Source organism: Phaenicophaeus curvirostris, chromosome 1, assembly GCF_032191515.1.
Source record: "Phaenicophaeus curvirostris isolate KB17595 chromosome 1, BPBGC_Pcur_1.0, whole genome shotgun sequence".
NCBI classification, from domain to species: Eukaryota; Metazoa; Chordata; class Aves; order Cuculiformes; family Cuculidae; genus Phaenicophaeus; species Phaenicophaeus curvirostris.
This window is the reverse complement of record NC_091392.1, coordinates 12,953,076-13,241,433: the sequence shown is the minus strand read 5'-3', so window position 1 is coordinate 13,241,433 and position 288,358 is coordinate 12,953,076. Positions and strand designations below refer to the sequence as shown.

The window sequence follows — 288,358 nt, the reverse complement described above, 5'->3', positions numbered from 1 at the left end:
AATGGAATGGAATGGAATGGAATGGAATGGAATGGAATGGAATGGAATGGAGTGGAATGGAGTGGAATGGAATGGTTCAATTGGAAGGAACCTACAGTGATCATCTAGTCCTACTGCCCGACCACCTCAGGGCTGACCAAAAGTTAAAGCATTTTATTTAGGGTATTGTCCAACTGCCTCTTAAACACTGGCAGGCTTGGGACATAAATCACCTCTCTAGGAAGCCTCTTGCAGTGTTTGACCACCCTCTCAGCAAAGAAATGCTTCCTAATGTCTCTTTTTTGAATTCCTTGCTTTGACTTCTGCAAATGTTTGCATATGATGCCTTGCTTTGATTTATAAGTTAGAGGAAAGAATAAGACTTTGAATAGAAAAGGGTAAAACCAGATAAAGATAACTTAGATCAAATGTTGTAAATTGTGTCAGCCTGAGATAACTCCCTTAACCATTCACCACTAGTTCTCAGGAGTGATTCAGTGCTCCTACCACCCAGAACCACAGACTGGTTTGAGTTGGAACGTACCTTCAAAGATCATCTTGTCCAACCCCTCTGCTGTGGGCAGGGACATCTTTTACTATATCAGGTTCCTCAAAAGCCCCATCCAACCAGACATTGACCACAACACCTTCCTTCATGAAAGGTGCGTGGCCTTTCCTCAGAGACGTTAAAGTGACTCTGTTACATAACCTTAATGCAGTGGACTAAGTGGTATGAGTGCGTAACTAAATTGTGTCACACGATAAACATTGGAGTTAAAAATAGTAACAAATCAGAGAAACGGCCTAAAAAAACCAGGATATTGTTGAAGGTGGAAGGCTGTAAGGTATTATTTTTGAGACTATTCAGCTGCCCAAGAAGATGATGGAGAGCTACTGGTAAGCAGCACACCCCTCAGAAATGCATCTGGGGATAGTACAGCATCCTAAACTGAACAAGACAGTGCTGTCTACTATTGCAAAATGAGCAGAATTCACACTGGGGTGTAAAACCAGCTCTATAAAAGACACCTGAAGCAAAGTACAACACCCATTTTTGGGCATCTCACCTGAAGAAAGACCAATAAAGGAACCTCAGTAGAGCCATGTAATTTTCAGAGGTGTAGAAAATATAGCTCATGAGGTAAGATTGAAAGAATTCATTTAGTCTAGCAAAGAGAGGAAGATATGATATCAGTTCTCAAACACGTAAAACATATTGCAGAGATAGAAACTGTTCTTGTTTGCTGATGTGGCAAGAAGTAATAGCCCTAAATTGCAGCTTGAAGATTTAAGTTGTATTTTACAAAAAGCTTTTGAACTGTAAGGAATGTTATGCAACAATTCTTTAGATGTCTGTAGAGTCAACATGACTGTAAATTTTCAAGGTTGGGTTGTACAGATATATCTGTCAGGAGCTGAATAGATAGAGTAGATTCTGCTCTGGAGCAAGAGAATGAACTGGAAAACCCTTTCAGGTTTTTGTTTTTAAATAATATCTATAGAAGTAACTTCATTGTCTTCATTACTAAAGCATAGAAAAAGGAGGAAAAAACGTATCAGTACCACCTCTCCATGTTTTTTTAAATTATGCCAAATATTGTTTCTGCTACTTGTTAAATTTTAGTCTTGTTTTATCCAGAATTAGGGTATCTCTGGTAGTATACTACAGCATACATGAAACTGGAAAATTATTTTTACTAAGGTTGTTCTCTTTGGTATTTAGTAAATAGGTTTTTAACTTAAATCATATGAGTAGCTGGGATAAAAGTACCCTTTGGTTTGTAACTACTCATTTTGTTTAAATGACAGGAATGGCAGAGATAAAAGAAGAATCCTTTTTTTTTTAGCTTTATTTGTGCTGGAGAACATCTTTTGCAGTTGCTCTGTAAACCATTGTTTGTCTAGGTCTTTGAACAGTGACTTTCTAAACTCTCCAAACTTCTCCTAGTGACACAGGTACACAGATACTAAGATTCAGTGTCCTTTCAGCTAGTCTTGAAAATATGCTCATGATCAAGCTTCTTCATTTCGGCTGTAAAGAAACTTAATCCTACCTTTGCAGAGGTCCTGAAATGAGTGGAAATCCTGCTTGAAATTGTCAGTACTTCTACGATTAAACATAAATAGTGAAGTTAAACATCAGTAAGAGAACACCAGTGTCTCACTTCATTTGCTAAAAAGGAACAACTCACTTGTTCTTTATCTACTCTAAAATCCAGAAAAGTTGTGCTTTCTAAAAACTTCCATCCCAGGGAGCATGAAGCTTAGAAATAATCTTCCCCCCCCCCCTCCCATTTTAGAGGTTGTTTTACCCTCTTCTGGGTTTTTAGTATTTTTAATAACAATTATCTTTTATTAATTAACACAGTTGTTTTGTTATCTGACTGCAAAAGCATTTTCTGTGCAAGAAGCTTACCATTGTGTAGCATTATGTTGTATAGTTGAGTCATTTATAAGTTTTGTTTTAAGAAAAAATGATACCAGAATATTTAGAAACACATCAGTCATCTTCCAAATTATATCATACAGAATTACATCCCGTTCATCCCCTTTGAAAAAGATAATAACAGTAACCATTACCTTGAAAAAAAAAATCTTTGCCACCTTCATAGAGCTTACATTGTTAATAAACCACCATCAATAATTATTTATGCATTTTCAGTAACAATTTTGCAGTTCTGTTCCAGTTTTGCCAAAACAAAAAGTCTCAGTTCAGACGCATCTGTTTTCCAGTGACATCTATGCTTCCTTTCTTTCATTTATTCAGTGAACAAGCTGTGTTGACTGATGTCTGAGAAATCAAGTTCACTCCCAGAATAATTCCATTGTAGTCAATTGAGTTACAGCAAGGACCAATTTGACCCATGGAGCTCAATATATTCTAGAAGGTCATGCAGCCTGTCAGTATCTCAGACAGGATTTAAATAGAGGATTCTTCTGAATTCCAATTCAAATGGGCCTCTTTTGACATCATCATCATGTCTACACATTCAGAGTGACATTTTGTCAAATGCCACTTGGAGTATTGCTCATCTGTTGGCATACCAAAAAGTGACCTTCATGGCTTTAGTCACATGCCCTCATTCTTTTTTCCATTTATTTATAACTCTCTCCTCTGTTCAGCGCCCGTGATTGAATCCAAAGTGGATTTCCCTTCCCTCTCCCTCCCAGGATTTGTGGATGAAGATGATGTTTGTGACTCATTTCAGGAGGGCAGTGGCAGGGCACCGAGGCCCTTCTGGGAACCCAGCAATTTCAGTTCAGTAGCCAAAACCAGCTTCATGCAGCACATAGCATGTCTGTGTAAGGTACTGACAGTTACAATAATAGTCCTCACTGAATATTGTGGTTTGGATTACGGAACTTCTTGAAGACCTTTCTAGCCCTGTATTTCTGTGGTGCTTGTATAATAAAGCTACAAAGCCAAGAAACGCTGCAGCCAAGAAAAAAGATGGACCATGATTCTGAATATTTACAATCACAAGCAAGCTTTGACTTACCTCATCATTACACACCTTCTTTCTTATTCATCACTGTTTCCTGTAGTAAATTTGCATGATTATAAGTGCCATTATTTTTTCTTGTTTTCCGTTTCACAATGCAGTTTTCAGTATAACCTACAAACTAACTCACTTGAAATTATGCAGAAATTCTTGGTTAAAATATCTCCAGCATTATCTGACTTTAATTAAGTTTCTTTGTGAAACCATGCTCTGTGCCCTTCTGTCAAACTAATAGACTGATTACAATGATATTTGACAGAAGAAATTTCAAGGGCTTTCTGTGGATTAGGAAACCTTAGAGCATTCCCCAGTTTCTTAGTAAAGGTGGAAAATTCAACTACAACCCAGTTCACACAGTGAAGAAACCTGGGTATGCATCTGTCCTTTTCCCTGCAGCCTGGTTTTCATAGAAAGTAAACTTTAAGAGTTTGTGTTTGACGGAATCTAAATGATTCTAGTCAGTTAAGGGACCAAGGCCTTGGAGCACGTAATAGTTCACCACTGAGGTAAGCCTAAATCAGCCCAGAGTAATTAAGTTCCTATAATTTGCTTTAACATCAGGGCCTGGATATAGGAAGGAGGCTCGATTTGTTCCCTGAGTATGGGGAAAGTAGGGAAAACATAGCAGCACGTTTTGTCTTACTACGAACCAGCTGGCGGTGGGCATGCGCACTTGCTGGCCAGTCTGCCTGCGTGTACGACTAAGCGGATAAATCACAGCATGCACTGCCTCTTGCCTAAACAGATGTTGTGGAAGGCATGGAGAGAAGCGGGCTTGGATTATTGCACTAGGAGGGTGAAACTACAGAGCAGTGAATAGAAATTATTAGGACATCAAGCTTGCTTAGTTTTGTTCTTTCTGAAAAAGCCTGTTTATATATAATTTTATGTTTCTATGTGGCTTTGTTTTTCCATAGGTGCTCTAAAAGCATATGGGTAAACAATGGCCCCAGTTCTTCCACGACCATCACTGGTTTTATTCTGCATTGTTCTCAGACTGACTTTAGACTCAAAAAAAATGAGACAGAGAGTGAATTCAAAGATGTTGTTCTAGTCCTAGGATCTACAAACGAGTATATGTGCAAACCTGAGAAGGAAAAGACAGTTTTAACACTGCAGCTTTATAGAAAGCCCCTATAAAGAATGTAGAGCAAGTGGCTGAACTGACTTAGAGTCATTGAATCATAGAATAGTTTGGGTTGGAAGGGTGAAAAAAGTTGGTTGCTGGTGAAAACACAGACCTCTGAATCCTCTCAGCAACCTCTCCAGGTAGTCTAGATGCTCCTTCTGCACACAGACACACCCTGGAACACCCCCAGACAGTGTATTTCCACCGTGAAGTCTATAAGAGTGTATTCTTCCATATTCTCATACCATGCCTCCTTCTCTTCCTATACACTTGCACCTTCCCCTCTCCTGGCACTTTGTAGTACTGCCAGGGCAGTTGCCCTCTCATTTGGCAGGCTGACTGTGCCAAACAAGGAAGCAGTGTCTTAGCAGGGTGAATTTTTCTCCCAGATTACAGAGGACCCACAATGGGCACTCCCTGCTGAAGGGTTACATTCACCACCATGAAGGCAGCCAGATCATCTTAAAGATCCATGGTGACCCAGCATCAGGGTTGTCAGATGATGCATATCTGCCTCACAGTAACCCACTTGCTCTGTGATGAATAAAAGCACAGAGCTAGAGCCAAATACTTCTTAGAGCCACAAAACAATGAAACCACAGAGATATAAACGGCATGTGAATAAGTATCGTTACATATAGAGAAAGTGATCTAGTCATATCAGAAATTAAACTAGAGGTTATAGTTAAGATCATTTACATTCAAGCACTACAGGTGAGAAATACTACCTTAAATGAAAGAAAGTTGCAAACTCAATCCATTTTACTATCAGTCTAAAATGACTGATAGAGGGATAGTTTCAGTAATGCATTTAAATGCAAAGGAATAGTTTGTCATCTTGCCTGCAATGAAAGCAGTACAATATTCTACAATTTCTAAATTACAATTAAAATTCAAGACACTCATAACAACCCAACCATGTTAGGAGCTATATTCTTTTCTTTTTTCTTCTTTTCACATTCAGAATGTCTTTTTCCTGTTTATTAAACCTGTTATTGCACCTTGTACCCAATTACAAATTCAATTGCAAAAGGGCAAAGATTTTTCTTTTAGCACACTGCCACTCACAAAGGAATCTGGATCTGATCCAGCCTTTTAGACATTGTAACTGAATTTCCTAAATAAATTTTAATGACAGTAATTTTGCAAAATGTTATGCAATATTACAATACATTATCAGGTACTGACTGTAACAACATCATCTCATGGTGGTGCTTGTTCACAATGACACTGACAAGCTTCACAGATTTTGGAAGCAACTGTAACAACTTTAATTTCCCCTGAGATACTTAGTTAAATCTCAAAATCTGGTGTTTTCTAAGGCTAAATGTATTCCAGTAAGCAGAGGCCTGAACATTGCCACAGTTTAGTAACTGTTAAATGGCCATCCAGGTTGCTACCTGAGTTTTGGCTCCTGCCAACTAGCATTCCCAGGTAGTGCCCAAGCAGGCTACAGGGATTAGTGTGGGCCAGGGCAGCAATTTTAATGTATCCACCTGCTCTTCATGGCCAGGAACATTTATCTGCATGAAAATACATGCATTGTATGATTTGGTGTCAGGGCTGGAACATGTTCCTGGCCTGTTACTAGTGTAACACATTCTAAATGTGTTTGTTATGGTTCTAGTTTATTGTATCCCCCAGTTATGTCCACCAAGTAGAAGCTAAAGAGATTTCAGCTAGGCAGCAGAGAGAATTTCATATACTATCTAGAAGCACATTTTGGTTTCTTTTAACTGTAGTTCGTAAGATCCTTCTCTGTAGGGGTCTATGACAACCCTCCACAGCCAGCTCTCTACAGGACAACTCTACATGGCCCAACTTTCCGCAGCCAACTCTCCATCGGACAACTCTACGTGGCTGACTATCCACAGGGACAACTCTACACAGCTGACTCTCCATAGGGACAACTCTACACAGCAAATCCCAAACCCTAATTCTCCTCATGCAGAATTGTCCTCACTGAGAGTCAGTCTTGTAGAGCTGTCTTGCAGAGAGGTGTCCCATGGAAAGTTGTCTGCCATGGAGAGCTGGCCACAGCGAGCTGCCCTTTTCCACTCTGTAGTCTCAAAGACTGCCAAATTCTTTCTCATGAAAGAGGTTTGTATTTATTATGGTAAATATGACATTTACAGTCATGTCATTAAGTATTATATATTGATTACATGTCAATTTTGTAGCTAAGGCAATTTAATGTTTTGATTAAATACTACTGTGAAGCATTTTCTACCTATATATACATATATATTTTAAAAAAATCATATTAGCTGGAAACATATTAGCTGGTTGCGTAACCCTCTTTCACAGGGTAACTTAACATCCAACATGTTTTGAAACTCCACTTGCCTCTGCTTGCAACAGGTGCCAAGTAACTTTTCTCCCTTAACTTCTCTCCAAAACAGTGTGGATAACATAAGGGTGGTTTCCTCTCCACGCTGTAATTAGAAGGGCTAGGTCAGGCTTTTTGATTATGTCCCGATATGGGCTGGTTTTGTCAGAGAGGCTTTTGCTAGGCTAGTAGAATTTATTTCATTGCAAAATTTCCATGCTAGTAAAAATTTCAGTATAACTAATATTAAAGTGGTGAAATCTTCTTTGCTCGGATAGTTTATTTCACTCAGCAATCCAGCCTAAAGTGTTCAAGCAAGTGTGCTTTTCAGCTGTGATAAACTGCATCTGCACTGTAACAATAAACATTGCCTCGTATATGCGTATAGCAAGCCTAAGCCTAAAGGGATTTTGGACTATTACTTGATTTCTAAGAAGGAGTAAGATACGGTACTTTAAAAAGAAATATTTTATTATCTAGGTGGTTTTTCAATCAAATTAAGACAGCAGGGTTATAAAGCTATAAAATTTTTAATTGTAATAATTTTTACTCTTTCTTACTTTAGATTGTGCTTCAGTTACTACCCAAAACATTGAGTATTTTGCTCCGACAGTTTATGTTGATCAACTAAATTAAACTTTGTGGAAAAGACTTTAATTCTACACTTTAGAGATCTAAGCAAAAGAAGTTAGTTATATCCTTCATCAGGAGAAGTTTTGTAACTAAGTTAGTTGAGCTGTCCTCTCCATAATTAATGTATACACTGTCTCCAAGGAAAGACACCACTGTGGGTACAATTCATGAAATACTGTGATTCTAATTAAGATACAGATTAAGCTATGTTAAGGAACTGCTCCTTCCAAGTGGTTAATGAAATGGTATACCCCAAAAACTCCTTCAATGAAAAAGGATTCTGCTTCACCTGTTAAACTTCACTGCGAGAAAATAAAATGCACTGACCCCAAAATAACCCCACTTTGCTATTCCTCAGTACCCATGCCTCTCTGCAGCACAAAGCCATTCCTAAATATTTTCATTTCCATATATAACAGACAATATATAGGGCCTGTCTGAGTAGTAAAAAAGGTAGAAATGCATGCCACTGAAGAAAATTATTAAAGCTCCCTTTCTTAGGACTAGGTGCCAAGTGAAAAACTCCAACTTCATGCACAGGTGGTGGCTGGAATCTTCCCATCTGTTAGTAACTTATGGCCTCCAACTCCTGCAGGATCCTAATGTCAGCCCTCTCAGCATATTAGCCCATCTGGGGTGTATTAAGAGTCAGGAAGATCTCTGTTCTGGGTTTGCACAACTATTTGAACACAGATGTTCCATTGGGACTTTTCCCCAGTTTGAAATGTGTTTGTGTGTATATGACATTGAAAGATCAAAACCTACCAAAGCAGCAGGACTACACTGAGATCTTAATTGGCTCATGGGAATACCAAAACAGGAAACTAATTTAATTTTGTTGAAGAGCACCTCTGAAGTTGAATTCATGTTGTGCACACTGGCTTGGCAGAGTAGGTAACAGGTACTAACACAGACTTCTAGCAGTGTCAGTAATTACTTGAACAACCATGTAAGACTTCCTCAGTTGTTATACCAGAAAAGAGATGTTTCCCTGTCAAATTAAAAACTGTGTGCTGCACAGACACCAGTTGTCTTTACTTACAGCCTCCAAATGTTGACATCTGTATTTGGAGTACAGACAAAAGAATTTACTAAAGCAGAGCCTCCCAAACTGCAGTTTTTGCAGCACTGGTTACATACAAATTATTTCCAAGTGTAGAAGCAGGTCTGCCCACCCAGAGATACTGAGCTGAAGTTTGGGGTAAGCACCCCAAATCCTCTACTGTTAGCAATAAGTTACCAACAGCCTCTGGAGGCTCATACCTGGTAGCTTGCACAAATTTCTATACATAGGCTCTAATTACTGCTAACTGTTAATGGGCACTAAGCAGATCTATGGAGAGCAGCTTTATCATCTAACTCACTTAGTAGGTTTTACATTCCATAAAGTAACAGTAAAAATAACTTCAATCAATACAGATTTGTGTTTAATAATGTATGAGTAAAAATTATTGCTACTACAAGGCCAGCTTAGCACCAGGCATAGTGATAGGAGATGAAATGATCAGGAAATATCAGGTGAGAAGAGCCAGAAGTAATAAATAAATTAGGATTTTCCACTGGCAAATGTCAGCAAATCCACCTGACCAGAGGCATGACCTCGTACAGAACAAGATAACTCAGTATTATTATCCTCCCCTACCTTTTGGAGACTAAAAGAATGATAGAGTAGTGATAAGAAGAGTAAGGCTCACGTTTCCAGCTTCCCAAGACTTACCTTGAGAATTTGATCTCTGAACATGGGTAAGATTTCTTCAATAATAAACTGGACATTAATTTCTGAGATAGAATGTACATACATGTGTAATCAGAGCTCCAGAGAGTCTAGATTTCATATAGCTGCCACATATGTTTTTTTTTCATATCACAGTTGCACAGATCTGTCTGTGCTAATCTTACTTATCTGGATTGGGTGCCTCAAAATCCCTCACTTCCCGGCCCATTGTCTGAAGTTCCGTGTGAACTACTCACGGGCAGGAACAGGGTGTGAGGTGGTGGTGGTATTCCAGGACATGGAAACCTAGGCATGAGTTTTAACTTCTAGGACAGGGTAAAATGGCCATGGGGACAGAAGAAAGACATGGAGCTGTTGGAGCAAGTCCAGAGGAGGGCCACGAAAATGGTCAAAAGGCTGGAGAACCTCACCTACAAAGACAGGCTGAGAGAGTTGGGGTTGTTCAGCCTAGGGAAGAGAAGGCTGCAAGGAGACCTTGCTGTACCTAGAGGGGGCCCACAGGAAAGCTGGGGAGGGGCTCTTTATCAGAGAGTGCAGGAATAGGATGAGGGGTAGTTTTTTTAAACTAGAAGAGGGTAGATTTTGACTGGATAGGAGGAAAACTGAGAGCATCCCTGTGGAAAACTTGGGGGTGCTGGTTGAGAAGCTCAACGTGAGCTGCAAGTGTGCGCTCGCAGCCCAGAGGCCAACAGTATCCTGGGCTGCATCAAAAGAAGTGTGGCCAGCAGGTTGAGGGAGGGGATTCTGCCCCTCTATTCATCTCTTGTGAGACCTCATCTGGAGTACTGTGTCCAGTTCTGGAATCCTCAACATAAGAAGGACACGGAGCTGAATGGGTCTAGAGAAGGGGTACAAAGATGATCCGAGGGCTGGAGCACCTGCCATATGAAGACAAGCTGAGAGAGTTGAGGTTGTTCAGCCTGGAGAAGTCTCCAAGAAGACCTTATAGCGACCTTCCAGTACCTGAAGGGGGCCTGCAAGAAAGCTGAGGAGGGACTGTTTACAAAGGTTTATAGTGATAGGACTAGGGGCAATGGGCATAAAGTGGGGAGGCTCAGATTTAGACTAGACATAACATCACAGAGCACTCTGCTTCCTTGTTTGGCACACAGTCAGCCCACCAGATGAGAGGGCGACTGCCCTGGCAGTGCTACAGGGTGCAGGAGAGGGGAAGGTGCAAGTGTGTAGGAAGAGAAGGCATGGTATGAGAATATCGAAGAATACACTCTTACAGACTTCACGGTGGAAACACGCTGTCTGGGGGTGTTTCTGGGTGCGTCTGTGTGCAGAAGGAGCATCTAGACTGCCTGGAGAGGATGCTGAGAGGGTTCAGAGGTGTGTGTTTTCACCAGCAATACCTCAAATAGGTTGCACTCAGGATGATTTGGGGGGTGCATCAATACAGCGGTGAGCCGATCGTGGCAGTGTGACCCGGGGGCTCCTCTGGGCGGGCGGCGGGTCCCCCGCGTCCCTATGAAAACTCAGCGCAGGAAACTTTTCCCCTCAGGGCTCCGCAGCGCGGGACGCGGCCGGGAGGCCCCGCCGCCATCTTGCCCGCCGCGGGGGGGACGCGGGGCGGCCGCGGGGCGAGGCTCCTGCGGGGCGGCCGGCGGGGAGCGGGGGGAGCGCGGGGAGTTCGGAGCGGGGCCTTGCAGCCCGGTGCGATGCGGGGCGGTGCGGTACCGCCCGGTGCAGCCCTGAGTCTCCCTCCCGCACCGCCCCGGCCGCGGGTGAGGCTGGCGCTGCCTGCGCCGCCCCTCAGGCAGCGGTGCCGGGGGCCGAGGCGGTCGGGACCGGGGAGATCCCGTCACGCGGCTGAGAGAAACAAATCCCGGAGGAAGAAGTCCTGCCTCCCCTCCGTCCCTCCCTCCCGCCGGGAAGGCTTTCGTTTCGCGTCAATCGGCGGTTAAACGCGCGGTGGCGGCGCCGAGGGAAGGACCCGCGGAGCCCCGCGCCCCGGTCCTGAGGCTCCCTGGATGCTGCCCTCGCACCAGAGGCTCCTCGCCAGCGCGCTGCGACCGGGGTGCGGAGGGGAAGGTATTAACCGAGTCATTTAATGTAATTAGTTCGGTCCAATCATCTCAATGATCGGCAATTATCCTTAGTAAGGGTTGAGGGAAAGTATTTGCTGGTTGTCCCGGACCATGAGCAGTTGGGTTTTTATTAAACTTCTGCAAAAATGTTTTCTTTTCTCGTGGTGATCGTGATTTCTTACTTCTCTGTTTGCTGAAGGGAGAGTAAGAACCAGATTTTCAGTTTTAAAGGAAGGTACTGTTTGTTCTGGCCTATTTTTTCTTTATTTTTTCAAACTGCACCGACTGAAGTGATATGAAAATGAAAGGTAGTGGCAGAAAAATCGCTTCTGTTTTCTGGCAAAAGACTTTTTCTTGAATTCATAGTAGCTACCGGATCAGTTAATAAAGTAGAAAGCCTGATTAATATTCTAGGTAAGGCTTTCAGGAAAACAAAAAGAAGTAACATTTTTATCTTACTCACGCAAGAGTTATTGCAGCATTTGTTTTAGAAATGCCTGAAATTATCTGACATTGAAATAGTATATAAAATGATAATAGGAATTTTGAAGACCTGGAAATTGGCAAGCCCAGTCTGATTCACTTGCCGTGATGGAGAGGATGCGTTCAGGAGAGGAGAAAGGGATTGCAGTGAAACTGTCCCAATATAAATAAGAGTTCATTTGGTTTCAGCTTGGCCCAAATCAAGAGAGATCTGCAGCCTTTAAAAAAGGAAGCAATCCAATGTTATTATTTTCTTCACTTGTATTAACTAAGTAGATTTCAGGAATTATCTCAGCAGAAATCTGCTATTTTCTTAGCCCTTGAAAGCTCAAGATTGAAACAAAATGTCTAATTCTCCATTTTGAAATAGCTTTTAAATACTTTTCTGCAAATAGGAAAGCAGTTGTTTTGTCTGTTGCAATGAGAAAAATGCTAATGTTGCTGTTTTAATTAGTGCTTGTATATGTAACACCTGCTGTGAAATTATTTTTCCTTCGGTCACATCTGTAAATCCCTTCCTGATCTCATTTTAATGTTTTTCAATTACTCTTAAGTACATAGCTTGCAGTGTGCTGGGTAGCACTGTCACAGGAATCCTGCTTCTAATACATTTGGAGCCAGGACCACGGTAAATCATTTGGTCATCTTATGTCTAAATGCAGCTTTGAGTAGAAAGGGATTTTTCTGCACACCAGATGTTGCAGTTGCTTTGATTATTCTTAGGAAATGTGGGAAAGAAGTTACATGTTATTTACTGTTTGTCTGTAGTATGTTAGTCCTTTGCAGCTGGGTAAAGGGCGGATGGTTTGGGTTTGTGTAGCATACAACTGCGCCCAAGCAGACAAATCTTACAAAGCTGTTCAGCAAAGAGAATCGGGCATTACCAAGTGACGCTGCTGCTGTTGTGTCCCTACTGTGAAAAACAAGGTCTGATAAGTTGTCATGTGAGTGAAGACAAGTGATAAGGAATGTATGTCAAGATATATATCAAGAGATATTTCTTGTGTAAGACCTATTACTGTGGTTGGAGCTGGTAGTGCTACTGTTTGCAGAGTAAGGCTTATGAAGAGATTTCAGTTTTTATTGCTTATAATATTTGGAAATAATTTCAGTTGTTTAGGTGGAAATCTCCCATGCTGTCAACTGGTTTTTAAGAGAGAGTTTCAGCAAGGTTCAGCTGTTCCTGGTAAAGAGATTGTGGCAATAACAAGTTGTTTATACATGTCTGTTTAGGCGTGTTTAAATGAATCACTGTGTCTCCTTAAAACACCTACATATTTAGAATGGTGCCTCAAAAATTACTAGATGGCTGACATTTGTGTTGGAAATGTGCTTTGACTCTTTCATAAGAAAAAAAAAACTAACAACAATAGCACTTTGCTTTTCATTTAGAGTATGTGAAGAGATATCATAATCTAGAGTTGCAGGAATAGAGTAGAAGGCTGGTTAAATATAGGAAAAAGGGTTGTAAAGAAAAATATTAGCGTGTTGTGACATTTCCAATTTCCTTGGGTGTTTATAGTTTGCTGTGTCTGGTGTTTTACCACTTGCAATTGCTTCTAGTGTTTGTATTGCAATTAAAGAGCCATAGGGGTCCTGTATCATATATGCTTTCCAACTTTCTGGTATGAAGTTTTGGAGATTCAAAACTTTTATATTTAGAAAGGTGGCTGGCCTTCTGGCTTAACTCAAGTGAAAGATTGTCTTTGAACCATTGCATTCCAGAAAAATGTGTTTTTCAACAATGAAAAAACTTGTATTTTCCTTATTTTAACTGATTGGGAGATTATTTGTTTGGATTTTAGTACTTCTGAGGTCAAATGTTACAAGTAGTTCTATAAAATCCATATGTCTGTGGGGTTTGTATACATACATACACAGGCAGAAGGAGAGAGAGACTGTTATTGGGGCAAGGAAAAGTTGAGTTTATGTTGAAATCTAAGTAGATTTAGAAATAATTTAGGGAAATATTTTTATATTGCAGAGATACACATTGGGTCATGTGCTTGGACTTTGAACTGAAGAGAAGGAATAAATAGACAGGCATTTAAATACATATATAAACAAAATTGTATGACTGTATATTTACTTAAAAATAAAAACTAGTATAGTGCTTGGGCGTTGCTGCACTTCCTGGACAACTGAGGTTGCATAGGGTTCTAAAGGATTATTCTCAGTATGAGTCTAGAGAAAGTTTGCATAGGACTTTGTTCCTTTCTGGCACAAAGCGAAAAGGAAAAAGAAAATTAAAAGGCTTAGTAAATGAGGTGGAGATAGCAATTGCGCAGCTGCAGACATAAATGTGCCAGAGTTGACCATAAATGAACTGCTTCTGATCCTGCTTTGCTATGTGGATCCTATGGACCAAGGTTTTAACATGATTTCCATCCAGTTTTATGAAAACAGTTCTTACCTTGCCTCTGTGGCCACGTGCTACCAAGGAAATCTGATTTCTACCATACTCTGTTCAAACGGGACCCTGGTTTCCTTATGTGTAGTAGTATTTATTTTTACTCATATCTAATTGACATAAGAAGTTAAATGGGAAACCTTTACCCTCAGGGTGGAGTGTGAGGTTGTAATATTTTAAACTTCATTTTAGTTAAGAAAAACCTGTGCTGACAGCTTCAACACTACATAATAAAATACTAAACCAAAGAGGCATAGGCTGCTAACCCATGGGAGTGGCTAAGGTGTGTTTGTAAATGCTAACCTGAGAAGTGTGGTTGTTTTTACTAACAGTGAGCCCCATCCTGCAAAGGTTGACATCTGTTGTTAACTGGAGTCACATCGATAGATGGACTGAAAGTGATGAACTACCCATTTGCATAAATGCTTATAAGAGTGGAGGTGGTGCTGGAACACTAAAGCTGGGGTCCAGGTCATGTAGCTGTTTCATGTTTTCTCTTTTGGAAAAGCTTTATTGAAATTCCATACAGGTGTGAAGGGCTGTCCAGAGAGCTTATTGATGCTGGGAGTCCATGGTTTGTCTGCTCAGCTGTCTGCATGTGCTATTTTCTCTTATTTTTCTGTTGATTTTAAAAATAGTCTGCATTTGATTCATGATGTAGTTATTGTCTTGTGTACCACAATGCAGCTGTAATGCACAACCCTTGCATTGTGTGTTGTCAGCCTGAGTCCTGCAGAGCAGGTAAGAGAACTTTCCAGCTCGTGTGTTTCCAGCATTCTTTCCTATACATTAAGTAGTCATATGAAACTAGTTGTTTAGAAAGAACGAAGTAAAGCAGTTTCCATTCTGGTGCAGGGAAAACTGACTCCAGCTTTCCTTTGGTGACTGCTTCAGCAACAGCACAGGATTGCGCTGCTTTTGTGTGTAATCATAATAATAGTCTAGGCTGCTCTTTTAAATGCTATGGACACATGCCAAGTTGTGGATACTTTGATTCAAGACTGCAGTAAAAAATGAGAGTAGGGAGGGCAATAACTTATTTTAATAGGTCTGTACGGATAAAGAAATTGGCTACTGTGTCTGTCATCTCTATAGTACGCTTGGCCCCTATGGACAACTACTGTCATGTCAAGGATCATAACCTAAACAGGATATGCATATCACAGAAAACATCTGTAATATTAAGTACAGTTAAATAATGTGGTTGGGGACTGCAAAGTGCTCATATTGGACAGGGACAATCAGCTGGGGCACCTGGAAACAAAGGGAAAATAGTTGTGTGTTGTCCCACTTCCAGAAAGAGGCATCTTTATGCGGTTGATACCATGCCTATAGCTGACCAGATTTAACCCAAGACTGAGGAAGAGCTGACTCTAAAGCCTGTTTACATTTGTATCCAGAGGCATACGAGGGTATAGCTGATAGGAACTCATAATAGCTATGAATAACTTTCTGTTGGTTTAGTTCCCCTAAGGAGTGCTAGGAAAGTAGAGATCCAAATGTGTAGTGATGGGAGTGGGCTGCCGTTTGGGTAGTAGGTAGCTATGGAATTTGCTTGGTTGTAATGTGAAACATCACTCTCAGAGGAGGCAGACAGAGAGCTGAAGCAGAATCAGTACTAAATGTGAAACCTTGGATAGAGAATAGGTAGAAAATGAAGTATTTTAAGGGAAGGAGGAATCATTGAACCTAACTTGGTGGTGTATGTAACTGAGCTACACTGAGTGAATTCTAAATGGAGGGTATTTAATGAATTTCTTTTTTTTTTATAGCAGCACTGGTAGAAGCAGGCTTTTTTTACAGCAGTATATTCCTGTTCTTGCCCATTCCTGTTCTTGCCCTTCCCTGTCTCAGCCAGTTTGTTGGTATAAACACTTGCATGGTTACACAGTGGTGCAGGTGAGATGTAAGTGCTTCTGTATGGGATGGGAAGGTAAGAAGTGGCTATCAGCTAGATCAGTTTCCTAAACTAATTCGCCATGTGGTTGCAAATGTTTGTTTTGGCACACAGAGGGAGCAGTGAGGGCAGACATGGTGATGGCTGTGGAAGCAATACAGCTGTTGTAAGAATACACCTAACAACAGACGACTGTGGGTAGATGCTTCACATTTATTTTATTTCTAACTGATTCTTTTCTCTCTGTTATGTCTAAATAAAACTATACTTTGTTTTAATGTTGATCCTGAAAACTAGATAAGAATGGCACAGAGTTCATCCTAATTCTCTGAGATTGTATATGAAGAGAGCTACGTCTGTTTCTGTTATCAACTCAGTTGTGCATCATTCTTGAACAGCACATAAGATCAATGTAGAGTCAAGATACTTATGCATTTGTGGAGAACAGAGAATTGGGCTGGCAACCTACAGCTGTGCTATGAAGCGAGTGCATCCAAGAAAGGAAGAAGGCTGTACTAGCATGGATTTTTTTGCTTTGTGGATGCTTGGAAAATATGGACATGGGGCATTACACAGAATCCCAAGCTGTCTGTTAAAATCAAATAATTTGAATGAAAATTTCTACACTGCTTGTTCTTGCTTGCAACTTTCAATGGCAAATCTCAAATCACAGAAGTATTTATAGATCAGGTAGTTGCAAGCTTGATAGATCTTCCCTGTGTGGAATCCTAAGGCCAAGAGCAAGGAATAATTGCTGTTGCAGTCATAAAAATATATGTATAGTGAAAGAAAATTGGATTGCATAGCAGTATATGGTTGCAGAGAGCTCAAGTTCTTACTTTGATAAGTTCGCAGTAGTATGATGAGCAGCCTGAATTACTGCACAATAAAATTTTAAATGCATTCAAAATTTTCCAGTCTCAAACTGTTCATTAATTATAGCAGACAATTTCAGACCTAAAGGAAAAATAAAAGCACAGCCAAAACCTACCTGGTAGTCTTTCAACAGCTGAGTGTGCCGGAGCATTTTTTCCAAAAAATTACTTTTATGTTTCCTAGTGTTTGCAAATACCTTAGCTTTTAGCTGAAATTTTGGGTTTTTTTAGTTTCAAGCTGAACAGTGTGCTTTTTGCAGTCATAAATAATTATGTATGTTGAAAGAAAAATTCTGAGTTATGTAGCAGCATGTGGCTTGCAGAAAACTCAGATTCTTGCTTTGGTAAAGCTACAGTGGTGCAAGTGTGCAAGGAATTGTGAGCTGTCCTTTTTAGGTGACGTGTAGCATAGGCCAGTTTGGGATATAGTCTTTACAGAGAGACAGCAATTAGAAATGAACCAAACTTCTTGCTTCAAAAATGGAGAAAACTAAGGATATTCAGAAAGCTATGGAATGTTTTCAAGGTAAGCGTGAAGTTTTTTGGATGTTGTTGGGTTCCAGTAAATCATATCTTCAGAGTAACTCTTAAAGTTTTTGGCTTATGCATTTGTTAAATATGGACCACATTTCTATTTAGAAGAGGATAAATCTGTCCTGGCAGACTTCATGGTTAGTAGCATGTCTGTGCATATCTGTGTGCATAGTAGGGAGAACTACATCCATTCCAGTTATGCAGTAGTGGGTCTTAGAGGAGACTGGGTGGAAAAGGTGAAGACTCACACAGTAGATTTTATGTCAATGCGTTTCTTATTCAAATAAAATAATTTGGCTTGAAGTTCTGCAATGTTTAAAAGACCATTTAAAAAGAAAAAAAATTAATGTCAGAGTGCTCCTTGTAGCATTACTGTACCCTGTATCATTCTTTTCGAATGGAAAGAGAAAGTATTAAAATGTTTAACTAAACTTTTAATCATTTTCCTAAATAAACAGAAGAGTGAAATTGAAAATATTTGTCTTCAAGTATATAAGCAATGCTAAAATAAACAGTTGACCCTAAACCTGTTGTCCGAAGGCTTGTTTACAGATGTAAGCCTGTTTGCTGGCACTTAAGGCATGAAGTTTCCATGTCTTGCCTGATCTACAGCTTCTCTCTTGCTTTGTGAGTTACCAGGGGCCTCTTAGTATTTGGTGCTGGAAAACCAGTTATGTGAGCTCTGTGTTTTGATTTATGTTAGGCTTCATCCTATTCATCACATAGTGGTGTTCTTTTCATCTAGAGTGCCTTCAGACCTGGTGGGTTTGCCATGCCTAATGGTCTCCTTTAGCAATTTGTGCATCTTGGTCCATTTCCTTCTCTGAATTCAGCTGAAGCAGTAAAGCATCTCTGAGAAGAGAGAAGGTGGTTGCGTTGTGGCTTGCCTGAGCCCCTCTTACCAGTGGTGGCAAACCCCTTGCTCTTGCTTGTGGGTAAGTCACCTCATTCTGAAGGATGGGTTCCATTTATGAAGTAAGTAGTTTAATGCTTTTAAGTAGAATAGTACTTTTCCTCTTTGTTTAAAAGTGGAAAATAGATTTCTTGTGGAACCTTACAAAATCAAATATTCATCAAGGACATGACCCTTTCCCCCTGTCCATCCCAACTGAAGACAACTCCATTCGAGTTTGATTTTGGTGTCTCTATGACTCATAATTTGCCTGGCAATCCAGTGCTTAAATTTCTTTCTCAAGTGCCAAACTATTCTTGGGGAAGAATTCAGGAAATCTGGATTAACAATTGGCTTATTTCCAATCGTGTATTTTCTACTATTTAAAACATACCTGCCAAATCTCCTTGTCTGTAGAGGCTTGTTTTATAAAAGGGTAAGAATCTTCTTGGACTAATAACTGGTTGAGTTACATTTTAAGCTAATGATTGCTGGCTTTCAAGAAATTATCATTTATTCTTTCTTTTTATAAGAAAAATTAGATTTCTTTTACTGTTTTTTCATGAATATTCTAAGATATGTTTTAACAGTTTAAATGAAACAGAAAGGAACTGACAAGACTGATACTTCAAAGGAATCTACAGTTCATCGGGAATACTTTGTCAGTTAATTGTTTGTAAATGTGTTCTTTTTTTATGCATGTAAAAGGGTTTAAAGTATTCAGTGAGCACTGAGGTCTTTTATCCCTTTGGTCGCTTATGGAATACTAATGAAAGTAATGTATGTGTATCATGTGGAAAATATGTTGGCAGACAGATACCTGCAGTGCCTTAAATGCTTTGGCATTGTCTTTGTTTAATGAGCATAGATGATCCCTGCTTCCCCCAGAGGTTTTTTACTTTAGAATAAGATCAAAGGTTTATATGAAAATTTAAGCAAAAGTAGAATTCACCTATTTTAGAGATGAATGAATAAATAATCAGAAGCTTGAAAATAAAACCTTAGGCACTTCAGTCTCTAATACAAAATGTCTTGTAGGAGCCATGATTATGGTAGTTATATATATTTAAAAATCAGGGATGTTAACAGAAGAATTTCCTGGTATTAAGTACCTATCTGATTAAAGTTTTGTGATTTGTTTTTATGATGCTTTCTAGAAGAGCAGATGTTTTACGCTGTGTCTGTGTGCTTTGCTAAATTAATAAGCTACTTGGCATTGAACATACTCTTTGAGGAATGCCAAAACAACCCCCTGCTTACGTTAAAGTAACAGTTAAAATATCCATTACAATTTTGGGGCTATTCTATTTGCCTTTTTGTGACACCGATTCTTTCTGTTACCCTTTGTCAGCTTAAAATGGCATAGTGCAAGTTGGGTGGTTGTTTCGTGGAAGGCTGATTCCAGTAAATGTTTAGTGGAATAGAGAAAAAAGGCTAGGAGTATCAACAGTTAAATCAGAATTGAGGCAGATGAGGTATCTTTTTGCTAAATAGAAAATAAATAAATGGAGTTGCTTCAGGAAAAGCACAGGGAAACTAGAGTGCAAAGCAATTACATTAAAACAGGATTATGACCAAAGGTCCTATCTATGAAAAAAATTTATCAGCAGTGTTCTCTGAATGTTCATGCTTCTTTATCAGAAGTTAATTTTGATGTGTTAATATTTTCCCTCTGCCATATGGCAAAATAATGTTTATTTTGTTAAGAAAAATTCACAGTATTTATCAATTGTCCTGTCTGTGCAGCTGACACTACCCTTGCTGTTTGCTGCTGAAATAGCAGGGACAGGCCTGGCATTCAAAGTTAGAGCATCACCAGTAAATGCATTTGGATTAAATTTGATAACACTTCTTACGCGTGCAAAAAGCTGTAATGTTGCAGTGATAGCGTATTTTTCCCCTGTAATTATGATCTTTTGAGGGACACAGTGAGCTAAGCATACCCAGCTGCTCAGAAAATACCTCATTCAGGAAGAAATTTCTAAGAAAACTGTGGGATCTATGGGCTTTAATTCTATTCTCTGAAAATCTTGTTGGAGTGTACTGGCTCTGGTACATCAGCCTAGTGCTTCTCATATAGGCATACAGCTAAAGCTTGAATATCTGAGTTAATGAAACATTAGATAGACTAAAACATGTGGTGGAGAGTTTTCCACAGGGCACACTTCATAATTTCTTATTAAAAATTATTCCTGCAGCCAGGCAGTATGTCATGCCATCTATTAATTACTGGTCATCTTCTAGTTTTTATCAGGTAGGGTTTCTAAGTACAAGACAGTTGTGCAATCTTTAAAATAGCAACTTATTTTTTAAAAAACACTGTTAGAACAGTATGTTTAGTTTCAAATGAAATGCTGAAAGTAAATACAGAAACTGAAGCATTTAACTTTGAATCACTTCAGCAACTTCTATAATAAAATGGGGATATTTGGGTTTTTTCCACCTTGGGTATAGTGAGATCAATAGGATTCCATGTTCCTAAACTCAGCGATACTGGAGTGTGATTTGTAATAGGAGACTCCGACTAATGAGTTTGCTGTTTTCAAAGAATTTTGACTTTATAGAAAAGCTTTTCTCAGTTATTTTCTTGCTTCTTTATATTTCACATTGGAATTAAGAGGAGACATTGCAGCCATTATTTATTTGAGGTGTTCCAGTCCTCTCGCTAGTCAGTTCAGTTAAACGTGTATCAGCATTGTATTTGTAACAGTTACTTTTACTGTTATTACAATAAGCTTTTCCTTCATTTTGGACACAACAGGCAATAGGACCTATTATCTTTTGTGTTCCAATGTCTCTGCATGTATGTACATCCTGTTGGTTGAAATAAAGTGTTATTAATGCTACACGATGTGGCTGCTCTTACTAGTAAGTCACTATATAGGCAAATCCGAAGGTATGGGATAGTTGCAGTGTCCCTTGGACAGCTTTACAGGGTCGTATTGCATCAGGCACTAAATGTCAGAAGTTTCAGGGGGAACTTACTATTCTTGCAAAATGTAAATTAAGGAACCCTTCTCCCATACTCTGCAGTTGGTAGATAATGATTTTAGTATCTGAAGCAGCGCATACCAGGGAGTAAAATTCTGCCTGAACTACAAAGAGAGCTCATGTCTACTTGCCACAGCATGTTTTTGAAGTCTTTTGTGTAACAGTAACTGCTTTAAAAGCATATTTTGTTGAGTAAAAAATACAGTAGGTCATAAAATGAGAAGAGCAGGCTTGTTTCTAATGTGTGAGAACACTGTCTTATGAATGTCGATGTTAGTCCAAGAAAAGATTGATTAATTCAAAATATATTTTAGTTCTCCTCAAAAAGATATGGATAAGAAAACGGATGAAGAGCAATCTTTGACTGCAGGTAACCAGTACCCTAAAGAAGCGGTGAGGAAACGTCAGAATTCAGGTCGAGGTTCCAGAGGCAGCGATTCTTCCAGGACCTCCAGGAAAAGCTTCAGGCTGGACTACAGATTAGAAGAGGATGTAACTAAATCAAAGAGAGGCAAAGATGGGAGGTTTGTCAACCCTTGGCCAACATGGAAATCTCCAACCTTTCCAAATATTTTGAAATGGTCCCTCATGGAAAAAAATAACAGCAATGTGCCGTGCTCAAAGCAGGTAAATACTTGCATGTTTTCCATTCTCGATTTTTTTACCCTGTTCTAATCAGGACAGTTTCTAACTAATACTTATTAGGCATCTTTAGTAGACTTTAAGTTTTGTTTTTCTGATTTTATTATCACTTTATTCTTTTTAAAATGTAGGTTAATACTTTCTGCCTCTTTAATTTTTATTTCCTTCTTTCTGTTTAGTTCCACATCCTTTGATTTATTCAGCTGAGTTTATGTTTACATATGCTTAGGAATAAACTAATTACTCACTTTCCTTTTTAGTAGGTGTTGCCTTACGATATTATTTGTATTGCATGAAATAACTGTGGCGTATCTAATTTCAAAAATTTTGCCTTTTTTTCCCCCAGACTGCCATTTACTACATACATTATATCCTTTTCATAAAAATGTAATAAATAGTTGCTGTCATTTACTTATGGAAGTATTTGCAAATCTATGTTTTTCTGTTTCAGTACACCAGGAGATAAAATTGTATATGCTAAAACTAATCCGAGTGAGTATTTGCACTGAAATACTAAAGGTATAGTGCCAGCTTACTGGGAAACGCCATTATTTGTTCTTGGTGTGTTGCTTCTGTCAGATACTGTATATAGAGAAGGAGGCAGGGGAAGCAACCTCCGAGTGAAGCTTCTTTTCCTTGAAGAGTAATGGATACTGGCAAGCCATGGGTTATCTTTGTGGCTACAAGTCATAAAATGGCTGCAAAGTTGACAGTTAGGATTACTTCTCAGTGTATTTTCTAATGTACTGACTGCACTTCAGAAAAGCTGTGCTGAAGGGTACACAACCAGGGAAAGCATTTTTGAACAAATAGATGTTAATAATGCTTTTAAGAATCCAATAAGGCACGCATAAGCCATAAATTTCACGGTATTTAGTGAGGAGCTTGCATTTTTCATTTTTATCTCATGTGAATTACCTGTGAAGAAAGGAATTTGATCAGCCCTATGGACTGGAAAGCCAAGTTACTTATTAACACATGATGGTCAGAGGCTTGGGGATTTCTTTAAGGATACAGAGTGTGAATCATGTTTAAGGGAGAAATAAGTTTGGCTGTCATTGTTCTATAATAATAACAATTTTACTTCAGAAAGAGGCACAAAGAATATTTCAATCTTGAGATCCCTTCTAACAATTTACTGTTTCAAATTTGGTGTCTTGCTTTTAGACGTTACCTGCACCTTGCAGCAGAGCTTCAGCGTGCTCAGCCTCCTAGGCAGCATGCTGCACTGTGATACTTTGGCCACATTTGACTAAAATTCACGCCTTGGTACTTTCAGTTGCCTTTGACCGCTGCCCTATTCCATATGGGTACAATAGGCTTCCTATCTTGCCAGCACCAGTCAGAAACCTGGTTAGTGACTGTTGTATCTAAAAGGTAATGCTAAGGTGTATTATGGAGTGCAGAATATACAGCATTCTGATGGCAGTGGAGAACTGCAGCACTTCCCTTTAATTTACAGATTATCCCTGCCACAAAGGATGATTACAAAGAAATCTACACTGTACCAGTTGTAAGGCTGTCTCTCTGACCCAGTTGGCATTCATTTTGGACTAATAGTATTGCTTTGCATATAATTTTTTTTTTAAAGTAAGTGCCACTAATTATTCAGGAGCTCAGTGGAGTAAAGCAGAAATAGAAAAACCTAGATAGGGATCAATGAAATGCACTTCTTGAGCCCTCAGCCATTTCAATGGTTGTTCCACTTATGTTTTCTCCACACCTAAATCAATATGAATGCACTTCTTAGCTTGTTTAAAATTCATATTAAGGGCTCCATAGTTTATTTAGCACTGCTAGATAGCACATCCTTCGAGCAGACTCCTACTTCAGTTTCCACAATGAGTGTGCCTAGTGATAACCTGCTGTGCTGGGCAGGTCCAGTTTATCTCTTTCAAGTGCTTTGCATATGTAAAAAAAAAAGGCATGTTATCCAGAATATGTATTTCACTGTGTAAAAGCTATATGTATTATAACCATGCCTTCACAACAAGCCTGTATCATTATCCAGAATGCGTAGACTTTTTGTATTATCATTGCAGGATAAAATAACTTTTTTTTTCAGTGCTGTTGGAGTACGTTTAGTTATTTGATCAAATTTAGTTTGTTCTCATTTCTGTAAAATCCAGTGGTATTCCAGTATGCACTAAGCACCAAAAATCCTAAACTAATTAACTAGTCTTACCAAAGCCTGTCATGTGTTTCCTCTTGTTTTGCATTAGGAAGGAAAGAACAACATGAGAGGGGGAAGGGGCACAGTAGGGGTAGGTTTTTTATTACTCCAGTGATGAGGATAAGACAGTATTAGGCACATTTTGCTCTCACTGGTAGCCAATTTGACTTTAATGCCATATTTCAAAGATCTGGTACAATTCCTGTAGTATGAATATGTTTCTGGTTAGTCTGTTGGAGAGCAAGATGTATATGATAAAAGTTCCACAAGCTTGTGTGTTTTGTTCATTTTTTTATACCTTTGTATGAGTTTTAAGAATTTAATATTGAAGCATACTGCCAACAGAACCGGTGTTGCAGCATAAAACCTTGTGAGCTGAGTAACGAGTCATTACTGCTTTAAAAGGTAATTGTGGGGATTTTAGCATACTAATGTAAAATATTCAAAAAGCCCCAAACAAAAACCCCATGCACTGAGAAGTAATTTCTTTAGCTACTTCCCTTTGTGTTTTTACTACAGTAGAGCAACAAAATGCCCGATTTCTGACCTCATCCTCTGAGGAATCATTGATTAGGCCTGTGTATCACAAACCTGTAGCTCTCGTACAGTGTCAGTGCTTTCCAAATTACACTGCCTCCGTGCTCTTGGTTTATTTTAACTTTTGTTCACAGAATTTCATTTAAATAGGATGCCAGTTGTTCGAGCTGTGTTACTCTTTATTTATCAAGATTCTTATCTGTGTGTCCATTACAAACGCCTTTTATAGTGATTAGTTCTACTTTTAAATTAACTGTTTGAAATACTTAATATATTGTGTCAGTCCTGGTCACATCCCTGTAAAGCCTTTGGTTGTGCAAATGTGCTGTAGCTTTATCCTGGTGGGCAGCTAAGCACCACATAGCTACTCGCTCACTCCCCTGCAGTGGGATGGGGAGAGAATCACAAGGGTAAAAGTGAGAAAACTCGTGGGTTGAGATGAAACCAGTTTAATAGATAACACAAAAGCCACATGCAGAAACAAGCAAAATGAGGAATTCATCCACTATTTCCCATCGGCAGGCAGGTGTTCAGCTTTCCTGGAGATGGCTGGGCTCCATCACGTGTAACAGTTACTTGGGAAGACAAAATGCCACAACTGCAAATGTATCCCCCTTCCTCCTTCTTCCTCCAGCTTTATATGATGACCATGACCTTATATGGTGTGGGATACCCCTTTGTCACTTGGGGTCAGCTGTCCTGGCTTGGTCCCCTCCCAGCTTCTCATCCTCATTTTCCCAACCTACTGGTTTTGTCACTGTCTAAGCTAAAGCATCAGTCCATTTCGGTCACAAGTCCAAAACATGGCACCATATCACAAGCAGGAAGAAAACTAACTCTCTTCTAGACAAAAATAGTACAATACATTTTAGTTCCTGTTAAGAACTCATTGTTCACATCTGGCAGTTCACTGGCTCTTAACCCATTTAGTATTGCTTGTTAATATGGCATGATGCTAGTTTAAAAAAATAGTTTGTGTCAAATGTCAGCAACAATAAAGTGGATTCATTGAGAGTTCCCAGAATAATTTGTAGTCTATCTTTAAAAAACACTATTTAGTAAGAACTTTTTCCATAAAAAATGCACTTACTGACCTAAATTGCATTATGACAATTAATAATTAAATTCCATGTCTGAGTTTAATTTCCTTGATATAATCTGATTTGTTGATTTAACCACGTGTATTTTGGTGGATTGTTCTCATTTATATTTTTGAGTATTATGTCAGTTTTGAGGATCTTCCACTCCTTTTTTTCAACTGAAATGTCACAATATAACGCTCTCTATGGTTCTGGTTTCTCCTGCCAGTGTTGTTCTCATGTATTTAGAATTAAATAGAGATAGGAAAGGTTTCTTTCTTGAGGAGTAGGAGTTTGTCTCAGTATAATACTCATACTTTGCTTATTCTTCTATGAATTAAGTAATGCTATTGTACTAATCCTATACTCAGCTTTATGGAAGGTTAACTATTTCTTATTCCTGGAGACAGTAATGAAGCTTTTCCAGTAGACATGTCTTGTCCATTAGCTCTCAGAAAAAGCCATTTCATGAATATTTTATTACTTACAGTAGAATTTCGGGGGGGCGGGGGTGTTTGTCTTTTCCTAACATATGCCCTCCAAATCAATAAAATATTGTGGAGAAAGTAACTTTGTGGAAGCTGTCAGGACTGTTTTAGCAAGTGAAATCCTAGCCTCAAATTGTCACAGCACCAGCTGAGCTTATAAGGGAGCAGGAGGTTAGCTGTGCATTAGCTCGCTGATAGTGCTAAGCTCCTATCGAGAGAATGAGAGCAGCAACCATGACAGGGAGAACTTGACTAGGAACCAGAAGTGCTGGACATCAGTGATTCCCGGGGAGAAAGGAGTGTCAGGAGTCTGTAGAGGCTGCCTAATACAGGAAAATTTTTCACTAGTGTTATGAGGAGTACAGAGCAGAACTGTTTAGGAGGAGAGCCTTAGTACTGCCGCAACAGAGCTGGAGAGAGATGGTCAGGAACTCTGACAAGACTTTTTGGTTGGTTGGTTTGTGGTTTTGGTTTGTTAATAGGAAAACTCTTATTTATTACAAATAAACCTTCTGCATAAGTATCTTAATCAAACTGCAGTGAAGAATGAGAGAATGCACAGTGCTTGGATGTTGAGTTTCAACAGAGAATGTACAGCCATGACCTCCTTTGTGTCCACAGTAGCACTCTTAAGGCTACATATGGAGCCAAATTTGGAAGCTGATTGAGCTGAAAGCTATCTTATTTTCCTTGTCAGGATTAATGTTCAGCTGGATAAAATCTCTGACCTGTCAGACTTGAGTGAGGACTGCATAAGTATTCATGCTGGAACAAGAGGGGAGGTGAAGGAAGATTTCCATAACTTTGGATTTAGGATTGGATTTAGGATTTAGTTTGGATTTAGGTTGATTTCAGTCATTCTTGGGACTTCATCCTGAACATACAGGAAGGCCTTGAATGTGATTTATTCAGTAATAATGAAAATTTAATTACCTTGAAGGCTTCAATAAAACACGAGAATCATAGCTAAGTGCCTTAAGGTTGTCTTAAAATGAGATCTGAGTTTTGGTTTGTGTTTTATGAGTGTTCACTGAATTACTGGTAGGATGGGAAGAGAGAATTGTAAAAGCTAACATTAGCCAAAGCCAAGTGAGGTTAACCTCCTTGTGCTGCTTCTGTATGTCATGGGGGGAGAGAGAGAGACAGAGAATATCTGTGGGTTTGTGCCTTATTTGTGCTAGGACTCAGGAGATGCATCATTTAATTGCATAAGCTAAACTTCAGCATTTCTTACAGTAACCTTGTGTGTGTGTATATATATATACACACACACACTATGTATTATTTTCCAGGTAGGGAAAGCCAATTGATTGCAAAGCTGTTCCCAGGACACTGTTAGTACCTTGCAGAACTTTCACTGCAATGCTTCCAGACTCTTTACTAGTAGGTCTTCTGACCTGATGGGATACTCCCGAGCTCTCTCTTCTGTCTTGACAGAGAAATGCAAACATTACAAAAAGCTAAGGTGAAAGTAGCTGAGAAAATGGTTATTAGAGAGGCATCTGGTTTGTGTTGCAGTTCTCTGGTTGCTTAAAAATATAAACAAAACACAAGTCTTGACTGTAATGATTTGTGCCTTGTATGCAGTTTTGTTCGATAGCCAAATATTCTGAAACCTCTCATGCATCTTGTGTTCTTTTTTTTGCTAGGAACTTGATAAAGAGCTTCCAGTGTTAAAACCATACTTTGTTCAAAAGCCGGAGCTTGCTGGGAAGACAGGAACAGGAATGCGAATCACGTGGTTGGGACATGCCTCAGTTATGGTGGAAATGGATGAACTCATATTCCTTACTGACCCAATCTTCAGCCAGCGAGCTTCCCCTACTCAGCTGATAGGTCCCAAGCGCTTCCGAGGACCTCCATGCACAGTACAGCAGCTCCCCAAAATAGATGCAGTTGTGATCAGCCACACCCATTATGATCATTTGGACTACAACACTGTAACAAGTTTAAATGAACGCTTTGGGAGTGAGCTGCGGTGGTTTGTGCCTCTAGGGCTCTTGGACTGGATGCAGAGATGTGGTTGTGAGAATGTGATTGAACTGGACTGGTGGGAAGAGAACTGTGTCCCTGGTCACGATGCTGTAACTTTTGTCTTCACCCCTTCTCAACATTGGTGCAAAAGGACTGCAACAGATGATAACAAGGTTCTTTGGGGCAGCTGGTCTGTCTTGGGACCCTGGAATAGATTTTTCTTTGCAGGAGATACTGGATATTGTGTTGCTTTTGAACAGATAGGTAAAAGGTTTGGACCTTTTGATCTTGCTGCCATCCCCATTGGAGCTTATGAGCCAAGGTATGAAAATCCAAAATACATAAATTATATACTGATGCCAAAAAAAATACACCTAGAAGCGAAAAGTGCAGGTATACATTATTAAGAATATCCAATAGACTATGGAGGCAAAAGAAGGAAATTGCTGAGGCCAAAGGACATTGCTGAATGATAGGAAAGAAAAAAAAAAAGCAGGCAGTCAGAAGATGGAGCTGAAATATTTAGATGATTGCCTGTGTATGTGTGGTATTCCTGGAGAGTTTCCTCTTTGTTCTTAAGTAAAGCAAGGATGAATCAACTGATTTTCTTCCATGAAAAATGTTGAGTAAATATCTGGAATTACTTTGTGGCTCTTTTTCTGAAATAGCATCACTGAATCCAAGCCGGTTAGAAGCATGCAGTTTGCCGCACTTTTCTCTTGGTTAAGTCTTTACACTGTTTTGCAATTTATCTGCAAATGAAGATTAATCCTTTATAAAGTGTGAAAGATCTGTCTTTAGACATCTGTATCCTACTTATAATGGGGTATCTAAACTTTTTAGATGATAAAGCTTTCATAATGCTGGAAGCAAAGCATGTATAGGCTGGGAAAGGGAGATAGGAATCACAGTTAATGTGGTAAAAATCTGCTCTTTCAAGAATTGCCAGGTTCTCTTCTGCTTTACCACCGTTCCCTTAGGCTATCTTCTGAAGCACACGCTTTTTGGTGTGTACTTCTAGCACAGAACTTTTTCAGGGTTGGATTTAAATCTATGGCCTTATTGCCTCAAGGCACCAGTAATGTGTCCTTATGCTATCACAAATATAGATGAGAAAAAAAGAATGTTTGAAGAGAGGAGTGAAATACGTGAATTGCTGTTTTGTGGATACATTGGTATATTCCCGCTTGTTGATTTTGGATTGTCTGTGTGTTGTTCAAACATACAAGCTCAGTATTTTTTTTTAATTAGGTGAGTGTATTTTTTTTTTCATTTAGATTCTTTGCAGCTTACCCAATAAAAGTAAAGAAGAAATCTTACACTGAATTAGGTAACACAAAAAAATGTACTTTGTGTTTTGGTAGGTGGTTTATGAAATACCAGCATGTGGATCCTGAAGAAGCAGTAAGAATCCATATTGATGTTCAAGCAAAGAAGTCTGTAGCAATTCACTGGGGGACCTTTGCTTTAGCAAATGAGGTAAATTTCAATGTTATATATGAGTTCAGATTTCCTGAGTACATTAATGAAGTTTTGCTCTTGCAGTTTAACCTGTGTATCTGTGTATGTACATGTATGTTTGTATGAGTGAGGAGTTGTTACCATATACACTGCAGCTAAAAACAATGCTTTCCATAACCGGCCACATAAAATATTTCCATGGCTAAGATTAATTTGAAAGCACAGAGTTGTTGAAACAAACGTGGGGAATTCGTGGTATCTGAAAGCTGAGGAGCATAAAAGGTGGAGGGGACACATGTAATAATAAAAGTAAACTCAGCAGTGCATCACCTGGTGACTGTAAGAATTGCAGACCTGTAGGTCTGTGCACCATTTATTAATCATGTCTGTCTAGTAATTGAACTGAATAGTATAGTTGGTTCATAGTTAAATACCAGCAAGTAAATGAATAACTAAGTCATTCTGAGTTTCTGGGGTGTTTCTTAATGTTTTTAGCCCCTGCCTAAATCCTCAGTTCTAAAAAGGAGGCCACCCAGGTACCTTAACAGTGACTAAAAATGCACTGAAAGGGGGGTATCTACTTCTACTTTGACAGGCCTTGTCTAGTAGCTGGTTTTTAACTTTGCTTTTTTATCAGTTGCACCACTTTATCGTATAACTCATTCCTGATGCTATAGCTTTGTTCGCCTGATAACATCAAGTTTCCTTTAACTTGGATATAACACTTCCTATCCACCGTGCTTCCAGTAAATGGTGCCTGTGGTACAAATGCATTTGTGTTTAGAAGTACAAAAAATTGCATGATTTCTCCCCAATGATGCCTTTTCTAAAATGTAACAAATATAATGAAGTGAGTGTGGGGGGGCACCTCACTGGAATGGTGATGGTTGTCAAACTGTACCACTGACAACCAAGTTTTGCTCAAGGAGAGCAAGAGGCACCTGTTGTCCTGCTAGCTCTACTTTTGGTGTGCCAGCAAGAAGGAATCGCCCTGTTCCTGCTGCCCAGAGATCCAGTTCCATGTATGGAACTGGGTGACAGGTTGTGCTTTGCTAGTTACTTTACAACTGTAAATCGGCTTTCTTACTGTTTAAAAACTGAAAATGAAACTAAACATTTTAATATGACAAATATGTCTCCCCCAGCCCTTTTAAAATAATGTTTATAAAGCAAACCATTTATTGTTTAGAGCAGTGACATTCATTTCACCTCCTCCCTCCCTGCCTCCAAATGCTGCAGTGGTATCTTTTCCTTCATATTATTCTCATTTTTCCAGTATTACTTGGATCCACCAGTTAAACTGAACGAAGCTCTTGAAAGATACGGCTTGAAAAAGGATGACTTCTTTGTCTTAAACCATGGAGAATCACAGGACTTGAGTACAAATGATGGGTTTGAATAATGAAATAGGAACAACTCCTTGTATGCCCTGTTTGATTTGAACTAGCAGTTAATCTTATAAATATTTTGTTGTACTTACAAAGTAGGGTTTTTTTGAGTGAATTGGATTTTTAGTTGCCAGGTTTGTCAGCTTCAGAACTAAAACTTGCATACCTATTTCATGATAGATTTTACTAGTTACATTGTTTATAAATTTCAAGAGGTGACCTAAACACTGGTTGGTATATAAGGAATTGTCTGGGAATAACTTGCAATTTCAACTCTTACGTCTAAATGATGAAGAGCGTTTGAAAAAAAAAGTGATTTATCTTACCTGCAGCAGCAATAATAACCTCAGCACAGGACATAGTCTTAGAATTAATGGCTGAATGCATCATTGTAAGAATACAATTTTCCACTTGTCAGTCATTAATCTTCAGGTTATACCCTGTATATTGACAGCTTCACTGTATGTTTTGTCGGGTGGACAAATACCATCCAGCCGTGTTGCTAAAGCACAGTAAAATAATTATTTTATTGAGGGCTTTTACATTTTCATATACTGACGAACCACAAAAGTTGAATTTTACAGTGATCTAAAGAAATGTGCCTTTTAAGGAGAGAGATAATTTAATATTGCATAATTATCATGTAAAACTTACTGCTGGACAGAGTATCTGCACACTTCCATTGTTTTGTCAATATTTTTATGTTAGGCCTGAATGTGTCTACAATAATTTTCTTGTCAAATGCAGTACATGAAATAGAAGAATCCCGTAATGGCGCTTGTCTTTGCATCAACTCAGCCTATTACTAAGTACTTTTTTCTTTTTTCTTTAAGTGAAAAAAACTTAAGCAAGGGCTGTGCTATTTTTTTCTTATAGTTTCCCTGCAATTTTAAAGTTGAATGAGAAATGACAACATTGTTTGGTATTGTAAAACTTGGCTGAATGCATCTGTATTAAATTGCCATGCTAATTTACAGAATTAAAGCTTATTGTTGCCAATGAAATGGGTTGATATTCTTCTTCATAATTTGTTGGCAAATAATTCTTTTGTTCATGATTCATTTTGGTCTGTGGGATATATGTATTTTTTTGGTTTTGCTGAGCATTACATTTTATGTTCATACGCCACGAAGGTAAATAAAAACCAATAAGTTATTTCCTTGCAATTTCAAGATATGAGCTTCTGGCAACTAATTAAACCCAGTTAATGAGATTTCATGCTGGGAACAAACTGAAGTAATCTTTCAACTGTTGACAGCAATCTTTAAAAAAACTACATCGGGAAGTCCTAGAAGTCTTACAGATCTTCATACCAACAAAAAGCAGCACAGGGAGGCAAAGATCAGTTACTCCAAGGTCACACTGAGGCAAGGTTCTGGAACAGAGGATTACACTTCCGTGTAAGAAAAAGTAGCTTATATTCCTTCAGTGGGATTCATATTTGACAAAATCAAAATTTTCCTTATTTGAAAAGGTAATTCTAGTAAGATCTAGGTGTATTCATGAGAATGTTTTCAGAACTGGTTTAAAACCGCTTTCAGTTGTTCAGTGTTGATTTGGGGAGGGTATTTCAGATGAAGTCTCTGTTGGGCCTCATATTTACACAGTAGCTCCAGTAACGATTTGGGTAATATAAAGCATATTATATGTTCATAATGTTGTGGAGGGCACCGAGCTGCAGGATGTTTTGAGGACATTGAGGATGTGGTTAAAACTGAAGTTGGTTGTTTGTTTTTTAGAGTTTTCAAAATAATCAATAGACTGTTCTGTAAAATTATGTACTTAGGAAAGAAGAAACTAAACTAAAATACAGCGTACCTAGATAAGCAGCCACATAGGAGAGAAGTACTGACTAGCAAAGACCAGATATCAGTAATGACTTGTGTTTTCTGTTGGATCTATTAATTCGCACCATTTGTATGCATAACGGTAACTCATGCTTTGCTTGGTGCTGATAAGATTCCATCTAGGGTACATGCTGCAGGATAAAAAAACTAGATAGATGTGTGAAGGCACTTTGGGGAGTCTTGCATAATGTCAAAACTACTTACTAGCATTGTTCTATAAAGAAAGCATTGAAAAACTGGTTCTTCTAGACCAGAAAAAAAAAAGACAAGATTGTAACAAGTTTTATGTGCTTTTAGAAAATAGGACAATGGTCACTTGGTTCTGTCAGCTGTCGAAGCAAAGCATAAGAGATGAACTTTGATTATCAAAAAGATGATGTCTGAAAAACTTATATTTAGGTTGGAAAAAATGGAGAGGAACGTCTAAACAACTCCATTGCTGAGAAAACTTATATACCTCCATAGGTAGGTGTATATATAAGGTATACTTAGAGCAGGTTGGTCTTAAGTTCTTGTGTCAGAAGAGAAAGGTGAGATCCATGAATTCTTAATGTCTGACCTAGCCTTTATCTTTCTTTGTTAAATACAGAAGCAGAAAAATATTACATCTACAAAAAGTGGCAAATCATTAAGTGATTGTAATGCATTTGCTTATTACAAAATAAGCAGTATTTTTGGAGCAGTGGGAAGGAGAAAGGGAAGATCACTGTCACTACTGAGGTTGCCAGGGTTCTGACTGGGAATCATGCCAACTTCTATTTCTGCCTTAATTGTATTCCTGAGGAGTTACAATTACCTAGGTATATAAATTGGATACATGTAGCTTTACCCCTGCATTGATCAGGGCATAGTTACCTTGTCTTTTCAAGGTCGAGTCTTTCTTGCAGTTTTAGCTATTTGCAAATTTGCCTACTGAAAAATAACTGAGATTGCTATTGAATTACAGAAAGAGACAAGAGTGTTATAAAGAGCAGGCTGGCTGTATTAACTTAGAAAGATGAAGCCTCTGGTAACAGTTTAGGTAATGTCTGTTTCTTAAAAATGGTACAAGGTGGAAAACTTGTTTTCCAGCCTTTGTGTCTGACACTTTTTTTTTACTTGATGATGCAATGTTCAGGAAGTCTTCGTCTCATTTTAGCAAAGAAGTGTTTCCTAGTGTGTTTTATGTTCATCAATGAAACTTCCTTCAGGTTCTTCTACAATTATGTTTACACGCATTCCACTTCATTTTGAATTAATGCTGCATTAATGATGAAAACTTTATGGGGGCTAACTCCACAGAAGGAATATTCCGATGACACTCCAGTTGTAAAGAAAAGGGATTAAAGCTCTCTGAGGAAAGCAGGCTCAAGAGCTGCTACAGAAGAGAAAGCTTTTGTAAAAGTGTGTCTGATACTACTCTTGTAGCCTCTTTTATAAAGATGAGAATGTTGAATTGCACTTGCAGATAATATTTGACTCAAAGTATTTTTAAAAATATGTCTGATTTCCTTAAAGAGACAGTTTGAAAGCAAGATGTTGCATGGTTGTGGTTAACTGCACTGCAGTGTGGCTCAATGGAATGGATGTACTAAGCATAAGAGAACGTAGCTTTAGAATATATTCTGTGCAGGTGAGGTGAAGAAACATAGGCTGGGTAACTTTAATAGGCAGCTTTAACTGAAAATGCCACTTTTGTAGGAAGTCAATGATAATTTGGTATTGATTTTATTTAATATTTTCTAAGACTTGGTGGCACACATTTAGTAGATAGCAGATAAATAAAATGTAAATGCATGATCTCTAATTCCTAAATCTTCCATAAAGATATTTATTCATCAAGTTTAAATATTTAAGGTGACAGAAATTCTTTGACATTGAGAAGAATATTTCAATAGACTCCACTCATCTATTTAAAATGTCCACTGTATGTTTTTCAGTATTTTAAACTGCTCCTCTCTGCTTTGTGTACCAGCTGTACAGTCATTTCTCAGTGCAAATTAAGGCATTGCTTTTACCTTGCTCATAAAAAAAAATCTGTTATGAGATACTCTTTCATAGTAACTGATTTGTGCCCAGTAATATGGTAGTAGTCAGTATTTTTTGCGTTGGATTTTTTTTTCCTTGTTTGTTGAGGTTTTTTTTTTAGTTTAGTATTTTTAAGATTAGATATTTTCATCAAGTCAGTCTGTTTCTGATAGAAAATCACTATTGTGTTAATATTCTCACAACTTGCTCTTTCACTTCTGTATCAGGGTGATGCAATAAAGATGCCAGTTTCTGAGCAAATTGGGTAGAGTCCCTACAGAGTGTAAAGAAAATTGAATCTTCACTGTATTGGTCTTGAATCACGGTGCCATCTTCATTGTTCATGTTCTTTTTCAAGTTTGCTGCTAACACCAGGGCTCTAAGCAGAATATCTCTGTTTATATGGCTGTCAAAAAGTAACAGCAATGACGGCACCTAGGATATTCAAGAAATAATCCATACTTAATCACCAGCACAAAATAGATGTAACTAAATCTCCCAGCTTAAAAAAATTGGGAAAAAATCTGCACCTAAGCCATCTAAACCAGAAACCCTATGAAATACCAGAACTCCATACACTGTGAAAGCACTCCAGACACTTGCACAACACAAACATTTCCACTTTGGAAAAGACTGGCTTGTGCATCACACACTAATAAATGCTTTGTACTTTCAGTCTTCAAAATGTGGCTAGCTGGAAAATTCCCATTGGGAAGAGAGGGTCTCCTTTCTCTCTCCATAATGTTGCTTTTGCCCTCTGCAGTGATCTGAATGTTTTTGTCAGCACATCTGATAAACAAGAAAAGGCTACACTTCTAACAAAGAATTGAAGATTTAGCCGCCCTAATATTGTTTTAGTAATGAAAAGCTGGTATTATCTAGACTTGCTTTGCTCACAGCTGAGAGCTCAAAAATAAAAGCCACTCTATGTTTTAAGGAATTGACTCTGGGGAGAGGGAGGAGGATGCAGCACCATTTCAGTCCCTAACTCTGTTTTGGTGTGAGGAAAGGATATAACTGACATAAACCTGTATGCCAAAGCCAGCAGTAGCTAATGTCAGATAAAGTTCTCCACGAAGATGTAAGGAAATACACAGGGAAGGTTCAGATTGCAGGGCTCAGAGACACAGTTTCATGGCTGCATTTAAGTAAAGAGGTGAGGAATTTCAGTGGAATTTGGTCGTGTTGGGTACAGTATGTTAGCTACAGAAACAGCTGCTGAGAAGGTTTTACTTGATGTTTGTACCTGGTCTTCAATTTAAGTACTGGCTGCATGTAAGGAAATGAAGTTTGGTGTTTGGGTTTCTTTTGATACTTGCCAGGGTGCATTGTGTAGGCACCCAAAAGTTCATGAGTTTCCACCCCTTCAGTGGAAAGGGAAGGTGAGAACAGGTTTCTGGATGTCACTGATTATTTGGAATGCTACACTGGAAGTATGACCAGGTGTCTTCCAGGACACAGGCCCTGTGACTCCCCCTCTGCAAGTCTGGTGTCTGTATTACACTACATTCTGGAAGAAAGCTGGCCTGTGAAAGAATGTATGCATCTAGCTACTAATTTTAGTGAACCAAGTACTTCCTAGAGTTTAACTCCGGAGTTGCATATATACTTGTAATATGTTAAAACTTTTCTAATGCCTACACATATCTACACACGTACAAATGCTAAAAATATAATGCAATAGCAAGAACCTTACTTGAGCTTTGAGAAGATGTCTTGTCATGTCTGGATTTGCAGATAAGTTCACAAGTACTTTCAAAACCTGAAGCTGAAATGAAGAACATCAAAGTTCATTGCCAAGCTCCAAAAGCAGTAAGCACAGTTGTAATGGGCATCACTCATGTCAGTGTTGACTTGGAGAGGAAAAGGTAGAATGGGTTAACTAATATCTTGAGTTGTGTGCTTCAGTCTTTGGTGTAGAAAAAAACAGCTTGTGGAGTCACTAGCACCTCTCTACTAAGTACAGATATTTCAGAGGCAAATTCAGTTTGCCGTAAACATCAAAATAAGGCAATATCTGTTTACAACTTGCAGTAGGCAAAATATGGGATATTTTTAAAATATACAGAGGATGGTTAAGTCCTGTATTTAAAATGTGATTAGAAGCATATACAAGTACACCTTTGTACTTCCGTGGACCCTGTGACATTAATCTTCTAACTAAACACTAGGAAAAGACCTAATGCTATTTGTTGTACTTAAGTAAAACAAGTCTGCTAAGTTTAGTGGAGATTTGTGTTTTGGAAAGCTAGTTTTGATCTGATAGAGCAACTGAAGACACTGATATTGACAGTACTGTGACATCTTATAAACACTGGATTTGGTCCCTAGTGGAAGCTTTTCTGTTCTTTCAATATTACAATAATTCACAAATAAGCACAATTTCCTAATGCAGTCATTAGAGTAGAAGAGATATAATAAACATAAGGAAACGGAAAGCCGTATCATTGCTTGGCATGTTTCGCTAAAGAGATTCATGCATTGGTGAAGCCTTTCACATCCTCCTTGCTCTGTGATGCAGCAGCAATGTTCAGCAAGCAGAAAAGAATTCTGGAGTTGCTATAGCAAAGGCCAGGAGGAATGTACACAGCACTGATCTGGTAAAGCTTCAGCCCAGTGGTTCTACTATCAAGATTTCTTTCCTCGTCTCTTTCTGAATGTACATTGAGAAAGTAATATAGATTCATATTTTATGTACTATCTGCCATCATTAATTAATATTTGACCTACTAAGCAGTCTAAAACATTTTAATAACAGTAAAAAGGAGGCAAGTAAAGCAGCTTCACAAATGGTTAGTAACAATACACTAACCAGTACCTGTGTCCTTTCAGTTCCTTCTGAAAGCAAATGTAGAAAGCAGGGAATTGAGTTGATCATCTTGTGGTGGTAGTCACTGGTAACAGACATATTTGTCAACAACCTGAGTCCAGCTAGCTGCAGGTCAGAGTTCAGGGGAGCAGACTCAATGTTCCTACAAACTTGCGTAATGTACACCTGGTGAAAAAAGGAAGGAGATAAAGAGAAGATGGTTTGGGATACAGGGAGATTTTCTATTCACAAACAGTGTCAGTGGCCTAGCCACAGTAGCGTAAATACCTCTTGAACACTGCTGGCTGAACACATAACCTGATGAAGGTTCTTGGAAACAAGTACTTTTTTGTTTTGTTTTGAATATATTCAAACATTCTATTGGCATGATAGAAGCAGACATTCAGAATTACGCCCGCTAACCTTCCCGATGCATAAATTGCTCTGAAAATCCGAGCTGCTCCGACTCCATCTCAGAAGCGGCACATTTGCATTAAGGAGTGCTTTAAAAAATCACTTACAGCAACTAACATCTTCTTACATATTGAAAAAAAGCTAAGGACAACTCTGGGAATGCCATCCTTTCTTCCAACCATGCGGCCCATTCAGCACAGTACTCCTCAGAACAGTGATGACAACAGACACGAGCAACTCTTATTTACCAAATTTTCTCTGGGTGATAGTATAAAACAAATTTTGGGTGTTCAAACTAAGAAAAAAATTACTTTGCCTTTACCAAAGGAGTTGTTTTTTATCTGTACAGTTACGGAAATATTTGCTGTTGGCAAGCAAGTTGCTCAGTGCTAAAGATGCTGCAAATGACCACGTACAAACTGCCTTTTCGTCAAGCTAATGAAAAAAACTAGTAAAAATCTTCAAATCTCCACCAGCTCACTGCTTGGACACTTCTTGATTCATTGATTAATCTGATAATATCAAAAGTGAATGCTTTGTGGATGGTTGGTCCTTTCATATCCATACCATCTCCTACATTTAACAGTAGGACTTATCATTATTACACATTATTCTTTCAAGATGAAAGTATCACCTGGAAAAAATGGTCTAATACAAACTCAAGGGATCAATTACTGTTTTCTCCTCCCTTGCCCAAGGAGTCAACCTAAGTTCAGCCTGCAGTCCATCCTACCACACAACCAGTGCTGATGTTCTAGACATGTTTGAAAACCATCTTCCCTCACATTAATCTTTCTATAGACTTAGCAGCACAATCTCTTTAATAGCATTTGGTGAAAGTTGAACACAAACTGGCTAGTTTTGTAACTGTCTTTTAAAAAGATATGTGCCAGTGATATAATGCACTGTTAAGTTATACTTTTGGCCTTGGGGTGCACAGATCATACAGACCTGCTGCCTCGTATGTCTAATATCAAAACAGTTGTATTTAACAAATATGCTGAAAGCCCTGTACTAACTCCTGTCTCTCAATTACTTTGATTCTTCCGTTTAAAAACCTTACCTGTATCTCTTCCTGATTTTTAATATTCATACTCAAATTATTAAGTGCATTTAGTGCTTTTTCTTTAACTTTGGGAACGCAGTCTGAGAGCATCCCTCCAATAACAGAAAGGCCATCCAAATTTCGGATAATATCCTGAAATATAAAATGTATTTAATAAGATTATTAAAAAATTAAATTAAAGGCTGAAGGCCTTCCTGAAAGTTTCCATTTTAATGCAAATAGAATGTGTGAATGAAAACTTCCAGAACAGACTACTCTGTTTAATGGCTTCCACTGAAATTAAGAATAGTCCTGCTTAAGGCCAAGCATTTTGGATATTACTTGTCAATGGCACAACACCTTTACTTCTAAAAGTTGTCCTGCAAACCATTCTTAAAGCATTTTAGAATATAAAAAAGGTAATTATTGTGTAATGAGTTTTTAGAGCAGCTGAGCCATGTCAGAGCACCTAAAAGTCCTGACTGAACAGAACAGACTTCTAAGCTGCAGCTTTCTTTATATTACTATGAGTACAAGTTCTAAAACTTTATTTTTCTTTTCCATTACACTTGATATATTTTTTAAAACTTTCTCAATTGAGACTGTAACCATCACTGAAAAAAAACCTGCGCTGGTTGAAAAATGGGCCAATGGGCCTAGGGATTCAGTTCTGTTCTGAGAGATTTATATTAAGAAAATAGTCCTGAGAATCCAGAATAGACAGCTGTTGTGAGTACCATACAAAAAGGGGAATAAGAGAGAGAGGGAAAAAAAGGGTGGGTCCCTGGAGACTAAACCTCTATAAAAGCATAGGTAGCTGGAAAGTTGCTAAGATGTAAATGGCATACAAATTTGTAAAGATAAAAAATTAGTTTAAATTATCTCAAGCCTGATCCTGAAAATATTTAACCCATCCTCAATTTAATCCTTTCATTAACATAACAGTAAGCAACAGAAGATATATTTACAGCACTGAAAATACAGAACTCTGTACAGACTTGAAGTACAAACAGCAAGCTTAGGTTAAGTGTTGTGAAGCTGGTAAACTTATATGATTTGGGCTAGCAGAAATTAAGGAATAGAGATAAAACAGATCTTAGAACACAAGCTATCCTAGCTCTCAGTCCTCTGTCACTCTTCAGCAAAACAGTACCTCTCATCTCCCATACTGGGTGGTATTGAAACACTGTTTTTTTCTGCAGAACAATACTTACTTGATTTACAGAGAATGCAGCACTGTTGCTGAGAGTGATTAAAGCCTGCTCTTGAATTAATGGATCATCTGTGGCCTGGAGCAAATGAATAAGTTTCTGTAGAGTATCCACATCCATGGCATGGCTTGGCACTGGAAGGCTATTGTCTGTAAGTATTTAAAAATAAAAAAAAAAACAAGTTTGAGACATTTCACCTAGCTCACTTAACATTTTTTACAAAGCTGAGGTCTAGCACTCAGTTGTAGGCTACATTGTTCTAAGTTTGATTGTACACCATATAATGACAAAAAGACTGTTTTACTTCACCAAGACTTCTGTCCTTTTTCTTGAGTCCTCTACCTACCTCTTTTCAAAGTAGAAATAAAAGGAATGCATAATAAGAGCTTGGGGCACATTACTATTTGGTTAACCAACAGCAAACCTCCCCTTCAAAATTACTAGGAATATTCACCAAACCTGATAACTTTTCCTTGTGTTGTCTGAAATGAAATGTGGAAATCTGTCTGAGCGCTGTAGGAAAAGAAAATAAAACCGGCGACTCAGACTATCATTTCAGAAAATATGATAATGATGTTTTGCTTGTACCCTGAAGTCCTTTTACAAAGCAACCACCACAGTGTTAAGAACAGCATCACTTGGCTCACCACGGAAGGCTGTTTCTGAGTCAGAATGATGTCATGGAGTACCTAGTTTTCATAAAAGGGAGACACAGATGCCATCAAAGACCATTTTCGGTCAGATTAGACACAGAACTATTTAGCTAGCTGAATAGCTTGAAGACCCGATCTATGACTACAGCACTAGTCACAGGTGATTTCAAATGACTTTTGAGCTACCCAGTCCTTTATAATTCCATATATTTGCTGCCATCATCTCACCAGGCAAACGCCAATGTATTCTTTGGTGGAAGGGGAAAGAGGTCAAAGTTAATTACAATAATCCAAGAGCTAACTTGAAAAACGAACAGATTTTTATCTTAGAATCATATTATCATTGAGGTTGGAAAAGAACTTTAAGATCGTCAAGTCCAACCATCAGCCCAACACTACTGTGCCTATTAAACCATATCACCAAGTGCCGCGTCTACATGCTTTTTGAACACCTCCAGGGATGGTGACTCCACAGCATCCCTGGGCAGCCTGTTCCAGTGCTTGATCACTCTTTCTGTAAAGAAATTTTTCCTAATATCCAATCTAAACCTCCTTTGGCACAACTTGAGGCCATTTCCTCTTGTCCTATCACTTGTTATTTGGGCAAAGAGAATGCCCACCTCACTACAACCTCCTTTCATGTAGTTGTAAAGAGCAATAAGGTTTCCCCTCAGCCTCCTCTTCTCCAAGATAAAGAACTCCAGTGTCCTCAGCTGGTCCTCATATAACTGTTGCTTCAGACCCTTCACCAGCTTTGGTGCTTCATCTAAACAGTTGGTGAAGGGTCTGGAGGGGAAATTGTATGAGTAATGGCTGAAGTCACTTGGTCTGTTCAGCCTGGAGGAGACTTGAGGGGAGACCTCATAGCAGTGTACTGCTTCCTCACTAGGGAAGGAGGAAGAACTGATCTCTTCTCTCTGGTAACCAATGATAACACACAAGGAAATGACAGGAAGATGTCCCAGAGGAGGTTTAGGTTGGCTATTAGGAAAAGGCTCTTCAGTCAGAGGGTGGTGGAGCACAGGAACAGGTTCCCCAGGGAAGCAGTCATGGCACCAAGCCTGACAGTATTCAAGAAGCATTTGGACAATGCTCTCAGACACATGGTGTGAATGTTGGGGTTGTCCTATGCAGGAGTTGGAATCAATGACAGTGGTGAGGCACTGGCCCAGGTTGCCCAGGGAAGCTGTGGCTGCCCCATCCCTGGAGGTGTTCAAGGCCAGGCTGGATGGGCCTTGGGCAGCCTGGGCTGGTGGGATGTCCCTGCCCATGGCAGGGGAGTTGGAGCTGGATGGTCTTTAAGGTCCCTTCCAACCCAAACCATTCTATGATCCTTGTGGGTCCCTTCCAGCTCAGGTCATTCTGCAATTCCGCGTAAACACTTTTTTAGGCTTTAAATTACAGAGGAACATAAATCACTGCAATAGGGGAAGAGCAAATCACCCTATTAAGTAAATACAGAATGGACATGTTCCTTAGGGGGGCTTGAACAAAAATAAAGGAGGCTTTATAATAACTAAAACACGCTCTGAAGCCTGCCCCCCGCCGCCCCTCACCTGCCCGCCGCCCCAGGCCGTACCAGGCGCCCGCCCCGAGCGCCGCCGCCGCCGCCACCAACGCCGCCCCGCGCCAGCCCCACATCGGCACCGGCCCACAGCGCCCCGGCCCTCACCCACCCGCCGCCGAAAACACCGCCCCATCCGGCTCCACCTCCCGGCTGCGGCCGGGCTGGGGCCCTGCCCCGCGGGGGGAGCGGCGGCTCCGCCCAGGGGTGTCCGGCGGTGCTCCCAGGGTTGTCCGAAGGTTGAGGCCTACGGGATGCCTGCTGGATGAGGGAAAGGCTGTGGATGTATCTTCCTGGACTTCAGTAAAGCCTTTGACACAGTTTCTCAGAGCATTCTGCTTCGGAAACTGTCAGCCTCTGGCCTGGACAGGCGCACACTCTCCTGGGTGGAAAACTGGTTGGCTGGCCGGGCCCAGAGAGTGGTGGGAAATGGTGTGAAATCCAGCTGGAGGCCAGTGACAATTGAGGTTCCCCAGGGCTCAGTGCTGGGTCCAGCCCTGTTCAATGTCTTTATCAATGACCTGGATGAAGGCATCGAGTGCACCCTTAGCAAGTTTGCAGATGACACTAAGCTGGGTGGAAGTGTGGATCTGCTGGAGGGTCGGGAGGCTCTGCAAAGGGACCTGAACAGGCTGGACCACTGGGCAGAGTCCAATGGCATGAGGTTTAACAAGGCCAAATGCCGGGTCCTGCACTTGGGGCACAACAACCCTGTGCAGTGCTACAGACTAGGAGAAGTCTGTCTAGAAAGCTGCCTGGAGGAGAGGGACCTGGGGGTGTTGGTTGACAGCGACTGAATATGAGCCAGCAGTGTGCCCAGGTGGCCAAGAAGGCCAATGGCATCTTGGTTTGGATCAGAAACGGTGTGACCAGCAGGTCCAGGGAGGTTATTCTCCCTCTGTACTCGGCACTGGTGAGACCGCTCCTCGAATCCTGTGTTCATTTCTGGGCCCCTCACCACAAGAAGGATGTTGAGGCTCTGGAGCGAGTCCAGAGAAGAGCAACAAAGCTGGTGAGGGGGCTGGAGAACAGGCCTTATGAGGAACGGCTGAGAGAGCTGGGGTTGTTTAGCCTAGAGAAGAGGAGGCTGAGGGGAGACCTTATTGCTCTCTATAACTACCTGAAAGGAGGTTGTAGAGAGGAGGGTGCTGGCCTCTTCTCCCAAGTGACAGGGGACAGGACAAGAGGGAATGGCCTCAAGCTCCACCAGGGGAGGTTCAGGATTGATATCAGGAAAAGATTTTTCACGGAAGGGGTCATTGGGCACTGGAACAGGCTGCCCAGGGAGGTGGTTGAGTCACCTTCCCTGGAGGTGTTTAAAAGATGGGTGGATGAGGTGCTGAGGGGCATGGTTTAGTGATTGATAGGAATGTTTGGACTCGATGATCCAGTGGGTGCTTTCCAACCTAGTGATTGTATGATTCTATGATTCTATGCTCCCAGGGGTGCCTGAAGGATGCTCCTAGGGGTGCCAAGGTGATTCTCCCAGTGGTGCCCAGGGGTTCTTCCAGGGGTGCCCAAAGGATTCTCCTAGGGGTGCCCAGGGATTCTCCCAGCAGTGCCCAGGGATTCTCCCAGCAGTGCCCAGGGGTTCCTTGGCCAACTATATCCTGGGCTGCATCAAAAGAAGTGTGGGCAGCAGTGTGTGGGAGGTGATTCTGCCACTCTCATGAGACCTCACCTGGCGTCCTGTATGTCAGCTTTGGAGTCCTCAGCAAAGGAAGGACATGGATCTGTTAGAGTAAGTCCAGAGGAGGGCCACAAGTGTGATTGGAGAGATGGAGCACTTTTCCTATAAGGAGAAGCTGGTACCATGTGAAGGTGGCAGTCTCCACCCCACACTCCTCCTGCCCCTTCCCCCACCTCTGCCATGCCTGAGTACCACCTGGTTGTGTCCTTCAGCCTTGGCCTGGGTCTTTAACGCTGCTCCCTGCTGGGTGGGGTTTGTTTGTGTCCTCTTTTTGTTTACACCTTCTTTGAATAATTCACGGAAACTTTAACAGTGGAAACAAGATGGAACAAGGTAATCATAGAATCATAGTATGTTTTGGTCTGGAAGGGACCTTTAAATATCATTCAGTTTCAACACCCCTGCCATGGGCAAGGACACTTTCCACTGGATCAGGTTGCTCAAAGTCTCATTCAACCTGGTGCCAAATGCCTCCAGGAGTGGGGCAGCCATGACTTCTCTGAGCAACCTCTTCCAGTGCCTCACCACCCTCACAGGAAAGAATTTCTTCATAACCTAAATATCCCCTCTTTCAGTTTATAGCTGTTACCACTCCTTCTATCACTGCACTCCCTGATAAAAAAAAACCCCAGCTTTCCTGTAGGCCGTGGCCTCTGGACGCACTCTAACAGATCCATGTCCTTCCTGTGCCGAGGACTCTAGAACTGGACGCGGTACTCCAATTACTTCTGCTCCTTAATCTGTATTTAAACTCAAATGATGACTAAACCAAAGGCAAACACAGTGAACCACGCTGGCACCTTCCCTAGGTTGGCTTAAGTTTGTTAGTTTTAATTACAGAGGTACCTCTGGATTTCAGATGGATGCTTCCTGCCTTTTTGATCGCTGTGAGTACAAGCTGTAGGTTGTAGTGACCTGGCAGAGGTGAGGATGCCACAGGCTGTGCTTCAGATACTGGTGCATTAGATAGTTATTGGCCCAGGAGCAGATAATCTTCCATGAAATGTTAAAAGAATAAAGCTTTGTAACAAGGATTGGAGTGGAAACAGAATTGGTAAGTTTGCCTTTAGGATTCTAACCTGTTTCCCTGTGCTTTTTTTAGTTTCCTCCCTTTTTATCTCTGACAACTCTGCCTGTTTCACAATCTGTGGCAGCTGGTTTTCAGTTTCCTTAAAACAAAGAAAGGCACAAGGCACAAATACAAGTTTAAGAGATATTTTGATATTTTTAAGCTACCAAAAAGACACCCCATTTGCAAGCAGCTATTGCAGCCAGGATTTCCATGGAAACATTAATAAAGAAATCTCAGGCCAATTAGAATAATTATAGGGCAGCAGTGCCACACAGACTGAGTACCTCTCCTGAGAGCCTGTCCCTTGATCATTGTTTGGGTTTTTTAAGCACAGAAAAACAAAGATGAGATATATCTGCATGAGGTGTATTTCTTGATTCAGCACTTCAAAAATAGCTCATATTTACATTTCCAAGCAAAAGTTATAAATACCTTTATAGCAACAGTGGCATTAAGTTAATGGGCTAAAAAAGAAAGAATTGAGGTTAAGATTAAAAGGAGTTTCTTAAAAGAAAGAACCATTTAAAAATTAGCCTTATATAAGGTCTTTTTAGAATTTTTTCTTATTTCTGAGAGGTTGGTGCTTTCTAATATCTATTCATATTTCTCATCTCACTTTATTATATTTTAACTTCTTTATGAAGTTACAATATGCTTAAAGTGAAGACAAAGGAGATGATACTTGTCCCTGTATTAAGGAGCACCAAAGCTAAGCTGAGACCTATGAACATTTATACATGCATTCTCAAAGTTAAGGATGCAGAGTTCTAAATGGCCATTTGCTGAAGTCTTTTTATCATTAGGTTGTGGTTTGGAAATGGTCCAAATGCAGTTGGAGTCCAAATAATCATGTCCAAATAATTTGGGACTCCCTGCTGTGTCCGAGTCTTTCATTCCTGTCTGATTTCTCTTTCTGTTCTCATCCAGATTTAAATTTTCATACAGTATCCATAAAAAGTCAAACTGTGATCCTGCAAATGCTATGCATATTTTGACTTTCACTGTTAATAGAAGCTATATTCTTACAATATTAAAATTAAATATTAATGCAGAGCTTGTTTAAGATTTTTCTACTGTATGATCCAAATGAGTTTTGTCATGAAGATAAATGGTAGGGTGAGGAATAGGGTTATGGCTGGGAGAGACAAGCCTTTGAGGGAAGCCAGGCTTTCTAGTCTAGACTTGATAGGGAGGGAGGATGATGTCAGGCTTGCCTGTGAGAGACTGTGAGGTGACACACGAAGGTTAGAGGGATGAGGTGCTAGTGAGGACCTTCATCCTGCTGCTCTGAGATGTGCTGGCACAGCACACTTGAAGTCTTACAGAGGTGAGCCGTGGGCTCAAGGGGTAACAAGAGCCAGCAGGGAAATACCAATGAAATACCTGAAAGGAATTAAGGGGTGGATGTTCCTCTGAGAAGGTTACAGGTCTGACAGCCCAGCTGAAGTGCCTTTACACCAAGACAGGCAGCATGGGCAACAAACAGGAGGAGATGGAGGCCACTGTACTGCTAGAAAGCTCTGACCTGGTTGCCATTACTGAAACTTAGTGGGACAAACCCCATTACTTGCATGTGGCTGTTGATTGCTACAGGCTGCTCAGAAGGGAAAGGTGAGGAAGGAGGGGCGGTGGTGCTGCCACATCCACGTGGACATAACAAGACATAATGTCTTGTTCAATATATTCATCAGTGACTTGGATAAGGAAACAGTGTCTCCTCAATACATTTGCTGATGATACAAAACTGGGACAAGTGGCTGATACACCAGAAGGTCGTGTTTCCATTCAGCAAGACCTGGACAAGCTGGAAAATTGGGCAAAGAGGAGCCTAACATTTGACAAAGGCAAGTGTAGGGTTCTTCATCTCTAGTGAAGTTGCATCTGGAGTACTGTGTCTAGTTCTGGGTTCACCAGTTCAAGACAGACAAGGAAGTACCAGAGAGAGTCCAGAGAAGGGGCACAATGATGACCAGGGAACTGCAGCATCTGTTTTATGAGGAGAGGCTCAGAAAGCTTGGTCTGTTTAGCCTGGAGAAGTCTAAGAAAGGATCTTATCAATGCTAATAAATATCTAAAAAGTGAGTGTCAAGAGGATGGGGCCAGGCTCTTCAGTGGTGCCCTGTGACAGGACAAGGGGCAACAGGCACAAACTGGAACCCAGGAAGTGCCACCTGAATGTGAGGAAAAATTTCTTTACTGTGAGGGTGATGGAGAACTGGAACAGGCTGCCCAGGGAGGTTGTGGACTCTCCTTCTCTGGAGATATTCAAACCTTGCCTGGATGCAATCCTGTGCAACCTGCCATAGGTGAACCTGCTTTAGCGGGACTGGATGATCTCCAGAGGTCGCTTGCAACCCTGACCATTCTGTGAGGCTGTGATAAGAAACACAAATGGGCATGAAATGCACAAAGCCACAGTAAGATCAGTATTTATAAGCAGAGAAAGGTTGATTCTGAATAGCCTATGGGATTTGACTCAATCATGAAGTTTAAAGCTTGTTATAACTCTAATAAATTGCTATTGGGTAGATGTGTGTTGATTTATCCAGGACTAGGAGTGAGAGAAAATGATGAAATTACACCACTGTTAAGAATTCTTGGTAAAAATGAATGTGTTGTGTTTAGATTGCCTGAATTTTGAGAAATAGAGCTTAGATCTTGGAACTTTTTGTTTTGAAAAACTTTACAGGCAAGACATGGATATTTCATCATCTTAGGGAATATTTTCTAAGGCACAGCTGAGAGTCATCATCCATGCCACCCAGTCATGCTGTCTATTTGGTGCTGAAAATTAATGGAAGTTACTGTTTAGAAAATGTCTTTTAACATCCACAAAACTATCACTGTTTGTACTTAGGTAATTTCAATGATGAAAAAATGTTATAGCTCAAGAGTTTTGAAAACTTTGGATATCAGTATCAAGTATATTAGTTTATTCCAATGATGAATATACTGATTCCCAATAGCTCTCTTTCACACATGAATAAGGAATAAGAATGTATATCTATGTAATATCTATATATATATATGAGTATATTTTTAACAGTTGCTAAATGTACCCAGGAAAGGAGGCTAGAAATGATTCTTCTGTTACTGAGCTTTGAACTGAATGTTACATGATTTTAAGACTTTTCCTTTGTGAACTTTAAAATGACAGATGAGCTTTTTCAGATTCATGAATAGAAGCAGTTCATATAAAAACTGATGTAAATATTTAATTCTAGCCTGATAACTTTGTAGCGCTGTAGCAGTTTTGTTGATTTATTTTTTTTAATATTTATTTGGTTGTTGTTTAGCTGGGGGTTGTGATGATATGTGACTCACATCACATATCTATATGTGATTCATATGTGTTCATATGTGATTCATTTGACATATAAATATACTTTTAGTTGTTTAGTGTTATGAATAAATACAATTTATAGGTTGAGAAAAATTGTAGATAGATGCTTTCAAATTGTTGAGGTTCTTGTGGATGTCAAACAGAAATAGCCAGGCTTGTATAGATTCGGCTTAATTGTTTTTGTTTTACACATATCCCAAGCATCACTTAAGAGAACCTGAATGAGGATCACAAGACTAAATGTTACAATTACTTCCTTATTTAATTTTAATAAAAGTATTCCGAAGTGTTAAACAGAGGCCTTGCACTCTGGTATATGATTGAATAATCTGAATTTCCCTTGCTGGAGACCTTTCAGAACATCTAAACGAAAAAAGTGGTTTGTGTGTGTTTGAAAAAGGAAACAAGCAAAAAGGTAAACAGTAAACAAAACTTGAAATAATAAGAAATGGAATTCGTATGGCAGACCCGTACTGGCTCAATCCAGCAGAGGGAGTAGCCGACCAACACTGGGATTGGCTTTGAGACATCTGTCCCTAGGAAAATTTGTGATGAAAGCTGTTTAACTGCCTGTATATAATTTAAAATGATATTATTACTCATTGATTAAAATGATAAGTGATGGATGTATAGTATCTTATTAACATGGTAAACCATCAAGATATACCTTGCAAATGACATTTAGGCTAAGAAGTTTGAATAGATGCCAGGGTTGAAATCAGTGTGTTGATTAGTAATATAAATATTCCCAGTGTCTAAACGGAGTACCGTTGTTTTTTGTGGTTAATGAAGCTGTGTTTTGGGTAAGTGGGGGCGTTTTACATGCACACCTTAGGAAAAGTCTTTAACCAAAGCAATTTTTACGTAGTTCCTTTGGGGGAGGAAAACATTTTCATTGTAATAGAACAACATGAAGGGAGATTAGAAACTTAGATTTGGCTTTATTTTTCTTCAGCAATGTTATTCTATGTTAAAAATAGACAGTTCTGAGTTTCTGCCTGTTCCAGACCTAAAGAAAGTCCTTTGACATTTCTGTGCTTTAATCAGCTCTGTTTGCCAGGAATATGCTAGTATACCCAGGAATAAAAAGATAATTTGTATTTGAGTCTGAAAGAGAAAGATCTGCATTCACTTCTGCTCTTTCCTCAATTTTCCTTATGCTTGAGATTAGGTAACATACTTTATGTAAGCCAGATTTTCCTTTTAAAAATGAAGGTATTGCATAGATATGTTTGAAAGTACGGTAAACACAATAAACAAACAGGTTCACTAATTTCTTTGCTATAAGCATGTGTATCAAATTTTTATTATCCTCCATTTAGGATAGATAAGTCTGGGCTATTTTGTTTTGAAAACCATACAATGCTAATTATATAGGAGGTACAGGTCTGTTAGAAACACTGGTGTAAATCATTATTAAGTGTCACAGAACTGATAGGGAGGTGAAGATTTTCAAATTATATTGTAGTTAGTCTTGGTGATTATTTGTCTAGGCTGGTTTTAGTCATCTTAAAATTAACAGGTGTTGGAGACACAACAAACTGCAGGCAGTTTATTCTGATACTTCACAATCCTTTCTACTAGAAATACTTTCATAATACCAGAGTCCTCCTTACTGCAAGAGAAACTTTTTCCCCCTCCTTTTTGTATCACGAGGGACATGGAAGATTATTACTTTTTTCTTTAGAGCAGAATTTGAAGATTGTCTGGGCTAACAATTTTGTTTAATTGTCACAGAAGTTGGGCTGGAACAGTAGGATGTTCCATTTATAGTTGCTCCCAACTATACAAAATTTAATTAGTTTTTCATTTCAAATGAGAGTTATTTTAGCAATTGAAAGTAGTCATGTAAAGTTTAATTTATTCAGTAGTCTTTCCAGCACATCAGATATGGAGAGACAGTATGATTCACTTGAAGTATATTTTTTTGTTCTGAATCTAATTATTTCTCATTACTTAACCTAGAAGTGAAATGGGATTTTTACCAAAGGTTGAATTTGTTAAGATATAAAGTGAAGTTTTGTTCTATTATATTAATTTTTATTTGTATTGTATTGCCAAGAAAATGCAAATAGCACTTCAGTGAATGCATGCATCTAGTAGTTCTAAATTATTTTCTATAAGCGTTCATATGTCCTCCCATAAATACAGATCTGTGCATTAAAATATAGCTAACAGCAGCAAGTGTATAAGATGGAGGAAGAAACCAAGTTTTTATTGCTCAGTACTGTAGAATATTATGAACAAGTAGAAATTTTATTAAAATGAGTGAATAATTTACTACTGAAAATTATTATCAATATATGCTTTATTTAAATTATAAATAAAACCATTAGATCTATTCAGAAGTTTATATTGTTGAGCTTGACTGCTTTGTATTCTACAGCGAATTGCAGAGTTTTCTAGATTTTCCTTCAGGTGGGAAGCCACATTAAATTACTCATTCTGTTTTATAATTCAGAGGATGGATAAAATATAATCTCCTGAAAAAGAACAAAAGAAAACAGGCAAAGCAGAAGATGGGCCTAGCAGCAGCCCATTACAATGTCCAAACATTAAGACTTATTATAGAAAAGTGGAGCATGTGAGTGCAGATTCACAAGGAAAAAATGACATGTAAGTCTATATAGCTGCTTTGCATAAGATAAAAAAATACATTATATAAAAGAAAATTATGCTGTATAAATTAAATATGCTTGGTCCAACAATTTATCTAGCTATAGCTTGACTTCTATGCCACCTGAAACATTATTAAAATTTAGTTATTGTATTTTATTTTACTGAGGTCTGTATGCATCTCATATCTCCAAGCTCTCTGAAATTATTGGGTACTTTTTTAGGTTAAACTGTTGATCAGTAATGTCTTAGACACAGCTCTGATAAATTGGAGATATGTCATGGTTATGTCTTAGCCGCTAACTTGAATTCTTCTTGCAATGATCTTAATTATATCTATTGTAAAAAGATGGCATTTATTTCCTTACAGATGCTGAATTTAATAGCTATTTTATCAAAATGTAATTTGATAGATATTCATACATTTAAAGCATTTACATGACTAACTTGTTCTCGTGGTCCTCAAATTGGTTATAATTATGTATATTTTTAGTGGCAGCAAGGAGACTGCAACAGATCTTTAAAAAAATATATTTAAATGCTGTTATGCAAGCCTGACATGCAGAGGCTCACAGTTCTTTGAAAACAAAAGAACATTTTCAGATACACAATACAATACTTTAAATATAGTAAGCTCGATGATTATAGATTAACTGCATTAATTCCAGCTGTTATGGAAAACCAGCTCCACCAAATTAAAGCATTTTGATATATTACTAAATAGTCGTAAACTGCTAAAAGTAGTGTAACTGCTAGTACTACCGTTTAGTATTTACGGTGTTGGGGGACGCAGATCATTTCCTCTGCACTCTACAAATAAATGTTTGGTCATATCTTTAACAGCAAAAGGAGTGAGCATTGTATATTACCAGTGATCTAGCTGGTTTGGATCACATGGCTGATATTTTAGGGGCCGTATTACCAGCTAAGATGATAATCAGTAAATTATCCTCTGGGTCCCTGCTACCAGAATCCAAGAGGTGTAGATGCCTGCAGAGTGAGGAGAAGCCTCAGTGACCTCATCTCCTCCCCAGAAGTGTGGGGTAACCAAAATTACAGTCACCTGAGAGCAGGCAGCACATGGACAGTCCCACATGCCCCTCTGCCAGCAGCCCTGTCTGATCTCACTGTGAAAAACAGGGCTTTCCTCATTTCTGGGAATGTTTGTCCTGACAAGGAAGTGAATGCCATAGCTTGGTGGGATGCTTAGCAGATCCTTTGTAGGGAAGGGGAGAGGTGGGAGCCGTGAGATCCAGCTGCTGCTAATAGAATGGGGGTTTCAAAAATCATGCTCACTAAGGTATAACTCTTCCACTGTTTTCGCTTCTTTCCCTTCCCCTACTATAGCGTGCTCGGAATGGAAACCAGGTGTGGAGTATTATAAATTGCTGGCTGCCAGGCATCAATTGTCAAATCCTTCCAGGAGTAAACTTGTCATTAGTTCTGCTTCTTCCCTGTGTTCTCAAATTAGTTGGTAAGCTCTCACTTTTATTTTTGTTTCTTCTCGCTCCTGTATATTTTCTTTCTTCTCTTTTCTTAAAATGCTTTAAAAGTCTGACTAGATTGAATCAATGAAAGATGCCCCATTTCTTGAGTATATCAGGGCATTTTTTAGGGGTAATATTCTTAAATTCTTTCCATTCTTAATAGCAGTTTTCAAGGACCAGTTTGAGATTCAGAATTATATTAGAGTGCATAGAACTGAAGGCATATAACTGAATAATTTTTTAATTGTGTACTTTGTATTGTGAGCCCTTTTGTAGGTGTTTTGGGTGTAACTAAGTCACCTAAACACAGGTTTCTGGTGTAATTCAGGATGCCCTGGCATGTGTTGGGCAAGGCTAGACCAGACAGGCCTCCAGCTTAAAGCTCAGGAAGTGCAAGAATCCTCTGTCAGTTCTGTGTCATATCTGTCAGTGTTTTGTGGATTTCTTGAATAATCCAGGGCATCTGAGATGACATTTATTGATTTTAAAATGCATAATTAAACCATCAGTTATTATACTATGTAATAAACTTAATGGGCCAGGAGAGCTTGCATTGCTGCTAAAGGGCAAATCGATTTTCAGAGTGGGAAGTTACAATTTAAACCTCATTATTTCCATTGACTTTGTTCTTTCTGGCTTTCCTATATATAAAACATCCCATTTACTGGAAAAAAGCCTTATTACAGTTTTGTGATGGTTGGTGTTCTTTTTAATTTCTAGGATATATATTTAATAAAGGGTATGTATCATGTTTTGTTGAAAAGTGTTTGTGCACGTGTATTTGTGCAGTGGAAAGGAAGGTTCCTGTTTATGTTGTTCACCTTGAATCAAGTGGAATCCTTTGAAGGATGGTAATGACATTCTTTCCTTCAGTGGCACTTGATTGTATTCTGCATACCTTAACCTGACATCCAGAAGCATTTCTGAGCTGAGACTGAAAAGGGGAGACTCAAAATGGAAGAACAAGGTATCATGAACAAGAAATCACAATCTGTAGGATAGATAGAGAGTAGAACTCCTGAGAGAAGTAAAGGGGTTTGTTTGCTATGATTAGAAACTCATAAGCCAAGCCAAATGTGATGGAAAGCAGTTTAATTTTCTTAAAAATACAAAGAAGACTGTATAGATGTTATATAGCTCCTTAAGTCAGGAAAAACTGCTAGGCTAGAAAGCAAGAGAGAGGAGGGGAATCTACTGCGAAGGCACAGTGGGTAGGGAGAGATTTCTTTCAAAAAATTTTAATTCAATTTGTTGAAATTAATTTGTTTAAAAGGTTGTTTGTTCAGTATATTTCTATCCTTGCAAGGTGTAACTTCAGAGACTGACAGCTTGTTAATATGTTAATTTCTAGCAGAGAAGGTACTTTACCCAGAAGCAAGAAGGTTGGTTTGTGGCAATATTTTAGAAAATGAATAGAATTATTAACTAATGGTTGTGGAACCTTCAGCTGTAGAGGCCAGTTTAACTAAATAATAGGTTGCTTACTGAAAATAATTGCTGTTGAGGGACAAACTGGAATTACCGCTAAAATGTTTTCATTTTATCTTCTTATTTATAAGCTTTAATTTGTCCTATCATGTTTTTCCATTAGTCTAACATTGCAAAAGCATTAAAGAGGTATTTCAGAAAAACATGTTTTTCTTTTAAATAGTATGGACTGTTGAGAAGTCAAAATTCAATTTTTGTCCAATGAAGTGTAAAACCCAAATGCAGATACCTAATTGTAAGCATGCGCATAATGTTATTGACGTCATATGAAACTTGAATCTGTAGCTAAATCATATGTATAGTTTACAGATCTTACTTGCAAAAAATTGCTGCATTCTTTAATTGTTCTTGATGTTATCTCATATGGATTCCACCGGTGGTGCATATGGTTTTCATGGATGAGACTGGTTTGTTTTGACTTAAGTCCATCGGTGGGGTTTATTTTCTTAATACGGGCTCGTTAGTAACCAGAGAACTTCTGCTATCCTATCAAATGGTTCAGATATGGGCCCCTTCCAGCAGAAGCAGCATCTCTCCTAAAGAATTTGGGAGTCATGATACTCATACCTCTGTTAGCTAAGACATTGATACAGTTAAGGAAGAATCTCTAGCATGAACAACTTCTTCAAAAGCAGTGCACTCAAAAGTTCCTCCCATACAAGTGCCAACACCACTAAAACTGAGAGATTAATTTACTGTATGAGTAGCAGAATGAAAAAAATTTGATCTACAGTGCTACCTCCTAATGTTCTCTTTCCTAGTAAGGTAGTATTATACACTACAATAGTATTTTACACAGAAGATAGTATTATTTAAGAGTATGTGTATATATTTGTGTGTGTGTGTATATATATATCTCTATATATCTCAAAGATAGTATCATAGCTTACCTGTGTCCATACCTATCCAACTTGTCATACATATAAGTAAAAAAAAATTCAAATTTTCAGGAATTCTGAGGTTGATAGTAGCATCTTTTCTTCATTAAAAACCCTGAAATAGTGTAATCTTTCTGTTAGTTCTAAAACAATGTTGTTAGTTGCCTTCAGGGGTTTTTGTAGCTTTGGAAAAATCTGTTTATTTTATTTTAAGCTGTGTGCCTTGTTTTTTGACATCCAAACCATGAGCTCAACATATAGTGACATTTTAAGCTATCCTCGCAGGTTGCCCTTTCTTGAGGTCAGATCATGTTCACAGTTACATGTGCTGCTGTCACAAAGAATCAGATCTCAGATACATAAAGACTGTACATGAAAACCAGAATCCAAATATTAACATGTCAAAAAGAACCACAGCTGTTCTCAGGAATGCAGCCGTACTTTTTGATTAACCTACAGAGCAGCTGTGAAAATACATTCTGCAGTTTTCTCCTCTGTTTATATATAAACTTAATTTTATAGCCTATATAAATCAAATGTACTGTTGAGTGCTACTTCAGTGTCTTAGCAGAAAACACTGATGTCTTCCATTTCTAGAGCAGTTCCAGCTCTGAGGTCTGGAGCTAAAAAGCAAGGTACTATGCCAGTTAAGACTTTGGTCCCGTCAAAGTGTATATTTTAATGTGCATTTATGAAAAGAATTAAGTAGGAAGTGAGAATTCAACTGATTTGAACAGGAAATCATAACATACTGGTTATGATTTTAGGATCATAAAAGATCCTAAAGAATAAGAAATAAGAAAACTGCATAATCCACAGAAATGTTAAGATAGATTTCTGTGATCCATATACATATATGTCATTATAGGGAGAGGAATTATTTCTGTTTATCTGTATTTAAATAGGTTTTGCATATCAAAAATATAAAGCCAAAAGCTAGAGCTAAGGAAATTGTATGTCATAAGTGAAATAAATGCTAACTATATCATTGCAGTCAAAAAACCAAAAGGTAATAAAATGAAAAACAGCAATCGGGTAAGGGCAATTTGTTAGGGAATGCTAGTCAAAACTCAGTTCTTGTAATGGCAATGTTGAGTTTTTTGCGAGTGATCAATACCTGTGGATTTTCAGGAAACAATAGTAACAATAACCTTTTCTGAGTATTTTCAAATCTGCTGGTTAATTAAAAATATCTCTAACTAGCAGTATGCCAATTTATGAATATGACTGTTTCTGTCACTGTTCTTGTCTTATGACTGAGCACAGAGGTAAAGATAAATAAACGTAGAAGTCCTGCACCTTAAGCAGTATAAATATCGTATGACTTTGTATTCCTAAAGACAAGATGTACAAACCAGTTTTTGTACACCTTTTCATGTATTCCTATATGAATAGATGCCTGCTCATTGAACTGAAACAAATGCAGTTTTCTATCCGCATTAGTATGTGTAAATAATTTGAAAATGTGATTTGTTTTCAGTCGTGATTTCTTGCAGTTGAGTTCTGTTATTTCCCCCTCTTTACAGCACAGGAAAATAAAACATCTTTTAATGTGTAACATAATATTATTTCTGTGAGGAACCTATGCTCTGGTTCACTAAAGGATTTGAAAACATAAAATGATCTCAGGTAGGAGTTTACCACCTAGATCCAAAATACAAATCTTTAAACTTATCATTCAGTATCTTTTAATTGTGTCAGTATTCAAGCTTCTGAGCACTTGAAGTTTTGCTGAGGATCTTGAACTCACAATTCTAGTTGTAGGGAAGCTGTCCCAGGAAGTCTTTTTGGGGAGCATTCTTGTACAGCCTAAGAGGAGAGAGAAGCCACACCAAAATTTAATCCAACCCATCCTCTCCCCTCCTTTCTTGTCTATTCTCCCCTTCCTGACAAAAAAAACCCAAACCCCTCACTACTTCTGTCTTTAACAGAATAACATTGCTTTGAGATAGCATGGACATAGGTTTGGGAGATCGAAGACAGTAGCTGAGGCAAGAATAGGTTTTTTTACATTAACTGGCTGGCGTGCTAGACAGGGTTTGCCACCTTCCTCTTCCTTTTTTTTGTGTGCAGTCATGAGACAAACCGAGCTGCTGCAGGGTACACCGTGGTTGATGTGATGCATTGGGGCACAGCAGTTTCCTATTTTGCCTGGGGAGCTATCCTGAGATAAATTGGGCCATAGAGAATGGGAGCTGATTCTCTTGGGTTATGTTGCGGTAGGGAGGATTAAGGACTGGGACAGGCAAAAAGACAGCAGCAGCATTGCAGGGAGATGGGAAGCATCCAGGGCTGGGGAATGCCTTCAGGAGAGTCTCCTTCAGGGCAGGTGAGAGGGAACAGCCTGAGCCAGCTGTGCTTAAAGTATTTTTGCGATTAGTTTTTTGTATGTGGGGTAAGTCATGCTAGTTATTACTATATGGGCTAGAAGTCAGAGCTGCAGACCTTTGGGGCAAGCCAGCAATTAACGGCTTTGTTTATGTGTAAAGTGCAGAGGGAACAAAAATTATTACAGAAAAGCAGGAAGCCTACTGAAATACTTCCATTCTGTGTTTAAGAAGAATGCAGCTCCCTTGATCCAGAGAGAAGTGCAAATCTGTGCGGCTGTCACCTGGTTCCTTTTTCTTGAGCTGTCACTGTTTTATGCAGTATGAGAATTGTAGAAAGAGCTGTTCTGTTTACTGGGACAAACCAGAGCTTCCCACTAGCTGAGTGCCTAATGACTTGCTGCAGGAAGGCAGAGCATGCTTGCTTGCTTCCTTCCTTCCATCCTTCCTTCCACCCTTCTCTCTTTTTAGTAGATCCACTATGTAGATACCACATCCTTTGGCAAGACATTGTTGCTGGGTGCTGTCTCCTCCAGACCAAATCTGTCTTTGCTCTGAGCATTCACGGACTGTGGAAAATGAAGTGTATCTGGACTTCTTGAAGTTCTGGAACTTATGATAAGGAGATTTTATTGTCTCTGGCTCTGTAGACGATATTTGGTGGTGGATCGTGTCAAAATCACATGGTGCTTATTACATACCATTATTAGTATACTATCGTTTATTGCAGCTTTCTGTTCTCATGTGCAAAAAAAATGTCTGGTGGTTTGTATTTAGTGCTGGGACAAGATCTGTCCCCAGGGCCAGCTGGAAACCATTTGCTTTGTAAATTACTGTTTCCTAAAAAAAGGCAGTGGTACCACAGTATCCTGATGTTGAGTTAGTGACAGAAAATTTTCACTGTGCTTTAAAGCAGGCTACTGTGGTCTTGACCTAACATGGAATAAATGTTTCAGGAGATCTTTTTAGAACTGAAAATTCAAAAGGTTCCTTGCAAGAGAATGTCAAATTAAAAGCCTTGCTTTTGTTCTTCTAATATGAAACCAGACCCCATTAATGAGTAATAATACACTTAATGTTTTCTTTCTAACAAGTCATATAGATTCCTTTATTCAAATAATTTTGTGATCTCTGTCAAAATTCTTTAGAGCTTTAAATTAGATTGAGTTTTGAAGTCAAGGAAATAATCTACATGTCCAAATTAAACAGGTTTTTGGTTAGAGAAGACTGTGATGGATCCAACTATAATTATCATGGGATGAAAGTTTTTGAGGGGTTAGTGTGTACAGAGGAATTTGCTACTGAAAGATGCCTACACATTTCTGTACTTGAAAAAATCTTTGTAAGTCCCCAAATGCATTCTGAACCACCCAAATATCTTTAAAAGTAGTATGGCTATAGCAAACTCCCATGATTCCAGAATAAAAACACAAAGCCAGAAAACCTGATTTTTTAAATTTGTTTTCAATAGGTTACATGAAGTGAATATAGACAGCTTGTGGGACAGCAGTGTACTTCATGGTGCAGGCAAATTGCTTGAATGTATTACTGATGTGATTAAGTGATAGTGGTAAAAGAAAGCATTATCAGTGATTTTCCTACCTGATCTGTCCTTTTCTAGCTGAAGAAATTATAGCCTTTAGATAGTTTATATAGGTTGGAACAGAAAATCTTTTTAAATCTTGGTAGAATACTCTTGATATTTCTGCTTGTTTCTTTTAATTGAACTTAATCTCACTGATGAGAATGAGTTCTAGCCGATATCTTTTTCAATCCTGTTCATTTTGGTAGAAACACAAAACAGAATATGAATCAGGATAAAAGTTTCTCTTAAGGAAAAAATATTTCCTTTAGTGAAATATCTTTTTTAATGGAATGTCCCTTATTGTTTCTAACAGCTTTTTAGTCACTCATTTGCTATGAAGTGTATTGCAGCCTAGCCAAGATATATTGCAGCTTGGCAGTCCATGCATGCTACACTTATACAGGTAGTGGTTCTTTCTTCAGTTCTTAGCTGTGTTGATTACCAGAAGTGAAACAAAATTTGCAATTACTTCCTTTCTTTTACGAAGGCTTTACGTGTATTTCTTCTGAGTGCGACACTCATTTGAGTCTCAAAGACTCTACTTGACTCAAGATTTCTCTTTGTGCCTGTCTAGTTTGAGTGAACTCTGTTCAGACTATGCATTCATTTTTCTGGAGCATATTTTATCATACGCATTGTTGCATGGAAGGTTGTATAACTGACATGGAAATGTTTTTCTACAAACGCTGACATCTTTGGTATGTTTTCACTCTGACATGTTATTGTTAATGCGAATCTTAATGTTAAGCTTAAGTGCCAAGCTCTTTGAAAATGTATATTAATAAGAAAAAAATCTCTTCAGTTTCAAGTTATGGAAAAAAATTAGAAGGTTCTTTTTGTATATTTGCTATCAGCCAATTATCAAACCATAATTTAAGCTGTTGCTGCTGATGTGTTGTTGTGCAGTTATACAAATAGTTACATTACAAACAATGTTTTCCTTATATAAAAATTGCTTTGGGAAAAGTGATGTGGGATTTTATTAACTGCATTCCTTTCAGCTGGTTTCTTTTTCAGACTTAGAACTGCACATTTTGTGTGTTGTGTCTCAAATCAGATATTTATATTTCAGCACATGATGTAGTAATTCAGCTCCGCAAATGATTATGGCTATGAGAGTTTTCAGTATGTAAATAATCCAGCTGTCTTCTGTGAAATTCTGCATATGCTTTGTCTTTCAGTCTTAAATGTGTCTTATATTTTCAGATGTTTATAATAAAATGAATATTTGCTTCTATAGCAAAGACATTACGTTTTATCATATTCTACCTTATTTCAGTTCTGAAAAATCTCTGTCATTCTCCATCTTAGCTTCAGTTTCTGAGCTTTCAAGTAAAGCTGTTCTTTCATATTCTGTTAAGGCTGCTAATGAGAATAATTATTTACATTCCGCTAGAAAGTGTATGTTTAAATTAAGAAGGAAGTATTTAATTTGAAAAAAGTTCTTGTTGTTTAGGATATGTGAATGTGTATCATTTAATAAAGCAATGCTTCTTATTGAATAGTTTTTAATATCATGTGTGTTTTTCTGACGTAGATTTTCCATTGTGTAAATTTAGTTGATCTGGCAATATGTGCTTAAGTTAGCCAAATGTAGATGCTACTAACTCAGAACAGTTCATTATGGAGCGATGTAAGTAAGATAATAATTTTCAATATTTTATTTCAATTTTCTTTATTTAAAAAAAGAGCAAGGTAGGTGGAAGTTTACTTTAGAAATGAGAAATATCTAGGATAAAAGTTTTATCCCAGAATATGATTGTTCTGCTCAGCTACATAAATTAAAAAATAGGAGCAACTCAAATGAAGTTGCCTGTGGTAGACAGCTCAGTCTGGACACTGAGCAGTGTCCAAGTTATTGTGTTGTTCCTTCTACCTTAGCAGTCCAATTCCCCCTCAGGCAGGCTAAACAGCTTCACTTCCGTCAGCCACTGCTCTTAAGGCTTGTGCTCCACACCCTTCACCAGCTTTGTTGCCCTTCTCTGGACACGCTCCAGCAGCTCAACGTCCTTCCACAGCCTCCACAGCTCCATCTTCTTTGCACTCATCCTTCAGGTATTTCTATACCTTGGTAACAGCCCCCAGAACCTTCTTCAGGTGAACAGTTGCTGTACTCTCACCCTTTCCTTATAGAAAATATGCTCCAGTTCCTTAATCCTCTTTTTTTGCCATTTAATGGGCTCTCTCTCTTATACTGGAGAGCCCAGAACTGGACGCAGTTCTCCAGGTGTGGCCTCACTAGTGCTGAGTAGAGGGGAAAAGGTCACGTCTGTTGACCTCCTGGAACTCTTCTCCTAACGTAGCCCAGGATACCATCCACCTGCTTTCTGGCAAGGGCACATTGCTGGCTCATGTTCAACCTGGTGTCCACCAGGACTCCCAAGTCGTTTTCTGCCAAGCTTGCTCTCCATCTGGGCAGCCCCCAGCATGTAATGGTGCCTGTGGCCGCTCTTTCCACGGAGCATGATTTTGCGTTTCCACTTGTTGAACTCCATGTGGTTCCTTCAAGCCCATTTCTACAGCCTGTCAACGTCCCTCTGGATGACAGTGTGACCTTTTGGCATATTGACCCCTTCTCCAAGTTTGTGTCATCAGCAAACTGGTGAGTTTATACTGCTCCATCACCCAGACCTTTAATGGAGATGTTAAACAGGATTAGGCCTAGTATTGACCATGCGGGTATACCGCTAGGTACTCGTCTCCAACAAGAGGCTCACAAAGAAAAAGATAATCCAAGCGTGGTGCAAGATATTAATGTGGTGTTCAAGTTTTAGCATAAATAGTATGTATGTGAGTCTACTGCCAAAACAGAGTTCCTTTAGATGCAGAAAAGCATCTTAGTCCTTCCTGATAATATATGCAGACCTACGTGTGACCATGTCATCAGAAGAAAAGAAAAATTGTATTTTCCAAATAAAAAGAGTATTTTGATTTTTCAAGACAATAATGCATTTATTGTTCAGTCAGATAACATATGATGCATATTGATGCAGCCCATAAAAACTTCAGTGTGTTTGCTTTTGTTTTAGAAAGTGATTGTATAAATAAGGGTGAGAACAACTTGCTCTCTAGCTTGGCGATGGAAAAGAACAATCGGCCAAGAATAAAAAGAGTATTTGGTCATGGTCTTGGCTGTATCCTGTTATCACAGGATACAATAACATTCTCAATGATGTCAGCATGCAAGTTGTTTAGTAAAATAATTTAATTGAATGTTAGAAGGAACTTTGGCAGCTAATAAAGAAAGCAAGCCAGAATAAATAATACACAGTCACATCACCTCCATTATGGGGGCTGTACTTAGAAATGTTGAACCCTTTTATGGTTTTGATTTCCTTACATATTTGAGCACAAAACTAAAAGCATAGTAATGTTTTTGGTGTTTAAAACTAAAAACTTGTAAAATCATTGTGGATGGTTTAAACTTGCTGCAAAACTATTTCTCTTGTATTTATTTAGTGCTTGAAAATCATATTGAAATCCTCTTCCTTTGACATTTCTTCAGCTAACAAACTGCATTGAACTGTCTGTTCAGTTATAGGCTACAGATGTGATGAACCTTTCCATTTAAACTTCCCCAAGCTACAGTTCTGACCTCATCTTTCTAAATAAATCCAAGATTACAGAGATTTTGGCAACATGTTCTCATTGTTAATGGTAAAACAGCAATGATATTAACTGGGTTTTAGGTCTGTCATGTTCGTATTTTTTTGTAAATTAATTAGCTGCAATGTTTAAAAATTTTTTTATGTACAACAACTTCGGTACATAGTGGATACGTGAGGTAGTAGTCATTGTTTAATAACTACATATGAATGTTATATGATTCCAGCTCAGACTGTCTTTGGCAAATGAATGTGTTATTGTGCCAAATTAAAATGAGTATGAGATGCATGGGTTACAGCTCAGCTGTTTGTGGTATCACTCCACCCACTCAGTGATCTTAGAGCAACATTTATTTTCCATGCCTGACTGGGAATTGCATTTAAAATCTTCCATTCATATTCATAGTGCAGGAACTAAAATTTTCTCAGAAGCTTTTGAAGTGTTTTAGTCCTGGTAGTGGTCACAGTATTGACAGACCTATCCATTTTTCCTGTGCTCTGTCACAGCACTTCTCAGTGCACAATAATCTTTTCGGTGTTTCATGTGTGCTGTGTAGAGTAAGGGACGCTGCTTCTGTACAGAACTATCATTTAGCACTTAAGAAAACACTCATAGAATCTTAGAATTGTTTGGGTTGAAAGGGACCTTAGAGATCATCCATTCCAACTCCCGGCCATGGGAAGGACACTTTCCACTAGTTGCAGTTGCTTGAAGTTTGCAGATGACACCAGGTTGAATTGGGAAGTTGACACTCCAGAGGGAAGAGCTACCCTCAAGGAAGACCTGGACAGCCTGGAAGAGTAGGCTAGCAGGAACCTTATGACATTCAATGAAGATAAGTGTAAGGTCTTGCACCTGGGAATATGTAACCCTGGTATACAGCTCAGACTGGGTTCCACCTGGCTGGAGAGTAGCTCTGTGGAGAGGGACGCAGGCTTCGTAGTGGATGACAGACTCAAGGTGAGCGAATAGTGTGCTGCAGCAGCAAAGAAGGCAAACAGGATACTGGGGTGCATCAAGAAGGGCATCATCAGCCGAGATAAAAGAGTCATTATCCCGCTCTACTCAGTGTTGTCAGGTTGCACATCTCCACAGAACATGGAGTTCTGCGTCCAGTTTTGATCCCCACTACACAAAAAAGATGCAGACAGGCTGGAGAGGGTCCAGAGAAGGGCCACTAAGATGATCAGAGGACTGCCATGCGAAGTCAGGCTGAGAGAACTGGGGTTTGTTCAGTGTTGAGAAAAGAAGACTTAGGGGAGAACTTATTACTATGTACCAGCACATAAAGGGTGTCTACCAAGAAGATGGAGACTCCCTTTATACAAGAGTTGCATGGAAAAGACAAGGGGTAATGGGTATAAGTTACTCCAAGGGAGATTCTGATTGGATTCCAGAAGTATTTTTTTCACCATGAGAACAGTTAAACATTGGAATAATCTCCCCAGTGAAGTGTTGGATTCCTCTGCACTGGACACTTTTAAGGCTCAGCTTGACAAGTCTCTGGGCCATCTCATTTAAACAATATATATTACATAGAAGGTTGGACCAGATGATCCCTGAGGTTCCTTCCAACCTGGCATTCTGTGATTTTGTAACTTCTCTGGGCAACCTGTGCCAGTGCCTCACCACTTTCACAATAAAAAATTTTGTCCTAATTGTAATGTAAATCTCTCCTATTTCAGCTTAAAACCGTTACCCCCTATCCCGTCACTGCACTCCCTGATAAAGAGCCCCTACACAGCTTTCCTGTATCCCTGTTAAAGTACTGGAAAGCTGCTATAAGATCTCTGTAGAGCCTTCTCTTGACTTAACAACCCTAACTCTCTCAGCCTGTCCTCATATGGGAGGTGCTCTAGCCCTCTGATCATCTCCATGGATTCTAGGACACGTACTGCATGTAAGAACTATATGCAATTATTTTCTGGATATGGGCAGGGAAAGGAGAGGAATCAAGAGAGAATTTACTGAAAGAAAGGACTTTAAAAGTCCTATGAAGAGGAAGGCCTATGATTTTCTTTTAGACATGGAAGTGCTTTGGGGGCTTCTGTGATGAAATAGTACAGAAACAAAGAAATATCAACACCAAATTGCGGTCTGCGGCTGTGGTGTTTCACGAAGGGTGTACTGTAGTTTATGGCACATTCTGGAGAAGCTCAGACAAATAGCATTAACCCTGTAATAGCTATTTTATAAGTTATTAGTCATTTCTCCCATATGTGTGTCTTTCAAATATATTTTTGTCTTTTTTCCTTGGGCTACCTCCTTCTGTGCTATCTTCATAGTTCCTATAAGCTTTTCCTCTTCATACAGTCTTTTCTCAAGGAATTTGCCACTAAACACCATTAGAAGCACATGTTAGCCTGAGTTACGCTTGCTCCAATTTCATATTTCTATTCTTGTGTTGATATACTATTTGCAATTGCAGTTAATGTCTATTCTGCCACATCCTCATGATGAGTGTCTGAAAATGCCAACATGTAGAAAACCCTAACAGATTCCGGCTAGTTTTTCAAGGAGGGCTTCCTGCTCCCCTGCCCTTTTGTTTAACTTCAGGAAACTAAACTGTCGCTTGAATAATCATATGTCTATTTTATAAAAAATTTCTAGTATTATAGCAAAAGCTGAAATATGCAATAACTTTAGACAGTAAGGAATAAAATTATAGTGTGTTTAGCTAAAAGAATAGAACCTGTAGCTGTCCCTTGAAAATTCCAGAGAACTTCTAAGGAAAATAGTTGCAAGAATAATTCCAGCATTCAAAACTTTAGTCCATTCTTCTCTTGACTGCTAGGAGTTCTTACACTCGTTGACTCTAAGAAGTCTAGACAGATCCACTCTTAAGAACTGAATTTATTTTTTTATTTCATGGAGCTTCTGAGATGACACTGATTTCACAAGCTCACACCGAAACCTTTATTTGCAGGATAGCTGTTGAACCTTGTTCCTCTAGAGTGTCATTCATATGTCCCTCACTTATGGGTTTCACACGTAACAGCTGCCAGCAAACATCTGGTGCTGTTAGATGTAGGCAGCATGTTTAGCTCATCACCCCTCTTGAACCTTCAGCAGATGCAACATTTTCTGGTGCCACTGTTTGAGAATCCTGAATGATCAAACATGCCTCCTGTACCTCTGCTTGTACTGAACAGTTGTCTTATGTGTTACTGCAATCCACAGGTTTTAGTCTTGGTTCCTTGATCATGAAGGACATTTCATGATCTGTTTAGGAATATCCAAGACCTTTGAGCTTGTTATTTACAAGAATTAGGACGTTGCTTGTCCTTGTTTTTTCAAATGGCAACATTTTGCTGACCACAGACATCAGAAACTTCTCCCCTAGCTTTTATCCTATATTCCATTCCTTTTCTGGATTGCATTTCCCACACAGACTTTAGCCTACCTCAAGCAAGGCTGTTTGCAGAAATTGACCTAACAAGGTTTATATATTATTTTTTTCCTACTCTCCATCAGCTGTGCTGCCAATAACACGTGTTCTGCTGTGGTTCCATTGTCTGTCCTTTTCAATCATTCCCGGTAATTCCATTCTGTACTGAAATAATCCTCCAGAATTTGAGAGAAGGAGTATTTACTTAATGCTGGCAATTACCACCTATGTTAGATTTTTTTTTCTTTCAGCACTTTTAAGTTTTTAATTTAATTTTTAAATGCCTCATGTAGTGAATATCACTGGTCCAGTGGGATTTTCATCTGTGTTCTATCTTATCGGGATTAGCCTTTAATAATTAAGATAATGCTTAAAATATTCCCAGGAGCAGGGATGAGTAATGTACTATTGTATTTGCCCTAAAGTTTTTAAAAAATATTGTGGAAGAAATGGCTAAATTAGGCTAAATTATCAGTAAAGCACCATTACAGACATACATAACCTGAATAATGGAGGACATAAAAATACAGTTAATAAGAGGATGTGCTTGCTTAAGGTTTCATGCATTCTTACTACCCTCAATAATTTCAGATTTTTTCCTTAAGGTTATTCTTCTATTTCATATTAGCATAAAACTACTGTGTGCCTTGTATTGCACTTCTGAAACAAAATGTGTCACCTTTTGGGCTTGTGGCTAAAGCCCAGAGGAATCCACAACCACCATAATTGTGTGCAGATCTTTAAAGCAGAACATTTTCTCCCCAGAGTGTTCAAGAACTTCTTCCATGACAGCCAAGAGATATTTAAAGCTCTGGCCCTGTATATCTACCCTGCACTTACATATTTCTTACTAATCTAAGAGCAGGAATCTGGTCTAGGTCTTGTGTTTGGAATATTGAAATTTAACCCAGTGTCTCCTAATTGTCCACCATGTAAGACTGGGGAGTTACTTATCCATTCTATGTATAAAAAAAGGGTTTATAATACCTGTCTTTAAGAGTCAGTAGTTCTGTTAGTTCAATGTTAACTGATGCAGAAATTAAAAAAAAAGAACAGAACAGCAGTATTATTTAAAAGAATAGTTATTCAGTAAAAACAACTCTCTTTTTTTTAAAAAACGAACTTTTAGACTTCTAGCCAATATATTATGTAGCAAGGAGTTTTATCTTTAAAGATATTGCCTACTTAGCTGGGCCATCTGTACAGCTCTGTTACTGTTTGATAGGAATGATTGGACTCGATGATCCAGTGGGTCTTTTCCAACCTGGTGATTCTATGATTCTATAGCGTTAGAATAATTGCAGTTTTTGATGAATGTATATTCACATAGGCAGCTGTGTGAGAAGGAGGTGCTCTAACAAGCTTTTTACAAATGAGCTGGGCAAAAGGTGGACTTTGAGAATGTCCCATACTTCTAGTGAGCACTCAAAAGCATACGTACCTTCAGTCTGGGTGGGCATTGGTGTGTTGGACTCACATCACAGCAGCCATCACGTGTTCCTCTCCTCCTAGAACTGATGTCACGTAATCTGTGCCAAACTGACATGACAACCTGAAATCTTTCGTGGAAGGACTTCAGCTCTGCCTACTGCAAAACCCAAACAGGGTCAATACCAGCATGGGGAGCTGGATCTTGGGAAGCAGTTATGCCTTGGCTACTCCTGTTTTCAGGTAGCTCAGGTACAGAAGAGGCAGAGGCTGAGTTATCATCTCAAGACTAAATAGGAACACTAGCGCATCATGAACTAGAACCCAGCTTGTGGGTTTGAGTCCTAATCATTATAACAACTGCTATTCCTGTTTTGTGAGAACTATATTAAAGGTTAGTCTTCAGTTTGGGTTTTGGGTTTTTTTATACAATAAAACAACAAGAAGCTGATAAAAAAATCTTAGAGATGTTTTCTGGGATATTTCAGGAAACTGATGGATACAAAGAACTGTCAATACATTCAAGAAAAATGTCTTTGTCACAATCCTGCAGCAAGTTCTGTGTCAATGCATAAGCTGTATTCATACATAAGACAGCTCCTCCCTGCTTCATTATGTACATTCACGTCTATCAATTTCTACTGTATTACTTTCAAATATTTGCCAAAATATTTCACAAAAATGTCCAGGATAAATTGTCAGCAACGATTACTTGATGAAGGTTGCTGAATAACTAATGCCATTCTGTAATTGCAAACTGCAATGAACAGAAATCTTTGTAGGCAGATAGTCCTAAAAACAATCAATATCATTAACAAAAAATGTAAACAACATGTTGTTCTTTGCCAGAATATAAAATATTTGAACGTACCAAAAAAGAGTAAGATCCCCTTATTAGCCTATCACAGTCACAATTACACCATGCTGCTTTACTGTTTGAACTGATTGTTCTTTGTGTCGTTCCCATTCCTCATCATCTTTGTCCACATCAAAAGTTTCTGGATAAATGGGCAGCTTGTCTTTTGGACACTCCTCATAATAACTTCGAACATATTTTCCGACAGACCATCCTTTGTATTCCTCAGGCATTTTGCATTCTAGGCCATTGTAGTGAACATTGTAGTGGTGCTTTAACCAGTAGAAAAGGTAATGAATGTTGTAATCGCATCTCCAAGGATTCTCTCTCAGCCACAGTATTTTCAGAAAGTAAAGATCTTCCAGAACTCCATATTCAAAATTCTGCAAGCTGTTGTTTGATAGATCCAGCTCCTCTAAGTTATTGAGGCCTGAGAAAGCAGCTGGTCAATAGAAAATTAGTTATTGTTACCTTACAAAGATAAGTTAGAAAAACACATACATATCTGCAACAGGAAAAACATTTTCATAATAACACATTCACTCTTTTTTTTTTTTTTTTTGGCTAGAGCCTAAAAAAGGTTTTTTCAAGTATTGGACTTTAAAATGTGGCTTATGCCTTAAGAAGTGACATATTGGTATAAATTCGTCGATAGAAGGGGAGTTGTAATGCTGGTCAGGTTATAAAACACTTCAAGAGCATGCTCAAGTGTAGAATAGGGACAGTGGAGGTGAATGAATGCTTGATTTGCTCATCAAAGTCTACTCTAACTGCTGTGATAGGGAAGAAGAAATATGGAAATTGATTATGTGTTGGACAATGTGCAGGGCTAGTGCTTTTTGTATGGGTGTATGTATTTGTGTGTATGTGTTTATAGGTCTTTAATATTTTAAGATCTATAAGATAATAAACATGGAGCTTCATAAGAATGCTTCTAAGTCACATTTCGGAGAGTAGCTCATACTTTTTGCAAGTAACCTTTTTTATTTAATGGCATAAGTCTTAATTTAAATAAATTGACTCTGTGTAATGTGAAAACTCATTAAGTACCATTTTACTGATATTATGACTTTCTCCTGCTGCTTAATTTCCAAAATGCTACTAAAGAAAGCTCTTTTTGCTTCATACCTTCTATCTCTTTCTTCTTGTGTCTTCTTTCATAATGAAAAACCAAACACACATAGGCAATAAGAAAATTGCCAAGAAGGCCACTTGAGTTCTAGTAATATGTAACATAAAAGCAATTATATGTAGTGATTTTTAACCCCAAAGTGTTCAAATCCTTTTGGTTTGTCTGTTACTTTGTTGTCCAATATAATTGAGAAGCAACCTCATTACATGACAAGTTTTCTTAGATTTGGCAAAGATATTTAAAAAATCATTCAACTATTTAGCTTTTTGGGAAAACATTTGCCTTCAGTCTGCACAGTTCAAATTTTGCTCTGGGTTGGTTTAGTGTTAAGAAGGGACAGCTGAAATCAGTCGTTCTTCATTGACTTCCGCAATGAATACTTTTCAGTGCAAACCTTGAGTGGTGCAAAAGGTGAAACTTGTACCAGCTTTTAGATTTTTAAATTCTTTCCCCCCCATATTTATATCTGATAGGCCCATTATCAAAATTTATAATTAATGAAATGCAAAAACTTTTAAATTAATATTTAAAGTTCTTACCAGGATCAATGTAAGCTATTCCATTACTGTTTAGGTTTAGTATCTTCAGTTCAGTGACATCTTCAAACTCTTTGGCTCGTAGTTGTCTAATTTTGTTGCTGGACAGATCAAGTCTTACTATATCTGGAGGTATGTTACCTGGAACTTTCTTTAAATCTTAAAAAAATGAATAAGACATAACTTGTATCAGCCTTCAATTGTCCTTTCTGCCTAGGTATCACAGTTGCATACCACACAGAGTTTTGTCAGTCTAACATTGATTCTTGTTTTATTTCTCTACTACAGTCAACATGTTTTTTCAACTTCTAAATTTCATTGCTTTGTTCACTTGTATCTTTACACTTCATATAAAAATTCTCTTCATTAGTGCTTATATTAAAGCCTTTTGCTGTGTTCTGTATTTTTGTTTTAACAAAACCGTACATTTCAGTCACATAGGGATAGGGAAAGCAATGAAGATACTATACTAATAAAAGGTATGTGTGTAGGGCTTGACTATTTAAAGCAAAGAAACCAGAGTAACTGTATGAAAATGTATCATTGGTATCTGAACATCTTCCATAATCAAATGGAAGATCTGTGCTGAAAGTTGTGTCGTCAGTGTACTTTTGAAGTTCAGATGATGTCTAATGCATCAGGTATTCTCGAGAAAAAAGCAATATATCACAGTCTTCCTGCCTTATATCTGATTTTGAGCAGAGCTTTGGAATTATAAATACATAAATATCATAACTACTCCAGCCTGCTCTGATTGGAATGCTTCCCTCTTGTGCAGATGTCAAAGTTTCAGGGCCTGTTTATCACCAAATGAATGTAAATAGTCCTTGAATTTGGAGACTTGTAGAGTTTAGTAGTCCTACAAAGGAGTTTTGTTTTTTCAACTGATCTTGCAAATACTAGTTCTTTTGCAGAAAAGCAAACATAAATTACTTTTGCATCCAACTTTAGTTGCTTTTCTTGGTAAAATACAATCCAGGACAGTATATTTTCATTCTGAATTACTGAAAGATGTGGTGTATCGCTAGTCTGATGAAATACTAATAAGTTCTTCAAAAAGGAGAACATGCACATGGTTATGTATATTTTTAAGATGTTTCTATCATGAGTTTTCTGTCATTAACTGAAAGCTGCTGACCTGTTATTATATCTCCTTAGAGATACACAGTACTGGTATACTTCTTGTTACTCCATCCCCTCCATTGTAAAGAAATAATGGATTGCAGGTTTTCACATCATATTACTGGCTTGCCAACTGATGCACCTTTTTTCCTACTCTGAATTCTTGCCCATGTGGATTTAGGGAAATTTTGGTGTTTTCCTAGGATTTGGGGTGCATTATACACCTATTTCTGATGAAAATTTCAATTAAATCGTGCATCTGCTGCACAGTAATTATATGCAAAGACAGTAAATACAATGCTTTCATCAAAGATTACCATATGTTCAGAAATCCCAAATGTCCATGGGATGTCTGCATCCAGCTGTAAGGCATATGCACAGAAGATGTGGTACTTCCTGATAAATATTGTATATACTCAATGTGTCCATAATAGACATTCAGGAAGTCTTGGACTGATACACTTAGTTCTTGACCTGAAGGAGGGAGTCCTGGTGCCCTCTAGTACACTTGTGTAGGAGTTGAAGTAACATGATTCCTTCATTATTACTACTAAAGATAGTAAATAATTTTTTATTAAATGCTATAAAAGCCTGTGAAACTCTCATGAAGAGGAGACCACACTGAATGCTTCTACAAACTTAGAGAAAAAATTAACACTTTTCTTGCCAAATTTTTTTTAGTATATTCATGTACAGCTGTCTCTTTGATACCACTAAATGGGGAGAGAAGGAGAGTCAGTCTTTTCTTGTATTAAGATTATAATACATGTCTGATTTTTGTTCAGTAACACAGTTAGCTGTAGGCACAAGATAATAATGATATAATTAAGATCCTATGAAGGACAGTTAAAATAATAATCTATAATCTAGTAATTAAGATCCTGTCTACAAGGAAAGGTAACATAGGTAAATATTAAGAAATTAATAAATGTTAGCCAGTAAAAAAGCATAAATCATTAATAAAAATATATAGTAGCTGCATGGTAAAACAAAGAGAAACATGAGCCACAGAAAGAAGAAAGGAATTTAACATGGTGATGAAAAGTAAAAAAATGGACCATTTTTTATGGCATATGTAGTAGATAAACCATGTAATCAAACACTGAAATCATTAATTCTTTATGTATTGTCTCCCTATACCAATTTCCAAGCTTGTCTCTGGCATTAAGATCCAAAAATAAGGACACACAGAGTTGTTACATAAATTTAAGTCACTTTTAAAGCAAACAGAAGTCTAGCAAACACACTGCTACATACCAGTGGGTGAAACATTCTGCAGTGATCCGGTGTTTCATGTTGTGCTTTGCAAAAATTGGGAAAAATGTTCCCAGTTTTGGCTACTTCTAGTAATCTTTTTTAGTTCCGATTTTTAATGCTGAAAAGTTACTCTCTTCTGATTTTTTTTGCTGTTTTCTTTGTTTCATCTAGGATAAAATATGGGAAATATAAAGTGCAAATAAATGTGTGCTTTTGTGTGGATGTATGCCCCAGCTGGTTTACCCTTAGGGCTTAACAGTGGCTTTTAGGAGCCTGAGAAGGATTTAGGAATGGAATGGATCCAAGCGTCTGAAAAACATTTCTTGAAGGCCCTTTGACTTTGAAATGTTTGCTGGATGCTGGGAGGAAGAACACAGAGGAAGGATTTCTTTATGAACAAAAGCATACAATTTCTTCCCTTGGTAGAAGAAATCATGCACACAAACTGTGAGAATGCAGTGGTTCTTCCTTGCAATTAGGTTCCTTTGGGCATTGTAAATACAGCTGGCTGCTCAGTCCTGTTTCACAGCTCGCTTCTGTCAAAGTCATTGCTGTCTTTCTGTTTGTACACTGGGAAGAAGGAAAGACATCCTGTGCTTTCCTTTATCTGTACAACAATTACAGCACAGCTGTAATTTGACTGATTAGTATGTTTATAGTTGTGAAATTGCAATGGTCAAGTGCTGATCCTTCAGTAACTTAGGTATGTGCTTAATTTTATTCCTATTGATTTTTGTTGGATATCATATACTAAAGCACTAAAGAATATCTGTGGGATTGGGGCTGCAGAGTAGAAATAAGATGCAGAAATAACTGCTAAAGAATTCCTACTTGTTGCTTATTGTTACAAGAGAAAAACAATGAACAGTTTAGTTAAAGTAAGTAAAGTGAGTACTATATTAATTTGCTGTAAATAACACGTGAATAAATGTAGTAAGGGAGCAAGAATATTAGAATCATTAATTCTCTTATAAGGAGTGATACAAACCTTTTCTTCTGCAGTTCAGAGTTGGGGCAGGAAACACATACATGTGGCACAAAGAGGAATCAAATTCTGGCTTGACAGCTTCAGGCTTCTGTTTTATGTTTTGGGGGTCCTGTCTCTCCTCTTCACTACATAGCTGTTCAGCTTTTATCTGCTTTAGCTTTTGGTTTTTCAGTTCTATTGGGTGCACACACTTGGCATAATTTCCCAAGTTCCTGTTCGTTGGAACCTGTAGCATTGTAACAAGAGTTTCTAGTTCACAGTTGCAATGCCAGGGATTATCATAAAGACGTAGGTAGTTTAGACTAGGGGTGTAAATAAAAATCTCCTCAGATAAACTCTTAATTTGGTTGTGCTGAAGTAAGAGTGTGGTAAGTTTGTTCAAACCAAAAAAAGCCTCGCTTTCAATTTTTGATATATCGTTCTGTTGTAAATCCAGACTTTTCAGTAATTTATACTTGGAAAACATATTATTCTTCAACTTACGAATCCTGTTTCTTGCTAGAAGCATGTGTTTTAAATCCTCTGGCCAATCAGGTGCCACAAAAATTAATTTTCTTTCCTGACAATCTAGGTATTTCTCATGAAGATAGGTGTATACATCACATGGGAGGCCTTGGGCATTGCGCTTAACAGTGCTAGATGCTTTCCTTAAGATGTTTTCCCTTTCATTGTTTCTCAGACTCCTATTCCTTGTCTTCCTACAGTCAAATGCTTTACAAAGAAGAAGTAGCAGTATAATAGTAACTACTTCCATCCTGACATTCAGCTGGCCCCAGTTATTTTCTGTGACAGCTGGAACAGTTGAGATTTCAGGATAGTCTTAATCAGTGTTGTACAGATCTGAGGAGGTACAGCTGGGGTGTGCAGGATCCCTGTGTTAGAAAAAAAGTAAAACATCAGAACAGATGAAATGGACATTTTCATGGAGGCTTGTGCATAAGATACAGCATTCAGTCAAGCACTTAATCATCACACTACTTGGAGCTTCACAAATACTTTGGAGATTTAATGTCCTATCTCTTTTTGTTTGTTTGTTTTTTACTGTCTGTGCTCTACTGCCATTAATTTTGATTAAGCATGGGAAACAATATGGATTGATTTCTAACTGATCTTTGTTAGAAGGTTCTCATGTATTCAGGAAAATGGCATCAGGCTATATCTTCTTTGTATGAAAGTTTATCTTGGAAGACGTGCTTAGAAGAGGAACCTGAAGCTGGTAGTTTCCAGCTTTCTGGGTGTTGACCACTGGAACACGTGCAGAAACAGACCAGGAAAAGTTATCCAGTGCCTGTCTAAGCCCCAGTTTTAGACTGTGCTCATGTGTGGAACTGTTTTCAGGTTGAGCCTCCATTTATCATAACTAGCCCTGCTGCTACCAAGTATTTCTCATCGCTCACATGAGGTAGACAAAGTTGTCTGGACTGCTCTGAGAAGGATCCAAAAATAGTCTTTTGCAAGATCTTGTGAGTCTGTATATCGTCTGAATGTAGGCAAAGTGCAAGAAGAAACTGCAGGCCGTAGACATGGCTTCCTTGAAACCACTTCCAGGTCTGGCCACCTGATGAAGGTGAGTACAGAGGAGCAAGTCAGGAGCTTTTGCCTTTCCAAGAAAGCCAAACACAGTCATTAGGGATTATTATCGGGAGGACAAGGTCTGTTCCCTGCAACTGTGCCCAAAATTACCTCTGGGTTTAGTAATTTTTTGGCTTATGTTCCCTTCTGAATTTTCCATAGAACTCCTGTGCACTGCAGTTTTCCTTCGTTTTCAGTGAGGTTTGCCCCAAGGCTGCATTTCCTTAGAAACCTGAGAAGAAGGTACGGAATCCCAATCTTGAGTGCAGATCATTGAACAGACTTTCTGTTTCTAAAACACTCTTGGTTTGGGCTAAAAAGACTTGGTTTTATCTGGAGGAAAAGTGGCACAAGAAATCAACTAATGTCAGGTAAAATTCTTTTGAAAAGCAAAGAAATTTTTAATTTTTAAACAAATTAGTAGACCTCAACTGTGAAGTGTTCCCAGTATTTGTGCAGTTCTTACTTATTAGACAGATGGAGCAGCCCTGTCTGTGCATGCTACTGCAGCCCTCCATTCCATGTGGCGAGTTGTTAACATTAACTTAAAAAAATCATTGACTGGTTTCTCCATTTTGTTCCTGTAGCTGCCAGTTGTCAATCTGCATTCAGAGTCGATTATTTCACAGTGTGAATGAATGTTTACATTGACAACTTTATCCTTTATATGAAATACGAAGTTTTATTTGTTACTTTTCGGCTGATATATGCTGGTCAGTGTAAACCGATCACATATTTTAATAACCTGATTCATAACTGGGATCCTCAGTGTTATTTTGAACTGCTTACTGTTCTGGTAATGTGTTAGCTTATTCTATGCAGCAGAGCTCAGAAACAGAGAAAGAATAACTTTGGGGAGGAAAGGTAATAAACAATTATGGAAATATGATTTTGTCTTTATTTCCATCTCCTGTGTTTGAACTGGAACTTTTTACTAGTATTGCATTCTGTCTGCTAACTAAATGTTATTCAGCTATAATTCCAAAATAAGCAGCTGCTTTCAGTAGCACATACAGGTTCACATGTAAAATTACAACTATCTCATTTAGTGCTAGGACAAAAAATGTGTAAGATGTATGTAATCTCTGTGGTTTAGCATCCTGAAGGAAGGTTTTAATTGGTTAGGTTCTTTACAGTTGTACAATCCTTCTCAGTGTTGCCATACTTAGCACCATTGGTGATCACCCTGGCAGTCTGCACAAATTTTCACTCGCCTTAAAGTCCACTTATCCAGCCTTTATTTTACTTATTTGACTATAAAGGAGGTTCTGGCCCATGTTGAAGACCTTGCTGCAGTTAAGATACACAACAGCTCTTCTCCCCATATCCATAGATCCAGTAATTTCATCATAGAAATCTATCACTCAGTGAGGAATGCTTTGCCCATGGAAAATCCATGCTCATTGTTCCCTATCACATTTTTATCCTTCAAGAGTTTGTACAGGACTTCAAGGAGGATTTGCCTTCCTTGGGACTTAGGTGAGGCTAACTCACCTATAGTTTCCTAGATCCTTCTTCCATTTCCAGAAGATGAATGTGACATTTCCTGTCTTCCGTTCTTGAAGAGTCTCTGTGTTTGTCATGACCTTTCAAAAATTATGAGTGATGCCTCACAGTGACAGGAGCCAATTTTCTTTGTGATCTTGGATGCGTCCTATCTCGAACCACTTCCCCAGGTGCTTCCTGATGTTATCTTTTTCTATCAGGAGTATTGCTTCACTCCCAGGGACTCTGCTAGTAAGCTTCTTGAAGGCATCTAGGAGGCCTTAAGACAACCCATGGAAGTAAAAACTGAGGCAAAAAAGTTATTGAGTATCTTGGCCTTGAAAATCAACCAGCTCTTTCTCATTTGCCCTCCAGGGCTGTCTACCATGAGATCCTGTTAAGCATATCCCTAAGCAAGCCAAAAACTGCTCTTGAGTTCAGGCTTTTACTCCTACAATTTGTATGATTTTCTTCTCTCAGGATTTTAAACTCATTTTCATGGTTACAGTAACCAAAGCCTCTCTAGTTCTTCACGTCGTCAACCAGTTTTCCCTTGTTTGTGAAACAAGTCCAGAGGAACAGGTTCCCCAGACTACTCGTCAGTCACCTGGATCAAGAAATTTTCATCACACTCTAGAAGTCTCCTGGATTGTTTATGCTGAGCCATATTGTTCTTCCAGCAAATATCAAGGTGGTTAAAATCTCTCATGAGTAATCGGGGTGGGCAACTGTAAGACTTCCTTCAGCTGCCCAAGGCAGGTTTCAGCTACCTTCTTTTCTTGATCAATCAGTCTGTAGTCGGTAATTACTACAATGTAATATTCATAGGTCTTGCCTCTAATCCTTACAAATAAGGTCTTGACTGATTTTTCACATGGTTAGGCATAACTTTGTATATAGTGTGACCTGCCCTCACCTTCCTGGGCTGTTACTCCTAAATATTCTGTAACCATTCATTGCAGTCCTCCAGTTCTGTGTGCTATCTCTTTGCATCTCCAGAATGCCAATGAAGTCATAGCTTTGCAGCAATGCATGGACTTTGATCCCTACTGGTTGATTCCCATGCTACAAGTGTTTGCATTCAGGCACTGGAGACAGACCCCTGGCTGTGCTGCTTTCACATGGAATGTTTCAGAGTTTCTTCCACCATGCTATCTCCACAACGCTTTCTCACCACTCCCTATGCCTTCAATTCTCTTCGGGTTATGGTTATCTTTGGTCAACATACCTATTTTTACTGACATAATCAAATCCTTTGTTGCAGGAATATATTTCAAAAACACAAACTATCCTCTTTAAAATTGATTGATATTGTATTTGCAGCTATCCTAATGGTCCTTTTGCCTGCTAACTGAGATAGCATAAAAAAAAGGGACCATGATGTGGCAAAAGGTACACATTCAACTATTAGATTTCTATATATAAGTGCCATCTTTTTGCCTTTCTATTATATCAGCATTTATTGTGAAACATTCTTCATACTAAGATATTTTTTTCCATGTATACTCTAATGAAACAATATATAGAACAATATAGGTAGCACTACTTTTACAGGTTAGTAACACATGGAAGCCTTGCAATTGCTCGAATCTAATGTTCCTTCTGAAGGACAGAACTAAACTGTAAATTGTATTATTAGTTAGAGAAGTGTACCAGAGTTTATGGAGAAAATTCACTCGTGGTTTTAGATACCAGGACTGGCTAAAAAGAAACGTGCCTTAGCATAACATGTAAACATGTGCTAAACTTCAATCATTTGAAAAGTCCCTTGTGTACTGTAGGACTGTGTAGTGTATGATGTTTCCTCAAACTGGAATGTTAAATTTACCATACTTCAAGTAACAATAGCGTCAGATGTCTTTCAGTATTCTACTTTGAGACTTACAGAGAAAATGGCTTTGATGAATAAAAATGAATACAATGATTTAAAGATATTTGTTGATATTTTTCCATGTTACTCTGCATAAAAATGTAAGATGAATTAATACAAATATTATTTTAATGTACTTCTGAATACTTTTTGTCACTATTCAGGATGAATTGATGAGACTCATATCTTCTGTATTTAAATCTGTCCTATACAGATACTATTAATGGAAAATTATCACTGTTGTCAAGGTAAAATTAAACAGAAATAGAAAAGTGTGTCTGTTTTAATCTTGCAGGAAACTTAGAGGTGTATGTAGTAGAAATACTCTTTTTGAGACTTTTACAGGATTCTGTCTACTATACAGAATGAAAAATGACCCATAAATTTGTCTTAGATGATAGTTCTGTTCTCAGGTTAAAAATACACACTGGTGAGCTGAAGGCAGAGAATTTACATTCTTACAGAGGTCTACCATTCCTGTTTAGGCGTATCCCACAATGAGATTTGGATTCTGTCTAGTAGGTAGAACTGCTCCATTAAAAGCTGCCACAAAGGAAAAGAAACGTGCTGGTCCAGGATAGCAGCCATCTCAAAGATGTATATAGATTTGGAGATAGCTGTACATTGCTTCTTTTTCCCATGAAGCAAACTAATGCCTTCCTTTCAACAGCAACCCCACAGAGACAAGACACATTTTTTTCTTTGGCGTTTGCATAATACATTTTGACTTTTGTTTTTCTTAGTCTATAATGCCATATCCTCATATTAGTGACATTTGTTTTGGCAAAGTTTTCCGTTTAGTGTCTCCAATCTTACCACTCATCTCTTCATCACTATTATTCTTATAATAAACTGTGGTTTCTCCATATAGCCTGATTCTTTGTGTTTTTAAATTTCCGTTTATGTATATTGAAATTTGGAACAGCTGTTCTAGACATAATCTCAACATATGTTTTCCCAGTTACCTGAGCATCCTGTTGCCACCAAGAGCCAGAATCATACATTTCTTTTGATGCATAAATGGCACTTGGCCAAGAAAGAATTCTGCTTTGTAGGTGAATCTTTCAATTCAATGAAATGTTTAAAACAAAAAGAAATATTCTCTGCCGATAAAATATATTTTGCACTTGTACCTTGTTACTAGGAGGGTTTCCCAGTCACACATGATGCTTCTGATTTAAAAACATAATGTTTTTGTTGACAGTTTTTGGACAAAAAGCAAAGCTCATTGTTTCTGAGATTATGGGGATGTACAAAAAGTTGTGGTCCTGTGAAGGATTTGATAGCAGGAAAACCTCATAGGAATTCCGTGTCATCTCAAAATCGTTAACTCACCACAGGTCCTGTGTAATATGATAAAGAATACAGAGTTCTTAGAGGTGGCAGTATTGCACTTCATAATACTGCACGTGGAGTTTGCTATTGTACACCAGATGTCTGTTACTGGAACAAAGACGAGGATGCTTAAAGCTGTTTGGTTATATTTTATTCTCATCTGCTGTTCCATGCAAGCAGTTTAACATCTATACTACACCACACACACCATCAGCTACAATTTCCCTCTGAAAAGTTCTATTGAATATGGTAGACATGAATGTTGTCTATCAGGAAGAAATATCAGAGGAGGATTTTGCCAGTCCTTTGAAACAATGATCCTGAAACAGCTGATGCCAAATTTAGTGAAAAAAACAGTAAGACAAATTTCCTGCAGAATTTAGCTGTGACACAAAACAAGGGTTTTTAATAGTCTATGTGCTCAAGCTTAAGTTTTGAAAAAGCTGTCACTCTAAAAATGGCAGAACATGGCATGTGTTAAAATTCCCAGATCATAAAAATGGGTCATATGACCTATAAAGCAAATCAGCGTCTCTTCAAGAGTATTGGGAGGTTTTGATCGCAGTCTTCCAAATGCAGTAAGAAAGGTTTCCTGTGTCTCAGGTTTTGCAACCTTGTAGCAACATATACTTCAAGAAGACCCAGAACTGCCAGAATACCAAAATATCTCTTAGTTTATTATCTGTTTTGTCAGATAAATTTGGAAGTACTCTCTCTGAGTTTGATTTGCCCCACTCATTTCCATGGAATGCGTCACGAAAATGCAAAAAGGCTTATGCATCTACAAATAATTATATTTCTGCATTTATATGAATTAAATGTTTCCGCGTTTTAAAAATGCACCACAAACACATGCCCTTATGCTCTAATACCTAGTTCTGATGCACACTGTCTTTTCCTTTTTGTAAAATGTGATTTTATATTTCATTTCTTAATGTTTTTGTATTTTCCTTTTTCTACAATTACATTATTTTCCAGCTTCCTATCTCTTTTTTTGTGTTCAGTTCAAGTTAGCATGTTCACACACTCTATACTGAAAGCGTAAAGTCAGTTCCAAAAATGTATGCCACTCCTTAGGCAGTCAGCTCCTTAGTGGGTGTTCCTATCTCTCTTCAAAATGCCTACATTTGCTGACTTGCAGAACTGGGTGACTACATCCCTACAACTAAATGTCTACCAGAGCAGTAGGTCTTAATTCTAGGCTTTGATTTTCTGTATGCTTTAATTTGTGGTGCTTGTGGCAATTGTTATTTATTCCAGTTAGCAATGTAGTTCAGTAAAATGAGTAGCTTTCAATATTTTATAACCAAAGCTGCAGATGGAAACAAGTATGTTCAGAGTATAGGTTCTTGCTTTTACAGAGTGCTATTGAATAACACTTTCCATTTAAACAGTTTGCTTTCCTTTAATTAGTGTTTACAATAAAGAAATGTTTTCCAGAAGAATTGATCAAAATCTAACATTGGATGATTCACTTTTGGATAATTGCCTTTTGTATGTCTTCAAATTTTCAGATTCTTTTAATAGTACTCTTATAAATAATTATATGACCAGAGAAGCTTTAACTGTACATTTATACTTTTAATGTACTTTGATAGAGTTCTGGTTTTCATTTTCAGCAGGCACTGCTTGTAAGATCAATGGCAAAAACAGTCCAGCAAACTTATACTTAAAAGTCTATTAGCTCCCAAAGTATGCACAGAAATACCCCAGTTCATGCTTTTGCAGCTCTTTGAGATAACTTAAAATGATGCTGGTTTTGTAGGCTGAAATATATTGCATGATAGTGCTGTTTCCCAGTAATTTGCAATACAATGAGCAGAGGAAAAAGTGCAGCAGAAGAAAGGAACTTTCAAAGCTCAGCAAGGAGATAATTCTATTTCATATTGAACATCTTTTCTTTACAGCAATTTTTAGAATACTTTAGCAATATATTTTTCGTTCTTTTCATTCTGTAACACAACCTTGTACTAGTTTGCTCTCTGTTGTGGTTGTTTGGTTTTGGGTTTTTTTGCAAAGCAGCCTCCCCAATTTACAGTCTCTGAGTTTAGCTCACTGCATAAAATTCACAGACAAAGGTTTACTGTACCTGGGCTCTGGAAAGGGCTGTCACAAGCTCATCTGTTTGGACCTTTCAGGTTGCATTCAGGTTTGTAGTTCACGTCTTTCATTCTGTGAAGAAGAGAGTCCTTTATATGACTGGCTGCATCCTGCATTCATGGTATACTGAAGCAGAACAAGCGCTGCAGCAGTGTTCCAGGGTTTTGAATTACATGACTACAGCTGTTTAAATTTTACTAAGGAATAATAGCACTATAGGTTTGGATAGCTTCCAACAAACTGTCAGTTCTATAAACAGCTAGTACTTACTGCATAATGAGAACAAGGCTTGCTTTTTGTAGCCATAAGTAGACTAATTCTAGTCATGATTAGTTAGGATTTTAAATTAGGAGCTCTGAAAAAGCAGTTTTTACTAAGACATAAAAAAAATAAGAGCCAATCTGGACTGGAAAAATAAGAATTTACACTTGATTTCCTGAGAAGAAAAGTTATTAAAAAGTGAACTTTTCTTATTATTTTATATTGGTTTAATATATAAATTGAAGTAGTACTTATGATTGCAATCTAAAAATAGTGAATGCTTTGGATTATTTTAGTCTCCTACTAAACTTGCAAAGAAAGGCAGCATTTTAGAATCTGGTACTATTTTAGAAACTTCCAAATATACACTGAATCTTGAAACATACTTCAAAAGCAATATGAGGTGCCAAGCTGTAAGGCAATAAGTCTGCCAGTGTTTTAATTGAAGACTCCCACTTATTGTATATTTCTTTATACGCTGAGAAGATGCTCCAAATGATAAAAATACATGTGAAATGGTGAAGAGTTGGAGTCTGAGGAATATAATGTTTAACTTTCCATCTAACAAGACCTTTTCAGAACCACAGATGAAGGCAGATAAGGCAACTGTGGTGTTCTGACTGCTTTTTACAGTAAGAGTCTGTTTCTTGCTTCTGAGAATCATGTAGAGACTATTGTGCGATGACAATGTGAAATTTGAAATGAGGGCTGAAGTTAGAGGAAAGTTAAGAACAACTTACCTCTGAGTTACTTCTTCAAAGTGCCAGTAATTTGTTATTTTTCCAAAAGCAACATTCCTGCTTATTCAGAAGTGTAATCATGAGTTGTAATGATCTGCCTCTAGAAAGCATGATTTAATAGTAGTCAGAGAAAAGTAATCATCATCAAACTGGGAAAACCACAATCCTCTCCTTTCCAGAGGAAAGTGGATTTGCTCAGCAATGTATTTGAGAGCTCTGAAAGGAATTCCACAGCTTCCTCCATTTTGGGTTTCCTCACGATTCTGGAACAGTGCTTGAAGTTTATGACAGAGTGCTTAAGCAAACAGTTAAGCCCAAAAAGAGCATCAAATTGCATCACTTTTGCAGAAAGCATTTTAATAAGTCAAAGTTCTTCCTCCTTCTCCCCTCATTGGATGAATTAAACCAACAGGAATTTCTGGAAAGCTGATGTTTTAGGATTAGTTAGAAAAATGTACTGAAGCTATAGTCTAAACATTTAAATTATGCTAAAAAGTGCTCTATAGAACAGAATATGTATTCCATTGAATATATATGTTTCCTGTTTTTTCATGTTACCTGTTTATTCCTTCATTTTAACATTAAATGAAGTCCTCAGGGGTATGGTTTAGTACTGGACAGTCATGGTTAGACTTGATGACCTCAAAGGTCTTTTCCAACCATGCGATTCTATGGTTATATAATGTTCTTTTTCTATGAGTTCTTACCATTACTATTGTAGGGTATGAATGTCTGTTTAGAAAGCCCACCTGTAAAATGAGTGATTATGCTAATGATTTTGCAAGTGGCAATTGAGCACCAGGGCATTTAAATAGCTTGTTAAAATATATTTAGGTAGAAAACTGGGAGTTAAGCACATGTTTTCTAGTCTGTTGTTATAAAACAAAGCAGTCCTTTCTTGAACTTCGATATTAATCAGTGGTAATAATATTGGATGAATTTTAGGCATGGGAGATTTGCGTAAAACCTCAGTAATTAACTTGTGTCATTATGACATGGGTGGTAAACATTTTCATGAATGAGTCTCAAGATATTTCCATAAAAATACAGAGATTCTCTTGTGTCCTTTTCAAAAGGTGTCCCTTTACAACGCTGATATCCTCAGAGAATTACATAGAAAGCATAAGATTTCTTTGTCCTGCAATGGGGTTGGAACTGGATGATCTTTAAGGTCCCTTCCAACCCAAACCATTCTACGATTCTGAAGCTGAATGGTATAGGTGGAAAATTTTCTGCTAGTGGACACAAAACTCAAAAAAGAAAAGGGTATAAAATGATTGCTTGTCATTTGCTAATGAATTAGATTGAAATTATACAACTAGAATGGTTTGATGCAGTATTTTCAGTTAAATTAGAAACATGAGACTTTCAAAGAAATTGACTTTTGATTTTTGGTGCCATTTTCAGACTAGAACTGATTTTCAGACTAGAACTATTCTGGCCCAAAATATGTTAAGGCAGTCTATCAATTGCTGTAGTTTACAACATCTGGATAAGAGATCACAAGTCACTGGGAAAAATTAATTTGACCCTTTAATTTCCAAACATCCTGCAGTGTTTCTAAGGATGTCAGAGAAGCCGTTGGCAAATGTGTACAGTTCACCAGTTTTCACCATCTGAGTTCCTGTTGTTCCAGCTTCATTGGGAGAACTCTCATTTTCACAGACACTGTCAAACTTTGGTTTCTTCTGACATATCAAGCAGCAAAAAGGGGCCACCACTGGTGTAACTGAAGAATAAAGGTGCACTGTTCAATATTTCTTGAAATATGCTAGTTCAGGGTTATGTTATTATAAGCTTTTTTTGGAGAGTGGAAAAATAAAAGAAAAATAACATATGGAGGCAAGCCATCAATGTAACGTGCCAAACATCTGAAAGGATATCACAATTTGTTTTATCGTTCTTGACCAACACAGAACAAAAAAGAAAAATGGCCCCGTGTACACCACATGAGAAGTTCCTCAGTCCTGAACACTGATTTTCAAATTTCTGCACTTACAGTGATTGATAATAACAGAATCACAGAATAGTCTTTCTTCAAAATCCCTTCTGCACCGCAGACTGTTCTGCCTTGAAGGGTGGTTTTCCACAGATGCAATAGGCTCAGGGGAAGAAATAAAGAAATTTAAAGTAGTAATCTCTGCATAGCAAATTAGCTGAAAGATGAATAAAAATTCTGTATATTCCTATTTTTCAGAATTAAGAAACTATTAAAAGCTGAAATGAAATTAAATTTGACATTCTTACAAGGATTTCATCATTTCGTTACATTTATTTTCTAAATCTATGGGGACAAATCGTTAGGTGTGGTTTGCTCCATGTTTGTTTAGATATTCTTTCATTTCAGATCACAATATACTAGCATCCAGTTAAAACGATTCCAATCAGTCATTTTTGTTTTAGACTAAAAACTCCTTGCAGACAAGGAATTATATTTTATCTATGATCGTTAAATTGTATCCTGATCCTGTAAATGCAAGGAAAATTATACATTTATAGGATGATCTTACTGAGTCATGCAGGAAAAGTCTGTTTTGCAGAATTTTATAGGATCTAATACTCATAATAACAGCTGGTTTGAAGGAGGTTTAAATGGAATTTTACTGATCGGGGCAATGAATTCAGTATTAAATTCCATATATATCCTAAGATTGATTCTCAGGTCAAGCTGTTCACCCTTGAGACAACATATTAAACACTGAAATTTCAAGTGAGTTGAGAAAGCAGTTGTTTTGCTAAAATGTGCCCAGAATTTTGTATTTTTAAACCTTATCTTCAAGAGTGCCTGAATTGTCATAGATAATCCAGAGACTTTAAAAAGAAATTCAAGATTCAGACTTTTTAATTCTACAAATAAAGGAAAATAAGAGAGAATCACAAAATCAGTAGGTTGGAAAATCTCCCCAGGATCATTGAATCCAACCATTCATATCAAATACTAAACCATGCCCCTCAGCACCTCATCCACCTGTCTTTTAAACACCTCCAGGGAAGGTGACTCAACCACCTCCCTGGGCAGCCTGTTCCAGTGCCCAAGGACCATTTCCGTGAAAAATTCTTTTCTGGTGTCAGAAGGCTGACAGTTTCCGAAGCAGAATGCTGTGAGAAACTGTCAAAGGCTTTACTGAAGTCCAGGAAGATACATCCACAGCCTTTCCCTCATCCAGTAGTCGAGTCACTTTGTCATAGAAAGCAATCAGGTTAGTTTGGCAAGACCTGCCTTTCATGAACCCGTGTTGACTGGGCCTGATTACCTGATTCTCTTGCATGGACAAACACATATAATATTGCAGCAGCATCTAAATATTGAATATTTAATTGAATCTTACCTGAATGCATGTTTCACACTGGGACTTTCTCAGCCTGGGCCTGAGACCCAATATCTAGCTAAAAAACCCCCAGTTCAAGTGAAAAAAAATTAAACAATCTATACAGGGTTACTATTAACTGCTTCAGTATAATTGGTTTTGACTTGCATGGAGAAGATTACTAAATTGCTGCTATTTGTGGTATCAAATGTCTATGTTAATCTAACAGTGTTTTTCCAGGCAAAGAGATGGAAAGTCCTTTAGACTGCAGTTAACATTATGCAATCATGACTGAATTCCAGAAACAGATATGCTACTTCTGTCCCTCAGCATTGTTGAGTTTGATCTGATTACCTACTCTATATTTTTGATAATGGGAATTTCACTTAATTTTAGTTGTACTTTTTTGTAATTTTAGGTACTGCCTCAGCTACTACCTAGAAAAAATACTTTGATTTATCTATAAAACCTTTGGAGAGGGAGAGAAGTCTCCATGTGTGATTCAGACTTTTTCAGGTCTGACCTGTCTGGGATCTTTGTTGGTCTTTGTTTACTACATAGAGCCCCCTGGTTTCATAATTGTCTGACACAGACACCTCAGTTATATTCCTACTTTCAGTGGAATAAACAAAGACTTTAGCATTTGCAGTCTATTTTTTAAAACATCATTGGTATTATTGGCACTTTCTTGACTTAGCATTTCTTACCTATTTCCCTGATTTTAAAGTTCCCTCAGTTGCTATTCCTCTTCTACAATAATCAGAACAATCTGTCAGCCCAGCTTACTTAAATAGCTAACATTTGCAAAGTCAGGAGTCTAAAGCTAGGCTCTTGGGTCTGCATTTAGGGCTTTTTCAGGGATATTTTAAAAATCCTGGCCAAAGTAATGTAATCTAACCAAGATCTGTCATTTAATTGCATTTGCATCTGAAGGATCTTGTGTTCCTACTCTCTGTAACTGTGATTGCCAACCTAGGTAGGTACTTTTAACAGTTAACAATGTGTTCATGCTAAAAAAGAACTCCAAGGACAGTTGGCAGCAGGACCCAGTAAGCCCCATAGCTTCCTTTGATCAACAGCCACACAAGCCAGTCATATTTTGTTACAACTAATGCATGCATTTGAACCAACTCTTACCAAGTCTTTTCGGTTTGAACAGTTAATGTAGCCGAATATGTCATGTTCTGCTCTATCTCAGTGTTTTTGTGACGGTTCCTTGGGAGAAGTGTTACTCCTTCTCATTAGTGCAAATCTATTCAGCAGTTTCAAGGGGAAATCCTACATGTCATAATATCTAAAGTATATTCGAACTGCTTAACAAGCTGTGGCTGATTGTTCAGAAGAGTGAAAACCTCAGCCTTCTTTTGAAATGGACAGTGTTATTGCCATGTGTTACAAGAAACTGTGTGATGTAACATACGCTCTCTTCTCTTGGGGATGGTTTGCTCTTTGTAGTATATGGACCAAGAACAAGACTCAGTAACAAGAAGTTAACCTCTCAAAGTAAAATTTGTGGAGAGTGATTTAGAATCATAGAATCATAGAATAACCAGGTTGGAAGAGACCCACTGGATCATCGAGTCCAACCATTCCTATCAAACACTAAACCATGCCCCTTAGCACCTCGTCCACCCGTGCCTTAAACACCTCCAGGGAAGGTGAATCAACCACCTCCCTGGGCAGCCTGTTCCAGTGCCCAATGACCCTTTCTGTGAAAATTTTTTTCCTAATGTCCAGCCTAAACCTCCCCTGGCAGAGCTTGAGGCCATTCCCCCTTGTCCTGTCCCCTGTCACTTGGGAGAAGAGGCCAGCACCCTCCTCTCTACAACCTCCTTTCAGATAGTTATAGAGAGCAATGAGGTCTCCCCTCAGCCTCCTCTTCTCCAGGCTAAACAACCCCAGCTCTCTCAGCCGTTCCTCATAAGGCCTGTTCTCCAGCCCCTTCACCAGCTTTGTTGCTCTTCTCTGGACTCGCTCCAGAGCCTCAACGTCCTTCTTGTGGTGAGGGGCCCAGAACTGAACACAGGATTCGAGGAGCGGTCTCACCAGTGCCGAGTACAGAGGCAGAATAACCTCCCTGGACCTGCTGGTCACACCGTTTCTGATCCAAACCAAAATGCCATTGGCCTTCTTGGCCACCTGGGCACACTGCTGGCTCATATTCAGTCGGTTGTCAACCAACACCCCCAGGTCCCTCTCCTCCAGGCAGCTTTCTAGACAGACTTCTCCTAGTCTGTAGCACTGCACAGAGTTCTTGTGCCCCAAGTGCAGGACCTGGCATTTGGCCTTGTTAAACCTCATGCCGTTGGACTCAGCCCAGTGGTCCAGCCTGTTCAGATCCCTTTGCAGAGCCTCCCTACCCTCCAGCAGATCGACACTTCCACCCAGCTTAGTGTCATCCGCAAACTTGCTAAGGGTGCACTCGGTGCCTTCATCCAGGTCATTGATGAAGACATTGAACAGGGCTGGACCCAGCACTGAGCCCTGGGGAACCCCACTTGTCACTGGCCTCCAGCTGGATTTCACACCATTTCCCACCACTCTCTGGGCCCGGCCATCCTACCAGTTTTCCACCCAGCAGAGTGTCCAGGCCAGAGGCTGACAGTTTCTGAAGCAGAATGCTGTGAGAAACTGTGTCAAAGGCTTTACTGAAGTCCAGTTGTTTCACTTTTACATAGCACATTTAATAAAACTTGCTTATACATGTAGAAATGTGCTATCTTCCATTGTTGCTCTGCTTGAGAGGCAACAATGGGTAGGCCTGTGGCAGGGTTAGGTTAACTCATACTTGAATTTATTGCTCATGCCATATTAAAGCAATTAATGCTTCTTGACCAGCAGAGAATGGGGATTTCCCAATACTCCCCTCAGACAGCTGGTTGCCTGTTGTTCACAATTTCAGCTAATCCCTTTCATACAGACTTGGGCTGAGGAAACCGGAGATAGGTTTGCATTGTCCTACATCACATATGCCAATACAGAGTACAAAATTGTAGAACCTGGACAAATGAATTTCGTATTCTGTCCTGAGAACTAGCACCCATCTTTCCATGCTGGCATTTTGCCTTCTGGTGATCACTACCAGTGGAAAAGAGGAATGCCTTTGCCTAGTACTGATTGTTTTGCGATGATTTGGCATGGGCAAATCCAACCTACTCATGCTGATGCGTGAGACCTGCAGTACTATCTGCAGATCCTCATTGATGAACACCCAAAGTCGTGGTGTCCTTTTGCCCACCAGTCCAGTCTCAGTTGGAGGGATGTGAATAGCCTGGAGTGCATCAAGGGGCTCTACATGGTTTGAGCAGCTTGTGGTTATGAGATGGCTATCTTTCTGTGCAATACTTTTCTGCTGCATTCCCTTCCGCCTCCCAGGATTTTGCTCTTTTTACTTCTTCAGCTCTTTCTTACAATACATCCCTTTTCAGGGGAGCCTGATCCAGAATTCCACAGCTGCACTATAGCAGACCTGACCTTGAACTCAGGCAGCTGCCAGGTGGTAGTTGATGGAATTTACATCACTGTACATTACTTGTAAAATATTTCCTATCATTATTTTGATGGTAGAGTTTTCACTTTGTTGTTTTGGAGGCTGTTATAGGCCACTGTGGGAAAAACATTCATGCTACACTTGTCTTGAGCTTAAAACATGTCGGACTGTTTGCATCCACAGTACCAACGGTGCCAGTTTGTGTCATGAACCACACCATATTCTGTCAGGACACGAGACCTGCATGAACACTTCAAGCCTAAGATCACATCTGACAGACAGTTAGCCAGTTCCCCTCCAGTGAAGATGCCTCTTTGCATAAGAGAAAAAGTGCAAAGAGTGCCACAATCCCTCATGAAGGAGAGACATGAAACATCAAAATGTTGAAAATAATTTATGAAGAACTCCAGCCTGAAAATAAAGACAAAGCCAACCTGGCTTTAAGTTAAAAGATGCGGCATTATGCTAGGAAAGAAAAGACAGTCAGCCTTGGTTATAACTTAAAGTCAGTTCATGGAAAAAACTTCACACCCAAATAGAACTCGGACATTAAGTTCGTAAATAGAAGAGCTAGAAACCCAATGTGTTAACTCCCTCACTCAATGCTAGAGTGGAAGGAAAGCAAGACTGACCCTTGTTTCCACTCAAAAGTCGCTATGGGGAGCAGTTGGATGTGCTACAAAGGCTGGAGAGTACAAGTGCGAAAACTGGAGGCATCTTCTGGTACACTGCTACAAAACTGAGGTATGGTGGGTGATTAGTTGCTGCTTAGCTTCTGGCTTGCTTTTCTGTGGCTGTCTCCTGTCTGCTAATGGTGTTTACTGTCACACAGCATGTATACCCTGAGCAAACCTTGTGTTTTACACTGCCCTTAAGCAATGTAACAAAGCAAAGCAGGCTTCTGCAGCAGCTAGACAGGTAGGGCACAGCAAAAACCCTTCCAAGTATACTTAATCTTCAAAGTTTCCTCCTTTGGATTCTTGTCTCCGCAGGCCTTATTTGGTACCCAGGAGGACATGCCAGACGGCCTTTTTTGTGGATGTTCTGCAAACGGATTCCTGGTGCATAGCACGACTGTACTCTGAGCTGCACAAGATCATTATTATACACCTCCAAACCCCATGGAATATAGATAGCTCTACAGCCAAATATCAGGGCAGACTATTTCACAGGAAGAAATGGTTCCCATCCACATTGTCTGTAGAAAATGGAGCTAAAAGGAAACTGTCCTGTCCTTTACACAGAATTTGTATATCAAAGTAACTACTTTGTATGCCCAAGAGTGAACTGACATCTATTGAACTTGGGCAGCTGAAGAACTGGCTCCTTGGAGTAACTACATGAAGTCACTCCTTGAAGTGATAAAGGGAATAAACTGAACTGGCAGATCCATCTGTCATCCATCCATCCATTCATTCATGCTTTCACTGAGTATTGCTTTGTTAGAGTGTGCAGAGTTGGTGATGTGGTCCTACGTGAAGGATTCTGTAAATGAGCTCAATGTTCACATGGTGTTCGCTGTAGAAATTGTTGTACCTTACCCTTGCTTGCTTAGTAGACACATTTTTGGAATGGATCCTGGATTTGGATTATATTTTTAGAATTTCAGGGTAATATGTATATCTCATGTGTCTGGTTTTCTTTTAATGGGATTAATGCATTGCTGGTTTTAGTGGGCATCTAGGTACCTATGATTTTAAAGTATTGAACAGATCTTAAACCTTTCCAGTACTGTTTTTGTTAGGCTTGCTAAGACATAAACATTTTAGTTCTTACTTAGATTTCAGTTGACAGTTTCAGAAATATTGCGAATGGCTGCAGTAGGATTCAAGAGTTGCTAATCAACAAAATGCCAACTCTAACAGATGGATGTATTCAAGTAAGAAATTGAAAATAAAACTGTACTTTGAGGAATTTTCTGATGTTGGAATGCTATTATCCTCTCAACTGACTTTAAAGAAAGTTACACAGACACAATATAAGAGGAAAATTTCTCTCCTAAACAATTTTTTTAAACTACTGTCTAATTATGGTTTATAAATCTTGCTCACTCACAGTTACTCTCAGAAAATTTTAGTTGTCATCTTTGCTACACATGTATGGCTGAATTATAGTTTTCCATTTAATAAATGAGAGGTTTCCAATTTTTTCAGTGTTAAATCAAATTTAATGCATGGGAACTGCATTCTGCTACTGATTTGCCCATCAAAAAAGAATTTCCAGGTTTTTGCAAAAGTGATTGTAAGCTAGATCACGATCTCAGGTTCCAGCCATACTTCATGTCTCCAGTCACTCACTCCTTTCTCTTGTGTTCTGAAACATAATAAACGTACAGGGAATTTCAGGGAATTTATATACCGCTTACTGTCTAGAAGTTACTGTTAAAATGGATTATAACCATTTGTTTGAAATCGTAACATTTCATCTCATATGCAGAATATTTGCTGACCTTTTGTTATGTGACAGCATAAGTATGTGAATATCTTATTTATCTTTTTCCCTTTGAAGGCTCTGGTTGAAAAATGGCAACAGACAATGTCCACTGTCTTTCTTGATTCTCCTCATCTTTCTGATACAACTTTTAAAGACCTTGCTGGATGCAAACTTGTCAAGGTCAGCATTGAAAGTTAGTGTAATAATTCACAAAATTATTAGGATGATGCATTTTTAAAGTTCATATGGATAACTTTAAATAAATACAAATATTTCAGCTGATTTCAGTGCGTATTTGCATCGGGCCCTTAATGTATGTCAGATGTGTAACTTACATCTTTATATGTTTCAACAGGGAGTAACCAAATTATTGATTGAAGTTTAAACTCGATGAGAAAATGCTGCCCATGTATCAGGCACATTCATATGGCTGATTGCCAGAAGATTACAGATGCTGGTCTGAAGATGATTTCACCATTGAAGCATATTCTTATACTGAATGTAGCAGACTGCATAAGGTACTTTATTGCATCCAGATTTCTGTAAACCATTGTAAAGAAATTTTCATAAAGTTAATAATACTGGTAATAAGTCTTGTTCGCACATTTTTCAGTTTTAAAGTTAAATTCTGACTACACAAATACATGTGTCAATATTTTAAAAAATATTTTATACAAGTAGTCTTTTGTTCCTGTATGATCTTTTTGGAAATCCATTAATTATTACTATCGTTCAAGCAAAAAATCATCTTGCTAGCCATGGCATATTTTATTGCTGGATTATGGCTATCAAGAAGATAAAAATGATAACCAAAGACAATTCCGGTGCCACAACTCTATTAAAATTTGGATACCGTTTAATTTTGCAAATATTAATATTAATATAATACTTTATAACTATCTGCCATAAGATAGAAATAAAACTGCCTATATTTTACAATTACCAAGGCAAGGTTGTAATTTATGTTGTAGAGGATATATTTTATATGAAGATTATTTTCCACTTCAACTGTGACATGTATGAGTAGAAACAAAGACAAATGACAGGGCTTTCCAAAGCTGCATGCCTGTTCCCTGTTTTGTGACATGATATTGGCGTCAAGGGTGGGAGGGAACAGGGAAGGCAAAACCTCTGAATGGTTCAAAATCAACAGACCTATAAAATAATACAAAGAAACTAGAATTGCTCCTTATCTTCAGATTTCTGCTGTCCTGTGAAGTTTTAGGGAATTCTGCTGTAATGTGTAACTAAAGGACTTTGTTGCGCCTGCCAAAGCTGTATAAAAATTTGATAACATTGTGTGTAGATGAGGTGAGAAGTGCTGGGGTAATACCATGACATCATGTTGATGGCTTAACTGGGCAGATGGGACAGCTGCCTGCATTTTCTGGTTTAACATTTAGAAGGCTGGATTTTCCAGTCTGTTAGCCAGATCTTGGGCTGAGCGTGTTTGCACGTCTCTACTCTCTCTGCTGCTGAAGAATCACTGAAATACCATAACAAAACTTTTCAAGCAGTTGTAAAGCTATTGTAAAGCTCTGTGCTTACCTCATTGCTTTTGCAGACACTTGTAAAAAAGTTTCTGCATTAAAAATGTTATAGATCGTAGCACGTTGAATCTTGGTAAAGAGTTTCTCTCAAGAGAGATGAAAATGCAAAAAGAGAACTGTTAGTATTTTTGTTTCTTTTATTTGGACAGTGTGTTGCTGTAAAAGTTGTAATTATACTGTGGTTTAGAAACGTTTAGGAATTCCTCATAGAAATCAATGGATACTGGTGGTAGAATCTCGAGAACAGAGGTTGAAATGCCCGGCCGTCTTGGTGCTCTTAATCAGTTTCCTTTTTTTTCATTGATGTTTTATCTTAGTCTAAGAGTCTATGTTCTTCTGACAGTCATGTAGAATTTTTTTTGAGAAAGGAAAGAGGCAGAAACAGCACATCTAACAACTCAGAATTCTTAAATTACGGGAAGTATTTGACTGCATGTGAGAAATGAAGAAAGAAAAGTAACTGATCATGATTATTACAATTAAGAAATATTAGAGATGTGAGTAAAAATGTGTCTAAAAATGGACATAGACAATGTGGTGGCTCATACCATTGGCACATTTTCCCAGTATGTTAACTTCACATATGATCAGCTTACTGGAGAAACTTAGTGTTCACAGCACAACTGTTTCAACAGTTATAATGTTGCTTTTCAGCCTTAAACTCACTGTGGTTACAGAATACATATATATTCTTTTTAGGTTCAGTGACTGTATTGCTAGGCTCTGCGTTCTCCACAGATTTTATGTGAGTTAATTATTCTGAAAGTATATGTCTTAAATTTATCTATCTTAAATGAAAAACAACTGCATAATTGAAATAGCACCAAAACTACCACAGTGGCTGAATTATTGCTGAGTGATTACTTTGTGAATTGTAGTTCGTGGTCACACAATGAGGCACTGCTGAGGTTATATTTTTATTAATAGTGCTATTCCTACCCATCTGCATCTGCAATTTAGGACTTGCAGTGATTCTTTGTGCTACAAAAAACTGTACAAGCCAAAATATGATTCTAACCTGCAGAATTCTGTGATTAAGTATTTATTCATCAGGGAACATGGAATAAATACTGCGAAAGCATTGAAAGGCTAAATGTACAAGTGATGTTAAACTTACCAGAGACATGAACTGTACTGAAACACCCAAACTGTAGTTAGGTCTCTCACCCTCTCAACTTGGCTGAAAGATTTTCTATCTATCTACTTAATTTTTATAACCTTTGTGTGCACTACGAGTTACCAATTCATGTGAGACATACAACTGAATAAGTGAAACAGTTTGAGGAAGAGGTCAGGTTCACTCTTCATGCATGTATACAGAACAGCTACTACATATATATATATGCACTACCTGTGACTTTTACTTCTGTGAAAGCATCAGGAAGAGGAGGTTTGGCTGCTGTGAAGCTGATCTGAGAAGAATGTTTCTTAAGCACAAATTTTGCTCCAGGGCGATTAGGCCTGAGGAAAACTGAAGATTGGTATTTTTAACTTTTAAATTTGTAAAAATTATGTTTTCTGCTAACTAGATTTCGTGATGAAAAATCCTGAATGTTAGCTCCAGCAGGGCCCCTGCTCTACACTGTGGTCTAGAAAATAATTGCTAGTGAAAGGATTACTAGCAAGGTATGTTCAATGTGTCAAGTTGGTAAGACTCTGAGAGGCAAAATAGCGCATGTGGGAGCCAGGTTAAACATCGCAGGCCCCCACAGTCAATGTTCTTGGCAAGCCCAGCCTCGCGTGCAGGGTTCAGAGCCAGTTCTGCTGTTTCTTTTACTTCTAGGGCAAAGTCTTTTCACTGAACACAGAAATCTAGGAGAAACCCTGTGAAGAAAATGTGCCATAGAGACTATTCACTCAGTCACCACTCAAACAGAATTCTGACCAAGAACTTCATTTGGCTTTAACACAGAGTTTGTGCAAAAGTAATTAAAATATGCAAATGTAAGTAAAATGCCTGTATCTTTTATGGAGGCCTGAAAATAAAAAGCAAGGTTAAGCTAAAGAAAGAGGGCTGTGAAATCCAAGACTTCATTTAATAAGATAATTTTAAATATCATAAAATTATATCTAAATGAAAATTATGCCTTGAATTCGAGTCCTACAAAATTTCAATGCAAATTTGTTCCTTCTCCTTGCTTACTGCTGCTCATCTTTTGAAATGCTGTGTTGCAGCATTCTAGTTTTCTCATAGCACAACCCATAACCTTGGCAATAAGCCAAGTTCTTTTGCTTACACTCTATTTCTAAGGCTTTCAGTTGCCTCCCTCCCACAAGAGAGATAAATTAACCCAGAAATTGACCATTTATTGTTTGTGTAATTTCTGATCTGATAGTACTAGCTACAAAACTGTTACAGATTTTACTGTTCACTGTGGTTTAAATGTATAACATTCATGCATGCATAAATGTATAACAAACACATTTTCTAATCTTAAAAAATAATCTGATAAAAGGAAATCTGGTGGTCTGCCATGCAACAAGCTACTATTTGTATGTACTGATTTTATATTATGCATTTTATTAGCATATAGTTCAAGTTGGAGTAAGATATCATTCAATTTAGACTTTGTAAGATCTGTGGTCAAATTGCTTTGAAAATGTAGCAGAGAACAGAATGCTTTATGTGTAGTAATCAACAGCATTATGCAAGGCTGATAAAAAGAAATTCTAAGGCTCATGTGCTTTCCTGTAGTCTGTGCAGCCGATCTCTGTTGCTTTTGCTGTCTCGCTATTTGGTGTGAAACACACAGATTGTGCAACATAGATTTATACTACACAAGAGAATTTTCCTTTCTAGTTTTTCAAGTGATGGCAGAATCCTTCTGCCCGTCAAAGTGCAGCCAAATTTACTGCAATGAGGATGGCATAAACTTAAGGAAACGATACAGAAGAAAATTTAGTAAATTCAGATTTTCTTGCAGATTGTGCCTCATATGAGTGATTTAAATGTTACTCAAAACAGAAGTTTTTTCACTGTTAGTGCCTTTCTCTGTAGTTTCTCTAGTGCCGAATAAGTTAAAGGTTCCTGTTGCAATCTGTCTTTCATTCAGGGAATGTGTTGCATTTGGAAGAAATAGACTTAGAATTTTCTTGATGAGATCTTGTTAATAAACTAAAAATATTTACAATACCCTGTAGACTCACAGTAATTGAAATACACAGTACTAATGAGAAATATGGCACTCATCTCTCTTTCATGTTTGGAGAGGTTTATTCTCCTTGTCCTGAGTCTACTTGTCCACAGAAAGACTGGGAATTGAATAAAAAGAATCATTTGCATGTGTTCAAATTTGTTGTATAGAAAGTGACTTATTTTATATAGAAAGAAAATGCTTGAGCAAACCTCTAAACCTGGAATAAGGCAAGTAATTCATCACATCTTTTAGGCTGTATGGATCCTTATTTGTCTTGCCAAATAAAAGTCAAAGAACATTCATTAACAAAACCAAGTACCATCCAATGAAGAGGGTATCAGCTTTATGGACATGAGAAACTTGTGGCATATCAAAAATGTTACTGTACTTCTCTCGCTAGGGCTTTGACTGTATTGCTCTTACTCACATAAAATACATAAGATATACATAACATAACATAAAATAAAATAAACCAAAACACAATTACATTTAAAACATTAATTTATTCACTTATTTTAGCATTCATCATTCTACGTTTTAGAAAATATTGCTACCTGTGTTCAAAACTTATTTTAAAAAAATAAATTAACACACATTTTTAAGTCACTTTTCTAACAGTGGAAAGGATATTTGCTCTGGTTTTGTCACTCCTGAAGTACTAGAAATTGGTTTCTTAGGATTATAAACAACATAAGAGAGACATAGAAATTAAAAGACTTGCAACGGTGTTGCTTTTTTTTTTTTTAAATGCAATGACAGTGTAAAAATGTTGAAGTCTTTGAAGAAAAATCTTTAAATTCTTTGAGAAAATTCCCTTTTTTCTTGCTGGCCCCCCATCCCTCATTGTTTCCCCTCACCTTTTGCTTTCCTAAACTCCCTGGAATATGGACCGAGGGTTTCTGAGGTTTGAGTTGTGAGTATTGTAAACATTTTCATGAATGCATAGGTAATTCTGTAATTACAACTCATTTTAGACATCATTGTAAAGGCATTTACAATATATGCAAGCTGTTTAAACTTTTATGGAGCTGGAAATGCTAGCATTTACAGCTAAAACCTATTTGTCTTTCTTATAAAAGCAGTCCCTATGACCCAATGGAAATGTTTCCATGAATTAGGGAAGCAGTTTTAGTTATAAGCTTTTTTTCTCATGCTCTCCATACTTTTGTTAAAATGTGTTGAACCTTTTCTGATGTCAGAAAACCTTTTCTGATACAGCTCTGGCAGCTTTGCTCCCAGTCTGAGAATCTGAAAGCACACAGTGCCTAACTTGACTTGTTCCAACAAACTGCTGATACACCTGGCTTGGAACACTCGTCTTCTTGGGACATGAAAGGCAACATTGAAATATAGAAATAAGTGTCTTAAATCAAGCAGGATTTAGACAGTCAGTGTGAATTATATGCAGAGTAATAATTAGAGAGAGAAAAATATCCTAAAACTTAAAAAAAAAATAGGTAAAATACTTTAAAAATAGGAATAACCCTAATACACTTCCAAAATCAAAGATAAAAAAGGAATATGAAGCATGCGAAGAAATACGCTTTTCTTCAGCATTTTCTTCCACAATGACTGTCATGCATGAAATTCTCCATTACAGTATCTAAGACCCTATTCTCTCTTCTGGCTGAGATGCCTCCTCAGGAATAATCTGTGGTATGCAATCAGCTAATCAGTCACAGATTTTTTGTGTGCTGTGTGCAATTACTCTTTAAAGTTGAGGATAATGTGTAATCATTGGGAACTCTGAAGTAGTGGTTATATGGATGTATAAACAGTTAGCTCAACTTTCTTTTCTTATGTGTTTGTACTTGATGATCTTCAGAAGCTGGCTGGTCCTCAAAGCTAGGCTGCAACATAAATATTTACTAATATTTTAATAATAAGTTTCTAAATAAACCAACCCAAAAGTGGCTTTTTGTCTTTCCACAGGTATCTAGGGTAATTTCTTTGCATTCTTGGTGAGATTCTGAATATACGATGATTTGAATGTATAGCCTGGCTCCACATTTTGGTCTGTTAGAATATTGGGCCAGTGGGACTGAGGAAGAGATTTGTCAAGGTTAAGAAAAAAATATTATCAGGCCTAATAGATATAACAGGCAACAGACTGCAAATTAATTAGTTGCATTTGATTTCCAAAGCAAAGGATGAAACAAGTCACATGCATTCCCAAAGCAGGGAAAACTAAATATTAAAATACATTACTATGGGCTCCTAATTCAGATATTAGCAATCCGGTTTGCTTGGGAGAATAGAGAAAAATAATCTGACCTGGAGACTTAGCAACTTAATTCTGCCTAGAAATAGCAAATATTAACAGAGAGAGTCATTACAATCGATGCCAGATGTGCAAACACCTTCAGTCCCAAAGCAAGTCAGTAAGAATTAAAGATACTTTGCAGTGTCGAAAATGGGACTTGGTATTTTTACAGGACATTTTGTTACAATGGAAGAGCTGTTGTGTGAACTTAGTGTTAAGAAATGCTAGCAATCATATTTTGTAAATTATGATCTGGTCTAACCGCCAACGGTGTTAGGTAGAGAAATTAAGTTTTATGACATACACTATTCACAGTCATGCAGGGGGATTTCTGCACTGAGACAGAAAAATGCCTCTACAGTTCCTGTAAACTGGTGTGACCCACCTTTATGTCAGCTCAGGTATGGGAAACAGGGTAGCTACATTTGCTTAGGAACTTGCTGTTTTCTAGAAGGTTTTCGCTGTCTGAAACCAAAATTTGTTCTGCCACATGTGTTGTTATTAGCAAAATGTTACTGCATGATAGGAGTTAATTCTTCTCCTCTAGCAAGTGATCCATGAAACTGGTGCCTGACTGTGGCTAATCTGCAGAGATCTGATAATTTTAGAGGATAACCTGAGTAATTTCTTATTAAATGTCTTGCAAATGGAAAGTGGGAAATTCCTCTTAAGAGCTGTCTTCCAAGATTGGCGTCACTTTGAGGTCAATCCCTTTGGTTTAGGGTATGGACAGGAAGTAACATCTGTAGATTTGTGGAACATAAAGATATGTTGCAGATGTTTAGGGTTACAAAGAGATATGTGAACCGAAATCTCAGAAGTTGAAAACAGTGTAGCACATGTTTATTGTTAGTGAGAGATGGTACATTCATTGCAGCCTGCAGTTGAAAGGCAGAGACTTGCAGCCTGTGAATGTAAACAATAAAGAGTTGTTCTTTCATAGCCTCAGATGAATTTCCTCTCTACCAAGGGACCATCAGCAGCTGGTACAGTAGATAATCAACGTCTTATCCACAAAAACCTTGGTGAAATAGTAATAAATGATGTTCTGCAAATGTTTGTAGGCCTCACGTAATAAAGTAAATGGAGCAGAACAAACAAAAATTGCTTGGAAAAAAACAGCCATTGGAGAAGAATAATAAGTTTCTTTTAAAGTTGTTTTCTAACTGGAAATTATAATATACATGCTGCACAAGAGATGCAGGGCAGCCTTCCCTTTTTCCATGGCAAGAGAAGATTGATCCAAGATACATAGGTTGATTATGTTAATGGAGAAACATGCTTTTGGAAACACGTAGAGTGGGTGATGCTAATCTGTATGCTACACAGTATCTGTTTTGCTAGCATCTATTTCCAGGACTTCCAATGATAGATAGCTCTGACTATATCTTTAAATAATGTCTGGAGGCTTAGGATAGAAGATAAAAGTCTCTAGAAATAGGTCAATATCCTGGATGGGGATCCCTGATGTTATTTATCGGGGAATACTACTGAGTAAATCAGGAAGTCTAATAAAACTAGTGATAATTGTCTCCTTTTTATACACATTAGATAAAAAAATAATAGTTAAAAATTTCATGTGTACTAGACTTCCTCTGAACAGCTTATTTGAAAAGGTTTATTTTTGGAAATGTAAAAGTTTCATTGCTTTTCTAAGTAATAGACAGTTCATAATGACATTCCTTGTCTTCCATGTCTTCACTCTTCTCCTTCTCAAATCTGGAATTATTAATGAAACACCTCAAAGAAGACTTTGATTTTCACTGGAAAAAAATTAGTTGTTCTGTGATTAATGTAACTCTAGTCATGTAAAAATATTATGAATTATCTTTGAAGTCATAGCAGCATTAGTTGCCACGTAGCAAAAAAATCTTTCTAATATTCTTTAGTATTGCACTATCAAGTACATTAAAGTGGTGACAATTTTAAATAAAGAAAAATGCAAGAAGAAATGATATCCATAAAGTCACACCTACGGCTATCAGTCTCTGCTGTAAGGAATTCTAGTTCTGACATAAACCCATCTGGGGCTTGAGAACATAAGTGGTTTTTTGTGTTGAAGAGGAGTGCTCTGGTCAACAAAAATCTGAAATCTGTACATTTTCATGAAGTTGTTGAAAGTAATGGTGACCACATAACTGCATCTGCTGGGAGAAATGCAAATTTCTTTGTTTGCAGAAGTAGCCAAGACTAGAAATCTCTTTCATTGCTCCACTTTTTGGTTTTTATTTAGCCTATGAGATTTCAGGAATTTGCAAAATTTGAACTCCAACAGGACTCTCCCAGCATTATCATTACAGTGTCCACATCTGGATTCCAGACACTCTTTACATATGCTTATTTTTTCAAGATGATATTTCCTCTCCATGCAGTGCTGTTCACTGCCTAATTGTAGATAATTTATTAACCATATGGGGTAAAATGGTAACTTTGCTTTTCAGTAAAGTTTATTGATATGAAGCTCAGAGATATTCTGCCCTGGCTATCAAAGGACAGTTTACATAATCAACATTTAATTTTCCTTCAGATTCGAGAGTTTAGGATCGGAACATAGTCCTGTTTCCGGGTGTAGAAGTAGTAAAACTCACAAAGCATCTTCGGATCCATCGGCACTCCTAAAATAGGAATTTACCAATTTACCAAAGAAGATGGCTGGGGCAATACAGCTGAGCTCTGCTCTATTGCGAGTGGCATGAAAAGGGTGGATAGGGGTCTGCTTCTTGCTGTTGCTTCTATAAATAATCTAGTGGGCATGAAATTAATTCAGTTCAAAAATTCAGGATGAAGAAAAGGAGGTTTTCTAAAACGTATAGTTAAACTATGAAATTCCTTATCACAAAGTGCCTGAAGTTTACGTAAATCCTTATGGAGATTAGACAATTACAATGTGATTGCATAGATTTACTGCTTTTTGGTTGGACTCGATGATCCTGTGGGTCTTTTCCAACCTAGTGATTCTGTGATTCTGTGTTTCAGAACAGTGTAAGAAATCATAAAATCATAGATCAAAGAATGGTTTGAGTTGGAAGGGGCTACAATGATCATCCAGTTCCAACCCCCCTGCCATGGGCAGGGATACCTCCCACTAGACCAAGCTGCCAAAGGCTGCATCCAGCCTGGCCTTGAACACCTCTGGGGATGGGGCAGCCACAACTTCCCTGGGCAACCTAGGCCAGTGCCTCACCACCCTCATGGTGAAGAATTTCTTCCTAATGTCTAGTCTAAATCTTCCCCCCTCTAGTTTATATCCATTCCCCCTCACTTTATCGCTACATGCCTTGAAGTAAACACTAGATGATAATTGTACAGTTGAAAAGAAGAACCACCCATCTTGTTAGGAGGGAGAAAGGATTTACATCCCAATAACAGCACTTTTTTCTGTAACTAAGAATTGTTCCTAACCATATATAACAGAAATACTTAAACCGCGTTTTTTAATAATACGCATTTCATGCCCATAAACAGTTCCAGATTGTAAGACTGCAGGTACAATGCCATCACATAATCCCAGTCTTCAGCTTCTACATTTTTTCCATTATAAAGTGCCAACATCCATCATTTTATAGCCATATATTGTAAAAATGAGTCAGTTGTTGCTGTACCACAAAGGATGCATCTGGTTTGAATCTTGTTACCCAACATACACATCAGGCCATTAGTATTTTACTTCTTTGGGAATAATTCTGAGTTGACTTTCATGTGTGTTCTGTGTAAAGTTCCATGTTTTAACGAAAACAACGACCAAGTATGTACATCTTGTGTGTTTCGTGGAAAGTCAGTGTAACACTGATGCTACACTGCTGCTGCATTCAGACGAGAATATTCACTTATACATTCTTCTGTGCTTATGCCTAAGAAGCTATTTCAGTGCCTCACTACATAAAATAAATTCAAAAAAAGAATGGGAAAAAAGAAGTGTTTACACTTTCCTTGTCTGCCATATGTATTTGAACTTTTTCAGGAAAAAAAGCATCAGCAGGGAGTACACACAGGTGTTACAGAAACGATGTTCTCATGGATCTAAGGCGGGCAGGAGAAATACAAAGAGGTAAGGAAGTAACACGAAATGAAATGGCAGGGCCTTTTTTGTAAGCTGAATCTAGGAATATTATGGAAAATTTGTAGAGAGTAACCCCATTGTATACTGCATATCTTTGTTATCCTTTGATTATATAAAGAATATTTAAATAACGTGAAAAGAAAATGCGTATTAAGAGCTCTGTTAATATGAATTACTGAAAGTTATAAAATGACAAAAATAAAGTTGACTGTCCAGTGTTAACTCATTTACTTGTTCCCAAGCATTATAACAGTATGTAAATGCTTGGGTGAGCTTATGTTTTAAACATAGGATCTTTGCTCTTCCATAACTCAGATGATGCTCAATTAATGAGCAGCATTAGTATTTTATATTTTCATTGGCACTTGCATATGTTCTCAAGTCTTGTATACACAGAATTAAACTAGTGCAAATAAGTTAGAAAATGATGTTATTTCCTTCACATGCATTCCATTCTTTGTAGTGCTTTGCAAACATTATTTATCTTGACAACCTCTTCTGTTATTTTCTTTATAGGTGTAGGACCAGGGATATAGAAGTAAAGAGAGCAAACAAAGCTCCATTTGCTTGGATTGCAAATATAATTTTAATGCTATTTGGAAAATAATATTGAGGTAGACTCAGAGTTATGAGCAAATTCAGAGGCTAGCTTTGAAGGATATTTTAAATATGTACGTAGACAAACTATGCCAGTGAAAACAAGATAATTGTATCTCACAGGCACTGAAATCTTGGCTTCAGCTTGTGCTACATACCCTAGCTAAGAATGTAGTGATTAAGTCGTCCAATCTGAGCCCTAATTCTGAAAGGACCGCAGTTTCTCCTACACATGGAAAAAAAACATTCAGTTACTGGGTTTAGAATATTTCTACACTGCAGGTACCAGCCAGTAAAGCTAGGACTGAAATAAGAAAGGTACAGAAGTAAATTTTTATAAATTCTGAATTGTCCACTCTAACCAATCCTGAATTAAAGCATTCACAGCCTGCTCTTCATAAAACAAAACAAGCCCAAGCAGCACTGCCTTGCTGTGCTGACAGAAAAAAAAGAAGATAGAGTGAGGATACAGACAAAAAGCTCTAAAATTCCAATCTATGAAGCAAGTGCCAGACTTAATAAGTTTCTTTGCATCTGCTTAGCCAAGACATATGAAAATCACACACAATCACATATTTCTTGGTCATCAAAGAGCTAACATTTACCAGTGATCAACCATATGTTACTGCCTTGGTTCCTGTTTTATGTAAGGAAAAATATAGCAATGTGTCTAAGGCAATAGTCTAATTACTATGGGATTTTTTTTCCGAATGATAAATATGTAACATTTGTGCATGATAGATATGTGCATTTGTGTGTCTTTGTGTACATGTGTTATTTGTCCATGTAGCCCTTAGTCTGTTTACCTCAGGACTAATTACTGAAAGGTTTCAAAAGCTTTGTGTAATCAGCTTTTATTCAATTTGCTACATAAGAATTTCCTGAATCTACGTGGCCTTTCGCAGGGGTTTCATTGCAAACAATAAATGTGCATAGTGTGCCCAAGTTATAACTACCCATGCCCATGAGAAGCAAAGTTTTCTTTGGGATTCCCTGATGCTATTTAAAATAGAGATTTAACATGCATTTTGCCAAAATTTTTGTTCATATGATCAGGCATCAGAGGTGCAGCTATCAAATGTAAGTTGAAAAATGTATGAACATGTTGAGTAGGTCAAACAGCCCCTTTTGTCTTTTCAGTTGTCCTGGTAAAAGAGAACATGGAAAAGGTATTAATGTAAAAATTAAAAAAAAAAACCACGTAGAAGGTGGAATGTCTTAATAATAGCAGTAGTAGTATATTAATAATAGTAACAATATAGTACATAGTAACAATACTTTATACTTATTTATCGCTTGCCATCTGCAGGTCTCCAAAATGTTTTGTAAGCAGCTTTTGCAATTTCATGTGTGAAGTTATCCTCACTCTATCTCAACAGCTGGGAAAGGTCTCTGAATGGTTTGGCCTGTTATTTTCCAAAATCATCTGTTTTACAGGACATAGGAAAAAGATATTACCTTAGTTACAAAGGTGCTGGAATTGAAGTCAGTAGTATCTGCAGGTGCTTATTCACTCTAAAAATGATGACAGAAATTGTAGTCAATAAGTACTACTGCAGGAATTACGTGGCACTTGAGCCACGTAATTGGCCTGAGCTCGACAGGGCAAATCAGAACTTGAACTCCTCAGTGATGGTTCTGAGATTCTTACTCCAAGAAAATAATGTAATTTATAATGATACAAGTGTTTGTTCATTTTTATTTTTTTTTTAAAAGAGAAAAGTTAATATACAGAAAAACGGGGATTTGCAGGGAGTAGAATAAGAAAGTATTTGGGGCTGGTCCTTTAAGCACAAACCTTTAGGTTCTAGTTTGTGCTCAATTTAAAGAACCCAAATTCAGCATATTTTAATATATACAATGAATCTTAGATGAATGTTAACCTGATGAAGACATAGTATAATATGTCTGCAATGGAAAATAGCTTCTTAATGCCTCTCTGCTTTTTCTAGTGTCATTCACAGCCAACAGCTGAATGACTTGACTACTAATAAAGAGTAGCTAGAAGACTGAAGTGCCTGAGGTCAATCAAAGGATTGATGTAAAAATATGGTAAATTGAGAAGAATAGAGTAGGCGTGCCACCGAAGGGTGATTGGTTTGTTTGTCGCTCTTTCAGGAGTTCTGCAAGGTCACAAAATACCTGGATTACTGCCGTGTCTCTTAGTGCCCATAGATGACAAATGAAACTGAAAGCAAAGGCATTTCACTGCCACACACTAACATCTGTCAGCAGAGCAGGTTGCCCAAAGGTATGTATTAAAAATGGGGCAGTAGTTCTGGGAGAGCTATTGCAAAGAAGTACTTAGTATTTCATTCAGAAATTTAACCTGCTGCCATCTGTTTCATCATACTCACCAATTTAGAAATCAGAGCTTAAGTTCAGCTGACTTGCCATGAGATTTAAGTTCTGAGACTTGGCTATTGAGAGTGTTTGGCATTCTTCTAATGGTTGCAGTTACAACCTAAACGTGTCCATACTGGATCAGGTATAAATTTCTCCCTCCAGAGTTTGATGTCTAGGGAAGGGTGAAGGGAGGAAGGCTTTTAGTTATACTTCCCGTGAATACTTTCTCAGCTTCTAGTGGTTTGGGTGCTTCCAAAGGGTGTTGTCTTTGTTTTAATAACACTTGGTATTTTCATGCCTTATTTTTTCCAGTCCTCTTTCTGAACCCAGGTAAAGCATAAACTGGGGCATGAGAAGTCATATCCTGTGGCTTTATATGGCAGGGCAGTGGCTACATTGAAAATACCAGTAGCGCCCAAAAGCTGATGCACCAGAGATGTAAATTCATGCTTAATTATTTTGAAAATTCTAAGCCAAAGAAACAAAGTCCTTTAGAAAATAAATTTTATGAGTTTTTTAGATAACTTATACCTATGGAACGGAGTCTTCCTTAAGTTATTTATGATAGTGGAGAGAAGTGTTCAGCCAGGGAACCTATCCTCAGTTCATTAAGAAGCCCCATCTCTCTACTGACTCCTAGAAGAAGACTCAGAAAAGTAGTCACCCAATGGCTATTTGAATATTCCCTCAATATCCAAGTCTATTGTGTTTAGTAGGCATTTATTACCAATAAAACCATGTGTACTTGCAGCCATATTCAATTAACTAACATCTTTCTAGGAAAGCTGCTCAACTAACTTTCATTCAGGATGTCTACATATCTGAAAAAAATACCCAGTTATTTCCAGCTATTAATCTATTTGGATTAAATTGCATCTATAGTGAAACTCAGTGCCTTTTTACATTGTCATCATACTGCACCATTTTTATTTCTTATGTTTTCTGTATAATTTCTTTTTGATGAAATTCTTGCATCTCAATTATCTTTCTCCTGTGTCAGAACGCGTGTTCCTTTTTGAAATGGTTGCTGCTATGAAGGCCAAATTCTTCTTCTCTGTGCTTTCTGATTTAATACCTCTGGCTTTTGTGCACTTAAACGTTTCTGTGATTTAAATTATCTTCTTTAATGGCAAAAAGAAACCCTTGCTGCATTTTGGCAATAAACATCGAAATGCAATTTCTAACATGCTGATTTCATTTTTTGCTTTTTAAATTTTATGGATTTTCTGCAGTGTTGCTTCCATCACTATCGAGTGGGAGTATACTTGGAAAAGTATACTGGAAAAGTTAATCTTCAACTATCCTCTAATATATTATCGTACTCACTGGTTCAGTTTCCCCCTTTTTTCCTGCCGCCCATGTCCCGTTTCCTTTCACAATAAGCCTGCAGCCATTGCTTGCCTCTGGTTTTCTCCTCTCCAACACGTATCTCCATAAAGGGCTGAAATAATTAAAATTATTTATTATTTATCTTTTTCCATAATAACAGTAACAATAAAGGTTGTGCTTGGAGATCTTTCTAAAGCAGTGGAAGTTAGGTGGTTTTGTGAGCAGTCCTCTCTGCTGTGCTTTCCACTACACCCTACAGACTAACGCAGAAAAGAAGAAACACCACCCAAACCCCCTATAAAATGGCAGTAGATACATTTAGGCTGGAATTTGGGAGAGTTGCTGATTATAAGAGCAATGAATTGTAAAACAGCACCCTGGCAAGGGAGATGGGGGCTAAATATTAAGCAATGTTAGGATAGCTCTTGATAAGGGAATGAACTGTGTGTCGTATTTTGTAGTCCCTTTAAATGGGAACATGAAGTGATCTCATAATCCCCTTCCAATGATTTGTTCCTAGATGGTATCTTTTCTTTAAACAGTCATAAAGCCAATCTGTTATCTGCTAATAACCTACCACTTTCAGAAAAGAACATCAAGACTCTTTCAAATAAACCTACACTTAAGTTTACAAGTTGTTTTCTGACTTGAATCCAGCTTGCAATTTCATAAAGTGAGACGGGTACACCTGTGGATGTTAAAACTAAAGGGTGTTTCAGAGCCCTTGGCAATCTCTAGCGTAAGTCGAGAGGATCCAGCTGCTAATTAAGGAAATATTTTCCACTCAGAGACTGTTTAAAAATGGTCAGGAGATTAAAGTGAGAATGAACCATCTCCAAAGCATAGATGTTAATATGTCTGGCAGTCATATCCTACAACATCACGTATATTTAAAAAAAAATATTTAAAAAGTCATAGCATGATAATATGTAAAAAAAAAAAAAAGAAATACATGTTTGTTAAGAATGTTTTGTTATGTGCTATTCAAGTTACTCTAAAATTAGAACTTATCACTTTAATCATATCCACTGAGGCAAATGAATCGTCTTTAAATAAACCTCACTGGCTTCAGTGAAAGTGCAGTGAGCTCCTTGTCACATTTCTCTATACGTAGGACAGGTACAGGTAATTTTGCAAATGCTGATACTGTAGAATATTCTGCACTGCAGTTTGAATCTTATTCAAGGAGTGAATCTGATTCAAGAACAATTCTTATTTCACAGGAAAAAAATGAAGTTGCTGTGGGAAACACACACAACACTTGAAAAAATACAGCAAGAATTGAAAATAAATCTCTGGTTACAAGAATCAGCTATTTAAATAGCAAAGTTCTGAAGACACAGACTGATGGACAATGAATTCTGTAATTCAGTCCTCTAAAGGCAATAGGATTGAGTGTAAGATGAATGGAGATGCCTCTTAAATGCATCTGATACCAATCACTGACTTCAAAGTCAGCAACTTCAACAGCAGTATTAATCTATGTATTAAACTTTTAACCTGTTTATTGATCTATTTCATATCTTAATGTTAAGCGCATAGCTAAATCTGGAAGAAGCAAAGCACAGAATTACTCCTATATTCCAGAAGGACTGTATCAGAAGATAATGTGTTCATTTTCTGTTTCACAACCCAAGGTTTGAGCTTCACCTTGCCTCCTTTTCCCTTTCAGATTCTCATGAGATTGGCTGTTTAATGCAAGTGAAACCCTTGTCTCTCTTTCACCTTTCCACTCCGCTGATTGTAATGGAGTATCTTTAAAAGCTCTTCAGTATGTCCCCTATCGATTTCTGGTCCTGACTGAACAAGGTAATTGGAACATGTCGATTCTTGACTGTTCCTGTTGAGGTCAGTGGAGCAACTAAGAAGCTAGCCAGACTGCTTACATACCTTGAGGACTCTGTCTTATGTTTTTCTCAAATGTGACTTCCAGCATTAATGGCAATGAACACCAGTCTAGAAAAATGGAATTGTGAGGTGGATCTAAGCAGTTCTGCTTAAGAGCTAAAGAAAAACAACTCTGTATTAAAAAGGTCTTAGTGTGAGACACTCATTTGTAATACAGAACGAAGATACAAAACTGATTTAAACTGAACTATGAGTGCAGCTTAGTTGTTTAGAGAGACCAATGTGACAGCAGGTAAGGCTAAAGGCTTATCGGTGATACTGGCAAAATTATGAAGATGGGAAAGTTAAACAATTCTGATTAGGTGAAAGAAATCCCACAGTACTTTAGACTGTACTTGAATCACATTTAACTAATACCTCACATGGTCCTGACATTTTAGGGACAGTTCTCATGTAGTCTTTTGCAGAGACTCAGAATTCTGCTGAGCCAGGATCTTTACTTTCACGAAGTATTTTAAAACACAGCTTTCCCACAAATCAGACGCTGAAATTGTGCTCTGTGTTTTTTATCTTTCAACTATTCAATGATCTCTAATTTCTGCCTGTTTTATTGCTTCATTTACAGTATTCAATACTTGGCTGTATTCTGCCATTATCTCCCCTTCTTGGATGTCTCGGGCTGCGCTGACATTACTGACAAAGCAGTAAAATATCTTTGGAAAGGCTGTAAGTGACTCCAGATTCTCAAGATGCTGCATTGCAGAAATATTACCAAGTAAGAGGATATTTTCTAATCTTAATTCAGAGACGGTTCTGAACCCCAAAACATGAGGGATCTTTCTTCATTGCCATCATGTTGCCATGCCAGGTGTCTCGCTTGAGCCATCTTGCTCCTTTACCTGCTGCCTTAGGATTCCTGAGGCTTGATGTGGGTCTCAGCCTATTCTACTGTCAGCCAGAAGCGAAGGGAAATGGGGACAGCATCTGTCTTTATGGTAGAAAATGCTCTGCTAGGGAAATTTCTGTGGACATGGGATATCGCCTTAAAGGCATATGGAAACATGAGGAACAAGACCAGACTGGACCTGATGTTCTCAGCCATTGCATTATGTACTTGAGTTCACGCCAGGGGTTTGTGGGAGCCTGTTTCTCAAGGACTGCATGTCAGTATTCGGCAGAAGCAGATCTCAGCACGGATGTGGCCCTGAGCTCAAAATGCAGCATGGTTACAGAGAATGAGTCAAGGTATCATAAGCACAGTATCATAACATACTTGTTATGTATCTCCAATTGGAAAAAAACAGGTCATCTACCACAATGGAATCCAACTTCTTCACTGGTGTAAGTGGATCCAGCCTCTTGATTCCCCATGGCAATTAAAAGCCAGTCAGTTCTGGTCAGTTTTAGACATGATTTTTCAGCTGTGAGTCTCCAAGATGCAGCTCTAACATCCATCACCCTTCCATGGGTGTTATGAGCATCACAGACCAGATGCTTACAACACTGAGAACCACACAGTGGCCAGAAACAACAAAGGGAATGAACTGATTGGAAAAGAACTACAGTTTAAGCTTGGTTGATATATCTGAGTACATGACTTAATCAAACCTTATGACTCTAGTAAGATTAAGAATGATGTACTACTATATGATACAGAGAATATTCATACTAGCAGAGCTCTCTCTAACCCCATTCTAACAGGACCACTGCAGATAGCGCACTCTGTGCTAAATCATTCCAGGGCTTAATAGTCACTTTAGACACCACAAGACCAATGCAGATGCCTCATGACTTAAAGGATATTTCTAGCATGCTTCATGATTTCCAAACCCTCCTCATTTCCCTCTGCCCAGCCACAAATAATTCTGCCACATTACTATTTTTTTTTCTTTACTTTTCTCTTAGTTTTCTTAATGTCATCTCAGAACTCCCATCTCAAGACCTCTACTTCTAATTAAGTATCTGGTAGACACAGAGTGTTTTGAAGGCTTAGTGTGCAAGAGTATGAATTAAAAAAATACTCTAATTATACTGTTAATTCTGAAAATCAGTATTTCAAATACAATTAATTCCTCATAAATTCCTGACTTACAGTTTTCCTCATATTAAGGCTCAAGGGATTTTCTTTTACCCACAGATTACTGTTGTTGACTTGCTTTTTCTGTGACTTCATATCTCTCTTTAGAGCACTAACCAGTGTGTCACCTCTTTCGGGCTCTGGTTGCTTATACATCTTCCCACAGAAGTGAGATGTAGTTGGAGCAGAAATATGGGTAAGTTCCAATTTGTGTTGGGTGAGCTGCAATCAAAGAGATGACATGACTTCTCAGAAAAACTTTTGCATTACTGCAGTCTTTGCAGGATGACCCAGGATCGTACCTCTTCCTCAGAATCTCATATGCTGTGGGTTCTCCAAACGTCTTCATTAAACCCTTATGACTCAGCCAAGGAATTTCCTAGCCAGTTATTTTTACTGTAAAGAAAGCCCTGGAGAGTTATGTATTTTTATGAAACAAAAAGCAATCACAAGACACACATCTCCACCCAGTGTTATCTCTGTCTTTTTCTTGATTTTCAGAACTTGACAAACTTTGCCAATTTTACTTTCTTGAGCCCGATTTTCTCCTATATGATGGTGGATGGCTCTTTTCTTTGCCAGCCTCAGTCTCTAACCTTTTGCACCATATGTTTAAGGATAGTAAACTCCTACTCTCCATTTGAATCTGGGACAATAACTACGGGATAGATCATAGAATCATAGAATAACCAGGTTGGAAGAGACCCACCGGATCATCGAGTCCAACCATTCCTATCAAACACTAAACCATATCCCTCAGCACCTCATCCACCTGTGCCTTAAACACCTCCAGGGAAGGTGAATCAACCACCTCCCTGGGCAGCCTGTTTCAGTGCCCAATGACCCCTTCCGTGAAAAATCTTTTCCTGATGTCAATCCTGAACCTCCCCTGGTGGAGCTTGAGGCCATTCCCTCTTGTCCTGTCCCCTGTCACTTGGGAGAAGAGGCCAACTCCCTCCTCTCTACAACAGTACAGAGGGAGAATAACCTCCCTGGACCTGCTGGTCATGCCGTTTCTGATGCAAGCCAAGATGCCATTGGCCTTCTTGGCCACCTGGGCACACTGCTGGCTCATATTCAGTCAGTTGTCAACCAACACCCCCAGGTCCCTCTCCTCCAGGCAGCTTTCCAGACAGACTTCTCCTAGTCTGTAGCACTGCACAGGGTTGTTGTGCCCCAAGTGCAGGACCCGGCATTTGGCCTTGTTAAACCTCATGCCGTTGTACTCAGCCCAGCGGTCCAGCCTGTTCAGATCCCTTTGTAGAGCTTCTCTATCCTCCAGCAGATCGACACTTCCACCCAGCTTAGTGTCGTCCGCAAACTTGCTAAGGGTGCACTCGATGCCTTCATCCAGGTCATTGATGAAGACATTGAACAGGGCTGGACCCAGCACTGAGCCCTGGGGAACCCCACTTGTCACTGGCCTCCAGCTGGATTTCACACCATTTCCCACCACACTCTGGGCCCGGCCAGCCAACCAGTTTTCAACCCAGGAGAGTGTGCGCCTGTCCAGGCCAGAGGCTGACAGTTTCTCAAGCAGAATGTTGTGAGAAACTGTGTCAAATGCTTTACTGATCAATCAAGTAGAATAATTCAGCACTGAAAATTTTTAGGTTGTTCCTTCCAACAGGTCTGAGGAGCCTCCCTAGAACTAGGCAGGCTGCAGAATGGACTGGCCTCATCAAGATCAGAGTGGCTTTTCAATGCAGACTCTGAAATTATCATTAGATGGAATGCTATTCTGACAACAAAGGAGTTCACAGCTAGATTCAGATCTATTCCACATCTTGCATGTATCACACTTTTGAAAAACTCTTCTTTTTTTTTATTGTAGTTCATGGCCAATATTGAGAAGTTGATAAAAAACATTTGCTTTCTGCCAATAACTACATAAAAAACACCGTAAAGGATGGCAGGAATACTGCGTTTAGTCATCTTGCAGCAGATTTTCAGTAATGACAGCAGAAGAAACGACAATATTGTCACTTGTGTGTCACAATAAATAGAACTGTGTATGTCATTCACAACCTGTATGTTTTTAGTGACGAATAATAAGCAACAAATTGTCAGAAAAATGAACAACAGGGCTTCATTCTCTTTTTCCAGACTAACTTTCACAATCTTATTTGGGTTCTTAAGATTTTCATAGAATGTAGAGGAAAAGGTTTTTTTTCAGGTGTAACTTACATTCTGCAGGTGTGAAACATACATTTCAGACTTTTCATTCCCTGTTTAAGAAGACGGAATCAATCTGGAGAACCAAGCATGCTCATGGCTTAAGTTCTAAATAAGCAATGGAAGAAATATGTTTTTAATTTAAAGTTGTCCTACAAAATCTATAAATCATGTATACTTCATTTTGCCAAAGGAATTCCCCATTATTCATTATTAAACACTAACCAGTCCTAGCAGGCATCTTTTAATAGACTGTGCCTTGCAAATATTGAGGCATATCTCTCATATGGTGTCACGTTATTATTCAAAGTTTCATTTTTACTGCTTTGTAAGATTAAAACAGAAAACATATGGAGCCACAAAGTTCTTCAAGTTTCAGTCCCATGAAGTTTCACAGGAAACAGTTATGAGCATATAAATTGTCCATTCTTTCCAGTATCAGGTAGCATCCGAGGTTCTAGTTGCCAACATACTAGCCTGGTTCCAGGTTTATTAAATGCTAGAAGAAAGAAAGGGTCTGTGGCTTGATATCTTGCCACACGTTTCTGAATCCAGATGCTAATGACCTTCTGCTTCTTAAATGCCATAAAGAACCTAACTGCAAGAGTAAATGGTACTGGTACCATTTCTTCTACTAGAAGAACAGAAAGCTAACCAAATGCCTTATAAAATGTTGCTTCTGTAGGAAAAGGTGGTATCAGTTGTGATTCACTTGGGTCTAATCCTACCAGAAAATCACTCTGGCATCTTTACAGAAACACTTCTCCTCACTGTAAAAATATTCTCCTTAAACTTCAAGACACAACTACCATTTAAAGTCAGCAGCAGTGCAGAGAAAGATGTGGTGCTCTGTTAACATTTCTGAGTGTGAAATGAGAAAGGAAACCTGCTGCTGCCTCAAGGAGACAGCCAGCCTTGTGCTCTCACCAAACTGCATCTTATCTGTAACAGTTTGGTTCCACCAAAAGATGTTCTCTGACAGCAAAATTAAATGCTTCCTTCTTTCTCGTCTGCAGTAATATGAAACCAGATACATTACTTTTAAACTCTTGACACTATTAACAAGTGACTTATCAACAAGTACAATTACAATTATTGCCTTTTAAGAAGAAATTACATTGGGTCCTAACAGCTATAATACACGACATTTGGAGAAGATTCTGATTCTTGATTTGGTCTTGTTGTTGTTGTGTTTTCTGTTGGCTGCTGTTGGTTAAAAAGTCGATTACAAGAACTCTTCTTGAAAAACCAGAATTTCTTAGGTATTTTCAAATAGTCAGGTCTCAAGGCAGGAAGGATTTGCGACTCCAGCACACGTAGTCAGAAATGAAGACAGGCTACACATGCTTTGGTAAAGGACTAAGAATAATTCCACTTAAGGTTTTTCATGAAGAAGCAACAAAAGTATCATAGTCCTGTCTTCTTACTGACGGCAAACCATTCTTCAGAAGTGACAGGGAGGATCCCGGAGTGCCATGTTTCAGCCCTTGTGTGCACTTGAACTGGATGCCATAGAACGATCCAGGTACTGCAGCTGACACACATCAGACCTGATGTAGTCTCATCACTTTTTGTAACCCAGTGCATGCTTGCAGGACACCTCCTGCTCTTCCCTTTAGCTGCCTGCCTTCACTTGCCTCTTTTGCCTTAATTTCTTCTGTATTTGAACTATAAACAGTTCTTCCTGCTTTTATTTTATTTTCCATTACTTTTTACTCTTTACTCTTTTTTCTAACCTTATCTCAAAAAGTCTTTTTCAAAACCTCTGCTTTTTATTCTGATGGACCCAGTGAAACATTCTGTAATTTTGGAATGGCTCAGGCTTGAGACCGTGATGCAGAATTGTATTTCCTGGCTACCCCCCTCTTAGTAAAAGGCATTGAAACTTTGGATAAGGATTCAATTATATATTCCAGTGCTGCTCTAGCCTTGTGTTTGGGCCAGCACTTGTCTGATTTATACCATGAGGTATTTGCTTTACTAAAGATAATTGTAATTATTTGCTGAAATGCTTTTATTCATCAATGTGGCCATTTAAAAGACCATGCAAATAAATAAGCAGGCTCTATCATAGCACAGTTCATCTTAAATAAATCATCTATTTTGCCATGCATTGATCATTAATGAATAGCTGTTTCTGGCATAGCAATCAGCCTTAGCTCCAGGCATGGGACAGCATAAGTTTCCAAAAAAATAGTAACAGCTCCCCTTACACATGCTTCAGACAGGCACCATACATTGCAGTTTCCATGAAAAACAGGAATTTGGACTCGGATGAGTTGATTTTTACTTTAGAGCTTATAGCTCATATAAGCTGTGCACACATTCCTCAATGGCACAGGCCTCCCTAATATAAAAACAGATCCAGCTTTGTGTGTTCAAGTGGTTCATACAGTGTGCCACTGTTAGATTTTTTAAAAAAGTATCCTACAGTGGTTAAAAAAAGGATCCCCCTTGATTTGCTAATTTTGTCCCTTTAGCACCCCTCCCCACTCCCCCTCTCCTGCTGTGGTGCACGCAGTACAGCTGTGTGTCTGCCTCTTTTGTAAACATCCTCAGCATTTTCACTTTGGAAATAAACTTCCAACATTACTAATGCTGAAGCAGGTAACAGACCACTTTAATGTGGATTTTTTCCTATCAGTCTGGATGCCATATATTACATTGTTACAGAGCTCAGGAAGTTGGCCAGCAGAGAGAAAGGGCACCTTGCTGTGGCTGTGACATCCCAGATCAGGCTTAATCTCCCAAAGAAGGTGGGAGATGTAAAGAGCTGGCTCTTCCCCAGCAAGCACACAAGGACGCTCAGCCTAGGGGAGCTTTCTGGAGTGCCAGAGCCAGTGATGGGGGAGGCCAAGGGAGGTGGGTGCTCTGCACAGCCGGGAGCGGGTGACAGCCAAGTCACAAAGTGATGGAAAGAAAGAGTCATTCAGAAGGCTGGAAGTGGTGGGTTGAGTTTCTTCAGCGCAGGAAAGCAATGAAAGTTGTTGGACGGATACTGCCTGGAAAGAAGGGAGAGGAGAGAGTTGCTCTTCAACTTCTTTTTAGGGTGTCTCACCCAGCAGGCCTGATTTTCTGCTGTTTCTATGTCATTTGCTTTAGTTTGTAGATTTTGCGTTCTAACGCTGCTAAGAGAGCAGGGGCTACAAAATGCCAAGGGAGATCAGAGGAGTCGTGGTGATTTTGGACATCGTAAATGATTATCTTCTGGTTCAGCTATAACAGAAGCTGCAAAGCACAGTCCTGGGTTGAGCTTGGGGCCAGGGGAGATAATACTGAGGCTCTGTAACACTGCTCACTGCATCTTCAATTCAGCCTCAGAGCCTACAGAGGCAGGCAACAGAAGGGAACTACAAGTGAAGGAGTTAGCCAAGAAGAAAGCAGGTGAACCAGAAAAGGCTGAAAATACCTGAAAGTGCCACAAAGACTGTTCAAAGAGTAAAACAGAGCTAGGGACCTGCACAGTTACTACAGCCTTCCTGTATAGCTACAAATCACCACTCTGGAGAGCCTGAGGCATCTTTAAATAATTTCCAGAGGCCCCTTCCAACCTAATTTATTCTTTGACTCTATGCCCTAACAAATTATCTTTTTTTGTTTCTATAACACCTCTTACAATATTGATAGCTTTAGTTAAAACAATGAATTTCTGCTCATTAAACAGCTACTAACGTTCTTTGTAGTAATATCCTCTACAAATTTTATTTTACTTTTGTAATTTTTTTAACTCTTGTTGCAGACGTGCTGTCTTGAAACATATAGCCAAGCTGGAAAAACAAGAACGTAATGGTGGTGACCCTCCTTCCTTGCTTGGATATGACCAGGATGGTAACACACTCACCTCCACCATCAGAGCCTGAATAAAGAAATGCTTCAAAATGAAAGAGGAAGAAATTGCGCAACATCCTCTACAGTTCAAGGGTTTTTCTCTGAAGCATGAAAAGCACACTATATTATTTTTTCTTAAAACTAATCACACTTTAATAAAAGGACATTTGTTGAATTAGTAGGGAAGCACTGCAAATCCTTCTCACAGGAGCATGGATGCCTTCAAGCAAGACGGCCTCACTGAAACAACATTGCTAACTTTCAGATGTTGATTCAAGTTGCCTTCATTTTTCAATACGGAAAAGTTTTATAGTCCCACGCAGAGGAAGCAATAAATAAATCTGCATGTGTTTGGGGTCCCTGTTTGCCATGAAGGCCATAAACACTCCGACTTCCCTTAGAACTTCCCACTCAGCATGGCTGGTACTCAGGAAGTACAGTGTTCCCAAGCAATGAAGAACAGTGAATAGGTAGTGACTACTGATTCCTAAATGCATAACTACACATGCACATTTATGCACAGCTCTCTACTTCTCAACAGCCACTTCTGCACCCAACACACTAATTCTCACAAAAGCCTTTCAGGTGGAGTTCAGCTCTCTCAGTGAGCTCATGTTCATGTTTGCAGACCTCAATTGCAGGCTGGCTGGCAGCTAAGGGGGCCAGTAGAATCAGATAGAAAGGAGCACTGATCAGAAGAGTGTTAAAGGATTAATTTGCTCCAGTTACAAGAACATCTCTTCTCACTTGGACAAAAAACCACAAGGGATTGGCCATCCAAATCATAATTACTGATAACCCACTAATCGTTCCTTGTCTAGAGAAAAATATAAAGTTTCACCTCTTTATAGCAGAACATGACATTACTCAAATGCCTTTGGGGAAACTCACAAAGATTTGACTTTCTTCAGCTCATTTGTGACCTTTATGTTAAAGTTCTAACATTTATTAGCTTGGAAAGAATACAATCGGAGCGGCTTTAGTGGCAGCACAATTTTTTCTGAAAGCTTATTTAAAGTTCTTTAAGCAAATAACTACTAATCCTAATGTTTAATTCCAGCTAGGTTTAGCATATAAATGCCTTAGCTTGCTTTCTTTTGAACATGGAGGAAATAATGTTTTCTTACTGTGTTCCCCTTTGAATTGCTGATGCAGCAGTCCCAAAAAGCACAACTTTAATCATAGGGCTTTGTATTCCAAATGAATAATGGAACCATTAAATGCACTCAATTTTGTAAATTATCTACTACACTGTTTTTATTTTTCAATGCAGTGTGAACTTAGAGGTTTTCACTTTGTCTGCAGCAGTGCACAAAAATAATTAGTTCCAAAAATCTTTCAGGAAATCTAAAACAATTACACATTTATGAATTTGGTATCTTTTAACAGCAGAACAGTAATTACTAATAATTACTGGTAATAATATATTGCTTGTAGTAATAATATTAACAATGTTTATATATTAGTGTTTATATTAAAAATACATATAATTTGCCATACAAGCCACTGCCCACCTCATCCAAACAAATAGTACACACAACAGGGAACGGTTTTTAACCATACCAAATTATAATAAAAATGCTGTCCTTGACTACTGAAGTCCATTAGCCAGACCTCTTGGGGAATCCTCTGGGAAAGAAATTCACTTCATAGTGTACCATTGTGATCCAAAGTACATACAAACATATACAACACCTCAGCTTACATTCTAACAGATTCTTTGCTACTCTCTATCCCCTCATTGGCAGGAATTCCCACATTTCAGTTTTAAAACACAAATTTCAGTACTTTCATAAGGTGTCACATACATGTACGGAAAGGCTTTTGAAAGCTCCATTTACTTTACTGTGTGTTTGTATTATGGTAACACAAAATACTCTTCAGAAATCACACAAACCTTTGTGCAGGAAGTACACGCTTCCCCCACCTCCCTCCCCTGCCTTTCTGTCTCAAAAGAGCTTACAGTACAATCATGCAAGGCTGACAGTAAGTAGCAAATGTGGCAAATAAACAGATTACAGTTCTTATTTATTAGGCAAATACTTTCATTCTTTGGCAGCTTTGACTTTAGGGGACCGTTCATGTGGACTCCCATGTGAAGTCCAGTTTGTGCAGTTTGCCTTCTTGAAATCACCCAGATCCATTACACTTCTGAGAATTCATTTTAAAAGCTTTTCTTTGCAGACAAACAATAGTAGACATAGCCAGAGTCCACATTTCTGTCCACAAATAAGTGGTGCAGGATGACACGGAGCAAGCTCTGTCCTTTCCTATAAGCAGTGTTATACATAGAGTAGCCACTGACGAGAAACTGCTTAGGGGTCAAACACTAAACAAGAAGGCCAAATAAAAACTACCGTTCTCAAAGTGGTTCTATCCTGTCCATGATACAAATAATTTAGTTGGAAGAAAAATTCTCTGCCCTTTGCAACGAATTCCCATAGCACTGAGACATTTAATTTAAAAATATGAAATACCTTGCAGAGCATGCCATCTTGGAAGTAAATTTTCATTTTTTCACATACCAGATATAGAAAATGCTTTTTATTTTTAAATGATGACTCCAAACTTTTGTTTCAAAGTTACCAGCACAATAAGTGTGTCAAGTTACATAAATTCTGAATATGTAAGATCTTGCCCCTCCTAAAAGGCACTGAAAGTAAACCAGATGTGTTAAAACACCCTCATTTTTTAATATTGTCTCTCTTTTCTATTAAGAATACACATTAAAGTTTCATAATTTTACAGAAATATTCCTTTACAGTTTCTTGTTTTAACCTCTTTGGCCTATTTCACCTTTAAGAACTCTTCAGCTTGACAGACTGGATCCAGCTTTGGCTTTTGAGATACACTTTGCCATTTTGTGTGTCAGCCTTAATCCATTTGTCTGTTTCATCCTTTTGATTCATGTGACCTGGGGAAGAGAGTTTGGTTTAATTTAATCTGACACAATAAACATATTGTCTTCACATTGCATTTTTTCAAGCTCCCTGGAAACACTTAAGACTTTTATTTGGTAGAATTTATATATTTTTAACAGGGGCTCCTGACATTTCATTCTCGATACAGTTTTTTCCATTATTGTAATAACATATTATGGGAAATTAGGTTAAAGTAATATGTTTTATTATATGGTACTGTAGTTTTTACAATGGGCTAGGAAATAAGCCTACATTAGATATTAATCTGGCTAAGTAATTTGAAAGGTTTTATCTTTGTTGTAAACATGGAAGAGAGACGTAAGACCTGATTTTCCAGATGAGCAGACATGTTGCTCTATTACTGCTTTCTGATGAGAACAGCTTAAAAAAAACCACCCCAAGATGTCGGTCTCTCTCACATGTTTCATATAAAATTAGTATGCAGAGTCACACTCTGAACTTACTGTTGTATTACAGACAAAGGAGAAAGTTCAACTTACCCTCATTTTACAATTAGGAAGCTGAGGCCAAGAGAGAGTAAGCAACCTTCCAAATTTATACAGAAGATATATAACCAAATTGGGAATTAAACTGGGATATTTTAAGTTCTAAATCAGTGCCTTTATCACAAGATCAACCTTCACTGTGTTTTATCTTTACAAAGTATCTTTCATTATTATTTTAGCATTCATGTGGCTGAGTGAATTCTAAGTTTAGATTTAATTTGAGCCTGGAATAGCATGAGGGATGGCAGGAAAGCAGACTCTAAAGCAACTTTGTGAACACGCTCTGCTTTGACCTGTAACACAGCTGAAGTTGAATTTTGGCCACGTCAAAACCAATGGCGAAACTCCAACTGACATCACTGCATCGCTTTCCACAACTCAAGCCTATGTGCCAGAACGTCTCAATAGCCTTTCAGTGCTTTGATACGTCCAAGTGGGATTAGTTAAAGGTTACGGGCCAAACCCACATCAATTCACTAGCAGACTGAGGTACTGTTTATAAGTATAGGATTTTCAGATGAGTCCAACACCAACGGTGTTCTCCCGCTGAATGAAGAGATATTTCAGTGTCCTTTGTTACCAGACTACAACATGTCTTTGAGGATTTCCATGTGGATGTTCTAGTACATTTTCTGCACTCCCAAATACTCCAAGCAGCAGCAGTCTCAGTCACACGCAGTCTCAGTATCATTCCTACCGTAAGGCAGAATCCACAGTTCTGCTCTCCATCTGATTATGGATTTAAACCTATGATGATCATCATAAAGTTGGATGTGTTGTACGTTAGATTTGTTAGCAACTGAAAGCAAGCTTTCCCCAATCATCAATGTGCATTAGTACTGTATCAGAGAATTCAGAACAGATATTAAAGCAAAATCTATCTTTTCAGTAGAGCTAGCCCTTAAAACATTAGATCAGTCTGAATTTTGAACAGGAGGTACCCTCCAGGTGTCAAAAAAATGCACCAACAAAGAAACATAAAAGAAAACTTTAGCTGATACCTTAGCAGAGTTGTAGAGGACTTGAAAAGACAGGTTTTTTTCCCCAAAGGAGAGAGGACACAATAAATGTAGGGCAGAGATATATTTCTAGAAAGTGCCTATTGGAGCGCTTGGTCTCGGTTCCTCTCTCTCTTGTGTTTCTGTCACTATGGCTTGTGCTTCTGTACAAGGAACAAACACTGAAGCACAGAATCAGCCCTGTAATTCAAGCTTCCTGCACTGCTCACACCCTGCTAGACTTTTGCTAAGAAGTTAAGAGTTTTGAAGAAACAGTTTAACAAAAGCTGTTTTAAAGCTCAGTTGTTGTCTGACCTCTGTTTCTCATTTTGCATTTGCTATGTGAGCTTAAAAAAATGTTTTGTTCCTTATGCTTCTTTTGGAGATTTGCCTGTGAAGGGAACGCAGAAAATATCAAACTGCTCGCAGGAAAATGAGTGTCAAGTTCCACTCCCCAAGGATGAAGATCTTCAAACTATTTTAATGTTATTAAGCCAGTAGCAGGTTCAAATAAAGAAATCAAGCTTAAGATATTTAAATAGCTTTGTGCATGAGGTTCTAATCAAGCACAAAGGTTTAGTTGGAAACTCTTTCATGACAGTTTGGTCACAACTGTACTCACTGCTTGTACTCCAAGTACTGTGGGAACACAAGTGGATTTTGAGGGTGACTTTGCTAACATGAGTATATCACAAAAGCCAACAGCCTGCTGTACTGAGAATAAGGGGGGAGGATTTAATTTCAAAACCCATCAGTCAAGAAAACAGCATGAGCTGAGGAGAACACAGATGCGTTGGAATGCTGTGTGGCTACCTTTTCAATGTAATGTGCACAGAAAATGTACCCCGCGGCCTCCCCGCCTCATGTGTGGTGTCTAAATGCAAAGAAAAACTTTGCAGAACTTTAAGCAGTCAATTACAGAGTGTTTATTCGCTTGCCTTCCTGGAGACTGGAGAAGTTTGACAGCTCTATTTTCATATAATGAAATATAAAGAGGAGCATATTTTAAATGTTCACTGGTGGTGCTAGGACTGTGGTGTATCTCAAAAAGGCTGTGAACAGCTCGAGTTCAACGCAAGACGAAACCAATAAAAATCTGTAGGACAGCATCTCATCTAATGGGTTTTATAAAAGTTGGATGAACTTTCAATTTGACTGGAAGGAATGTAATCTTTTCCAGATATACAATCTGGGTCTTTTTAAAGATACTGCTTAAGGCTTCACAGAGGAACAATATTTAGAAGGACACTGTAAAACAAAGCTCTTCCAACTCAATTCTAGTGGCAAGTAGTCAATCAAAATTGTTTCTAGGAAAGAAGGAAAGTTTTGAAGAAGTGCCTTGAGAACAGAGAAAACAGGGAGGGACACAGCAGCAGAAATTGTAACTCTTGGGATCAGAACTCTAAGGCTGAATGCAGCAGACCCAGCTGCACAGTGGGGAGGAGGAGTGCTACACTTGGACAGCTGTTAAGTTTCAGAAAAAACTTAAGTTTCAGCAGATTGCCATAATACAAGCTCTTGCAGCTATTCCCCCTTTAAAGGCAAGTTACTTGCCCCTTCAGCTGTGTTTGTATCTAACCCTGGAACTTCCTGCTGCTAAAAATACAGAAATTACCTTAACATAAACAATACAGGATTTCTGATAACAAAATTAAACACATTCATAAAGTCTTGTGTGCAGAATACAAGGCTCACGCAGTCAGCTCTCTCCTTGCACACTGGCTTTGAAGCAGTCCTACCAGTAAGCCCAGAGCACTTTATAGGCTGCTCTCCCAGTACTACTGGATGAGGAGCCATTGTCTTAGCAGTGAGAAGTAAGTTATTCCTGAAGGTAGGAAACGGGTCTAAATTCCCTATATTCCAGAGGGGAATCCAGATCTAACCTCAGGCAGACATGAAAGTCTTATTATTTCAGCACATGCTTAAGTGAGTGATTGTTGTAAGGAGAAAGCTGCTTCTCACCACAGTCTACCTGGAGAACCAGAGAAGGTGGAAAGAATTAAGATATGACAGACCTGAAAAGTTGGAGATAGAACAGTGGCATTGATGTCCATCTTTTAAAGGCATCTGGTAATTAGACAGGCTGACACCTGGCAGAGGTGCACGAGGAGGAAGGTCATCTAAAGAGTTCCTAGTGATCAAAAGAATAACTGGATGCTGGATCAACTCATAAAGTAGAGGCAACATCTACCTGGAAACTTTTACAGGAGAAAAAGGGTTACAGAAGACAACAGGAGATTCCTCTCTATCCCAAGGATAGACACCTGAGGGAAGGCATAAGTTAACATGAAAGAGCACCATTACCTGTGCATATGGTCACCAGAAAGCATAGCTCCAAGAGGAACACTGTTCAGATGTGGCTCAGCGAAGCTCTAGTGCTGCAGCTGGGGTGGGATTAGTACCAAGAGCTAAAAATCCTGTTAACTGCTGCAACTGTTTTGCAGCTGGATGAAATAGGGAGCAAGAATGCCTCATCTTGGGAGAAGACAATCATTCACAGAGAGTATGTTCTTTCTAAGAGGACAGAAAACACAGAGAGGTTGGTTTTCTAGCTTGAGAAAGTAAGAATAGGGCAACACAATAACCTACAAACTTCCATGGCCTCTGAGGAGCACCTGTGACACTGCAGGACTTACTTTTACCAAGGAAACTCACTCAAGTACCAAGAACCAGATGGAGTAAGTATCTGCCAAAGTCAAAAGCTCACAGCACTAAGCAGATGGATTGCATCAGGTCAAAGGTGGCTGCTGGATATGAACTTGGCACTAGAACAGGGACCAGGGATGGAGAAAGACCTGGAATCAGATGAGTCCCTGGCACCACTCAGAGATGGAAGATTTACATGGTGTTAAGAAAGAGGTTATATTCCAGGCAATTAGATTTGGAAACCAACACCATCAGCTACAAGGATCCAAAGAAAGTCTCTGAATGATTGCAAGACTTTTTCCAGTGAGCTTACAGCCGTCAACACACAAGCTGGCAATGGAAGTGGGTGGAAGCGTGCCCACTGGCAGCATCCATTTAATCCCCAAATTCACCCTTCCACGTGCCTTATAACCTTCCTCCAAATTACTGTGGTGAGGGTGGGAGCAGATGGTCACATCGGCTTAGGACAAGAGAAAACAGGGCTAAAAGCAACCTCCTGAGGATCCACTGTATTAACCACTGTGTAACCCGTATTAGCCTAGCCTGTTCTTCAATGTGCAGTAGTTAAAAGTCCTATGGCCTCACCAGACAAGTGCTTACTACCAGAAAGTTTTCTTACTCTTTAGCTAAGTTTTCTTTACCAGAAGGTCAAATCATAATTTCTAGTTCTATCAATACTGAACAGAGAACAATTCCTTTCTTTCATCTCTGCAGCAATTTCTTACATACTGGAAAAATGCATCTTACCTTCCTTTAGTCTTCTCTTCTTCAGACAAAACCAACACTTTTTTTAGTCTTTCCTCATTAATCACATTGCTAGGCCTCTGATCATGTGTTTTTTGAAATACAGTACTCAAAACTGTACACCTTCCAACAAAGTATTACTAATACCACGTCAAGCCAAGGGATTATTTTGAGTTTTACACAACAGTCATGTTAATACACTGTTTATTTTTTTTACCTGTGTAACATTATTGTTTCCTTTTTATCGATGCTTTTAATGAAACATTCTTCCTCTGGGGGCCATATAGGTAATTATTCCTACCTTTGTACTTAAAACTACTTAAAATGACTTATTGGAAGAACAGCCTAAACAGCATATAAATCAAGGTTATATGAATTTTAACCTTGTCCTTCCACATGTTTGTAACCTCTATGCATGACGCCTCCTAAGCTTTTTTTATGCTTAAATATGGGATATTTTTTAGCTGGCTACCCTTCCTCTTACCATATATAGTTAGTGATCTCCACAGGCTACTCAATACTGCTGATTTAAGATACAAGCAGACCTGGAGACACAAGGAAGGCACAGACATTGAGCAGCAAGAGCTTCCCCTCTTTCCCAAGAAAAGGAAAAGAATGCCTTGATATGATCAGCATCAGAAATTACTGGAGTTACTCAAGCACTCTCAAACTAGACAGCCAAACACTGTCACAGATGGAAGCTGGACCAGCGCTTAGCACGAAAAAACAGGTTTTATTACAGATTTCACCATACCATACATACTACTTGTAAGAGTGCCCACTGGTGTCAATGAAAACAGATGCCTTATCCTCACAAACCACTCTAAAGAGTAAACTCCCTGGCACTGCTCTCTAGCTCCTTCCCTTTCTCAGCAAATATTCCAGTTTTGCAGGGAAATCCCTTCATTTTCTAGAAGGGCAAAACACCTTTTCACATTCTCACCACTCTGCCTGTAGAACACTTACTCCAGGCTTTTATCTCCTTGCTTTGATTATATCTTCTCCATTTCTTGGCTATCTTGCAGACCCCTGGGTGTGACTGATCATGGGAGTGCAGTGTACTGACTTCCCACTTATCCTGGAAACAGGAGCCACGAAGCAAGGCGATGATGTACATCACAGCTGCTGTAACAGCAGCAGGTAAGGCTTTTCTAGACCAGGTCATAGGTGAGGTGCATGTTTATCAAATCCCAGAACTCTACTGGAAGGACTCCTTTCTAACATCTCTCACAATATTCCCAGAGGCAAGTAAAACTTCCTCAAAGCAGCCAGTCCCTGTGTTATCCACATGAGAACTGGACAGATTCTGAAAAACGATCTATTTTTAAACTAAACTTTGAGCACAGAAGCATAAAAATCTGAATTGCCATGACCTTGTGATTTAGAGTTTTTGTCCCAGTTGGCAAAACCCTATTTTTCTCTCCTGATTTTAAATTTCTTTAGTTGCAGCAGCCAACGCTAACATTTTCATGATATAGAAACAGTATTAAACTATTTTTAAATATTTCAGAATCTACTTGTACAAAAAAATCTCAGATATCAACTTTAAGAAGAGATTGTTGAGAACGAGGGTACAAAGTGCTTGGTCTGCAGAAAGAATACACTGTCCCCCCATGTCATAAGGTAAAGAGGAAAAGCAATAAACATCTTCTTTGCCTTGCTGAAGTGCTAGTTTAGCTGAATTTTATTCTGCAGAAAACCCCTTCCAGGGTCTATTTTTCACTCACTTCTGTTATGATCAATTTAGAGGCATGCTTAATAAATTTTTCGTGCAATACTTTTTAAAAAACCTCTTTAAACAACTGATAATCATTGGTCTAATGCTGTTGCCTCTGCACAATTCTTGCTTATCTCCATGCCTTTGGGATATGTATATTTGAGGGTTAACTAATTAGTGGTGCTTTTGGCCTCAACTGCCAAGATTATTTCCACACAGAATGGCGGATTGAAAAATTGCATCCGCTTCAGCAATGACTCTTCCTACGTAAACACTGACTGGACTTTTAAACCAGAGAAGCCATTCAGCTGTGTATATTTGAAACACCCCTCTTATCTTTAATCCTGCCAGAATAACAAGATGATTGACAGACCACCGGTCCTCACTCACTGGGAAATGTGTTGTTTTACTGCTGTGGTGATTCGTTCCATAGAGCCTTGCTGGAATCTGGGGTCCTTCCACAGGTTTCTAGCTTGAGAACTTCTATCCATGTTTTTTATAGAAACTGTATTTAATAAACACTAGAAAATTTAAATGCTAGTTACTGCTCAAGGCAGGAAGAGATATGCCTATACGTTTCAACAGTACTATAAGCAGGCTGCATATTAAAATTATGTACATACACATCTAATGTTTCTTGACCTTGAGATTACCATCTTACATTTTCTTAGGTTTATAACTAAATAAAAACTCAAAGCCTTGCTCAATCTGCTATCATATCAGGTCATACTGACATAACACATTCAAAAACAAAGCTGGAGCCTTCAGACACATTACGTTAACATTTCCTCTTGAGCAAACTGAGTAATTGGTAACAGCAACAGCCTTAACTTCCAGATCAACACGTCCAGAGAGGAGGAGAGAAATACATATCCTGACAATGAATAGTACAACTGTTTTCTAAAGCAGGAAACAGCAAGACTTGGGATTCCCAAGTTCAATTTTAAGTGCATTAGAAGAATGCTTTCAGTAATTGCAGGCACCTCTCCATGTACTCTATATTCTTCCATGCTCCACCTTCTTATGCTCTTGTCCCAGCTACCTCCCATGAACCATTTCTCAGTACCTCCTGCACTGTTTAATATTTCTATTGAGTATTTACAAAATGCCATATACCTTCTTTCATTTCCCACTCCCACTCAACAAAGACAGATAGAGAAAACTTTTCATTATATTTTTAATAGACATTCCCTGGAAATTTATGATACATGACTTTCTAAGCCAACAAAGCAATGGGTCAAATTCAGCCTTGGATTACCTCCCACAAATTCACCGAAATAATGCTGATGATGAATTTGTCCTTAAGGCCTTTATTAGAGAGGCAGTTGTTTGCACTCACTAATCATTTGCCAAATAAAACGAAGAAGTAATCTAGTAACATGGGGAGTACAATGGCACAAGCAAACATTTGAACCTAAAACAGATGAAATGAGAAGAAGCCAAGAACAATAAACTCATAAGGCAATGTAGATGCCTTTCACTAAAGCCAGACAGACATTTATTGGAAGCCAAGATTAGTAAGTCTTACCACTTATAGTTACACGATCATCTTTTGAGGTGCTCTCCATTTCTTTTAACTGGATCTCTGAACTCACATCTACTTTTCTTCCAGACAACTGTAAATAGGCTTTGAGAGAGGCAGGTACCTTGACTGTAATTAAACCTGGTATAAATTTAAATAAAAGCTAGTTAGTTGAACACTGAGATCAAACCATGAAACAGGCAATTACTTAGCTAACTTGAATCAAATCATTAGGGTCGGGTTGGCTTTTTTTGTCTGTTTTTGTTTTAAGAGCCTTAACACATTAACCTCTTTTTTTTTTGTCTTTGAAAGGACAAATGAAATATCTTCATTTATAGCAATGAGAACACTATATGTCACATACAGCATGTATATCACAGCATTTCCTTGACAGAAATGAAAATAAATATTGACATATACTGCTAACAATGGCTCTTGATAGAGGATCTTATTACAGGAATGATTAAAGGAAGCAAATCTAATAGATCTCACAAGTATTATAACCTCAGCTTTATCTTCTAGTTGCATATTTACTGTCCTGGGCAAGGACGGAAGATTGGATTTGATGACTAATCCAGCCACTGCACAGCGCATCATGAAAGAAGAGCTCCTCTGGAACAATGAGACGCTACTCACATACTGTTAACACTAACAGTTGGTTTTTCCTCCACTACACAGTGACAGCTGCTCACATCCTTGAACAGATGCAGTCTGAAAAGTGACTAACCAGTTTAGGCTAGTTCTCATTAAAACACAAACTACAAGCAAAATAATAGCTTTGGTGGCCCAAATAATTCTACCTTTGTAATTAAAAACAGGAATTCTGACTTCTACTTCCCCCAAATGTATGTTTATATGCATCAGACTGAAGACAGGTGCTGGGCCTCCAAACTGTCCTCTTTGATCGTATTTGGAATTACTCAGTCATAATGCTTGGAAGCTGTGCCCTAGACATTAAAACAAAAACCTACCAAAATTCAGAATACACTTTCTGTATACATGCTCCTTAGTTTCTGCTCAGTTCCAATATTCATTTTGGAAAAAAAAATAAAATTTTTCTTTAAATGCATCCCAAAAGGTAAAGCAGAACATAACAAACACAATATTATAACAACTAAGTAGCAGTCAGAAAGCAACCTTAGCTATGTAATTTAAATTCAGCAGAATCGCTTGCCTGTGACAGTCCTGATGAACAAATAACTGTCAGCATAATTTAGGCCCAAATTTTACTGGATGCATAAAAGCCTTAGGATAAAAAAGGAAAAAGGTCTTCATCTTTGAGTCCTCCCTGGAGAGTTGCTCAGTGATGTGACTCACAAAATCCAACACACATGCACTTCATTTATCACGGATGGGACATTTTCTATGCTGCAGCTGTCAGCAGTCACTCTGAATTTACACAGCAACCAAAAACAGAACTTCATCAACTTTGCCTTTACTAAACTACACTGCCAGAAGAGATATCAGACTTTGTTTTGATAATAACATTTATTAAATACATTCCTCTTTAGTATTAAGTCAAAGAGAAGTAACTTAGTACTAAGTGATTCAAAAGGTAACTAGGAAATAAGACAAACAAATGTCTTTACATCAATGGAACTAGAATAGCTTGTACTGAAGAGTGGCATTTCCTTTATCGTCCCTCTGAGTTAACTGCTAGGTTTTAACAGGGCACAGGCATTGCCTTGCAGACAATGAGAGAAGGGTACCAAACACCATGTTCATTTAAACCACCTGAAGTGTCTGCCATGATGTTAAAGTCAAGTATAGAAATGCTGCAGGTTTTTTTGCAAATTTAGCACTAACAAGATGTACTCATGGCTTTGCTATTTGCTATCCTGAAGATATAATTTTGTAAAACTATGAATCCTTCTTTAGGAGTGAGCTTTTAACTAAGAAGTGAAACTCTACTGAGTAATCAGGAGACAAAAAAAAAGGAAGAAAGGCAAGGCAAGCCACCTAATCTCCATTCTTCTGCCTTCTAATTTCAATAGGGGGACATTTCACCAGGAAAGGGCAGGAAAAAAATACAAGCGCATGATGGCTGTCACTCTGCACATACATATATCAGTACCATGGAGTAAACTGTGCTCAAGCTAAAGGAAGATTATAATCCAAGTTAGCTCTGCAGAAATCTGCCAGGTAGACTGCCAGGAAAAAAAGAAAGTATTGAAAAATTAAAAAAACCCTGTAATCCACTTCAGGTATTGTTGTCCCTTACAGAGTTTACTGTATGATAAGTATTTATACACATTTTCTAATAATGAGGTAAAAAAGAATGTAGATAACCAGCAATGACAAACTAATTCTTTCCAGACAGATAAAAAAAAAAACAAAAAACCCAAACCAAATCGTAGCCCCTCTTCTTTTACAGCAAAGGCTGCCACAAAAATTACTTGGTTTGGTTTGCTAACCTTTCTGGGATTTCAGATCCACTTTTCTTAATTGACTGACATAAACATCTATTGATCCATGATGTGTAGAAGCCTTTAGAGTTCCATCTGATGCATCTAAAAAATAAAAAGAAAATAAAAGAACTTGTGTATCATTCACTCTTTTTAAATAAAAATTTGCTAGAATCTGCCTTCGTACTTTTAACTGGTTTTGCCAACAGTTCTGTATTTGAGAAGTTTCTTACATTCATTTACTGCATGTTAAACTTGTCTTCGAAAACCAGGTTTATGAGCAAACTTTATCTCCTCAGTCCAGAATTGCAGCACATACTAGGGTGCTGTGGCCATAGCCCTGCTTTTGTTACTAGGTTTGTAGTAACACGGTCCCAAAGACACTCCCGTCTTTCTGCAAAAATGAATTAATCGTTGTGCAAAGATCAAGCACAAACTTCGAGCACTAACACCTATTTTAGTTTCCAAAAGGGTTCATTTGCTCAGACTTTTCCCGTGGAGAACCCCACCCAGGAAAGCTACCCCATGCAAACAACAAGCAATTATATATTATAACATCTTGTTATGCAGACAAATTGTGTTATTACAGTTTACAGAAAGTCTGATCCACTAAAACTGAATTTTAAATAAATCTTTGATATATACGCAGGAAAACAGCATTTTGTTTTTACCTCAGAATAGTGACATCTACATTTCTTTCTATATCTTATTAGCAGAAATGTACGATGAGACTTTCTCAAGAAGGCTTTCCATTTGTAAAAAGTTTCGAGAAGCCCTAATTGTATACCTGATAAGTAGTTTTTTATATACATGCAACGTATTCCAGTTTTAAATACATTGCTTTTTACAATACTATAGTGAAGTCCTAAGAGTTAACTTTTGAACTACTGAACAGACCTACAGCTGATAAAAATTGCAAAGAAATTATGAAGTAACTGTAGAGAAGCAGAAAAAAATTATGTATGTATGTGAGCAAAAGGCAGTCAGTGAATATCTTTTTAGATATGCTGCTAGGAATGAAAGCATTGGCAAGAAACCTTGAAATACCGACAGAGACTTTTTTTAGTTTCTGATATGTATAGAAACAGTCAAACTTTCAGAGCTAGGTAAAATAACAAAATCAAACCTGAATGGAACTTCCCATGCTAAAAAGTAAAAACATTAATGAGAGAACGCTGCTGATTAATTATAACAAGGATGTCAAGCATTAATGCCTTAAGCTTGCCATACAGACATAGCTAGAAATACACTCGTCTAGAGCTTTTCTGATGCCAGATTTCAAACACAGATGTAGAAGATCAGTGTATCACACACAAAAGTAGGAAGATAGAAAAGGATTGTTATCCAGCAGCTAAAATTGTTTTCGTTGGAGGGGATAGTAGTATTTTTTTTAAAAAAGTAGCCAATCTATATTCAATTGGCTGAGAAACTGAGACCATCTTTGACTAATAAGATAATAATAAGGACTAGAATTGGATGGGAATGTTTTTCCCATCTCAGTACATTGTGTTAAAAAAGTTCTGTTCCACATCTGAAGGAAAAGAAACAAACTCTTTATTAACTGAAATTAATGAAATGGGAAAAACTGTTTGCTTCAGTAAGTCACAACCAGACATTTTATTGGTAACATTTTGAAGTGTTCATAAGTTTGAAAATGAAAGTCATTGAAACAGAAAAATTTTATATGAATCTTTTAAAATTAATTTTGTTGCAGCATTATATCAACAGTTTCATCTAAAAGATATTTTTGCAGATATTCCAAATCCAATTTATAAACAGCCAATCACTGAGACTCCACATAACCTTGACAGAGATTTTGTTGGCAACAGATACAGGAAATATCCAGCCTCTGACTCTTCTGCTTTAAACAAAACATGCAATTAGTTATTTTATCAGCTCTATGAATAAAGTCATCTCCTGTAACAGGACAGCAACCCTCTCCCGGAGGAACAACTGCTAACAGCCTGTACACTGCCACCAGCTGACAGCGCTTTAAAGGGACCAATGCTTGTTCAGTGAATCCTTCCTCTTCCAACCCTTCAAATGTAAAAGCAGCTCCTGCGAGATTCTTCATAGTGGAAAGATGCCTTTTGCAAATCTGTTAGCCTCATTTGAGACTAAAGAGAGAGTTCCTTTCTAGATTTTCAATTTTATACCTACCATTTTGGCTCCCAGGGTACATCACTAAATGGAAGTTTCTTATGGCAGAAAATACAGCAAAGTTTCAAAACCATCAAGAACCTCAGCAGCAAACACTAAAGCTGACATTACAATACATGTTTAGCTTTTATCATGAAACGTATTTTATGGAAACAACTGAATATGATTTATGGAAAGAATGTTATTGATACGATATTAATGACAAATCACAGAATGACCAGGGTTGGATGGGACCTCTCTGAGATCAATCAGTTCAACCCCCTCTGCTAAAGCAGGTTCATCTACAGCAGGTGGTACAGGATTGTTTTGAATAACTCTAGAGAAGGAGATTCCACAACTGCTCTGGGCAGCCTGTTTCAGTGCTCTATTACCCTCACAATGAAGAATTTTTCCTTCATGTTCAGGTAGCACTTCCTGTATTCCAGTTTGTGCCCATTGCCCCATCCATGTCCTTTCACAGGGCACCACTGAAAAAGAGTCTGGCCCCATCCTCTTGACAGCTGCACCTTAGATATTTATTAGCATTGATAAGGTTCCCTTCTAAGTCTTCACTTCTCCAGGCTAAACAGACTCAGGTCTCTCAGCCTCTCCTCATAAGACAGATGCTCCCATCCCCTAATAGCCTTCGTGTCCCTCCACTGGACTCTTTCCAGCAGTTCCTTGTCTTTCAGCAGCACATCTCTTCTCATTGGCTTATCCATCACTTGCATCAAAAAGTTATCATTCATGTTCTGCAGGAATCTCTTGGACTTAAGCGTGCCTGGCTGTGTTGTCTTTCCAGCAGATATCAGTGTGGTTGAAGTTCCCCACAAGAAACAGGGCGTGTGATAGCGACGCTACTTACAGCTGTCTGTAGAAGGCCTCATCTAAATGCTAAGATACAAATAGTAATGCCAAGAGACTTAAGGTTGTTCATTACTCTGCAAAGTCTACTAAAGATGCTGTTCAAGTTTTGTGTCCATAACTCTAAACAAATGAGAAAGGGGGGAAAAAACTACCATAACTGAAAATAGATTAAAACCAGCAAATATGAGGTTATATAAAAAAGGCCAAATTTAAATAAATAAATGTATAACTTCACCGTGATAAGCCTCTGACCTATTGCAGAAAAAAACGCATCTTCCCCTTCGAATATCTTTCCATGCTGTTTATATTTATATCTATGCATCTTCTTCCACAGACTATATCATACTGTGTTAATAACCTCTGCAAATCAATTAGCTATAGGTCTCTACTATTTTAAATGTTTGAGAGACTAATGGGGTGGAAGCAAAAAGGACTTGGTGGACACCAGGTTGAACATAAGCTGGCAATGGGCCTATGCCATAAAGAAGGCCAATGGTATCCAGGCTGCATTAGACAAATCATTGCTAGCAGGTGAACAAAGGTGATCCTTCCCTTTATTCAGCACTGGTGTGGCCACACCTGGAATATTCTTCACCATAATGGTTATCAGGCACTGGAACGGGTAACCCAGGGAAGCAGTTAAGTCACCATCCTTGGAAGTATTTAAAAGGCTGGTAGACACAGTGCTCAGAAATATGGTTTAGTAATGGACAGATATGACTGAACTGTATGATCTTAAAGGTCTTTCCCAACCTAACGATTCTATTGTGTTCAGTTCTGGGCTTCTCAGTACAAGAGAGACATGAACGTACTGGATAGAGTCCAACAAAGGGTACAAAGATGATAAGAAATTGAAGCATCTCTCATACAAGGAAAGGCTGAGAGAACTGGGACTGCTCAGCCTGGAGAACAGAAGGCTGAGAGGATCTTGTACATATCTTGGTATGTTGGCATACCCTTGCATATAGTCAAAAGCAGTCTGGCCATGGTCCTGGGCAACCCTGTCCAGGTGACTCTTCTTGGAGGGAGAGTGGACCAGATGCCCTTCAGAGGTCATGTTCATTAAACTTCATGCTCTCTTTACTAGGATTTACTTTTTATTACAGATCAAAAGATAACATCCTCCTTTTAACAACAGGATTTGGGGATTTCATTTTCATGGTTTTGAAATTCATAGCTTATGATGGTTGTAATAAGAAAATGTTAGCCTTAGTTTTAGTATGTTTAAGGAGAATGCTGACTACTGAGGAAAAAACCCAACAGGAAAGGCGCTTTGGGTTCTGCATTCTGGATGTAATAAATAAATAGTAGTCTACAATACTAAACACAGCCTTGTATTATAATATGCATAGAACAGAGTTCTTTCATATCATAGCAGCTTCTTTCAAATAAAGACAAATACATTAGTCTAACACTGCATAAACTCAAGACTGGCAGATTTGTTCTCTTGATGTAAACCCACCAAAATTTCACCTTCATCAGCCAAATTTTTGTAGATTAAGAGTGGCAGATGTGGGAAATGTATGTTTGAAATATAATGAACAAGCCTGAAATTTACAGGATACTGCACTTCTTAGAACATACCTAATGTATATTAAATAACTGTGATAGGAGACATACGAATTTTGGATTCAACTATCAAGGGCTTTCAGTACACTCCAACTAGTGAGAGAAGGAAACAATTTTTCAGAGAAATCAATTATTTTTTCACTTGTGGCATCCTATGAAAGGCTTCCAGACATCATATCTGTAGGAAAATACTGCCTGTTAGAATTTGTTAGAATTGGATCATACTTGGATGTCTACTTATATTTCTGCTGTCTGGAATGCAGAGTGGTTAGCTCTATATTGGAACAGAAGTATCCATTTCTTGATAAAATGGGCAGCATAGTCTCCCATTTTTCTGCTACAAATAAACAGATATTGACAACTGTAGCAAGGTGTACATTCTACAAATATAAAAAATATATCTTACCAAGAGTATGTATCTGATCTGCTTCCAAACCAATATAAACTTTTATACTATTGTAACATCCAGAAATATTAGTGTCTATATGAGATGCTATAAAACATACATGACATAACATCACCAGAATTGTTTATTGCTAATAGAACACGTACAGAAGTAAAAAAGCTTATTCCTTTAAGCTGCAAGGAAACCCCTACTGTTCTCAGGCAGCAACTACTTTTTCTGTATGCTTTGATTTTAAGTAGTTCCTCCAGGACATAAGCTCTTTCCAGAACACTATATAATCTACATTCCAAAGGACACAAAGAGAGGGAAGGGGAAGATGGGAACAGACTGACAATAAAGCCAAGTAGCAACTCAGTAGATATTAACTCATAGCAAACTGATTATTTTTTTAGAAACTTTCATTTTTCATAAGCTGGTATCCGAGGGATTAGAAAAAGCAGCTGATTTCAACCTACCTGGAGAGCAGCGCTCTCCATATATAGGATGGTGTGGAAGAAAATATGGGAACAACAGGAAAAATCGTTACAGGTCTGTCATCAGCAGAACACAAAAGGTCAAGTTTTGAGACACAAGTTTGGAAAATGAAGGACACTTTAAATGAGAGTCAGGACATTAACTTACTTCAAGCATATGGCAATGACCAGATCAACAGAACTAATTGTTATTAAGAGACAAGCATGGGTGTGTGTTAATTTTTTAAGTTACTTAAAGAGCTATACTTTATGAAGTACAGTTGATGCTTTTAATCGAATTCAGAAGTGAGGTCTTTAATTTAAAAGTAATCTAGATTGCACACTGAAAACTAAACCTTCAAGACAAACTCACAGATCCAGCATTACTTCTAAATACACTAAGCTGTTCATTGTTTTATTTTTCAGTTATCCAAAACTGTCTTAAGCATCATAATTGTTTTCTATAATTTATTTCTTTCTTAAAATAAAACTTCTGTGTTTTGTCTCAGTACTAGGAAATTGCCATATAACAACACTCATCGCAATGAGTTGGACACCTCAGTTCATTTTCATGTCAAGACAATACTCAAATTGGTTTTGAGAAAGCTGAAGCATATTTAATTGCTAGGTTTCAGTTGATTTAAGACAATGAACATCACAGCAAATCACTGAAGCCTTTAGGTCATCTTCAGTGGGTTGTGGAAGAAAGAAATTAGCAGAATAAGGCAAACTGACACCAACATATTTTTAAAAAAAAAAAGTTTCTATGATCTCAGTTCTCCCTGCTGCCCATAAACTGGTCAAGGTTGTTTCCTCCCCTCTGAAAAAAAAGCAACCACCATAAGCTTTATCATTACTGACTATATCAAACAAAGAAGATTCATTTCTTCAATGCATAACTGGGTTAAACATAACTAAACCAGTAAGGACAAACTATTTTTTTTTTTGAGCTGGTAGGGGAAAATTTGGCTTGGCAGCAGAGTAAAGAATACATGATCGGACCATACCAGTAACATTGAGAAATAAACAAATTCTGGCAGGACTGAACATGAGCCAGTAGTGTGCCCTGGCAGAAAAGACATCCAACAGTATCCTTGGCAGTATTAACTGGAGCACAGCCAGTGTATCAAGGGAAGGGATTATCTCACTCTACTCAGTACTCACTAGACCACACCTAGAACACAGCATCCAGTGTTGGGGCTCCCCAGAGAAGGGAGAAATCAATAAAATGAAGTGAATTCAGCAGAAAAGCAGTCAGGGAATTGAACACCTTCCCCATCAGGAGAGGCTGAGGGATGGCAGCTTGCTCAGCCTGAACAACAGACTGCTTCAGAACCTGACAGCAGCTTCCTAGTATCTGCAAGGAGGTGATCAAGAAGACAAAGCCAGGCTCCTAGGGCATGATGACAGCCTGACAGACAACAGACATAAGATTAAAAAAAAAAAAAAATCAGTCTGGATAGAAGGGAAGTATTTTTCATTCTGACGACAGTCAAACAGTGGAACAGTTTGCCCAGAGAGGCTGTACAGTCTGCACCCTTGGAGGTTTTCAAGGCCACAAGATAAGACAAAAGAAATTTCAAGGCTGGCAAGGCTTTAAGCAAGAGTTTGGAGACAAGAGACTGCTTGAGCAGAGGGCCTGGCCAAAATGACCTTCAGAAGTCCCTTTCAATCTCAACCATTCTGTGGTTCTTCAACATTCTCAGGACTCTTGCAGCCTGATTAATCAAGATCTAAGAATAAGAAACTGTTGATACAGTCACTTGTATTTTTCCCCAAAGTATTTTGAAAAAAAAATCAGCACACTCAACTATGTTTTAGCTTAACTTGTAAATAAATCTCTCAAAAGCTAAGAATAAATCCCCAAAGTCTAGATATGAGTGCACTTTTTTCAGTTAACTGATAAACTTCCCTCTCTCCAGTGAAATACATAACTATATACCTGCATGAAAACCCAGTCAGGGGAGTTGGAAGATCTGAGTTGCTCTTTCTATTTCTATCAACAAATCCCTGTCAAGTCTCTGACAATCCAACAAACTGTCTTGTGTGAATTTCATACACAAAAATTTTTCACTTATAACTTCCTATTTTCTTTCACAAGCTGTTAGAGCTAAGCCATTGGATCTTAGAAGTCATTTGTCTTTGTATAAGTCCATACATATCTAAAGGCTGTTTAATGGTCTTTAGGAAAAGACTGTGTCTAACAAGTGCTTTCAGAGTTTAAATCTGAAAAACACAGTTTATTCAACTGTAAGATGTGTCTTAATGTTTAAGCAGAACTTGGCTAATTAAGGAAAATAATCATCATCTGTTGATGGAAAAAGCTACCTCCAGTGTTAAGAAGTCTTTATTTAAACACTCCTCATGTTCTACAAGTTTATTTAACAGAAGGAAAAACAGACTAGCCAGCTTTATTTAATTCTGTGGTTTAATGACTAACTCATAAGAATGTGTACAGCATTCATTTTCCAGGAATGTTAATATAGATCACTTAGAAACATAAGAAGAGTTGTAACAGTACAGATCGTCCCTGAACAACGCTTACTGAGTGACTATGGTTATTACCACTAACAGAAGTCTGTGAGATTTGGGCCTGTAACTGAATTTGTTTACTGAAAGGGAAATCCTTCAATGTACATTCAAGAGATACTGAGCATTGTCTACAATTCTATTACTTCAATTTTCTGTCACAGAAATAACCAGAATTTGAGTTTCTCGCTTCTGTGTTGATGTACTATAAGATCATACTGATGCTTAGTGAAATAGTTCTTCACAATGAGGGTGGTGAGGCACTGGCACAGGTTGCCCAGGGAAGTTGCGGATGTCCCACCCCTGGAGATGTTCAGGGCCAGGTTGGATGGGCCTTGAGCAGCCTAATCTAGTGGGAAGTGTCCCTGCCCATGGCAGTGGGGTTGGAATCGGATGATCTTTAAGGTCCCTTCCAATTCAAACCATTCCATAGATTCTATAATTTTGGAATAGTTGTTTAAATTATCACAAGCCTTGCCCCCACCCCCAATACGCAATACACCAGTGATTAATGCTTTGTGATATAAAAATTAAACAGCTAATTAATGATATCTAAGCTAATATAGAGAAAAAGGTCAAAGGTAAAATGATTGCATTTGATGCACGTTTAGTCTTTTCTTGTGTCTTTTTACCCCACCTCAATCTAAAAGACGACACCTAGAGTCAGTCTAAGTTACGCAAAGACCAGTGGGTATTGTGGTACCAAAAGCCAGGCAGAGTGCCTTGCCAGCTGCAAAACATGGACCGTCAGGCTTGGAAAGGATCTCCTTCAACTACACAGCTACCAGTGCTAGTCCTTGGAAGAAAAAAGGGCAGAAACATCTGTGAGACATCACCTCGTTTTTAATTCCCCATGAATATTTAGCTTTTAGAAAGAAGAAGGGAAGCGTGAGAAAAGACTTATCTCAAAAGGAAGGTAGAACCTACCTACTGTGATATTCCCTGTTTTGGTCTGAAGGCTGGTGTTACCTATAAGGAAAAAAAGGGGGAAAAATGTTAATAACATTATTTATCTGTTTTCTGAAATTATAACAAACTGAAGTAATGTGATACTGTACAAGGGCTTTATAATTGCAGTAGTATATCTGATTAGCATATAAAAGCACAATAGCATAAACCAGTTATACTGCATGAGTATTATTGCTTTATAAACAAAAATCTCAACACACACGGATGACACTGAAGTGTTTCCAGACAAGAAAAACACTGAGTAAAGCTTAAGGACAGACTGGATGTGAGGGAAAGAAAAACAGAGTCATTGCAAGGATAAAGCAAAATATTTTCTTATTTTATTTTGGGCCATTTTTTTTTAATTGCTCTGATGCCTCCAACAGCAACATGAATTACTTAAGTAGTGTAATAGGTAACATCTAGAGTTTATTTCTTTTACATACGTACATACATACCCGGCCTACAATAGAGTGGATTTTTTGCTTTACCATCAAAGTATTTGCGGGACTCACTGAACATTACCTGCTCACTCCAAACTTACTCTTATCTGCATGAGAAACCCTTGTCAATAGTTTTCATTGACCTCAGTGATACCTGAGTGTGTTGGACATACCGAAGAACATCAAACAAAAGAATGCATAAAGCATAAAATCTAGAGTGGTCTCCTATTGAACTTGCATTACTTTGAGCAGGCGATTTTTAAAGCCTTGAAATCTCAAAATACATACTTGCCCCCCTTGCCTAAGAGAATCTAGAAGGAGGACAGATGTACCTTGTAACAGAAAAACCACCTATAATACTAACAGTTTCATAAAGTTGGGAGAAAATTCCATAGTTCCATGTATGTTACACGTTTAACCGCCTCACAAAATATACTTTAAATTAAAAAACTAAACCACAAGATGGTATTCCTGCCACTCCCTCATTCTCCCAGAAGGATAATAGATTGGAAAACAAGGTTGATCACAGTGATTTGAGTCTAATTTATCCATACGAAGTATTCACAAAAATTTTCAGATCTTTCAGAAGAAGACTTTAAAAATAATCAAGCTCTGATCCTATCTTCTGTAATTACACAGTAGTAAACAACTATTAGGGTAGAATGCATTCCACTTTATGTGGCCAGTAGTGTTGTTCTTAGTGGTCTGAGGGCTGAAAACTAGAGAAAAGCAGTCTATCATCAATGGTCCTAAATGCATCATTTTGAGCACGTACTGTACAAAGTACTTAGGTCCTGAAAATCAGAGTGAAAATAAAACTGTATTTCAATGAATTTGAAAGATGTTTGGCTTTACTGTGGGCCGTTTTGAAAAGGCACACTACAATTATCCTACCTTTTTCTCCATTTTACCACGAACAGTACTCATTTTTGTACAACCTACAAAAAGGCCCAGGGTTTTGTCAGCTAGCAACTCCCATGGAGCCAAAGACAGATTATACTCTGTCTGAAAACAGCCCCTAATTCACAGCACTTAACTTACAATTTTTAAGCTAGCCAAATATTTTTTGGACACGTCAAGGGCAAAGAGAGGAAGATGTGACTAGAGTAACTACTAGTTTGATCATTATGTCCAACTGACTTCAGCCTTTACAGTGTGCTACTGTAAAGTCCAAATATGATACTGTTAACAGAATATTGATGACAGTGGCTTAGTGTTTCTTTTTTAATGCTTCTAAAGAAATACTTATAATTTCTAACATATACAAGCTTTGCTTCTCCATAAACATTATAACACTTCAAACTAGAGTATTGCAAATCAGGATTAGTATAGGAGCAGAGGCTCAAGATGGCTTTTGGGATATAAAAAAGGCATCACTTTACATTGTATCATTTCCATTTTCATTTTTTTGTGAAGGTGGCAAGGTTATTCTGATGTTATTCTGAAAAAGCAAATAAACCACCATTTTACCATTTCAACTTCGTATTTTAAATTTGTATCAGAGTAGAGACATGCCTATAAAGGAACAAAAATAAACTTAATTTTTATAATCATACTTCGTATACAGTAAACTCCAGAAGCATAGCTAAAATTTACAGAACATAAATTGGTATACTCAGATTCTTTTCACAAGGGATTACAGAATGCCATGCTCAAGTATCATACCATACTACCTTCAACACATTGCAGATTTTCTACTTTGGCTTATTCAGGTCACTGACATGATAAGGCAGTTATATGTTCACCTTTTTATAAATTTATATATTTACATGCTAATTAATATACACTTCAATAACCATGTTTTCCAGCATGATTCCCTCACATAACGGAATAATTACTAGACTACAACACAAGAAAAGGTAAAAAGCAAATATGAAATCCTGTGTGAGACAAATCAACCCTATAAAGTGATAAAAGTCGAGTGCTCACTGTGTGCAAAGAAGCTTTGCAGGCAAGGACCTGGGCATCTTGATGGACACCAACTTCAACATGAGTCAGTAAAGAAGGTCAACTGCATACAGAGCCGTTAGACTAAGAGTACAGTCAGCAGGTAAAGCCCTCTTCCAAGACTAAATTTGGATTATTTTGTCCAATTCTGAGCTTCCCAAGTAAGACAGACTGATGTACTAAAGTGAGGCCAGTGAAGGGATTTGAGAAGACTAGGTGCCCAGAGCACACTACAGATGGTCAGAGGCAGACTTTGTTCTGCTTTAAAAGAAGGCAGCTGTGGATGAATGTTGTGGTCTTCAACTACCTAACAGGGAATATGGAGAAAAGAGACAGACTTTTCTCATGGCGATGCAAGAAGAAGGGATAAGAGTTACAAGTTGCCATAATGGAAATTAAAAAAAAAAAAAAAAAAAAGTTCTTTTCCCACCAGAAGGATAATTCAGGATAGGAACAAATCACCCAGAAAGGTCAAACAATCCTCTGTCCTTAAGAATATTCAAAGTATTCAGAGCTCATCCAGACAAGGCCATGAGCAAGTTTGATCTCACTGAGCCCAACTTCAGTATTAGTTTGGACAAAATGTGCACAGATGTGCTGATTTTATGCCAACTATAATATCATCATACTGTCAGCAATAGGGAAACAGAGGGCTTAATTGTCCAGGAAACAATCTGTCCTAATGTTTACGACTACTAAAACTGAGCTACCTCATGAGCTAAGACTAACAGTGGAAGTAACCCATTTTTTTCCTAACATAAAATCATAATAGGAGTTTATTTTTTCAACTAAAATGTGTGTGTACATATATTCAATATAATAATTGTAAAGATGTTAATGGTATTTGTTCTACTAAAATATGATTAAGGAGTATGATGTCTTGCAGAAAATATTTTTCTGAAAAATAGACTAGAAGTACCAAGCAAATGTTGAAGTGCAATTGTTTTTAAAAGAAACAGCTAAAATAATGCTAGGTGTTCCAGACCCATTTAGTAGAGCTCATGAAAATAATCCTGATGTAACATAAGAAACACCTGCACAATTTGAATGCAATTCTATTCATTTTCACATTGCTCTTCAGCTAAATGATGATGAGGCATTACTAAGGAAGTAAATCACTAACTACAATGGTGATTATTTCATTTTTGTACCAAGAAAACAAAATTAAACTTCTGGATATTCACAGAGGCATGAACATGCTCACAAACTGCTCATCCCACAGTATCATTATATTGAAGTTAGAAAAAGCAAAGCAAAGCAGCTTATTAGACAGAAGTACCAGTAACAATAACATCTACATGTTAAAAAAAATGCAATAACAAGAAGAAGAAAAAAACCCACCTTATTTCCACCTATGCATGCTGAATTGAACTTTGCCTAACAGGTTCAGAAACCAGCCTTAAATTTACTGTAAACAGACAAATTATTTGCTCCCTTAAGGAAGAAACAAGAGTCATTTCTCAAGCAAAGATGACAGCACATAATTGCTAAGCAATGGCAGCAAATTGTTGTAAGGCATATAGCTGGAAATCTGGAACTCTGACTGACCTCTTTGTGCATGCTCCAGTTTGTTTTACTTAATGCTGCCACCAGAAACACGTTACAGCACACTCTGAATTCAGTAGGAATTTTATTAAATTAGAAACCCATATTAGATTCCAACCTTAACTGCTGTCTACATAAAAGACACCATAGTTAATTTGAGTTCAAGATAAAGGACATGAAAGGGTGCATGGATTAGATGCTTCCTTTCCCCAGTTGAAGAACAGAAACTATCACCAGTCTATGCCATTATACAGACTATTTCTGCTAAAAAATTCTATATATGACTGAGTTCTACCATGGTTGTTACTAGATGCTGTAAGAGTTACTTCTCCTATGAAGAAAATAAAGAATGGAGAGATGGGAAAAGAAGCCTCTTTACCACTTTCAGTATAATTTTCATGGCTGAATTTTAAAATATTTTGATACCCTTAGTACATGTGATGTTTCTTTTCTGTAACACACATTTTTTTCCTATTTCACTAGTGTCATTGGAAATCTGTTTTCAAAAATTCATACAGTATACTATATGGTAAATTATTTCTCATCAATTTAGTCTCTAACAAACACAGAAATGTTCTGTTAATATACTGTGCACAGGTAATTTAATTATAGCATATAGTGTTAGGGGCCTACAGTAAAGATGGAGAGGGACTTTTAAAAAGGGAGGGACAGGACAAGGGTGAATGGTTTTAAGCTGAAAGAGGAGAGATTTAGATTAGACATTAGGAAGAAATTTTTCAATGTGAGGAACTGGAACAGGTTGTCCAGAGAAGTCATGGATGCCCCATCCCTGGAGATGTTCAAGCCAGGCTGGATGAGGCATTGAGCAACCTGATCCAATGGAAGGTGACCCTGCTTATGGCAGGGGGCTGGAATTTGAGGTCCATTCCAACCCAAACCATTCCATGATTCTATGATTATTCCATTTGTTACTGCGCACATTATGAATACCTTCCAAGCAGCTAAATTCATTACACTATTTCTTTCTTACCATGAATACTTCCTAGCAGAATATCACCCGCTTCTGAAGACAGTGATGATGTTTCTGCATAGAGATATTTAGTTTTCAACAGTCCATATTCAGTAGATATGTTGATGGAGGTCCCTTGCAGCTTCTCTATATTCACACTCTAAGAGAAATAAACTTAAATAAACATAATGGAAAATTTGTCACCACAGTTTGAAAAGGCAGAGGGCAGTAACATTATTAAGAGGTGAAAAAATATGGAAAGCAGTTGTTGGTGAAGAACAAACAAAATCAAGTTCTTAGTTAAACACTACAAAAGACAAAACAAAAACCCTTTTCATCCCAGAGCTCTGACCAACAAGTTAGTAATTCTTTACAACATTCCTATGAATACATCACAGTGATAAAGAACCCAAATAATCACAAATGGATGAAAGGAAAACTTGAAAACAAAACCACTTAATTTTGAAAAGTAAAAATAAGAAAGTGTTAGCTTTAACAATGAAGACTTAAGAATTCATAGGGCATTATGACACTTAAAGCACTTGTAATCAGTTTTCTGCTACCACATACTAAAACACTCACTGTCTATGTTATTAATTCATATAGCTATTTATTCAGATTTTTAAGTGGCTCACTTTGTACACACAGTTTTGGTGAAGACTGGCAAAAAAATCACAGCAGCTCTTTTTCTCATAATTGTTCACAATATCTTAGTTATCCAGGCCTCTATTCTTGATCTTAAGCCTCTAGCTACACAAAGCCTTAAAAAATGAGGGATAAGATCTCCCTTTCTACTGCTTTCCAATAGAAATGGGGAGAAAGGATAATATTTGAAAAATTGCATTGTGGATAGATTTGGGGAATAAGAGGTGATAGGTGAGATAATCTATGTACAAGTAACCAGTCATGTGACATAACCTACCTACCTGAACAAAACAGAACAAATCATGTGCTTGTGCAACTACCATATGCACTTCATTCTATTCTTCCTCAGTTAAACTTGATTTATGATGGATTCATGCAATAGTTCATATTTAACTCTCACTCAATTTGTTTTTATTTTGCTTACACAGACTCTAAGTAAATCACACAAAATGCTTATTCATTATATGAAATTATATATGGCCTTCTAGAACAAAATGATCCTTATGTCAATTTATTGTTAAAGCTACTTAGTCATTTTAGCATTGTCATCTTGTGGATAATGAAAGCACAAAAAATAAGAATACTGACTCTTCTGGTGATCTATTGGACAACAAATAACCGAGGGATGAATAAGTAAGAGGTATTCTGACAAATGACAACAGGTATTGCACAAACTCCATGCTGGTTCAAGAGGCTGGTTCAGTATTGACTATATGACAGCCAAATATATTGTGACCATACCAACACAAATATACTGAGCTTCATGCCATCTTTACACCTTAAGTCACAAGATTACAGAATGGACTCTTGTCTTATTGCCTTGACATGATGCTCCAATCCATAGTAGGTCTCCAAGAATGTAAAAAACTACATTAACCTTTAAGAAAATCCAGTGTTCAAAGTGCTGTGCTACAGTTACAGAGAAGTGATAATCAATATCTACAATCTCTGCAGGTGATGCTGCTATGCTACAGAATCTAATCAACAACAATAAATGGTCCCACTGACTTTAAGGCATAATTTGTCATTACTGAAAGTGACAGCTTCAATCTTTTGATGCTTCTAACAGCATTCTAACAAGCAGAGACCTTAAACGTAAGCTTACATTGCATCTGCCCTAGGAATGTTTCCCACGGAGTAAATGACTACTCTGTCACACAGGATGGCAAAGTGTAAACCTGCTGTGGCACATGGAGAAAGCAAAAAGTAAAAAGAAAAGCCACTGACATTTTAGGCTCTATGATGTAAACCTCTTCCAGAGAGAGTTAAGTGACTTGCAAAGAACCTTTACAATTTTAGCAGGGCCACCATTGCTATCAGCATAATTAAAGTACTTCCATTTTATTCCTGCCCTGCTGTTAAAGTGTGTCTCGCTATCTCCATAGTTTGCATGCAAACTGGCTGCCTTGCGGCATTCCTGAATACAAAAATGAAAGCCCAACAAGCTACATCAGTTACTGTGGAATGCAAGCATTGATGCTATTCAGATATTTTCATTATTTAAATACTACAAGTGCTTTATTATAAACAAGCTCACGTACCAACTCATCTTATTTACCAGCCTCAACTGCCTTTCTTAAAAATGGGCAGCAATATAAAGAGTTGTCTGAGCACATGGTAAAAAAGTACTCGAGTCAGCTAGTTACTATAAAAAATAAACCAAAAACTACTTATATAATGAACATGTGTTTCAAAATAATCGAAATCTGAGGTGGTGGGGGAAGTCAGACTGCTTAAGTATAAAACTAAAAAAGTATTCTAGATAGGGGAAGCATGAAAAAAAAGTAGAATTGCTTTTCACTGAGACTAAATACATTTTCAGTCCCAGATTCTTTAACTTTTATGAATATTTGGCAGAACACAGATGTTTGGCTCTGCTAAATAAGTGTTATAGAAAAGTCCCTGTGGCACAGATTAGATAATGACTCCACAGTCAATCAAATTTGATTATTTTTGTCCACTGAAACATCAAGTTCTCTGAAAAATACCTTCCCTTGACAGCAGAGCCTTGGGAACTGCAGTTACTGAGACTGACTGCATGCTGAAGTTCCATCAGTTTCTTACCTTTTAAAGAAGTGTCAGTCTATCTTTACCAATCAGACAGAGAATGTTTTTGCACCTGAACAAATTTTTCAAGATGAAAACCAACAACTTGCTATGTTCAAATAGAACATTAACAACTCTTTCCCCACATATTCCTCATCTTAGCCTTCCTTTTTGTGCTATTCTTCCTCAAATATTTTGAGTGTCTTCTCCATTTTCCCCCTTCAAAATATTCTGCTTCTTAAATGCTTAGTGACTTTTACCACATCGTTTCCCTTTCCACGTCCAGGATGGGGCTGGAAATGCTGACAGAGTCATAATTACATAATGATGAGTACAACTGATGGCACAAACATTTTATACAAATACACACAAGAGACATAAGGTGGACTGATTATTAACAGAAGTGGCTAATTGAGAAAAGAACTCTCATACTGTCTTTTCTAACTACACAGCAAAGATTGTTAATAAAAAGTTGGATAACTAGCCAAAACATTGTTCCGTAGCTGTAAATTCCTGTTAAAATGACTCAATTCACTCAAGCTACTACAGCTTTACAATTGTGAGAGTGAATTCTAGCAACATTACAGGCTATATAAGTATTACGATTGCAAAGTAGCACTTCAATTAAGTCTGCACGAAGATTGTTGCATTGTTTCAGAAGGACTGTGCCGGAAAAGCTAGATTTTTTAAACAGCATTTAAAGACTCAAAGCAAAACAATTACATTTCTCATTTTCATGAGCTATATTTTCATGTAGATATAGATCTAATTATTTTTCTACTATTCCTTTGTTTTTATCAACAGCAGCAAGATGCTACTTGAAATGAACTCCTGGGACTGCACTGTTGTAACAAACCAATTGGGGATGAATTACTAAGCAGCTGATGACCACCATCATCCTTGTACATTGGGAACAGCATGAATCCACAAGGGTCAAAGCACTTCCTAGATTGCACATAATCTTACTCACCGATCTTATTATGGTCACCAAGTGACCTCATCAGTGATATTAGGATTGGAGGCAGCCTGGGCTGCAGCGATCATGTGCTGGTGGAGTTCAAGGTCCAGAGGGATATGTGACAGGTGAGGAGTATAGTCAAGACACTACATTTCAGGAAAGTAGACTTCCAGCTCTTCAAGGAATTAATCAGTAGGACACCCTGGGATGTGGTCCTCCAAGACAAGGGAGCAGAATAGAGCTGGGAAATATTCAAGGACACTTTCCATAAAGCACAAGAGGGCTCAGTCCCCGTATGTAGAAAATCAGACAAGGAAGGAAAGAGACCGGCATGGCTGAGTCAAGGCCTGCTTATTAAACTAAAGAAGAGGGAACTGCACAGGCAGTGCAAGCAGGGATGGGTAACCTGGGACGTGTACAGGGATGCTGCCCAGTTGTGTAGGGATGAAGACAGGAAGTCTAAGGCACGGCTGGAGCTGAACTTGGCAAAGGAAGTAAAGACTAACAAGAAAAGCTTCTACAGGTATGTTAGTCAAAAGAGGAAGTCAAAGAGAACATACCCTCACTGATGGTTAGAAATGGTGATCACATATCAATGGACAAGGAGAAGGTTGAGGTACTTAACTTTTTTGCCTCAGTCTTCACTGATAACTGCTCTCCTCACCCCTCCTGGGTCATGGGATGGCAAGATGGTGACCAGGGGGGTAAAACCCCTCCCACTATAGAGGAGGATCAGGTTCATGACCACCTGAGGGACCTGAACATATATAAGATTACGGGACCTGATGAAATGCAACCCAGAGTCCTGAGGGAATTGGCAGACGTGGTTGCCAAGCCACTCTCCATGATATTTCAGAAGTCATGGCAATCAGGAGAAGTCCCTGGTGACTAGAAAAAGGGTAACATTGTGCCCATTTTTAAAAAAAGGCAGAAAAGATGACCCTGGGAACTACCGACCTGTCAGCCTCACCTCTGTGCCTGGGAAGATCAAGGAACAGATCCTCCTAGGAGCTATGCTAAAGCACATGGAGGACATGGAGGTGATTAATGGCAGCCAGCACGGCTTTACCAGGGGCAAGTCCTGTATGACCAACTTAGTGGCTTTCTATGATGGGGTGACCGCAGCAGTGGACATGGGTACACCGATGGATGTGATCTATCTAGACTTCTGTAAAGCCTTTGACATGGTCCCCCACGACATCCTTCTCTCTAAATTGGAGAGATATGGATTTGATGAGTGCTTTCAGATCCCTCTGCCTCTTCCACTCCCTGTTGCTGCAAGTGGCTTAGGATGGATCCTAACTCCGCTAACTAGAAATAGTCTCAGTGGAACATCCAATCAGTCGGGACTATTGGTCAAACCATGGCATCAGTAGAGCATGTCATGGTCAGTCCTTACCCACTCTGCTTTAAGCTGGGAGGCCCTGCTGGGATGAAATAATGTTTGTGAAGAAATATCTGTAGTACAGCTACAGCAGCCTCTGGGCTGTTTTGTACATAAAAGGCAGGCTAGCATCCACTACAAAGAAACGCAGGTGATTTAATGTTGACAAATTTTGGAAAATTCAGTGGCAAGTTGCTCACTCTACAGAAGGGAGTTAACAACAGCTCACAGCTGGCTCTCTGTAAATGGACATACGACCTCAGAATCCAAACTGCTAGGTTTACAACAGTGCCAAACAGCACTTCACATAGGTTATTTTGGACTTCCAGAACTTAATACCTTGGTCTCAATTCTATTCTTGGCTAGGGAGAGCTACGTGCACTCTTTCTGATTCTTCCCACTTTAAGGGAGCCCATCTCTACATTATTTTAAATAATGGAGAACTGATTACTCATAGCAAGAAGCAAAACCAGATTAGAGTAGTATGAGGTCTCATACTGCCATCTGCTGAGAAAGCAAGCTACTTACCTATGAAGTATTTTCCTGTTTATAGTTTTTCTTACTGTGTCTCATAATATTACATGTGACTGTATTTCCATAGATGCAAAGAAATATATAAAACCTTCTCCTCTTCCATTCTTGCAACCATATAAAGCTGGAAGCATATAGCATGTAACAATATCAACTAACTATTCGTGGGCCCACTGCAGAATCCAGGTGCCTTGGTAACAGCCAATTTAAAAATTTAAGATTGCTGTGAGTGTCTACGTAACTGAAGTTGATGAGCTGTATCAGCTAGCACGATCTCCGTCCTGATGGAATGATCACATTATTAGTGGTCCTTCTGTGAAGCCTATTTACTGATTCTGAATCAAACATAAGACCATAAAATTAAACAGAAAAATGTAAATTAACAGTGAAATGGCAATCAACTAATAACAGTCATTAAATATTCCTCAGCACATTCTTCAAAATTTAGTCATTTTGCAACAGACAAGCTGAACAAGAAAGAACATCGAAGAAAAAGTTTTACTTCTTACTTACACCTTTCTCTGTTGCATGAATGTCTGTGTTTCCATAAAGTGTTCCAAGGCCAATTACTTTGCCACCATTTGTTCGTATATCAATTTTATGGCTCTGAAAGAAAGTTTAAAAAAATTATATGGTTAGGATAATCATAATTAGAAGATGAGTTATCTTGTTTTTCAAGCTATACCACCTTGGATCACCAACTTTACTGTGAAGGTTTCTTCTCCACTGATTGCCACAAGGTCTTCTTATTTCCAGTGGAGTCAAACTCAAAACAAGTTTCTTTGTAACCAGAAACACAAGGGAAAGAACGATGCTAAGGAACCTTTTATTCTCAATTAAGGTGGGGGTTTTGCTTTGTCTTTTTTAAACTATAGAAAGTCACTCAGAAAATATTAAAATAAGCAGCAGGGGAAAAAAGAGGGAACTTTGCATTTCATTTATACTCCACCCAGAAATCAAGATATGTGTATACCCAGTGCTGCAGCAGATGAGAAACAGGAGCTGGCAGCAAGACACGAAGTTGCAAATTGCAGCCTTTCAGTGACCTGGAACCTACAGTGTCACAGAATTCTGTAGGATAATCATGTATATACACAAACACATCACTGAGCTACCTACGCTTGGAGTAGACTGTATGCCCATAATGCATTCTATGGATGTATCCCAGTGCAAACCTTAGGCCAGCAAGTAGAACCAGATCTTAGTGTTCCACTCCAATCAGATTCCAATTCAAATTAGGTATTTTGCATGCATCTGCATGATAGTCCTAAGTTTTTCCCAAAGAAAACAGGTTTCACGTAAGAAATGCTATAGCCCTTATATCTTTCAGCTGCTGCTGCATAAAATTGACAAGAGAAAAAAAATATATATATAGTATATAGATATAGTATGTGGTGAGGAAGCATAGCAGGTCTTTATAGACAGTGCACAAGACACCTAGAAATTCTTGTCACCACTGGCATGGTGAAAGTTGAAAACCTGTTTGCTGGTGCTCTTGAATAATCCCCATATGCCTAGATTCTTTTTTATTTAAAGTAATTGATCAACGGTCTTTTGCTCTCTCCTGCAAAGGAAGTATCTTTTGCTTCCCTAGTCCATGAGGTTTGTGGACTGCACGACAGCAACATTAAACAGCTCTTAAATCCGTCCAGAGGAGGGCAGCATCACTTCAGTTTACTCAGCTAAGTGCAGTCCCTAAAGGGGAATCAGTCATGTGCTGCACTACAGAGTCTAGTCTATAAGTTTTTCAGTAGCTTTGAAAATAACCAAAAGGTTTATAATTATGCTTCTCTGCTATTAGAGAGTATAGTTCCTGAACCTATGTTATAAAAATTAAGTTACAGTTGCCTTACTAGATCTACAATACTTAGACTAAAAATCGCACAGCTAAGAGATGCTCCAATTGAACAATTGTTTGCTCTTGCAAACACCTACATGGTTGGTAAATTTAGTTCAAAACGTTCGTCCCTACTTCAGAGTTAACAAAACAAGGAGTGGTAGCATATCTTCTCTAGTACTACATGTTGAAGCCATCCCGGTAATCAGAACAAAGACAAGCAATTGCCACTCACAGCCCAAAATAATACTTTGGGTAGCTATTTTGGTTTAAAAAAGCGGCCAAAGCTTTATAATCTACCACACCATTGTTTTAACAAGAGTTTCACTTGAAATATGCAGTTCTTTCTTGATTCTTGATATTTTAAATCCCTTCTTGCCTTGTTGGACAAGGCTATCCCTCTCATCTGAGGCTCAAGGGAGCAAAGAAGCTTCTTGTGGCCACCAGCCTACTGGACACATTCAGGCACATGCACAGGGCAAGGAACACCTTTTACTCTTGCAGATTCCCAACAGTTTTGTGAATCCAGCAAGGCTCAAAGCAGATAGAGGAAAAAAGCAACACCAAGCTCCTCTAAACTATAATGAGGCTGTGGAGGAGCTGGTCTCAGAAGCCACCCACTGGTGACTTTGCAGTATTCTTTTCAGTTCATTAGAAAGTATTGATGCATTGCTACTTGAAGTCTCAAGGAAAACAGAATTAACTTTTTCATTTTTAAAATTCAGTCTATTTCACATCTCAGATTGTGTATGAGAAAAGACACCCACAAAATCAGTTGTCTTTCGTGAAAATCCTCTTTCTCCATGACATAACAAAAAATTCTTGACAATTTTGATGATGCGCTGTGATTACTGTCACTACTTCTGGCCACAACCACCTCACTTTATCATATTACATAGCTTCTCATGTACTGCTGTTTGCTGTTGTGATTATACAACAGAGTCATTTTTTATCAATGCTTTAGACCGTAGTAACACGCATAGTACCCTTAACTTTTTGCTAGATTTTAGTTACCTTTTTAAGAGTGATACAATAAATTACACAGAATCTGGAAGATACAAGTTGTCTGAAGTTCATTGAATATGGAATCAACCTAGTTTTACTGTGTATCAAATTTCCCCTCAAGTTCAGTTTTCCATACATGTGCTATAAAATCATCTCTTACTGTGTAAAAAGTGTTGAATTTTCCTATCTTAAAAATACTTAAGCTTAGGATTTACCCTATTTCAAAAGCATTTCTTTTGAATTTACGTCAATTCCTGCAGGTTCAATATCAATTATTGAGTTGAAATTGATTCCAAACAGCACCCAAGTCAGATGTACTTTGATTATTTGTACAAAAGTTGTATCAGCAAACCTGAAGTCTTAAGATTGAAAGAACAAGGTCATGACCATGATATATAAAGTACTTACCAGATACATTTCAGTACAAGTATTTTGGACGTGTAATGTGTAACTTCTGATTGAAAATTAACCCAGAGCATTTGTCAACAGCAGTGATAAATCAGAATTGTAAAAAAACATGAGAATAAATAAAAAGAAGCAGGATACAACTGAGCAAGCATAACTATTAACCTACTAGACAGGAAATCCCAGTCTGCCTTTTTTATTTTGAGGGGCTGAGAGGGCTGATATCAGGCTTACTGCTGTCACTGTTTCTGCTGGATTTGGCTATCATCAGTTACTGGGACTTCTGACTCCACATTATTTAGCGTTATTGACTTTGTGTTGTAATTGTATGCAATAAATAAAGGGGAAATGCTGCACATGCAGTAACATTTAGAAATATCAGACTACTTATCATCTCCAGAACAGGCACTTTAGTTTTTTATACTATATTCCACCACATAATCCCTTTCAAAACACTGATAGAGTGGGGGAGGGTTCTTTGTACCTTTATTGACTGCAAGACACTAGTCCCTTTCTCCGTTTCTATTTTGCAGTTATCACATTCTATTTTCTGAATCTTCACACAGCCAGTCCCCGATGTTTTGATATCCAAATCTAGAATTAAAAGAGTTTTATTAGCAACAGAATGAGAAGAGTTAGGTATATTCAACATAGTACTTGATCACTTAAAGTAGTAACTATGTATAACGGGTAAAAAATACAGCTTCTTGGTTATTAAAGAACCTTCTTGCAAAGTCTGGCCCCACACTTTCAATTGCATGACTAGCCACTATCAACAGCTGGCACTGAAAATTTTGTAAGCCTGTGTATAGCCATGCAGCTTCAAGAAAGAACATTAAAAGACCACAGAATGACTGTAACCTCTGGTAAGAAATCATCAGGGTATGGTCCTTCAGTGAAGTTCATACACACACACACACACGTGCGCGCGCGCTCAGGTCACATGCTGGAACTATGATGACAGTAGCTCACAGACCAGGAGGAGGAGAGACCAAGAGCTCCAATTAACAATGAAGGTAAGTTTTGCCACCTGACAAACCAGGAGAATACAAAGGCAGAGATAAAACATATCACATCTTTGCTACAAGATTGCTACCTTACTACTTAGTAAACTAAGAGGTTAAATTTAGGGAAAGATGCAGACTGTGTCTGCAGGTAACATTTCCCTAAGAAAGGGGTCTAGAAGAGGTGTACTGGACAAGTACGTTTCCCAGAAGGCCTTTTTATTTGCTGATATTATTTTCTTAGCCTCTTCATGGAAGAGTTCCAAGAAAGAGATACTATGATCAAGATTTTAACGAAACTGCATGTTTCTTAAATTTAAGTAAACTCTAATATAGGATTCGACACATGTAAAAGCACAAACCCTGGCAAACCGGATGGGTGACTACCATCAGTCCTGAGGACCAACACCACAAGGTTTTATGTTGGCAAAGCCTAGAGAGTTGAACTAGACAAAAACTGAATGGTATCTGAGCTATTTCCATATGATCAATGCTGATCTACAGGTTTTAAAACTAAGACAAAACTCTTCCAAAAGGTTTTACTTTTCAGGGACCAGTCCCCAGAGAGCCACAAATAGAGGCACTCTCCAAACATCTAAGCTGGAAACAGTATGTCTCTGCATAGCACAAACCTGGAAAGCTGAGAAAGAAAACAATGTTATTTTTGAAATATAAGCTGCCTTGCTCAAAACTGCTCAGTTCATTTGCTGGAAAATTGCACAGCCCTTGGGAGGGTCTATATCCAAGACTTTTGCTTTTTTGTTTTCAGGGAAGAGACAGTTCCAAAAACCAGTTTCCTTGTGGGTATCTTTGAATTCAATCAGCTTGATAGCCTCTTGCCCTTACTGCTTCTGTCAAAGAGGGAAAGAAAAAGCTTCAGAGGAATCAGTTTAGCCATGATATCAACTTAATATTTTTATAAGATTAATAAAAGCTTCTGATTCTTCAGGGCATATTATGGACATTATTTGAAAGGTAGAATAGTAGCATAGTCCAAGATGTACCAAAGATCAGTGCCAAATAAAGACACGGAATTCCAGGGATTCACAATCATGCTGTTAAGAAACACCAGGGATTCTGGAAACGTACTCTGTGCCTTGATCCTCTGTAATCACAGCACTTTGCAAGCTTTGATATAGCAAAGACCAGTGGACAATGAATGGAATCACTCCGTCTCACAAACAGGCTTCCTGAAACAAGGATAAGCGACTCCATAAAGAAGCGAGCCAAAAGCTGGATAATATTGCTAACAAAATTTCAACAAGCAAGGAGGAACAGGATACAATCTGTTTCAGTGCCAAAGCTCCAAAAATAACTAGTCTGATTTCTCCTTAGCAAATCTGAGGGTTGAAGACAACTTCAGCCACACAATCCTCGAAGAATGCATGAAGATATCTTTGAGGTGCAAAGCACTTGGACTGGAATGAAAGGTACATAGGGGAAAAAAGACCTGTGGTATCAGAATGTAGAGAAGGCACGTTAAGCTGTAACATTTGAAATACACTGGTAAAATACTTCTGTTAAAGTGGCTCTGCAGTCCTGGACCACTACAAGTACTTAATGACGATCCACTTCTCTGCTCATAGAGAAAGCTTATCAGTAAGTAAGCATACATGTAAAATAGTTCAGACCAGGAAAAACTATTTACTGAGGGTTACTCTGAGACTGTACATCTGCCATGCCTAGGAGTAGACACTGATTATGTATCTTCCAACTCATTAATATGCTAAGACTTCAGAAAAACACAACTGAAACCATTTGCATCTGCTTTCCATTAACATTCACAAAAGAAATGCAACAAAAACCAAGTTGCCCCAGAAACGTACATTCTCCCCTCATATAAACAAGTAGAAAAATTGTTTAAGTGATTCCACAGAAGTATGATGTTAATGATTCACAGAATCATTCAAGACCCATACATTTGCCTAACAAGGTCCACAAGAATATACAGCATTTAGCCCAAAAGGGAAGCAGTAAGGGCTTAAATAAGTGATGTGAAAGAATTAAGTTCTGTAGAGAGAACAGAGAATAAAAAAAAATAATAATTTACAAACCCATATTGCCTTATAAGTAGGCCTAGATCAGAAGTGCTTGATCCTGTGCTAGCAGGGACAAAGTTTTGATATTCGTCTCAGGGAAGCTTGGCCATCACTTCAAAATTTATGGTTCTCCTACTTGACTTTGGTGTAGAAACCTCTGCCCTCTTCACCAGGGTTTAAAGGGAAAAACATTGGAACAGTTTGCCAAAGGAGGTTGTGTAGTCTTCATTCTTGGGAGTTTTCAAAACCAGGCTGGATAAAGCCTTAGGCAGCCTCCTCTGCCCTTCCAGTTGACACTGCTTTGAGTTGGAGGTTGGACTAGAAACCTTCTGAGGTCCTGTCCTTTCTGAATTATACTATGATTCTACAAATATGTGCCTAGAAAAGCAAACCATGAGAACCACATGGGAAGATAGGACAGATGGTACTCAAATTCTGGTTACACGAGCCCTCAACGGGGTCTGCCTCTGAGCACTGAGTCCACGTACGGTAACCAGAAATCAAAGAGCTGGTTTCAGGTTTAATTAGCATATGCAGTTCAATATGCCAAGGCACAGGTTTCTTTTTATGAGCCGAGCAGGCTCCAAACCTAAAGTCAAGTACCTACACTGTCCCTGGATTAAACAGCTAACATGCAAATGACCTGAAGGAAAACAAATAAGCTAGATTAAAGAGGAATTCTTTGACACCTATCCTTTATGAAGGTTAAATGTATCAGAAAGGACTATCAGATAGTGTGCAATATTGAAAGACTACACACAGCATCAGACTAGATGTTAAGAAATAGAGGCTCCTTTAGCAAGTAGCCCAGGAGCACAAGTACAAGTTGCCTCAGGTTTAAAGTTTGTGCTTAAGCTCATCATCTAGCACCTTCTGCACATGTTCAGAGTCCGAGGAGTGCCAGCTGACTTAGAGCTTCCTGGATATGCTCCAATCTAATTGTGAAAGCTGTTAGGAAATGCCTTAACTTCCAGAATGAAGAAAGAAGCTAGAGTTCTGTGAAGCCATTCACATCAACTTCTCAACGTCTCACAGCTAAGTCACAGAAAGAGAGCTCAGATAAAATGGTCTGAACAGAATAGAGTTAACATCCTCCTCATGCATTCAAGGCAGGCCAGAGAAAAGCCAAAGTGCTTGCAGAGCAAAACCTTTTTTTTCTGGTTTAAGATGTGTTTTTATAAGGGATAAGATCTTCTAGTTATGCAATGACATTTAATAGCTAATTCTTTCTTAAATAAAAAAAAAAGAACAACTTAAGCACAAACTACTACTCAGAGAACACAAAACCTAAACCAGAGCTAATAGGACATTTAAAGGAGAACCTCAACGACAAGCAGCAATTCTACTTCACTAAGTTTACAAAAAAAAAAAAAAAAAAAAAGAAGTACTTACATTTTAGGAAATCTATCTCTGAATATGCTTGGGAAACAGCATGAACAGACAATCACAGAATCATGCTAATTATGGAATGACAAACAACAACGAGTAGAAGGGGATTATAATCCACAGACTGTCCAGGGAACTGGGATTGCATGAGGTTACCATAAACACAAGTGGAACATCTTAGAAACCTACTAACTGATAAAGCCTGGTTCAACAAGGAAGACTGTAAGACAGTGTGCAGAGCTGGTTTACCTTCAGATATAAGAATTTCTGAGAGAGGACAACCACTGAATGATTTTTTTCATTATTGAGTGAGACCTTTGGGAACCTTTCCAACATTGAAACACTATTATGGCTGAGATCCTACAGATCTTAATATAAGTCCCCAAGAGTAACCAAGTCCAGAATAACACATAATAGTGACTCAGAGATCCTGGAGAATCTTAAATTACTAAGAACTAAAGAAACCAGACACACCTGGTACCAGAGAATTGAAGACACTGGGTTTCGTTTTCATTGTCTGTAATCCTGCAATGGGCTCTGTGAATGTACTACAGACAAGTCAAGGTAATATTAGCACTTGCCAAGCAGGACAAAAAAAAAAGCTGTAAGAATATAACTGACAATTCTTAGGGAAGAGCCAAAACTACAGAAGTGCCTTGGAGAAGACAGTCCTGCTACAGATCAGTGAAAGAATCAATGAATATACATGTAACAGTTGATCTGCTTAAGTGAATGAACTTGGATTTTCAGATGCCTTAGACAGTACCCTTAGCCCTGTATCATCATTTAGCAATAAATTATACATCACCTTCAACATCACATGAATTCGGAAATCTGCACAAATGCCAAAGTTGAATAGCTTCATCAACAACACAGAATTATTCACATTAGTTAAAAACGCACTGAAAAATTGCAGAAAGTTCTTGCAATATCACATACTTGAATGATTAGAACAAAACTGAATGCATGGCATGCCTTGAGGGACTCTGCCAAGAGGCATGGAGTTTTCCAGGAAGCTCTCACGCTGAAACTTTTTACATGTGTAAGCAGACAGTCAGAAGAGAGATCCACTGAGGAGCTGAACTGCATCAGGCTCAGAAAATCCTCTGAGCTGAAAACAGTTGACAGCTAAAGCACTTAGACAGAATAGCATTTATGTCTGTCCTGTATTCATGTGTCCCTGAGCAGCTGTTTATGACTATTGCTGGAGACAGGACAGTGAGCCAGCTGGAGTCCTGGTACAAAAATGTTTGTCTCTGTATTAGCTGCTAGGAAACAGAAGAGACCATAAGTTTTGGTAAACAGATCTAAGAAACACCCCTTCAGCTATCAACAGTGTTAAAAAAAAAAATTATAGTGATGAGTAAGACTAGAAAATGAAAGAGAATGCTGCTATGATAAATCTATAGCACTTCTCCATTTCAAGTGGCACAGTTTAAGTCCTTCTAAATTAAAACAAAGAGGGTAGGAAACCCAAGACAACACAGCAGTATTCAAAGTATAAGAAAAAAACCAAACCAAAACATGAGAGAGGATAAAAGGTGCAAAAAGTCGTTGCAGTAAGGGTTTGGAAAAGTAGTAACCAAGAAAATAGAACACCATGCTCTAGAACAGTCATAGATGACACATAAGAAGCATAAGGAGAATAAGGTTATTCACCATCTCTCACACCACAACTGCAGCAGAGCATCAAATGAAATGAAGCAGCAGTCTTGAACAACCACCTGACACAAACCAAAGGACCGGGCTTTTGGTACATTGAAAAGTTTTTCCAGCATGGTGAAACTTATGGTGCACTGTATAAGCAACTGCCCAAATCCATAGGAGAAAAACACATCCATGACTAAACATAAATATCTCTGGGTCCCTAAACCTCAGTTCACTGAGGGGAATTATGCTAGCAAGCTTGTCCTTTTCCTTCCCTAAACTTAGTTGCTGTCAGTATTTCAGTCCAGCACAGATTTTTACTGACTTCAGCCACTACCTCTGCTCTCCCAAGTTGCTTATAGATTCTATACCAGAAACCTTGCACAGATTTTTGCCTGATACCCAAAAAGATAACACAAGGCTTCTACCGGACAAGGGATCCATTCTTGGTGTTTCATTAGTATGGTTACCTTCCAGACTTTTCTGACACCTGTGGACAGCCACTCAGCGTAACAACCGCTAATAGAGCTGGTAGGTTCAACGAGCTTACTGGGAGCAAGCCTCGGACTGCAAACGGGCACCACACATCCCAAAGAGTAATGGCTCCCAGCTAAACTGCATTACGTCTTTTCCACAACACCAGCTGTCAGAGTAAATATAAGAGTGTGCATCGCAGGTATTACTTAATAGCACAAGTTTCAACATGAACTGTTGGTTCTGGCATTGATGATTTATGAATCTGAAATGAGGTTTGCATGTCCAAGAAAAAAAGACAATGGCCCTAGCTTTTCGGTCCATGTGTAATTTTCACTGGGGAAAGTTTAGTAAAGAAAGGTCACAAACATATCACGTAGCCAAATACCTAAAAAGTCAGGAAACACAAACAAAACAGGACATTCAGATTCTCCATTATCAGAGGGGACATTCTACCACTCCCAAGCATCCAGCCAAAACTGCCGCAGGAGCACCCAGACAGCCCCATCAGAGGAAGCTATCCCAGGGTCCATGTGCCAACACAGAGTGGGCTGACAGCCAGACAAGGAGGTGATACTGAAAATGACAGCAAATAAACACTCTAACGCTTGTTTTGAAGTTTTAGAAGGCAAGCATCCTTTATCAGGCCTGGGCAACATGACGGAGTGATCTCTATCAATCCTGTGCAATGAGACAAGAGCTGGGACAGAAGAGGTTTCACAATTACACACCTATGTATAAACTTTCCCAGACATGTTATGCTTATTCTGTTGCTTTCTAAGGACTAATTTTAATGATATTATGAACTTCACATCTGTCAAAACTTTTGCTAATTTGGAACTTTGGAGCCAGCGCTGCCTGACCTTGCACTTCACAGAATCACTAGGTTGGAAGAGACCCACTGGATCATCGAGTCCAACCATTCCTATCAATCACTAAACCATGCCCCTTAGCACCTCGTCCACCCGTGCCTTAAACACCTCCAGGGAAGGTGAATCAACCACCTCCCTGGGCAGCCTCTGCCAGTGCCCAATGACCCTTTTCATGAAAAATTTTTTCCTGATGTCAAGCCTGAACTTCTCTTGGCAGAGCTTGAGGCCATTCCCTCTCGTCCTGTGCCCTGTCACTTGGGAGAAGAGGCCAGCACGCTCCTCTCCACAACCTCCTTTCAGGTAGTTGTAGAGAGCAATAAGGTCTCCCCTCAGCCTCCTCTTCTCCAGGCTAAACAACCCCAGTTCCCTCAGTCATTACTCATAAGACTTGTTTTCCAGCCCCTTCATCAGCTTTGTCGCTTGAAGCACTTGTGATGGGGAAAAACTGCAAAGAAAAAGAGAAAAGAGAAAAAGAAAAAGAGACATCTGTTCAGCACAGATCATATTTCACACAAGACACTGTCACCTCCATGGAATGAACAGTGTACGCAGAAACACTGCCTGAAAGAAAAGATGCTCTCAGAGAGAGAAAAAATTGGTAGCTGTGAGAGAAGAACCGGCGGACTTGCACCTTCAGAGGGATCTACTGCAGCGAGAGAAACGAGAGCTTGCCATGGCACTGGAGAAAGTATGGTCATAGTGTTTGATGGGAATGGTTGGACTTGATGATTCTGTGGGTCTTTTCCAACGTAGCGACTCTGTGAAAATATGCTCTCATAGAATCATAGAATAACCAGGTTGGAAGAGACCCACCGGATCATCGAGTCCAACCGTTCCTGTCAAACACTAAACCATGCCCCTTAGCACCTCGTCCACCCGTGCCTTAAACACCTCCAGGGAAGGCGACTCAACCACCTCCCTGGGCAGCCTGTTCCAGTGCCCAATGACCCTTTCTGTGAAGAATTTTTTCCTAATGTCCAGCCTAAACCTCCCCTGGCAGAGCTTGAGGCCATTCCCTCTTGTCCTGTCCCCTGTCACTTGGGAGAAGAGGCCAGCACCCTCCTCTCCACAACCTCCTTTCAGGTAGCTGTAGAGAGCAATGAGGTCTCCCCTCTTCTCCAGGCTATACAACCCCAGCTCTCTCAGCCGCTCTCCGTCTAACTTTCAAAAAAATACAATTACTTCGATGAAGCTTTAGTTCAAATTCCACTTTCTGCAAGAGTAACGACTTCTTGCATCGGGGAAACCCCGCGTCACCCACCGAACTTCACGGGCGTCCTGACGTCCACGGCGGCTTTGCTGTCCACGCCGTCCGCGACGATAGCCACCTGCTCGCTGTCCCGGTCGAACTCGACGCGGAGGAGGCCGCGGGCGCCGCCTCCCGCCGCCACCAGGACGCGGTCTCCACGCGGGCAGCTGCGCGGGTCGAGCGGGCGGACGCTCACCTGGCAGGGCAGGCGCACGCGCAGCCGCCCGCGCGGCCCCACCGGCAGCGCCCACTCCCCGCCGGCCTCCCCGGCGGAGCCGCGGCGGGGAACGAGCGGACCCCACCGCCCCGCCAGAGCCGCCCAGCGCGGGGACAGCCCCCTCATGCCGCCCGGCGCCGGCCCCGGGAGCGGAGCGGAGCGGGACGCGACCGGGACACGAGCCACGCCTTGAGGCGGGCGGCACCCACCCGCGCCGCCGCGTCACGTGACGCGGCCGTCCCGACCCACCCCCTCCTCGCACCGCCGGGTCACGTGACGCGCCCGCCGAGGAGGCTCCTGGGAGTCGTAGTTCGCCGGCGTGCGGGGGGAACTACCGAAAACAATCATAGAATCATAGAATCATAGAATCATAGAATCACCAGGTTGGAAGAGACCCACTGGATCATCGAGTCCAACCATTCCAATCAAACAGTAAACCATGCCCCTCAGTACCTCGTCCACCCGTGCCTTAAACACCTCCAGGGAAGGTGAATCAACCACCTCCCTGGGCAGCCTGTTCCAGTGCCCAATGACCCTTTTCATGAAAAATTTTTTCCTAATGTCCAGCCTAAACCTCCCCTGGCAGAGCTTGAGGCCATTCCCTCTTGTCCTGTCCCCTGTCACGATAACCGAGTAAGCTGGCAAATAAACACCCTTAAGACTCGTTTTGGGGTTTTGAGAAAACAAGAATCCCTTATCAGGCCTGGGAAACGTGAGGAGTGGTCTCCGCCAATCCTGTGAAACAAGACAAGAGCTGGGGACAGAATCTATTTTTCCCAGAAATCATAGAATCATAGGATCACCAGGTTGGAAGAGACCCACTGGATCATCGAGTCCAACCATTCCCACCAGTCTCTAAACCATGCCCCTCAGCACCTCATCCACCTGTGCCTTAAACACCTCCAGGGAAGGTGAGCCAACCACCTCCCTGGGCAGCCTGTTCCATTGCCTAATGGCCCTTTCAGTGAAGAATTTTTTCCTTATGTTGAGCCTGAATCCTTGCCAAGAATTCATTTGAATGTTATTATGAACTTCACACAGTCAAGATTGTGGCTCCAAAGCTTCAGATTAGCAAGAGTCTTGACTGTTGTGAAGTTCATAATAACGTTCAAATGAATCCTTGGAAAGCAATAGAATATGCACAAGATTTCTGGGAAATCGGGTTTCTCAGGCCAGATAAAGGATGCTTGCCTTCTAAAACTCCAAAACGAGCCTCAGAGAATTTATTTGCCGGCATTTTCGGTATCAAAACTTAACTCTAGTTCACTTTAAATAAAAAAAAAAACACAACACTTTTTGTAACAGGCACCAATTCTTGTACCAGGCAGGCCTAGCAGCGAAGGGGGAAGGCGGAGCGCATCCCTACTCTGCTCCTATTGGGCAGCGGGGCGGGACGCCAGGGCCAATCAGAAACGAGGGATGCGCGGAGGGGGCGGGGAGCCAGCGTCGCCATGGTTACGGGTGATGCGCAGCTAGGAGGCGGGCGGGGTGGGGGAGCCGGCGTCGCCATGGTAACAGGGGACGCGCAGGTAGGAGGCGGGCGCGGGGCCTCGCGGCGCGGGGGGTGCAACCGCGTCTCCAGCGGGAGAGAATCCAACCCCGCAGGGCCGCCTCAGCCCTGTCTGAGGATTCCCGGGGGCTCCGGGATCCGCCAACCCCGCCCGGCTCCCTGCGCGTACCGGGATCTCTCCCCGTCTTCGCGGGGCTCGGGGCGGCGCCTCCATGCGTGCGGGAGCGTTTTCCGCGGTCCCCTCAGGCGATGCGGTGCAGCCGAGCCTTGGTTTCCGATGGAAGAGCCGTCCCGGCTGGGTTTGGGGATGCTCGGCTCCCCGGGGCAGCCCCCGGGCTCGATACCAGCGAGGAGGAGCCCGGGAAAAGAGAGGAATGGGATGGGGGGAGCGAATCACAGAACCAGATGATCATAATATAATGAATATTTGCTTCTATAGTAAAGACATTTGTAATGTTACCCTCCATATTGTTTTACCGAGTGTCTTCCCAGATGAAACATTTTATTGTCAGAAATACTGTTTGACACTCGGTAATTTCTATCACAATGGTGGGTGAGGAGCTACAGTAGAAGCTCGCTCAGTGTTATCTTCCTTCACTTTCTTTCTTTTATGGTCTAAAATTGCTGTGTCTAAGATTATTTACCAGGACAAGACCATTTTGGATTGCTATAATATAATTTTTCAAGATTTTGTGAAGTGGCAGCAGTACATTTTAGAATATTTAACTGTATAAAGTGTGCTATCAGTATAGCTTTTATGTTTTTTCTACCATAATGCAACACACTGTAATAATTCTGAAATTATCATAGAACCACAGAATGGTTTGGGTTCAAAAGGACTTCAAAGGTCATCCAATTCCAACCCCTCTACCATGGACACAACAGATAATGGCCTCAAGCTCCACCAGGGAAGGTTTGGGCTGGACATCAGAAAAAAAAATTACACAGAAAGGGTCATTGAGCACTGGAACAGGCTGCCCAGGGAGGTGGTTGAGTCACCGTCCCTGGAGGTGTTTAAGGCACGGGTGGACAAGGTGCTAAGGGGCATGGTTTAGTGTTTGATAGGAATGGTTGGACTCAATGATCCTGGGGATCTTTTCCAACCTAGTGATTCTGTGATTCTGTGACACCTCCCACTAGACGAGACTGCTCAAGGCCCCCTCCAACCTGGCCATGAACACCTCCAGGGATGGAGCATCCACAGCTTCCCTGGGCAGCCTGTTCCAGTGCCTCACCACCCTCATTGTGAAGAAATTCTTCCTAATGTCTGAATGGCAGGGCTTTGGGTGGCAGCTGGTCTTTGTCGCATAGAATCATAGAATAACCAGGTTGGAAGAGACCCACCGGATCATCGAGTCCAACCATTCCAACCATGCAAGTCTATAGCAAGACTGCTTGTATTGAAATGTCCTCACTCAGAGGATAAAGCAGCTGTTTGGCACGTGTGCTATTTTTTTTCAGAAGTGGCATCGTGGAGTTCCAAAATAGGTCATTGTCAAGATGGTTTTGTTAACATGTTATTTATTGTGACTGTTCTTTGGCACTTGACATACAGCCTAGCAGTTCTAAAGCCGCCCAAATAAATGTTTTCCTGAGTTCTGTACAAGTATGTCATGAGACAAATGTCCTTGTAGGATTTACAAACACGTAGGAAACTACTGAATTCTGTTTAAAAATACTTTTATGGACTTCATAGCCCACAGTATCATTGTAGAATAATAACAAAAAAATATAATGAGTTGGGGGATGTGGGAATAGACAATGTAAGGTTAGGGGCTGCATTCTTGTCACAGATGTGGTTTACTGCCAGTAAGGAAAACGAAACATGCATAGAAAAGTGCGTTGTCTTAGCTACATTGCAGGACAAGAAATAATGAAGTCTGGGGCTGCTACTTTTCGGTTTGCTGCCTTTTGCAATCCATGCATTGTTTTTCTTCTTTTACAAAAATAACTGTGCAAGCCATGCAATATGATATTTTATCATCAAGACCTTTTCATCTCATCAGCCTCATTTCAATTTTTATCACTTTCTGGCACTGATTATTTATGAATCTGAAATAAGGTCTGCATGTCCAATAGGAAAGATGATGGCCTTAGCTTTTTGGTCCATCTGTAATGTTTACTGTGTAAGTTTAGTAAAGATTCATATACATCAAAGCCCTTCAAGTTAAATTATTTCACTGATTTACATTATTAAAAATCATTAGATGAAACACAAAAAGGAGCAGCTTGCCATATGATAGTTTATTATAGAAAATTAAGATTCCAGAAAGACAAAAATGTATCAAGAAATACCCTGGAACATGACAGAGGATAAAAGGGTTTTTTTTCAAGTCTTCAGAAATAGATGATTTTTTTGAAAAATACGACATTATTCTCACTCTTGAGACCAAAATTTAAATGTTAGATAGTATTTCGGGGAAACCGCTACAGACCTTTAAGCAGTATGGTGCAATGTTCCATAATTCCACTAGATGACAGCCAATTCAACAAATAACTGTTAGCCGCCTGTTCAAATGGAGTCCTGCCTTTGGTTAAGTGGGCTTTGCTGCTGCCAAGCCTTTTTTCTTGAAGGCAGTGCTGCTGTCTCCTACCTCCTCTTACACAGCAGCTTTCCCACTGCCCTCATTTCCTCCAGCACCTTGATATTTGACGCTCCTGTGCAGGCAGAGTTTATTAGGTTGGGTTTCTTACTATGCTATGCATCATCTTTAATATGGCTGAGTTTTGCACAATTGAAAACTTTGTTCAAGAAACCATTCGAAGATGTTTAAGCCTTAGCTATGTTTATATTCCACTGTTTTGAGGTCAGGGTTTTTTTCATTAGATGAAATCTGAGCATGCTTACATGGTTAGAAATACTGAAGAAAACAAGCTAATTGCCAGGAAATATAAGCTAATGAAGTCAATTACTTTAAGTGTAGTTCCCTCAGCAGAGATTTTTATAAATTTTGTATCTAGTTGATGCATCTTCGTATATGGAGTTGCATCTCTTCATATTCATGGTGGGTGGAACGTTACTACTTTTTGAATCTGTCACTCGGGAAAGAGCCAATGCAGCTAAGCACCACCTATCCATATTCTGCACTGACTTCTGTATTAACATGCTCTTTGCAAGAGCGATGCTGAAGTAAAGATGCTGGCATAAGTCCTGGGAATCTGAGTTCAGACTTTTTATTGCTGTCCTGAATCTGTTTCACAAGATGGTTCTCAACCTGATTTGTCCTAGGTTCCAAAACAGGCTTGTAATTCTCTTTCTCTGTAATTCTGTGGGTTGGATCAAGGTTGTGATATTGTTTACAGTGCTACAGTTTGAAAACATCCGTATTTGTTAACTATTCTGTAAATTCAGAAATCATGACAACTTTCATTTCTATTTGAGTGAGACTTTATCAGATACTGCAAAAATACAAATTTTCCTCTTTGCTTTTTGAACTTCATATATCCAATTTTGTATAAGCTGAATTTTAATTATGTAGCAGGTAATTGAAGAAATGGCAACTTATTTTGATGTCCCATAACCATACATACCTTTTGTTACAGTCTGTTCTCTTTCTTCTTAAAAAGCAGTGAAGTCCAGTGCTTATCACCTTAAGGCTGTTTGTTTCCCTTTGTCTCAGCTGTCTATAGTTGTGTCTTAACATACTATTATAAACTTTTCAGATCCTGAAGATTGTTTTTGTTCTCTCTCTGCCCAGCAAGCTGGAGTCTTGGTGAGGACACTCTTATACTAGCAGACTGTGAGGAAGTATATTTCTTAACTGGTGTCTAATATATGTTTCACATGCAAGATCGACAAAAATTCCTAGACTCATGAAGATCTCAGGTTTTGGCATTGTTCTGCTTAGAGTTTCTTCTGCTGTGCTTTCCTCTGTCTAAATTCTTCAAATATGTTTAGAGAAGCAAATAAAGCAGCAGCAACCATAAACATGAAATGTGTATTAAAAAATATTCAGCAGTTCTTTATAGATGAAAAATCGCTCTGTTTATAAATGTGTATACATGTTTATGTACAGTATTTCAGAGTTTATTTCTTGGCTTCTATGATGTTTACAGTTGTTTCACAATGTTTTGACTCCTTCAAGAAAGATCATGAAGTTGCTTTTTTTTCTGTAAGCAAATATAGCTGCTGAAATCTCTCTGAAAGTCAAAATGTTCCAGAAGGAATTCCAAACAGCACTGTAGAAGGTCATATACTTGCCAATTTAAATTTCACTGCCTTTATAGACAAGTGATTTTTTCAGAAGGTGGATACACACAACATTTTTATATCTCTTTTCCCACTACAATTACAATAAGAAATTGTATTTTTTTAACTGACAAATTTCTGGCTTTGGAATGCAAAATTGCTCTGGTTATTTCATTCAGGCAATTCTGTTATATACTACTGAAGTACTCTCAGAAGTTCTTATTGATTTTATTACAGTTTTAATTTTGATTGTCCTTTATTTATAATGGAAAGCTCTCTTTTGAAAGAGAAAGGCCTCCCATATGTTATGTGAAAGGTTAACTGACATCAGGACTGAGTAATTTGAGGAGGGCTCTGCATCTTTGGCAGCTGATATGGGTTTTATAACGATTTTGGCCTACAACAGAGTACAATGCTCTCTGCATAATAGTTATTCTGCATAACAGTTAATCTACAAAGATCTGCTAGTGTCAGGTGAACACTTGCAGAAGTCAACAATCTTCCTCCCAGAGTTTTGAACTAGAAGACAGTGATACTGATTTGTCCATTCAAGTCATCTACAGACAGCTTTAGTGAACCTGGGAAGGGATTTTTAAATTCATAGAATCATAGAATAACCAGGTTGGAAGAGACCCACCAGATCATCGAGTCCAACCATTCCTATCAATCACTAAACCATGCCCCTCAGCACCTCGTCCACCCGTGCCTTAAACATCTCCAGGGAAGGTGAATCAACCACCTCCCTGGGCAGCCTGTTCCAGTGCCCAATGACCCTTTCTGTGAAAAATTTCTTCCTAATGTCCAGCCTAAACCTCCCCTGGCAGAGCTTGAGGCCATTTCCTCTTGTCTTGTCCCCTCTCACTTGGGAGAAGAGGCCAGCACCCTCCTCTCTACAACCTCCTTTCAGGTAGTTATAGAGAGCAATGAGGTCTCCCCTCAGCCTCCTCTTCTCCAGGCTAAACAACCCCAGCTCTCTCAGCCGTTCCTCATAAAGCCGTTCTCCAGCCCCTTCACCAGCTTCGTTGCTCTTCCATGCTTCCTCCATGTATGTTTTCAAAAACACTCAGTGATAGAATGACAATGCAGCCTCTTGCAAGTCTTCCATGAAGTTATAACTGTAGACTCACCTAGCTTGCTCACCTTGTGACATTTGTTGTTTCAATGTAGCTGTCACATGTTGATGTTGTGTTCTTTACATTACACATTTGTCTTGCATAGACATGTATATTTGTGAATCTAATTAACTGTATTTTTGTATTTCTGTTACTTCCTAGAACTTCAAGCAATGAGTCAGGCTGGTGAAGAAAGTTCCTGTTCCAGTGACACCGAACTAGAAATGGAGAAGGAGCAACCTGTCTGTGCTCCAGCTCCAACAGTTTATAGCCGAGATGAGGGGTCTACTGATGTAACAACAAGTCCTGCATTTCAGTGTTTAAATGAGGTACGATGTACCCAAGCTTTCTGTATCTATAACAGTGCATATTGTGTCCAAATCAATTAATCTGAAATATATTTTGTTGGTAGTAATTGAAGGTTATTGCCGTAGGCTATCTATAACTTTCCTATTCCTTCTCTGATTTTTTTTCTAAACGGTAAGAACATTTTGTGAAACAGAAACATATATGGGGCATATTTGTGCTGGGGATGGTGTGCTTAATAGATAGCCATGTTATTATTTTCACTGGTCATGGCCTTAAGGAAAATGAGGATACAGAAGTCTTGTTTTTGTAGTAGTCTAGCTATAGAGGTAATTGCATCATGAGCATGATTTGCAGAAAGGCTCAGTAGATGCAGGAAAAATCAGGGTAAGTGGGTCCTGAGGCACTAATGACTGGTGATGATAGAAGAAACCTTTTGGATTACTTTCTTTTGAAGAATTTTCTGTGTTAAGGGAACTTTCAGAATGCTAGAAATATTTTAGGATTTAAGATAACGAATACATATAAAATGGAATCCTTAAAAAGGTAGTGCCAGAAGAAGCATTAAGATATCATCTAATTCATAATTTACCCTGAAGTAGATTCTGTGCAGGTATTTGTCTAATTTGTTCTTTAAAACTTGAGACAATGGAGATAGCCCTTTGGATGTCCTTTCCCAGCACTTCACCATTGGTAGAGTTTAAAAAAATGTTTACATTTCTGCTGGAGTGAATAATGCCACTTTCTTCTTGCCTTTCCCACAGTGACAATGGAGAGCAATTGATTTCTGCTCTCTTTATAGTAAACTTGTACACTTCTTATATCCTAAGCAAGCTTTGTTCATACTTCACGTTTTTCTTGAAACTCTTGCTTTAAGTTACTTTAGCTTGGTTACTTTCCAGCTTGGATCTGTCAGACGGGTTTGCTAGTCCAGATTTCTCTGCCCTGGATCTAAGGCTGGCAGAAAGTGAGAATTTGCAGAGAAGAGGAAAAGCAGGTCTTCCTCCATTCCTATCCTGCTATTTAGTGATACTGAACATAGCATGGACCTGCACAGTCAATCTCTTTATAATCTTTTGTGCATTCAAGTGAAGTGTACCAGAGGGAGAGGGATTTTCACATTCAGTCCAGTGCTGGTACATGATGAGCCTACAGCTTCCATTGTTGTTGCACAAACCCCCTTTCTTCTCAGTTCAAGGCAGCTGCAGAAGTCCAGGACAGCTCAGCTCACGGTTGACCTCTCACTTTAAAGAAATCCTCCTGTCCACTGAAATTATGGAAAATGCACTTTGGAGAGTACTTTATTTTCCAGCTACTTCTACAGATTTTCAGTTGTGGAGGAGTTTTTGATATGTCAACAGGAAGCATATGCCCACATGAATTCACTCCCCGACTCTCCCCAGATAAAATAAAAATAAATGGTATAACATTCTAGAAGATATTCCATACTTATGCTTTGTTTTCTTTATTTTTAATCACAGGAAAAACAGATTTTTCTAGCCTTATTCTAGAAAATAGTCAAATGACTTTCAAAAGTGGCTATTCTGCATACCAAATTTAAGGCCAACTTCTTTAACTTTGATAACATCCTAAACAACTAATGGGAAATATAGCGTAAACTTAATACTGGAAGTTGTTCCCATCTCAGGGAACAAACATGCAGTGGAAAAAGAATGAAGTAAGCAATTTTCATCAGATTTCATAACGATGTCTTTTGGTCATTGTGTCAATTCATAAAAGGGAACTATGACTCATTTATTTTTACCACAATTTTTAACAATTTGTACTTGTGTTTTATAGTTCAGTTTGACTTTTCATTGCCTATCCACATTTCTTCTTTTCCACTGACATGGTTGTTTTCCTTTGTTGAACTTTATACACAATATATGACTTCGGTCACCATAGACATTGTTGCATGGACACTGGCTTCAGCTTCTTAGAAGAGCTTTCAGAATTTTCCACAGAAGCAGAATTGTATCGTGTTATCTCTGGTTTACTGGCTGCAGAAGGGACACCTTTTGATACGATGATTAATTTGAGAACAGATATATCCCTTCTAGCAGTAAACCTTCCAGTCAAGCCAGTCTTGGTTTTCTCATGTAAATAGCAGATAGGCAAACAAATAAATAGCAAGAAGTCACACACGCACAAACATGCACTTACTCTCTCCTTTGTTTTTAATAGCACATATTAACATTCTTTAGCCTCATGGGTTAGATAAAAATATAAAAACTGGGCAGAGGTTTGAACAAAAGCCACACAGTCCGTCATGACTTGATTCTTGCACCAAGTGTTTTATTTGTTACCAAGTTGACATCAGCTTAACTCCATACTTCACTGCTATTTGTTAGATGACTATCATAAAAGGAACTTTCTACTTTTGTTGTTATGTCCTTGAAATAAAGACTTTTGCTCTAACGCTTCTAATGGAATTTCTTGACTTGTCGGTGTCAGTCTTTCCTCATATCCTGTTTTCCTCTACTTTACATCATTAGAAATAAATCAATCTGCATAATGTTAATAACTTCTATGGAAAACTGCATAGTCTAGTACCTGTGTGATGAAATGAATATATCACTTGGATAAATGCTATGTTAAGATGCATTAAATTATGCTGTTTTCATTTTTACTGTAGTGCATTATAGATTATGTGTATGTAAATTTGATTCTTAAAAGGCAACAAAAATGTATGGAATTCTAGGCAATGTACATTGTCTAAATTTCAAGAACTATTAATTTAAAAATTAATATTTCTCTAGTAGCTAGATTCAGAGAAATGTTCTGAATTTATACTTATCCTTTGCATGCACATTCTTTTTCAAGAGATCATAATATGATATATTTTATCTCTGCCTTTATTCTTATATCATCCTATTACATTGGTGCTATTACTGCTAAAGCAATGCAGGACATACTGAAACTGCCATCTGAATAGAAAAAGCAACAGAACATGAGCTGAAACTAGATTGTATGCTCTAAAATGACAAGATTAGGCAGAATAAAAATGAAAAAGACAGTTTGATGAATTGCCTCCTGCTCACTCTCATAATTTTTGTCCTCGTGATTTTGCCCTTGTCTGCACTGTATATCCGTCTGGACCCTCACATCATTCTTTCCTTTCCTCTACCTGATTCAGGCTTTCCCATTTTAATGGGAACATAAATAAATAAAATGTCAGTTGTCAAAATGATGTCATTTAGTTTGTAATCTATTATAGTCTTCAAACCCTTTTCTGTTGCTTAGGTGTTTTTTGTCACACAAACCAGAATTAAATCCATGTCACAAAAAAGAACCCTGCTCTATCCATCTTTTCAACTTGATAGTGAACCATTGGCAGCTCTGCTCTAGGTTTTCATCCACTTTATCTTCGCCATATTTCAAAGATTTCATAAAGTTGATAAATTGCTCACAAAATCTATGGGTTCATCCTTTTGATTCAAGAGACATTTCACAAACTAGTGTTGTTCAAGTTCTTTCATTTAGAAGGAGAAATCAGTCACGAAGCCTAGGATCTTCTAATTCTGTTTAGTTAATTATATTTATTTTTAGGTTAGGTACAAGCTCCTTTTTTTTCTGAGGGGAACAAAAAGGGAAATCAAATGGTGGAAAGGATATCTTCTCCCACTCTGAGGTCTTTTCCAGTTAGTATTACATTAGTGCTCTGGTTAGGCATTACTGAAGAATGATGTTGCTGAACTTTTCTGTCATGCTTGTTCCTTCACTTCCTTTTGTTGGTGTGTCCTTGAGTTAGAAGGATAGTTGTTAGTTCACTCAATTGTATACATCTGTATTTTTAAACAATACCAGGAAAAGGATTCTGCAACATTTATCTTGCATGTCTTTGTAGTGGACACTACTAGGGAGCTACTCATGGTACACTCGTGACTGAAAAGTGTTTTCCTGTTTACCAGATTCAGTGAGCGAGTACCTTGTTTGGAAAGTACTGCAATAATCCCTTTTCTACTGTGAATTCTGTGATTCTGTGATTCTGTGATACTAACGAACATTGTCCATTTACGTTGTAAATATAAACCTGCAGAAGAATAAACTCCTTTGGAAGATTTCTTTGATTAGTCTAATGCAGAGCTGTACCCTCTACCTGACACCAGCATCAAATCTTTCAATTACACAGGGTTTTTTGACAGAAATTGTCACTATCTTGCTACATTTCTTTTTGGTGGTGTCCAAGCATCCTACTACTACCATCCATCAGGAAGCAGGAAGAATCTTTCATGAGTATTTTTCATAAGTATTTAAAAACTTGGTGTCTTTCTGAGATTAATTAACTTCTTTACCTTGACTGCCATAAGTGATGAACTACTAATAAGGATGCTAACCGAAATCCTGGTTCTACTGGAAACATGGCGAAATCTCAATGTTTGCAAAAAAATGAACAGTAGAATTGATAGAGAATTCTCGATCAAATTTCACTTGTGCTGATCTCAGATCACGTGGGTCTGCAGGCTGGAAGAGCTTTAAAGTCACGGAATGATGCGTTGTTCGATGTTTGAATGTGATTTAAGAGGAGAAAGGTACTTTTCATTTTTCTCTTTTTTCTCATCTGTGCTACAGGAAAGAAAAGAAAGTCATAGAAAGGTTGGCTACCTATTTCAGATACAAATACTGAGAATCAGTATTTCGTATATTTCTTCAATGGCATTCAGACATCTCACAACGCCACTTTAAAAAATATAGCATTTTCCAATTTCTTTTGCTAACAAGCTATTTTGTAATTCTCTCCTAACTTAGGTTAAATGGTAGGTGTAAACTACTTTCCCCTTTTAAAAAAATGTTCATACAACTTTGAATGAAAAATTTTCTAGAAAAGGCAGCTTGGTAGACTAAGTTGTTTGTTTTTTTTAATATGAGCACTGGTTTAATATCTGTTCACCTACATGCACTGCAGCATGCTTTCCACTCTTGTAAAGTATTATCATCAGTATATTTTTGTATGGTAACCATAGCAGTTGCTACTTTGTTTCGGTACTCTCCAAGCATTTATGTGCTTTATCAAGGATGTAAAAGTCTTAACACAGCTGTTGAATGCAAACAACTTCTTCAAACTTAAGCTGATCCTGGCACACTCCAGATTATATGCTGCAAAGGCTTCTGGCACAACAAAAAAGCTCTATAAATATGTTGGCACAGACAGCAAAGACAAATGTTGCCTCCATCTCCACCCACAGGAATCTGACTGCTAGTCAAATAAACCTTTTTTAACTTTGTTGATATGGTCACTTCAGGAGTCTGCTAGGAATGATAATGTGTAAGCTAGAAGCTGGGTTTTTTTTGCAGCAGCTTTCAGCAAGCACGCAAGCAATAGTTTGCATAGAGAGTGTTGAATTCATCATGTGATCCTCCTCCTCCTCTTTCTCCTCCTCCTCCTCATTATTATTATTATTATTATTATTATTATTATTATTATTATTTCTTCTGAGAATTGTGAGACTTAAAAAGACAAGCAAATTACCGTCTTAAGTTCCAAACGTATCTCTCTTTTCCCTTTTTCTCACCCTTAGCACAACTGTGTTGAGGAAGCCAGAGCAATGTTAACCAAACATACATTCAATAAAAAATGTTCAATGGTGTTACGCAGGCAGGTTAACTGTTAAAAAAGTGATTTCTGGATTACTTATTAAAAAATAAACTGTGTCCAAATACTCCTTAATGAACAGAGCCTGTAAATTTTGCATGAGAAAAAATCCCTATCTTTGGGTTTAGCATATAGAGGTTGACCTGCAGAGGTAAGCAGAAGGGCTTTTGTTCTCTGTTCAAAGAAAGAAATGAGAATTTCTCTTTCTCAAAGTGCATTCTACTTCTCTATAAAAGTCATTGCCTCCATGTAATTGCTTAAAAATAAGTATGTAAAACACATTCATTTTCTACTGTGTTTTTCTATATGTTAGCATACTATGGTGTAATATTAATTATACTAATAGTTTTTCTTGATTATATGAACATAATTAGGTAATTTGGGATATCTTTGTGGCTATTTTTTTCCGAAAGGATTCTTCTTTTGCTACAATAAGAAAAACTTGGTGAACACTGACTTAAAAAATAATATTGATTCATGTTCTGTCCTCATGACTTGTGTGACAGTTGGATTTGACACGTCATCTTAAAGCATTTATTTTCTATTTCTGGTTACCAAATTCACTTCTTACAGAAATATTATAATTCCATAAAAGTTTAATTGAAGCAGTAAATTAATAATCAGCTGTAAAATGAATCAGTTTATTAAGTTAAATTTTTGGATTTAGTAAGGCCTGTGGATGGTATTGCTCAGCCACTTTTCTTTGAAACTTTTTTCACTCATATATACCGTATTATTTTTCTGCTGTCTCCTGAAAAAAAGAACACAGAATACATTTATACAAATATATTTCAAATCTCTTTCTTGGTAGCCCAGTATTTAGTTCTTAACCTCATCTTTTTTCTCTATGAAAACTTGAAGTTGCGTCTTCATGTGTTGGTATTTCTATGACATGTAAGTCATAGCAGGTAAGTAAAGTTGCACCATTTTTTATTTAATTTTGGTTTAACTTATAAACATGGTGTTCTAGCTGTGGATTGAGAATCATCTTAATTTCCTTTGAAAATAACCACAGAAATGCCAGTTTATTGTCAAACTACCTGTTGTTCACGACTCACTCTGAGTTTGGCTGCAGTCTTTCCCAAAAAAGTGCCATTAAGGAAACAGATATTTGCATAACAAAGGGAAGGAAAAAAAAAAATCTCTGTTTTCAGACCTTCAGACCTTCTTTTAATTTCTTCTCTTTTTTTTTTCTGATTTTTTTTTTGTGTAAGCAGTGCCTAGAAAGCCAAGACATTACTGTCTACTTGGCCGAGCACATCGAACAGATGGGTTTGTGCCTTTAATTTTTGGACACAACCCAGAAGAATTTTACAGCAAACCTGGTATTAGTAATCTTCACAAATCACAATTTAAATATTAGCAAGATCAGAACCACAAGTTTTTTCATATGATAATCAGTGTTATATAGAAGTTTTCCATAAACTGGAATACAGGTTTTGAATTATTAAACCTTAAGCAGAGACCAAGTGCTTTTATTTGTATAAAAAAATTTATACTTTGACTTGGGGTAGTATTTCTGTTCAAATGCTCTGATGAAACTTGCATGTGATCTGAAAGCTTGTTTGTAACACAAAAAATGGATGAGTTTGTTTCTTCTCTTTCATGTTAAAGATTCAAGTTGTGTAAACTCTTCATTTGGCAATTCCTTTTTTTCTCTACCAACATATGAATAGTTTCAAAAATATGTCTGAGATTTCAGCTTTTGGTATTATCTGGCAGCTGAAGTGTCATGAAATGGATCTCTTGAGAACTATCCTTATTAGCTCCTTGCACATCATCTTTGTTGGACATCTCATGTTACCCGTGTTTCCTTATTCGTTCAATTTTTACAGAAAACCCATAAAAAAGATTGTGATTTTTTCTTTGTAGCCCCCATAAATATCTATGACAGTAGTACAGCTTTAACAGTGTAACTTAATTTTATTATACCAAGTTAAAACAAAAATGATGCTTGCAACAAGTAGATGGAGTTACACTTTGTAAAACTAGTACACATCCATGGACATTCACCTACAACAGTTCCAGGCAGGTAATATTCAGACTTGTGTAACAACATTATGGTTTTCTTTTCTTTTCTTTTCTTTTCTTTTCTTTTCTTTTCTTTTCTTTTCTTTTCTTTTCTTTTCTTTTCTTTTCTTTTCTTTTCTTTTCTTTTCTTTTCTTTTCTTTTCTTTTCTTTTCTTTTCTTTTCTTTTCTTTTCTTTTCTTTTCTTTTCTTTTCTTTTCTTTTCTTTTCTTTTCTTTCTTGTCACATTTGCTCATTCTGTTAAAATTTCTGTGTTTTATGAAGTTTCCTTTAAACAGGATGAATAAAAGGACAGTTTCTTTTCTAACAACTTAGCAGGAAAAAGACATTTTCAAGTAGAAGCTTGTAGATACTGGAAGTCATACTTAGTTAGTTACCATGTAATGAATAGGAGCAAACTGTGCATTTAATGCAAAATGATTAAATATCGTCATATGAAATTACATATTTACTCTTCTAAACTGTACTTCATAAACTGTTCTTTTTTTATTTAAACAATCCTTTTTTACCCCAAAATAAATACTCTGTGCCTTTTAAACTTGTTCTTAAGTAAAGTTTATGCATCTTGCAAATAAAATTTTCCATTACACTTTAAAATTGGAATAAAATAAACCAAATCACACTTCACCCTGAAATATCCTTCAAAGTATTTACTTCCTTAAAATATATATATTAATATTTTACAATTTAGCAATTGCCACTGTTGCTCATTTGTGTAACTTGTAACTGTAATACTTCTTGTCACCATCTTAAAAAACAGTAAAAGTCATATCTGTAAAGCATAAGGTCATTTGTTTCCTTTTTTTTATTTGGTATGTGTCTTTTAACCAAAAAGGTTAATAGTTTATCTGCATGAAGTAATATAACAAAATAGCTTCTTGGTAAGATAAATTGTATCTCTGCTCAGAATATTGGTCACTGTAGGCTTTGAGCAACCTGATCTAGGGGAAGGTGGCCCTGCCTATGACAGAGTGGTTGGAACTGGGTGATCATCCATGTCCCTTCCAACTCAAACCATTCTATGATTCTGTGATAGCTGTACAGAAGTCCTTTCTTGGATAGGCAATATATACATGTAGTCAAATTTATGCTTGCTGTCTGCAACACAAGCTTTACTAAATAGTATCTCTAATTTGCAATTCTTGAAGTATTTGAAAATTTGATTGTTTCATTTGTAATGTTTTAGAAGAAAAAAAAGTCTTGCATGTATTCTCTTTTCTGTTTATAATTGCAAGTGGCCTGTTCCTCTTTCTGTGGCTACAAAAGAGATACTTAAAAAATGAGAACACAGTCTTTTTGTATCTTACAAAATATTTACAATCCTTTTGTTACTTTAAGGCCTAATGGTACCTACAGTAAGAACTACTTAAATGAGAGGTTGAATCTCTAAAGGAGACACTGGGAATTGGTTTAGTGTGTATTTAGAGGCATTAATGCAAAGACATTAATTCTTCTTATGTGCCTTCTTCCTACCTGTCTACCTGACTATATGAATGTGCAAAAAGCTACATAATGGCTCCTTTCTCCCACAAATGACAAATATGACCTTAACCTTGAATAGAGGAACCCAAATGAGCAGAAAATATTCTCTTTCATTACATACTCTCTACAATATTTCCGCTTGCTTTCATTCAATTCTTTAATCAACTTGTTTGAATACTCTGATAAAAGAGAGAAGATTTGAGGAATCATCTTCATTTTCTAAGTTTTCTTTAAGGCTTTTTTTCCTGTCTTTGGGCAAGCCATGTGGCCCTCTGTTTTCTTGTCCTTGAAAAAGGACAGGTAGTACTTCTCCTAGCTTATATTGATATTGCTATGGTACACCTTTGAAATTGCGAAGGAAAGATGATATGAAAAGTCAAGCTGTTTCATAAAGACTAATTTTCATTCTAAGTGTTGGCAAGTTTATATGTTAGCAGTTGCACCTCTGACTTATTTTCAGGTTAAAATGTAGGTGTTCATTCAGCCACAATTTATAGAAGATCATTTAAATGTTTTAAATCATAAAATCTGGTATATCACAGTCAGTAAAAGCACCAAAAGCAATGTTTAGAATATTTACATATAATACCAAGACTTAAACTGTGCTAAATTTTAGCAATAAGTATTCAGAAACATTTCTGCTGTTTCTAATATAAACATCTCTAAAAATTTATGTGGAAATATGTTGTTTTGTCTAGGACTATTTCATGCCAAACATAACTGAATACTTGAATTCTGAGTATAATACTGAGTAAGTATGACTTTGAGCACAGTCCAATGCAAACCAGTTAGGAGAAAGATATAGAATTACAGCACAAAACTTTTGGGCCTTATCATGATTTTTACTGATTTAAAGGCTTGCCTATACCCACTGGGAATATCATCAGAAATACCGTGCCATGTACCCCAGAAAATGCCATTGCGAACACCTTTGTATTTCTTGTGGTAGTACTTGCCGTTGAGGTTGGCAGACAAGCATGCATCAAACCACCAGCCAGAGCTGTAGTACGCTCCACAGTTTCCTGAAGGATACCTATCGTTGTCCCTGTCTGGAGTTGTAAAGAACTTTTGGTCATGGTTGTAATGCTTGCTGTAGTGAAGGGCATCCCCTGCTGTGCCGCTATAGCCATGAACACTTAGACGGTACTTTAAATATTCGTTGGCCACATAGAAGTGTTCATATTTCGCGTACTCTCTGATGCCATTGAAATCTTCAAGTTCAATTCTCAGTTGCATTTCCTGGCTCTTTGTCAGCAGGTGAATTTTGTCATTCCCAAGCCAAAACTCCCTGCTGAGGTTTCCAAAGCCATTTTTGTAGTCGTTCCAGGTTCTGTTAAAGTTGGTACTACCATCCAGTCGCCGTTGCAGCACTGTCCAGCCACCTCTATGTGTTTGCATGTCACAGTAAACTTCAAAGCTAGCGTTTCTGGGGTCAGGGCTAATCCTGTAGATTCCGTTATTCCTTCTGCCTGCTGTGTAATGATCAGCACAGTCTCTCTGCATTATTTGTATAACTGGTGGAAAAACAGATACTGTTAGAATAAACATAATTTCAATTTTAAAGGAAACAAAAGTCTTTACCCAGAATGATGTGACATACAAAACTTAAATTACAGAGATTTACTTATAGGAAATAGTGTTACAGCAATTTCAGTTCTAGGGAGAAATGTGATTTTTTTCATCAGATTTACTTTATAGTAGGTACCACCTAGGATCTCTGCATCACATAGCTGTCCCCAAAAGCACATTTAAATTATTTTTTGTATCAAAGCTGCCTAATATGGGGGCATTTTGATTGTTTGCTTTCCCTTTTCTCCTTTTCTCTGCCCTTCTCTTTATCCTTTCATTACCTCCTGTAAATTCAGCCTGATTTCTTCAGTCAATGTTTCCAATGATTCATATTTACATGCTTGCTGCTTTTTGTACTGAAATGTATACTATTACACTCTGGCTGTAATTTAAATATTCATCTGGCAGTATGTCAGAAGAAGTCTTTGTCCTTATGGGAATGATTTCAACCTGGCTATTGTTTAGTTGACATAATTTGATATAGAACATAACATCATTAGGAATGTTTCATGTGTTAATGTTGACTGTACTTTAGGAAGCAGGAAAAAAGTAATAAATTTTTCTCATCTATTGTAGTAATACTGTGATTCCTAGAAAGATGATACTGGAACAGGGACAGTGCTTTCCGGTATGTGACATTGCTGGCTTTACAGTAGGGAAAAAGTTTTAGCATTTCTTGTTAATACAGCTTTTTCTCAAAGTTAAGTGATGTATTTTATTCAGAAGAAAAATACCCCCAGATTTTTCCTGAAGAAGGAAAACCTATTTTTGATCCACAGTGTCATCCAGTCATGGCATTGTGTTCAAATACATGATATTATAATTCCATGTACTTAAGTGACAGAGAGTTCTCGGAAGTTCTGCATTAAGAATCAAACCCCTAATGTTCATTCCTATTGCAGATTTGAATTTGTGGGCATAATAATTTGCAGACTTGAATTGCATACTTTTCCTAGAAAAAAAAATAAATAATTGAACTACTTGAAAGAGAGGCTGCAGCAGGGGCTAAGACTCAGGATTCCTTATTTGCCAGTACAGAAAACTGGACATCTATGGAAGCAAAATGTATAGGAATTGAAGGCTTATAAACCAAATCTAAATCCACTATAGATTCTTCTTTATTTCACTGAACTTTGTGTAAGACTAAGTTTCAGAGTAGGTATTGGTAAAAGATATAATTTCAGCTAAAACACTTTTATAACCCAATTCAATTCCTTTTTAAACAAAGTTTTGCGATTACTTTCAGTGGAAGCCGGAATAGCTCCTGTATAAGAAAACGTTGTAGCTGTTAAGCTTGCTAGTTTTCATAATGTATGTATTGCTGCTATGAACCCTTTTAGCATCAGTTACTGTAAAACGTAAGGAATATCTACATGCTCATATGCAGTGAACAGTACCTGATGTTTCAGTAAGTATGAGGAATATCTAAAATTAGTTTTGTCTGTTATGAAGTACTGTGCTTAAATCTGAGTCATTGCTCATTATCAGTGTACCAAACATAATTCATTCTTTTTGTGAATGTTTTATATGTGAATTGAAGTAATTGATTTATACTAATTTAAGCTGATTGTTGATACAGAAAAAGCATTACCTTTATTGTTATTCATTTGCTCTTTTCACTCTATTGAGAATTTCAGCTATGCATACACTGTACCATCTGCAGATCCTTCGGTGTTCAATGTGGGTAGGCAGAGGAACAACTTTATTTTAAACTTGAATGCTAAGGAACAGAGGCTTAAAAACTGTAATACAGTCTGATCTTTCCCTGTTTTATCTGTAGAGAGCCCTATCTTCATATGTGTGATAGATATGTGTAGTATAGTGTAAAATAAAGTTATGTTTTCACGTTTACTAAATAAATTGCAGAAAAAACCACCCGTGAAAGGTCATGTTTTAAATCCCATAATAAACACCAATTCTAAGAGGAACTGAACACCTGCAGCTCTCAGTGACCCTCTAGTGGCAGCTGAAATGTTTTACAAGAGTATAAATAGACACTAAAAGTGCAAATACTTAACTTGTGAAGTTAATAACGCAGCTATTTGGTTTAAATATTTTAAATTGCTTATCTAGTATTTGTAAATTGCACAGAAAGCTTATACAGGCAGTAAGAATTAACATGTTACATACCAGGGCTTGGTTGCATTGCTGGACATTTAGAAGAACATTTGTTATCAAGGCTGTTCACAACAAATGTCAAATTAGCAACTTTGCTGTCAACATAATGTTCTACGTTGTTCATATTTATGAGGCTCATCTTCTCTAAACGACCCTGCAGTGTCTGAATCTGGTTCTTTGCATTTTTTAAGCTGGTTGACATTCTGTTAACTTTGCTTTGCAGTTCCGTCACTCTGTTATCTTGGATTTTGCTGTTCTCTGCTAGAGTTTCTGCATTGGGTGGAAGGAATTCATTACTACTGTCTCTTTCTTGATTGTCATCTGCCTGCAGCTTGCAATCTTGGCAGCATTTCTTCAGCTTGTTTACTGCTTCCTTAAGGTTCTGTACTTCTTTGAGAGTCTTCTCAAGCAGTCTGAATTCTTTGGGTAATTGCATGGTCATTGGAGGCAGATTTATCTGATATGGACAATCCTCTCCTTCATCACATTTCCGATTAGTTTTGAGCTTTATAGGACAAGTCTCAGTAACTTTTCCTTCTTTAGCATCCTCTTCATCTTCTAAAACAACTGCAAAAACATTTGTTATAGCAAGGAGAGCTGTCTTCAGCAAGAGTAAGTAAACAAGAAGCTTCATTTTTGCAGAGAAACTAGCAGTATGAGGAAGTATGTAAAAGTGGAACAACTTTATAAGGGCAGCTTCAAGCCTGTGAGTTATCAGACTGCCTACACTGTTCTCAGAAATGGGTGGGAGTGCTTGCATCACGAGTGATTAATAGCAGAGCAAAGTAGGTAGTGCTTGCAAGAGAAGCACATTTCAGTGAGTATTCCTGACTCAGAACTAGTGTGTGTAAGTAAAATTATGAAATGCATGTCTGCTGATCACTTATACATTTTAATTTTATTCCTTGTTGTACATGGATTTTCTGGTTTTGGGAAAAAAAATATCACTTGGCTTGTGTTATAATAGTCTTCTAACATCTGTTTCTTAACATTTGAGTGTTCTAAAACTGTTTTTGAAAACCAGGCTGTGGTTTTTACCACAGCAGGTGGAAAAGTTGAAAAATGGCCCCTTTCCATTTGAGATTTATCACAACAATAGCTTCACTGGCACTAACTAGAACTTTTTTAAATTGAATAGATGTTTTCATGAAAATGATTTAAATCCAGAAGCATGCTGAAAAACACACATACAGTTTTGGTTCCAAACATTTTTCAGTAACTCACAAACTAAAGAAGGCGAGCAGCACTTTCTTCTTCCTATTTCGCTTAGTGTTTCTTAGAATAATTACCTGAACTATCCATGATTTGTGGAGCACATCACAGTTAAAATTCTCTGTTACCGGATTCTGTGTACTTCTTACTGAACCTTTCTAAAAGAAGGGAAGGGAGGGGAACTTAAGACCCAATTCCCCCACAATGCGTGGATTCCTAACTTTTGGATTGGTTGTCCAGAAAACACAAAGCAAAGCATAATGTTCTGAATAATGTCCCGAATTCTAAATGTGAAGCAAGGCAGGCCGCTAGGGAAGGTATTTTCTTCTGTATTCCTGATTTTCAGTTCCTGCTTTTCTTTTTTATTGTGCCTTGTATTAGCTTTAAGACTTCATCATGTACTTTGTATGACTAATCACACCATATGAAATACTTCAGCTCTAGGTGACAGTTGCCGTGTGCTTCTTCATATTTATTCTCCAGACACCTTTGCCATTCTTACATGGTGACTATGATGTTTTAATGATCTGTGTCATTTTCCTTGTGCCTCAGAGCAAGGCTACATGGACATGTCATTGTGCATTTATAACTCAGTCAAGAGCCAAATAACTTCCATGAGTAAGGGATTTTTACAGCAGTTCTTGTTTAATTAGTCCAACCCGAACAATCTATTTCCCCAAGTCCTGTTTGAAATCAGTCATACTATGGTTTAAACATTAAAATATGGATTAAACATTAAACAGACATTAGTTATGCACATACTCCATAAATTCATTATCTCTGGGGTGTTACTAGCTTTTATAGAGACAACAGGCTTATATTGACAGTACAGGAGGGAGGCCTAGTAAAAAAAAACTACTTGTCCAACCTGCTACAATAATTCCTTTAGATTCCTGCATAGCACAATGATCAGAGCCCTTTTTTGGGGGGGAAATGGGGTTTGAATCTACCTTTCCTGTATTCGAAATGAACATCCCAGAAACTGCCGTAGTGCTTTTAGTTATGCGGCAAAACTGTGTATCTCTCCCTTGCAGATCATGGCAGTCCCCTAGCAATAAAGTGGAAGACATCACTCTGGACTGTAACATGGGTGTAAGACATTGACATGACTTTGTTTTTCTTAAAAAAGCTTCAAAACTGGAATGTTTATAACAGATGAAATTATTTTGATTTATGAGTAAAATTTTTTAATTTTTCACTTGATTAATAAGATTGTATTTTTTTTTCTATCAGTCTAAAATCAGGTATTTATACATCCTTGTTCTCCTGTATGACTGTGACATTGAGAAAAGCCATACCAGCCTCTTTTGAGGGGATTTTGAAATATTTAGGCTGGACATTAGGAAAAAATTTTTCACAGAAAGGGTCATTGGGCACTGGAACAGGCTGCCCAGGGAGGTGGTTGATTCACCTTCCCTGGATGTGTTTAAGGCACGCGTGGACGAGGTGCTAAGGGGCATGGTTTAATATTTAATAGGAATGGTTGGACTCGATGATCCGGTGGGTCTCTTCCAACCTGGTTATTCTATGATTCTATGATTCTATAAGAGGATTCCTAAATCCTTGCGATTTGGGGAGGCATTTCCCACCCCCGCACCACTGTTGTTTGTTCTGTTTACAATGAACTCTGCCATCTGGTGTGGAACTTTGGACTGGACAAACTATTTTGTATCTATAAAATTAATAATAACTATCCTTGACAGACCATATTTTATTAATCATAGAATCATAGAATAACCAGGTTGGAAGAGACCCACCAGATCATCGAGTCCAAACATTCCTATCCAACACTAAACCATGCCCCTTAGCACCTCGTCCACCCGTGCCTTAAACACCTCCAGGGAAGGCGACTCAACCACCTCCCTGGGCAGCCTGTTCCAGTGCCCAATGACCCTTTCTGTGAAAAATTTTTTCCTAATGTCCAGCCTAAATCTCCCCTGGCGGAGCTTGAGGCCATTCCCTCTTGTCCTGTCCCCTGTCACTTGGGAGAAGAGGCCAGCACCCTCCTCTCTACAACCTCCTTTCAGGTAGTTATAGAGAGCAATGAGGTCTCCCCTCAGCCTCCTCTTCTCCAGGCTAAACAACCCCAGCTCTCTCAGCCGCTCCTCATAAGGCCTGTTCTCCAGCCCCCTCAGCAGCTTTGTTGCTCTTCTCTGGACTCGCTCCAGAGCCTCAACATCCTTCTTGTGGTGAGGGGCCCAGAACTGAACACAGGATTCAAGGAGCGGTCTCACCAGTGCAGAATACAGAGGGAGAATAACTTGAAATGTTTAGATTCATATAAATTATTTTTATTATTTATTACTGTGGAGCTGCATTGGAAGCCTAAACTTATTACTTAGAACTTAGTAACTTCAAAAAGGGCAGAAATTTCTGGTAACACTGAATGTCAAAGAAAAGAAAGTTCAGATAGAAATGAGAGGTATCTGAGCTTTTCAGATGTCTTTGCCTTGAAACATTCTTTATTTGGTCCCTCATATAACTTCATTTTGGGATATTTACTTCCAGTTTTGGAGATTTCTGTAGCCTTGAGATGCTCTACTCTCGTCCCAGTTTTGTTTTTATTCTGATGTTCTGCTGCTAGGCTATCAGCATGTGGTTTGGAGCCCAAAAGAGCAGTTTCTTCATCAGGTATCTGTATGCTTCTACCCAGGGAAGTTTTGTAATTGAGGACTGATCTTTCCTCCTGTACTGAGAAGGAATGTCCGTTTTCAAAGCTTGTCAGGTCTCTGTTCTTCCTTCAGGAACTCAAACCAGTATGCCACAGCCTTTTTAGTGTTTTAAGCCTCTCATCTTCCTTGGGACGAATGAAGCAAACTTTCAAAACTGAGCTTTTCACAAGTCTTTGCTCTCTGCTGAGGCATATTAACCAGATTGGACCAGATCAGAATTGAGAACTGTGGCTTGTTTATAAACAAAGTTTCTTCCCAGATGGGGCTTTTCCAGATCCCTAGAGTGTTCTTTATAATACTTAAAACTTTGAAGTAGTTATGCAATCACAAAACCCCAAAGCCAATCTTTTTCAATGTGAAAGGATTTGACTGAAGAAATGCTGATGACCACAAGCAAGAGTTTTCTACCAAGGTCTTTGGTTAAAGGTCATTTTCATGTAGCTTTTCATCTCTTTTAGTCTTCTTTTTAGGAATCTATTTTTCCTCTTGTGGACTGAAAACATATCTTAATCTTACAGACATATCTTCCCAAAGATAAAGAAAATAACTGAGAGCTCATGACATTCTTAAATTCTACTAAAGATTTTAATTCCATTCCCAGAACTACCCAGTGGTTACAAGGTTAAAGAAGTAATATATTTTGCTTTAACTGACTTGTTGGAGGATTGTTTATTCAAAGTTTATCAAAAGCAGCTTAACCATTTCCCATGATTTCTTAGAGCAAGGCTTTGTTTTTTTTCTGGCTGATAATGGAACGTAGGTCAAACAGAAACCAACAAAGTTCAGACTGTAGGCAGATGTTAACTTAACTAGTGACTATGGCAATTTGAAACACAACAGTTTGCCATCTGTTTGATTTCTTACTTTATGCTGGGAGTTAAAATTTCCTGTGGAGGAGATGCTGCAAAACATCTAGGTTTGTGTATGCAGTTCAGATGACTGGTGTGAACAAACCTGAAGCACATCTGGACTCATTTATATAAACCATTTTGGTGACAAAGGTGGGATGTGTTAAGATTCAACTGCTGTAGTGATACTTCTGGTATTTCATAGAATCATAGAATGTTTGGGGTTGGAAGTGACCTTAAAGATCATTCTGTTCCAATGCTCCTGTCACAGGCAGGGATGCCTTCAACTAGATCAGGTTACTCAGAGCTTTGCCCATTCAGGGATTGCTTTTTCCCATGAACCAGGGGACAAAACTACTATGCCTTGGGAAAGAATTCATGATATTATTTTTCTTAGTTCTTATTTGTTAGTTTTAGAAAGCTTTTCAGCAGTTTATTTTTCATTAATGGATGTCTAGCTGATCCATCTATAATTAAAAAAGTAAAACTGTAAATTCTGTGTTAGGCAATATGGTTCTCTATCTAACGTAAGCAGGTATATCAGTGGTTTTGTGTATGCTTTTACTTTACCCCCACTCTTAGTTTTCTCTTGTTTCAATCCTGTATTGATATAGAAGGCTCCATATCAAAATAAAGTGAGTAGATACTAATAATTTCTCAGGCTCATTTTTTTCAGTGTTTGTCTTTTGTCTTCTGAGTTAGTGGCTTGTGGTGTGTGGAAACAATGCAACCAAGTCACTTTCCTTTAGACAACAAAGTTCAAGGAACATTAACCTTATGCCCTCACTTTGTGAAAAAATGATATGCTGTATTTTAAAAGTGCATGCTGTCTTCTTATTCATTACATTTCCTGGAATAGCAAATAGAGTGAAATAATTTGTGAAGCACTTTGTGAAATATGAAAACATACTTCTAAAATTTGTTTAAGTTATCTTAGCTTCCAAATAGAAATGGCTTAGAAAGGTGATTTTTTTCCTGTAAAAATAGCTCTTGAAGGATAAATAGATTTACATATAAATGTGAATTTATACAAGTGTATTTATTATTTAGCTGTACTCATCACAAAGATCAGGAGAGAAATGTCTGCCTGCATTTGTTCAACCACTAGCCTCATCTCAGTGATAAATATTTTTCTACTTGAAAGCCTAATAATTAGGCTGTCACTGGGGCGTTCCCATACTTATCCTAAAAAATCTACTGCCTGTCACTCCGTAGTTACAGATGAGGGGGATTCCACTGCTTTTTTTAACCCTAATGACAGCATGAATTTAAAAATTCTACTGCATTTTTCTTTACCTTCTACTATCATGACCTTTCTCTAGAATAATAACGTAGACAAGGCACATAATTCTCTAAATATCTGCAGCATAGCTATTCCTGTCTGTACTTGAACCATTTCGCCATTTACGAAATGGAATGCAGAATTGCATTGAAATACTGGAACCTACAATTTATGTTGTAATTGAATATTTACAGTCTTAAGTGAGTGGTTTTTTCTCCTTGTCTTAAAATGCTTAGACAGTATTATAGGCCTGGAGCCTGTATTGTTGAGTAGAGAAATTCTAGATTATTTTAGAAGTGTTGCTCTTCCATAACTGTGTATGAATATTTGAGGCATACTGAAAACTAAGTGATCCAGATGACTGACTAAAAAGTGTAATGATGATTTTTGTTGGACATATGTAAGTTGTGATGCAAGATTTTGCATTAAAAACAGAGCTTAGGTCATCTAAAGACCTGGTGTTTGGTCTGAACTAGTTAGTCATCTGTGGCTCCCTCTATTGTAAAAGGCAAGAACCTCGCTGAGGATGTTTCTTTTTTTATAAATGCTGAAAGCAGTCTGAAGTAATTTAATTAGCTAAATCTTACTATTAAAAAGAATCAGAATATTAACTGGCTTGATTATTATCATCTATTCTGGCATCTCTTATTGCCTTCCTTTTGCTTCCTGAAGTCTAAAGGCAATGCTTTTCAGTCTTTAACTGACTATCTTATACTTGGTGCAGTATTTATTCAGTTACTGTATCCATATTCGGACACTGCGTTTTCAATATTTGTCAGGACAGAACCCTGAGATAACCTTGTCAAACTTGGAAACTACCCTTGCTTTGAGCAGGAGGTTGGACTAAATGGCATCCAGAAGTTCCTTCCACCCTTAATTTTTCTGACTCTACTCCTCTCTTGTATTAAGTGGAGTTTGGTTTTTGCTTTACTGTATGTTGTATACTTCAAGCCCTGTAGCAAAAGTGATGGAGATGGTAAAAGCTGTTCTATGTGTTGTTCAGGGAATCAGATGAAATTGTCATGCAAGTCCTTACAACCATTAAATCCTCTGGCATCGGGACTGGTAGTTTTTAAAGCAGATTTTTGACATTTGTTTTGGGATTTTTTAAGATAAACTATTACTATAGAGGTTACAAATACTGCCTCTATAGATTTAAATTTTTTTTTCTTTAATATTTGGATGCCCTATCTTGAAGTAGCCAGGACACAATCTTCAGAAGTAATGAGAAGCCATAAAAATTCTCAGAAACTGAGAACAACATAAACTATTATATGTAGCCATTTAGAAGCCAAGTTAGTATTCTGCATTTTCTCCATTTTGTTGTTAGCATGTCACTGACAGTTCTAGTTGATGACAATTGTGATGCTAAGGACCTAGAGCAGATACACCTCGTTTTCCATTTCTGTGTAGATTGTTCTGCACTGTTCTGGCACAAGTGCAAGCTCAGTTATGAACTTGCTCTGAGCAATGGGATGAACTTGTGGACAAAGCTTCAGTTCCGTTTGTGCATTGTCATGTGTCCAAGCATTTTTCTAGATAATTTGGAGATGTCAGGCACAGGTGAGCCGTACACCAGCAGATATCCCAGTCTCACCTATTTTAAAGGGTTAAATAGGTTCTGTGGAGAATAATAGCCAGCAATATGGATAGAAATGCACGAGTTCAGTACACTTGTACCTGTTGTCCTCTTGCAGTGTAGGAATAAACCCTGAAAAGTCGATGGGAGAGGGTGTTGCCTTCTCCCTAGACTAAAAAAAACCTGAGCTGTGTGGTGTGTGTCCAGACAGTGCGGACTGAATGAGGGTTTTGACAGAGGATGCATAGTTTTCTGTTCAAAGAGGAGAACTTACCCTTTTTCTTCCCCAAATGTTTAAACACATAGATGTTATCCAAAAGAAGTAAGAAAAAACTCTTCAAATAAACAACTCGGAGAGAAAATTCCAAACCTCACACATCAGACTGGAGAGAAGAGCCATTTGCCAGGTGGCTAATATTATACTGAAATCCTAGTGTATACGAACTATTAAATGTATTAATTGCTTGATATTTTCATGTTCTTTCCTATTACAAGGCAAAAGAGTTGTTTGATGAGACCTTTCAGATGTTTGAAATAAACTAAACTGATATAAAATGTTGGGTATTCTATGGGTTAAAATAACTTTAAGTGTATTCACAATGTCTTGTTATAATTACAAACCCTATGGTTCAGAATGAAGTGGTGGAAAGTGTTATTTTTCTACCCAAGCTTAGAATACATTTCAGTTATTTTGTAATGTGTACAAACATAATTAGAAACATGTGTTGCATCCATCATTTCCCTGAAATGCAGAGATTCTAGGTACTGTTGAAATTAAATCTTTCGTTGGAAGCCTTCAAGTTTTTCACTTTCATAGTGATTATGAGTAACTGATGTTAATCAGCAATTTCCTGGTGGTGGCTATATTTATCCCCCATGCTTTTCTTGATGCTTTTTATAAAAAGAGTGCAAGGAGTTAGACCGGCATTCAGATTGCATCACCTTTTTCAGTTTAAAATTTGGCTTTGTTTAATCCACTTCTGAAGAGTCCCAAAAGAAACTTTAAAAAGCCTTGAAATTCAAAATAGGGAACATCAGAATTCTTAGACTTCTTATTTGTATCACATTTGAGTTACAGGAAACTTATTTTGAAATTCCAGATGAGTTTCTTGGTGTATTCCTTTAAGCTGACTCTCAGGAGCAAATGTAATCCGTTAAAATGGAAGATGTAAAAGCCTTAATGCAGGAATGAGGAGGTATTGATGTAGTTAGGGCCGGATTTCACTAGTTTTGCTCACATGGGAAAGTAACTCATTTGTCCACCGGGTCCCGTCCCTTCCATGGTTTTAATTCTCATTCATATTCTGACGTTTTTCATACCAACACCTCATCTGTATCCACCTTCCAGCCTTCGAGAAACTACCGTGGTCTGACACCAGGGGCTAGTGAACCTGAATTCAAGCTGGAAGGGTATACAAGAGCTCCCTCAGATTGTGTATAACCTCAGATTGTGTTCACTTTTTCTTGGAATTTTCTTCAAGAGATTTTGAGCTCTGATAGGCACCTGTTTATAGCAAGCAAATACAAACTTCTTATTGGTATGGGTAAAGAGAAAAGTGATGCACATGTACAGAACAGCTATTTGAGCATACTCATCTTATGTTTTCCTCATGGATTCCTATATTTAAATGGTTCCTACCTGGAGCCAGAAAATCCACCTTTTCCTAATAGAAAAATATGAAGGGTATGTCATGCCTTTCCCCTTTTCAACAAAATATTCCTTCACAATCTTTATCGCAGGACAAGAGTACCCTGTACTTTATTTCATGGGAGTTTTCACTGACTGAAGGAAACAATTTTGTTTTGGAATTTGAGCTTGAGTTTGCTTTGTTATGTTTTGTTTTTCTGGTAGGAAAGCCAAGCTTCACAGAACAAGGCAACATGAAAAAATGTAACTAAGTTAGAAAATTACACTCAGGTTAATCACTTAAAGATGAGCGTAAAGTAAAAGAAAGGGTAACTTAAGAGGATATAATAAGCATAACAGAAAATTTAAATTAAAGGGGAAAGATACAAATAAATCCAGCAATAAGATACATACTTCCATACTTTTTGTGTAATTACATTTATGAGAGTAAGGGGAAAAGGAAAGCAGAAAGTTGCCAGGCAATCATCCATTAGCAGCCAAATCTTCATCCAGCTTTCCAATAACTCTCTGTTTAGACTAGGAAAATTTATTTTTCATTTTATCCAGATGATCTGTGAATTTTTGAGCATGTATAAAAATGTATGAGGTCCCATTTCGTTGTATAATGCGAAAAAAAATCGAGAAAAGCTTTTAAAAAGTTATGTACAACTGATATATAAAGGGACTGGAGGACTCAAGATTTTAAGAATATTTACCCAACTATATTCCAAACTCCAGATTTGAGGTCACCAGTGTAATAAAATGGTCTCAGTTCTTTTCAGGGCATGATGTTTAACACAAGACTGAAAAAAAGACATACTCAGTTGCCATTCACAAGCACTTTCTTTTCCCTCACTATTACATCTTCTCACTCATTCTCTTCCTTTTCAGTGTAGTAATATAATCAGTTGAGCTAAGGAGAACTACTGTTTTACTTACCCCAGCCATGTCATAGCTTCCAAGCAATAAGGTGAACTGAGTGTGCCCTGGGAGAAAGAAAGAGGAGTGAAATGTAACACCTTTTTTAAACTTGGTATATTAGACTTGTATGCAGCATTTGTCATGGAAACGTGGCTAATACAGATCCATCAGACCAGAATAAAACAGTCATAAGCTTTCAGTTAGAAATGCTATTTTTGTGTCTGTGTGTGTATGTATGTGTGTGTGTGTATATGTATATAAACACTGTTGACAATTTTATCGTTACTTGTTTTATTTATGTGTTCTTGAATGATGACTTTTTTGAACTAACTTGCAAGCTTACTTCCCTCAGAGTGAAATCTGGAAGCTCTAACACTCACAACATTCACTGCTGCCAAAGTATAGTGTTTTTTTAGTTAACTCGGAACTTATTTAAATATATGTTGTTTAAACTCAAGCGTTTTTAGAAATAATAAAATATTGAGGAATCATCTCTCTTTTTTGCATTGGATTTCCATGTTGCTATTATTAGGAATTTATCAAATGAATCAGTGTAGTCTTGTGTTACATGTGCAAGATGGACCGTTGAGAGATTTTGGTTGGTTTTTTTGAGTAACCTTCACAAGACCCTTGGCACTAGATTTCACAGGATCTGGGAACTTTAATACTGACCTTTATACAAGACGTTAATGCTCCCCGGCAAGCATCTCCTTTCTGAAACTCTGAGGTATTAGGTACCTTGTACAAGATATCTCCTTCCATTCAGCCTTCTGTCATGCGTATTTATAATTTGCCTGAAAAGTCAAATTTATTCTGGATGAGTTGAAAAGCATCTGGGAAGTGAATATTCACTTAATTCATTTCAAGTAGACATTTTTATTTGACTCATATTGTGCTGTATTTTAAGATGTCGTGCTAACTACTGTGTATGCCTGTTGTAACAGATATTATGAATATAATATAAATTTTATTTAATAACTGGTGCATGTAATAGGCACAAACATTTTTACAAAATCAGGATGATCCAATTGTTGCCCTTAGACTGCAGTTTTCCAAACGCTATTTGGATGGCTAAAGGGAAACTTAGAAGCTAATATTGTTCTCCACCATAAGAGGTTTATCCTTGTAAACAAAAATATATAAAAGATATGTGAGGAGATGATCTGGAATGGAATGTCAGAGGCAGTAGCATATCTCCACACAAGGGGATAGGCAAGGTCTGTGGTTACAAGCCAAGAAGGCCATATGTGCTTATTTTCATGTAATGGAATAAAGTGTAAAATACTCTGAAGAGAAACTATATGGGAAAAATTGTTATAATAGTTACTGTTGTTTGCCATTGAGCTGGAGTATATCCATGGCCACAAGAGGTGGTTTGCTTCAGGACTGTGAACAGCCTTTCAAGATGATGGAAGGATGGAGAGATTAAAGGAGTTTCTCGTCTCTAATTCCATTCTAGATATTAGTAGGAACCAAAGTTGTCCCAGCTGGAAAACTGTTTACTTCTCAGCCCACTTGATGGCAGACAAGATGGACTCTATCCTTTATACAGTCCACTGAGTAGTGGCTCTAAAAGGTGACCTCTACACATTTTCAGTATCTTTTGCAAAAGCTGTTATTCATCTTCTGCTAACTGTGCACAGCCATAGTTCCAGTTCCAAGTGGTAGCTACTGTCGTTCCAGTCCTATCTCTAAGTTTTCTTATCAATAGACAATAGACTGGAAATCTGCTCTTCTTCAACGTGATAGAAATGCATAAAGAAAATAATTGCTACCCTCATTCTAGGCATTCAGTGACTTCCTGGGAACATCCATTGATTCAGCTAACTTAGCTTCTGAAGTTCATTTAATTTACACATCATCCACTATCATGTGTGGGAAAGACAGCCTTAAAAGCAGTGTGTATCTGTATATCTGGGACATCATCTCTTATCTGCTTGTATTACCACAAATAATAAAATTTTCTACAGTAGGGTCATGCTTTTCCTTCCTTTTTCCACAACTGGCTGTTTCTTCTGCCCAAGCAGTTGCCTCTTCCCCTCTGCCTTCCCAAGAATCTTGGAGAAAACAGTGTGCTGGGCTTTAATAACAAATTGTGGGATCAGGGTAGTCCAGCGCTGAGTTTCTGATGGCTCTCCAAATAAAGTTTTGGTGATAGGAACTGTCTTGTAATGATACTTCTCACAGAAGTCTCAATACTTTTGACGTGCTGGTATGCTGTCAATACAGTCTGTCTTATGAAGTCCTCAAAGCTACATCTCTCTTCATTGTATAAGACCAACTGTATTGGAATAAAGATCTTAGCTCTGAACTGAACTGAGAAATTCAGTGTAAAAGGTGTAAAAAGTTAAGGTTATAAAGGAGAAGATATAGCCTCAAGGACAAATAAGTTTATTTCTGCAGAAATATTGTCAAACATGGCATAGGTCTGCAGTGAGGTACAGATCAGAGGAGCATAGAGAAAGGACACCAGTGAGGTATCATCCACATAGGACAAATATACCTACATATAATGCTAAGAAATAAATGAGTTGAAGTAGGGAAATATTTTCTTTCTCACAGAAGAGGATGCCAGAATAAATATTTGAGAGCTGCTTATCTTTCATCTCATGCAAACAAGAGAAAGATAGATGTTCTTTCCTTTCTCAGGGTTGCAGACAGCAAAGATTGTCTTTGCTGCCATGAAATATTTTGGAGCGGGTCTTAAAAATAAGTACATAAAGTGAAACAGCTATCAAGAAAATGTATACTTTTGACGTATTTTCTTGTGGTCTGCTTCTTGCTTCTTGACAGTAGGACTGGTTCTGGACAAGTTTTTCCTGGATATTCAGAGAGGGGCATCTACAAAATTACATGAATCTCTTAAATGGCCCTTAGTTCTGCTTAGGAAATATCTTTTCCCTGGAGGTCTTGTCAAGCATAGGGGTTGAAGTATGACTTGGGGGATTTTCCTTCTGCTGTAGTAACTTCTTTTCTTATTTTAGGAGATCTCTGCAACCGCATTTCTTGACAGGTTCCCATGAGAGCTGCAGATTCAACTTGCTGCCCCAAAAGGCTAGCTATGGACTTCTGTAGAACCAGATCACCTTACATTTCTTTACCTAGATTTAACCTGGTTCTCCTTACCTGTAACCAAAAGAGGGGAAGAAATTTTTTTTAAAATAAATACTCCAGGAGATACTGCTGTGATATTTCAGAGTGGCAAAATTAGGCTCCTAGTCAAATTTCCTGTATAAGTAAGAAGGACTGGCTTATTGTCCCAAATTACTGCCCTCAAGACATCTGAGGAATCACCTAAGATATGTGCATGCTGCATCACACATATATGGGGTTTTTAGTACTAAAAACATGGAATAGTTCGCTTTCAGTGCTTTGTGAAGGCCTGCAGAGGCATGTAAGGTAATGTGATTTCTGGCCTGAGGATGACCTAGTTAGAGCCCAGCTCGTCTTTTTTTTTTGCAACTGTATTGCCTGTGGACACAACATTTTAGCACAAAACAGACTTCAAGCCTCAGTTTCCCCTATTCAGGCCAGATGGTATAAACCAAACCTGAACCAATTCAGCAATGTGGAAAACAGGTGACTTAGAGTCTGAATTCCAAGTTAAGACAAAATTATCATGAAATATTAATACAGACAGAAAATCAGTGAAGAAATGGTGATGCAGGTAGCACTGTAGTCATGACGGACATTCTTTATATCCTTATATTTATGCTTTGAATTATTACATAAATAAGCATTTTTTCATCTATGTATTTGATTTGATATATATTACCAAAGGCTGTGTAAACTGAAAGGCTGCCAATTATAGTTATAAAAAGTTACAGCAGAGTGAAAACATTAGCACTTAAGGAGATTTCATAATGTCTGTTTCCCTTCTGTAGCTGTTTTCTGCTGGAAAAATCACAGACACCAGAGTAGCTGAGCTGAAGGGAAAGTACGCACTCCTGCATAAGGCTGTGACAAGGTACAATATTCTTTTTTTAGACTTTGTTTAAGTAGCCAAAGCATTATACAGCCGAGTTAATTTTCTGCTGATGCAGAAGGCCTAATTTAAGGATTGTAAAAATAATTCATGTCATGCCTGCTTACTTGAGTTATGATGGGATTTGGTGTGCCTCCCAACAATCTAAATAGTAGTTAGCACTAAATAATGAATAAAAAATAATAAAAAATTTGAGAAGAAGTTTGCAAAATCTCAAAGATACAATTTTTCCTGAGATTTCTCAGGAGATTTTTCCGAGTCTTCTAGTTTCATCTTAATAAAACGGGGAGTTAGAATATGGCCCTGACTTATCTGACTTTACTCAGATTACTGCATAGCAAATATTTTTGGAAGCAAAGTTGAAAACACTCCTAAACCAATGGCCTAGAATATGCAGGCAGTATTTTCTTAATGCTCAGAACTCAATGTATTATGTGTGGTTTGGGTTAGTTGATTGAGAAGGCTTCTACCATATTGATATTCACTGAGCTGGACTAGAAATCCAGTAGCTGCTGAATTTGGCTGGCTTTTAGCCAGTGTTAGTTTGAAACCAGCCTTATTACTACGTATTTTGTATGTTTATAGAGCATTCTTCTATATAGAACATTCTTTTATGTAAGGACAATTCCTGTGTATGTATAAGTGGAACATGGCTGAGGAAAACCAGGGCTCAGCTGTCTTTTCTGTCACACATAAAACTCCCATAAACACCATGCACCAAAGCATGAAAATGTTAGACGGTAGATTACATCTCTCATTCTTCCCATGGTTCTCATAGGAGTGTGAAATCACCATACTTCTGTGAGAAAGTTTATCAGAGGGAATCATGTCACATTCTTTACTTAGATGTAGTCACATGTCAAAGCAACACAGTGACACGGGAAGGAGTACTAACTCCCTCAGATAAATTTCTCATACTGATGAAGGAGAGCAAGGGAAGTCAATTACCAAAAATTCATTGTGATCTCCCATATATTTTAAGGACTTGTCACACATCAAAAGTGGGATTCATTTGCCCATGTCTTAACATCATTAGACATACATGTCTGAACTAGGCATCTAGAGTCCCTTAACAGTCAATGGAATGAAATAAGGACCACATACTTCCTCCTTAAACAGACATCTGCAAGTTTCTGGATTTCTCCATTGGCTATAAAAAAAGTCCTGATCATAGGTTCAGGATGTGTGTATACTCTTCCTGCAATGAACCATTCACAGAATCAATATCACTTATTCATTTTTAGTTCTTCACCCTTACATGTGCAGTACAGTTGATCAAAAACTTATTTTTTCACTTATTACCATTGCATTTAATCTCTTTTCTATTTAATCCCTATCTGTCCTAGTGCTGTTACAGTGCCATGTGGAAGCAAATCACACTGGATGAGATCTTAAAGCTGTGTGTGATCTTTCCTTTAGTCGCACACAAAAATGTCATGAATAAAGTCCTCTGCATCTTAGGCAGCGTAGATCCCTGTGGCAGTCATGCAAGGCAATTTTAACTGATGTCTCTGATATTCATCACAAACTTCTGTAATACAATGGATGAATGCAACTAGTCTGTATACAAATAGTTTCCAAGGCTGTTGCTGAAGTACGCAGAGGTTTACGTGTATAGTGTGGTCCTTTGTTTAGTGGTGAATAGTCCTTTAATTCTTGGTTTCAGTTTTGTAGAATTTGGCTTTCTGGAAAGCTGAGAGATGTCACCTGGTAGATAACTTCTTTGGTAAATTTTGAAACACTTTGAAAGTGTTCTGCGTTTTTAAATTTATGTTTGCTGCATATCTGAAATTCCGGAAACAGGCTGTCTCACCCACCCATTTTGCGGTGAGGCTGCACCTAAAGCTGATGTATCTGAGCTCTTATTTGGCCCATGAAAACCCATTTGGTCACACAATCATGTGGATGTATTGTAAATGTTACTTTTACATTATCTCAGTTAGGAAACTTATGTGAATATTCTTGTGCGGAATTGACTGTTTAGGAATCTCATCTTTTTAAGCCTATGTTAAATTATTATTCACCTCACAAACTCAAAAGCTGCAACATCAGGCTTGGCAAGCCTCCTTTTGCATTCATGTGATTTTAGATGTGTACATTGTGTAGATGTCCAGCTATTTCTTGCCATCAACTAAATATAAATCTTCACATGAAAGCATATTGTTAGCAGGTATAGTGAGCAAGATCTGGTCTGGATTCAATACTAGGTCATATTTATTTTTTTTTTTCATTTTCTTTTTTTATTATCTCAAAAAGATCAACACTAAGAATTCTGGTTTTATGGAATAACTTACGTTTTTATATAATTTTAAGTAAAATTTACATTTTATGCAAGAACTATGTTTGAAATTAATGCATATTACTGCAAACAATTCTATTTTCTCCTAGAACAGCGTATGTTCTGTTGGCCTTAAAGTAAATTCTAAATACTGTATAGGATCTTGTGTTGATAAGTCAACCTATTTTTCTCTTAAAAGGCTACTGCATAAGTTCATCACATGAAGTTACTCGTTTGTGATAAACACACATTTGTTCCCCGTTGAAGTCTGTGGCTTTCTTATTTTCTGGTTTAAAAAAGGAAGTGGTTTCCCAAGTAGAAATGTTACACAAAACAAAACTTTTTTCTGCTGTATTATTTCAGCTATGTTCATGCAGTATAGTCAGTTGTGTACTTAGTAGTTTTATAGTTACTATCTCAACTCTTTTTTTCAGTGTGATATGTAATTTTGGGTTTGTTGCTAAGCTATATGTGTAATCTTTCAGCTAAAATTTTTGTATAGAGTTTCTCAATATGGGAGATTCTAAATTCCTTTATTTTAAAGAATGTTAAATTGCATTATATTTTTAATTAATGAAAGGCATGTGATAGTGTTCTTTATTCTTCCATATAATTTGTGGCTAATTTTAGTATTCAGTTATAGGAATGTTATCATGTAATAATATTGAAAAGTCATAGACAATGATTTCTGTAGCATAAAGAATAGATTTATATATTGTGTACTGTATATGAATTTTAATGCTGTTGCTTCCTTTACGACTTTTTCATAATAATCAATATATTTTACTAACAGCCTTTAAGATCTGATACTCAGCTATTGCCACATAGCTTCCTAAGTGTATTATGGATACCAGCTTCTTACCATTGGCAGAATATTGCAGTTTATTTAGACTTCAGTGATACAAGTCAGATCAGAAATTGATCATGTCTTCAAGCCTTATAATAAAGTTCTACAGCAATTCCTAAGCATATTCATGGCTTGGATATCATTAAATTAGTTACTTCAGATCCTAGTATAACAATACAGCAATAAGAACATGCAATTCAGTGCTGGGTAGGTGCTCTGGTATTTGCTAAGAGCTTAAAGGTGGATTTGACAGTGTGAGGTTTAAGGTTGGACTTTATGATCCTAAAACCTAGCCTAAACAATTCTGTGTATCTGTGTCACTAACTAAGCAACTTTCATCTGGTTAAAATTAGATGACATGAATCCCACTCCAAATCTAGGATGCAGAAAAAAATCTTCATACCATATTCCAGTGCTTTCATAGCATCACAGGATAATTCAGGTTTGCACAGCCCTCAGGATGTCTCTGGTCCAACTTCCTGTTCAAGACAGAGTCAACTGGGAGGTCAAACCAAATTATTCAGGACTTAATCCCATCTCATCTTGAAAATCTTGAATTAACTATTATACATAGGTAAAGATATATAAATACAAAGCTTATGCTTCTCATTGCCTAGTTCTAAATTTTTCTATTTAATGTAGTTTACAGGAATCTGAGATCCAGCTGTTCCAGGAAGCCAAGCGTCTTACTGTAGAACTGGAACAACAGCAATATGAACTGGAAAAAGCGGAACAGTTCCCTGAAGAATCTTCCACTGAAGTTTCCCAAATAAGGCAACAACTTCTTAGCTGCCAAAATGAATACAAGGCTATTAAAGAAAGAGAGTATGAAGTGCAGTTCAAGTTGGAATGGTAGGTGATAGTGGTGAAACGCTGATAATTTTATTATAGTTTATTTAGAAAGACAATAACATAGAGAATAATTCAATCTCATCTCCATTTTACATGGACACAATTCTTGCTGGCGGTCGTTAAACAAATTGCCACAAACATTCTCAGCAATATTTCAGGGATGAATAAAATTACCCTAGTACAAGAATTGTAGATAATTTTAATTTCCTATGGTGTCCTTTGAAATGCTGTTTAAAATTTAGTTCATCATGTGATTAATCTTTAAGTATATAAAATTAACAGGAACAAGTCTAGTCTAGAACACCTTTAATACAAATGATTAAACTGTCTTAGAGACCCGATGACTAGGGTTTTATAGAAACAAAAATAGACCCAATGCTATTTTTAATACCAGAAGCACAGTTTGTTTAAGTTTTTCTCTTCAGGTATTTAAAGGAGAAGTCCTTGTACGTTCTCATGTTGGAAAAATGAGGAATGCACTTTGAAAGAAGTGGATACTTGACATTTCTATAAAAGGAAAGAAGTCCAGAATAAGCTTGATAGTGTATATATTTTAATTATTTGCATATATGAGTGTGCTGTACTTTAAGATTTTATGGTAAAATATCAAACAATGCTATTACATCTTTAAAAGCACATACCTATGGAGATGAACACATATTTTCATTTTATGAGGTACATGCTATTTTTATCCATCTTCAGTCCAGCTAGTTGGTGGTAGTTGGTGTGTATAAATCCAAGTAAATAATGTCAGTAGTTTAAGCTGATTTTCTGCAAGGAGAGCAGGGGCACTGCACAAACTGCAGATTTTTCTGGCAGTTCTCTCTTGATTTTTTTTAGAGCCAAATGTTTGCTCTAAAAGATTAAAAAACTTGAGAAAAAAAGCAAATCGGGAGTGGGAGAAATAGAGAAACATGGAAAGCATCTGGAAAAAATTATTTGCTATGAGATAACTAAGCCACATGAAATTTCCTGAAATAATTATTAAATACAGAATTTTTTGCTGTTTCCAAGTAGTCCAGAAAAGACCTCTTCAAAATATCAGGTTTTTTACCATTTGTCTTCATATCGTGTGAACATTTCTCACTGATTTTGTATTAGTTTTCAAATAAATGATCAGGATTTATATGTTTAGGAGATATTTACTTCCACTCTGTTTTCTGCCTCTACTCGAAGGGTGACTTCTGGCCCCCACATAACACAGTTTAGGTACTGTTTCTATTACTCTTGCACATTTACTGAATTAATTCTCATATATGAATTGAATATCCTATTATGCTGATTAAAAATACAGGTTTTGGGTCAGTCATACTGTGAAAAATACACTGATGTAAAATGAAGATCTATGTGGCTGGTGGTTTTAGACAAATAATAAAGTGATGTCTTCTGAAATATCTGTGTGCGTGGGTGGTGTCAGACAGAGGGGAAACTGCATACTCTAAGTTTGCTGTTAGGTGACTGCTTGGTTTCCTTCATTTCTCAGAAGGATAAAAACTGTGGTCCAACCTGTCTTGGCCCTTGATCTCTCTGGAGCACAGTTTCCCTTGTTGTCCAACTGTGTCAGTACAGTCCCAGCTGTGCTTGGCACTCACAAGTAAGCTTCTCTTTGGGAATTATGACTAATGCCTGTTTAGTCTGAAAACAAACATATTAGTCATTTACCTTCTTATGTATAGCAGGTGGGGAACATGAAGGGCAAAAGGTTTGAAGGGAGTATTTGTGTATCTATTTATTTATCCTTTTCTTAAAAGTTTTGGATTTGATCTTCTCAGGAATACTGCTGAGCTGGCAGTAAGAGAGAGCCTCTGTGAACCTTCTGCTTCCCTTCTGTAATCCTTTCTCTGAAGCATCTCTCTGCTCTCTGCTGCCTTTACTTCCTGCCTCAGTTTGTGTTCTCTGATAGCTGAGGGCATTTATTGCCCTGTTGGCATTCAGTATTTTTCCTTTAAAGTGTCACATTCATATGCCACAACATTAGCAAAGTTATTTTTATCTCAAGTTTCATTAGTATTCTATGTTCTCTTTTCCATATATCATTTTCTATTTACTTGCCCTTGTAAACATATTTTCCGATCACCTGCCATTTTCAATAGCTAAAAGTGATATTTCATCTTCTGGTTTAATTCTTTATTGTTCCAATGAGTATTCAGCATTCCAAGAGTAAATGTAAATTGCTTTCGGCACTGTATTATCAGCAGGTTTTCAGAAATTTTGTGACATTTTTCATAGCTTGAATAGGTACACAAGGTGTTCAGAAATAGCTCTGATGCACTTTAGCTTTCAAGAAAGTCACCTTGAGTGTGATTGTGTGCGTGTGGGGTATCCCACTCTCCACGTATCATAGAATCATAGTATCATAGAATGGTTTGGATTGCAAGGGACCTTAAAGATCATCCAGTTCCAAACCCCCTGTCACAGGCAGGGACACCTACCACTGGATCAGGCTGCTCAAAGCCTCATCCAACCTGGCCTTGAACACCTCCAGGGGTGGGTTCCGTCCTTTCCTGGTTTGCATTTCTGTTCTTTTGTGGTGTTGTACTGGGTTCGCTGCTGGTGTGTCTGCCCATATGCTCAGCACAGGAGGGGAAGAACAGTTGCAAGAATTTAATGTTCAGGTCACTGCCCCAAAGTCAGAGTTGACTCCAGGAGTATTCTTCCTCTCAAAAATTATTAGGCAAGTGTAATAAAATATGAGAAAACACAGTGACCTCAATGCAGTTCTGGTACAACTGCATTCAGAGCCATAAAGTTTCTTCATGTTACTGGGACTGAATATGCCTCAGTAAATAAGAATACAGACTGAAAAATCACTTTAGCACAAAAGCAAAGAAGGATCAATGTGATCAGCAAGGATTTGTTCTAGCTTCAGGAAATTTTTCATTTTGATCCCTGTGTGAGGTTTACAGTCCTGGTTTGTGAGATGAAATAAAGAAGAGCTGTTTGTCCTTATTAGGCAATAGTATCTACAATACTTTATTTTTGAGAAATAATAAATTTATCATCTAAATTACTTTATCATATGAACTATATATTTAAAATTCAGAAAATAATTTGAAATTAAATTATCTTTAGCAAGCTTTTGTGAGGTTAAAGGTGTCTGACTCTTAAAAACAATTTTCTTTTGCAGCCTAGGTCCAATCTACAGCCCTCGCAGTCATTTGTGCAGGTAGCAAAATGTCTGTTCACTGAAGTACTATGTGCTATTGCATGCAAGTCATAATTGCAACACTGAGTTTGTCCTTCTAGAAGGATTGCAAATATGGAAAATTATTTCAATGCTTGTAATTATTTCAGGATTAGTCACTCAGTAATTAATAAGTGAAAAGTTAAGTTTCTGTCCATACTTTTTCTAGTAAAGAGTGACAAGTCATCATTAAAATAAAGCAAGTAAGATTTAAAGTCATTTTCAGCTAGTCTTGTGACTGCCTTCTCCAGTACACACAAAATAAGCACAGCTAAAATCCTGACAGGAATCTCATGCTGGCAGCTTGTCAGCTGTGATGTCTTCTACTTGTGGTAACCACATTTTAGTTGTGAGGCACTGAGTACCTTGCGTGGATTCCTCAGCAATCCCCACCATGTGTCAGAGCAGCTGAAGGTGTTTGCTTTCTTACATGATGAGATTTGTAATGATAACAATATTCTAGATATTTTGTGAGCTGAGGAACTGAAATAGACCTCTGTTGACAACTACCACTACATTTCTTAATCTCTCTGACTTAATTTTTTGTTTCTGTGGAAGTCTGCAGCTGTAAACATCTCTCAGGGAAAAGTTTGGAATGTGTTTTCATTAATGGTCCAATTTTCCGAGTGCTTTTTTTAAACTCATTAGATCTGCATCCATAATACCTTTTCATGTACTGCACTGCTATTAAGCTTCATGAAAATAAGCACAGCAACATGAGAAACATTTGCAAACATTAACACTTAAGTGTCCTCTTTTCATCATTTATGTTTTTGTTGGTATAATAACAATGATAAAAAACCCACACCATGTTGAAAAGTACACCCATCAAAGAAGGGCTAAAAACAATGGGAATTATAAATGCCTAATACTAGCTGCAGTTATTTTGTTTGTCCTGTTTGACATCTAAGTATTTTATAGGGAGTGATGAGGCTGATGTCCATATCTCACAGATTAAAAGATTCAAATCTGAAATGGAAACACCAGATTTTCTCTGCTTACCTTAGATTAATGTTCTGTGTCCATATAGCTATTGCATCAGAGAATGAACTTCACATTTTTGAAGAATCTTTTTTAATTCCTTAATCTGAATTAATTATCCTGGTCTACCATTATAGTCAATGGAGACAGACACGTTGTCTTTAGCTGGTGATTTATCTCATCCTAAAATAGGTACCTGGGATGTCAGATGACCTGCCCTTAGTGGTTCCTGCTTTTGTCTCACAGTAAGGAGGTCTAGGGGATGTTAGCATAGATGTTAGCATAGAAGTACCTGTCTAAGGCTTGGATACGGGCAGCTGGACCAAACTCATTACACAAATGGTGAGAAATAACTTTTTTCTTTTACCCTCTTTTTCTTTTTACCCTTTCACTGGGTTTTTTTGTGTGCAAGTAGTTAGTCTGCCAGCTCTTAAGATAACTTAACTCGGTGCTTGCAGTTCACTGTTGCCTCTGTTTATGTCACATAAAATAAGGTGTTCAAATCATTTTACTTTTGGTGGAGTGCAAAGTCTTTGTTGTGAAACTCGAATGGCTCAACAGGAATTTGTCCTTATGAGTGGAATGTGACAAAAGAAAAACAGTGTCAACTTTGTTCTCCCTTCTAATTTTTAGGATTGCTCTTTTGATTGTCTGGCATGGTATTAAAGAGGACACAGCATGGACATGGGTAGCAATTCGGTACCCCTTTAATCAGTTTGCACAGGACTTATTTAATCAATTTTTGTGGCAATCAAACAGTTGCAGTCATTTGTGCAGAGTGGACGTTGATTATAATTACTATGATTATGCCAGTCACAAGGAGTCCAACCAGGATTCCTGCCAAAATGTGTTGGGAATATGAATTGTCCTTATTAACTTGTTTATACATTTAGACAACCTGCTGGTAAGTGAAAACATTATGTTTGACCCATGTGGTGTTCCAATACAATATGCTCTGTCGTATCTTATGGCACAGTACACAGCCTGACTGAAGCTGCCAATGCAGATTCAAAGTAGCTCATTTTCAATGCAGTTTGATCCCTGTGCTCTCCCCCACTGACTTTAGACAGTTTCACATAAAAGGAGTAGTTCCTGAGCCTCATTGGAGTGAAGAAGAAATCATCTTATGGTGTTTCTTTCTATTCGCATGCATTGTACGTCTGCAAAATACTCCTGTATCTGTTTTCATTCTTGTTCTGTGCTATTTCTCTAGTTATAATATATTTTGAAATAGAATTTTCTTTTATAATTCATGTTATGAATTTTGGAGGAAGAGTCATCTAACTTCAGCGTTTTTTCTTAGAAATATTTTTTTTTACAATTATTCACTTCTGGCATTCAAATTTTCTCTGATTTTATAGGCAATAAATTAATTTCCTCAAATCAAGTCTGTTTTGCCCATGACAGTAATTGGTAAGTGATCTCTCCCTGTTCTTATGTTGACCCCACAAGCCCTGCATTATATTTTCTCTCCTCTCTCCAGCTGAGAAGGGGAGCTGTAGAGCTACTTCAGTGGACACCTGACATCCAGACATGACCAACCCACCACAATCCTCCATGAGGCTGGTTGCTGGGAGACTGATCTCTCTCCCCGTGATGACCACCACCTTCTGCAAAATGAACCACCACCATCATGCAAAGTCTTTGGCTGCTGCTGAAATATTTTAGAGAAAAAACAAATACAAATGAGCTGCCTAAGAAGCAACATTTAGAAGCAACTGTAGTAGCTGCTTTGGTTAGGTGAGGCTGCCCCAGGATGCTCATGTCATATTTTATAGTTCAGCTGGTTCAGCCTCTCTGTTGTAGTCACTCCTTCATCTTTCTCAGTGCAACATTACTAAAAATACACTCAGAAGATCTAAAAGCTTTCCTAATTTTTCCTTTCCTCGACATCTGTCTCTATTGTTGTCTGAAATGAATTTGCAATGTAGTTTTGCATATAGGTTATGATCACCATGGCTTTCAATTTGGTTTTCTACCACCGCATCAACTTAGTTTACATTACCTGTTACTTTTCAGGATGTATTTTTCACAAGAGCCTGTTCAGACTTGGGGAGCTTCACTTACAGTTGTTTACAGTGTGAATGTGTATGAAAGCAATCTCTCAAAGGAAGAAGAAATTTTCTCACTAGGAACTGCACTTTCTTTGATGTGTGATGTCTTTGTGAGTGTTTATAACCCAGCTACTCTTTCATTTTGCCTCAGTCCCATATTAAAACGTTGTTTTCTGAGGTTGGAAGGAACTGTGGGTGCCTTCTGACCCATTATACTTTGCTAGTATAAAAACAAGTGTGAATGCAGCATACATACAGCCCTGCAGGAGATGGTAAGACTAAGAAAAATCAGGTTCAAAAGTTTAGATGTGCACTGTAGAAAAAACCTGCATATGTCTTTAAGGACTTCCAGTCACACATCAGCAACCTTCCTATAAATCTGGGTACTTTTCTGTTGTCCCTGATAATAATTCGCTGTATATTTTAGTCTAGCACAAGATCATCTTCCATACTTTTATTGTTGTGCATATTGCTAATACATTTAGCCCTGTTTTTCTTTTTCTGCAGTTTGCAAGAAGAAAAAAAGTTTCTGGAGAATGAATGTGAAAGAATTCCAAAACAAAAGGTAAGTATGAAACATGAGAAAAGCAATGGTTTATGTTCTGTGACCTAACATAAAATCATCAATGAAAATGTTTTCATATTGTGTACGTCTAGAATTTTTCAAAATCTAAAATACATATAAAAATCAAGAGGTAGTTTTTATAGGGCAGGCTATAATATGCCATTCTTGTTTGATAACTATAGGGCAAGTGGTGAAAAACTGATTCGGAAAAGATATGGATTTTTTTAGATTTCCTAAAGAAAATTTTTACTGTATTCAGCAAATGGGTACTGCATGTAAAAATATCTGAAGGTTTTGGGTTATAGGATGTGAGTACAGAAAATACATTTACAGTCATAAATCCTGGTGGATATGACTAGTTCTGTTGGAACTGCTGGTTGTTGATAGAAGAAATACGTCTGTTAAAATTTGTGTTTCATACCTGTCGTAAAAAACGTTATCATCTTTCAGTCTTAATGATTCTGTAATATCACAATTTCACAAAATGTAAAAGGAAAATAAAAATTATCTGATCTTTTGCTTCACTTTTTTAAGGAAGCAGATAAGAAAATTAAACAGTTGAAAGAAAATTATGATGAGCTCTGCAAAGAAGTAATCCAAAGGAAAGCAGAAATTAATGCATTAAAGGAAGACGTTTTGTTCCAGCAAAACCGGCTGTTAATAGGCAAGGAAGAAGTGGAAGAGCTCCTAGAGAAGCAGGCGAATTTAAAAGTAACAGAAAATTAATTGAGTGTATGGATATCTCTGTGTGTGTGTCTGTGTGTGTGCACACGCGCATGCATGTGTAAATGGGTACATGCATTTGTCCAAGGAAACAGTGAATCTTCTGGATGTTGTTTGTCATTCCAAATTCATGAGATGGCATTACATTATATATTACTTCATTTTTCAATAAGCGTGAAACATGCTGCTGTGCCAAATCCATTATTGCTCCTTTAGGAAATAATAATAGTCATGGATTTGATTAAATAAGTGGTTTCTATAATGAAATGTTGCTATGTTGTCTTATTGTGGGCTGCTCTCACAGATCCAAGTTAGAGGAGTTTTATGCTGAGAATTAAAATACGTACCCAGGTCTTTGCCACTTTCCTTTCCATGGCATGGAGAACGTAATCAGATGTACTAATAATATTCAGGCATAATTTTTATCTTGCAGAAATAATGAAATGGTAACTATCATAACGTTTAATTTCAAAACTAGCAGCTACAGTTTCCTGTGACAAGCTCGAGTAATTTGAAAATACATTTCTTGCCAATTTTCACAGCAGTTCTAGGTGAATATTTCTTCTATGAACTCTCACCAGGTTTTGATGCCATCAATCTAATCTTTCTGTTTTGTCACTAGGGTGAGCTAGTTAGGATCCTTGCTGTTACAGCACATCATCGAAAAGAAACTGAGAAGATTAATCAGGAAAAAATGTATGTTTTAATAAATAACTACGTATACCTAAACATGTATGCATGACTTCTTTACATCCATTTGTTACATAAACAGTTGAGTATAGTTGTTAAATTAAAATTAGTACTGACATTTTAAAAAGCATCTATAATCCACTTAAGATCCATACACTATACTGAAAAGTATAGTAAGTGCAGTGAAACATTTTAAATTTAAGTATAACAAAGAAAAATTCAGAACAAAGCTTAATGAAAAATTGCTGAACCATTTTACTGTGCTGTGTTCCTACAGAGCATATCTACTTAGTAGACTTTCAGTGGAAAATAATGTTACCGTGTAGTCTAGCAATTAGGCTTTTTTTACAACTTCTAGTCCTCAGTGACTATATATTAGTTTAGCTCTTTTGTCCTCAGTGAAATTAGCAGCTTTCACAGCTAACAGTCTGGCCTGAGCTAAATCACCATTTTTCCTCAACGCTTCTGTACCATTTTTTCAGTCAGAGCTCCTGTAAGCTCCTGATGTGAATTCTGGTTGCTGGTATTTCAGCATGGAAAATGCAAGCCAGTAGCCAGCCTTGCTTTTTATGTAGTTGGGTTTTTTCTCCCCTGAAGCATTACATGTGCTGCTTTCTGTATGTGTAAAATCTAATTAGCACTGTGCTAACTTGATGTGCTTTTATACCCTGCTCAGGCAGAGAGTAACACTGAAGTTTTTATGTCTCCTGCTTGAAATCCTTATTTGTAATATAGAAATTGTTTGGCCACATTAAATTTCTTAGTTTTAAAACTTGTATTATTGTTTTCTTCTATATTTTCCTCACTATTCTTCTTAATGCAACTCTGCTATTGGAGATATAAGAAGTTTTTCTTATAGTGTTACAGAGAAAAATTTTTAAAACCTAGTACATTGTGTAGATTGTTATTAATGAAGCATCTAAATGAGTCTTTCTAGTTGTGTTGCATCACAAAATGAACTAACTGGAGTTTCTAGACTTGGAAATAATATTTTGAAGCGTCACACCCATGTACTTAGTAATTTTGACAGAAATCAGTGTACTAGAAGTCTTTTTAATACTGTCATGATGCACCTGTTAGATGGCTGCATTGTTATCTTCAATGTTATCGTTGAGCAGCACTGGTGTTTGAAGATTTTCACTATACGTAGTCCACTTTCAAAAATGTAATGTAGGTAGTTGTGGTGTTTAAATGATTTCGTGATGAAAACTGGAAAGTTACATTTTTCCATTTAAATATGCATGTGGAAATATTAACCTGTACTATTTTGTTAAAATATATCCACAGTGATGAAGAGAAGAAGAAAGAAGCCCTTAGTGACCAAATAGAGGAGTTGAATGATACCCTGAAAGCTATTGAGAAAAGAACTGAAGAGATTTTGCAGGAAAGACAAAATGTAATGGAGGAATTGAATGGGAAACAAATTTTGCTGGAAAGCAAAGAACGAGAAAATAATACTTTGACAAAGTCACTAGAAATCATCAGAGACAAGGAATCGGCGATCCTACTAGACAGGTTAGAGTAGTCGACGTAAGCCGAGCAGTATGAGTGAAAAGTTCTCTGTTCTCAAAATTCTGTTTATTTTTTTCTGATGTATTACTTATGTTTTCAAGTTTTATGCTGCAACCAAGGCAGGTTTGTTTTTCACTTCAGAAATGTTTATCTAAACTGCTAGAATCTAGGATGTCACTTGAAGAATACTCTCCTGGGAGAGTGAAACTGGATTTGCTCTAAAAGGGATATCTTTTAGAGGGCTTCTCTCTCAAGTGATTTTTTTTTCCCATGTAAACCACAGAACATAAACTAAGCAAGAAAAAAAATGGCAATATTTTCATTTTCAAATGAAGATAATGGATTTCTGCACCCAAGTACTCCAGCATTTCAGTGGGAACTGGTTACTCATCTCTTTAATGTTCCTTTGAATTACGAGCTTATACATGGTAAAGTAAAATAAAACGTTAGGTTGATTGCAAGCTTCAAATGATTCCTTCTTTGCAGAAGAAGATGGATAGTTGTAATCAAGGCCTTTTGCTCAGGAACAATGTTTTTGCCTTTCAAGTTTTGTATTAAAGTATTGTAGCACTTTAAACTGAAATGTTTTGAGTGACATGAACTTATAAATTTTCAATTATACAAAAAATGTGTTTTGTTTTTATTATAAGCAATAACTTCTCTGGAAATTTTAGAATGTTTAGAACAGAGTGAGAGACATTGTTGACATTATAGTGTTCTAATTGATTAGAGTTATAAAATGCCAACTTTTTAGGCAATTTGTATCAGTAGTTTATGAGTTTATCCTGCTGTTCAACCATAATGATGCAGTACTCAAAACCCATTTAAATGATTGTGCCTGTTTGCATACATGTCTTGGTCAAGGTACTAGTTTCTAAAATTCTGTGTTTATCTATACAGAGAAGTTCTGCAAGAGAATTTAAATAAATGTGCCTTGGAGAAAAAAAAGCAATATTATATTCTCACCTACCAGCAAGCAGAGAAAGCTAGAGAACTGAAAGAATTGAAAAAGATGGAGTTACAACTGAATGTGATTAGTGATTCCTTGGAACAAGATAAGTCACAGTATAAAAAACTCATATTAGAGGTCTGTATGAATGCATTGATGATAAAGATTCTAAATTTTCTTGTGAAAAACCTGTCTAAGAAATCTTGTGACTGATCCTAAAAGAGGGAAGAGGAGAAGACTGTTTTAAGGCTTATGCGTATAGCAGTGTCGAATGTGTTGCCACAACTAACAAAGAAAGGTGCTATGGCTGTGATAAAATCTCTGCATCAAGATATATTTGGACTATTCTTAAGAAATGGCTTGTAGGTGGGAGCATCCCATCAAGGAGAACTGAGAGATCATATTGGCAATGTGGTGTCATGCCTTCCTTCAAAGCACCGTAAAATTTATCAGTGATATAGTATTTGATTTGATTTGTATCAGAAAAATGATAGCAAGTACTCTCTGGCTCCCAGATGAAGATAAGATACATAGTTTTTGAAACTGAAGGTTACTTGTATGTTACTGTAAATTATTTGTTATGTATTTAACATTATTCCAGAGGACAAGAAACTAGCACTATAAAGTCTGGTATTAAATAATAGCAAATAATTCCCTATGTTCTTTGTTTCCGCTCAGATTTAACCGTCCTCTCTTCCTCCCTCTAGTAGTCTTGCCTAGTCAGGTGAAAATTTTTTCACAGGACTTGATATTTCCTACTTGACACAACATCTCAAAATTTTCCTTGGTCCTTTTAAGCAGTTAAGGACAGAAAAAATCCTATTTACATCACTGTAAGGTTTTTTGAAATGACTATATGACATCAAAACGCACACACATTTGGCTTTGCTATTTGAACAACTCTAAACACTACTCAAGAATGTTTAATATTATTAAATAATACAAGTGGTTTTCTATCTTCCCTCAAATTCTTCCTAAATTCATGCAAGTAATATTATGTAGTAATATAAGACCACTTGAGAGAACAGAGAAAAACTCCGTAACTACACAAAAAAAAAAATTGAAATTTTGATTAAAGGGCTGACTCATTCCAGACTTTGATCTGAAAGCTCACACTGAATTTCTGTTCAGTATGAGCTAAAAGAATTTGGGAAATGATTTTTTTTTCCTTTGTGCTTATTGAAGACATATTCCTGGAGGGAGAATCACAATTGTTCAAAAACATTAGTGCTAAAATCAAATACCACAACTCATGAACAGCTGTGGTTAGAGTTCACTGTCCTGGGTGAAATCCAAATCTAGCCTAAGCAAACCTCTTTACAGTGTGTGAAAGGGCAGGAGATCTATAATGAGACCATTAAATGTTAACCTGCATTGCAGAGGAGTCCTTCAGAACTAATGCTAGGTTATATTGTAGGGTTGTATGTGTCTTCAAATCAGCAGTATCATGAGGACTCGGGGGGAGGGAAGGGAATGCCAGCAGAGCTATAAGTGGAATTCTCTGCAATATTTCACTCCAGATGTTTCAGGATTCTACCCTTAGGCAAACAGGCCATGGCAATGTAGCTGGTCTTAACTCATCTTCTCTATGCTATGTGTTTCCTCTGATTCCTTTCTTGGGTCTTTTAGAAGACCAAATGCAGAAACCACTTCTCTGCAGCACGTCCAGTTCAAATGCAGTACTGGAGTACAAAAGGCTAGAGTGACAAGCACGAATCTGATTGGCTTTTCTTCTCTGAAGACTATTTGAATTTGGAAGATTTAGGATCACATCTATCAAATGTAAATCTATTTTAAGTAATTAAAGTTTTTTAAACTACTTTAAAAGACAAATTTATATTTATTCATTGTAATTCCAAGTGAAAAAAAAAATTCGCAAGAGTTAATTGCTAGTATAAAAATGTGATTGCAGAAGCAGCAGTACATGTGTGCTTCCCTGAATTTCTGTTACTTTAAAACACATGCTAAGGGCAGAATAACTGGTTTGTAGAATAAGGAAATTACAGGAACACTTCCTTCAAAAGTGTTTTTCTTCTTAGTAAGTTGTGAAAGGTCAGTTATTGCTAAACACTGACATTCTGTGTGAAAGAGAACTGGCCACTGCAGCTCTTGCTAGCTCGGGGCAGAACCCCTGTTCCTCTCCATGCATACTTTCTCTTCGGCCAGGCCAACGCAGAGGCAGCTTAAAGTGCCTAAGCTTAGTCATGCCCTATGTGAACAGAAGTCCTTAATGGATTAAAGATGTTTATATGAGCTTTCTACTTTTAGACTCAAGAACTTCATGGCATCTTTAGAATCCCACCTTGTAAATGTGAAAATGCCTACTTACAGCTGCTACAGCCTTTACACAGCAGAAGCGGTAACTAATATACGCTCCACAGAAAGGCTGTGTTTGCTTCTTCCACAAGAGCGAAAGCAAATTGCTTAGAATAGGTTTTATTGACCTTTTAGCAAACCTAAGTCAAATGAAATCCGTCTCAGAGTTGGCAGCTGAAACCCAAGTAACTCTAAAGGTTGACCTTTACTGTGCCTTTTGTTACCTTTTCCCTTAGTGCAAGTAAACGACACCTATTTTTATAATGTTATCACAAAAGTGAAAACTGTAAGTGCAAACCTTCTCATTATCTATATTAAGGTAGTGTTTTGAACTCTAACATGTGGTTGAGATCTGAGAAAGACACCATGGGGTTGTGTGTATAATCTTTGAACGGCATCCAGATGTGTCCTTCAATGTCATTTTTTTTCCTGCCTGCATGAAGTACAGATCTGCAATCACCGACAGGCAACTTATGCCTGTCTATGCATGCTGTATTTGTTTATAATCGTGAAGAATTTTTGAGTGAAGTTAGTAACTACGAGGCCAATTCAGTTATGAGTTATATCACACAAGTACTTGTAGTGAGATTGTCCAGATATATTGTATCAGAAAGCAGTGTCTACTGTGTCTTCCTTCACACATTTACTTTTTAAATCTGACTGAATAAAAAAAATTTCCCTTAGTGTACAAGAAAAACCAACACAGAACTGTTTGTGTTGTTAGTTTTGACTTTCTAGAGCCAAAGAGGAAAAAATCTTATTTTAATAACTTAAAGCAAAAACTGTGATATCAAGTTGGACAGGGCTTTGAACAACCTGATCCAGTGGAACCTCTCCCTGCCCGTGGCATAGAGGATTGGACCTGGATGATCTTTAAGATCCCTTCCAATCCAAACCTATGAATCTTAGATGCGATGAAATCTACACGGATGTGAAATACTGATCCTATTAAAATCAGTGGTAAATCAATTTTTTCTCTCAGTAAGGTCAAAATTTCACTCAGGAAACCTTCTGTGGATTTGAAAGGTAAAATCTTTGCACAGTCATTATTTGTGTTTATGTTTTAAATGATGGTTGAGTTGCTGAAAATCTTAACTTTTAAAAATTCCGTACTTACATTGGGCTTTCTGAAGTTTAGTTTTACAGTTAAATTCTTAGAAGAGTTGATAAAGAAGATTGAGAAATTTGGATGTGTTGCTGAGGAATTCTGTTCAACAACACACTCTTGGACTAGCTATTTTAACAAGACAGAAAATTAATTTCTTAACATGTGTCACTACTTCAAATAGATCATCTGCAGTTTACATTTTTAAAATCTTTAGTTTGCATCACTCAGTGTGCTTGGTTTATTTTTGTAGGTAGAAGCCATCCTTAAAAGTAATGGAGTATTATTAGAAAGACGACAAGGACTGCAGAGGGAAGTTGAAATGGCCAAGAGAAGTTTAGCTGAGCAGGTGCCAAGTTCTGTTTTCTCATTCTTTTTCACTATAACAGTTGGTTTTCAACCATGAGAATAAAGGCAGTGTTTGAAGGAAAAATTATGGGAGTTTCTAGTTGCAGCTTTCTGAGGAGAAAGCATGAAACTATATTTCTTTAATTTTAAAGCTCACTCACGTGACATATTTAAAAAAACATTTTTTGATGTTACTGGTCATATACTGGAAGGCAGAAAGCAATTCTGCTTTCTAGGTTACATCTTTCTGAATATCGTTAACTACATTACAGATAGAAATGTGATGGGTATAAATTTCCTTTGGATATGGCACAGTGTCTTGTTGAAACAAGGACAATTCAGTATTTGTACATCATAATTTTCCATCTTCATGGTTTTGTCATTTGCGGATGTTTGTCTATAATCAGTGCAGCCATATATGATGTGAAAATGCAGGTGTCTCAATCATGAGAGTATTAGGACTTGCCACTATATAAATGGCTTTATAAGAAGCAATATATTTCAGACATACCTTCTTTTCGAGATCATTTCTTCTTGTTCTGTTTTTGAATTTCTTAGCATTATCAGATGAAATTCACCTTGTGTTTGAACACCTATGTGTTCAAGATCCACATGTCAGTGTTTGTGTATGGGATACATATCTAGTGTGCCATGATAGTCATAACAATCTGACCACGTAGACGGAGGAGCCTAGGAAGTCATCTGTTCATCTCTTCCTAAAGAGGTTAGCCTACGCTGGGCAGAGCAAATAGCTCTTTATTTGTATTGACTGAATTTCCAGCAACCCTAGGCATCTTGATACTTTGCTCTGGTTTAAATATCCAAATCTGGTCTCTTAATGTGAAAGCACGAAGTATTCCATTGTGTGGAATGGACATATCAAGTGGGTTTGCCAACACAGGTGCCTTGATGCATACGTAACTGAATTTAATTTTCTTTAGGAAATGTTATCAGATATGGATGCTCGCATGATAGAAGAATGTATTGCTGAAGAAGGTCGGCTTTTCAAAGAGCAGGAGAAATGCAGAAATGAGTTATCCAGGCTAGCACATCTGACTTCTTGCAAAGTTGAAGAGAAGGAACAGAAATGCAGGGATGTTCTGAAAACCCAGGTAAAAAATTATCTCTTATAATTGGAAGACCCTTCTAAAGTAAAAGCAAGTAAATGGAGAAAATAAATTACTAATGAGGAGAGCCTTATGGATTCTCATTGCCCACTGTTCTTTGAAGTTGCTGCACAATGCAGGAAGCTCACAATACTGCGTCGTTCTATTGTCAATTTATGGTGCAGCGCAATAGGATATTAAAATATCATGCTGTAATTGAAACAAGGTATTTGAAAGGATATTTTTCTTTCAAACCTATGGAATAAAGAGGCAGAGAAGCAGATAGACTCAATGGAGGTTCTTGGAAGTATTACTATGTGTTATATTTTACAAACATATGGACATTAAAAGATAAACAGACCTGCTACTCATTCAAGGAGAAGCAGCAAATTGTCTTTTCCTGACACATTTCCCAGTGTAAATTGTTATAAATGTGAAGACAGATGGAAGGAATACTTTTCCTGTGAAAAGAAACTGTTTTCACAGAAACTAGGAGTAGTCATTGGGTTTACTGCCTGCAGTTTGCTGGCTTTATAGTATATATGTGCTGTGATGTTGCTCTGCTTATACAAACTACCAGGTTTGGACACAGGAATGAACAACTTATGCTTCCACAATGTAGTCTTATTCAAATAAATCAGATATGGTTCCCTTCCAGCACTTGGAAATCTTTGATTCCCAATAAATATAGAGTGAACAAACATGTCAGGCTTTGCATCTTCAATAAAAATCAGGCCATGAGCAGATCATAAAAACAAACAATACAAAGTAATGTATACACATACACACCCAGAGCTGCAACCTAACGTCAACCAGATTTTTTAATACCATTTTCTTCATCCTGATACCAGTGGGAGATGAGAAAAGGCCCGTCCATTGAAGGTTAATGACACCAGCTATTAAGACTGAGCATAACTGAAATGAAACGGTCCAAAGCCATAACAAAATGTAAATGTATTGTTCTGCTCAATCATCAGCGATTTCTTAAAAGCCAGGAAAGAGTGAAAAATAATTTTTATTTGAAAAGGTACAATATTAGTGGTGCATATGCCAAGTAATTATATAGTGATGGAACCAAGAGGCTGATCAATAGAAACAATGGAACTCCAGAGACAAAGGATCAAGCATATTGAGATACAGCTTGAAATTATCTACATTACATTAGTAACAGTTCTTGTAAGTTTAATATACATAGAAAATTGTATTTTTAATATTGTAATATTAAGAGCATTTAATTAAAATTAGAATAAGTTCTTAGAATAATGTTGCTTTGCTGTCTTTTCCTTGTCTAAGAGGAATAGTTGTTCCGAATAATTTCTTTGAAGACATATCTTTGATATATCTAAAGTGCTTACTGAATGCTATTTAAATTTCAGATACAACTCCAAAATATTATTAAAAAAATAAAAAGAAAGGATCTTGAAATAAGAGAGTATAAAAGGAGGACAAAAGAAATCCAAAAAGAGTAAGAAAATAATAACAGTACATTAGCTAAAAAAATGTCTTTTAAAACAATTTTTATCCAAGTAACGTATCTGTAAAATTAATAATGATTTCTTTTGTATTTGTCATTTTTTCAGAATCCAAATATTTGCTAAAATGTATGAAGTTATCCAAAATGAAAGGAATAAATGTGTAAACTTGGTGCGTGCTGCTCAGCAGAAAGCAAGTGAGATTAAAAATAGGGTAAAATCCATAGAAAATCAAATAAAAAGTTTAAGGAATACCGTTTTGACCAAGGAAAGGTGAGTTTTAAGTAAGCTGTAGATGAGAATTATAGAAATGTAAGATTAGAAAGAAACTTAAGTGAGAAACTAGTCAGACTTCAACTATGCCTATATCATCCTTCATACTTATTATCCTGGTTTTTTAAACCTAATTAAACAGAGACACTTAGCAACACCCTTACATAATTTCCTATCACTGTAACACTCTACAATTAGCTTGAACATCACTGCATGGTGCGAACCATTTTTGAACGTGGTTGGGCTACTCCCTCACCTTCCCATCCTTTGAAGGGAGAAACTGTCAGAGCACTTCTTATCAAATTTCTCGAGCCTTTGGCCTCTGAATTATCATACTGTTTCATTCAATATGCACAACACTGTTGTGCTCATACTTCTATATCCTTGGAAAAAAAGAGGTCCAATGCATATGTGATTCCACAATAGACCGGTGTGTGGCACTATTAAGTGAGGCACTAGGCAGTAATGCAGCTGTCTAATTATTAAATTAGAACAAAATGGGTTTCTTGGTGGAAACTCAAAGTGGAGTATGTTCAATGATATTTATTTCAGATCAAACAGTATATTCAATAACATTTATTTCGGATCAAACAAAACATGGTTTCCATTTCCAGGCAATCCCAGTCTAAGTGAAGGGTTAAATTCACAACAAAGAGGATGAGGTGAAACAGGGGGTGCATGTGACTATTTTTTCCTAGGTCATTATTTAGTGAAGATGTCCTTTTGACATCCATTTGTCATTATAGTGATGATATTAACCTTAGTGCAATATAGACTGGGAAAGCAGGAAGCTAGCAAATGGCTAACTGTGAACATAAAACAGTACAGCCTAAAGTGAGTAATTTTAAAAAAAATGGATTTTCCCAAACCTTTGGGAGTTTTATTCCAAAAAATTGCTCAACCAGACCAAAGAATGCATTCAGGGTACATTCACTCAAATTACGTTGTGAATCTCTGCGTAGCTTGATTTCAGTCATGCTGGAGGTAGCTAGAAAAGAAGTGGAACTCAGTGACTTAAGTGGTGTTTGTCAAGATGCCAAAGCCGACATTTTGTGCTAAAATTTTTGGGGCCTTCCTAGTCAATAACTCGTGAAAGGATGTGAGAGAAGGGCCTAAAAAGGCAGATATGTATTCTCTAGATCTCAGAAATATATGATTATTATGGATGACCCTACTCCAGTACAGATCCAACAGACATTTTGATCTCTGCAAACCTAGTTTTAAAACTATCAAGAGTTACTGAATTATCGGTAGTTCTCTTGCCTATGGAAAAAATTTTTTATCCCAGTAACAGACGTTAGTATTGTAGTATCTCTGATTTAACTGCAACCTACGCAATCTGGAGGACAGACAGAGTATCAGTCCAACCAAGATAAAGTTTTTTCAGAAAATATTTAATAATACATTGCATTTCTGCAATACTGTCATGCTTTCAGTCTGAAACTTGCTTTGCTAAGGTTTAATTCAATTCATTAACACCCTGTGGAACCAGAGAGTGTTATAGACACAGGGGAAATGAACCAGAAAGCACCTAACTGTTCCGTGTAGAGTAATTCAGCAATTGAAAGACGAGCCCAAAAGGGGAGGCAAAATGTTCCATCTGCAGTTCTGTAATTTATCAGAGGACTATGCTTCTCCTTTCACTACCTCTTTTGTATGTTGATGTGAATATCTCCTCAGTTTAGAAAAAGTAGTCTTACTTGATCAAGAAGTGATACTTACCACAGATCAAATGCAGTAACTCAAAGTTCCATGTTGTGAGCAAAAAATCATCTCCATGGCAACAAGAATCTGTCTTTTAAGTGAGGGACCATCATCTAGCGGCCAGCATGGTCGCTGGAAATAATGAGTTCTGGTCTTCATTTTTATTTAATGTGATCTTGTCACTAACCTTTTATTGTGATTTTTTTTTCTCATCTGTCAAACAGGGAAACATAATTTTCTTCCTTGCATGAGTGTTGTGTTACATTGTCTTATAAACAATAAACTTGCAGATATTTGAACCACAATCATCAAATTATTGAAATATCTCTGTTTAAACAGGAGGGAAGGGTTTCTATACCTTAAGAATATGCACCAGTTTATGCTTCTGCTCTTGAGCTTCATTTCTTACAGTCCCGTGAGCTACTGCTGTACTGCAGTGCTCTGTTTGTAGCTTTTTTCTTGGGCCAAAATCCAGTTCTCTTTGAGCTGGAAAGAGCTTAGAGAGAGAGGCTGTTCTCAGAGGTCTTTCTACTTCTTATAATGCTTCTGTGAAGCAGAGTGATATAGAAGATCCTTTGTGTATTTGAGGAATTAATTTAAGCTGTGCTTTTAATTGTTAAAATTGCTTTAAAATTGAAAGGACTAAAACATTTCCCACTTTTCTGTTACATTAAAGAAAATTGCAGAAGCAACATCTGAAGAATACAAATAATGTAGTAATTAAAAACAGTCTCAAAAATGATTATTGCAAAATTGTACAAATCATACATGAGATGAAATCAAGGAAAGAGCAATTGCGTCTGGATCTTGAGAGGCTCACCAATATGGTCACCCGCATTGAAGAGGAAATAGAGCAGCTATGCAAAAAATATGAAGGGGTTATTCAGCAAAAAAATGAGAGGTATATATGTAAATGTGATGTAATATAGTGTTTCATTTTGACATTCATGAAGCGATGGTATTTTTCAGCTTATGAGCACTCCTAGTTAGGAACAGTATAAAATTGCCTCACTACACTGTTGCGCTAAACAGTTAGCCTCACCGCAATGTCAGCACTGCTTTGCATTACACAATTGTGTGTTTTTTCTCCATTAGTAATGATGTTCATTCTTCAGAACTATTACTAAAAGGAGGTTGTAGCAAGGTGAGCGTTGGTGTCTTCTCCCAAGTAACAAATGATAGGATGAGAGGAAATGGACTCAAGTTGTGCCAGGAGAAGTTTAGACTGGATATTAGGGAAAATTTCTTTGCTGTAGAAGTGATGAAGCATTGGAACAGGCTGCCCAGGGAAGTGGTGGAGTCACTGTCCCTGGAGATGTTCAAAAAACATGTAGACATGGCAGTTTGGGATGTGCTTTAGTCGGCACGGTGGTGTTGGGCTGATGGTTGAACTGGATGATCTTAGAGGTCTTTTCCAACTTTAATGATCCTATGGAAAACCTATGGTGGCTTGGCTACCGAAAGCTTTGAGAACTCATAGCCTCTGGCTGTGTTTGTGCTTTTTGCACAGATGAGGTATAAAAATGCAAAGATGTAAAACTCCCTGGTATAGTTAAGCCATTTTTAAATGAGTGCTGTGGAAGGCCAGAAGAGCTTTAAAAATTATATGAGAGACTAAAGTAACCTTTGCAATTGTTTGTTCTCTGATTTTCACATTGTAACTATTTTGTTACCCATTTAAAATGCTGTGATGAAATTAAAATAATATATGTGAAATCGTTGTACATTTTCCTGAATTATTACTGTCTTTCAAGGTCACCACTCATGTTCTTGAATGGAATACACTGACTATGAATCATTTTTTAAAAATGTTACCTTTTCATCTTGGGCTTATTGCAGCGGTCTTATGCTCAGAAATCGAGAAGAAGAATTATGCGTTCTATACAAAAAAGTAAACATGCAAGAGATGTTGTGTAGAAATGGAGCTATTGAGATGGAAGCTATGAATGAAAAGATCAGATTTCTGAAGCTGAAGGTAGCTGAGAAAAAGAGACAGATTAAATTAGCATTCAAAGCACTCCCAGTGAAGAATGCCCTGGAGGCACAGCTGGTGGTACTTCAGATACAGGTTAGTGGGAAAAAAACCCTTTATTTTCCTTCGTACTAGTCTGTATTTTAAAACTTCAGGTAATTTCATAGAGAAAAATGTTTGCATGTTCAAGGTTTGTTAAAACAGAAAGTTCACTAATGCATCTGTCTAGCAAAGAACAGATGTGTGTCTGTAACTTCAGATATGTGAGTTTCTACACTTATGAGTAACTGGATGATCCACTGGGTCATGGACATGCCAAATGCTTCCTGGGTACGGAGTCTCAGCTGACCCTCCCCATAGCCTGAAATGTCAGTGTGACTAAGCTGGAGAATGGGAGTCATGGGGAAAAAATGGGCACATGGATAAAATATGTTATAACTGTATTGATGGGGGTAGGCGGAGGGGTGGGAGATATACTTAGCTCTTCAAATTTCTGAAATAATAACTCAATTCACACTTGACCCTGAGCCTCCTCTGCAAACTCTGCTGCCTACAATGATATGATCCACATATACTTTCTTCTATACAAAAACAGCGTAAGTTTTAGTTCTAGTTACAGCATGACATTAAACGACTAACAAACTGCAGTGTTTGGGACATTCTTTCCTTGCTTTCTGAAATGTCTCATTTACTTTTGACCTTATCTCCAGATGGTAATTCTTTCCATATATATTCTGCTAGTGCCTGCATAAAATCGTAACTTAGGGTGTACCATCGCCTTTCATAACTGCATCGATGGGAGCTGTGACTCACGGTTAAATAGTACTTGCATTTTTCTGTTACTTGTGGTCTTTTCAAGAAACTGTATGCTCTGCTGAAAGAATAAAACATTGTACAATACTTTATGCAAAGCATACCCCGAAGGACTTTATAGTGCCATTACAGATTCACATGATGAACAGAAGCAGCATGAAATAAAGATGACAAACTAAAGAAAAAAAAAAAGAGAGAGATGTTTTCAGGTAAGATTTAGATGAGGCTGAGAACAGTGAGACAAATGCAGTAACTAAAGGCAGATGATTTTTTTAATTGAGTCAGTTATGAAACTTTGATTATACTGTTCTGCATTCCTAAAACGGTCTCCTTCGTGGTAATGGCTCATGTCAAGCCTGAACTCATGGTCAAAGGGAAGCTGTTGTTACAGATGATTTAAATCTTTTCACAATATCAACACAAAACTTACAAGTAGGAAAATGCAGCATATTGTGGTATTAGACCTGGAGTAGTCAATTAACATTCACAAGTCAGAGATTTTCCAGTGAACCATGGCAAATATCCAGTTACCAGCTTTTTAAATTTAACTAGATACTGTGGTTAGCGAATATTACAGATTCAAACAGGCCATTAACCAGCCATATCTTAATGCCCAGTGCATTAATACTTTTCCTCCTACTGCCAACAGCCCTTAAGTTTAGTGACAAATCATTTCACTTTATTTCCATGAATTAAATAAGAGCCATAGGTCCAAATCAGAATTCTGGCATTGGTTACCAAATTCAGATTGCTAATTCCTGTAATGATTATGGAATTGATCCCATGTTGAAATCCAACTTAGTGTTTGTTCAGTTATGACGTGCAAAAGATCTTATGAAAATGATCATTTGCACAAGACTGACTTGATGTGGTGGACATAGATCTGAACCACTTATTTTGTTTGTGAAACCAGTCTCTGAAGCCGAGCTGAAACCTGAAGAGCTGGTAACAGGATCTGCTTTTGTACCACTATTCATCTATCTTTCAATTTAGATAAATGTTCAATGAGCGGACAGGTACACACAGGACTATGAAACCCTGGTTTCTCTGAAGGGCTCTTAAATCTCCTATAATGCAGACTGTAACTATAGTTTCTGAGTTCTTCTCTTCATTTTCATTTGACCACTCTGTTGTGACCTTTTCTAGGAGCCAGCATGCCTAACCTTAGCTTTGTGTTAGGAGCCCACAGAAAAATTTATGCGGATAAGTGAACAAGGTTTCTTTATTAATGTAAATAATTGGGTATCTTTGCCTCCAGAAAGAGATCCTGATAACCTTACTGAAGGAGCACAAGTCACCTACATGTCCCCATGGTATGGGAAACTTTGATTCATATAAGAAGGATGCTTCAAAAGGGCTACACAACTGACATACACTTCAAACATTTGATGAGGCAGACTGAATTCTCTACCTGTACTGCTTAAATTGTCTTCTTCCCCTTTCCTGTCCTTCCTGTCTCCTTTAGTCTTGGGTATGTTTCAGGCTTTGTCATCTTATTCTTATCTGTCCTATTTTTCTCCCCTCCTGCATATCCCAGTCTCCCCATTACCCCAGATTTTTTTCCTTTTTCTCACTTCACAGTTGAATTAAACTTTCTAGTATTGAATACTGAGTGATTTTTCCAAGAGCAGATATACATAATTGGAAACATTTCAAATATATAGGGAGAGATCTGAAAGGAAAACAGGAATCAGTCTCACAAAATAATAAAGATTTCAGTACTTATTGTTTGCATTTGACAGATATTTTGACTCTTCTAGAGAGGCTGACTGAATCTAAGTCATAGAACCACATAATGGTATGGGTTGGAAGGGTCCTCTGGAGATTGTCCAGTCTACCTCCCCTGCTAAAGCAGGTTCACCCACAGCAGGTTGCACAGGATCGCATCCAGGTGTGTTTGGAATATCTCCAGAGAAGAAGACTCCACAATCTCCCTGGGCAGCCTGTTGCAGAGCTCTGTCACACTTAAAGTAAAAAAGTTTCCTTCATGCTGAGGTGGAACTTCCTGTGCTCCAGTTCATACCCATTGTCCCTTGTCCTGTCATTGGGCACCCCATTCTCTTGATATCCGCCTTTTGGATATTTGTAAGCACTGATTAAATCCCATTTATTCTCACGAGATGCTTTATTCAGCACTAAATTAGCTGTTCTGTGATGGGATATCTTTTTCTGTTAGAGATGTATGGAACAGGTTGCCCAGGGAAGTTGTGGCTGCCTCATCCCTGGAGGTGTTCAAGGCCAGGTTGGATAGAGCCTTGGGCAGCCTGGTCTGGTGGGAGGTGTCCCTGCCCATTGCAGGGAGGGTGGAACTGGATGATCTTCAAGGTCCCTTCCAACCCAAACCATTCTATAATTCTATGATTCTATGATTTCTTGAAATAGGCGACTGAGTGAATGCATTGTTTTCAGTAGCCTGTGGAAACTGCCTCCCTGTCTCAGTGGCTGTGGTGCCCACTAGGAAGGGCAATAGCACAATCAGGGCTATGTGCCTGTTCAGGAAGAACTACAATTTTACTTGTGTCTCTTCTGCTCCTGTACTTCCTTTATCTGATACAAAATACACCTGGTGAGATTCTAAGGTCGTTTTCCCTGGCATAAAACTATGCAGCTTTTAATTGGGACTTAACATCAAGGGACTGGTCCTGCTGAGTGAACTGACCCATGAAAGCTGATCTGCCTTCATGCATCAGTCTGAAATCATTGGCATGAATCATTAATTAATCCACATACAGACCTGCTGAGCTGTCAAGGTGCTGTGGACAGGACTTCCATGCCTCAGAGTTCAACTAATATAACAGGGACTGACAATTTTGTTCACACGTTTGGTATCAACATTTATTTGGGTTTTAATACAATGCCATGAAAATCTCCAAACTACGTCATTGCAGTCATAGAAAAACAAGGCTAGTAGAGAGGTAAAGAGCTTATCGTGCTCCTACTCAAGCATAAGACTGCCTGTCATTCCTGAGAGGGCTAAGCTGTACTTTCAAACCACCACTATCCTTCCTTAACAGGGGAAAGATTTTCTTAACCCTTAGCCTGAATCTTTCTTGCTGCACTGTAAGAATATTGTTTTGTATTGTCCACCAGGGACACGACAAATGGATCATCATCCTCATTACTGCAGCATTTCATGTTAATGGAAGGCAGTTAATCATGTTCCTCTGCCATCCTTTTGCTGGGCTACACAACCCTGTTTCTTTCCATCAGCCCTTACAAATCTTTCTTAAACGATTATATTTTTGCTTTTTCTTTAGTTTCAGCAATGTGGTCTTTTATTTTCTTGATATGCAAAGCTGAAAGCGAAAGGATACATTCAGGCATCTTGCAGGTTATAATTCTGCTTACGTGTTCAGGTATGATGGCAGCGTTTCTTGTAACACCTGGACATAGTGATTCATGTTCAGCTTGAGCCCATTCGTAACAACCAGACTCTTCTATTAAGAAAGGGTATCTAATCAGATGGCGTTGATTCTGTATTTGCACGGGTACTTTCCTGCCTCCATGTGGCAACTTGTGTTTGTTATTTAATATTATCCCTTTTGTTCAGAACTTTTATCAGACCAAGGTAATTTTAAACTAGAATCTTCTCTGCCAGAAAGTATTTGGAGTCTCTATGAGCTTAGCCTCGTTCAACTGATGTAGTACTTACCTTGTATTTTCATCAAGAACCCGTTTCCTTAGCTTGTTTAAGAGAATGTCACGTGAAACAATATTAAAACTATGTAAAAATCAATATGTATGATACCTACTCTTTGTTATCCACATCCCTGTTAAATTATCAAAGTAGGAAATAGGGCTGGTTTGCCATGACTCAAGGCACCTCTGTTGGCTGTTATTCCAAACCTCTTTCTTTTCCACCTACTAGAATGAAAGCTTAATCATTTGTTACAGATTTATTCTTCAGAAAGCAAAGATAAGTTATCTATTGTTCCATAATTCCTTTCCCCCTTTTTTAAAAACAGGTATGATATTTGTCCTTTTCTAGGGTTCCGCATACCTCGCCTACCTGCTCTGAGATTTCCAAAAGAAGCTCCAGATCACCACGTTTTCAGACCAGTTCCTTTATCTAGATGTGTTCTATCCCCTCTGTTCATCCTTCAACAATTCCTCCTGACTAATTACAATCAAATGTAGAAAAGCCCCTCTTGCAGAGCCTTTTCCTATCCCCTATATCAAATCCACTCCAAGTAATAAGGGGGATTTTTTTGATTTTAAGACTTAGAACGTCATAGAACTCAGATAAAGTCTTGCGCAAGGAAAACACCACAAATAAGGAGAAAATAAAGAGGAATGTCTACAGTCACATCATTTAAGCAGACACAGAAAACCATGGCTATGTCTAAATGTGCTTTGTTTTCCATACTTCTGAATTGGCCTGCATTTTATCACTCCAATTCATATTGCATTTAAAAGTAAGCCTAATATTTGATACGAAACTTTCTGTGGATTTTCTTTCTTATTTGAACAGTATTTTAGCTGCAGCAGTCCTTCTCTGAATTAACTATTCAATCCTGCAAAATTTTACTTGGTGAGCTGTCCCTAATCTCGTGAAGTTACTAGAGCCTCCAACAGTACATTTTCAGCTGAGTTAGTGGTTGAGAAATTTGGCCCCAGATACGTAACACCACTGGACGCATACCTGCATCCTGTTGTTTGTGGTAGTCCTGCTCTTACACTCTTCCGCTCTGTGTATTATTTGGCTTGTGCTTTAGTTGTTTATAATTAAAATAAATAAATCTTTCACTACCCCTAAAACTTTTTACGCACTGAAGGGTATTAATTTTAAATTGAATCGTGCTTTGGCAAGGAAATTGTTCATTACAGGAATTTAAGGATTTTACTTTGCCTGCTCTTAGACAAAGTGTAAAAGAAAGAGCTGTGTGGTGCTTTTTTTTATCAGAAAAAGAAGCATTTAAAACAGATGTTCTGGTAATGTTCCATAATCACTCAAAGAGATGTGTGCATCTTCCCTTTTCCAGTTAAATATGACTTGTTATCTTTCAGGGAACAAACTCTGTCCCAGTAGCAACAGCTAAACATTTACTTTGTCTTTTTGCTGACTGTTTGTAAGAGACAGCAACTGCTTATTTCCTTAATACCATCACCTGCAATTCCTAATTATCACCTATGGCCCTTCTTTGGGTCATGTTATGTTAGAGCTACTAGATCAAGGTCAGTGACAATGTGCTGACGGATGGCCAGGCGCATATCAAAGTAGAAAAAAACTGAGCACTGTCAGTTCTGCAAGTCCAAACATGAAGAAATGCTCCCAGCTGCTCCTTCTGTGAGTATTTATGCAAAGCATGGGTGTCCATCTAGTATGTTCTGGGAGCCATTATTCCATGGAAAAGGTCTCGTATCAGAAAGGTCAGGGAACACCTGCCTCTCTTGGTCCCAGGAGTACCACATTGCTCAGTGTCATCACTGAGTCACCTCAGGACACGTGCCTGGGAACTTCAACACAGAAAATTTGGATGCCTATAGGGATGAGACATTTAGCACTAACCAGCAGGGAGGTGGGACTCTCAGATTTAACTTGCAACCAAAACCCCAGGCACTTGTAGACTTCCTACACCCCTCAGTGGATCCTGTGGGTCAAACAGAAGATTGTAGGGATAATGGAGGGCTCTCTACCTCAAAACATCTGGTCAATTTCTGAGGATAAAAGAAGTATTCTGAGTACAAAGCTTCAGGTGGGACTCGGTTCCCAGCAGTCAGCAGGGCTCACTTCCATTCTGCAACTGTAGCATCATTGTCTTCCTTAAAAAAGGAAATCAAAAGTGTTCATAATCCTATGTATTGACCCTTTCAACCACACAAGGAAATCTTGTCTGTTGAGCGGTGCTCAGTCCGTGAGTCCCAGAGAAGCCCCAAGCACCCACCACACAGCCATACTCACCACAGAAGGCATCCGCTTGGCCAGGCTGCAGAGACCTGGTGAGAGAGAAGGAAGCGGACACCGGTGGGGGCTCCTACCCTTCCTGGTGCTCCTCTCCCTCCTCAGGACGCTCCATCCAGCAGAAGCTGAAGGAGTTATCAGTCCCTGAGGCAGCCTTTTTCTGACTTCCCAAACATATTCTGAAGGTGAAAATAATCTTCCAGTCTGGGGTTCTTTCTGTGGTACCTGGTGGCTCAGAGAAAAAGCCTCTTCTGTGTAGCTAAATTATCTGGACACTGTTTTAGGTGATTTTGTTGCACATGGAGAAGGACTGGGCACCGGAACGGGCTGCCCAGGGAGGTGGTTGAGTCACCTTCCCTGGAGGTGTTTAAGGCACGGGTGGATGAGGTGCTGAGGGGCATGGTTTAGTGATTGATGGGAATGGTTGGACTCGATGATCCAGTGGGTCTCTTCCAACCTGGTGATTCTATGACTCAAGGTAACACACATTAAAGACATTTAAACCACTAATAGGATGAAGCTGATTTATATTTGTGCATTATAGGGAAGACCTGTGACATAATCTACTGTTTTTCAAATCCTCGTTCATTAGCCATAGGACAGGTGAATGTATGTCCACCTCTGGTTTCATAGGGAAATGTTTCCCAGTGTTTGATCAGCATTGTTTTGCTTAGTCCTACACCACCTGGGCATCCAAACATCTCCCAACGAGGCTGGAGTCCTACTTACAAGCACAGGTGTTGGCAGTGCAGCCACCCACCAGTACACCCAGGATGCTTTAGTGAAGTTCTCCTGGCATAAATCAGGGACACTGAGAACTTCCATCTCTGGTCATGGAGTAATAGTGGAACTTCCAGCTTCTTATCTGAAAAAATAACTCTTGTGGCTTTTTGTTTCCTAGTATTCCCAATGCAAGGACAGGATTAAAGAGATGGAGACAATCTTTGTAGACCCCACAAACGAGACGAGAAAGCGAGGGTTGGGAGGGAAGGACCTATCTCCACCTGAGCTGCTAGAAAAGATTGAGCAGGTAACATCACTTCTCACATCACAATCTCTTTTAGATTGACCTCTTTTAGAAAAAGCAAGTGGTAACTTTTATTTTGAAAGTAAACTTTCTGGAAGAGGTATTAAAATAATTATGATGGATTGATGGAACTCCAGCCCAGCATCTGCTTTCCAGGAAACCTGGGTGTGGGACATCTTGACTTCTTCCAGCAGAGGCTGAAGAACGGGAGCAAAACATGGGCTCTGTGTGGTATTTTGGCTCTGTTGCATCCTCTGCTATCCAATCCACTCACATCATTGGCACCTCAGTGCAGACCCTCCTGCTTCACCATGGGAAACCACACAAAAGGCAGCAGAAGGAAATTAATGTGGAATAATAAACTGCAAACAAATGAAGCCATTGTTCTTCAATAACTAGCTATGAGTTGTTCCACCACACGGCTCAGGCTGTGAGTGGGAGGCAGACCCACCACCCTTTTAACAAAGTCTGCAGACGTGACACAGGATCAAGCATCCTGCTCCAGCTCTGGCTTTACTTTGTTTCCACATGGAATGGGGACCCCCAGAAGGGACCTTCATGGAAGCAGCAGTCAGGCCAACCAAGCAGCTGCACCACCAGGGACTGCAAGAGCAGGCTTCAAGACAGAAGGAAGTTTAAAGTCCAATTTCAGGGCACCTCCTGTATTGCACATGGGGCAAAAGTAAAGGAATGGAATGAGTAACCTTGGTATTTTCTTATATATTATTGTCAGTCTCAGTTATAGGGGCACAAAACTCCCCTCACTTAGTGGGGGATTCACACAGGGCTCTGAAGGTATTAAGGTACCAACAAGATCAGAACACCCAAGTCCCCTTTTATAAATCCAACACAGCCTGCTGTTGCCAACCTGCATGTCAAACAGCCAGGTTTCTTGAAGTCATAAGATAAGTTCAAATATTGTCTTTCAATCTCCTTGTGTTTTTAAAGTCCTTTTAGTGGCATAGTACTTTGTTTTTTAGGCTTTGGAGCATATAATTCCTCGTTTGTTTGGGGTTTTTTTGCAGCAGTAGGGAAAAGGTATTTAAAGCAAGAGCTGAAACCTTCTCATTACAGTGTGACTCAACAAGCGAGAAGATTAAAAATAAAAAAAAAATTATTGCATTCAAGAATATCACAGTAAGGCAGCAGTAATGCTGGCGTAACCCCCTGCTCTCTGAAAGGGCCTGATCTGATATAGAACAACTGTAGGACTGCCGGTAACCAACTGAACCAACTTTGGCCTGATACTTGGTAGAGAAGGCAAAAAATCTGAAAAAAAATGATGGTGATTATTTATGGCGGTTCAGTGGTATTATTGCAGCAGCTCCCAAATCAATAACAGCAACACCTTGCGTCGCACCTTCCCCTGCCATTTACCTACACCCTCTATTCTTCTCTCTGCAGCTAGAGATGGAGCTGGTGCAGAAGGAAGAGAAGTTGCTGGAGACAGATTTTCTCTATGAGCACGTTTCCCAGCTGACAGACAGAGCCTGTGCCACAGTAGAAGATGGGAAGAGGGACAAGCTGCTGTTAGCTAAAAGGGTAAGAAGGGTGGTGCATGGGCTGCTTGCTATTCTATGTGAAATGAAATAATATCTGGGCAAGAGGTAAGATGAGTCACTTGCAAATTACAAAACTACAGCTGGAAATATCGATAGACAAGTCATGTGTCAGTCTTCAGGAATTACATTTAGTGATACCAGCAATACAGACCCAGGAAGAGCATTAGGCGAGTGCACATTCTTATTGAAAAAATAGTTGCATCATCTCCCCAGACTCCAGGATTAGTTATTTCTCAGGTTGAGTGCTTAGAAACTTGGAAGAATTCTCCTTTTGTGTGTGTACGTCACAGTCCTTCCACAACAAATATATAATGGATTAAAGGAAGTGGTGAAAAGCCAGGTAAGCTTTATATTCCTCCAACACAGAAAAAGATAAACTCGGTATCTGGCTCAAAGTCTCTTTGTTATTCAGAGAACCACAGAGGAAATATCATTTTTGTTACAGTTACTCTTATAGAATGATAGCTATTTCCTTTTAACTGCCAGCAATATTGTTTGGAGAAGAGCAAAATTCCTCTCACCTTCACCTCCTTGATGAAAAAGCTCCAAATAAAGGAGAACTGAGTGAAAGACGGGGGAAAAAAAATACAAAGCAATTAATGTAAAACAAGGCCAGAGTTGATTTTTTTTTCCTTAGGTGTTAGGTTTGGCACTTGGAAAGCATTAAACCAAAACAAATCTTTACAGTAAAGATTTAATTTTCCACAGATGGAGAAACAACAAGGCTGTTATTTGGGTTTGGGAAATCATGGCCATGGGCTAATAGCTACTGTAACAATGGCAATGTGCCATAAGTTACAGCTGATTGCTCTGACTCTCTCAATTCCCTATTTGTCACTTTAAAAAGAGTATTTGAGTTTTGCTGGGTTTATTTTGTTTAAATCATCTCCAGTCAGACTCAAAGATTCCCATCTTGTTCTTGTCTGTTCCCAACCCCAGCCCTACTGTGTCCACATTATCACTAAATTGTCTTGTAAGGACCAGGCTTATTACACCTTTATTACAAAGTTACTTGTGCAGACGGTCAATTGGAATCTGGGTTCAATCCCTGCCTCTGAGGGCAACAGGAGTTTTGCTGTTCAGCTGAAAAGGGCAGGAAAAAAATGCAAACTTGCTTTCTGTATCTTCTTATGCTGCCAGTTTCCACGGTTCTGGGCATATCAAGGAAATACAAATCCTATTTCATCAAGGTATTTTCAAGTATGGAACTATTTTTTAACCAAGTCAAGTTGGGCTTGTTTTCACATACTTAATACTTACTTTTCACATACTTAATTACTTACATCATGCTCAGTAGCATCTAGAGGGAAGCCCTAACTACAAAGCAGTCGTTACTTATTCCAGACAAACAACCTCCAAAAGAAGATAAAGGACAGAACCCAGAAGATGATGGCTCTTGTTGCAGAGCTATCCATGAAGAAAGCACTTGTCATTAAGCTCCAGCAGGAAATGAGAGACAAAAAACAATTTTTGATGACTGTTTCATCAAGGATAGATCAAGGCCTTCCCCTCCCCAAGGAAATAGAAAATGAATGGTTGAAGGTATTACGCAATGAGAAGATGCAAAAAGAAGCAGCTGAAGCCAGAGTGAAAGTAAGTTTCTTCCGTATGTTGCCATTTGATCTTCAGCCCCTTCTTTTCACTGTTCTTGCTTGTCTTTCTGAAAGAGCTATGCTAACTTGCTGTGTGGCTGCTCCATGACAACAAGGAGCTCTAGGCTTCACTGGAGATAACGGTACAGAAATAACTACAAAAGCAGTACAGTGCGGGTTTTGGAGTTATGACTGTAGCCAGGTGCACTGCTCAGAACTGGTCAGTGACTCTTAAGGAGAGGGTACACTGAAAAGAAGACTTGCCTTCAATTATTAATGTGTGCGACCATGTTTGGGATGACGTGTGAGACAGTCATCAGTGAAGTGCTGCTTTCCATTTGATTTCAAGGTAAAGCTGCAAAAGGTGTGGTGCGGCGTTCAGGAAAAATAAGTTTAGCATCTTTCACTTACCAGATGTAGGGAACATCAGAGCAGAAGTAGCAGGAAATCAGATTGCTGGGCTAGACATGGAGGGTCGACAGGGTAGCGTAGCAAACAGCAGTTCAATTCTACCCTGCTGGATACTGCACCTCCTTAGTTGAGACCATCAGTGATCCCTGAGCAGAAAGCTCCCATAGTATAAAAATGAGATGTGTGAACTTAGGAACTCTTGCTGATGGGAAATTATAGCTTTACCATACAAATCCCTTAGGGAATCAGAAAGGCACACAAAGCTGGGAGAGGAATACACTGTATAAGCACTTAAAGAACTTGAAGTCAGGCAGAACTGCTGCAATAAAACTGTTTTAGAATAAGAAACTTCGTCATTAGCATTTCTCCTCATGCTATGACTCCGTTTCCTTTCAGAGCTGTGGATACACACTCACTGTAGTAACTGTACTCAGTAACAGTTGCTGTCAACATAAATACAGCCACATTCTAAGCATCAGAACTATTATCTTGCTCCCAAGATGTCCTGTGCATACTTATTACAACTTCTATTAGTTCATCCAATGTGCTTTCTTCACAAATAACACAAGTATTACAAGCTCAATCTGTACACTGTTTAGAAAGATAAACTCACACCTACATGGTCAATAACTCATGCTTTCCTTTCAACAAACGTTTCATTCCCCTCTGGGTTTTCTGGTTGCAAAGGATTAGACTAATAGTGCTTCCTTTCTCAGACATTCTGTACCTTGGCTCAAGAGCACTGGAATTTTAGAGCACATAATCACAAAGCGATCAAAATGTTGTTTCTTGTTTCTTTCGCAGCGTGCAGCAGAAGAGGAACAAGCTGCAGTGCCCGGCTGCGGCCACATGACTGCCTATACCCCAGGTGATGAATATGGTCCCCCGCTGCTGAAGGCCTGCGGTACACTGGCTCCTTTCAAACCAAGTGAGTCTGGTTCCAACATGAGGCACTTCAGAAAACCTGTTGTGAAGTCAACTGAAATCTAAAGAGACAGTGGCTACAGCAGGAGAGGCCGGTACCGGTTGCTGACTCTCTGGGGTCAATAGCATTTACACTGCACTGAGGTAAAGTCCATTATTTTTCAGCCAAATTCCTTATTGAAAACAAAGACATTAATGCCAGAAGCACCGCTAAATAGCCTGTGATATAAGTTCCCTTCTCCTGGCCAGGAGGAGCCTGGTATCCCACATGCTTTAAAACGTTAAGAAAAATGAGCGATCAACCTACTACACTTATTTTCTTTTCTGGTGAAGTTTTATTGCATCTGATTATGTTTTCTAATACATCTTATTAAAAAGAAAAGTCTAGAAAATCTCTCATTATTAATATAATACAAAGTCCCCAGAACTCACACAAACACACTGACATCGCTTTCTGCACTCTGGGCCTGGAGTTCATGCTTGCCAGACACATTTTAATTATACTGAGAAAAATATTCCTTCCCTGTATGCAGTTACTGAGAAAGCTACAGCTCTTGTTTTGCTGGTGGCAACAAGGGAATGACCATGAACCCGCCAAGCCACTCCCGAGAACTGGATCTTTTAATTCCATTGATTCGGAACAGGAAGCATCAGTGGAAACAGCTCAGAGAGAATATCAGAAGTAGGTATTGAAACCTCCAAAATCTATCAAATCGTCAACGATTTTACCAGTTTAATAGGCTGTAACTTTGATAGAGAGGTCTTTAAATCCCATAAAGACTGCAGAAATACTACATGTCAGAACTTAAGATTTGGTCTGCATAGTGGATCGCTACTGCTATGATAAACTATTGTTACAGTTCAGAACATAAAAAACCAAACAAACCAACCAAACAAAAAATACTGGCTTGTTTATATATATAGAAAAGCTGAAAATGAAAGAAAAGCAATCTCCATCACTTTGTTTTGAAGCTGAGGTTTGAATTGTAACACTAGAAGCTGTAAGGAAAGACACGAGTAAAAAACTCTGTCCAAGCCAACGCTAAGGTAAATTTCTGAAGAGCTTTTTTCTTATTCTGTATTGCTTACAATATTATACATGTCTTAAAAACACAACACAACCCCAGCACATGCACTTTAAGAAGATGACTTTTTGTGCCAATTACAAAACTGAATGTATTAGACTCCAACTCCAGAGGCAGAAGTACTGTAAGATAGCACACGGCCACCACAAGGAATGAACACCCCACTACTGTTGCATTATATACACAGACTGATTCATTATTTCCTCTTTTCACTTGCTTTACATAAACATACCAAGAAAACGAAAAAGCATTTACTGGCTTCTCACTACTGTACAATACAACTGGACTACCTGTTTCAGAATTGTCGATCTGGTTAAAATAGTTAATATAAATACCAATTTTCCTAGTGTGTTTCGATAAGCAATGCAGTTCCACTTATTTACCAATTCAACATGAAACACTGAAACCACAGATACATTTCATTGAAAAACTGGGTTTCTGTCAGACAAATTTCTGTAGGATTTATCTAGAAGTCAGTGATTTTGGCCTTAGTACCTTGCACCAAACAATATTTTGAGTAGCTTATGTCAGTAATGGTGGGTACACAAAACTGCAGATTATTAGGACATTTAAAACAAACACAAAAAAGCTGGTTGCACACTTCCGAGCTAATGCTTTTATCCAAGAGCACCACGGTTTGCTTTCTTCGACAGCAGGTTATTTCAGGAATATTTGAGGCCCAAAAGCATCATAGTGTGTTTGAGTGCTGTTTCCTCTACAAATCTTACATTCACCTGGTCTTGTTTGTCATACGGATGCCCACCTAGAAAAACAAGGTGAGAAAGTCAGTGCTTACAAAATGCTGGGTGTTCTTGTGCATCGAGCCCTGCAGTCTAGGGAACACCTTGATCTGCACTCCTGACCAGTAAGGTAACAGATGGACCTGTGTTTTCCTTCACACAAAATACCTACAGCTTTCAGTGGAGGCATTTGCATGCTAACCTGTGGCAGAACGTTCTTGTTTGTGGGATCTAGGTATATCACAGACCATCTCTGGAGGCTGTCAGGGACTTCCATACTAATTCTACACTGAAGAGCCAAAACCAGAGTTAAGCACAGTGTCCATGTTTGTGCTAGTACGTAAAACGGACCAAGACACATTCTGATGCTTCTGTATGGTTTAACTACTTTTCTTCCCCAAAAGGGATGATATCCACACAAACAAACAACCCCATTCTAGCCTTCAGGTCCTTATTCTGACTTTATTTTGTTTATTAGCATAGGCATAGCCAGCAATGCTGTAAAGTACAGCACTTGCCTTCATGCATCTTGCTTTTTCAGTGGAATTCAAAATCTTCAGATGCTCAGGTTCACTGGATGAAGCAAGTGCCCTAACCAATTTAAATTTAATTTCAAACAAAAAGGAACAGCATTGAAATTAAAAATGCCTGTTACTTCAGAGCACTTCCTAACCTAATGATCTCAGTGCTCTTTTCTGAGGTGGTATAAATAAGGAACAAGCCCTTCTCCCCGTTTGACTGTAGAATAACAGCTACTACCATGTTGTACATAAACCAAATTTCACTACACGTGTTCTTAAAAATGCCCATTTGCTAACTGGATTCAACACAGAGAGCATGTGGATGAAAGGATACGCAGTGAAGAAGCCCCCTGACCATTCCCATCAGCAGGAACAGGACCAAATCTCCCTGTTCAGACATCACTGGAATTTTGTAACTCAGTTATGGCTTTAAATCTCAGTTATGGTTCATATAGTCAGGATACAGCTAAGTGTGGGCATCAAAGGGTAACAATGACTGGTCTTCCAAAGTACAGAATTAACCTTACCTTGATTCTCTATCCCTGCCAGCATATTAGTCAGGTAGTTAAGTGGCAAAAACTCCACAGGGACTGAGAGTCTGTCAGGGAGAGGCCTGCTACACTGTAAGGGAGAATATATCAGGTTAGTTCATAAAGTTGCACAGTGCCAAGTTTCAGTGTTATCTTCGGTGTCTTATGGTCAGGAATCTCAACACAGTCAAAGCACAAGATGAAAAAAAGTCCCACGTGCTCTTACCTGCCTCTTCCCTGGCTTCTCAAGCAACAGTTTCACATATTTCTGTGCAATGAAATTGGCATTTACTGGATGATTCCAAAACTGGCGGACCTTTAGACCAAGAGCCTAATAAAGACGAAAAAAAAAAAAAGCAAAACCTGAGAACAAACACAAGACAATGGAAATTTAGGAGGGGGAAAAGGAGAGAAAATCTAGAAACAAAATCCAGGCTGCAGCATAGCTTTCAGACTCTGATGACAGAAGCTAAGATGTCATCATATTTAGCCTTGGATCCTTTCTTTCACAGCCAGTAACTAAGGATTGCAATATGAATCATAGAATAACCAGGTTGGAAGAGACCCACCGGATCATCGAGTCGAACCATTCCTATCAAACACTAAACCATGCCCCTTAGCACCTCATCCACCCGTGCCTTAAACACCTCCAGGGAAGGTGACTCAACCACCTCCCTGGGCAGCCTGTTCCAGTGCCCAATGACCCTTATGCTTCTAAAACATGGGAATCGATCAAAACCTTGCAACTTCGTACCCACTGAGCTACTCAGTAAGTTTCTATCAGTCTGTCCCATTACCTCTGTCCCACTTTGCATGAGCACTTCAGTACCAACTGAGACTTAAAAAATGGCCATTTATGCTTCACTGTGACTCTGGTTCGGTTCCATTCATCTTTCAAAGAATAACACAGATGCTCCATTCCTTAATGTTCCGGTCAGAACAGGGCTTCTCTCAGCCTCAGTCAAAGGAATCTTACAAAAGCAGAATGCCAACAAGAGATACCGGGAACACAATTCGCATCCCATTATGTAGGACATCATCCTAGGAATTGATAAAATTGATTCACATTCCCAAAGCTAAGAGAGATTCAAACCCAGATATCCCAAAGCTTCCAGTCCTAACCAATAAGCAAACAAATACGAAGACACTGTGAAATCAGATCCACCTTCTGCTATTTTCCCTATCAATCTGTTTCCCCCTCACTTTGATGTATTGCAACAGAGACTACTGAAAGAGTTCATTTAGGAAATGCTGAACAGTTTCAATGGTGCATAAAAATCTGCTTCTGATGCCACTGAAGTCATCTAGTGAATGTAACCTGCTCAAAATAGTGCAAGTCACCCCAAAGTGTCCTTCTGGCAAACAAACTGTTCCCTGCGTTTCTTCCCAAAGCTGTAAATAGATTCAATAAGGCACTGAGCCCACTGTGCAAAACTGGCAGTACGTGTCCCCTAAAGCGCTCACAGCTCAGCCCCTCGCATCAAATCGTGGCTGAAATGGTGTTCCCCACCCACCAGGCCTGGGCTGACCCCAGCTCACCAAGCCATGCCCAAAACAAGATACAGAGGACAAAGAACGTCCTGTGGAGTTCTCCTTCCCTACCCCTTCTCAAAACTGCTGCCAAATAAAGAAGCCCTTGTTCAAGGACAACCAAAGCAGCACTTCTGGCCATTTGAACCATATGTAACAGCCCCTAATGTGCAAACAATAAGCAATTTATGTTGAGAAAAGCCTGTTTCACAGCAAGGCACACCCCAAGGGGGAATCCCTGCTTTTCCTCTGCTCATTGAGATGTTGTGCTTCCTCTGCAGTGCTGCGGTGTGCACTAAGAGCAAAAGTCAATCTCCCATTCTGTTGGAACTTCTAATGGCACATCAGGAATTAGTAAATCAGTCACCTTACTGATGCGCAAGGCTGGGAGATTTCAGACAGGGAGATCTTGTCATTCAGCCCCCACCACAGAGATGTGATACAGTCAGATTTTACAGCTTTTACTGTACTGGCTTTTGAATATATTTGATAAAATGAATAAAGTCAAATGCAGAGGTGACAAGTGAGAAAAGCATTTTTGGATGCTATAAAACGCAGACACACACAAAATCCTCTTAAATTCCATCAAACCGTCATTGCTTTACACAGATGAGCTCTCAGTGGAACAGTCCTGCCTATTTGATTCCTGCAGGGCAGTGTAGAGACTGTAAGAGAAAAACCATGGACAGATGTGTAATTTCTCAGGGTACCCTACTGATCACAAGCAGCAGATGGAGAAACCGTGGAGGTTCATGTCACATCTACGCCCTATTTGAATCACAGCTATGTCTTCCACTGGCTTCATCCTACGCTCAAGGAGAAATTTTCTGTGGATATCAAGGTCAAGGAAATTATATCCAAAGTTATTAGTTACCTCAGGAAGCCTCATGACAATACTGAACTTCAGCTTTTCATTCTTTTCAGTGTCGTCCAGATCTACAAGAGAAAGGGAAAAAAACAAACCCCTCCAACATTAGTGGTAACCACATAACAGAAACTTCCAACTTTCACTTAAGACATTCTGAATAAATATAATTTCTGTAATGAAATGAAAACTTTAATTTGAAATAATGGCTCTTAGGAGTCTCATTTATGTTCAAACTGTTTACATAAATATTTTTCTGTATATTATGCATGGAACTTCACTATTTTACATAACCATTTACACAGTAATTCAAACATGTTTTGACTAAGCAGAACTCTCTATATCTATATTTGATTTAGCAAGCCCAAGCACAGACTGACTCTGTGCATTGGGTCTCTCTTCCTCCATTCTGATCTCAAAAAGGCAATTGACACAGGTGTAACACATACTGTGCTTGCAGGTGCCAGTTTGTCTCACTCCCTATTTCATTATGAAGTGGAAAAATTATAAACACCAGTTCTCCAAATGGGTATTTCTTTGCCTACTACGGTAAGGCTCAATCATATACAGCGAGCCCAAATTTTCTCCTTTCAGCTGGGCAATGCCATCAGCTCCAGCTCTCACTGAAAAAGCACTCTGGAAGAACTGAGTCTCCTGGGCAGTAAATCCTGAGTCTGAGTTAGAATGGCTGAATGGATACCACTCCCAATTAGCTGGCTGGTAAAAAATGAAACACATGAAGCTCACTGTACCTTTCAGTAATTTCCTGACACATGTTTCCGTCAAATGCAAGACTCCAATATCAATATAGTGCAGGAGGGTGTGCAGAGGGAGACATCGAACACCGAGTCCCAAGTGCAGAGTGTGGAAACCTATGAAAGAGAAAAAATTTGTCTGGTATAGCAATATGTATTCTTTTCTAAGTCTGTATTAAAGACTGGCATTACTCTATCTAAAGCAAACACTCTAACTTCTGCCTGTTTCTAGATGGTGAGAAAATCAGTTTATCAAAAGTCATGTGATCTCATTTATGTGCTCTTTAAGTCCTCTCAAACACAATCTCGCCAGAAAGAGGAAAGCCAAGGGGACTGAATACAGTCATTATAGTCATACACAGTCATTAAACACCTCCAAGCTGTTCCCTTATATCTGAATCATGCTACCAATTTGTCTTTAATCTCCCTCTCTCCTCCCAATCAATCAAAAACTGAGGTCTCGCCACCATCACTCTGTGGCTGCCACCCACATATTCCCACAGGAAGCATCAAGACTTCAGTTTCTCACTTAACATCAGGTCTTCCAACACGTGACACCATTACATGCCATCATTTGCGCCCACACAATGTGTGTTTGAGGGAAGATCTCATACCAAAAACAGTTTCAAAGACTGAAGACAGATCATGAAATACAAACTAGAGAGATCCAAACAGAATCAGAAAGCATTAAGAAGTTAAGAAGTCTTTCCCTATCAAAAATAAGCAAGTGCAAGACTAAGTGATTCTGAGGAGCTCTAGGAAATAAGTGTCAGCTATCAAGATCAGCCCCTTCCATCAAGGCTGGAGCAAATCCTTCCAGGATAAAGCTGAAAAATACTAGCAGGGCAACACTATCAGAAGAAAAACTCGTTTTTTTGCTCCATGACAGGATTTGCCCTTGTAGCCCTTGACACTAATTGTCAAGAAAAATAAGTGTAAGTCCAGTTGTCCAAGAAAAATATATAAGTGAAAGAAGTCCAAATCCTAGTTCTAAGCTAAAACTGCGCCCAAGCATTCCACTGGAAGCTGCAAACTGAGAACTAAACCACTGTCTTCTTGTCTCTATTTGTAACAACTATTCAGTTTTGTTTCATTTCATGTTTACAGAGGGTCTTCCTCTCTGTAACTGTCTTGAATAGATTTCATTACTGCCAAAGCTAACTTGACAGACGTGCTGCAACTACTGCTCTTCCGGGAGGAATTCATAGCATTGTTCTCCTCACTTACAATTAAAACAGCAAAACATGGGACTTACCAGGAGGTAAAGGCATGCACATGCCATGTGCAGCTTCCAGAATCCGACTCATGACGTGGAACACCGCAAACTCGCCTGCACTTCCTCTCTCATCACTGTATTTAACAAAGCAGCAACATATTAAGAACCTGAGATGCCCCCACACTCCTGGGAATACGGTCAGTTTGTTGTACTACACGTGCACTGCATTCTGTGTGAATTGCTGTGGGATGTTCTCTCATTTACTGAGGTGTCTGACAGCACTAGCTGTTCAGTGCTGACACGCCAGGTGCCTGGTGTTGCCCTTCTCCCCTGCCCCCCACACTACCACATATTTACAAGTCTCTCAGCAGCACCCAGTATTAAGAACAGGTGAAATATTTTGAGTGCTGGTATAAGTGGCGTGGATTTTACAAGTGTTCAACATCCACTAACCCAGCTTAAAACCACTGTGAACTCAGCAACTTTGAACTCCAGCTGTAAAACTGCTTATATGACAAATACTTATGTTGGTTTAGAGAGGGCCAGTGGGATTGTTAAAAAGAGCACATCACAATCATATCAACATTCACAGCAGAGTAAGCACTGGCTGTTCAAGCAAGTAAGTACTGTTGAAGACCAAAATTATTATGCCTATATTTTATAAGGCAGGGTGAAAACTTTATCAAATGACTTGCTCACAAGCAGAGGATGCAGGAATGAAGCTGGTATCTCCTCCAAACTTCTTTCATTATTCGATGTACCAGACTGAGCTAAGACAAAAAAGAAAAGACTGAATGTTTCTAGGGGTCTCATGAGACTCCTACTAAGACTTCAGTTACCTTTTTTTTCTAGGGGCTTCAAATGTAAAACGGATTAAAATTTGCATCATAACTGAATTGCCCTATTCCAGAAATGTAGATAAGTGCTTCCAGCTCATCAAAGCATCGTGCAAGACGTACAGCATCTTAACAAATCATGCTTCTTAGGATCTCACACTCTTGCATCAAACTCTCAAAGATCTGTTTGCCACGAAAGCCAAAGCTGCATGTGCAAGTGACTGTGCGTTTGGCAAGGAAAGGACCAGAGCACCCAGACAAAACTGGAAAATGCTGAAGGCAATAAAGAACTCAGTTTGATGAAATAAGTCTGCAAGAGGTATCACAAATCCAGCCCTGGCAAGGAGGAAAGATGAGACAAATAAATGCCTCTCCTCCTCTACTGAGTTTCCTTTCAGTTCATAGTGAAGTTAAAAAAAGACCCCTTGGCCTATGGTGTTGTTTGTGTACAATCCCAGGCTGGCATCCAGCACAGACAGTCAGCACACAAAAGCCACAAGCCCCATCCTCGCTTGGGCCGTCTAAGCTTCTGCAGCTGAAAGAGAGAAACCACGCACGAAAGAGCTGAAATAGCTTCCTCTAGCCGTCCCCTCATGGCTGTCACGTGCCACCACTTCCGTACCTCAGTAAGAGCTGAGACACTTCCTCTATGCCTTTTATCTCTGGGCCTCAAAGCACGCTAATCAATCCCAGGAAATTCTGAGGAAGCAAGTGTTGCCCCCATTTTGCAGAGAGGCGTCACGAGAAGTTAGAAAACCTTTTCCCCCACAGATGGCCAGAATCCAGCAATCCTTCCCCCAACGCTGTTTTCTCCTCATATGCTCTGCCCTCTCCAGCCTCTAACTTGTCACAGGCTCTGAGCGAGAGGGAAACAAGATACACAGAAGTTGATATGCAAAGGCTGGAACAGGAATACTGGTCCTCAGTAATGCTCCCCGGTGCTCTCTGTACCTTGGCCAACGTAATTCTACATGGTACCCTTTTCCCCTCTACCCTCCACCACTCCATCAAGTCTTGCACAGCTACCTGGCATAGCATAACTGCCTAATACTTTCCATCTTGATATTCCCCAAGTGCAATGGAAAGCTCCAGTTTAATCTCTCCAGAGTAAGCCAAGTTTTCCCCACTGATTTTTCAGGAAATGAGTGATTTTTCAGTTTTCAGAGAATGGCCACAAGAACAGCACCTGCTGCTGGAATGACTTTCATCTCTGGCCACCACACAGGGCGCAGCTACAGCCTCTGCACCAGGAGCTACAGCTGGAGCTGAAAAATCAGTGTTGTGTTGAAGGGAGGCTTCTTAACAACTCCAGAATCACCTCTTATTATTTGCACAACACTGTTTCCACAGTTATGACATGCCAAAATGAATATTCTTTATTTCACAATAGAACAAACTGTATGGCTTTCACAGGGTACAAAAAGACAACTTAAGTCAATGTCAATCACAACACATTTAAATACACACATGCTTGTGACATGACACCCTCACCAACAGCTCTATTCACTTTGGAGATCAGCCACAATGGATATCATAGAAAATGCATACAGAGAGAGAAGCCTGACTCAAACTTTCTCAGTGTATAATACACAGGACAATTTCCATGAGACAAAGAAAACGTTATCTGTTTTACAAAGGCAGTACAGGCAGCTTCCTCTCCAAGGCTAGCAGCGGGTCCTCTGGGGGAGACAAGTTAAAAGCTAAACCCACAGCCTCAATTCAAAGTGATTTTTCATTTAGCAACAAATATGTACAAGACGAGGCTTTTCTGGGCAAGTATCAGAAGCCATTTCCTTTGGAGTGCTCTAAACCAGTGAGAGAAAACACAATCAACAGCAAGACAGTGCATGCAGTAGGGCCTAGGCTGACATTTGATAAGCACCTCGCTGCCTTGAAACATCTACATTTCCAAGCAAATGTACTGAAGTTCCACTGAAGTCGTTTGGAACCAAGAGTGCTCAGCTACTGCCCTGTTTCTACACGAAAAACATGACAGCAGCCAAAGAAGAAACAGGAGCAAAGGAGAAAGAGAGTGAAATCAGGTTTTGTTGTCTTCCAGAATCCCTCGTACATAAAGAATATGAGGCCGTCCTCCTCCTTCTGAGGAAACATACACTGTCCGTCTTCTCTGCAGCTCAGGCCACATCAGATGACAGCAAGCCACAGACATCACTGAAAGGTGCAGCCACTGCAACAACTTTCAGGAACGTTTCAATAGTTTATTCTAGTCCAGCAGCACAGGCTGTTTGTTCTGCCTCCCCTTCCACTCGCTGTCAGGGCAGCAAATGTCACGCTGCTTCTGCAAGTTATTTTCCTCCCTTTCCTGCCCCACTGCAATGAAAAGAGTGAGACAGATAAAGAGTAAAGCTAAGATTGAGACAGATAAAGAGTAAAGCTAAGACAGAGTGATCACAGGGGAGAGAGAGAATATGGGCATACAAACAACTACTGCAGCCTGGGCGGCATGTAACTGGTAACGAGACATAATTGGGCTCTGCAGACTTCCTCTGCAAACAAGGGAATTCCCTCTGAGACGTTTCATTCACACTTCCTCACGTTACCTCTCTGTACACAAATACACAGAGTTCCCTGGCAGCAGCCGGACGCTGGTCTGCGGTTTAACAAGGAACTGTCGGTGCTCTCATGTCTTGGCTACTCCAGCTTCAGCTGCCATTGATTTACACAGTGGCTACACACAACGGAGCCCTATTCTCAGCCACTCCTTTGCTCCTTAATGTGATAAAGAATATTTTATAGGAGCAAACAGACAAGCCTCACTTCAAGCCTCTTCCCATTTCATTAATTTCAGTAGCTCTGCTACACACTGCTGATGCTACAGAAAACCATTGGAAAATCAAAACAATTAATTTCCCTGTAGAAGTTCCAAATGCTTACGATATACAAAGGTTTAAGATTTCATAGAATCATAGAATCATAGAATAACCAGGTTGGAAGAGACCCACTGGATCATCGAGTCCAACCATTCCTATCAATCACTAAACCATGCCCCTTAGCACCTCGTCCACCCATGCCTTAAACACCTCCAGGGAAGGGGACTCAACCACCTCCCTGGGCAGCCTGTTCCAGTGCCCAATGACCCTTTCTGTGAAAAATTTTTTCCTAATGTCCAGCCTAAACCTCCCCTGGCGGAGCTTGAGGCCATTTAAGAGTATCTGACCAGGATGAGGGAAAACCCAAGCCTAACAATGAAATAATCTCCAAATTTTCAAACAGCACCTCAGATGTGCCACCCAGAGGGCAGAGGTAATTTTTAGAGACATATTATTTTGTTTATAGTAGTTTTTCCAAGAATTAGTAGTCTGCTGAACTGACAATTCTTGCTTTGAATGACATCAAAAAAAAAAGAAAATTAACCCCCCACAAAGAGCTAAGAGTTTGCTGATGGGGAGGGCTGAGACTTGTTTGGACTACAAGATCTATCATAATTTAGACGTGCAGATCAAGGCTGCAGAGTTGTTTTCATATTTTTTATCTTAGTTTACATTAAGAATGAACAAATGATAACTGGAAAACAAATGAAAGAACAAACGTTCTACTTTTGCTTCTTTCAGCACCGTTTTCAGGTACAAAGTTTTGGTTCATGCTGTACTGTTTCTGTTTTGATCAGTCACTGGTTTTTCTTGCCTTCCTGTAAAGATATAGAAAATAGACTGCCAGTTGCCAGCCAAACAACTCGTCAGGCTGTAGAGCAAGGCCTGAATAGACAAGTTAGTAACCTCAAGTGGAAGCTACAGTGGCTCAGAGAACATTGTAATATCAACAGTACAACTGATTTGCACAGGACTTCAGAAAAGAGACAGACACCAGCAGCCTCAAGAAAGTTTCCTGAGATTCCCATTCCTAAAAAAGAGCTCTGTGGGGAGTTTCTGCTGAATCGGGTGACAGGGCTAGCACAAAGACAAAGAATACAATTTACTGGTTGCCATGTGAGCTCTTCTAGTCTCTGCCTTCTGCCCTTAAAGGATTTGACATTGAGACAGACTAAACCAGCTACAGTATGCACAACAGTCACAGTTTTTACTGCATTTCTTTTAAGCTTCTCTTAAAAGGATGAAAGACAGAAAATTAAGAATTTAGAAAGAAAGCTTTTGCTGTGGTTCATATTGATTTTTTTTTTTTTTACATGCAGAACTCTGTCTGCTGTTACAGACACAAAAAGCCCATCTAAGTCCATACGCAGGAGTAGTGACAATTTACTCGCATGCCATATTGGAGAGAAATCTTTTCTTGTTAATTTGTATTTCCCTTGATGGCACTTTTGGTATTCACAACATGCAGCAATGTATTCCACAGGAAATGAAACAGATCTTAAGACCATTCTCTCAACTTTCATAATGAGTTCACATTTTCACTTCTGGGAGTAGACTACATTTGTACAAGCTGTAAAGGGAACTGTTTCTTCTGTGTTGTCAGTAACTAATACAACTCTTCTTAATATTATTATTTTTATTTCCTTCATCAATATAAACAATATTAAGCAGCAAAACATGGTTAGACATCTTAAAAATTATCTCCTTCCACCAAACATACACTGTACACACATGCAATACATACCCAAGACACTCCTTCCCAACAAATACAGGTTTGCTCACAATAGTGACTATGAAATCAAACCTACCAGGTTTGCAACATAATCCAAAACTATTTGGTCAATCTTCTTTTTTCCTACATACTGTAGATGTCTCATAAGATGATCCTTCAGCTGAGCAACCATCTAGAAAGAAAAGCCAACAATTCTGTCTCCTTGTGGCTTCTTCAAAAAGATGCAAAAGATCCACCTGATCAACACAAATTAGCACAACAAAACTTTCCCCTTTACAGAACTCCAATTCTGAGTGAGATTTCAAGCAACCATTCAAGCTTGCCAAATTTAACAGCAGATCGGAATATTCATAATGGTTCCTTGATGCAAATTCAGCAAAATGACTGCTAAATTAAACTTTCAATGACATTGACACAGTTCTTACAGCTCTCTTGGTCAAGCCAAGTGAACAGGGTGAAAGAAGGATTTTAATATGAACAATGAATCCCGAGTATGTAAGTATTTAATTACATACAAAGAAACCTGAATGATTTTATGACAAAGTACAATTTGTAGTAGTAGCCAAGAACCTGAGTGATTAATGGCAACTTTACAGAATCACAGAATCACAGAATCACAGAATAACCAGGTTGGAAGAGACCCACCAGATCATCAAGTCCAACCGTTCCTATCAAACACTAAACCATATCCCTCAGCACCTCGTCCACCCGTGACTTAAACACCTCCAGGGAAGGTGACTCAACCACCTCCCTGGGCAGCCTCTGCCAGTGCCCAATGACCCTTTCTGTAAAGAATTTTTTCCTAACGTCTAGCCTAAACCTCCCCTGGCAGAGCTTGAGGCCATTCCCTCTTGTCCTGTCCCCTGGCACTTGGGAGAAGAGGCCAGCACCCTCCTCTCCACAACGTCCTTTCAGGTAGTTATAGAGAGCAATGAGGTCACCCCTCAGCCTCCTCTTCTCCAGGCTAAACAACCCCAGCTCTCTCAGCCGCTCCTCATAAGGCCTGTTCTCCAGCCCCTTCACCAGCTTTGTTGCTCTTCTCTGGACTCGCTCCAGAGCCTCAACATCCTTTTTATGGTGAGGGGCCCAGAACTGAACACAGGATTCAAGGAGCGGTCTCACCAGTGCCGAGTACAGAGGGAGAATAACCTCCCTGGACCTGCTGGTCACGCCGTTTCTGATACAAGCCAAGATGCCATTGGCCTTCTTGGCCACCTGGGCACACTGCTGGCTCATGTTCAGTCGGCTGTCAACCAACACCCCCAGGTCCCTCTCCTCCAGGCGGCTTTCTAGACAGACATCTCCTAGTCTGTAGCACTGCATAGGGTTGTTGTGCCCCAAGTGCAGGACCCGGCATTTGGCCTTGTTAAACCTCATGCCATTGGACTCAGCCCAGCGGTCCAGCCTGTTCAGATCCCTTTGCAGAGCCTCCCTACCCTCCAGCAGATCGACACTTCCACCCAGCTTAGTGTCGTCCGCAAACTTGCTAAGGGTGCACTCAATACCTTCATCCAGATCATTGATGAAAACATTGAACAGGGCTGGACCCAGCACTGAGCCCTGGGGGACCCCACTTGTCACTGGCCTCCAGCTGGATTTCACACCATTTACCACCACTTTCTGGGCCCGGCCATCCAACCAGTTTTCCACCCAATTAGGTTAAACATTAATTGCAAAGCCTTTTAAAGAAGACATTTGCTACCATACAGTCCATGCCACTCCCTACCATCTCCTTTCTGAAATAATCTCTAACCTTACGTAGCTTCCGATTGCAACTCAAGTCCATGCTGGTTCTTTGCTGAGAATTACTGTGAAGCGATATTTGCTTCAAAGCTCAGGAGAAATATGTAAGCAAATAAAATCTCCATCTCAAGCAGTTTACAAGTGGATTAACCTCAATGTGTCAGGACAGCAATGTAAGTATTAGGAAAGCACAAAGTAAAGCAGCAACCTGCTTTTTGCGTCTGTCCAAATTAACTGCAGGGAAGGAAGGTAGAGAAGCTTCAGAGAATGAGGTAGAACTTAGAAACAAGTGGACAAGACTGCAAAGAATGAAATTCTTCCTTAGATTTGGACAGACAGGACAGCACTGATATGCTCTTCACAGATGCAGTGCTGAGACCTTCCAGTGCTTGCTGAATAGTTTTATCTGGTTTTAATAGTAAGAGAATAAGAGATAAGTGAAGATGTGTATTTTGACAGAGGCAGGACGGGTAGAGTCTTGAGATTGGATTTACTACCCAGAAGCACCAGGATGGTAGATCCTCTGGGGAAAGCATCAGTGAAAGTAGTGCAAAAGGAGAAAGGGCTTCAGAATAGCCAATGCAGTGTCAGAAGTGAAGCAGAAGGGAAAGGAGACAGTAAAAAAAGTGTTAAAATGAGGACCAAGATCTGTGATCTCCTCTTTAAGGGAAGCAGTGGATGGGAAATTCACCTATGCATGTTTTAAGGATGTAGAGTAGCCAGATTAAGATTAAAGCAGATTAAGATCAGCTCCAGGAGGACAAAACAGCAGTTTCCAGAAAAGTTGATTTGAAAGAAAAGTTGTTTGAAAAAACTTGCAAAACCCAAAAAAGTTTTAAGCAAAAAGCATTTTGACAAATCAACTTTCCATTGCTGGTTTTCCCCAATGCATTGTGATATCATCAGCTGTTAAAATGATATCATGATGTCGTGATTATGAACTCTAAAAGTTAAAAAATACCATGTTTGTCCCATAGCTACTTTGAAGGAGCTCCTACTCCGTGCTGGAAGTTAGATTACCCTTTACATTTGTTGAGGCTGTGCGTCCTCTAGCGCACACTGTGACAAAACACATACCAGTCCCATTAGTAACTGCTGCCGATAATCTTCCTCTTGAAAGAGAGGTGCTAGCCTTTCCTCTGAAATAAACAGAGCAAGAGTTATTCAAGGACACGATGCTACAGAAATACCATGAGACTTCAACCATCTTCACAAGTACTTAGAAACATACACAAGCAAACAGAAGTTGTGGTTTGACCTAGTCACCTACAGAACTAAGACAGAGAAGAATCAAGGACTGTGTAAGAGAGAACTGTGGAAAGGAAAATAACCCTGCATCTGCCATCTTCTTCCTCAAGCACTTAACACTAAGCACAGAGGAAAAGCCTGTCAACACCACTTTACACTTGATTTGCACTACTCTCTTCTCCGATTTTTAAGGGAGGGTCATCACAGCATGGTGATTCAGTAGAGCAAAGGGGCTCAGAGAACCTTCTGGTAGCACCAGTGCAAATGCGTATGATATTTAGAACTTGTCATTTACAAACAAACAAGCCAAAACAGCTACCTGGGTTTTGCAAGGAAATGACTAGACACAAAGTAAATACTCCACAGAAGCACCTCCTACTTTCCTGGTTCTCCCTTAGACTGCTTCCCTTACTCAGATTCGCTGACCAGGTTGTAAAAGAACACAACTTTTCCAACTAAATAGAAGGAGGTTACAGTATCTACTGTAATTTGATACCCTGTATTCAGTGCTTCCTGTCTACTAACAATGGAAGAAAAAACAATCTTGCATTTCATCATGCAGCATAAATTCAAATCAATATTTTATAGATCCAAGTGCTAATTTTTTTACAAAGTTCTTTCCAGCCATCTTTGCTCACCTTGAAATATATTTACCCCTCCACTTAGTAGCACAAGAACCTGTGATGCTTGATTTTAAAGAACCTGAAGAAACATCTACAGGGAAGATGCACTACACTGAGGCTTGTTACCAGCTGACAGCTATCTAGATATTCTCTAGTAACAGTTAAACATCTGACTTCTTCATCAATAAGCACCTTTGGAAAACGTGAACCTGAGGCTGGCAAAGATAACACAAGGTGCCTCAAAGTCAGAGCCCAAGGCAATAACCAGCAGTGGCACGGACAACCAGTGTCAGGGGCTGGAAATGAACACACTGAAAATTCTTTGTAATAAAAGAAGTAAGTAGCACTTAGACCAGCATCATTTCACAGCACATAGTGGCAGGGCATGTGGGAAGTACTGATGGAACAGCAGGAACACAATTTACTACAAAATTCAGTTTTCCTTATTTGTGACAGGGGAACCAAACAAAATCTCAAGTGTTCCTGGCCTAGGGAAATTCAATACATGTCTGCTTTCTCTATATCATGATTTTTCACCAGCCATCATCTCCTACCATATACAAGCTCTAGAGTTGTGAAGGCACTTAACTGGACACGACTCAGCAGCAACATGGCATGTGTCACTGATAGTCTGCTCAAGGAGAGAAGTCCTGAAGAAGAAATCCTAGGCAGACAAAGGTTTACTGCTTACGTTGTTAGAGCAACGTGAATTAGGAACTTCATTTTCAAAGGTTTCCTAGTCAGTGTATGACCTTACCACTACTAACAGAGAAACATTTTTCCTCTAATTTAATAACCGCTCATCTTAATGTCATGAACTCTTCAGCGCTGAAAACACACCTATCTATCTTTAGTCAACAAAAGCTAGATGAAAACATTCTAATAAACATTACAGCTACGGTCTACATTGAGACAAGTTTTACTTACCAGAGTCCCAAGTGTCCAAATGAGAAAGCACCCTGAGGTTTAAAACAAAAATCTGCTTGTTTCATGTGCATTACTCTGAAGGATTTCATAAGAACATTCAAAAGCTTAAATGATCCCTTAATCTTTCACAAGACAGCTAAAGAAATCCAAGAACTGTAAAGATGACTACATTTAGTAAAGATATTAATCAGCATTAAAAAAATTACCTCAGCCTGGGTTGTAGAAAAATAACTCTTCATACCTACCACAAACTGACTAATTCTACAGGCTTGGATATTTCAAATCATGCTGTAGTGATTACAAGGATTCCAATAATTTATTTTCTGCTGGGTAATCATCTTTAAAGTAAGATATCTAACTGGACAGCTAATCAGCTATTGAAATGGCACATTAAATCCTTCAACATACTTCTAAAAAACCAAGAAAGGGTAAATATAATAGAAATGGTACCTACTTCTGGGCATTATCAAAAATATTCCTCAAATATGCTGAGGTGGTTCTCTCCTCTATCTGGTTCGTAAACAAACAAAAACACACAGATGAACAAAGTAGAAGGCAAATTAAGATACAATGCAGATGAGAAATGAAGCCGGTTTTCCCTTTGAATGGAAATAATGCACAGCTGGGCTTGAATCCACCTTCCAACTACCCACCCTAGTAGGCACTTGCACACTTCTAACGAACATGACAGTACAGACACGTGCAAGCTCTGCTTTTGTCTATGTTATTGCATTATTTCAACAGACTAAGACTTACAGGCAATCACCTTGTAAGTAAGATGACTGCAACTCTTTGCACTTCTTATAATTAGATTCTCATTTCTTTATCCCCCAAATTTAAAAAAGCTAACTCTTCTGTGTTTGGCTTTAAAACACCCACTTCAGAGGCAGCTCTGGAGGCTGTTTCAGTGCACGTATATTTACCTCTTCTGAAAGGTTATGCCATTCCCTCCTGAGCACATTGTGGTAATGTAAGTGTGGCTCTGCATACTTCACACTCTCCAAGTTTGAGTTGAGTTTCTCCCAGAAGCCTTTGGAGTTTTGGAACTGCAAAGTATTGCAAGGAAAGCATGAACACAGGCTGCACTCTTAAAGAAATACCTAATCCCCATCCCACTAAATGATTGGAAAGAACTGTGATTAATGTAGCTTCATAACAGTCTAAGCAGAAAAATTTAAACAAAAGCAGTTAGACTATTTTTCCCAGTGCCTTAATTTCCTTGATTTGATGGCAGGGGTAGCAATTTCTTAAACCTGAAGTCAAGATTTGGTGCTTGTAATGCAGACACTTTGCCACTTTAGGATCCTTCTAAGCCACTGGGAAGAAATAAGTGCTTCTAAGTCATAATTCATCTGACCTATTTCAGATATTTGGGATGGGAAGAACTGCACCACAGACTACACTGGCCATATTGTCTAGATTTCTGCTGGCTGCAAAAGAAGCCTTAGGCTTAGCTCCTGACTTAGATATAAATGTTTACATTTGTCAAATAAATCCCATCCTGGGTTTCTAGTAGTTTCAAAAACTGGAACATCACCATAGCCCCGGCAGCTGCAGGCTGCCACAATTTTCAAGATGCATCAATACTTACATTGCAAACATCTGTGTGCCAACCTCAAGTTACAGGAACAAAAAGAAGAAAGAAAATCTAAATATTTCCATAGCAATTCTAATGCCTTTGACTCTAATGCTGAAATTATTTTAAACTCAGCTGTGAACAGACAGGAGGAAAAAAAAAAAAACAAACACAGATTGTTTCCTGAACTAGTTCTTGGACCGGACATTTAGATTTGACGCTGCTGTTTATAAAGGGGGAGTGATGTGATCATTGCTGATGAAGAGATGACATTAAGGCAACTCTTTTTGGCAATTTTAAAAAACAAGAGATGGCACAAGCTGTTCTTGCTCTGTTTTACACACACCTGCCTATATAGATGCTACAGTAGTGACATTTGAAGGAAGTCTGTGTTCACAATATTCTTCCACCTCACATAGAAATGGTGGATTTTGCTCTTTCTTCCTTACTTTCCTACAATAACAATAACTTTAGAAGAAAACATCAAACACTTCCTACTATAAACTACAATTTGCCAAGAAAATAAGTTGCAGAGATTCAACCCTGCCAGCCACTTGCCTCTTGCTGCCAGTGCCGGTTGTTGCTTTATTGTTGTAGCTGCAGCAGAAAAAAATCTCCTTTTTACTTCATGTTAGTTATATTTAGCAGCTGGAAACTAGGAGTGCGTATGGCACCATACGTTCACCCTGCTGGAGCCAACAAAACCCTCAACCCACTCCTGCAGCTCGCAGCCTAAATGTTACCTATATGAAATCAGAGACTGTAGCGTAAGAGTAACATCTAGTGACCAATTTATGCAACTGCGACAACATCACCACTAATTCAGGCCCCACTGTATTTTGTTTGATGTTGGCAGGGGGGAAGCAAGAGAATAAGTTTCTTTCATATACTGAGTCTGTAACATGAAGTGGTAGACTTCAGAATTAAAAGCAGACACCACTGAAAGCCTGCACTGCATTAAATATCATTAAAAAGTCAGAAGTTTAAAATAAAAATTATTTTCATTAGATCTGTTATTTCCTAAGGATCATCAGGGCAAGGACTAGAAAGAGAAGGCTTCATCTTAGGTGGTGTTTATTTTGCAGACATTTTTACCATCAAGAATGAATACCTAAGCACAAACACCTAAAAGACTTGGTATCACCAGAAGCCAGAGCAAAGCCTTACCAGTCTGCAATCCATGAAAAGCTCCCATGAGGCCTTTCCTAAGCAGAGTCTTTGTAACGGAAGACAAAGAGAGCTCTCAGCTGCACCTCTCTGAAAGGATACAGGGTGACAATAAACTGAAAGAGGCCCACGTCCTCTCCAGGGGAACTGCAGTGCTACATCTCCCCCACAGTGAAGGGATTCAGAGAGCCGGGGAACTAACTATGCAGCTGCAGAAGCAGCTACTCTTTAAAACACCGCTCTTCACCCAAGTGGCTCAGCGCAGCACAAGGGAGAAGCTACCCTTTCCTGTGCTCATCTCTCCAACAACTGCTTTCACTACACATATTCACCCCTCTCCCGAACCTTTTCCTATCTGCTCTCCTTCTTCCTCCCGTTCTAATCAAGCATATTTGCACCCCTTCAAATTTGGTCTCTGTGCTTATAAGAAAGAAAAAAGTCAGAGTTATTAATTACAGTCCTTAGGTAAAGCTTTTTGACTTATCAGACTCTGACTGTTCCCCCTTTCTCACAGACTCTTTCAATATCTCTCGCAGAACAGGAGTTTAATGATAAAAACTCATCTGTTACCTGCATAGCATAATATTTTTGTGAATACGGACCTTGCCTTTCCAAAGGTTCTCAACAATTCATTGGCTTGAGAACTCCAAAAAGCTTCTCAAAGCAACAATTCATCATTGTTTCTGTGAAATGCCATAAAATCTCTGCAAATGAAACACTACAGGACCAGATTTGTCACCAGGGTCACACTGGTGAGGCTAACACCACATACCACCTGAAACCCCAACAACTGTTCACCTGAACTTGAGCCACAATGGGTTTGTGTCACTAGAGTGATACGAAGCAGCAAAAGCACTGAACCTTACCCTGTGCATCACCATCTTTGTCCTCACTCAAGAGTCAAGAGCAATTTGCAGTTAAAAGCAGCAGGAAATATTTGTCTTTAGTTCAACTCTGACCTTTTCGATCTGTTTAGGTTTCAGACAGAAATAGGAAATGAGTCCCACAATCAGGAAGTAGAGCTGCTAATGGCATTTGCCCCTAGGGGCTTGAGGTTCAATCCCAGACAAATTAAAGGCCTGCTTACTCTCACTTTAGTGAATTACAGGGATTATCTACCAACAAATGTTCTGACTTTCCCAGGTGTCCCAGTTCTCAGGGCTACTTTCCCAAGCAAAGCATGCAAAGGCTGATTCCCTGACAGCAGTCATGTATATCTGCATCAGCACAGCTGTAGTACACTGCTGCCCATTGAGTGAACAGTGGGTAATTTCACTGATTTTAAAAGATTTTGAGAATGCTGAAGCTTTATAAGCTATGTAAACACTGGGATAGGAACTGACTCTCACCTCCTTAAAGTGCTACAATAAACAAGCAATGTTGCCATGTATCCATAGCCTATTTCCATGTGTTGCTGGTGCTGACTCTTTATGTTAGCCCTCCAAAACAAGCTGCTTATTAAAAGCCTCTTTCAGATTTTATAGGGGAACGCTTAAGAAAATTTCAAGTATTTCTCTTATTAGAGCTGAGGGATTGGAGTGGAATGGAAGATGGGAAAAATCACACATGTTGTTTTCAACAGAAAGTACAACTTCCTACCCAAACAGCATGTGCTCTCCCCATCCAGCTCACCACCTTTCCCAGGCTGTGCAGGAATCTGTCTAGATTTAGCTAGCCAAAGCCCTGACATAAGTGCAATCATAGGATGCTATGGACAAAACAAAGTGAGAGGGTCATGAACCAATGGCAGCACAATGAAATCTTCCTCAAAGTGGGGTACGCAGAGATACGCAGAAATCCTACACACCTGTTGTTGACACAGCTAACATATTTACCTCCAGCTAATGAAGTTACAAAATGAAGAGGTATCAATAAAATCTAACTAGAACTAATTCTTAGAGGACCTTCCCTGCTGAAAGGAAGAAGTCTCTTCAGGAAGGGGGAAAAAAAAATACATCTTTGAGCTAGCAAACATCAGTCTGAATAACTGATAGCTTAGTAAAAGCATAAGACACTTTCAATAGGGCAATTTTCTGTTCACCCATATCTTTGCATAGGGCTGTGGGACATTGCCTCATTAGTATTTAGCACACTCCCACCGCACCAAAACAAAGCTCCTAACCTGCAAATATGAATGTAATTTTATACCAGAACTTACCTCTAACACAGGTAGAGAAATAATGTCTGTTGTACATGTGACTCCAGGGATGATCTATAAATATAAGTAAATTAAAAAATATAAATAATGTATCATAAAACATGGGCCTGTTTGAGTATAAGTGCATCTCCATTACCCATTTCCCTTGTGAAACCAACTAGCTAGACAAAACCACGCATTCAGTTTTGCTTAAAAGAAATACAGAAGATGCTTCTCTCATTCACTTCATTTAAAAGAAGACAACATACTAGAACAGTGTCAGATCGCAGAAACTGAAATAAGCTATTTGCTCTAACTGTAGGGTCTTACGTGAAATTATTTTACTTCTGCAAGCTTATTCATAAACTGTGACTCTACTGATGTTTGTCTTGGAAAAAACTGCATGATTTTGCTGATTAAATAAATCCTGTATTCATTATAAACTTCATGAGATAACAAATGAATACCTCATGATGAAGAGAGATATTTAATAATCCATCCTACTATGGTAGCTCTTCTTGTTTTATAAATGCTTTTAATGCTTTTATTTGTTGACAAAAAATAGGATTCATGGAAAACATCACGAAGGTTAAGACTCAACAAAATAAAATGGGCATAAAGCACAGATGGATTTAGAGACATCTATAAAAAGGTAAGGCTGTATTGAAGGAGAAAGAGACTTTTAGCTATTAATTAAAGTACCACCTGTTATCTTACCCCAGTCCAGTCAAGCAGTGACGTGTAGGGCAAAAGTTTATCCAGGTTGTGAGTTTCTGGACACGTTCTGCAGTACAGGGAGGCTAAATGCAATAAAGATTTATAAGGGCAAGATTGTATAAACTATCAGTTAACAACAGTAGGCTTCACAGTCAGTTCCTCATCTAACACGTTTTTAGGGAGAAATTCTGCTGCTGTCTCCGAAATGGATTCCTCCATGGTGGAACTGGTCCCACTCTGTGTACAAAAGGAGGAAGAGCAGTCCAGATGCTGCAGGGCCAGGTCAGCTGTTTGGCTACAGCTCAGCACTGCAGGGGTCCTTTTGTACAAAGGCTCAGGGCACAGGACATGCTCTGGCTAGGCTGATGAATCAGCTATTAGAAGAGAATATAATCATATGTCAAATCCTTATGAAAAGACAGTGTGGGCTGGCCTAGAGGAGATTTGTTGCTCCACTCCAGCCTCAATTATTTACATCCCAGATATCCAAGACAGGAGCCAGATGGAGAATTTGCTTTCCAGCGACCTAAAATAATGATAAATCTATTTGTTCGACTACAAAGAAGAATGCATTTGAAAAGTATTATTGCCAATTTGATTCTGAGCTATCTATGTATCTTCTGAACTACAGATTTGCCTACAATACCACAAAATAGAGGACAGTTAACACAAATCATAACCAAAAAGTCAGGAAAGAAGAGAGTCAGTTTGTACACTGTAGCTTCTCCCTAAGCCACAAGTAAGGTATGCACAAAAATTCAGCATGCAGGAGAAGAAATACCTACCAATGATAAATTCTTGAATGGGGTCAAAAGAATGACATGTCGACAGGTTCTTAGAAATCCACCAAATAATCTGTCAGAATGAGAACAGGGCAGTTTGTCACGTTTCTCTATTTTAAGGCCTGCATTGTAAGACACTGCAGAAACTTTGTTTCTGGTAGCAAGACTTTGCATGAAGTAGTGGTGCAGACATAGTTGTTTTCAGGACAGCCACGACCAATAAAGCACAGTTGATGAACCTCTTGGCACCGCAAAAAAGTACATGTGAATCAGAACTTTTCCTCTTTGGCTGATGCCATCTGTGCCCTGAGCCTGCTTTGCATAAGACATCAGTCACTGAAAAAAAACTTAAGACGAGGTTCTGTTCCCACCTGCATTTCCAAGTCTTCTGTGCGTTGGAAGTACAACAGAGCACAATGTAGAGCTGCCAGCCTCTCGCTGTCTTGTTTGCTGTTCCATAGGAACTGTAATAAGGCACTGTCACTGATGCTCACAGCATACATACTTCCTAGGTAGCAATCCAAGACTGTTGACGTGAGTGGGGATCGGATGGAGCAGTTTTGCAACATGTCAATTCTTGCATCCTCACCTGGAGAACATCAGTTTGAGAATAAAAAGGACTAAGAACATAAAATTTCACTGCTATCAGTATTTCTCTTAAGACTCCCAGGTCCCCTGCAATAAGAAAATGCTTGAAGAGGCAAGTCTGCCTCTTGTACGAGGTGCCCCGGTATTGTACAGAAGAGGAGACTGGTGCTGGCTGGGTGAAGAAAGCAAATGAGGAGCACAGCCCGTACTCCCCTCCCCGTCCACTGCTGAAGAAGAGAAAGTGTACAGGTTTGAGGCTCACAATACCATCACAGGATGAATCAGGGTACGCAGGATGGAAAAGAGAAGGGCTAGCAATAGAGATACAACACTAGAACTCACACCTAGGCATACCGGTACAGTTCAGAACTGCTCACATGCAGAACAACGATACAAACTTGTATTGGTGGACCTTTTACCATCAATCCCAATGGCCAGAACAGGGAGGTTCTGCTCTGTGCTTACTGATTGAAATATCAGAGCAAAACCATTTTATTCACGCTAGTACTAAGGTTCACTACCCCAGTATCACATAGTAGGATTCCAGACTCTGTATCAGAGAAACTGGGCCCACCATGTGGCAGTGATGCTTTCCTCTCATTTTTAGGAGACTAGTATTTCATTATATATATACAACAGGTATTAACTTCCTGTGATGCTGCCCCTGCACCAGTTCCCACTACTTGCCTCTCCTTCATGCAGTAAGAAGAATGGATTTTTGTTTTCAAACAAAGGCCCCCCACTTCCAAAAATAACCCACTTCCCATAAATGCATGTTTGTTGGAAATGAAATAACATGCCTCTCAGATGAGACTCTAAATCAAATTGCATCAGCCTGATCAGGTGAAGGAAACACAGATTTCCTCTGCCCACACCCTCCAAACCCACACATTTGGAGCAACTCAATTGGAGGAAGGAAATGTAAAATCAAATTTACATCTCCATGTGAAATTTGAGAACAGTGGAGGACTAAGAAGCATGTGCAAAGATCAGGGAAGGGAAACTATGAAACCAAGGCAAAGAATATCAAATTCAGTGAAAGGTCTACTTCCATCTCATAACAAGCTAGAAGTATGTAGTAGACGAAGTATGAAATGTCATTTCAGATTCTCTTTCTAAAATGGGAAGTGGCAAAAATGCCATTCTTATTTTTTCAGTCCCTCTCTTCTTCAGAACACTGTGCAATAAAGCAAAGGTTGAAATACCACTTTCACATAAAGAGATTTGAGCAAGTTTCCACTAATACAATAAAGTCACTTCAAGCAGCAGTCTTACCATACCTGTCAGAAACAAACTGTAGCACAGGAGGTCAGGATGCTGAATATTCAGGAGGTGCAGGAACTGGCCAGGCAAATAGGCAGCCACATAATAGTCTATTTAAAGAAATAACAGTGGTCAATTTAGCACTTGTTCATTTATTTGCTTTAAGAGGCTGTTTCACATGTTTCTCATCTTGGCTCACTTCTCTCTGATGGAATTGATTGTATCTAGGAAATATAAAAGTTAATTAAAAGCTGCTATTATATTAACACAGGAAACAAATACACATGCATTTCCAGAGGATGATTCAAGAGGCTTGAGACACTCAAGAACTCAGTAGCTGATCTCCAGAGCAGATTCTGACACAATTTCAGAGGAAGTTGCTTGCTTACCAACAGTGAGGTATTGAATTATCAAATGCCACTCACACAGGGAAAAAATATAAGTAACCTACCAAGATTCATAAAAGCCACTTCCTTCAATTGATGAGATCCTGTTCTTTCTAGAGAAACTGTAAAAGTTTTGCTGTAACCTGGGGAAAAATAATAATACTTTAAAAAAAACCCAAACAATAAACAGCATCTGTTAAAAGCCAAGTATGACTTTATAGCTACAAACTTCAGCAGTGTCAGTACACTGAAACAGGGACATTTTAGACTGTTTCATGGGCTTGTCTGCACATACAGACTTCATCCTAAACAGGGTTCCTGCATACTTAGTAGACCTGCACTCACACAATGCAGTTCTTTAGTATGCAGAAACTTGGCATGCTCTGCACAGCCTATGTTCGCGTTTCAAGAAGCATTCCATCCCAGAGCAAGCTTGTGTAAAAATACCTCCTCCCCTAACAAAAAAGCTGAACAAATCCTATACGTAGCTGCGCTTCACATTTTGTTGATATTTCAACTGCTTTAGAGAAATTTCAGTTTATCTGCCGGCCATACTGCTGTTCAGCTCTACTTAAACAAAAGCTACTTTCAGACCTGCTGTGTTTGCATGGACTTTGCATCAGCACAGCTGTTCTTTTATTCTAGACTTAGAATCATAGAATCACTAGGTTGGAAAAGACCTTTGAGATCATCAAGCCCAACTGTACCTTGTCCACTGCTAAGCCATATCCCTGAGCATTTTATCTACCTGTTTACTAAATACTTCCAGGGATGGTGACTCCACTACCTCCCTGGACAGCCTGTTCCACTGCCTTGTAACCCTTTCAATGAAGAAATTTTTCCTGATATCTAATCTGAACCTCCCCTGGCACAACTCGAGGCCATTCCCTCTCATGCTATCGCTTATCACCTGGGAGAAGAGACCAGCACTCACCTCGCTACAACCTTCTTTAAGGTAGTTGCAGACAGTGATAAGGTCTCCCCTCAGCCTTCTTTTCTCTAGGCTAAACAACCCCAGTTCCCTCACCGCTCCTCATAACACTTGCACCCCAGCCCCTTCACCAGCTTTGTTGTCCTTCTCTGGACACCCTTCAGGACTTCAATGTCTTTCTTGTAGTGAAGGGCTCAAAACTGAACACAGTATGCGAGATGTGGCCTCACCAGTGCCACATGGGGCAGAATTACTTCCCTGCTCCTGCTGGTCACTCTGTGACTTGCACCATCCTTCTTGCATCCGTTAAGAATGGCAGAGAGTCTCCAAACTTCCTCAATATCTGAGACAAGCTGAAGACTGAAATAACTAAGGAGACAATGATTGCCTTCAAATGCCCACACTGTAATATCCTAAAGGCTGAATGGTGCCATGATCAGGATGCTATTTAATACTGCGTGGAAATTCAAGGCAAGACGGTAGACACACAGTTTACAGGATCAACAAGGGAAAAAGTACATCATGAGTGACACTTCAGCCACTCATCCAGGACTTTTGATTCCTGATCCTAGCAGGGAGATATGCTTTATCTATGCTGCAAAAAAAACCCAAACCTCCAAAACCAACCGCAATACTAGAGACGAAGGGGTATCTGCAACAAACAGTTTTTTTGTGAAAGACAGTGACTAAAGTTTGTTTGCAATGAGTCCGTATACTCATGATCACCACTCTGTTACTCACCAACGCAAACACATACAGGCTAATAGCAGCACTGCAGAACACACCCCCAGCATCATCACTTCTGTGTCTATGCTACATTGAGTGATAGCGGGGACCTGTTTTAATGTGGGGGAGGGAGGGGGAGAGGGAAAGTTTCCTTCCAAGTTTACAGATGCTGCAGCACAGACCAAACTCCTTACTTACATGTCTTCAAAACATGGTGTACGGACCTGATATACTGCTGCTTGACTGGGTCACCTCACGACCAGTCCTAAAATTCTCATTCAACTGATTAATCTCACACGGATCCACAAACAGCTCTGCACCAAACAACTCCATTCCATGAAGGTTATTTCAGATGCAGCTGGTCAATGTCATCATGTTTATCCTCAGTTTCTTGCTGGTACAGATAGGACTGTACAAAGGCTACAGTTGGTTCCAAGCAACACAACTACCCCTCAGCTACACATCAAGTATATCTAGGGAAATCAGCCCTTCATAGCAGTACAATGCAGAGTTCTGCCACACCCAGAATGGACTTTTCCAATCTGTTAATGCCTTCAAGAACACAAAAATGCAGTTAATTCAATCCCACAACATTCCAGCAGCAAAGCAACGTGTTAGTGCAGCTCTGACACATGAAAAGTTTCCTGACACAAAAAAGCAAACACCTGGAGTAAAACAGAGGTACATTGTCCATGGTTACTCTATACTACGCAGTTTCTCGGTTGAGAAATAGTTTGCTCTCTCCTCCATGTATCAAAGGAGAAAGACCTTGCCAATGGCAAGTTTTGTTCGGATCAGAATAAAACAATGTTCTTTACTCTTTTCAAGACAAAAATAGGGTCTTAAAATTAAGAGCTAGAGCACCACTTACACAGCAGCTACTCTAAAAGTCAGTGGGTGTTGCATCTCTTGCTGTGAAAATGACATGTTGAACTGGAACTCTAAACAGACATTCAAGCTACAAGCTGTTGGCTCTATTCCCCATATAAATGCCCTGTGGCCTAAGTACAACACACCTGCAAGCTCCCACAGATTTCATTAATGTTTGTGCTCAGCATGCCGGAAAGTCTGGTTAGAAATAAGGGAAAAAATTAATAGCATGAGGCCACTGGTTTGAAGCTACTTGTTCAGCATCAGGCAGGAAGTCTACAGCAGGAAAGTCAACTTTGCAGCTAAAGGCAGCTGCTGTCTTTAAACACCAGCCACAGTAGTTCATTGTCTGCAGACTTTGGCAGCTATTTGTTTTGCAAGGCATTCTGTGACTCTTTCAGCAAAGTGACCTTCTCCAAAATAAAGCATAACTTAACAGGTTAATCTTACCTTTATGTAAAAAAAATATGGTGTACATTATTTCATCAGAAATATCAGAGGCCAGACTGTAACACACACACAAGCCTCCTAAAAAGAAAGAAAAGGAAAAGAAAATTGACTTGCCCACCTGAATACCCAAACATCTTTACACTGCACAAAATTAAAGAGAGACTGTTTCAAATTAGAACAAAAAATAAAGATTACAGAAATACACTTATCTTTAACCATCATTTAGCAAGCAAAACACAAAATAAGAGAGACCAGAGGAGGCAACATGGCACAGTGAAAATGTGGGTTCTGACATGGCCAGTTCTTATCATTAGCAGAAGTAAATTTTTAGCCCTTCTCAGTAGAAACCATGCTTGCAGACAGAAAACTGATCAAGCCTTTCTTTCCACAGACTGCATGAATCTCTAGACAGATGTTCAGGGGCTGTCAAATATGCCAGAACACCACAGTAAAACATGTTTGTTTGCTTTCTAAGTAATTTCATATTGGCAGCAGCATGATACGCTACTAGAGCTTTCTCACACTAGAAATGAGAGTCACTTTTCCTCTTACCAGCCCAAAGAGCTATTAATTCCATTTTTAGGAGAAAAGTCAGTCCTTGGCACAAGCTTATTTCAGCCAAGGTATTCTGTGCAGGAATGTTTTCCCTCCCTCCCCCACCCCTAGCCTGCTTCTAAATCAGACATAGACTGTTTTGACTCCACTGGATGGTAGCCCTCCCTCCATCTCTTAGAAAAACTTTAATCCACTTACTCTGATGCTTTGGCAAGCTGCTTTGGCATTCATTTTAGAAACAGCTTCCAAGCCACATTATCCCAATACGGTTGTGAAAGCTGGGCCACAACTATGACCATTCACCTTTTGCCTTTATTGAAAGTCTATTACTTGAAAGAAAAAAGATAATACTACTACAGATGCGCTTTTGTACAAAAAAAAATATGTTTATGTATACAAGGTGTACAGAAAAAGGCACAGTACAGAAAAAGCTCAGCTACCGAAGTATTTCACTTGGTTAAATGCTTTGTATCTCAGACAACGAGGCTGTATCACAGCTGTGACACAGATACAGCTGAGGCACTTCACAATTTTGGGGAAGGCAAATACTTTATTCTGAGGTGCATTTTTTTTTCCTGATTATTCTTAGCTGATTGAACATTGTTTGATACAGTTTTGCTTGGATATTTGAGCCATTTAGACAACAGACAGGGCATTTTGCCAGAGCACTTGGCATCTTTCAGAGCATGCATAATTTTTAAAGTAGCAGCATCAGGACTCATGAGGAAGACTGGAAACGCTCCAGCAACCCACAATGCTGTTTTATTATCAACAGCTCCCTTCCAACACTGCAAATTTCTTTCTTGTACGCTGGAGGCTACTGTATCCACTGTTCTGTAAATTGTGCAACATGCGAGGCAGTCTGTTCAGACCGAAGTGTTGGTGGCTGTATATGCAAGCTGATCACAAAAACAGTGGCTAGGGGGACTATTAATAGGATGTGCATTTTTCAACTTTTTTAGCATACCGGTTAACAAACAGAACTATGAAAAACAGAAAATATCAAATGGTGCTTCTTTAATACAGGCAGAAACACAGCAGCCTCAGATCAGCAAGTGCCCATGCAACATTACATCTCACACCATCTTGGCAATCCCATTAGAGCAGCCAGAGACCGACAATGTAAGAGAAATTCCTTTCCTACCCTTACCAGTGCTGCCTGTTAATTAGAGCTGGGTGTGCTGATGCAGGGAAATTTTGCTACCCTCTTGCACTTATATGGCAAATGTTTTATGTGCAGGCAGAACTAAGTCTTCTACATCATCCATTTCAAATCATTTGCAAACAGCTGTAGCTAAATGTCACAAAGTGAGAAGACTCGCATGAAGATATATTTGGATGGACTCTTATCTTTTCAGAAATAAAAGGGAAAGAAAACTCTCAACCACAACAAAGTACAAAAAAAAAAAAAGGAAGCATTTAAAAATTAAATTCTACTCATACAGGGTAACAGTGAGTTACTACAGTCAGCAGAATTAGGGAAACAACAATTACAACTCTGCCATTTGATAAACAAACATCATACCATAAAAATTGTAAGAATCTCCTATGAAAACATGAAGGTTTCCCTAGGAAACTTTAACTTCAAATTCCTCATTTCTGTTCATGCAGAAGCATAAAACACGAGGCTGTACTGACATCTCAACAGAACACACAAGTGTCACAATTCAAATATGACACTGCACCATGGCATTTCATGTGCTTGTACTGGCTTAGGAGAGACCTGCCTCACCTAACTTCAGTCATCCAAACGTCTCTCATTTAGATTCTTACACAGCTAAGGAAGAAATATGGACAGAAGCAATCATCCTCTGGTGATTCCTATTTCTCTCTATGAAGAAGCTTCTCTCTCTGGCCCAAGTATAAGGAACAGCGCTACTTTTCTTCTACTGCGGAAGTTTGAGAACGGAAGAGTGCCTTCATTCAGAGTTCAGATTGGCAGTAACCAATAACAGTTTTATTAAATGGGAAATTGCATGGAATATTCCATTTTGACGTTATGCCAATTATTCTTTGCCAGAGATGTCTGAATGGTACAAATAGGGATTTGGGCATTGATATTTGAAGCACGCTAGCAATTCCACAGAAGGCATAGTCTGTGCTCCAGAGAGCTTGCAGTACAGTTTTCCAAATCACCAAAAACAAGAGGTACAAAAGGGAACTTTAGTGTGATTACTTACATTGTTCTTTGACAACTAGATATGGTATCAGCGCCAAAACCATTTGCTCCAAACTGTCACTTACTTAAAAAGGGTTGTGCAAAGGAATCTTCAAACAACAGTCAATAAAAAGCCACATATAATAATCTCATTTAGTAAGTGTAATTGTCAAATTATTTGTTCTACACCAAGCACAATGTTGCCACATGGAAAAGATTTTCTTTCAGGGTTGCTCCTTGTTGGAGCAAGACCGAATTTCAACCTAACCTAAAACGAGGTTCAATCTGAATAAACCTTAGAGAAATACAGGTTTAGAAAGAAACATATATATACAAATCATTAACATTTTCCATTATTGGACAGGCTGTTTGTATAATGCTCTGTCTTTCTAACAGAGACAAATGAGCCTAATCTATATTTGGTAGATAGATACTTGGCTTTGTCTTATTTCTAAGTCATTCCCTCTAATCTTTGTAAGTGTGCTGTCTGCCTTGGTAAGAAAAAATAATCTGTGTAAGGAAACTGTATTTCACTTCATAGTTATTTCAATGCAACTGGCAAATACCTCAGCCCCATGCATACAGCATGCCTGAAGGAGTGAGATGTAAAGCTACTGCTGTAACACGTCATATCCCTGTACAACTCTGTATGCTATTCAAAGGTTAATCAGATACCACCTCTGCTTGGCAGTATGGTCTAATTTATAAGCTGAAGACACAGGAATCTGTGATGAAGACACTTCTTGAGACGAGTTTTTAATGAAATAAAGCTCATGGCATGCATAAGAATATAGAGAGACTCCTAAATCCTAAAGGTTTAAGAAACATCTTAGGTTTAGGTTTAAGGAAACAAATATATATTTTTATATATATATAAAAGAATCACATACTAAATTTAGTTTCACATACATACTAACAACAATGCAAGGCTCTTAAAAGCAGATGCTCTGTTTACGCTTGTCTACTCTGTAACACAATTACATATTATGTCAGATACCCAGAAAACAGTTCTAGCCTAAACCTTCCTTGAATTTACTTTCAAACACATTTTTGGTCAGCTTTACCATTAAATTGCTCTAATGTAATACAGAACCATACTTGGTACCACCTGTGTTCAGAAACTATCAGAAAATGTTACAGTGTGCTTTGAATGAGATATTTCACCATACAAGTGAAAGACACCAGTTCTCTAAAGCTTGGCTACCAGAAAATTTCTGGGTGACTGTTTTACTGTTAGTGATGATATATAAAAGCCAAAGTGCTCTTCAGCTTAACTTGGAATGAGGATTTCAGAGAGTAAAATAATAAGTAGTGCATAGTTATATTCTCCCTCTTCTCACAGGAACCTGTCAAGTATATTGTAAAGGAATAAAAATCTGATAAAGAAAACCACACAAAAAATGCATATATTATACATTATAATAATAGATGTTTATTATTATCATATATAATATAATACATATATAATGTGTTATGAAGAAATTTAGTAATTAATTATGATTAAACCGTGTGATAATTACTAACATTTTCACAATACTAATATTTATTCATTACCTGCTTTACTTGTAAAAACCTGAAGATTCACAGATTGAGATGCGACATCTTGGTCCAGAGAGTAATCATATCCAAAATTCACAAGTCTGTGAGCAAATAATGATCACTAAATAAATCACATCTTCATCCACAGTGATTCATCACAAGGATCACAAGAACAGTCACTATGTAATCAAAGTATATTAATTTATAAAATTATAATCAAATGTTCTCTAATGCAAGTTAAATTAGGCTTTAACTAGTCTGCTCAATGCTGTTAGAAGTAAGAATCCCAAGACTGCATACTGATATCAGAAACCAACACTTTTGATTATGCCTGCAAGCTTCAAATTCACTTACTGCAGCACTGTCCAAACTTTCCTATAATCTGAAGTTAAAGCAAGTTCTGATGAAGTACTGTAAATCCAAACATTCATCATATCTGAGAACACAAAGGCTCTGCAGCCCGATTCCACCATTCTTATGTCGGCAAAACCGCATTTTAATCTGCAATTAGGCACACTAATTTCTGTGGAAGTACTCAAAAAGAAAAGCACAAAATCACTCTCACTCAGAACGTGTTACACCATCACATGCTTTTTCAGTCTTGTGCTGCCTGTTCTTTAATGGCTTTTCATACCTACAAGTCCTATTCTTGCATGCAGAACACGTAACAGAAGGTCATAGTCAGTCTGCTTTGGCTTTTTAGTTGTTGTTGTGGGGGCTTTTTGGTTGGTTAGGCTTTTCTTTCCCCCAGAAAGGATTTTGATCCTGTATGGATTTTCCCCTAGGTCTTCTGCAACAATTTTGAAAGAAAATTACACCGCTGAAGCTCTTACAAGAGTTGGATTTCTTCAGGGCAAACTGCAAGAGGATATAGTGCTCATTTAGAGCAACTTGCACATGCAGTAGCACCATGCTGAACCTCCTGCACAGCGCTGAGGCATTCGGAGCTTCATGGGTTGGGCAGGGTGGAACTCAAGTACCTTCAGTTATTGATGTCTGATCTGGTAGCTTTGGCCTCATTTTTTATTCACAAAGCAAAACAGGCCCCTTCAGAACATAAATTTAACTGATTGAAGATAGACGAGGATGAGATGAATTATGACCAAGTCAGACTATCCCGACTAGTTTTTCCTCAATTTAAAGGGAGCCTTAAGGAGATAAGCTCAGATGCAGCAATGTGCATGGCAGACACAGGTAGAATCAGATGAATCTTAGCCTTTGAGAGTACAGGCTGCCTGGAGGAGAAAAGAGCACAGGCCAGTATCTCAAAGGCTATAAAAATGAGCTACTGGTCTAGTTAACTGCCTGGTAAAACATGTAACAGCAATTAAAAACTGAGAGCTTCCCCGGACAGAAATTTTGACATCAGTACTACAACACGCCCAAGATCAAAACAAATTCATTTGGATAGGCACAGAATACTCGGGAGCAGGACAGTTTAGCCTATAGTTAGTTCTTCAGGCAAATAGATTTTAAAAATGGCACCAAAAAGCATTCAAGGATTAAATTACATTTTAGAATTGACCCTAATGAAAATGAGAGGAACTGGAGGTTTGAACACAGTGTTCATATTATTCTTATGTTCCAGTATCATGCAGGCACCTGCAAACAAATATACTGTGGTTTGGACACAAAATTTACTTGGAATTCTAAAACACTATATATTAAAAGGAAAGCAAAACAAAACAAAACATTAAAAAACCCTTACTTTAATTGTGTGTCATTTAGAGAAATGTCCAGGTTTGATTCCAGCTGTTAACAGAAAACAAATCTGTTATTTAACAAGGTCAGTATACTATGATTAATATTTCAGACCAGTAAAATGTATCAAACTGAGATTTCACCAGAATAAACATTTTAACAAAGTTTATTAATCCTCCTCTAATCCTTTAAGCCACCCCCAAAACCTCTTTCAGAAAAAAAAGGTAAATAAAGTGTGAGATATTTAACCTCCTGCACTAGAGCAAATTTCAGCCACTGGGACAAAAGCCTAGGAACAATTGCACATTCAGCAGTTGTAAATTTTATATGTTCTGTTCGCTGTATTTTGTCCACAACAGATTTTCCAGTCTCACTTAAAACTGACAGAACTAGTACATCTTTTCATTCTCTAGTGCATTTGATAACACTGCTTTTCAGTATTCCACTATAAGATCAGCATAACATCATGACACGAATGTCACTCACTTCTAGGTCAATATCTGTGCAATTCCACTGGAGTTACCTTAGCATGGTGCAATCTGAATCTGACTGAATTTATTCTTGAAAAGAATACAATGCAGGACAAAAAAAAAACCAAACAAAAAACACCCATAAAAAAACCAGAAAAACAAAACCCAGCTTTCCTGCAAAAGTTCCAATAAAAAAGACACTAAAATGGATTTCTATCAGTGCCTGGAACACATAATTACATTCAACTAAAATCCATTGCATAACAAAACACTAATGACTTACTACCAAGTTAGAATTCTCATCATGATAGAACTGGACACATTTTAGAGTGCTCCTTGATTCCTGGAATTAAGAAGATGCGTTTTGTAACAAAATAGAAGACACATCATTGAGACTGAAAAGTGACTGGATACTCCACAGCACTCTACCCACTCAACCCACTTTGCTAACAGATATGCAGGGGACAAAAGCCGACTTTAAAAACCACATATAGGCCCCAACAATAAAACCATGACATGCTTCCTTCCTGTCCCAGATCATTATCTGCCAATCATCTATTATTGCGTGGGCCTCCACTTGACGCACAGTATTACATGTGTCTCATGCACACATTCTAGAAAGTTAAAAACTGTTTTCCATAACTACCTACGTATGGCAAAAGGAACCCTATCTTATTTTGGTCAGTTCCAAAAGGTATCTCAGAAACAAAACAGGAATAAGTTTCTTCTTTAAAGTTCGCTTCCTGTTATTTCCTAACACTCATATTTTTGGCAACTAAAAAGAGTTAAGAAAAAATTATTTTCATTTACATAGAATGAATCAAGTGCCAATAGTCCCAACAAAGAAACAAACAAAAAGAAGCATTTCAGCACTTCCAAGAACCTGCCCTCATTTGGTCACTCAGTAAGTCTATGTTCAACACATCTGATAGATGCGAATTCTCTAAAACAAGGACATTGTACTCATGACAGTTTTTGGTAGATTTAGTTCCTTGTGAATAAAATACCTTTTTAAAGCTAGAAAATCTAATAAACCCACCTTTTCTATAAAACCACTGAGACCACCAGTCCTACTGCAATTAGCTATGCAAAAATAGCAGTTAGGGCAAGCGTGGCTTTTGCTTGGAGTTATTTGAGGCAGGAACAAGACAGACCACTATAAAGAAAACTGAAATCACACTATTATTACCCCACACACTCAGAACTTTACTGTTATGAGACAGGCAGGAACAAACTACTAGAAAAAGTTTCATCACCTTTGGAACAATGTAGAAGAGTCTTTGTTCCATCATATCCCATTGTGCCCAGACAAGATCATCTGCAACTCTGGCTCTTGGAATCTGACCTGAGTTTCGAATCACCTAAAGGGAAAGAAACAACATTAGAAGTCATCAAATAAGGTTCTGTAATGAGGATTGCACAAGGAAATTTGAGGATTGCAAAGTCTGTGCTTTAAAGAGAAAAGCAATGACAGAAGAGGTGCAAATAGTTAGGTGCTTGGAAGGAATATGCTACTTGTTGGCTGCGCAAGGTCCATCTTTTTGTGCAAAGAGCACAGTTGAAAGAGATGAGAAGCACAGTTTCCAGGGTACTCCTATGACCAAATATTTGCATGCAAGAAATTCTGCACTTAAGCTGCTTGAAATGAACAAAGTAAAACAGATGACACTCATCATCGTAGAGAAGGGGAGAGGAGTGAAATACCACAGTTGGTGCAGAATCAGCTACATTAAATGCTGAAGGAAGATGGCACAGCTCCAAAGGGATTTCCATCCAAAATCTCAGCCATGCAATAGAGAGTACTGGCAGCAAGAACAGGGCTGGAATTGTGGAAAACTGCTGGGACTGCATAAATGCAGGCTTGAAAGACCTAAGGAGATTTCACATCAACAGAATCTGTTTGTTAGAAGGACATTAGGCTCATCTGTGTTTTTTCTGATTACAATCTTAATCTTTACTCCATGACTGTAGTCTGGCAGATAAAATTCATCTGCTTTAAAAGCTATGATAAACTTTTTCCTTCCAAACCTCCATTTGTCTCCATAAAGCAAAACGTTGGCTTTGTGATACAATTCTTCACTCCATTAAATGTATGTTTATTAATAAGTCTTTTAAGCAAAACATACACAATCATTTGTTGAAGACAAATTCAAGTTAAAAACAGGAAAAAATGATGAGGGGGGAGACATTGGAGCATTCACCGTACTTACAGTGCATTTACATTTCACGTCTTTTGTTTGTTTGTTTTTAAAAGAATCCTTTACTGGGGCAGGTAGACTCCCAGAATGCAAAGTTAGGAAGGTTACTCCAAATATTTTGAGTAGTTTAAAAATAAACGTACACTATGTTTTCTCTGAGTTTCTAACATACAGACACATTCAGCAACTACAAAAAAAAAAAAAAAAAAAAACTTTTCTCATAGATTACATTGTACATGGGTTTTTCAATCTGCTTTGTGGTAGGCTGCAGAAGTTGCCATACTATCAATACTTTCTTTAATATACTTTGTGTTGCCCAAGGATAAAGCTACAAAAATGTTTAGCTAAAATTACAGAAGTTTAAATTTTCAAGTAGAGCAAAAGAACATCGAACACCAACATTTTTCAAGTCTTACCACTTTGTGTTGTTCTTCTGCAGCAACATGAATATCAAATTGTTCAATATCTATAAAACACATTAAAAAAAAATCATTACAAACATACATTTTTAGATGGTTTTACACAGCTAATTAATCTCACCTCTTAGAATGCTATCAGAACATACTAGGGCCAGGAAAGTTCAACTCAGTCTAAAAGGAAATCTGTGATTTATGCAGAGTCCTGGTCTCTTCCTTTCCTGAGCCAGGGCTGGCTTCAGCTGTATCACCTCATAGAACCAGTTCTCTTCCCACATCAGGGCAGCACTGTCAGGAAGGGTGGTAACAAGCTGCATGCTTGTGCTCAAGAGGACACCCTAGCCCTGTTTCATTTCGTAGCATGAAGATCCCCTCACAGTCCTTTTCCCAAGCAAAATTCATGTAAGTTATTAGTAGTCTGCCTGTGCTAAGGGTGCAAGATTCACCAAGCAGATGTTATAAATGTTTCTGACACAGTTAACAGCACTATGTGAATGTATTGGGAGGTGAACCCTGCCCACCAAAGTCCAGCTACCTAATGGCTGGTGTCCAGCTTAGCAAAGAAGATGGGCTTCTCCAAAAAGATGGGGAAAATGATCTCATTCTATAACAAGACTGAAAGGCAGGAGGGATAAACAGCCTTTTCCAAGTGTTTACCTACATCCTTTCCCTCCCATTACACTAGGCTGAACAAGGAAAGTTAGCTGAATCCAAGGAACTACTGTCCTATTCTTATCATACTTGTCATGTGCTAAATCACAATCCATCTCTCACAGACAATTGATCTGCTCTGAATTTATGCAGATAGATATAAAAGTCTATTTTAGCGTTTTTAGAAATAAAGAATACTAAAAAATTGCAAAGCTGGCCATTCTGCTAATACTGAAAAAAAATCCCATTAAATTATACAGTTTTTGAAAGACATTCAGAATAAATACCTCACAACTATTTTTTTTCTGTTTTTTTCAATAAAAGTCTACCAAAAATATAATCCATAGGAATCTCCTTAAAGTAAAAGAATGATAATGTACTTTCAAAGTACTAACTCACATTTATCTTCTGAAACTACCAAGAGGTGACTTTCTGTAGAAGTACTTCTGCCTTCGAGTGGATAAAGAAACTACACAGAAAGTTTCACAAAAGTAAGTAAATAACCAAAGTAGTTTACAACACTTCTTTAAATTTTTAACTGCATATTTGCATATTTTACATTAAAACAGTCATGCTAATTAATTAAAATAGCTATTATTACAGAGTAATAGTCACCAACCACTATAACTGCAATCTTCAGGGGACTGAACAGAAATAAAAAAACAGCTTTTGTGTTAGCGAAATATTCTGCATCAAACAGTTTATGATGTTTCTCATTTCTTTCATTCAATGAAAAAATATTGGCACACTGTCTCTGTAACACCTAAAAGATAATGAGACATTTTGGCACTCACTTTGCCTCTCTAGTACAGTGTATTTAAAAGGTTTATATTTAGATTAGTTGAAAAATTTACCTGTACTCGAACACAGCTGTCCACAGCCTTCAGGACTCTCACATTATTAATAGGATGAATTTCAACTAGCAAGGTTAAATACTTGGATACTGCAAAAAGAACATGTTTTAGATAACATTCTTTATTAAAAATTTTGTTTTCTAAATAGAAATTACAGGGGAAGACGGGGGGGAGCAAAAGAGTACAATATTTCTAACAGTATTAAAACAATCCACTTGTAGTACCTGACTGTAATAGCCGACTTACTCTTTCTTCCTCTGTATACTGATGGAAGCTGACCGCTACAGGGGAAAATAAACACCAACACAGCCACAGTGAGCATATGTATTTGGTATTAATCTTATCAAACATTTTTGGAGAGCAAGCATCACAATTTTTTTTTTTACCAAAAACATGCATGTTAAATGAACAACAGAAACTCTTCCAGACACAAGAGGCATGTATAAATAAATACAGGAGGGGGAAGTGAACAAAGGGTCAGTGTATCTTAAGAGTTTTCTTTTAATACAGCAGCAACATAGTTACAGCTGTGTCTTAATGTCGTTACCTACGTGACTTGGTAATGGATCCACTGAAAGGCATAGACTGCAGCGGGCAAAATATAGGTCAAAATAGACTTAAGTAATTCTATACCTAAATATAGCATCCTACTAAATTCATCTTTACCATGACAAAAAAAAAAAAAATAATAATAAAACACATATTTACCCAGTAGCGTCCTTTCATTGTTGACCGAACAGCTTATTATATGTAGATCCTTCTCAAACGTATAGAGGTGCTATAGAAAAAGACACGAATGCTAATAAATTTTTTTTAAAATATATTAAGAAAACCATCTAATTACTCCTCCTTAGGAAAACACTGCTAACCAGTACGCTGCTTTTATTTTTAAAGCAAATCATTTAATGGCCAGAACCATATTTCAAGCCTCAATTGTATCACTTCTCCTTTTCTTCATTTGTTTCTTGCTGGTTCTGTGCGCTCTATGTTGCCACTAAAGCAGCACAGCAGACCTTTATGTAAATGCAAAATTTCACCCATTTCATATTGTTATGGGGACACCTGCATTATGACTCCAGCCACTGACTTGCAGTACATGCAGTTTTACAATAATTTCTTACAGATAGTAGCACCAAACAGACTGAGGATGCACACATGAAAAAAGACAACCCAAAACATTTACTTCTCAGGATAGGTTCAGCGTGAAGAGAAGCAGCAAGGGATGGAAATGGTTGTTTAAAAATAAAAACTACAGACATGATGCTTTACTACTCCCAAGTCATTCAGATGTTCTTTAGTATTCTGCATCTTAATACTAGTGAGCATCGTTCAAATACTTTCTTTGGTCTCTTCTCTGTTTCAAACAAGCACGCGCTCCTTAAGGACACAACACACTGTGTGGCAAAGCACAAATATTTGAAACATTACAGCACTGCTTTCACCAGGGGGAAGCCTGGTATTGCTCTCACCTCATTTTGTTTCGTTTGAAGATCATACAATCCAATGTGAGTACTTCTTTGATTTCCCTATGGATGAAAATAAATTAGCACTGGCAATGTAAATACATACAAAGTTAAACATTGTTTTCATTTTTTTCTACCTCCCTCTCTTCTTCCCCCTGCCCCTTGACACACATCCTCACACAATTCCCTGCCCTATAAATAGGCAGTTAATTATCTAATTCCAAGAAAGCGAGGCAAGAAAGAGAACAAAGAAATTTTTTTTCCTTTTAGAACTAACACATGGGATAAAGCTGAAATGCGGCCAGTCCACAGCCCACAAGCCATTGCATAAGCCAAGTGTGTCTCTTATTTTGGTTCTAAACTGGTTTTAGTTATAGGCAGGAAGAGAGATGTCTGTACAAGAAAGAAAGACGATGCTATGGCCCCTGGAAGATTTAAGACTGGTATTGCAAACCCCATCAACTTGGCGAGTCACTGCTCCAAAAGGGAGCACAGAAACTTAAATCATCACCAAACACAGCTTCCAGTGATCTGGCTGCAGGCTGGAAAAAGGAATTCAGCTCTACCTTTGAAAATGATTGTTTGAGGGCTAAATATATTTCAGAAGCTCAGATGACACCATTAGCCTGCTGTCTCAGAAAAGAAAGATAATACACATCATTTCCAGCTTATTGATAATAACATACAATGGTTTTGTTTGGGGCACGTCTAAGACGACATAAATCAACATTTTTCTTCTTGATCATTTTAACCATGCTTTAAAATGTTCAAAACATTTAAAAAGTAAAAGCCACTAAGCAGCATATGTTGTACTTTTAATCAAACTTAAGTCCATTATTGTACTCCAGGTATAGGGACTAAATTGCTGAACTGCTGAAATTAAATCCAGCCACACAGGCCTGTACTCAAAACAGTGATCATCATTGTTTTTAACCACAGCTTGGGAGGAAAGGGGAGAAATGTGTGGTTATTTACAAAGTTATGGTATCTTGCTTTTTGTGAAGAAACATAAGCATGAGTATTCTCTTCCTAAAGGGTCTGTTTCTGAGTGTCTCATCATTGTTGTGGCAGTGACAAAAGTCTTTGACTTCTGATTTAAACAAGGAAACAAAATGCCTTTATACTATGACACAGGCTTCAGGCCTACTAACTTAAGTTAAACAAGTGCTTCCACAAATAACCACTGTTTCCAAGTGTGTCTGAAATGCTAACATCCTCTGTACTTAGATACTGAAAATTATAGTTCACAAGACTGGTAACAGGACTACACCCATATCAGTGCATAAGCTAATATGCCTGTTTTCATGTCTCTCTGAAGATTCTTGTATTGCCTTGCAAAACAGAAGCACTGACACAGGAATTCACTTCTGCTAAAAATATCTTCCTTTATACCAACTCTCAGTGTCATGAAAGAGAGACGCTTTCAAAACTACAGTACAATGCAATGCTCCAAAATAAGCTTGAAAATAAAAGCTCATTCTCCACCTTCCCTTGACTTCAGGGCAGAATGCACTTGATTTTCTTCTACTTAGAAGACAAAGGTTGTCATCTATTTGTACCTATTAGGAAACAAGTGAGGGCAGCTCAGTTTAGTTTATGCCCTTATTTGTGCACTATCCTCACAGACAACATCACAGCTAAAGTTTGCTGCTACAAAACCAACAGGAAAGGCTCACAGACATACAGCTGTGTCGCCAAAGTGGTAGCTCACTAGTTATAAATAGTTTATCATGAAGAGGGGAGAGAAAGAACCGCGAAAGAGAGATTAAACTGCCTTAACAACTACAGCTTCTAGTTTTTTTAGAAGCTGTAATTACATCATGACTTCTCCAACGTAAGTTTGTGGAAACAAAAGAACTAAGTGGAGACACTAAAAGCAGTCCGTTTCCCCAGGTGAGTTTTCCAGTGTGGTGAGGTATATTGTCAGAACAGAACAGCAAAGTGCAAAGAATACTCATCGTTTAGAACACGTTTGTAAAAATTTAAGAGTCAAAATGGAGCCTAAATCTCCTTGTCATTCAGTAAGATGCATACAACAACACTCTTTTTTCTTTTTTATTTATCCATAAATATGAACAGATATTCCACTTAAAAAGTTTGCAGTAAACTCCAAAACTACAGAACTATACCCATACACAGTCAAGGAACTGATTTCAGAAAAGGAAATATTTGTTTCAAACTCTTGTAATGTCAGATTGAAAGCATAACAAGACAGACAGACACAAAATACTCCCAACTTGCTGGTCTTAGCATTCTACTCTTGAGAGAGGAAAATGAAATTTGGTCCTGCTTTAAATCATCACAGTCCCAAGGTGTGATTGCAGCTGACACAGTTACTATTGATTTGACAAAAGCGCAGACATTGGGAAAGGCACAGCATTAGCAGGTCAGGGAACCAGCCTGTTCAGGACCCTGGGTGAGGGCTTTGCAGCTGCAGTCTGGGCCACCACATGTGCTCCTACCAACAGACGAACCACCCAGACTAGCACGAGCTCTAGGGCAGACAAAGCCACAGGTTCTTATAATGCATGCAGACAAACGTGGATGTGTTGACTCCCATTCGCATCAACAGCACCAAAGTAGGTACCAACACTTTCAGTTGATTAGCAGAATCTTTAATGATCCAAGAAAGACATGTGTGAGGTACTGTGAACAACTCTCCGGGAGAAGCATCATATATTTAATGCAATACCACCTAAAGGTACATTTGTTCTTTGTGAGAGAACTCCAAAAGTGTCTTCCTGTTTGCCCATTAACAAGTGTAAATAACACATAGTAGAAGCAAACAAAGTATGTCAGCATCCTTCCCAACTGAGGAATAACAGATGCTGGTTCTTCAGCAGGCTGACTCAGAAGAAAAAGATCAGACTACTTTATCATGGTAAAAGAACAGGAAAAGAAGCAGCAGTAGCATCTCCTTTGGGATGGCACTTGAGAGGTGAAAACTGCAGCACAGCAGTGCAGTTTGCTAGTTCCAGTTCCCAGGCTTTGTCATCCAACCATTTCTACCACACAGGCTGCAGAGTCATTTTATTCCCAAAATTAGGAAAGAGAAACTACAGTGAACATTTTTAGTGACTTCCCATGCATCATTCATCCCTGGGTTCAGGGAACTAAGCCTAGGTGCTTAAATTCTCCTGAGAGTCATTGCCCTATTCAGCCAATGGAGTCTAGTGGCTATTTGTCCACCTCCTCCATCCCACAAAACTCCTCCTAAAGTACAGACTACAAGCTCCACCAACTGTTTTGACCACATCTCTAGTGACTACAATTGGAATTTAGGCTCCTAGAATGCAGGCGATGTTTAGGTGTGTGAACCTTGAACTACCACTTATCCCTTGTGACCATTGCAAGAGCCTAAACAGCACACAAGGCAGTTGGAGAGCGTTGTCAGAAGCCCAAAAAAGCTTAGTGTGAGATTCCACAGATGCTAGACAGCAATGATATCACACATACATGGTACCAGATCACTTGCAGGGAGTTAGATGGGTTACTTTCATTATGTCTTTCTAGAGTTCTGAGCAATGAAGAAAAAGGGACGGGAAAAAAAAAATTGACACATTCTTTAGTTAGTTTTATGGTTACTGTTGTCTTGTACAGACTCCCCTCCCTATGCTTGTACTAAAGGAAACATCCACCCACAGCTAAACTCTATTATACCTTGATGAAGGCCTCACCTCTTCCCTTAACCCTAGGGAAGCTGGAGAGTTTTAGCATTGTTGAGCAGAGGGGAATGAAAGGCAGCCCTATTCTACTGGATTCTATCTCCAATCCATACTCTTCAAGAACCACAATCTTCCAGAATCCAGCTGTGTCTACAGATTTCTCCAAGATGCACAGCAAAGAACCACGATTTGTCTCGTTATTTGCAAATACAGGCATTTCAACATAAAGCTACACATATGCCATGGAGAGCAGAATCCTGAGTTAGAAAGGATAGCTCTAGATACTCAAAGACATCAAATAAAATTACTACTACTTGCAATAAAGTGCTATAGATGAAAAGTAATAAAGAAGAAAGGCTGAAGCTGTGTTAGTGTTAGATAAATGGCATCTTAACATACATATTAGTAGGAAGAAACATAATTAACCAAAGCAGTGCACATGAATTAATAATGAGACTTCCCTGAGAAATTCTGAGGATGAAAGAATGTGCTGCCTATGAAGAGTTTATCTGTTAAAGCAATGGCTTTTCATTTGGGGTGAGACTGACCTCCAAAAAAAAATCAACAGCAAAAACTCTATGGACTCAAATCAAGTCAGCACTTCACTCTCCATTTCATTACTCTTAAACTTTGAAAATAAGATATTGCCCAATCCAACAAGTTGTAATCAGTCAAGTTTTCATGTTTGAACCCTCACATTGCAACAAATTTTAAACTGCAAGGACTCAATTATGCATACACATACAGTGATATTCTCTGCTTATTACTAAATTCTGAGACAAACTTACCTTCCAGGTATAAATAACTTTTCCATTTCTTTCAACATTTACAATGTAGAGCACTGATGAATTCTCAGAAGTATCTGAAATAAATATCAAAAGGCACAGGATTTTCATTTGAGCTGGTTCACCGTCCACTTTATGCACACTTTGAGCAAAGATACTAAATACATTTTTACATATAAATATTTCTTTGCGCGTGTCAAAATTACTCCCTTCTGAAGAAAGACAATATTTCTTATGTCATGGTTTAAATCTGATAAACTTCAACATAAAATAGTTAAGAGGTTTTAAAACACATAGGAAAGAAGTATTTATTCTAACTCTTCATTATAATTGTAATTCTAATGGCCACCACCTTTTGTGATGCAAATGGAATGTGATTTTTCACTCTCTTCCATTCCCAGAAAAAAAAAAATGCATTTATCCATTATACACCAAATGGGGTTCAAACAGTTAACTTCCATGCCAGTCCTCAGAACACTACTGGGAGACAGCACTAGCCTGAGGAAAAGTATCACTTGCACCCACTTGCCCTTTCAGCATCCCAAAGGAATGCCTGGAAATAAACTACATCTTTGGAGTCTGGCATTGCACCAGTACCCCCAAATAAACCAAGAACCACAAGATTTAGCACCATATATATATGCAACATATCTACAGGTACAAGGGAATTAAGCAATGCAGGACAAGAGATATGATGTGGGTGTGAGTGAAAGAGCAGAGAGAGAAGGGAATCAGATGAGCAGGAAGATAGGATGGACAGAGAAAGAAAAGAGTGCACCTGGACAAAGCAGCACAGAATAAAAAGTAAGGGAAAATTTAAAAAAAAAAAAACAACTATAAAATATCATATTAAGGTGACAAAAACATTTGCTCTCCAGATGCTGCTTTTCTGCTTTATGATTGCTACAGCCACCAAATATGTATTTATATCAGATGGAACTTTTAGTGAAAGTGGAACTTCTGGCCTTGGTAAGGCTGACAGCCACATGATTGGTCCTGGTTTTAAGATAAAAGTCACCCATGGTTCAGTAAGCATCAACAAAAGGAATTGTCCACAACTCATTTAGTCAAGTTTGACACTATTCACTTTGCAGTTATCACAAAGCATTGACAAAAGGAAGACATGTGAAAATTAGTTTCAGCAGCTTTATACTATAAACTGGCTTGTGCAGCCTGCAGCAATAAGAAAAAAACTTTTTACAAGTATCACCAGAAGGAACTAAATTCTGTATTTTGTTGTGGAAAGACAACAAAAATCCTTAGCATACATTTGAAAACAAACAAATCATTTTCTGCTGGTTTCAGATCATTCAAAGTATTCTACAATACCACTACATTAGGGCTAGCTGGTGACAGCTGTGAAAGTCTCATAACCTCATATTCTGCTCTTCTTTTAGGGGAAACTTCCCAGAATTTAATCACTACCTCAAACTTTCAAGATGAGTACTACAGTCTCCACACTTCTCTCTCATACAGTACTTCCTCAGAACAGAAGCCTGCTAGAGAAGAAGATCCATGAGAAATCTCCACATCAATTAATTTCTCTATCACTTGATATAGAGGTTTTAAAGGTGTTGAAAAAGTTCCACAACAGAAGCAATTCTCACGTCAGTGAACACTGTCAGTGGGAATATGGAGCCAAAGAAGGGGGAATCATCTCTGCCCTTGGGAAGTCCTGCACTAAAACTCTGCATGTAGAACTACAACTTCTTCCTCATCCCCACAGATTAGCCCAGCAGATGAAAGACTGAAAGAGAACCAACCCAACCTGTCTGCCCAGCAAACAACTCTTATCAACATACTCGGAGAATGCAGAGTGTGGTTTCCTGAAGGCCATTATATGCAGCTCATACAAAAATAAGTGGAATAAAGAGAACAAGGCTGGTTCTCTTCACTTGCTACTCCACTCCCATCATTATAGCAACTCCCAGCTCTCACACATTTAGAAATTCTCACACGCTATCAAGGGCTTTGAAGCCCACACAACAGAAAATAATAAATACGACAAACTATAACATTTGCAACTACAGACACAAAAGTACCATGACTCCTAAAAATCAGTTGCTTTCTGTGACAAGGTATCTCTTTGATGTTTAAAGGAATCTTTTCAAACTCCTACCTCCCACCTTCACATTCCTACAATGACAGCACATCAAGGGAGAAAGTCAATATACAAAGACAAATGCTGAAAAGTAATACAGCAAAGCTGGTAGCTGATCAGTTGTGCCTTGCAACCCAGATTCTTCTGATTCTGTAATACCAGGGGCATTTACTGAACAAAAGGTTTGTATTACATTTTAAGAAGCTGAATGCGATTGTCTCTTCCTAAACACAAGACAGCACCATTTTGAGATCTTTATGACATAAAGCACAGGTTAATTGACTCATTGAATTCATCACAGCTAAACTGGTAAATTCAATACATCATGCAACAGTTGTTCAGTAAACTATCTAGTATATGTGAAATAATTTTTAACAGATTTTTATAACTGATGGCTTGGTAAATACTTTTCTTTTATAAAACAAAAAAAAAATATGATACTTTCAGGTTTACTTCCAAACAAAACAGTAAAAACTGTTTGAAACCATTTGATAACAGCTCTTCAATGCAGAATGCAAGTTACATATTTTGAGTTAATTAAAAGCAACCAAAGAAGCTGAGGTTGTAAGTCCATCACACACTGCATCACTGACCACTTATTTCTACTGAAATGGTAATTTTGACAGTATGGTGGGTTTTTTTAGACTAAGGTTTCCATCAGTTTCTGAGAAGCAGAACTGAACTAGCTGCCTGGCAGATGAATGAGAACAAACACAAGCAAAAAACCACAGGACCAAGAATACCTGGGGGTCATTATTTTTTTCCAACCACTACATCAAGCACTCACTACTCTGGCTGTCGCATGCTGCCGTGACACCTAACACTTCATCTAATTTTAACTAGTGCTCATTTATCACGCAGACGAAGTGTTTGGGTTCCCTCCTCCGCAGAAAGGGGGCTACTGTGGGAGTCATTCTAAAAGTCTTTTTTCTGGGGAAAAAAAAAACAACAGAAAACATGTTTTCTGCGTGAAATCATAGAAATCATAGAATAACCAGGTTGGAAGAGACCCACCGGATCATCGAGTCCAACCATTCCTATCAAACACTAAACCATGCCCCTCAGCACCTCGACCACCCATGCCTTAAACACCTCCAGGGAAGGTGACTCAACCACCTCCCTGGGCAGCCTCTGCCAGTGCCCAATGACCCTTTCTGTGAAAATTTTTTTCCTAATGTTCAGCCTAAATCTCCCCTGGAGGAGCTTGAGGCCATTCCCTCTTGTCCTGTCCCCTGGCACTTGGGAGAAGAGGCCAGCACCCTCCTCTCCACAACCTCCTTTCAGGTAGTTGTAGAGAGCAATGAGGTCTCCCCTCAGCCTCCTCTTCTCCAGGCTAAACAACCCCAGCTCTCTCAGCCGCTCCTCATAAGGCCTGTTCTCCAGCCCCTTCACCAGCTTCGTTGCTCTTCTCTGGACTCGCTCCAGAGCCTCAACATCCTTCTTGTGGTGAGGGGCCCAGAACTGAACACAGGATTCGAGGAGCGGTCTCACCAGTGCCGAGTACAGAGGGAGAATAACCTCCCTGGACCTGCTGGTCACACCATTTCTGATACAAGCCAAGATGCCATTGGCCTTCTTGGCCACCTGGGCACACTGCTGGCTCATGTTCAGTCGCTGTCAACCAACACCCCCAGATCCCTCTCCTCCAGGCAGCTTTCTAGACAGACTTCTCCTGGTCTGTAGCACTGCATAGGGTTGTTGTGCCCCAAGTGCAGGACCCGGCATTTGGACCCAGCCTTCATCCAGATCATTGATAAAGACATTGAACAGGGCTGGACCCAGCACTGAGCCCTGGGGAACCCCACTTGTCACTGGCCTCCAGCTGGATTTCACACCATTTCCCACCACTCTCTGGGCCCGGCCATCCAACCAGTTTTCAACCCAGGAGAGTGTGCGCCTGTCCAGGCCAGAGGCTGACAGTTTCCGAAGCAGAATGCTGTGAAAAACTGTGTCAAAGGCTTTACTGAAGTCCAGGAAGATACATCCACAGCCTTTCCCTCATCCAGCAGCTGAGTCACTTTGTCATAGAAGGCGATCAGGTTAGTTTGGCAAGACCTGCATTTTGTGAACCCATGTTGACTGGGCCTGATCACCCAGTTCTCTTGCATGTGCTTCATGATAGCACTCAAGATCACCTGCTCCATGACTTTCCCTGGCACTGAGGTCAGACTGACAGGCCTGTAGTTTCCTGGGTCCTCCCTGTGACCCTTCTTGTAGATGGGCACAACATCAGCCAGCCTCCAGTCCAGTGGAACTTCCCCAGTCTTCCAGGACTGTTGGAAGATGATGGAAAGGGGTTTGGCCAGCACATCCGCCAGCTCCTTGAATACCCTTGGATGAATCCCATCCGGCCCCATAGACTTGTGGGTGTCTAGTCGGGCTAGCAAGGCTCTGACCACCTCCTCTGGGATCATGGGAGCCTCATTTTGCTCCTCTAGCTCCTGGGTTTGTACACAGACGGAACGACTTTTTTTACAATTAAAGACTGAGGCAAAGAAGGCATTAAGTACCTCAGCCTTTGCCTCATCCCCTGTCACTATTGTTCCTTCTGCGTCCAATAGGGACTGTATGGTCTCCCTAGTCCTCCTTTTATTATTTATCTATTTATAGAAAGATTTTTTGTTATCTTTCACAGACTTGGCCAATCTGATTTCTAGCTGAGCCTTAGCCCTTCTGATTTTTTCTCTACACAATCTCACTTCCCTCCTGTAGCCCATCCAAGAGGCCTGTCCCCTCTTCCAGAGCCCATAAACATTTCTCTTCCTCTTGATATCACTCAAGATCTCTCTGTTCAACCAAGCTGGTTTTCTCCCCTGCCGGCTTTTTTTCTGGAACATGGGGATGGCTTTCTCCTGAGCTGCTAGGATTTCCTTTTTGAAGAGGAAAAGCCCCCCTTCCTCCCAGCCCCCATGGGCTCCCTTGCCCTTAAGTACTGTCTCCCTTAAGACTTTGCCAACCAGCCTTCTGAAGAATTCAAAGTCTGCCCTCTGGAAATTTAATGCTACTGTCCTACTAACCACCTCTTCACCTCACGTAGAACAGAAAACCCTATCATCTCATGGTCACTTAGTCCTAGGCGTCCACCTGCTGCCACATCCCCCAGAAGGCCTTCTCTGTTCACCAACAGCAGGTCCAGGAGGGCACCCTCCCTTGTTGGTTCATTCACCAGCTGTGCAAGGAAGTTGTCTTCCACGCACTCCAGGAACCTCCTAGACTGCTTCCTTTCTGCTGTATTGTACTTCCAGCAGATATCAGGAAGATTGAAGTCTCCCACAAGAACAAGAGGCATTGATCTAGAGATTAACCCCAGCTGTTTATAGAAGAGCTCATCAGCTGCTTCTCCTTGGCTGGGTGCTCTGTAACAGACTCCCATCACAAAATCTACCTTTTTATGGGCTCCTCTGGTTTTAACCCACAGGCACTCAATCTCCTCATCACCACAATCCATCTCAACGAAGTCCAAGTCCTCCCTTATAAAAGAGGGCTACCCCGCCTCCTCTCCTACTCTTCCTATCCCGCCTGAAGAGTTTGTACCCCACCATAGCTGCACTCCAGTTATATGAGTCATCCCACCACGTTTCCGTGATGGCAACAACATCATAGGCTCCTTGCCCTAAGACAGCTTCCAGCTCTTCCTTCTTTTTCCCCGTGCTGCGTGCATTGGTGTAAATGCACTTCAGCTGAGCTGCCGAGCCTTCAGCCCTCTTAGAGGGAACAGAGTTCATTCCCAATTGCCTGGTAACTGGAGTAGCTAGCACCAGAGCCCCCGTATCTCCCTTAGCACCCCCAGGTGTGTTCTCCCCCACTTTCTGTGTGGTGATGTACTGGTGGTCCTCTCCAGCACACCTTGCTCCGAAGCAGCAGAAGAGACAAAAAAGCTGTGGTGCACAGCAAAGATGCAGAAGAGCTTTTGGCAGGTGAGAAGTTCCTTGAAGATATCCAGCTTCCCTCCCTCAAGCACCTTGGTGTAAGAGTGGTTCTTTTTGGCTGCCTTAAACCACTGCTGAGACTGCAGCAGAGGCAGTGTCCTTCAACACCTTATCTGTCTCTCACAAGCAACCTGGCTGCACTTGCTACCCAGAGAGGCCCCCTGGAAGGAGCAACCCCCCTCAAATCAGTTCCAGAACTTTCCTAGAAGAAGTACTGCACAGGGCCATCAAAAAAACATAAATAATACTTTGAAAGAGGGGCATTTGTGGCAGCGCACCCACCATCCTGGGAGGAAAAGAGGACTGGAGCCCAGGCGGTGTCCTTGCACCCTCTCTCCCTTTCCTGTGTTTCTTTCTTTCTCTTAACACAGACTTAGCATGCCAATGCCAATCTTATTCCTAAGAATGCCTGCACAAATAAACCTTTTGTACCAATCACAGAATCATAGAATCATAGAATGGTTTGAGTTGGAAAGGATGGTAAAGGTTACCCAGTTCCAACCCCCCTGCCATGGGCAGGGACACCTCCCATTAGACCAGGCTGCTCAAGGCCCATTCACCCTGTCCCTGAATACCTCCAAGGATGGGGCATCCACAACTTTTCTGGGCAACCTGGGCCAGTGTCTCACCACTCTTCATCATGAAGAATTTCTTCCTAATGTCTAATCTAAATCTCCCCCCTTCCAATTTAAAGCTATTCAATAGCCCTCACACTACATGCTCTTGTAAAATGTCTCGCCCTAGCTTTCTTGTACGTCCACTTCAGGTACCGGAAGGCCGTTATAAGGTCTCCCCACAGCCTTCTCTTCTCTAAGCTGAACAATCCCAACTCTCTCAGCCTGCCCTCGCAGCAGAGGCGCTCCAGCCCTCAGATCATCTTTGTAGCCCTCCTCTGGACCCACTCCAACAGCTCCATATCCTTCTTACGCTGAGGATTCCAGAACTGGACACAATACTCCAGGTGAGGTCTCACAAGAGAGGAATAGAGGGGCAGAATCACCTCCCTTGACCTGCTGGCCACGCTTCTTTTGATGCAGCCCAGGACATGGTCGGTACCTGGGCTGTGAGCATGCACTGCCAACGCATGTTGAGCTTCTCAACAACCAGCACCCCAAGTCCTTCTTCGCAGGGCTGCTCTCAATCACATCAACCCCCATCCCATATCAAAACCGTGGACTGCATGGATCCAGGTACAGGAAAATCATTTGGCATCGTCTTACCTTAATTCAGCCCAGTGGGCAGCGAACCCACACATTGCGCGGGACCCAGGATCCCACCCCGGAGACCCCTGGCCTGTCCAGGCTTTGGTCGGGACACCCAGCCAGGGGGTGGGGAGAGATGGAGGGATGGAAGGGGGTGAAGGGATGGAGAGGGCCGGAGGGATGGAGGGTGGGGGCGGAGGGATGCAGGGCACCGGAGGGATGGGAGGGCCGGGTGCCGAGGGATGGAGGGGGAACCAGAAGGATGGAGGGATAGGGGGAAGGGATGCAGGGGGCTGTAGGGTTGGGGGTGGGGGAGGAAGGTACCGAGGGATGGAAGGGGGACCAGAGGGATGGGTGGGGACGTGGCGAGGGATGGAAGAGGGATCGGAGGGATGGGGGGGAGGTGCCGAGGGATGGAGGGGGCGGGGGGGTGAGAGACGGACGGGGGGCGGAGGGGGGTGGGATGCGGGGAGAAGATCCGGAGGGACGCGGGAGGCCGGAGGGACGCGGAGAAGGATCCGAGGGGATCCGGAGGGAGGGGGGCCGCCCTCGGCCCTGCCCAGGGCGCAGCCCGCGGTGTTACCTGGAGCGGCGGCCCAGCCCCGCGCCGCCAGCCAGGGACCCACGTCCCGCCGCAGGTCAAACTCGGGCAGCAGGTGAAGCAGCATCTCGGCCCCCCGGGCCCCCAGCGGCCGCCGCTCCGCGCCGAGGGGCGGGCGCTGCCCGCGGGCGGTTCCGGGGCGGCGCTGCCGGGCCGGGGAGGGAGCTCGGAGCGGGGCGAGGCGGGTGGGAGGTCGTCTGGAGCGCCGTGTCCGGCTCTGGAATGCCCCGCGGAACTGGGAGACGGAGCTGTTGGAACGGGCCCGAAGCGCGGCTGCAGAGATGGCCCGAAGCAGCCCCCGTGCGGGCTGAGGGAGCTGGGGCTGCTCAGCCTGGAGAAGAGAAGGCTCCGAGGAGACCTTAGAGCCACTTTCCAGCGCCTGAAGGGGCTACAGGAAAGCTGGGGAGGGACTGTTCGCAAAGGCTTGTGGTGATAGGACGAGGGGCAATGGGTGTAAAATGGAGAGGGGCAGATTTAGGCTAGACGTAAGGAGGAAGAGGAAGTGTGGATCTGCCGGAGGGTAGGGAGGCTCCAAAGGGATCTGAACAGGCTGGACCGCTGGGCTGAGACCGGCGGCGTGAGGTTTAACAAGGCCAAGCGCCAGGTCCTGCCCTTGGGCACAACAGCCCTGTGCAGGGGAGGTTCAGGCTTGACATCAAGAAAAAAATTTTCATGGAAGGGGTCATTGGGCACTGGAACAGGCCACCCAGGGAGGTGGTTGAGTCACCGTCCCTGGAAGGTGTTTAAAAGATGGGTGGATGATGTGCTGAGGGGCATGGTTTAGTGATTGATGGGAATGGTTGGACTCAATGATCCAGTGGGTCTTTTCCAAGCTGGTAATTCTGTGAATTTCTTCACGAAGAAGGTGGTGAGGCACTGTCCCAGGTTGCCCGGGGAAGCTGTGGCTGCCCCATCCCTGGAGGTGTTCAAGGCCAGGTTGGATGGGGCCTTGGGCAGCCTGGTCTAGTGGCATGTCCCTGCCCATGGCAGGGGGGTTGGAACTGGATGATCTTTAAAGTCCCTTCCAACCCAAACTATTCTATGATTCTATGAAAATATTGTATAAAAATTTGGGTGGTGTAAGGCTGGAATCACCATCTTGTGATTCTGTGAACGACTCACAGACAGTTACAGGGTGTGAGGCAGTGTTGGTGTCCCAGGACATGGAGCCCTGGTCATGAGTTTGAGTTAACCCTCCTTGTACCATTAGGTGTTTTCCAGAGTTGCCAGCAGCATCCCTCTGTGCTCTGTGCTAGCTTGTTGAATAGATAAGAGTCTCTCTCTGCAAACTGCTTGTGCTTGTTGAATTGCTTGTGCTTAGTTTATGCGGTCCTGCACTACAAGGACATTGAGGTCCTGGAGTGCGTCCAAAGAAGGGCGATAAAGCTGGTGAAGGGGCTGGAGGACAAGTTTTAATGAGGAGCAACTGAGGGAACTGGGATTGTTTAGCCTGGAGAAAAGGAGGCTGAGGGGAGACCTTATCGCTCTCTACAACTACCTGAAAAGAGGTTGTAGTGAGATGGATGTTGGTCTCTTCTCCCATATTCATAGGTGATAGGGCAAGAGGAAATGGCCTCAGATTGCGCTGGGGGAGGTTCAGATTAGATATCAGGAAAAATTTCTTCCTCAAAAGGTTTATCAAGCACTGGAGCAGGCTCTCCAGTGAAATGGTGGAGTCATCATCTCTGGAGATGTTTAAAAGATGGGTGGATGAGGTGCTTGGGGATATGGCTTAGTAGTGGACAGGTATGGTTGGACTTGATGATCTCAAAGGTCTTTTCCAACCAAACAATTCTACCATTGTATGA

The 288,358-nt window shown here is 38.8% G+C and overlaps 8 protein-coding genes across 11 annotated transcripts; 3 read left to right on the top strand and 5 right to left on the bottom strand.

Annotated features, from left to right (window-relative positions):
* Nucleotides 1-11,211: 11,211 nt before the first annotated feature.
* Nucleotides 11,212-32,169, top strand: NAPEPLD (N-acyl phosphatidylethanolamine phospholipase D). 2 transcript variants are annotated; one of them, XM_069881141.1, is made up of 5 exons: nt 11,212-11,345; nt 21,738-22,050; nt 27,992-28,638; nt 29,681-29,795; nt 31,054-32,169. In XM_069881141.1, the coding sequence occupies exons 2-5, from the start codon at nt 21,754-21,756 to the stop codon at nt 31,177-31,179; spliced, it is 1,185 nt and encodes a 394-aa protein (XP_069737242.1). In that variant the 5' UTR covers nt 11,212-11,345; nt 21,738-21,753; the 3' UTR covers nt 31,180-32,169. The 2 variants fall into 2 exon arrangements, with proteins under 2 accessions (XP_069737242.1, XP_069737305.1); XM_069881204.1 differs by lacking the exon at nt 11,212-11,345 and adding an exon at nt 18,301-18,475.
* Nucleotides 32,170-34,944: 2,775 nt separating this feature from the next.
* Nucleotides 34,945-42,792, bottom strand: ARMC10 (armadillo repeat containing 10). Its single transcript, XM_069849743.1, has 6 exons — nt 42,708-42,792; nt 40,502-40,647; nt 39,306-39,440; nt 37,838-38,014; nt 36,716-36,787; nt 34,945-35,454 (listed from the first exon to the last, which is right to left on the bottom strand). The coding sequence occupies exons 1-6, from the start codon at nt 42,790-42,792 to the stop codon at nt 35,200-35,202; spliced, it is 870 nt and encodes a 289-aa protein (XP_069705844.1). The 3' UTR covers nt 34,945-35,199.
* A 25,251-nt stretch (nt 42,793-68,043) lies between these two features.
* Nucleotides 68,044-83,667, bottom strand: LRRC17 (leucine rich repeat containing 17). Of its 2 annotated transcripts, none has more exons than XM_069880921.1 (4): nt 81,866-83,658; nt 73,515-74,386; nt 70,151-70,306; nt 68,044-68,921 (listed from the first exon to the last, which is right to left on the bottom strand). In XM_069880921.1, exons 2-4 carry the CDS (start codon nt 74,266-74,268, stop codon nt 68,518-68,520), a joined length of 1,314 nt encoding a protein of 437 aa, XP_069737022.1. In that variant the 5' UTR covers nt 74,269-74,386; nt 81,866-83,658; the 3' UTR covers nt 68,044-68,517. The 2 variants fall into 2 exon arrangements, with proteins under 2 accessions (XP_069737022.1, XP_069737109.1); XM_069881008.1 differs by having other exon boundaries at nt 68,850-68,984; nt 81,866-83,667.
* FBXL13 (F-box and leucine rich repeat protein 13) lies at nt 75,038-92,690 on the top strand. The gene is given in 6 exon segments (XM_069849741.1): nt 75,038-75,062; nt 78,620-78,689; nt 81,796-81,925; nt 91,456-91,554; nt 92,184-92,301; nt 92,464-92,690. Coding segments are annotated over 6 exon segments (633 nt in total). The 3' UTR covers nt 92,655-92,690.
* Nucleotides 92,691-119,327: 26,637 nt separating this feature from the next.
* FAM185A (family with sequence similarity 185 member A) lies at nt 119,328-162,432 on the bottom strand. 2 transcript variants are annotated; one of them, XR_011339475.1, is made up of 9 exons: nt 162,087-162,432; nt 153,888-153,997; nt 150,670-150,762; nt 144,614-144,752; nt 139,667-139,708; nt 130,787-130,882; nt 128,379-128,513; nt 124,048-124,257; nt 120,131-120,232 (listed from the first exon to the last, which is right to left on the bottom strand). XR_011339475.1 is itself a non-coding variant. In XM_069881287.1 (8 exons), exons 1-8 carry the CDS (start codon nt 162,415-162,417, stop codon nt 120,117-120,119), a joined length of 1,062 nt encoding a protein of 353 aa, XP_069737388.1. In that variant the 5' UTR covers nt 162,418-162,432; the 3' UTR covers nt 119,328-120,116. The 2 variants fall into 2 exon arrangements, 1 of the variants encoding a protein (XP_069737388.1); XM_069881287.1 differs by lacking the exon at nt 124,048-124,257 and having other exon boundaries at nt 119,328-120,232.
* A 6,840-nt stretch (nt 162,433-169,272) lies between these two features.
* Nucleotides 169,273-233,741, top strand: CCDC146 (coiled-coil domain containing 146). Its single transcript, XM_069880175.1, has 18 exons — nt 169,273-169,431; nt 196,225-196,307; nt 200,093-200,302; nt 207,029-207,086; nt 207,621-207,797; nt 208,432-208,505; nt 209,787-210,014; nt 210,912-211,098; nt 214,635-214,730; nt 215,671-215,841; nt 217,212-217,300; nt 217,416-217,580; nt 219,961-220,185; nt 221,124-221,352; nt 228,873-229,001; nt 230,403-230,540; nt 231,905-232,153; nt 233,368-233,741. The coding sequence occupies exons 1-18, from the start codon at nt 169,276-169,278 to the stop codon at nt 233,551-233,553; spliced, it is 2,850 nt and encodes a 949-aa protein (XP_069736276.1). The 5' UTR covers nt 169,273-169,275; the 3' UTR covers nt 233,554-233,741.
* On the bottom strand, nt 177,222-182,974 carry FGL2 (fibrinogen like 2). The gene is made up of 2 exons (XM_069880052.1): nt 182,212-182,974; nt 177,222-180,026 (listed from the first exon to the last, which is right to left on the bottom strand). The coding sequence occupies exons 1-2, from the start codon at nt 182,957-182,959 to the stop codon at nt 179,320-179,322; spliced, it is 1,455 nt and encodes a 484-aa protein (XP_069736153.1). The 5' UTR covers nt 182,960-182,974; the 3' UTR covers nt 177,222-179,319.
* A 58-nt stretch (nt 233,742-233,799) lies between the features above and the next one.
* On the bottom strand, nt 233,800-286,655 carry GSAP (gamma-secretase activating protein). Its single transcript, XM_069879929.1, has 31 exons — nt 286,533-286,655; nt 278,721-278,794; nt 274,274-274,330; nt 273,513-273,582; nt 273,029-273,085; nt 272,805-272,893; nt 272,350-272,419; nt 271,300-271,349; nt 269,942-270,046; nt 268,969-269,028; nt 268,223-268,266; nt 266,530-266,615; nt 262,263-262,340; nt 259,351-259,428; nt 258,917-259,009; nt 257,420-257,637; nt 257,052-257,121; nt 256,267-256,349; nt 255,571-255,624; nt 251,593-251,715; nt 251,124-251,179; nt 250,670-250,701; nt 248,949-249,010; nt 246,205-246,300; nt 241,429-241,499; nt 240,769-240,863; nt 239,511-239,630; nt 238,768-238,829; nt 236,590-236,694; nt 236,361-236,454; nt 233,800-235,335 (listed from the first exon to the last, which is right to left on the bottom strand). The coding sequence occupies exons 1-31, from the start codon at nt 286,615-286,617 to the stop codon at nt 235,235-235,237; spliced, it is 2,538 nt and encodes an 845-aa protein (XP_069736030.1). The 5' UTR covers nt 286,618-286,655; the 3' UTR covers nt 233,800-235,234.
* Between the last annotated feature and the right edge of the window lie 1,703 nt (nt 286,656-288,358).

What these genes read in the sequence shown, in the direction of transcription:
- ARMC10 (XM_069849743.1), bottom strand. Translation starts at nt 42,792, where the DNA reads ATGTGGGGCTGGCGCGGGGCGGCGTTGGTGGCGGCGGCGGCGGCGCTC. An exon ending in CTGCATTCTCTGTAAATCAA is followed by an intron (nt 39,441 to 40,501) that starts GTAAGTATTGTT and finishes TTTATATTTCAG; the next exon opens with GATATTATCCGAAATTTGGA. An exon ending in AAGGAACTGAAAGGACACAG is followed by an intron (nt 36,788 to 37,837) that starts GTACTGGTTAGT and finishes TCTTCATTTCAG; the next exon opens with CTTCAGGTTTTGAAAGTACT.
- NAPEPLD (XM_069881141.1), top strand. Translation starts at nt 21,754, where the DNA reads ATGGATAAGAAAACGGATGAAGAGCAATCTTTGACTGCAGGTAACCAG. An exon ending in ATTGGAGCTTATGAGCCAAG is followed by an intron (nt 28,639 to 29,680) that starts GTATGAAAATCC and finishes GTGTTTTGGTAG; the next exon opens with GTGGTTTATGAAATACCAGC. An exon ending in CCTTTGCTTTAGCAAATGAG is followed by an intron (nt 29,796 to 31,053) that starts GTAAATTTCAAT and finishes TCATTTTTCCAG; the next exon opens with TATTACTTGGATCCACCAGT.
- CCDC146 (XM_069880175.1), top strand. Translation starts at nt 169,276, where the DNA reads ATGAGTCAGGCTGGTGAAGAAAGTTCCTGTTCCAGTGACACCGAACTA. An exon ending in ATTCAGCAAAAAAATGAGAG is followed by an intron (nt 220,186 to 221,123) that starts GTATATATGTAA and finishes GGCTTATTGCAG; the next exon opens with CGGTCTTATGCTCAGAAATC. An exon ending in CAGCTGAAGCCAGAGTGAAA is followed by an intron (nt 232,154 to 233,367) that starts GTAAGTTTCTTC and finishes TTTCTTTCGCAG; the next exon opens with CGTGCAGCAGAAGAGGAACA.
- FAM185A (XM_069881287.1), bottom strand. Translation starts at nt 162,417, where the DNA reads ATGAGGGGGCTGTCCCCGCGCTGGGCGGCTCTGGCGGGGCGGTGGGGT. An exon ending in TTCATGCAACAGAGAAAGGT is followed by an intron (nt 144,753 to 150,669) that starts GTAAGTAAGAAG and finishes TATTTCTCTTAG; the next exon opens with AGTGTGAATATAGAGAAGCT. An exon ending in TCTGCTAGGAAGTATTCATG is followed by an intron (nt 139,709 to 144,613) that starts GTAAGAAAGAAA and finishes TTTTCCTTATAG; the next exon opens with GTAACACCAGCCTTCAGACC.
- FGL2 (XM_069880052.1), bottom strand. Translation starts at nt 182,959, where the DNA reads ATGCAAGCACTCCCACCCATTTCTGAGAACAGTGTAGGCAGTCTGATA. An exon ending in AGCAATGCAACCAAGCCCTG is followed by an intron (nt 180,027 to 182,211) that starts GTATGTAACATG and finishes TTTTTCCACCAG; the next exon opens with TTATACAAATAATGCAGAGA.
- GSAP (XM_069879929.1), bottom strand. Translation starts at nt 286,617, where the DNA reads ATGCTGCTTCACCTGCTGCCCGAGTTTGACCTGCGGCGGGACGTGGGT. An exon ending in CTACAGTTTGTTTCTGACAG is followed by an intron (nt 257,638 to 258,916) that starts GTATGGTAAGAC and finishes GATGTTCTCCAG; the next exon opens with GTGAGGATGCAAGAATTGAC. An exon ending in TTGTCATGAGGCTTCCTGAG is followed by an intron (nt 236,695 to 238,767) that starts GTAACTAATAAC and finishes CGTCTTTATTAG; the next exon opens with GCTCTTGGTCTAAAGGTCCG.
- LRRC17 (XM_069880921.1), bottom strand. Translation starts at nt 74,268, where the DNA reads ATGGAAGTAGTTACTATTATACTGCTACTTCTTCTTTGTAAAGCATTT. An exon ending in TCTGAACTGCAGAAGAAAAG is followed by an intron (nt 70,307 to 73,514) that starts GTTTGTATCACT and finishes CATTTTTTTAAG; the next exon opens with ATTTAAAGAAAGTTCCAGGT. An exon ending in AATAGCTTACATTGATCCTG is followed by an intron (nt 68,922 to 70,150) that starts GTAAGAACTTTA and finishes TCTATTGACCAG; the next exon opens with CTGCTTTCTCAGGCCTCAAT.